This window comes from Stenella coeruleoalba, assembly GCF_951394435.1.
Source record: "Stenella coeruleoalba genome assembly, chromosome: 3".
Lineage (NCBI taxonomy): Eukaryota > Metazoa > Chordata > Mammalia > Artiodactyla > Delphinidae > Stenella > Stenella coeruleoalba.
This window is the reverse complement of record NC_137148.1, coordinates 147,122,133-147,365,925: the sequence shown is the minus strand read 5'-3', so window position 1 is coordinate 147,365,925 and position 243,793 is coordinate 147,122,133. Positions and strand designations below refer to the sequence as shown.

The window sequence follows — 243,793 nt, the reverse complement described above, 5'->3', positions numbered from 1 at the left end:
AGTGGCCCCCAACGAACCACGACTCTGTATTCACAACCTTGTGTAGTCCCTTCCCACACTGACTCTGGGCTTTGCCATGTGGCTTGTTTTAGCCAATGGGACATTAGCAAGTTGCGTGCAACCAAAGGCTTGATAAGCCTTTGTTCACTGGGGCTTGTCCTCTTGGAAGCTAGTCACCATGCAGAAGCCTGAATGGTAAGAAACGAGGTAAAGAGAGAGGCCCTCGAGGATAACCCGTTTTGATGAGCTCCCAGCTGATCGTAATCCCATAAGTAACTTCAGCTTATACTATGTGGGCCCAGCTGAGTCCAGTTAACCCACACAATTGTAAAGAATAATAAAGCACTGGTATTTTAAGCTACTAAGCCTTGGAGGTGGTTTATTATGATGCAATAGGTAACTGAAACAGAGGTCATTTATTTCAGCCCCTTTATTTTACTAATGAATGTCTCAAGGCCCAGACAAGCAAAAGGATATGGTGAAATTCAGACAGCAAATTAGTGGCAATAACTTTCCAGTTCTGTGCTCTTTCTTCCCATTGCTTTTCTTTCGATTCCTCTGGTGGAAAGCATCAGATAAGGACTATAAAACTTAAAACTCTACGTACACGGAACTTACACTGTGTCCTGCATGCATACAAATTACTGTAATAACTTGGTCCTTGGAAATGGAAAGATTTCTAGGTCTTGTCCCTTCACTCTACAGGTGCAGAGAATGCAAAACACTTGAGAAAGAAAAGCAGACATTCGGAAGCTGGCGTGATACAATCAGACAGGCAGTAATGTTACTAGATGATAGCCTGGCCCTCTTAGCTAGGCCTCGTGTTCCCCTGTTGAACATAAATTTCACGGAACATAAACGTTAGATGAAGCCATTCTGTGACCATGATAGATCAATATAAAAGCAAGACCGCTCCTTAATTACATTTGAACACAGATAAAACATGACATTGTCCAAACCATAAAAAAGGACCAAACATCCCCCATCCTGGCTAATGACGGACTCCTGCTTCTCTACCAATTAGACCTTCAGCCTCAGTCTAGCATTCCTTCCTTCTAGGTAAGATTTATCGAGATACCCAATCATAGAATCACCCCCACTTCCTGACAGCATCTTATCCAGAGTAAAGCCTCGCTTCCAAATGACCTGACAACTCCTACTGAGATGCCCCACAGTTCTTCGTGGTGTGTGATCTCCCTTCCTGCAACCAGTCAGAAACCCAACTTGTTCAACTATCCGCCCGCCCCCTGGTCGTCTTTGCTTAGAGGGTACTGACAGACCTGACAAAGTTCACATAGCGCTGGAGGCAGAATTCACCAGAAGGAGTCTCCAGATCTCCAGCTGTGTTCCTTCTTAGCACCTATCACTCTTGTTGTTAATGCCTGTCTTCCCCCCCCCACCCCCCACTAGAATTAAGCTCCATAAGGAGAGAGCCCTTGTCTGTAAGGCTCAGAGCTGATTCCCAGTGCCTAGACTGGTACCCGGCAGAGGCTGGAAGTTTAAAAAACATTTTCTGAACAAATGAATAAGAAGGGCTCAATATACACAGGCTCCCTTTCACCTCTCAGCTCCTCCCAGTACCTGGTGCATACAGACCATAAACCTCCTCTTCCCCAACTAAATTTCCAAACCCCTCCCTCCCGGGACGCCCATACTCTCAGAGCTTTGCCCGAACTTCTCTCTTTCGCTGGCCCCCTCCCACACCTGAGCCCCAAAACCATCCCCTCCAAAAGTATCTAGAACCCACCTGTCGCCAACACCTCACTCTACCACAGACGACAGCGCACCAGCCGCTCCGCTACCTAGGCGTCCTGTGCCCTGCAGACACCGACCGCGCATGTGCGGAAATCAGTCGCGCACGCAGGATATCTGTCAAGCGAAGAGTTGCCTCCGAGTTTCCGTCCGGGTCTGGGTAGCCTTGGGCTGCCAGGAAGTCAGGAGAAACTAGCCGGAAAGAGAACCCGAGCGCAGGGCTTTCTGGGACATGTAGTCGTATCGCTCCCGAGGCCCCACCTTGAGGCACCCCTTAATTCTTTAGGTCTGCACGTCTCGCATTCACAGTCCAGTGCTACTTTCGGCTCAGAATTCAGCTTCGAGCTGTCAGGAGAGATTGGCCTGGTGTCGGCTTCTCGTTCCCACAACGCTCTACAGGGCCTGCGGCGCCTGCTGGGAGCTGTAGTCCTAGCTCTGCGTACTGCGTTCGCCGAGGGGGAGGGCGGAGCTGCCGGCGGCCCGGGCGGGCTGGCAGCTAGAGTGGGTGCGATAGCCGCCTCCGCCTCTGCCGCCTCCGCCGTCGCCTCCTCCGCCCGGGCTGTTCGCTGCTGCGCGGGGAGAGCGAGGCGGGGCCGCCGGGGCCGCCATGGAGCCCGACTCGGTGATTGAGGACAAGACCATCGAGCTCATGGTGAGTGCGGGCCGTTGGACCGTCCGTTCTTCCGTCCGTCCGGCTCCGGGCGGGCCTGCCCACCTCCCGCGCGAGGTCGGCCCTGACCCTTCTTCGCTGCCTCGGCCGGGACCTGGGCCCCCCCGCCTTCCCTGGCCTCCGGCCCGGCGCGGTTCCTCCGGATCCCTCGAGATTTCAGGCCGGACCTGGCCCGGCCCCCTCCTTGCCCCTCGTTTTTCCTCCCTCCCCCCCGTTTTTCCTCCCTCCCTTCCTCCTGTCTCTTGGCCCATGTCTCGAACGACCCTCGCTCGCTTATGCTGTGGCCTTAGCTCGCACTAGCTCTAGCATCTTATTCCCCCTTTAGAAGGGATTTTTTTCTTTCTTTCTTTTTTTCTCTGTTTCTCCGGTCCAGGCCTGCATCGCTCTTGCAAGCCCCACTCAGGCCGAGTGAGATGCTGATGGGAGAGGGTACCGAGAAGATCGGTTAGGGTCTCGGCCTCCGCGTCCTAGAAGGGGTCTCAGCACCCTGTCTTCAACCTAGGGCTATGAGGATGCCGGCACAGGCCCTACAGGGGTGGAGGTGGAGAGCTCTCGGATTTGAAGAAGTGGCCGATAAGGGGCCTCTTTCCCGGCCCCCTGTGGTGTCCGGCTTCTCGGACAAAGGGTTTCTTACTCGGCCGAGAGGGATGTTTGCATAGCAAGGCCCCAGGTACTCTGGATTCCATCTCCCAGGAAAGAGAAACTGTAACTTCACGTTTTCCAAAGCTGCTTTGGGAAATTGGGGAGGAGGGGGGAGGGGTTGTCCTCGTCACTGCCGCCAGTTCTTTCTTCTAGAAAAAGGGGGAGGGGGGGTGTCCTAGGGCCCTGGGGCGGCGATCACTCTTCTGTTAGAAACCTTTGGTAGCTAGGCCAAACTTCCTGGCCCCGCGAACACCCCAGCCCCCTTCCGCCTTAGGACTTTGAGTCAGAACGGGTTTTTAGAAACAGGACCACGAGAGAGTGGCTAGTAGAAATGAAGAATTTCCTACTTGGTGGATGATTTGGTGGAAGAAGTAAAATATGGCAATTTGAGCGTTAGGGAAATCAAACTGGGCTCCGGAGGGTTGGGAGGGGGAAGTCTTTGCCTCAGCAAACGGACATGCTCAGGTTTTCCTCCTGTGGAAACCTTGACAGTTTCTTTGTACCTCTCCTAACACAGTAACAACTTTTACCCCAGGGTTGAGAGGAAAGGTGAAAGACTCTACTTAACACAGCAAAATGTTTTCCTAGCCAGATTTTCTCCAGTGTGAAAATGTTTATTGAGTCAGTGATTCCACTGGGTAGGGTCGGTGACATCAGAGCCACTTCCCCCATTTAATGCTATAAATAATAAATGGTGACACTGAAAGTCTGTTGGATAGCTGCATGGTTTCTGTGGATGATGGTATCTGGGGAGTTGAGATGCATGTTTTAAAAATGGAAGTACAGTAGCATAAATACAGAGGCAGCTTAATATTTGCTGTCCTTTGCATAATTCACTAGACTTCTCCAGCAGTCTTGAAAACTAGAGGGAAAAAAAGCTCTGGTAGTTTCTGATGTGTGTGTGTGTGTGTGGGTATGTGCACGTATGGCTGCTTTCTAAGGGATACTGATACTTATGAGTTTTTGATGTTCATTTATTAAGTAATTTTTCCTTTCAGTACAATTTATCAAACTTTTGAGGTCAAGCCTTTGATATTCTTCAAATTTTGTATGGGGTTATTTTGGTAAAATATCTTAATTGGAGTTACATAGTACATATTCTTATGTGTGTATAATACATGTACTTACAACAGGAGGAGTACTGCATAGCAAAAAATTGTAACTTGGTACCTCTTTGAAATTGGCTGTTCAGTGCTCCTTCCATTTCCATTCATTTAAAAAATAACTAGGGACTTCCCTGGTGGTCCAGTGGTTACAACTCAGTGCTTTCACTGCCGAGGGCCCTGGTTTGATCCCTGGTCAGGGAACTAAGATCCCACAAACTGCACCGTGTGGCCTAAATAAATAAATAGTATTTGTTTGCAAAAGAATTAGAGTAAGTACAGTGTAATCCATTTAATGTCTTTGAATGGATGTAGAAAAAAATTTCTGGCCTAAATATACTAGCATCCAGTGCTCATAAGTTTTGATTTTACATGATTGTACTTGTCTATGACCTGAAAAGATATTTCAGCCTTTTCAAGGACGTTATAAACTGGGATTCTTAGAAAATTTAACAAAGTAGTTCTCTAGATCAATTTTACAATGGCTTTTTTTTTTTTTACAATGGCTTTTTTTTTTTTTTACAATGGCTTTTTATAAACGGATTTTTATATTCCCTCAAAGGGCTATCAGTTAAGCAGTTAAGACTCTTAGGCAACTCTTTTCCTAAACATATATGTATTTATTTTAGTGTAGTTGATAGCACAGGTACTTAACAACTGATTTACTAAATCCAGGATCAGATGTAGGAATGATAATGCCTTGAAATCTAATTGCATGTGGCTTTCTGTATTCACTGCATTTTAATTAGAGTTTCCAGAACTAGGTTAAAAACATTTACATTTCAAAATAACATGATGAAAGGAGGGGGAGGGGTTAAACTGATGGTATTTTGAAAGCCTAAAGCATGAAATATTTTTAGAATTTTATGAGTCAGCTTCAGTACTCAAATATTTGTGATTGTGCTGCCTGTACCAGTTCGGTACTTAATGGTTAACAGGATAACTTTCATTTGATATTCCAGAGCTTGCTGTTTCAAAGAAAGGAAACAGTTCTTGGGTTTCACCAATTTCTTAATCTTCATTCCTCTACTTTCTTTGATTTTGATTCTTTCTTTTTTTCTTGCAGTTTTTTAGTTTACTAGGAAGTAAAACTGGTGATAGCAGAATAATTAAATTTTCAAAATATAACCCCCATTGTGACTCCTACCCCTGCCTGTGGCCAGGTCCACAAAAAGTGCTTCTGCAGCTGACCTACCTCGTAGGATTCAGTCTTTAATATAGACTATAAACTCTTCATCGAGCCAACTGAATTTACGATTGCTGATAGTGAATAATTTAACCACCAAATGACTTTGGCGGCTTGATGTGGGCCCAGTACTGTACCTAGTTTGTGGGACTGTTTTTCAAACTTCTGACTTTGGTAAAATTAGCTTTATTATTAATAAGGTAGAAAAGTAGTAATCCATTTGGAAATACACAAAAGTTCACCAAACTTTGTCTAGTGTGGTGGACTTCACCGGAAAGAATGAAACCTGTGCATTGTGTGTCACATGATATTTAACACTTGAGTTAGAAGTAGTATGAGTTTTATGTTCAGGCACTTATTACTAGAAAGCACTCACATAGCTGCTAATTGGAAAAAGATGGTTAGTCTTTCCTATTAGAAGATAGCAGAAGTTAATGTTAAAAGTTTGGGAAAGATAATCCTGCTTCCTCTGTGGGTGTGAGCGTACCCCTTCCCCCCTTTACACAAGTAATGGGTAGTTTTATACTCTGTTGTTAGCCTCTGAATGGTTCCCTTCTTTGCTAAGTGACCTTAAGTGAGTCATTCCCCTCTGTGTTATCTCTAAATGGCTATATTACTTGTCGAATGTAGTGATATAGGTAAAATATGTTGGATCTTATTAAGAAGCTGTAATATCAAATCTATTTTTAGAGCTATTGAAGTACAGACAGGCCACAAGTCCAAGGAGATGAAAGAAACTAAGTGACGTTATTGGAAATATTTATCTTTTTATCTTTTTGTGTCCCCCCACCCCGCCTTGTCATTGGCTTTCTAAGTGGAATAAGTGGGATTGTTTAGTGACTCCTTTAAGAAATTGGGTCTTACTTTGTCACCGTCACTTACCCTCATCTGCCACTAGCCATGTGTTGATTTACCAAATGCAGGTAAAGTAGACAGAAGTTTAAGTAGGGTCCAAATGAAACAAATCACATGCATATGCATAGACCTCACTGACCTGCCTCAAGAGGCTGTGGCTCAAATATTATCAATTTTTACTCCTGATTTTGGAGTAGGTTAGATGTCCTTTCAGATTTGACAAGGATAAACATGATCCTGCTCACAAGTCTTGCCACTCTTTGGCCCCTGACTGCTGTCCCCTGAAAACTGCGAGTTCTGTATAGCACAGAAGAATCGCTAACCCATTACATAGCTTTACAGGACAGCACATGTATTTCTCTGAGTAGTACTGTTTGGTTCTATGAATTCTAGAAACAAACTTTTCTGTGCTGTGAGGTACCTGGGATCTTGGCTTCCATCTGGTGATATTTACAGTTTAAGGGAAAGAAAGCATTTCAAGTCCTAGTAATTCAAATTCCAGCCTCTCTTCAGCTTTTTCTTCTCACATTCCTCACTTATTCTATATTCCAGCCAAAGCGTGGGGATCTGTGGTTCTTCAGATTCTGCTCACTGTTTCCTTTGTCAGCACTGATACGAACTGACCTAAACCCATGTATTTAAGGCTACTGATGTTTATGGGAAGGACCTAATAGTTGGTGCTCTGGCCAAGTTGCTTTAGGTCAGATCTCAACAATCCTCTCTTCCACCTATGCTGATGAAGTACTATCCCCTCAGAACACAGCTTAGATGCCTTCTCTTTTTGATGTCAGTTTATATTATGGTGGCAGATACCATTTTGGTTTTTTATCTATAGCACTGCCTATATGATAATCGTCGTTCAATGAATGAGTTCTGACACTTTATCTTGTGGCAGTGAACATCTTCTGGGTTTGTATTATAGTTTCCTGTTTGTGTCCCCTATTAAATGATAAACTCCTCACAGTGCCTCTTGTAGTAGGTGTTCAGTAAATGTTGAGTTGAACTTTCCTGTTGATTGCGTGTATTATTGCTGTCTGCCTGTATCTTAGCCATCTTCTTTTCTGGAAATTCTCACCTATATCACTAGTTCTTATGATAATTTGTTCCTAACTCTTATGGGACTTATCAGACCTTCCTGTGTATCATAAAAGTTTGATCATGTCTAAGCTTCTCTTCCAGAGGCTGTATCTGATTGTCCTTTGAATCCTTCACTACACTTCACACTTGGGTGTGCAGTAGGTATTGATTTAAATTAACGTTAGTTTTTTTTCCATGCTGTGAAAACTTTTTAAGATTTCCTTTTGGTGCTTCCCTGGTGGCGCAGTGGTTGAGAGTCCGCCTGCCGATGCAGGGGACACGGGTTCGTGCCCCGGTCCGGGAGGATCCCACATGCCGCAGAGCGGCTGGGACCGTGAGCCGTGGCCGCTGAGCGTGCGCGTCCAGAGCCTGTGCTCTGCGACGGGAGAGGCCGCAACAGTGAGAGGCCCGCGTACCGCAAAAAAAAAAAAAAAAAAAAAAAAAGATTTCCTTTTGATAATCTTAAGACAAAGGTGGAGATAGATAGACGAGAAAGACTGCTAAGGGGAAAAGTAAGGTGGGATGTGGTACACAGACATTCATAGACATTTTAACCATTATTTACAGACTTTTATACACATACAGATTGATTTATATACATCCTAGAGAGTGGTTGATAGAAGGACTGAGGAAACCAAACTCCTTTTATATCTGTTGACGTGAACTTGCCAAACAGTCGATAAGTTCTAAGGATGCTGTGACCTTAGAGAAGCGTGATTTAGCATAAAGGGCATGGACTCTAGAGTGAAACACCTGAGTTTGTATCTTAGCTGTCACTTGCTGGCTGTGTGACCTTAAGAACGTTAACGTTTAAACTCTGGTATGATTTCATTATATATAAAAATAAGAAAATGTAGGTATTGCTGCTGGGAGGATTATGAGAGATGCCTGTGAAAGGACCTTGCAAAGACTTGTCTCTCAGCAACTACCTGCCAAGCTAACTCTACCCACAAGTACAGGGACCATATTTTGTAAAGCACAATCAAGACAGATGATGTGAGGAAGGTTTTAAATTTTCCCCCCTGATTTGTGTGTGTATTTAATTGTGAAGCTTTACAGAGGCCTAAAATTCAGTTGCTTTTAGCCATACATTTAACGAGGCATCTTTGGAGGAGATGATGAAATCATACAGAATAAGTACTGTCTTGGAAATCTGGGAAGTACTGTTACAATTACTAAGAACTACCAATTAGCCATAATTAGACTTGTACTCTACCTGTGGAGAGAACCCACTTAACCCTGTTTTAGGTATCCTGGTAGAAAGAGACTGGTAATTGTTCATATTAACATTGAGCTTTGTGATTTATGTTTGATCAATTTAGTTTCGACAAGGAAATTAGGATTTTCAAATTCTTATTCTTGTTTTAGCAAAGCTGGTGATTTTGACCTTTAACAGAATAAGTGGTGACTATCCTACAAGATTTCCTCCTGAGTTGTATTGTTGTTCATTGAATTAGTTGAGAAAAGGGGAAAAACCTGTTGGTCAAGAAAGTGCTTGTTACCCTCAGTTCAGTTTCTGCTGATCGCAATTGCCTCACAGGAAGCTTGTCTTTGTAGGCAAATGAGAGACCAGCCAGGAAGACCTGACAGTCCAGTAGGGTATCTCTAACCTGGATCTTATTATTGTTTTAACAAAATTCAAAGATTGCAGAGTTCAGTGATGTCAGCAGGAAACATTTTTTAGGAAATTCCCTCTCAGGGTTAGTCAACAATGAAGACCTTCACAGAATGGAAAGCAGTGAAGTAGAAACAGTGAGACATTAACATGTAAATTGAAAAAGATGACTGAGTAGAGAGATGGGCAAATACCTAAGTACAATGAATATAGGAAACCATTCTCTAATAGCAAACCTCTGATCCACAGAAGAAAAAGAAAAATGAGAGCTCTGCTGTTAAGAAAAAGGAACCTGAGTATTTTTTTTTTTTTGAGAGTTAAATTCAGATCACTTAACCAGTTTTGGGAACTAATAATAAAATATGTTTTGGTTCTGTGAAGTGATTGCTTAGGAGACTCAGAGAGAAAGGGGCAGGGGACAGGAAGAAGTCAGTCCTTACATTCCTGGTCTGGCATCTATTAATCTTTGTTTCTCTAGCATAAGGCCTGCCACCAATTAGGCATTCAGTAAATGTTTATTTGAAGGGAAGGGGGGAAAATTAACTCACTAATACAAGAAAAAGCCCTGACAACGCAAGAGGTTCAGGAGTGAGTCCGTTAGTCAAATTGTTGTGGCTGTGTTTTGCTATAATTGTTCGGCATTTTGGTTATAGCAGTGAGTTATACTTTGAAAAGCAGAGTATATTGCTCTAGCAGTTAACTACTAGCCCACTAGCAGCTTTTGTCAAAATTGGGTTTTTAGTTTATTCTTAGGCTCTAGAGTAATGAGAAGAGCTTGAGCAATTATTCTTTGCTTGTGATTTTACTCAAATAATGCCTTTAAGTTGAGGGTATTAAGATATTTCCACCCGTTTGTTATGAAGAGGTTAATCTTAGACTTGTACTTCAGTCAGTCACCTCAGTTGCTTTGCCTGTAACATGAAAAATCAGAACATCTTTAGTCTTTGCCTGTGGACTATTTATTGATCTTGGAATTTAAAAATTCCTTGGTTTCAACTGGGTTTGGGATTCTTTGTCACAGACACATCTTTGCTGCTAAACACAAAGTCTGCTTGGGCAACGTTATAATGTGTTTTGTTATAAAATTAATATTGTGGGCCTTAGAATTGCATGGCTTTTTGTTACTGAAATGCTTTTAAGTGGCTACATCAGGGGAGTCAGCCCTTTCAGGATGGCTCAACAAGTTCAGTTGTATTTTAGTTCAGCTAGGCTGAAATACTTAACTCTTCTGTATTTTTGTGGTTCTCCCTTCTGACGTCAGTTAGCTTAAAGCTTGGTTTCTTCTGCCCCAGGAATCATGGTCTTTCTGATCCATGGACTGTGGACTTGGGAGGCCACAGTATTCTGTGAAAAGGGCATGGGCTCTACCACCTAGTAGATGTGGGACTGTGGGCAAGTTATTTCTTCTCATATTTTTTGAGAATTAAATATGAGTAATGAATGTGAAAGGCCTGGCCCATTAGTAACCCTTCAATAAAGGTAGGTATTATAATTACTGCCGGAACATTTTGGCAGTAGTGTGACAGTTGAGGAAGAAGCAAATTTATGTGCAAGCAGCTTCACAGTCTTTGGATTTTTAAGTTTTTATCTATGTCATCCTGTTGAATGTCTTTTTCTCTCTCCCTCGTAGTTTGTTTAGAGTTTACAGTCTAATGGAAGAGTTGGTATGGTAATAAAAGAATGTTGATATAATGTGGAGTGGGCTTATGTATTTAAAGGTGTTATCTAGTAAATTGTTTACTAGTGTTCTTTATTATTTTCCCTAATTTACCCAGTGACTGGCCATTGTGGGGGATTGGCCTTTATTGAGTCAGAAGTTTACTCTTGAAGTTATGTCACATGTCTTAAAATGTCCTGTATTTCAGCTGAGGGTGGAAGATTTGAGAGATGTGAGGATTTGATTTCTTATATGTGGCAAACCAAAAGATTTCTTGTTAGGTGCTTAAATACATATTTTGATTGGGAGACATTTGAGCCCTCCTATATTAACTTTGGCTGACAAAGTTTCTGTAGTAGTAGAGGAGCTGTCTTAGAAAATGGATAAAATTCATTGCAGCTGAATGATCTGGGACAATTTATGTGCATAATAGAAGAAATTTTTATCATGCATTTGGAAATTGCATGATATTTATCATGAACAAATAATAGTATTAGGGATGTTTCCTTCTTTGTTATGTAGAATTTCTTATCCTTCTCTCAACACAGAGATGAGCAGTGCTACTACAGACCTTTTATACCAAATAGCTGACTCAAGGGTTGTAACTCTTTCTGTGCTTCAGATCCACCACTCCATTGACCCTTCCATTTCTTGGTGGCTGTCCTTTGCCGCTGGTGCCATGGTGGGTGTATGGATTGCTTTCTGTCTTTCAACAGTTACCGAAGTGCATGTTTGGGATTTTGTTGAAGAAAGCTGGATACAGTAAGCGGAAAGAATCTTGGAAGCTGCTTGACTGCTGTCTTTTCTCAGACTAGTCTGAAAGGGAATACCCCCATTCATTCTGGATTGGTGGATCTGAAGTACAAAATATTGTCCAGGTAAGCAATTACCCTGTATTGTTTTGTTATGTAGAACTCAGCTCACTGAGAGAAACTTAAAATTTCTTTACTTTTTTCCATTATAATAGAGAAAGAAGAAATGTTAGACATTTATTCATAGTGTTCATGTTTGGGTGTGGTTTAGTGAAGGTATTTGCTAGCAAAAACTTTGTTTCAGTGTAAGAAATGCAGTTATTTTTATTAAATAGGCCCAAAAGTTTTGTAGTCATAGCCTAACAGGGAATACAGTACAGTAAACAAGGGACATTTGTTTGAGGAATAGGTTATAAACTATGGAAAGCAAATGACAATTTTGTGGCATTATCTCATGATTTATAGTTATTACCTGGTCAGAATAATTTTTGTATTTACCATGTAAAGTAGTGGTCTTTTATTCTTAGGACTCCTGGAGGGTCTTCTCAGGACGATTTACTTACTGTAGCTGCTGTTTACTGGGCATCTACTAAGTGCCAGGCACTATTGTAAGCTCTTTACATATATTTCTTACTTAGTTGGCACCTGCTTTACGTGTATATTACAGATTGTAAAATGAAGCTCGTGAGCATTAAGTACAATTTGCCCAGGGTCATACAGCTAGTACATGGCAAGGCCAAGCTTAAGCTTGAGCCTGTGTGTCTCCAGAGCTCTGGCTCTTTCCATCTGACTACATTTGCTGAAGTTTGTACTTCAACTTCAGGATTTTCATATTGTCTATATACTGTTAGAGTAAGATGCGGTTTTCTACAGTGGGTTTTCACTTGGAGAACACATGATGGATCGTTGTTTAGCATGGTATCTTAATTGTATCTGGTGCTCTCCCTTCTTAATGAAAAGATTAGAAGATCTTTAGTCAGTCACCAAGTGAACCTAAAGGTAACTTAGGAAGTATAAGAGAGGCTATACATTTGCATGTCAAAATGTGTTTTATATAGGGAAGTATCATTTGGTCTAGTGAACTCAAACCTGTATCTTCTCAGTTCCTCCTTACTTTTTATTGGTTATTTAAATAGCTCAGTAGCTTATTATGTAGACTTCTTTTTTTTTTTAACAGTGACATTCTTAGCATGTTTTTTTTTTAATATTTATTTATTTATTTATTTGGCTGCGCCGGGTCTTAGTTGCGGCACGTGTGATCTTCATTGCAGTATGCAGGCTCTTTAGTTGCGGCATGTGGGCTCTTCTAGTTGCGGCATGTGGGCTCTTCTAGTTGCAGCATGTGGGATCTAGTTCCCTGACCAGGGATGGAACTTGGGCCCCCTGCTTGGGAGCATGGAGTCTTAACCACTGGACCACCAGGGAAGTCCCTATGTAGACTTCTTTTGATCTCTGGTTTATCAGCCTTACAAGTAAGACATTGTCAGGCAACCCATGACTTTTTCTGGTATTTAATCACTCCAGATTACCCATTTCCTTTACCCTTAAAAAAAAAAAAAAACCTTTTTATCATAGGCTGACACTCTGGCTTTGTGATCCATGTTTTACTTTTTATATTTGTTAGTATTTCTTCTAGTTGAGCATTTTTCACGCTTGTCACGTGAAGAGCTCTCAGGGTGGTGGTAGTAGGAAAAGTAGTAGTAGTTTACACTTAATGGGCAGTTACTCTGTATTGAGCACAATTCTGAACACTCTACATGTATAAACTCATTTTCATAGTGACCCAATGATGTAGGTACCCTTATTTCCACTTTAGTTATGAGGAAACTGAAGGATAGAGTAGTTAAGGAACATGTTCAAGGTCACACATCTAGTAAGAGACAAAGATGAGACATGAATCTAGGCAGTTTCGTTTCAGAGAATGTGCTTCTAATGTCTGTGCCTCAAGTTTAAAATACCATCCAGTGATAAAAAGAGGGGCAGAAATCCTGAAAACTAAAACTGTATTCTGATTTCAAAAAATCATTGCAAAGGGAAAGGAAACAATGGTTGCTGAGTATCTATTTCGTACCTTCTGTAGAGAATAGTCTAGATCTCAGATTCTGTGTTAGCCATCCAAGACTATCTCAGCCTGTTTCCCGAGAGGACTCACAGTAGGGTTAGTTTAAGGTTGTCTTCCAGAACAGTGCCGTCCAGTTAGAACTTTCTGGATAATGGAAATGTTCATTATCTGTGCTGTTCAATATGGTAGCCACTAGCCACTTGTGGCTATTTTGAAATGTGGCTCTGTTAACTGAAGAACTGAATTTTAAATTTTAATTAATAGCCACAAATACAGTTATAGAATTTACCTTCATCCTAGGTCTGGTCTTGGATTTAACACCCTTAGAAATCTGATCTTGTCAGCATGCTGAAAGCCAGCACCTTATCCCACGGTTAGACTTAAATTCATTAACCAGCTGTGCAAGACTGATGTGTAAAGCCAGAATTCCAGTTTATTAATTTATAATGATATGTGCTTGTTGGCATGATTAATATAAACTTTTCTGATAGGTAGACTTCCTTACTAGATCCTACTTAACATGCCAGTTTAAGTTTTTCAAATGAGAAGAGATATTTAGAGGGAACTGAAGACTCAAGCCAAATGACCGAAATATTCTTGTCCAGTGGGTAGACTTTACCTACCAGGTCAGATCATAGTCACCTGGTTTCGTTAGCATGGACTTGACCAGGGAAGTGACATTTGCTGGCCTGGGACTGAGACAACCTCATTCAGCTTTTACTTTAGGGATGGATGGTTTTTCTGTCTTCCTTCAGCTTCTCTGCTTGTTTTTACTTCCCCAATCCTTTTCTGATTACGGCATTCATTTTAAGCATGTTAATATTTACATTCAGCTTGAACGCACTCTTGTTTTTTAGGTCTGGGAAACTCCTTGTTTTCCTTAAGGCACCTTTATCACTGTTAGGATCCATTTTGTGTTCATTTTTGACTCTCTTTAAGAAGGCAGTTGAATTTTCCTTGCTTCCCTAAGGCCTCTTTCTACTGAAACACACTTAATAGCTTATTTAATTTGGTCATATAGTGTGGGGTAGAATAGGAATATACTCATAAAAAATATGCCTGGTAGTACATTCTCTTTGCATTATGTCATGTTATTAAATGAGCTTGTGTTTAGCTTACTATATCATTACTTTGGGACTTGTTCTTGATCCTTCTGTTCTTAAAATAGAAAGAGTGATGTAACCAAATTTGCATTTTAGGAAGTTAACTTTTCAGGTGTCTGTAAGATGGATTGAAGAGACTCAAGGCAGGGAGACCAGTTCGCTCAAGTGTGCAATGATGAAGGCAAACCAAAGCATTGACAGTGGGCATGGTGGAGATGGGGTGGGCTTAAAAGAGATGTAGGTGGCAGGACCTACCAAACTTGGGGATTGGTTATAGGAGAAAGAGATGGATGGAATATAGTATAATTTTAGATTTTTGCCTTGGGCGCCAGAATGGTTGTTTGTGCTCTCTTCCAAGATAGGGAATACTAGAAGAACAGACTGGGGGGAGTGGAGGGAGGAGAAAGAATGAGTTCGGTTTGTAGTGAATTTGAGTAGCCTATGGGTGAATCCTCTAAAAGGAGAAGTATCTAGTAGGAATACTGATCTGGCGCTCACCAGAGAGAGCAGGGATAGAAAGATTTGGGAGTTTTTATTTAGCTTCAGTGATAGCTAACTTTACTTATTGGAGTTAGAAGATAACTCGGAGTAAAGATTGAAGAATCTATATATCTGTATGGAAATGCTAATATAAAGGAATGGGCTACAGCTCAGATTATGAGATCATATGTGATGTCTCTCAAGAGGTGTTACTCCTCTGTCCTTCTCACATTGATCTGGGGATTGTTACAGCCTGTTCCCAATCAGCAAATTAGTCCATTATATTTGGATTGTGATATTTTTTTCCACTGTAGGGGTTTGTTTAATTAATAGAGGTACTGTTTTTGAAATGTATTTTAGAAAGCACCATGTTGTCACTACACATCTTTCATACATTTATCAAATTCATTTCTTTACATCTGGTGACAAAAGCAAGGGAAAACTAACCTAAACAGTGAACATTCTGGACCAAACGTGAAATGGGGAATGGAAATTTGCTCTTCTCTCAGCCTATCTCAATTCCTGAATGCTTCTCATCTAGCTGTGATGAGTGTGATTATGGTATTTTAAAGAAACATTTTTAACATCACAACATGAGGCTGAAGTACAAGCCAGCTGTTTAATCTACTAGTCAGTTGAAGAAACAGCAAACTGTTCAAGTGCTGGTATGAAAATTAGCTGTGTAGGAATTATTGAGATGGTGTGTTGGTCCAGTGTGGCATATATTTAAGAGATTTTTAAGGCAGATTTTTACTATATGCTGTTTTCACCTTGTGTACTGACTGCAGACCCTTATTCCCAGGTGTGCTACATAACTCCACTGTAATTAGGTTTTAGTAATGAAAGCATGGAGATGTGAAGACTTCATTACAGCTGAAGTCAATCAATACTTAACAAAAAACTTTTTTGAATACATTATATATGTCTATGGTACAAAATTCATAAGGTGCAAAAAGGAGTACACAGTAAGGAAAAAAAAGTCTCACTTCTCTTTAGCTCCAGCTACTCAACCACATTCTTGTGTAGCTTTCATATATGTGTGTGTGTGCTATACACATTATTCTGCACCTTGATTTTTTTTATGTAAAATATGACATGGTCATCTTTCATATCAGTTTCCAAAGAACTCTCATGTTTTTTGAAGAGATAATTTAAAAGATGCACGCTGATTTATTATATGTGCCATAATTTGTGAAACCAGTCTGGGCTGTTACAGATAGAGGCTATTTCCAGTCTTTTGCTGTTATACATAATGCTGTAAAAAATAACTTGACGTGTATGTCATTTCACATGTGGAGGAGTATATCTTCAGGACAGATTCCTGGGAGTGTCACTGGATAGGTGCTTTAAAAAATCTGATAGACATTGCCACGTTGTCCTCCAGTCACATGGCAACAATTTACACTCTCGCAGGCTTTGCTTGAGAGTACTCTTATTTCCTGACACTCTCAAGGTTTTACATTGGTTTTAAGCTGGTTGCATTTAAAGTTGTTCTCTCTTTTCCCCCATAACTTTTTATTATGAAGAATTTCATATATATAAAAGTTGGCGGAAAAAGCAGTACAACAAACACCTGTATACTCTCCCCACCTAGACTCAACAGTTAACATTTTGCTGTATTTGGATCATTTGTCTGCTCCCCTCCTTGGTCGTCCCTTCGTCCGTTCCCTCCCTTCTTCCTCTGTCCCTCTCCTCCCCTTTCTGTCCTTCTCTCCCCAAATAAGTACCCTTTTTTGTTGTTAAACAATTTGAAAGTAAGTTGCAAACATGATACCCCATCCTCTAAACATTTCAGCATGTATCTCTTAAAATAGTCTCTCTCTAAAAGCAAGCGTGCATACACACACACACCATGTATATAGTATACATCTCCATATATAACCAAATATTAAATATAGTCATATGTATTTTATACATATATAAAGCCACAATACTATTTTTATATCTAAGAAAATGAAAGTAATTCCATAATATAATAACAAATATTCAGTTCAATATTTTAAAAAACACCCCCTCTTTAAAAAAAAAAACCAAGTTCCAAATAAAACACACCTTTTGTATTTGGTTGTAGATGTCTTTTAAATTTCTTTTTGTTTTAACTGTCCCTCTGCCCTTTTCCCTCTCCTGGAATTGACTTTTTTTTTTTTAAGGGTCCAGCTCAGTTAGTTGTCCTGTAGCGTGTGCAGCATTCTTCACTTGTCTGAATATTTCTTCATGGTGTTACTTAACTCGTTTCTCTAGCTCCTATACTTGCTGTAAACTGGAAGTTATGTGAGAGGCTTGATTGCAGCCCATTTAATAAGAGTGACAAGAATGCTTCATCATAAGTGAAGTGTACTTTGCATTGAGTCATGTCGGGAGGCACTTAATGATAGGTTATCCCATTATGAGCTATGCTAATTTTGATCCCTTGACTAAGGTGGCAGCAGCCAGATCTCTCCATTAAGGTACAGTTTTATCCCCTATTATTACAAAGGACTATGGGATAATATTTTGGCACCTTGTAAATATCCTGTTCCATTACAGCCTTTCACCCAGTGGTTTTAGCATCCTGAGCCTGAAATCAGTTATTACAATGTAAGTTACAGAATTGTGGTTCTGTCGTTTCGTCTATATTTGTTAGCTAGCATTCACAGAGGCCATCTCATTTCTCCTCCTTCCTTTTGTGTGTCACCGTACTCTCATGGATTTTATTTATTCACTGTGTTAACAATTACAATCTTTATTGATGTTCAGATTTGGCTAATGAGAGCCCCTTCAAGATAGCTCCTGCTTCCTTTTTAACATGAGCCCATCAGTTTTGGTGTGTTTCTTGGTTTTCTACTTTTCCCTGCATATCAGGAATCAACCATTTCTCCAAGAAGCTCTGGTTCCTTTTAGTGGGGAATGGTGTTTAGAAACAAAATCAATACTGGTGGGTTGTTGTTGCTTCTAGACCTTTTCAGTGGACAGACCTAAGACGTATATTTAAAATGAACCATGTGTTCATGTTAGTTCTGATTCAAACTTAATATTACAGGGATATTTTTCTGAACCTTGTTAGCCTTTTGATTTTCAAAATCTAAGGGATCATACTGTGTAATGGCCGTCTATTTGAGGTACTAATTGTTATGCAAATAGGCAGATAAATAGCTTTATTCATTTATTATTGAGCATGTAATCGAACAGGTACTGTTTGGTAATGTGGGGAATACAGAACAGAATCAGATGTGTACCTTGCTTCCAGAATCTTACAGTCTTTTACGTAAAAAAGTATAGTTTAATGTGAGAACTGCTATGGATCATGAGAGGTGGACATACGTTGTGTGGGAGCTAGAAAAGAAAGGAAATCTCATAAAGGAAATTTTTAAAAAGTTACCCTTTGGGGCTTGAGCAAAAATTAGACATGGATGTGGATGTGTTGGGGCAGAGGAGGAATATCATGGCAAAGGTAACCAAATGAACAGTAGCTGGGAGGCAGTGGTGTGTATTGTCTGTTGGGAGTAAGTAGTTCTGTGGATTGTTGGAGTGTAGTTTGTGTGAAGGGATTGAGGTAGATAAATTTGTAAAGAGATTATAACCAAATCTTGGGTCATCCTTTAGGTTATAAGTTACAGACAAGTAGCCTGTAGATAGAGATCCACAGATGTATTTTATTTGATCTGCATAGATTTTTAAAAATTAGACATTTCATATCAAAACACTCTGGTTTTGCCTGAAAACTGGAGCTGAGTAGTGGCTGCCTTTTTGAGTCAAGTCTTGTACTTTCCTGGTCACCATAGCTCCTGTAAGGCCTTCTTTACTTTTGAGCTTGTCATCCCTGCAGGAGAGGAAGGGTGAGGGTAGTGGGTGTGGTTTGAGATGAGAGGTGACCTGAAAGTTTGAGCAAAATCTGTGCTTTAGAAAGATCACTCTGGCAGTCAGTTTGGAGGATGCAGTGGAGCAGGGAGACCAATTAATAGACTGTTGTAATGTTCCAGGGAAGAAATCACAAGATAGTAACAGATGGTGTGGAAGAGGAGGAGATGAGACATTTTAAATGTAGAATGGGTAGATTGTATTGATAGATATGAGTATGTATGTGCATGTATTGAAGAGAATGTAAATCAGACTCTCTTAAAACATGAAGTCCTGTCTCTAAAAAGCTTTGCATTCATAAATCAGTTATGAATTAACTGATTGTGAATGAATTAATTATAGTTTCTGGAACTTAACCACATATTTTTTAATCTGTTGGTTAATTTTGGAAGACAGCAGTAATAGTTTCATGCGTTGCCACTGTGTTTAGTTTTGCAATATGCAAATAACGTGCTTCAACAAAGTCTAACTCTGACATGGCTTTATTTCTGAAAGTTGTTTATAAAGTGAATATTTATATTATGATTTTAAAAGCCACTTTCCTTATAATTGTGGAGCTAAACTTTCAAGCAAAAATATTAGCAATGCTAGTACTTATTTTCAGAATGTTGGCTGCTTGTATTTAATTTTCCCCACAATCTCTGCAAGAACTTAATCAAAAGGATAGTGAATCAACAAGGGACTGACTGTACTGTAGACTTGAAATTACACCTTTATTAAAACCATATATACTGGTAATAATAATAATAAGTATTTTGGACATCTTCCCTGTCTGGTTAGGGCATGACTTTATCCAGTCCCATTTCCAGTGCCATTACTCCAGATATTTAGTAGCACCACCAGCTCAGATAATCTGAGGGAGGTGGACATGAAGAACATGTAACTGAGTAGACTGGGAATGAGAGTGACTCACACTGACAGAGGCCACACCTGGATACTGTGTAAAAAGCATCCAGCTTCAAGGGATGAACAAAGATAGATTAAAGGGCATTTGCATATATATATATTTTTTGCTTTTAACTTACATACAGTATAGAACACAAATATTAAGTGTACAGCTTAATGATTTTTTTTACATGTGTGTATACTACACTGTGTAACTACTACCCAAATCAAGATAGAAAACATGCTAGAGCCACTTGAGGGCTCTTTTGTCTGTGCCTCACCCAGTCAATAGACCCTCCCAAAGGTCTATTCTGGCCTCTTTTATTATAGGTTAGTTATGGCTGTTTTTTGGTTTTATATAAATGGAGTTATATAGCATATATATGTACTCTTGTGTTCCCCCTCCCCCATTACTGTATCCGTGAAATTCATCCATTTTGTTGTGTATTTTTCCCTCCGTGCATTATTCCATTGTATATATAGTCCATGATTCATTTATTTTACTGTTGATAAATTAGTTGGTTTGTTTCCAATTTTTGGCTGTTATTGTGAATAACACTTCTAAGGTGGACATAAACACTTGGTTCTCTCAGTTATAAAAACCCCAGAGTGGAATTACTGGGTCAGAGGATAGACATATGTTTAGTTTCAGTAGATTCTGCTCAACTGTTTTCCAAGCACTTATGACAATTTAGACACCTACCTATAATGTGGAGAGTTCCAGTTATCTCTTGGCTTTGCCAATCCTTTTCATTTTAGCCATTCTGATGAGTGTGTACTGGTATCTATTTTGTAGTTTTGGGGTTTTTTTGTTTAATCAGCTTATTGATGTATAGTTTACATGCAATAAAATGTACTCATTTCAAGTATACTGTTTGAGTTTTGAAAACTATATATACTCATGTAACCACTACCACAATCAAGATATAGAACATTTCTACCAAAAAAAACCTTCCCTCATTACCCTTTGGAGTCCCCTCAACAGCATCCTCGGCCTCAGATAACTTGCTTTCTATTACTGTAGATCAGTTGTGCGTGTTCTAGAATTTCATACAGATGGGATGGGTACAGCATGCGTATACTGCACGTACTCTTAGTCTGTTTGGCTTATCTTGCCTAACGTGTTTTTGAGATTCATTCTTGTATCAGTTGTTTGTGCCTTTTCATTGCTTAGCAGTGTTACATTATACAAGTATACACAGTTTTGCTTATCCATTCGCCAGCTGATGAATATCTGGGTTGTTTCCAGTGTTTGGCTATTACGAATAAAGCTTGCGTGAACATTTATGTTCAAGTTTTAGTTTGGACATTTCTTTTCTCTTGTGTATACCTAGGAGTGGAATTGCTGGGGTAGAGTGTAGATGTATGTTTAGTTTTTCAAGAAACTGCCAGATCTTTTCACAAAGAGGCTGTACATTCTTAGAGTTCCTCTGACCGTGTATGAGAATTCCAGTTGCTCTACATCCTCATCAGCACTTGACATTGTCATTCAGTTTTAGCCATTCTAATAGTTGTGAAATAGTATCTCATTGTGGTTTTATTTTACATTTCCCTAACGACTAATGATGTTGAGCATTTTTTTCTTGTGCCCATTGACCATTTAGCTATCTTGTTTAGAGAAATGCTTATTCAAATCTTTTGACCCTTTAAAAAAATTGAGTTGTCTTTTTACTTACTGATTTGTGGGAATTCTTCATTATAGTCTGGAAACGAGTTCTTTGTCAGACATACATATTGCAGACACCTCCTGTTCTGTGGCTTGCATTTCCAATGTCTTAATATTGTCTTTTGATGGGCAGAAGGTCTTCATACTAATGAAGTCTAATTAATCAATTTTTTCTTACATAGTTACTAGTTTTTGTGTCCTGTTTATGAAATTTTTGCCTACTCTAAGGTCTTAAAGATACTCTGTGCCTTCTTCTAGAAGCGGTATGTTTTTACCATCTCAAAATAATTGTTTTTTATGGTTGAGATAGGGATCAAGATTCATTTTTACTTCCCATGGTTACCCAATTAGCCCAGTACTGTTATTTACACATACGTTAAAAAACTGTTGAAAAAATGTTGAGTAAGAAACTTATATTTTCTTTTTACAGAAGTAATTTATATTTATTATAGGAAAATTGCAAATAAAAATTATGTAAAATAAGAAACAAAAAGAATAAAAAGTTCCACTGATAACTGCTGTTAATATTTGGTATACTTCTCTGCCTTCATATACATATTTTTTTCTTTCATATATGTTTCATATTTGTTTTTCACACATAAAATTATTTTTCAAACTGCCTTTAAAACTCAGCAATATTTGTGACATCTTTCTGAACCATCATACATTTCTTTATAACATTTTGAAGGGGTGCCAAATATGCATGAATATGCAAATGGTAAATAGTTAAACCACTCCTTTATTAGACATTTAAGTTATTTCTAATTTATAGCAACTTAAAGGTGGTGCTCTTTCTTGAAGTTTAATCTTTGAACAAATCTGTGAGTATTACCTTGGGGTAAGTTCTAAGAGGTGGAATTGTTGAGTCAAAGAGTGTACACAAAAAATGTGCATGTGTATTTTATATAGCCAAAGGTTTTACCCACTTTCTGTTATTTATATGAACATGACATATCAAACTGACCATAGTCTATGAAAGTGCTCTTTTCTCCATGTTTATGCCATTTTAAGGTATTAATAATTTTTTAAAATCCCAATTTGGTTAAAGAATTTAAAATTTTATTTTTTTAAATTACTAGTGATATTGGACATATATGTCTTAGGTTTGTGGCTATTTATGTTTCTTTCGTGAAGAAAGGGAAATATGTAGATTAGCTGTCTTCTCTGCTGATTCTAGATCCAGGTACATTTGGGGAGTAGCAGAAGGAAGTCACCTGGGTGAGGAACTTCTGAGTTTGTTGTGGCTGGGGCAGTGCTGCCCTTTTGTGATTGAAATGACCATTTTTGTTTGAAGCCAGCTGCAGGAGTATCTGCTTTATTCAGCAGACTGTCTGCGGCAAGCTTAAGCCAGGTCACTGCTCTGGCTTGCCCCCCTGGCTGCTGGTGCTCTTTATGAAGCACGTTAGGATCCGTCTCGACTGGCCTCACTGACAGCTTCAGGGACACTCCCTCCTACTAGCCTTTGCTGCTTTGACCTAGGAAGTGAGGTTCTGCTGGGAATTCTTCTACTTTTCAGGTAGACTTTTCTTTGTTTATGTGCAGTGAACCCCTGTTTCCAGTCCAGTTTTTTCTCTATTATATTTAATAGAAATTCCTTATATTTGTGGAGAGCACCCTAGCCAGGTTTCCAGTGCCATTGTCTTTTACTTTGATATTCCTTTGATGATTTCAGTTGCACAGTCAGAAACCGCAGCCTTGGCACCTCTGTCTTCCTCCTGAGTCTTGTCTGTTTTTGCTCTTTTTCACCTCAGCTTTCGATACTTCAGTCACAGTGATTTTCCCCCACCCCTTCCTCCAGTGCACCAGATTCTGTCTTGACCTAACAAGCATTAACATCTATTATCTGTTATCAGGGAGGCTTCACCCTTAACTCCTTTCTTGCCCATTTAACCTCTGCTTGTCCTTTAGAGCTGAGTTCAAGCATCAATTCCTCAGGGATTGTGTCTGGGCCCCCATGTACCCCCCTACAGGTTAGATTCCCTTTGTCATATTATTACAGCATTCAGTTCTTTTTCTTCACAGCTGTTAACATAATTGTAATTGATAAACGTATTGCGTAATCCCCCACTAGAGTCAGCTTCTTTATTAAGAAGGTAACCTCCATGGGGACAAGGATCACGTCTGTCATGTCCTATTCAGTTCATAGCATATTCCCAGCATCTAGCACAGTGCATGCCATACAATTGCCCAGTTGATTGAATGAAGGAATAAATTTAGGAGGGCAAATAAGAATTAACCATCTTGTATCAGAAGTTTATATGTACTTTTAAAATGAATACATTCACTCCATTGCTTGGTGTTTTCTGTTTCACTATCATCTCTTAGTTTTAAATGACTTGGTCATGAAAATTAAGCTGTTGGCATCAGTAACTCCTTTCAGAAGATCAAAACGCATCCCTTCTCTCCCTCTCTGCCTCTAAACCAGACATTGACTTCTGATCTGTCCAGATAGTAATACTACAGCTGTCATTTTGAAGGATTTGTCAGCTGCTGTAAACTGCTAACCTTTCGTTTCCTCCCCCCTCCCTTTTTTTTTCGTGTGTGTGTGTGTGTGTGTGTGTGTGTGTGTGTGTGTGTGTGTGTGTGAGTGTGTGAGATTAATAGGATCACTATTACTGGGAGTTGCTTCCTTAGGTCAAGTAAATTTAGTAAATGCTGCACGTAATCTCCTCCTCTTAGAAATTCACTTGGTAATTGTCATTTTAATAATATGTTTCCCAGTATTTCCCAAACTTTCTGACCCCAGAATTCCTCTCCTCCTTTATTTTGGTTCAAAACTGATACAACCCAAGGCTCTTTACTATTTTTGTGTATTTCACCCCAACTTCTTTTATTCACCAAGGGTTCTCTTATCACCCTGCCAAAGTAAGGAGGGAGGGAACTAACACTCGTTAAATGCCAGATTTACATCTACGATTCCTTTTAATCTTCACCGTAACCTTGAAAGATAGGCTTATTTTCCACATTTTAGCATGTGAGGAAATGGAGACTGGAGAAGAGAATTATTTTTTTGCTCAAGGTCACATAGTGATTCTTTCCCTCTCTTTCTTTCTCTTGTCCTCCCTCCCTCCCTCCCTCCTTTCCTTCCTCCCTTCCTTCCTTTTTCTCTCTACAAAACCTTGTGCTCTTTCCCATCCCTGCCTGGGGTAAGAAAAGAAAAACTCTTCTGATTATTTTAGATTCCGCACCTCTAGGTATCACCTTAGTTTGAGGAGTGTTAGGTGGCAGCTTGGGACTCTTAAAAGTGCCAGAGACTCTGGAGCAGCAGAGTTTCCAGGTTGTAGGTGGGCAGCAGCAGATTGTCAGTATTTGGGGAGATTGAGAAGAACAGGGGAAACCTTGCCTACCCCTGCCCAAATTGCCTCTGTAAGCCCTCATGCTTCCTTTGCTCCCTCATTCTGTGCTTAACTCATTCTCCCCAGTTCCAGTCTTTTCTCCTTTGTTGGAGTTCTGTTGATAGATTGGCTTTTTATCAATAGTGCAGTAGTTAATATTTATTGAGTGCCTGCTTTGGATGTAGCAGGTGCTGTACTCCTTGAAACAGCTGGCTTGCTTAAGGTCACATAGTGTGAATCTAGAATCTTAACCTACCTCTGCCTAAGTGTTTTTTTTTAGTCTTAACAAATTTTTTCCTAAGGGAAATCTACCCTAAGCAATGAAAATCTGTGAAATCATGGGTTTGATGTGCTCGCTGTATATTTTTTATAATGTATTTAAATTAAATGTATAGCTATTAAACATTAAAAACACCCTTACTGGGCTTCCCTGGTGGCGCAGTGGTTGAGAGTCCGCCTGCCGATGTAGGGGACACGGGTTCGTGCCCTGGTCCGGGAGGATCCCACATGCCGCGGAGCGGCTGGGTCCGTGAGCCATGGCCGCTGAGTCAGCGCGTCTGGAGCCTGTGTCCTGCAACGGGAGAGGCCACGACAGTGAGAGGCCCGCGTATCGCAAAAACAAACAAACAAACAAACAAAAAAAACACCCTTACGTGTCACCAGAAATCACCTTGAATACTAAACCTTGGGAAACATTGCTGTAGTCTACCCTTTTAACTTTATTCATTCATCCATCCATGAATAGTTCAGTATGTATCTGTAAAAGATGTGCACTTAAAAAACTGATAAACACACACACATATAGAGCACATAGTTCCATTATTATACCTAAAAAATTAACAATAATTCCTTCATATCAAATAGTGTTTATATTTGCTTAATTGTCTCACAAATAATTTTTAAATTAATCGCCCTTACTTTTTAGAACAGTTTTAGATTTGCAAAACAATTGAGCAGGTAGTACAGAATTGTCATATACACCCTCTTCCCCTGCATAGTGTTCTCCATTATTAACATCTTACATAAGCGTGGTCATGGGCTGCTATTGACGCATTATTATTAACTATAGTCCATAGTGTATTCAGCTGTCTTTAGTTTTTACCTCATGTCTTTATTCTGCTCCAGGATTTCATCCAGGATCCCACCTTACATTCAGTTGCCATGTGTTCTTAGGCTCCTCTTGGCTGTGTCATTTTCTCAGACTTTGTTTTTGATGACCTTGACAGTTTTTCGGAGCACTGGTCAGGTATATTGTATTGCCCTCTGTTGGAATTTGTCTTTTCTCATAAAGTCTCTTAGTAGTTGGTTTTTCCAATTCAGGAGACAGAGTTGGTTCACACATTGCATATAGTTAATAGTCTCTCAAATCTCTTTTAATCTATAAAAATTGCCTCTCCCATCTTTTTTTCTTGCTGTGTATTTATGGAAGAAACTGGATTGGTCATTTGTTCTGTGTAACTTCCCCAAATTTGGATTTTGCTAATTATGTTCATATTAGGTCTACATATTCTGATCTCATTTGTATTTCTTATAAATTGGTAATCACATCCAGAGGTTTGTTAGATTTAAGTTTAGTTTGTTTCTCTATCAATTAACAAAATAAAACAAAAATCAAAACTCATGCTATGTCCACTGTGCTATGGTGCTTTCTTACTTTTGTGATATTCTCTCTCCTTTCCAAGTAAGTGATTCTTGAAGAAATACAGAACTTCTTTGCATTTGCATTTTTCTGAGTTAAAAACTGCATAATTTATTGACAGCTGATAGAGAAGCAGTAACCTGGCTGCAGGAATATCCACATGTTGTTGTCAATTTTGCCAAGGACAGTGATGACACATTTTATGGTATTGACGATCAGTATTAGAGTTTTATTCCTATAGTTTTTAAAATTTTCAACTTTTTTCTTTTTCTCAGTTCAGAAATGTAATGACTTTTGCTATTGTTGGTATATACTTAAACCTTACTTTATTTCAAAAAAAAAAAAAAGAATTTGAGTGATTACAATGACCCATACAGTGTAGGAAGATAAAAACAAAATAAGTGGATAAGTGAAGATGAAAGGAAAAAATAAATGTAGTAAAATAAGGTAAAGGAAGAGTTAAAGTTACACAAAAATGCATAGAATAAGGTTAGTTGTTACAGGAGGGGCACAGGTTAGGCGCTGCTTGTAATAGTAATATTCTGTGTCTAGCAGTTTGCAGGACTTTTGTAATCTTAGATGATAAATATATTCCTTGCTCTAAGGTTATTTATTTATTTGGTGTGCTTGTACTTGGTACTACCAACCTCATTGCTTATTTGGAATTAAATGCCTGTAAAGCAGTGGGTCAGCTTTCTCAGTATTGGGTATCAGAGCTCCTTGGAAAATCAGGACTCGTTTTTTCTGTTGTACTTTCTTTCTGCATTCTTCTTAGTGTTTAGTTTACCCTGTTACATATTTTTTTCTTTGTCTAGTATCTGTGTTATAGCAGGAATGGGATATTCTTCGAACATTTAGTTTTGAATACTTTTAGTAGAATAAAATGACTTCCTAGGAAAATAAAAATAAATTTAAGAATGTTTCATCTGCAGAATATTCTTTGTCTTTAAGACCATGGCCATGTCAAATACGTTTTTGGCTTTTGCCTGTTTTATTTGAACTAAATATTTAAGGTTTGTTATGATTTTTTTCCAGTATAAGGTAGCAGAAAACCCAACTCAAAACTGGTTTAAGCTGAAACAGGGAATTTATAATTTGAAAAATCCAGAGGTAGATGTGGATTCAGCTTTATTCCTCAGAGTGAATGTAGTACCTCCTAGAACCAGCTGTCCCTTGTGGTAGCATGAGGGCAGTTCCAGCTTTCATCCTCTTATGTTCACGCTCAGTGGGGAAAGAGATTTCTTGTGGCTCCTGTAGAAATCCTGGATTCAACTTGGAGTATGTGCTTATTCCCGAGTATGTGCTTATTCACCTAATCACACTGTGATTAGATGATGTAGTCAAAAAACAAGCGTCCACCATCAGCCCTTTAAAATTACAACATTACATTCTTCTCTAGCCTCTGAATCAAATTATTGCTTTGCATGTAACCTTCTGGACTTTACATGTTAATTATTTGATAAATTAGCAAATATTTATTGAATTCCTACTCTGTACAAGCGCTGTGAGGACCTGAAAGCATTACATTGTAAATTGGTAAATTGTCTTATTAATTGCTTGTATTACTTTATTTTTTATAAATTATTTTGGAAATACAACACTTAGTTTATTTGGAAATAAAGTACAAATTTTATAGGAAAGTTTAGTACTTTGTGTTTTCCTGTGGTTTATAGACCAATTTTTGGTTTTTGAATTTGATTATTTTCAAAGTAAAAGTAAAAATCACCCTTTCAACCTTTTTTTGCTCACATCCCAATCTTGGTAGCTGTTTTTTTGTTTTGGGGGGTTGTTGTGGTTTTTTTTGCGGTACACGGGCCTCTCACTGTTGTGGCCTCTCCCGTTGCGGAGCGCAGGCTCAGCGGCCATAGCTCACAGGCCCAGCCGCTCCGCGGCATGTGGGATCTTCCCAGACCGGGGCACGAACACGTGTCCCCTGCATCGGCAGGCGGACTCTCAACCACTGCGCCACCAGGGAAGCCCCTTGGTAGCTGTTTTTATTGTTTCTCTTTAGACTTTTAATTCGTCGATTAAAAGAAATGTGGATCATGGAATATTTTTTTTTCGTCTTAAATGCAGCAAAAAAATGCCCGCATGAGATTTGTCTTCTGATCCTCCTCTCAATTCTCTATTTTCTCAGAGTTAATAAAAAATTTATTATGATGGTGACATCTCTGTTCCGTGCTTTGTAGAACATCTTGACTGACCACTTATAGCTGTCATACATAAAGTTATTAAAACAATGGAGCTTAATAGTGTTTTTGACAAAGAAGTCCAGTATCTCTTAAATTGATATTGGGCCTTTACATCTTGACTTCATTACTTCCTTTGTGTGAGAACTTCCAGAGTGTTGTAGTCTACCTGTGTTCATATGTACTCCTGCACAAAGGTCTGTAACGTATAGGTTGACCTTATCGTAGCATGTGTCTCGCAGCAATTATCTGCTGTTGAGACTAGGTGCTTTCAAGGGGGTACATACCAAAAGCACCTCGTGAGATATTTAGAAGACCTGGGCTATAAAAACATTTTAAGAAGATGGACAAAATGCTCTCTATAAGGTCCCTTTCAGCTCCAGAATTTAATGAAATCTCTGGCTTCAAGAGGTAAGAACTCCCCGTACCCAATTGCCTGCAGGAAACAGTGTGAAGGGAATCAAAGACAACCTTGCTGTGCAGCAAGCAGCAGGAATCCTTACTAAGGCAGTCCTAGCCCCTGGCTGAAAGACAGATTCGTTTGTTCTTAGAGCCCAGTGGATTGTGAGGCACAAAACTTCATTCTTATTTGAAACCAAGGTCTGCTTAGGATATGAGAACAATGGGGATTATATGAGAAAGTAGAGCAAATGCAAAGTTTACTATACATTTAATTAAGGGTTGATAAATCCCTGTATATCTATTAGCTTGGACCACTCACTTTCATGCTATTCCTAGCTTAAAGAAGCAAACTTTTGATTACGATCTTTTTCTAGATCCATCGCTGTGTGTGTGTGTGTGTGTGTGTGTGTGTGTGTGTGTGTATAAAATTTTAAACATTGAGACTCTACTAACTTGGAATATGTGTTTCTTTGGAATGGGAGCTGGTTAGGTCTCTGAAAATAAATGGATATTCGAGAAATGAGCAGTGTTTAGAAATATTAGAGGGCTTGTTTAAATGGTGCAAGGTTTGATTTCAAAAGATTTCTTAGCAGGACCAACTTTCGTTCGATAGGTACAGTGAGACAGGAAGTATGTTAGATAGTGGAAGCTTTGAAAGTCTTTGGAAGTGATTTTTAAAATACCATTAGTTAGTGGAGGTTGAGTTTTAATACTCTTGAAAGCAGTGAAACTGCATTTCTTTGAAGTATTTTATACTTCAGGAATTTAGCCATTTATCTCCCTTTAGTGAACTGGGAAATAATATAGCTTTATTTCCAGAAATAATTTTGATACCAGAATATTTGGTTTTCAGAATTCTTGTGTTGTCTGTTGAAGCATTTAGTATACTGGCATGTTCAGTAAACTTTTTGAATGAATAATCAGTTTAAATGAAAGAGTTAAAGTAGGATTATGATGTGGTCTGACTATAATTGTCAGACCTATTGAGAGTAGATGCAGTAACATTCCTTAAGGCATCTTTCTGAAAGTGATGTTTCTTCCTAGAAAAAATGAGAGTGTTCATTATATTAGGGGAAAAAAAGTTTCCTCTTTCTTTGTGTTCTAATTTTTTTTTTTTTGGCTATGCTGAGCGGCTTGCGAGGTCTTAGTTCCCTGGCCAGGGATCGAACCTGTGCCCCCTGCAGTGGAAGCATGGAGTCCTAACCACAAGACTGCCAGGAAATAAACTCTAATGTTCTTTTTAAAACATGATAAACTTTGCACTCTCTTACATGAAAGTAGGGTAAGAATTTTGGTTCAGTACTGATATGATAGGGCAGTCAGATCTTGTTGTGTAGGCACTTCCAGAAATTCTCTGATTAAAGCTTTTTGGCTTGTGAGAGTTGGTAGAAGGATGAGGAAGGGGTGCCGCCAGCACCTGTGTCTGGAATGGTAAAGAAGGGGAGGTTGGACTGACTCAGGGTGGGGCTGGTGCCCAGGTATAGATAATGAGAGCAGATGTCTCTTGGTGCTCAGATGATGCCTACAAAACAAGGTGAGTTTTTAGTTCTTGCACCCTGGAATTCTTTTCAGGTGTCATGCAGTGTAGAGTATGGATTGTCAGATGTTTAGAAGTGGTAGCCTCCTAAGACAACACGGTTGTTGAGTTTTCTGTGGCTGGGTATTCTCAGCTATTAGGGTAATGTCTTTGTCACCTCAGAGTGCAGCCAAACTCTGGTAGTTAGCCTAACCCCACCTGCTCTCCACATTCATTGGAGCATGGGCCTGAACCAAGGGAAAAGTTGCTAGGACCAGAACCCCAAGTAATAGTGTGGAAATGCCACTTTGTTTTGAGGTGGCCTGGAGGAGAAAGGGGTGAGAAACTTGAATACTATATTGCCAGTTTTATATTGGCTGCATCTGAAAAACTATGGTAGACAAAAAGAGTAAAAAATCACCTGTATTTAATTCTGTATCCTATATGTGCTTTTTTTTTTTTTTTTTTTTTTGCGGTACGCGGGCCTCTCACTGTTGTGGCCTCTCCCGTTGCGGAGCATAGGCTCTGGACGCGCAGGCTCAGCAGCCATGGCTCACGGGCCCAGCCGCTCTGCGGCATGTGGGATCTTCCCGGACCGGGGCACAAACCCGTGTCCCCTGCATCGGCAGGCGGACTCTCAACCACTGCACCACCAGGGAAGCCCCTATGTGTGTTTTATTAAATAAAATGAGATCATAATATAATGTAAGTCCTGATTTTGTAGGCTTTATTCACTTAAGTTTTCTTGAACTTATTTCATTGTATTGTAACTTCCTTTTCTTATGTAACTTACTTCTAGGTCAGTAAATATACTCTTATAAAAATGATTTTTATTTGGTGGAAACATAATATTCTATCTTCTGGATGATCTGTAATTTATTTAACCAGTCTATTGTTGGGCATTTTTTCCTTTGCTGTTATGACAGTCATGTGATGAACATCTTCTTAGCTATATTTTTGGACATATCTTTATTTTTTCCTGTATTATAATTCCCTACATATGAAATTGCTGAATCAATGATGTGCATTTTTTTCAAGTCTTGAGTATGTATTGATAAGTTGCACACGAGAGGTTGTACCAGTTACGCTCCCATCAGCAGTATAGATGAGTGACAAGCAGATAAAATTTGAAAGTAAATCAGAGGAAAATTGCTGCTTTAGGGAGTTTAATGTCTAACAAAGGAAGTGACAGGGAGTATAATTCAGGGAAGAAAGTAGGGATTTTGGAGTCAGAGTTGCAAGTCTGCTACTTTTGACCTCTGGCAAGTGGTTTGATGTCTCTGATCCTTAGTTTCTTCCTCTTTAAAACTAAGATACCTGTCTGTCCAGAGGTGGTGTGACAGTTAATGAGATCACGATAGCTGTACAGTGTCTAGCACATAGTAGGCACTCTGAAAACACAAATTTGCATCTCCTTCCCAAATTATCCTTTTTTGTAAATTTCATTTACATTTTTTATTGAAAATGATATTAAATTTATAGTTTATTGGTCTCCCCTAGTCCTGAAAAATGTTCCTAATTGGAACAGAGATGCTAACTGCCTAAAGGCTCAGATGTACTTAATTTAACTGTTGTTTACTTCTCTGCTGTCTCAGGATTTGTGGATCTTGGATAAACCCCATTGGGATTGGGTTCAAACTGATCTGACCTGGAGCTTGCTAGGGGAATCTGTTCCTTATTGGCAGCTGAACCTCAGACAGGTCCTGGTACAACTGAGGACCCATGTGGCTATGCCGGAAATAGATTATTGTGTTACATCCTGTTCTCTGTCATGCTGCTTCGAATAGAGATTCTGCTTCCCCCTTCATACATCTAATCCTTCCTCTCTCCAGCTTCTGTTAGAGTGCTGAAAAAACATAGTGACAGTTTGGAGTGGTAGTTGTGAAGTGGACAAGGATGATTTTTTTTTCATTTGAAATTACTCAGGAATAAGCTGTTACCGTTTTGATGCTCACTGCTGTTTCTGAAGGTCACTAGGTAAAATATTTTTCTAGCACTCAGCATTTTAACTCATTTTAAACCACAGGTATTTGAGATAGACTCAATTAATTCTTGGGAAAAGAATTTGTTTTTATTTAAATTGTCAGTTACTATTTGTAACTTATAACAACTTATATAACTAGTTATATAATTAAACAAAAATAAAGCATCACTTAAAATTATACAATGTAGTATTAAAATATTATTATAAGTACTAGATGTTCATTGGAGAAAAATTAGAAAATATGGATGAATAGAAATTATAAAAGAAAAATTACCCTTCGTCCCTCTACCAAAGAAAACTGTGAAGATCCATTTTAGTTTTGGGTTCTGGTATCTTCTTTTAGATAATCATATAAGATGAGATATTTGGACATTGAAAGTTTTGGGGGTTTTGTTTTGGTTTTAGTAGTAGGATTTAAGGAAAGTTTGGGCTCTGGCTTTGAATCCTGATTCCACTACAATTTGGTTGGGTTTGCATCTCTAAAACTTGTCAGAAAGTAAATTTCAATTTTCCTCATTCTTATCCTGTTTTCTTTTCTCATTCCACTGCCTCCTTCTCCCCATGCCCTTTTCTTCCTTTAACATATATCCCAGCCTGAAAATACCCTGTGGTGCCTTATCTATAAATACGTAGTTCTACAGTACAGTTGCTAAGAATTAAAGCATTCACGTTCTTGGTTACATGTCACATGGTTACTGTCAAATTCTGTTATAATAAAATACCATTATAAGGAAATGTAAACCTTTCACACATTGAGGCATGGACCAGTGTTCGGTTCTTTAAAACACTTTGGAACATAGCTTTAAACTATGAATTAACAAAAGTTAATCAGGTTGTAGAATTCATAATGCTACAACCTGATTATTATGGTTCTTAGTTTTAAAAACAATACAGTTATTTGGTGAGAGTTTGCTATTTCTTGTAGGCTGCCATCAAACATTATAAGAGCTGAAACCTACATTGTGACTCTTAGAAGACACTTTTTTTTTTTTTTTTTGGCGGTACGCGGCCTCTGACTGCTGTGGCCTCTCCCGTTGGGGAGCACAGGCTCTGGACGCGCAGGCTCAGCGGCCATTTCTCACGGGCCCAGCCGCTCCGCGGCACGTGGGATCCTCCCAGACCGGGGCATGAACCCGTGTCCCCTGCATCAGCAGGCGGACTCTCAATCACTGTGCCACCAGGGAAGCCCCAGAAAGACACTTTTAAAAGCTTTGTGGCTCTGTTTTCATTACAACTACTGCAGCTTCTTGAAAAGCAACAGTCTGAGAATTCAGACACAGTAGGATAGTTCCTAATTTGGATTAACTTTAATTCTTGCTTTATTTGCTTTGAGATGAGGACAGCCTCCAGCAGAAACTGAATGGATACTCTATAGCTGTCACATCTAGGTTTAGAGGGCTGGAGTTTCATACTCTCCTTGAGCCCACCTACTGTATCATTCTTCAGAACCAAGTCCCCACTCCTGGATAGAGATTCCCAGTGGAGAGCGTGTTATCGCCAAGTGATTACTATGAAATAGATCTTTTCTCTCATTCCTTCTGTATTTGGTAGCTCCCATTTCATTATCATGGCACTCTTTGTATTATGGTGGGAGTTTTATTGGAAAAAAATTGACTTTAGACATGTACTTCCAAAGGTAAGTGTTGGCCCTTGTTTCTACTCTTTGTAGCCCAGCTGAAAGAAATTTGCATTAGTTGTAAAATAAAAATGAGGGGCTGTCTTTAGTCTCTCTAATAGACTTATCTTTCTAACTTCTCTTTAACATGCTTCACTCCAGCTGCCAAAGGTCATTCCTCTGCTTAAAAGTTTAATAGTTGTCTCATCATTGTCTCTAGCAATGGTTTGAATGTTAAAGTTTTTGATGTCTCATTTGAAGGAATTAAACCATCCTAAACACTCTTATTTCACAATATTTATAAAAACATATACAGTTTTTGTATACTGTTTATTACTTCCTTTCTTTATCATTGGGTTACTATTGAGCCAACTTCTTTTTTCTCTATTCTTGCATGTGGCAAATGTTCCCCACATGTTCTAGAGAACAGCATCTTTTTTCTTTGATGCTTGCTTGAATCGGCTTGGCTTTGGCTTGATATTATGCTTTATCTCCTACTTCTCTTAGTCTAAGAACCTCGCCCCCACCCTTGCCAGTGTGTTGCATGACCTGCTTCTGTTCCTCTGACACATATTGTTGAAGCAGTAGGTATACTGAGTTGCAGGGAAAAACAAAATCTCATACACGTTGATAAAATATTGGACCACACACCTGGGAAGGATTGGCTGTTAACTGGTGAGCTATAGCACGCAGCCGAAGAGCTGTTTTCCTACAGGATGAAGTCTCAAGTTCGATAGAATGGTATAAGGGAGTCCTCTGTGATTTGGCCCCTCTCTATCAGGCTTTCCTCATCTCACACTTAGATACTTTAGTCATGCTAAATTAATTGCAGATACTTGAATAGGACTGCCATTTCTTAGCTATTTGGCTTTGCTTAATGCTGTTTATTCTGCCGGAAATGTGTCTCTCTCTCTTTTTCCCTTGGCTGCCTCCTACTCATCCTTTATGGCTTAGTTTAGGCATTTTCCTCCTTTGGGTGTGTTAAGAGACTCTGTGTGTGTGTGTGTGTGTGTGTGTGTGTGTGTGTGTGTGTGTGTGTATTTACATGGCACATTCTCAAAATTCCCTCCTGTAAGCTGCTGGAGGAAAGAGAGAATGTCTCCATTGCGTTTCTGTCTGCAGATATAAGGTCAGGTAAGTTTTTTGTTGAATGGAATAGTATTTAAGCCCCTCAACTTGGTTATCTCAATCGTGATGATAGAAGAAGCTGGTAATGGTTCTGTGGAAAGAAACAAATTAGGATTTATAGGGCATTATTTCTAAATCAGAGTGACATTAGAGAGACGATTAACATAAAATACCTCTTTGAGTAGCTTTTAAAAGAATTGCCTCTTTGAGAAGGAATCAGGGCAAGATATTCAAAACAATTCCATCTAGACACAGACCAAAGTTAGCTTTTGTGAGTTATTCTTAAAGCTAGCCAATCAGAGGCAAGGTGCCTGCAGCCACTTTTCCCTTTTGATTTGTGGTTCCTATGGCAATAGGAAGAGAGCCTAGGACATTTCCCTCCTACCTCTTTTAATAACTTTTTGCTTTTGAAAAATGCCAAAAGCTATTATTCTTTTTGTCTTATAGTGTTTCTCAGCATGGTGGCCCTGATTTTCGTTTTTGATTATACAGTGGGTATGACAAAATTAATAAACACTATCAGTTTCCTTGATTAATGTTATTTTCTTTGGCTATAGAACATACAAATATAATCAGTCTAATTGGGTATTTGCTGTTAATGTTAGAATCCCCTGTGAATCATTTCCTGTTCTCTGTGAACAACCCTAAATTAGAATATTGGTCATTACAAGTAGCTAAATGTGAAATTAAAACAAACATTTCTTAGGGGTTTTCTACCCCTGAAAGGCCTCTCTTAAGCATCTCCATTGTGATCCCTCTGGGTTTCTCTTGAGCTCCAGGCTGAAGTCTCAAGAGGAAAGAGGCTTAGTTTGTATTGTTGTTAGCTTAATACGTAGGTCAATAAGTGTTTGTTAAAATTGGTAAATACCCACGGTATCAGGGTAAGTTCTTCAGACATATTTTAACAATGAGATAGTGTTTCAGAAGTTTAAAGATAGACCACTGTTAGCTTTAAAAAAAGAAAAAATAAAAAGATAATAGTCTGCACTGTGATTATAGCTTATATGAAGAAATCTTTACATTATTCAGTTAAAGAGTGATGGATAATAGTTGTTCCACAATAGTCAACATGGATTTTCAACCAGGTCCCTAAGTTTAAAATTAGCAGCGTTAAGAATCAATTACTGCTTGTGGTCAGAGCTGTATTTTAATGCTCTTAGGTTGATAAATATGGAACTTTTATGTTTAGCCGTTATTTTCAAATTAGATCAATGTCCTCTTGGACCATTAGACCTAAGAGGAGCCTTATTTAGATGAGCAGGTGTAGACTTTATTTAAAGATGGATGTATTTCCTAGAGTGGCATTTTCTTTTGAGTAAAGACTATTTTTCAGCACTGTGGTTGGTTGTTTAGCTTCAGGGTAATTGAGTGTGAAAGTAGGGCAGTTCTAATACTTGTTATGAACACTGGCATCACTCTCTTTACCCCAAAGTATCTTCCATGGACGTTATAAAGATAAGTTTGGAAACTGGACCCTCAAAGGGTCCTTTAAAAGTCTTTTTCTGGATATACACGTTCAATATCAAGTTTTAAAAAATACTTGTAATAAACGTTTAATATTTTGAAATTAAGTTCTCAGAAGTTTTTCTTTATGTTGTTTTCCATATTCTTGTAAGTATTAATTCGATCATTAGATGATTAGGAAACCTTGGGAAGATCATTACTTTTCTTCTTTGGGCTTTAGTTTCTTCACTTCTGAAATCAGGGGTGGAAGTTTGAACTAATTGGTCTTCCAGTTTCCACAGTCTATGATTCTTTGATTTATTGAATGTGGAAATTGGTCCTTTTTTTAAGTTCTGGATCTCAAGTTACTAGCAGAATCTAATCAGGGTACAGTACGTTATGCCTTCATGGTTTTTACCCTTTGAGGCAAATACATGTTAAACCTTGCAGAGGGAATCTGTTTTTAGTGAATAAATGAAAATTGATTTGCAGATGAGCTTTGGCACTAATTTGGTATTAGTTGCTGAGTACAAGTATAATCCTTAAACTCTATTCTCAGATCTGAGTGATTCTGTGATTTGGATAACTACAAAGATTCCAAAAAAGAAACCTAACTTGAGCTATGAGGATGTTGGAAGTTTATTTAAATTAAATAATGTGTGTAATCTGTGTATACATACGTAATGTGTTTGGGCCTTTTCTCTGCCCTAAACATTTTGCTAGGTATCTCTGGATAGAGAGAGTTTGTTGTAGTAAAAAGAAAACATGTTTGCTTAGAGTCAGACAGGATTAACTTGTAGTCCTAATTCTGCCATCAATTAGCCCTTTTTTTCTTGTACCTTGGACAAGTTGCTGTTTCAACAAATCAAGCTCTCCTTTCCTGATCTTTGGTTTCCTCATCTGTACAATGGAATAATACTTGTCTTACAAGGTTTTTTGTGAGGGTTTACTATGTCAGTTGTCTAGCATATAACAAGAGCTTGATAAATGGCAGCTATTTTCATTATATTATACGAACATTTATTCAGCATCTTTTATGGCACTCTATGAAAGTGTTGGAGTGGCAAAATATGTGTGACTGGAGTATCAGTGATATACTTTACTGTATTGGCTATGGGAAGCTTTGAAATGAAAGCACACTATTGGAAATGTGTGGCATGTTATCGTTACTGAAAACCTCCTCTGTTTTTTTATTCCATTTGAGTCCTCTGGTTTGGCCTCTCACTGTTGTGGCCTCTCCCGTTGCGGAGCACAGGCTCTGGACGCGCAGGCTCAGCGGCCATGGCTCACGGGCCCAGCCGCTCTGCGGCATGTGGGATCTTCCCGGACCGGGGCACGAACCCGTGTCCCCTGCATCGGCAGGCGGACTCTCAACCACTGCGCCACCAGGGAAGCCCTGGTTTTGTGTTCTTTAAATACCTTTTCTAAATAATCTCAATACTCTAGTTACATTATAGGTGAGATATAACTAGAAAGTACAGATGCTGGATAGGAAGGAATCGGGTCTGATTTCAAGCATAGTGGACTTTGTTTATATTATAGCTGGGGTAACCATAGAATTTATCTACCAAACCAGAACACTTTGAGAGTGAAAGTTATGCTGGGACAAGTGTAAACCTGGACTGTCCCAGGAAAGTGAGTATATTTAACCATCCTAATTATAGCTAGAATAAACAAGTTTATGAGGTTGGGCCTGAGGCTTCTGCAGTATTTTGGTTGAACCCAAACACCCACCTTCAGGTTTGTTTTTTGTGTTTGTTTTTTTTTTTTGGCATGATTATTGATTTTGCCAGAGTAAATTAATTGACCTTAGGTCTGAAAAAGTACTTGTTGAATACCATAAATAATCTAATGGTTTAAAAAATACTAGCCATAATGCATATGTTTATATTTTACTTTTTTTCTTAATTCCCTTAAAACCAGCAAGCTCTTGAAAGAGGAATGGGAATGGGTAAATGAAAGAAGCTTTTAATTCTTACTTGTGTCAAATGAACTTTGTAAGCAAAGTCCAAAATGAAAATCATGATTATTCTAAAGTTTTTTCCTTTGGGAAGGCAGAGATATGGATGACACTCAAAATCAGATGCGTTTTTATCAGCTCTTTTATTTCCTGTATCTATCAATCAGTCTGTCACTTATCTTTCTTGTTCTTTTTGCCTTATGTCTCTAGGTCTCCTGTAATTTTATTTAGGGATGTGCAAAACTGTACCCAGATGATAAAATTTCAGGTGATCAATGATAATAGAGGCATCATAGTCTTGTGGAATGAATGTGGGTTTTAATAGCAGCCATCAAGGTTTGAAATTCTGACTCTCCCCTCCTTTGCTGTTTGTCCTTGTGCAAATGACTTACCTCTGAGCCTCAGTTTCCTGACGCTGTGGTGTGGGAATTAGAGAACACATTTAAAGTGCCTGGCACATGGTAGGTGATGTAATGATAGCAATTATAATTACATGACATAGACCAAAAACCACTACTTTTATGAAGCTAGAGTGTCGATCTCACCATAATCTTGTTTTGCACTCAAACTTTACAGTTCCCTTTAGTGGTTTTCATTTAAACATTCTTTCTCTCCCTCTTGATTCTGTTCACTGTATCCTGAGGAGTTAGTGGTTGGCAGCAGAAACCTCCTTTCCGTAGGACAGAAAGTGGGCCCTCTCCCAAGGTTTCAGTAAGTTTTGTTGGACTACCACCCCTGACCTCCAAGCTGCCAAGGGTGCACCCCCCGCCCAACTAACATTCAAGTTGCCTGTGTGAAGGAGTGATTTGTTGCGGCCTCTAACTGCTTCTTCTTCTCTTCCTTCCTTTTTGTCATCCTGCAGTGTTCTGTGCCAAGGTCTTTGTGGCTAGGCTGCGCCAACCTGGTAGAGAGCATGTGCGCACTGAGTTGCCTGCAGAGCATGCCCAGTGTCAGATGTCTCCAGGTGCCTCTCTTCTTTCTTGTTGTAAATGTGTTTTTTACGTATACCATGAACATTTGTTGAAACTTGCAGTAGTGTGTTTAATCCAATGTTAAGTCTGCTAAATGTTCTGTGTAACCCTCTGCTTTCCTCCAGCCTGGGTGCCCCACATGGAGGAGTTCATGCCAGGAGGGGCCCTTCTGAGCAAATGGGTCTTTGGATGGGCCCTGTTGTGCTCCTCTTTTTCTGCTCCTGCTTTTTATCCCCCCAACCCCCACCTTGAAGCTGTGATTCTCATGTTTAATAGCTGTGCATGTACCCAAACAACCTTGACATTTTCCATTTGGCTACTTTCAACAGTTCTTTGTTGAGTTGGGAGGATTTCATAATTCAAGTGGTGATTTTTCTATTTTGAAACTCATCTTTTTGGCTTGCTTTCTCTCCCTCCTTCCATAAAGGAGTGGAGAAAGAATCACTAATGGTACAAAGCCTCAAATTGAAGCTTATAAAGATCACAGCTTTATGCTGGCAATAACTATCAGTTTGGGCCACCTCCCACACCTGTCCTTAGGGTCCACCCAGTTTTCCAGGCCGAGGCTGGCAGAGAATTCCACAGATAAAAGTAAAACTCTTTTGGGGTGTGGGAGGGGTTGCTCCAGAAAAAAGCTATTAGCAGGAGTGCAGCTGGACTGACCTCACTTGTTGGGATGGATTGTAAGAGAGCCAAGGCAGAAAACATTGTGACTTTATTGGGGAAGCTCTGTTTAGAGAAAGCATGAATTTAATTTAGTATGGTTTCAGTAGCAGTATTCAGTTTTCATCACTGTATATTCCAGACAGTTTGATATATCTTTAAAAAGCAATATTGAATTCCTGGCATCCTGTTGAGACTGCTCTGTTTTAGGAAAACACTGTAGAATCAGGAAATGAATTAGAGGGATATTATTGATGGTGTGGGTGAGTTTACTGTTCTCAAGGTTATCTTTCTATTCATGTTTACAGTCTTTAAGTGGAGCTGGGGGGGCCAGGAAGGAGAAGAGTTTCCTTCATATTGGGATCATGCTTTTTATTTACTTATGAGCAAACATTCTGAGCAGCATTGGTGTGGTTATTGATTCAGATTGCTTTCTTTAGAAAACTGTGCTGGAACCTCACTAACACAGTTAACTAGAGAGTGAATTTAATGTAAGATCCAGCTGTCTTAGGGTCAGTATAAAAACTTAGGTTACAACTCTTAGGGTCCAGGGATTGGGTGTTTCAGCGATGCTGCAGGGTAATGTATGTTTATCCTTGGAAAAGCGGCTTCCCTGCATGTGATGTATCTTTAACAAAAATGTTCTTGCAATAGCAGACATTATTGCATGTGTTCTCCTTGGTGCTAAATAATGGATATTTGCATTATAGTAATAGTGTACATCTTTGTCTCTATTTCTCTGAAGATGCTTACTTGAATGTTACAGTTTGCTTTTTAGTGGACTGATCCAGTTTTTTTTCCCAGAAATTTAAGCAGGCGAAGAATTGTAGTTGTTAATGAGGTCTGGACGAGCAGATTATTTTTATTGCATTCAGTTAAAAGCAATTGACTGATGGAAGGCATTATTCAATATATTTTAGTAACAGTATTGTGAATTCTCTGGAGGTGGGGTGAGTGGGAGGAAATATGGGTTCCTACCTTGTTGAAAATGGAAACCCAAACGTGTTAAAAATTCTTCTTTGACTCATCTCTCCAAGTGAAAATCATTTAAGAGAAAAAATGTAAACTTTGCCTTGATTGGACCTTGAAATAAGGTGAAATATTGAATGATATTCACTGAAATGTGAATGGAACAGATATTGTCTTCAGAGGTGTATTTGGGAGTTTCACATACTTAGGTTTTCATTTTCTTTAGTTTATGATAGAGTATGCAGCACAGTAAAGTGAAATATGTGCTCAGCTGATTGGGATTAGCAAATCATTGCTCTATTTTGTTCCATTTGTGAATGGAAAGTAAACATATGTATATGAACCCAGAAGACTTCCTTTCTCTCTACCCCTTGGTTTTACATATTATTTTAACACTAGTGTTCCTCCTCCCTACCTCCAGTATCCAAACAGGTGCTAAAACTTAGTGATTAAAATTTAATTTGGGTATGGGCTTTTTCAAAGAATGCCTGTTGTTTATATGCTACATCTTAGGTTTATCACAAAGATGACTTTTGCTTCACATTGCATGCCTCTCAGCAAGCCCATGTTAAGAAGAGAAGGAACAGGCTACCCAAAGAGCCTGGTTGACTTTGCTGGGGCTCTGGAGTTGCATGAAAGGGCCTCCTTTAAAATTGCCACATTGGACCCATGAACAGTTGCATCTTTAGCCAGTTAGCCTATCTATTGATATATGGCTGAATTAGTGTACCTTCTGAAAAGCAGGAGTAAAGATAGTACTGTAGTTCCCTTTAGGCATAGTTTCTGCCACCTGTGAGAGGGGAAAAGGAATAGTAAAGACTTAAAAAATAAAAATCACTCATTCACCTCAATAAAACTGTTAAAAAAAATCACCACCAATTGTACTTGGGGCTTCACATATATTAGCTTTGTGACAACCCTATGAGATAGGTATTATTATTCCCATTTTTTCAGATGTAGAAACTGGGTCTCAGAGGTGATATGTGTGATTGGACCCAAGTTAATCTTTACATATCTGTGAAGTGGTGGAGCTAGCATTTAAACCCAAAATTTGCATGATTCCAAAATTGGTTTTCTTTCCTCTACACTGGAATGCTACTATTTCTAGAGTTTTCCATTTTAGTTTTGTTTGTGAAAACTTTACTGTTGCGATATCCAGTGTGTGGCTTGTTTAGTCATTATCTGAAAATAAAAAAAGAAAACCTGCCAAGTATCTATAGCGGGGGAAATTGCATTCCCTTTGCCAAGCTGAGCCCTCCTGAATCCTAAAGCTAGCGAGTTTCTTGGTGACTTTTCTGAAAATTCGAGTCCATGAATATTTACTGAACGATTGGTATGTGCCAGGGCCTGTACTGGTGCTGGGTATATAAAAAGATGAGCAATACAGACTTGTTCCCTGCTCTCAAGGAACCCATTGTAGTAAGCAGACCTGTGAACAAAAATCTATAGACTGAACCACAAATGAAGTCCCTGTATGTGTGTGTGTGTGAGATGAAATTCTGAAGTTAGCCAAATACACACACACACACACACACACACACACACACACACACACACACATACATGTAAATATACACACACGTACATACATACATACTTTTAAAAAATGTGAAACACTTTGGGTTTCCCTGGTGGCGCAGTGGTTAAGAATCCGCCTACCAATGCAGGGGACATGGGTTTAAGCCCTAGTCCGGGAAGATCCCACAAGCCACGAAGCAACTAAGCCCATGCACCACAACTACTGAGCCTACACTCTGGAGCTCGTGAGCCACAACTGCCGAAGCCTGCGCACCTAGAGCCCCTGCTCCGCAACAAGAGAAGCCACCGCAATGAAGAGTAGCCCCCGCTTGCCACAACTAGAGAAAACCTGTGTACAGCAATGAAGACCCAATGCAGCCAAAAAAAAAAAAAAAAAGTGAAACACTTTGAACTAGGACTAACGCTCAACATTTTTTAGAACAGTTGAACTAGAATATCTTGTTGTCTCTGAACTAAGCTGAACTGAATCAATATTTTAGTTGGTTCAGATAACCAGATTCAACCAGTTGATTATTACATCATAAAATCAAGAGTTCAGACCGTGTATATATGTATCGTTTATATGATAATATAATTATCATATAGGTATCATATATATATATATGACTGTATATGTATTTATTTATATATATGTATCATTAATTTTCCACCTTCTTTTTTTTTTTTTTTTTTTTTTTTGTGGTACGCGGGCCTCTCACTGTTGTGACCTCTCCCGTTGCGGAGCACAGGCTCCGGACGCGCAGGCTCAGCGGCCATGGCTCACGGGCCCAGCTGCTCCGTGGCATGTGGGATCTTCCCAGACCGGGGCACGAACCCGTGTCCCCTGCATCAGCAGGCGGACTCTCAACCACTGTGCCACCCGGGAAGCCCTTCCACCTTCTTTTTAAGTGTTGGGTCCTAGGTACTAGGTTATCTCATTTAATCCTTTATGGAGAAGTTATCTATCTTGCCTTTTTTGTATATGAAGTTATAGAATTGAATTGACTTGCCTAAGGTTACACATTTATTTAAGTGGCAGAACTAGGTTATGAACCTAGGTCTGGATAACTGCAAAGCCAGTGTTCTGGTCACCATGCTGTAGTGACCTTAACCTGGCAACTGCCATTTTTGGGTAGAAACAATTATCCTTTATTTATTTAATTACTTTTAAAATACATTTTATCTATCTATCTATCTATCTATCTATCTGTGGCTGCGTTGGGTCTTCGTTGCTGTGTGCGGGCTTTCTCTAGTTGGGACGAGCGGGAGCTACTCTTCACTGCGGTGCGTGGGCTTCTCATTGCGGTGGCTTCTCTTGTTGTGGAGCATGGGCCCTAGAGTACGTGGGCTTCAGTAGTTGTGGCACGCAGGTTCAGTAGTTGTGGCTTGCAGGGTCTAGAGCACAGAACCAGTAGTTGTGGTGCACGAGCTTAGTTGCTCTGCGGCATGTGGGATCTTCCTGGACCAGGGCTCGAAGCCGTGTCCCCTGCATTGGCAGGCGGATTCTTAACCCCTGCGCCACCAGAGAAGTTCCTCCTCTTTATTTTTAACATTAAAAAGTTGAAAGCTAATGCACCTGGAATGTAGAGGTTCCATGTAATGATCTGACAAGTTTTCTTGGGAATGACATTTGCAAGCTCTCAGTTGGGGAGAGTGTTAGTGATAAGCTTTTTTAAAGAGTTGGACTGATTGCTTGAAATGACAGCAGGGGTCATGTGAATCAAGTTTTAGTGCCTCTCACCTAGCTCCATTGTGGATAGTGCTGGGCAGTTATTAATAGAACTTCTTGACATCTGCCTTTCTCGTTTCTTTTCTTTTCAGTATATATAGTGAGCCACACTGGTTTGAGAACATTACAGTTGGAACTTAACAGCTACCAACGTAAGAGAATATTTTTTAGAGAAGGGAGATAGCTTGGTAGAAAGAATCCTTATTCTGGAGCAGACAAACATCAATTCTAGTCTTCTGCCTGATGCTTAATAGCTTTGTGACGCTAGGCAAGTTACTTAATTTTCCAGACCCACGGTTTCCTCATCCTTTACATGGAGATAGTTATATCTGTCTGAGGTAGAGGGGAGATAACAGCTACACCTTACCAATTGCTTGCTGTTGAGGAATGAAAATCCATTTCTTTCATTGCTTGCACCTGGTTCCCTATTCAAGAAGAGGGAACTCCAGTCTTAGAGTCCAGGGCAAGATAAGAATAAGATGAAAGACTGGGCATATGATATGATATGGCCCCTGCTGTCAGGTGTTCGTGTTTGTTCAGGGCTGTCTCCTAAGGTCACACATGGCTGTTCCAACTCAATGTCTCTGTCTTTTTTTTTAATGAGCGTTGGGGATTTATTATTTCTTGTTCATTATTCTGTTGCACTCTAGGGCCAATAATGTGAAGTCGTGGAGTAACCTTTCAGTGGTAGAGTGTAGTATTTTATGAACATTAAAAAACACATTTTTTTCCCTGTATAAGAAAATTTACAAATATAGTTTCTTAAGGAAAAAAAAAATCCATTGGTAACCTCACCACCCAGAGAGAACATTTGTTGCTGTTTTAAGGTCTGTCTTCCTCCTTCCTGTTGGGCAGGGAGGAATTCATCAAATTGTGCAGGTTCTCTTTGTTATTGTGGTGATGAAAATGATTATAAAAATAGTGTTTTAATGTCCCATGGAACCCCAGAGTGTGACTTTGGAGTCACTAGAAGGATAATGCCTCTCTCACTTACTCACCTGGAATAGCTCTGGATTTATCTGTATTATATAGCAAAGCTTTTAGTAAGATTTTATGTGAAAAATTCTATGGAAATTTCTAAACACACAAAAGAGTAAAGCGATCCATTCAACTCAGCCTTGAATAGTTTTCAAAATTATGCTATTCTTAGTCCAACTTTCTCTTTCTTGAACTTTGTTTTTTTCTGGGGCATTTTAAAACAAATCTAAGATAGCTTTTAAAAAAAAAGAGTTTGACAAATCACTGTTTTATGTCAGCGAAAAAAAATATATAAAAAAGTTTCAAAGAATAAAAAAATAGTACAACTGGTACCAAAGGTTATAAAAGACATGTAAAGTTTCCTTTGAACCCAGTTCTCACTTCCCAAAGTATCACTTCTGAGTTTCCCATTATCGTTTAGACAGAAACTTAAAAAAATAGAAATAGAACCATATTATACATATTATTTTTCAATTAATAACTTTTTCAGTTAGTAAGATACATCGCCCATCTTTCCATATCAGCATATAAAATCATATAAACCCTATTCTTTTTTGTGGATGCAATAATATTTCATCATATTGGCTTTATCATTTAAAAAAATATATATATCCCGTTCCCTATTAATGGAACTTTAGGCTTCAGGTTTTTTTTTCTGTTATGGCACTTTGCTAATTTCAGTGAACATATACCTTTAGGCTTGCATGATTATGTCTGTAGAATAAACTCCTAGAAGTACAGTTGCTTGGTCAAGGAGTATCAGTGTTTTATTATTAAATTGTCTGTATACAGAAAAGTAATAATCTCTCCTTTCCATCGCCCCCGCAACAAATGTGAACAGTTAATGTTGTCTACCATTGCATGTTTTGGTTTTTTGTTCATAGGATGATATGTAACCCAACAATTACAGGGATTTTCCCTCTTTACTTACAGTCATATTGCAGACATGTCCCCAGGTTTTGTAAAATCTAACTCTTTCACCAGTGGAAATTTCACCAACTTTTATCATCCATAGATTTGGGGGCAGTGAGGGCGAGGAATACATTTTTTTTTCTTCTTTGAATTATAATATATGTGTAGAAAGTACAGAAATCTTAACTATATAGCTCAGTGATTTGTCACAAAATGGGCAGTGATTTATTTTGATAGGTGAGGCTAAATCGTTTTCATGGAGGGTGGACCAGTTTATAATCTAGTTTATTTCTGTAAGCTCTGGATATCATTTAAAAATGTTTAAGGTTTACTTTAAAAATATTATTAAAAACAACCTATACTTGTTCCAATTTAAACTAATAATAAAAAGTGACAAATAGTAACATGATGAATTAAGACTTTCTACCATCATTTAAAAATCACTGCATAATATTCCATTTAATATATATATTACTGATTTTAAGAAACTCTCCCTTCCTTGTCAAGACTGCTTCCAATTTTTGAGACATCCATGTTGAGTAGAACATCATTGTAGCTAAGTGTTTGTATACTTCTGTGATTATTTCTTTAGGTGAACGAATGTGCACATTAAAACACTTTAGGTTGCTAAATTGTACTTTTGACAGGCTGGCTCAGATTATACTCCTAAAAGCAGCGGATGAGAGATTCCCTTTTTATATGCCTTAGCTGGCATTGGATAATTTAATTTTGTGTTTTTTTGCCATTCTGATAAATGAAAATGTTAAAATACATATTTATTTATTGGCCATTTCTACTTCTTGTTTTATGAGTTACCTCTTCATACCTTTTCTCCATTTTTCTAAAATGACTTTTTTAAAAAAAATCTTAGTTGTAGGAATTCTTTATATATTAAATCCAGTAACTCTGTCATTTATTGCAAGTGTTTTCCCTAGTTTGACATTTGCCTTTCAGTTTTGTTTATAATGCTTTGTGCTTTGAAGAAGATTTTGAAAGAAATTTTTACTTTTTATATAATCATACTTATTCTTTTTTCTTTTTTAATGTATTTTTTATTGAAGTACAGTTGATTTATAATTTGTTAATTTCTGCTGTACAGCAGAGTGACTCAGTTATACACATTTATACCTTCTTTTTTATATTCTTTTACATTATGGTTTATCCCAAGATATTGAACATAGTTCCCTGTGCTATACTGTAGGACCTTGTTGTTTATCCATTCTGTATGTAATAGTTTGTATCTACCAATCCCAAACTCTCAGTCCATCCCTCCCCCAACCCCCTCCCCCTTGGTAACCACAAGTCTGTTCTCTATGTCTATGAGTCTGTTACTGTTTCATAGATAGATTCATTTGTGCCATATTTTAGATTCCACATGTAAGTGATATCATATGGTATTTGTCTTTCTCTTTCTGACTTACTTCACTTAGTATGATCATCTCTATGTCCATCCATGTTGCTGCTAATGGCATTATTTTGTTCTTCTTTATGGCTGAGTAGTATTCCATTGTATATATTACCATATCTTCTTTATCCATTCATCTGTCGATGGACATTTAGGTTGTTTCCATGTCTTGGCTATTGTGAATAGTGCTGCTATGAACATAGGGACGCATGTATCTGTTTGAATTATAGTTTTGTCCAGGTATATGCCCAGGAGTGGGATTGCTGGATCATATGGTAACTCTATTTTTAGTTTTCTGAGGGACCTCCCATGCTGTTTTCCATAGTGACTGCACCAACTTACATTCCCACCAGCAGTGTAGGAGGATTCCCTTTTCTCCACACCCGCTCCAGCATTTGTTATCTGTAGATTTTTAATGTGGCCATTCTGACTGATGTGAGGTGGTACCTCATTGTAGTTTTGATTTGCATTTCTCTAATAATTAGCATTGTTGAGCATCTTTTCATGTGCCTGTTGGCCATCTGTAGTCATTCTTTTCCTTTACCATTCTTCTAGTGGTTTATGGCTTTATGTTTTATATTTAAATCTTTCTGTTTCTCTGTAATTTATTTTGGTATATGCTGTGAATCAGGGATCCACATTCTTTCTAAATGGCCACACTGTTTTCTGCATACTATTTACTGATCTAGCTTTTCCCCCATTGGTTTGAGATCATATGCTCATGTTCCATTTCCTTGTATCTGATGATGCCCACTCACAGAAATCTCTTTCAAGCTTTTGTTCTTCTTTACTTCTCTAGTATCATCATCAGTTATTAACCTCTTTAGGCTTGTCATGGTCCACGGTGTATCATGCTGTCTTTCATACACATAATGCTGGTTTCAGAGTGTCCTGTTAATGATGATAAGCTTTGAAAGTTCAAAAGTTCAAAGTGCCAAACAGAAAGATTCATTTTAGCATTTTTCTAAAGAAGTGATGTTTCCTGTTTCTACTGTGAATTGAAATTCTTGGGTTTTTTTTTTTTTTTTTTTTTTTTAGTGATTTCCATGTCATTTTCTGAATATAGGGTGACTTGGTGATCTCAGAATTTGAAGCAACAAGTAAATTCATATTTTGGAGAAAGTTTTAATGATAACACAGTGACTGGCATATAGTACTAGCCCTCAAGAAATAGCACTTTATTAATTTCATTGATCATATACATATTTTTAGGCACTCAAGAAATCACATATATTTTCCGTGGAAGAGAGCCTCTGCTATGGGAAAATGAAAACTATGCCTCGTTTTACTAACACTTTTAATTTATGGTTTTCAAAACAGTGTGCGTGATGGATAAGGCAGTATGCGTGTTGAGTAAGGTTTAACAGTATACGTAATTTGAGGATAGGGAGGTGGGTAAATGGGATTCAGACCACATTAAAAAATGCCTTTTTACTTTTTCAACAAAAATGACACAATATACCTCATACTACAGACTTTTATTGCTTGTAAGAATTCTGGTTTTATGTATTTCTGTTGATTTATTTTTATTGCTCTGTTTATGAAAGTAACACTTTTTCCCTGCAAAAATTTTGGACAGTAGAGAAGTATAAAGAAGAAATTAATCATTCAGCCATAATCTCACTTCATTTTAGTGCCCATTCATTGTTTTTTCTTCTTGACATTTTTTTTATTTTTTATTTTTTTTTGCGGTACGCGGGCCTCGCACTGTTGTGGCCTCTCCCGTTGCAGAGCACAGACTCCGGACGCGCAGGCTCAGCGGCCATGGCTCACGGGCCCAGCCGCTCCGCGGCATGTGGGATCCTCCCAGACCGGGGCACGAACCCGTGTCCCCTGCATCGGCAGGCGGACTCTCAACCACTGCGCCACCAGGGAAGCCCGACATTTTAGTTTTATGTATGTGTGTATATGTGTATGTTTTGTTTAGTTTATAAATAGGCTTATACTCTATGTATACTGAATTATAACTCCATTTTTACCAATATGATTCACATTAGTAAACTTAGGTCTACATTTTTAATAAATAACTATGTAGAGTTTAATTGTCTGAATGTACAATAATTTAATCATTCTCCTACTGATGGACATTAAGGTTATTAAATTTTAGTCTATACTTATTTCTTAGGTTGTATTATTCATTGGAGAAATTCTGAGTCAAAGGATATGAACTTTCTTAAGGCTTTTAAACATTGACCAAGGGCTTTCCTGGTGGCGCAGTGGTTAAGAATCTGCCTGCCAATGCTGGGGACAAGGGTTTGAGCCCTGGCCCGGGAAGATCCCACATGCCACGGAGCAACTAAGCCCGTGTGCCACAACTACTGACCCTGTGCTCTAGAGCTTGCGTGTCATAACTACGGAGCCCGCGTGCCACAACTACTGAAGCCCGCGCGCCTAGAGCCCGCGCTCTGCAACAAGAGAAGTCACCGCAGCGAGAAGCCTGTGCTACGCAACGAAGAGTAGCCCCCTCGCCGCAACCAGAGAAAGCCCGTGCGCAGCAACAAAGACCCAATGCGGCCAAAAATAAAAATTAAAATAAATAATTAATTTAAAAAAAAAACAAAAAAATTGACCTATCCTCCACCAAAGAGGTTATTCTAATTTATATTATTCTTAGCATATGATAGTATACTATCTCAGTATATGATAGTACAAATAAATGCCCAGTGTAGAAAACTGGAAAACATAGGAAAGCCCAAAGAATACATTAAAAAAATCACACTTTGTTTATTCATTTGCTTATTCTTCAAGCAACACATATTTATGATGCTCCTACTGTGTACCAGGGATTATTGTAGGGGCTGGGAATACAAGAGTGCACAAAATAGACAAAAAGCCACTGTCTTAGAACCTAAATTTTAGTGGGAAAAGAAAGAAAATAAGTAAAACACATGGTATTTTAAGTAGTAAGAAGTGCTGTGGAGAAAGTGGGGGCGGGGAGTAGGGCACCCCAAGGGTTGGGGCTTTTATTCTGCATGAGATGGGAAGTCATTAGAGAATTTTGACGAAAGGTGTAATTTATCTGACTAATGTGTTAATAGGACCTATTAGTTAATAGAATGAAGAGAGGAAGCAGGGGGACCAACTCTAAGGTTGACCAGTGTATTAGGGTTCTCCAGAGAGACAGAACCAGTAGTAGATAGATAGATGGATAGATGGATAATTTAGAGAATTGGCTCACATGATTGTGGGGACTGGCAAATTTGAAATTTGTGTGAGCAGAAATGCAGGCAAGATTTATCTTTTACAGTCTTTACAGTCTTGAGGCAGCATCTTTGCTCTTAAGGCCTTTAACTTTCTACATGAGGCCTCACCTGCATTTTGGAGGGTAATCTGCTTTACTCAAAGTCTACTGATTATAAATGTTAATCACATCTACAAAATACCTTCACAGCAACATGTAGACTAAAGCTTGACCACACAACTGGCCAAGTTTGTTGTGGCCAAGCTGAAACATAAAATTAACTATTACAACTGTGACTGAAAAGAGGCCAATATTTGGAGTTAGGGATACAAATGGGAACAGAGGTAGTCCATGACCAAATGAAGAAAGAAAAGGTGAGTGTGACATTAGTAAAAATGATACCAGTCTTATCAAGCCAATATCATTTATATCACCAATATCTAATAACCTTTTAGTCAGAGGTGATTTGGACTTTGGAGTCCATGGTATGGGAAGATAAAAATATGTATCTACTTGCAATAATGAAATGCTTCAGTAATGATTCTTCGTAAAGAGTCATTCAGTACATAGTACTCATTTTGTGGAAGAACCGTAAGTGTGTAGGGAACTCACAGTTAGCACTTACGCTAGACACATTACTAAGCCCTTTCCCATATATTGTCTTTTTTAATCCTCTGAACAAATTTTACGAAATAGGTTTTGTTATGTCTGTTTTATACATGAGGAAACTGAGAAAGAAAGCTTGCGACTTGCCTAAGGGCGCACACCTACTAAGTGGCAAAGCCAGGATTTAAACCTAGTCTCTCTGGTTCCAATACACCTTATTGCCTCGTAAAGTAGAGACTATTTTCATAGAGAGGATTATCTGTATTTTAAGTTGTAAATAGGGTTTTCTAGGACAATTACGCAATAGGAATGCTATTTATGTTATTACACAAGTAGCGTACATGATCAAATATCTCTTCTGTAGAGGCCTTCTCTGGCCACCCAATCTAAAATAGCTTCCTGCTTTTCACTCTGTTCCTTTACCCTACTTTATTTTTTCTTCAGAACACTTTGCACTGCCTGAAATTACATTCCATGTTTGTTTTTTTTCCTCCTGTCTGTTGTCTTTTTCTCCCATCAGAATCCCAAGTTCCATGAGAAAAGGGTCGGTCATGTCTCACTGTTCACTGAATGACAAATTCACCTGTTTCTAAAATAGTTCCTGGACAGACAGAATAAACTGGAGTGTGAAGGAATGGCTGTCTCTAAGCTTTGTTGGGATTATACGGGGTAGTGGTATTTGCTGTCATAGCCAGAACTACTTTCGACGTAGTTCTCTGAGTTCTTTGAATCCAGGTATTCAAGTGCGTTGAAGGGAGTTCCTTGAGTAAAAATTGATTTTTCTTTGAAGGATAGCTTATTGTATTGTTGTTTTGCTTAAAAAATCTTTTCTGATTATAAAAGCAGTACATGCATATTGTAGAATGTTGGGATAAAAGTGGAAAGAAAAATGAGAAATAATTCTCAGTTTAGGGAAGCGCCATTCTTAGTATTTTGGCATATTGTCTTTGAGTTTTTAATCTTTGCATATGCTTTACATAGTTGAGAATTATATATATATATGATTCTATATATCTTTATATGCTTTACATGTTTGTACACTTATTCAGAATTATTGTGTTAATGTTTTCCTGTCATTAAAAATTTCTCATAATTTGAAATTACCATATTTCATGAACAGCCCATAATTTAACATTTTTTCTGGGTGCTTAAACTCTTCACTTTTAATTATTAAAAACGAATCTCCATCTTTTGGCATAATTCTTTGCTGTCATTTTCAATTACCTAGGATATATTCCTAGGAGATGTACTGTATATATCCTGTCAAATTGTTTTCCAGAGGGTTTGCATATCATTGTACCCTCACTGGGATTGAACATTATTATTCTAAAAAAATTTAACAAGGCTGATTTGTGTGATTCAGTAGAATACTCTAAATTCACAGCCTCTTCACAAATGGCAGCTCTCCTCTCTGCGCAATTTGAGTATATGTTGAGTCAGCTAAGGCATGGCCTACTAAAATAAGATCTAATAATACTGGATATGCGTGGCCAAGAATAAAGGACTTGAGAGACATTTTCCAACATGTGCCTTCTTATTGAATTGCCTGGGTGCTCTGACTAGAATTCAAAATTGAGATTATTCAGTTTAGATGAGGTTATTCAGAAAATACAGAAAGTATAGAATCACCCATAATACATTTTGTACATTTTTACTGACTGCCTGCTGTGTGCCATGCACTGTGCTATGATCCGGTAGTACAAAGAGCCAGCTGCCAATCTTTGTAGATAGATGGCATATGAAAACTGTTTACCCCAGTAAAGGAAGGTTCTTTCTACCCCATTCTCCCTTTAGAAAACCAGGAGTCGCTTACTGAAGTCCTTGTAAAAGCTCTTATATTATAGCATGCTTCCATCTTTTTAAATTCGGAGTAAAAGGCAAATGTTAAATCCTTCATCTGTAAGACAACAGGAAATGAAAAATTAAGGATTAGAGTAATGGTAACCAGAAGAAACCAACACCTAATTAATTTCAAAGTAAAAACTTTGCCAGAAGAAACATTGCCCAGAGGAATCTGGTAGAGTTCGCAGGAAAGAGAAGGATGGAAGAATCCCTAACTGTCAACTAGTAGTGAATGGCTTGGGGAAGACACTGAGCCTGTAGTGTCCTCAGTCAGTACTGGTTTGAGATGTTTACTAAAATCATCTGACAGTGGTGGTGAAAAAAGCACAAATCATTTCAGCACAATTTTTTCCTAGGGTTATGATCCCACAGTTTGAAGTGTTGGGTATTAGTTATTGCAAACCAGCCATTAGAAGATTTATTTTTATTGATTTTGAGCCAGTCCTGAGCTCAATTTTAAGTACAGTACTAAGAACTTTTTGTTTCTCAAACTATGTGAAAGTAAAGCTGGCTGAATGCTCCCTCATGTTCTAGTGTTTTAGTGTATATTTCTTACAAAGGAGGATGTTCTACATAATCATAATATGAGAATCAAATCAGTAAATTAACATTGGATACATTACTGCCATCCAGTCCTCAGTCTCTTGAGTTTCACCAAAGGTCCAATAATGTCCTTTGTAGCAAAGCTATCCAGTTCAGAATGATAAGACACCTTTAGTTGTCATACTTCTTTAGTTTCTTTCAATCTGGAACAGTTTCTCCGGCATTCCTGGACTTCTGTGACCTTGGCACTTTTTTTTTTTTTTTTTGCGGTACGCGGGCCTCTCACTGTTGTGGCCTCTCCCTTTGCGGATGCGCAGGCTCAGCGGCCATGGCTCACGGGCCCAGCCGCTCCGCGGCATGTGGGATCTTCCCGGACCGGGGCACAAACCCGTGTCCCCTGCATCGGCAGGCGGACTCTCAACCACTGCGCCACCAGGGAAGCCCAACCTTGGCACTTTTGAAGATTACAGATCAGTTATTTTGTAGTATGTCTGTCAGTGTAGGTTTGTCTGTTTCCTTATGATTAAATTTAGTTTATACATCTTTGAAAGGAATATCACAGAAGTGACGCTGTGTTCTTTATCTTTGCATCTTATTATGTAGTACATGATTTTGATTTCTCTTGTTACTAATGGTGGTCATCTTGATTATTTGAGGAAGGTGGTATCTAGGAGCTTTCTTCACTATAAAGTTACCCTTTTTCTCTCTGTAATTAAGTATTTTGTGGAGAGGTACTTTGAAACTGTATAAATGTCCTCTTTTCATTAGAATTTCAATTTATTCACTTATAGACTTGTGGTTTCTTATTTTTTTCAGTGGGTTATAATCTGTTATTATGATTATATATTTTGATGGTCAGATTGTTCAAAGCTTGGCCATTGCATGCCGTTTCAAGCTGGGTCCTGTATCCTTTTGATCTGTCCTCATAATTCTTTAAGCACTTCTTGCTTTCTGGGGCAAAAAAAAAATTTCCAGGCTCATCTTGTATTTGCCCATAGTCAGCCCTGGAATTAGTCAATTCTGTAAGGAGCCTTGGTTTCTTTTTGTGAAGAATGGTATTTAGATCTGGTTGCTAAGTGTGCTTAGTGCTATTGGGATGTCACTGCTTCTATAGGCTCTCTCAGCCAACAGTGTTAGGTAATATATGTATAATTTTGTCTCTGTGGAAAAAACTCCCTCCTTTTCTATGTATTAAAAAACCGCGGGGGCTTCCCTGGTGGTGCAGTGGTTGAGAATCTGCCTGCTAATGCAGGGGACACGGGTTCGAGCCCTGGTCTGGGAGGATCCCACATGCCGCGGAGCAAGTAGGCCCGTGAGCCACAACTACTGAGCCTGCGCGTCTGGAGCCTGTGCTACTCAACAAGAGAGGCCGCGATAGTGAGAGGCCCCCGCACCGTGATGAAGAGTGGCCCCCGCTTGCCACAGCTGGAGATAGCCCTCGCACAGAAATGAAAACCCATCACAGCAAAAATAAATTAATTAATAAACTCCTACCCCCAACATCTAAAAAAAAAAAAAAAAACCGCGGGCTTTCCTGGTGGCGCAGTGGTTGAGAGTTCGCCTGCCAATGCAGGGGACACGGGTTCGTGCCGTGCTCCGGGAAGATCCCACATGCCGCGGAGCGGCTGGGCCCGTGAGCCATGGCCACTGAGCCTGCGCGTCAGGAGCCTGTGCTCCGCAACGGGAGAGGCCCCAACAGTAAGAGGCCCGCGTACCGCAAAAAAACACCAAAAAACCGCGAGTTCACAGTGATAGTTCTAGTCCAGTCTCACAGATTTCATTCTAGTTTTCTAAGGTAGCCCTTTTCATATTTGTAACTCCCTTCTCTAACAGTGAGAAACAATGACTCCTGTTTTCCACAGTATATTTATTCACTTGCTCAGTTCTAGAATGCATATTCAATAGTTTTAGAATTGCTTACCTATATCACTGAAAAATAAATTTACTAACCATACTGAATATTTCTTTACAATTAACTTTTGTTTTTGGCTATATATTCTAACTGCTGAGTTCCAGAGTCACTTGGATTAATTTTTTCCTCACCATTAAGTATGATTATGTTATTCAATTGAAATGTATGTAGGTTCGTTTGTTTCTGTTGATATTCCATCTCCCTCTCCCAGTCGTTGTTGATTTTATTTTTTTGAGTATATAAAGCATGTATTGCGGTTCTAAGAGTAAAAACAATACAGAAAGGTCATCCTTTCTGTCCTGTTCCCATTCATCTGTTCTTTCCATCCTGTTTCCATTGGGTAACCAATTTTTTTAGTTTCTGGTTTATCCTTCCTGGGTTTCTTTATGCACTAAGGAACAGGTACACACATGTATATTTTCTTATTTCTGTTTACTTCTTATACAAAGGGTAGTATATAGGTAGATACTGTTTTGCCCTTTGCTTTTTTCACCTGAAAATGTACCCTGAAAAATTACTCTGTATTAGCCCATAGAGGCCTTTCTTATTCTTGCATAAGGCTGCATACTGTGTGTTGATACACCATAGTATATTCGGCTTAGAATCTTAAGTATGAGCATGCAGGTTGTTTTGTTTTTGTTTTTTTTTAAATTACAAACAGGACTCCAGTGCATATGTTTACCTTGTGCATATGTGTTTTCATAGTATTTAATTATAGTGTATCTTCAGGGAAGGTTCCTAGAAATTTATTATTGGATCAAGGGATGAATTGGGAAATTGGGATTGACATATATACACTAATATATATATAAAAGATAACTAATAAGAACCTGCTGTATAAAAAAAATAAATAAAATAAAATTCAAAAAACCCCCCCAAAAAAAACCAAAAACGAAGAAATAAAAAAAAAAAAAGGTTGATACAGGATCAAAGGTAATGCCCGATCAAAACGTCAAGCTACTTATGTAGTTTTGTTAGATATTGCCAAATTCTCCTCCAGAAGGGTTGTACACATTTGCCTTCCCACCAGAAGTATATGGGAGTGCCTGTTTCCTTACTCATTTACTGACAGAATGTCTCGTCATACTTGTGAATATTTGCCAGTGTTAGGTGAGAAATGTATAGCTTTAATTTGCCTCTCTTTAATTATGAGTAAGTCTAAACATCTTTTCTTATTTAAGGGTTGTTTTTATATCTTTTAAAAAGTCTGTCCATGTCCTTTCCTCATTTTCCTATTGGGATTTTGGTAATTTTTATCCCCCTCAATTTAAAAGAAAAATTTAGGTATATAAGTCCTTTTACCTGTGACATACGTTTTAAATATTTTTTCCAGTGTTCTAATTTTATCTTTTTCCAAATGGCTGACCAGTTGTCCCAGCACTTATTAAAAAGTTCTGCAGTTTAGCAAATGCAAACTAATATAGAATGCATAAACAACAAGGTCCTACTGTATAGCACAGGGAACTATATTCAATATCCTATGATTAAACCATAATGGGAAAGAATATAAAAAAGAATGTATTACATATGTATAACTGAATCACTTTGCTGTACAGCAGAAACCAACACAACATTGAAGTTCCCTAGTGATTTGAGAAGCCACTTTTATCACGTACTAAATTTCCATATGTACCTGGGTCTATTTCTGAACATTCTATTCCATTAGGCCAGGATGTGGCAAACTATGGCCCTCTGGCCAAACCCAGCCCTATTTTTGTAAGTAACGTTATATTGGATCACAGCCCCACTCGTTTATTTACTTATCGTCTATGGCTGCATTTGTGCTACAACAGAAGAGTCAAGTAGTTGTGACAGAAACTGTGAGGCTTGCAAAGCTTGAAATATTCACCTCTCATCCTTTACAGAAGCTTGCTGACCCCTACGTCAGAGTAATTATCTATGCGTATGCCATAAAAGAACCTTGTTTTTAACTAGAGAGACTTAGAGTATGTTTAAATGTCTGGTGGGGCTAATCGCACCTTGTAGCTCTTCTTTTTGCATGTTGTTTTCTGAGTATTCTTGTAAGTTTTTCCACATGAATTTGAGTACCAACTTGTCTGGTTCCACAAGAAGCTTTTTATGTGATACTGGGGTGGTTTGTTTTTTGTTTTTTGTTTTTTGTTTTTTTTTTTTTGGTGGTACGTGGGCCTCTCACTGCTGTGGCCTCTCCCGTTGCGGAGCACAGGCTCCGGACGCGCAGGCTCAGCGGCCACGGCTCACGGACCCAGCCGCTCCGCGGCATGTGGGATCTTCCCGGACCGGGGCACGAACCCACATCCCCTGCATCGGCAGGCGGACTCTCAACCACTGCGCCACCAGGGAAGCCCTATACTGGGGTGTTTTAAAATTATAAATTAGGCTGAACTGTTATCTTTATAATGTTGAGTTGTCTTATCCAAGAACTAATTTTGAAGAAGAGAATAGAGAAACTTATCAAAGAACCAAGCCACAAAAATGCATCAGACCAACATGGTTTCACAGGGGAATTCTGCCAAATCTTCAAAGCATGTGTAGGCCAGAAGCTTCATAAATTGCTTCATAGCATTGATTTTGGAAAAAAAACAGTTCTTCTGGGGGGAGTTATTTCTAGTTTTATATCTATATAAAGATATCAGAGGCTATTATTTTATATATTTTTATTATTATTTTATATATTTTATATCTATATAAAGATATCAGAGGCTATTATTATCTGATTTTTTTTCTATTGTAGAACTTATTTCTTTGTGATCAAATATATGATGAGTCTTCATAAATTTTTCATGTGTGCCTGAAAAACAGATTAGTCTCTATTTACAGGGTGTAAAGTTTGATGTCTTTAATATTTGCTGTACCTTCTTGATTATGTTTATTCTTCTGAACTTTATATTTTGGTCCTCTTGATCTGCTTTGTATTGGGAGTAGTGTGTGTTAGTGTATTTTTAATCCATGTCTCTTTGCATATCTTTTAGTTTCTTTTCATGATGTGTTGTTTTCTTTGCTCTTTTATTTTTGAAATTTTTGTTTAAACTTAGAAAGGTGTATATTTTTGTTCTATTGATTACCCTTTACTTACAACTTTTAAAATGCTTGTAATTCTTGGGATTTTATTTAATATTTTATTAACAAGTTTATCCTTTTAATGAAATTCTTTAACTGCCACCTGTTCACTATACAACAGTCAGGACTTGTTCTTTCCTCTTCTGGTCCCTTCTCCTTTTAAGCTGCATTATTTCTACTTTTCAGAATGTATCATATATTCTTCAACCCTCATCATCTTCATCTTTGTTTTATTCTTATATCCATACTGTAATTATTTTATTTTATATATTTTTTTTACTGTAATTATTTTAAAATGTTTACCATTAATCTTTTTGCTAAAGTGTTCTGAGTCATCTCTTGGTTGCTCAAGGATACAGAATTCCCTGACCTGTTACCTGTTTGAAACTATTTTCCTATTGTCTTTGGTTAGAAAATCTTTACCGTACACTTCCTTTTCTACCGTTTTTGGAAAATGCTGTCCCACTGATACGTTGCTTGGTACATTGTTTTTAAGATATTTGATGCCAGTCTAATTCATACTCTTTCTCTTGTAAGTTTTCTTTTAATTTAAAAAAAATTTTGGACTGGAGACTGAGAAATCTTTTCTTTATCTTAAAGTCTAATAATTTTACTAGGGTATCTCTAGGAGTTCAGTGCTGTGGGCCAATTTTCCCTAGTATCTGAAGACCCTGTTAACATGCAGTTCAGATTTCCTTTTATTTCTGGAAAGTTTTCTTGAATTATAGTGTTACTGAACCAAACTTGGGTCCACCCACCTGCACGCAGTAAAGCCAGTCTGTTGACACCAGGTTATGGTGAAAGAAAGTGCAGCGTTTATTGCAGGGCACGAAGCAAGGAGTCCAGGACAGCTAGTACTCAAAACACCTGAACTCCCCAGTGGGTTTCAGGAAAACCCTTTTAAAGGCAAGATGAGGGAGAGGAGTCCCCGGGTATGTGGTCAGCTCATGCATAGTTCTTTGGTTGATGGTGAGGTAACAGGGCCGTGTCACAGGGGTGAACATTATCAGTTCTTAGCCTCTAGTAGGCCTGTGGAGGCTGTGTGCTCATGGTCAGCAACTAGTTAACGCTTTGCATTTGGTGGGCATTTTAACATCTGTAAGACAGCTCGGGAAATGATACTAGCTAGTATCTAGGTACTTCAGACAGAGGCTAAAGCAGAGGATATTGGGGAGGGGTCTGTCCCTGAAAGCCTTCCTCTTTTTCTTCGATTTCAGCTACTTCTCTGTCCTGTTTTGTTTCTTTCTTTATCTCACTTTCATTCTCTTAGATTATTTTCCTGCTTTTCTTTAATGCCTATTATTACATTTTTCATTTGAGCTTATCATTTTGGGGGCATTGTAATTTACTTTCATTTCTATTATAATCTTGTTTTTATTTCTTTACTGAGTTAAATCTTGTTTCATTTCTTTCTGCTTTTGGTATGTTTTCCTTCTTGAGTTTTGACATTCTGATTCAAGGCATTTAAAAAATAACATCATATATTTGTTTCAGCATATTGAGTTCAGTTTGGAGTACTCTTTTCAGGCACATTCCATAAGCGCAATATGCCATAATGCACTAAGGCATACGTAGTATATAATAAGTTTACTTTTCTTATGTATAACTAGAATGATAGTATCTATGTACTATCCCTAGGAAAATCAAGTGAACAATTACCAAAATCACTCTCAGTAGGGCTTAATTATCTTGTAGAACCTCAGTTAGGAGAGACTGATTTGAGGTTTTCATTTTCTTCTGCCCCTCCCTGTCCTTTCTTCTTTTATTTGTGGGGATTTCATTAGCTGAATTTTTGTGTGTGTGTAGATGAAGATTTGCTTATGTCACTTCATATTGGGGGGCAGGACTGGCAGTTTGAGGTTAATTTTATGAGTCCTAGTTTAAGAACATCTTCTGTCAGTGTAACAAAACATAGTTTCTTTCTTTGTTTTTTTTTTTTTGGCTGCGCCACACAGCATGTGGGATCTTATTTCCCAGACCAGGGATCGAACCCGTGTCCCCTTCAATGGAAGCACGGAGTCTTAACGACTGGACTGCCAGGGAAATCCCCAAAACATAGTTTCTTTACTGGGTGTCTTGTTTTGGGGTGGGGAGCAGGAGATCGAGGAGGAAGGGCTTTGTTTGCATCCTTTGAATGTTTCAAAAAATTCTTTAATCTTGCAGGATCTTAAAATATCTCCCCTGCCATTTCTTCTTCCCTTAATTGTATGGTTTCCAAAAGACAACTGGCTTTTCCTTTCCTTTTTTTTTTTTCTAAAATTAATAAACTTAATTTTTTAGAGCAGTTTTATCCTGGAACTGAGTGGAAAATATAGACGGTTCCCAGTTCCCATCTCTCTGTCTTTTTTTTTTCCTTTAGAATTATTTTATGAAATCGTAAAGGTACAACAGCTTCTTAACTCTACACACGGACTTAAATTTTTTTTAAAGGATAAATGTTATGTCTTATTACACCATGATCCTGGCTAGTAGCTTTTCAAAACGTTGAGAAAAATCTTAAAAAAGGTTTCACATGTTACCTGAAACTTACAAATTTAACGTTATCAAAGAAGGAATGCTTCTATACTCTTAAAAAGACCACTAGAAAGAAACAACAATTAAAAAGCTAAGAAACTGTCTCAAAGGTGTTTTTTTTTTTTTTTACAATCCTTCCTGTACAGTGAGGTAATGTTATTAAATAATCCAATCCATTCACAAAATGGTTCTCTGCATCTGCTCTGGTGTCTTCTGCCATATCACTGCGTATTTATGCATGGCTGAGAAAAGAGTTTCCTTAACATTGTTAGTTCGGTAACCTGAATCTGTTCTGCTACCTCTGGGCTCTCATCCTCTCCTATTTATACAGTGAAGCCCATGGTAAATAGGAAGAAGCTCAATATTGGCTTCTCCCTCCATAACCCCCACTTCCTCCACCATATGGTCCCCCATGTTCCTGCTACCACCAAAGTCTCAACTCTTCATAGTTAGAAGGTTGCTGGTTATAATTTCCACTTCCATAATTTCCTCCTCCATAGTTGTCATAACCACCTCCGTAGCCCCCACCCTGGTTGCCATATCCAGGTCCTCCACCACCATATCCTCCTCTTTCTCCTCCATAACCAGGGCTACCTTCAAAATTCCCACCTCCGGGCCCTCCTCCATACCCATTATAGCCATCCCCAAATCCACAACTACTTCCATATCCATCAGATCCTCCTCTGAAGTTACTTCCTGGTCCTGGTCCAAAATTTCTGCCACCATCACCACGAGAATCTCCAGAACCAAAGTGGCCTCCTCTTCCACTTCTAGAACTTTGGACTTCTTGCATTTCTTGTCTAGACAAAGAAAGCCTTTCTTACTTCTGCATTATGACCATTGATAGTATGGTATTTCTGCGACACAGTCTTATCCACAGGATCACAGTCATCAAAAGTAACAAACCCAAAGCCTCTTTTTTTTCCAGACTGCCTATCCGTAATTATCTCAATGGTCTCAATTTTTCCATATTCCTCAAAGTAATCTCTAAGATGATGTTCCTCAGTATCTTCTTTAATTCCATCTACAGATAGCTTCTTCACAGTGACATGAGCCCCTGGCTTTCCAGAGTCCTCTCTTGCAACAGCACGTTTTGGCTCAACTACTGTCCCGTCAATTGAATGAGGTCTTGCAGCCATGGCGGCATCAACCTCAGCCATGGATGAAAAAGTTACAAAACCAAATCCTCTTGATCTTTTGCTTGCAGGATCCCTCATTACCACACAGTCTGTAAGTTTTCCCCATTGCTCGTAGTAGTTCCTCATACTTTCTTCTGTAGTTTCAAAGCTCAAGCCACAATAAAGAGTTTACGGAATTGTTCCTTTTCTCTCTCCATCGCGGACTCAGTTGCTTCAGCGCGATTGGCCGCAGCCGAGCGAGATGAGAGAGATCTCCGCGGACGAACACGAACCGGACGCATTCTGGCGCTCTAGTGAGAACTGCCGCAGCTCGGGAAACAGCATCGCTAAGAGCACCTCCACTCGCGACGCGGTGCTGCTGCCACTGCCGCTTGAGCCACTGCCGCCACTTTTCTAGAACCTTCCCCCGACTAACGCATCTTCCCTACCTCAGGCTGTTGCGTACCCATATATCTCTTGTCCTTACACAGGCGCAACCTCCCCCACTATTGACATCCTGCACCCGAGTGGTATATTTGTTACAATCCATGGACCTACATCATCATCGGTTTTGACACATGTATAACAACATGAATCTACCATTATAGTGTCATACAGAATAGTTGCACTGCCCTAAAAATCCTCTGTGCCCTGCCTATTCTTCCCTCTCTCCTCCTAACCCCTGGCAACCACTATTATTTTTACTGTCTCCATAGTTTTACCTTTTCCAGAATGTCGTATAACGGGAATCGTATAGTATGTAGCCATTTCACATTGGCTTTTTTCACTTAGTAATACTTATCTGAGTTTCCTTCATGTCTTTTTATGGCTTGAAAGCTCCTTTCTGTTTAGTGCCAAATAATATTTTATTGTCTGGCTATATCACAGTTTATCCATTCACCTACGGAAGGACATCCTGGTTGCTTCCAAATTTTGGCTATTATCAATAAAGCCACTGTAAACATCACTGAGCAGGTTTTTGTGTGGACATAAATTTTCAATTTATTTGGGTAAATACCGAAAAGCGTGATTGCTGGATTGGATAAGAGTATGTTTAGTTTTGTAAGAAACTTCTGAATTTCCAAAGTAGCTGTACCATTTTGCATTCCCATAAGTAGTGAATGAGAATTCCTGTTGCTCCATATCCTCACCAGCATTTGGTGTTGTCCATGTTTTGTATTTTGGCCATTCTGATAGGTGTGTAGTGGTATCTATTGTTTTAATTTGATATATGATGACATATGAAGTGAACATCTTTTCATATGCTTACTGCCATTTGTATATATTCTTTGGTGAGGTGTCCGTTCATGTCTTGCCCATTTAAAAATTTGCGTTGTTCATCTTATTATTAAGTTTTAAGGGTTTTTTTTTGTATTATTTTGGCTAACATCCTTTATCAGATTTGTCTTTTGAAAATATTTTCTTCAGATCTGTGGCTTCTCTCTCTCTCTCTTTTTTTTTTAAATTCTCTTTTGATATTGTCTTTCACAGAGCAGAAGTTTTTAATTTTAATGAAGTCCAGCTTGTCAATTATTTCTTTCATGGGCTGTGCCTTTGGTGTTGTATCTAAAAAGTCATCGCTATACCCAAGGTCACCTAGATTTTCTCCTATGTTATTCCAGTACCGTTTGTTGAAAAGATTATCTTTGCTCCATTATATCACCTTTGCTTCTCTGTCAAAGATCAGCTGATTATATGGGTCTGTTTCTGGACTCTCCTGTTTTCTTGATCTGTTTGTCTGTTCTTTCAGCAATACCACACACTATCTTGATTAGTGTTACTTTATAGTAATTCCTGAAGTTAGGAAGTGTCAGTTCTTTGACTTTCTTCTGTTCCTTCAACATTGTGTTCTCTATTCTAGATCTTTTACCTCTTCATGTAAACTTGAGAATTAGCTTGTTTGAGAGTCATAAAATAACTTGCTGGAATTTTGATTGGGATTGCATTGAATATTTAGATCAAGGTGGGAAGAACTGACATCTTGACAATAATGAGTCTTACCATCTATGAACTTGGAATATCTCCTTTATTTCGTTCTTTAATATCTTTCGTCAGAGTTTTATAGTTTTCCTCGTATAGATCTTATGCATATTTTGTTAACTTTATACCTAAATACTTCATTTTGATGGGGTCCTAATGTAAATGGTAATGTATTCTTAATTTTAAATTCCACTTGTTCATTGCTGGTATATATGAAATGTGATTGACTTTATATTAACCTTGCATTCTGCAACCTTGCTACAATTGATTACTAGTTCCAGGAGTTTGGGGGTCATTTTTGTTGTTGTTTTTTCTACATAGATGATGATGGCATCTGTGAACAAAGATAGTTTTCTTCCTTCCCGATATGTATTCTTTTTATTTCCTTGTTGTGTCATATTGCATTAGCTAGGACTCCCACTACAATGTTGAAAAACAGTGATGAGAGGGGACATCCTTGCATTGTTCCTTAGCATGAAAACTTCAAGTTTTTTACCATTAGGTATGATGTCAGCTATGGGTTTTTTGTAGATGTTCTTTATCAAGTTGAAGTGCTCCCTCTGTTTGCCTTTCCTTTTACACTTTTTTTCCTTAAAGAGTGGTGCCTGGAAGACTATTTCTTTGCATCTCGAATCCTCTTTTGAGTCCCAAATTTGTAATCAACTCTGACCTATCAAAACTCTTTCTCAGTATTTTCACACTTAATGGGATTTTATGTCAGTCTTCAGTCTGCTGCTTGTTTCCCTCTTTTTTTTCTTTTGCACAGTTATCCTGGACTACTCTTGCTCTTCATGAAGGCTTATGGTAGGAACATATGGGCATCCTAGGATCTAAGTATTTCTTTTTCTGCTTATTTTCTATTCCTTCTGCTTATGCTGAGGGCTTGAGTTTTGTGTAGCTTCGTTCGTTCTTTTTATTTTTTTTATCCTGTGACTTTGCCAACATTGCATATTCTACTTGTTTTGTTTTGTACACTCTTCAGATTTTCTGTCTAGGTACTCATGCCATCTGGATGCTTTCTGATATTTATGCTTTTTATTTCTTTTCTTGACTTTTTGCACTGGCTATAACTAGTGAAATTTGTATTGAATAGAAGTGTGACAATGGATATTCTGCTTTTGTTTTGAGTACAGTGGAAAGTGTTTCATTTTTGACCATTAAGTATGATATTAGCTATAGGTTTTAAAAGTATATGTCCTTTATCACATTGAGGAAGTTACGTGAGAGTTTTTAATCATGAGTGCGTTTTGAATTTTGTTATATGCCCTAAATGCATCTATTGAAATCATCATATAACTTTTCTTATTCTCTTAATATGGTGTATCACACTGATTTTTTTGAATGTTCAGCTAATCTTTAATTCTGGGAAAGCCCCAGCTGATCATGAGGTATTATCATTTTTATATAATTTTATATTTGATCTGTTAATATTCGGTTGAGGGTATTTTAATCTTTTTACCTGAAGGTAATTGGTCAATACTTCCTTTTTTGATAATGTCTTTTCTCAGGTTTTAGCATTATGATTAGCCTAATAAAATGAATTAACCTCTCTATATCTAAAAAGAGTTTGGGAAAGATTACTGTTATTTCTTCCTTAAATGTTTGATAGTATTTATCAGTAAAGACATTTAGGGCTTGAGTTTGCTTTGTGGGAAAGTTTTTGTTTTTGTGTAGCAATTAATTTTTTTTAAAAACTAACTTTTTTCATGTGTAGTTTATATATAATAAAATTCACCAATTTTAAGTTTCCAGTTCAGATGAATGTAGTATAATATCTACAACAATCATGTACTGGTCTTTTTTTTTCTTTTTCTTGTGATATTGATAGGTTTTTTTTCGAATTTTATTTATTTTCTTATACAGGTTCTTATTAGCCATCCATTTTATACACATCAGTGTATACATGTCAATCCCAATCTCCCAATTCATCATACCCCAACCGCCCCCCACCGCTTTACCCCCCTTGGTGCCCATACGTTTGTTCTCTACATCTGTGTCTCAATTTCTGCTGCAAAACGGTTCATCTGTACCATTTTTCTAGATTCCACATATATACGTTAATATATGATATTTGTTTTTCTCTTTCTGACTTACTTCACTCTGTATGACAGTCTCTAGATCCATCCACCTCTTACAAATGACCCCATTTTGTTCCTTTTTATGACTAAGTAATATTCCATTGTATATATGTACCACACCTTCTTTATCCATTCGTCTGTCGATGGGCATTTAGGTTGCTTCCATGATGTGGCTATTGTAAATAGTGCTGCAGTGAACATTGGGGTGCATGTGTCTTTTTGAATTATGGTTTTCCCTGGGTATATGCCCAGTAGTGTGATTGCTGAGTCATATGGTAATTCTGTGTTTAGTTTTTTGTTGTTGTTGCGGTATGCAGGCCTCTCACGGTTGTGGCGTCTCCCTTTGCGGAGCACAGGCTCCGGACGCGCAAGCTCAGCGGCCATGGCTCATGGGCCTAGCCGCTCCGCGGCATGTGGGATCTTCCCAGACCAGGGCACGAACCCGTGTCCCCTGCATCGGCAGTCGAACTCTCAACCACTGCGCTACCAGGGAAGCCCTATGTTTAGTTTTTTTAAGGAACCTCCATACTGTTCTCCATAGCGGCTGTATCAACTTACATTCCCACCAACAATGCAAGAGGGTTCCCTTTTCTCCACACCCTCTCCAGCATTTGTTGTTTGTAGATTTTCTGATGATGCCCATTCTAACTAGTGTAACGTGATACCTCATTGTAGTTTTGATTTGCATTTCTCTAATAATTAGTGGTGTTGAGCAGCTTTTCATGTGCTTCTTGGCCATCTGTATGTCTTCTTTGGAGAGATGTCTATTTAAGTCTTCTGCCCATTTTTGGATTGGGTTGTTTGTTTTTTTAATATTGAGCTGCATGAGCTGTTTATATATTTTGGAGATTAATCCTTTGTCCATTGATTCATTTGCAAATATTTTTTCCCATTCTGAGGATTGTCTTTTTGTCTTGTTTATGGTTTCCTTAGCTGTGCAAAAACTTTGAAATTTCATTAGGTCCCATTTGTTTATTTTTGTTTTTATTTCCATTACTCTAGGAAGTGGACCAAAAAAGATCTGGCTGTGATTTAGGTCAAAGAGTGTTCTTCCTGTGTTTTCCTCTAAGAGTTTTATAGTATCTTGTCTTACATTTAGGTCTCTAATCCATTTTGAGTATATTTTTGTGTATGGTGTTAGGGAGTGTTCTAATTCCATTCTTTAACATGTAGCTGTCCAGTTTTCCCAGCACCACTTATTGAAGAGACTGTCTTTTCTCCATTGTATATCCTTGCCTCCTTTGTCATAGATTAGTTGACCATAGGTGCGTGGGTTTATCTCTGGGCTTTCTATCCTGTTCCATTGATCTATATTTCTGTTTTTGTGACAGTACCATATTGTCTTGATTACTGTAGCTTCGTAGTATAGTCTGAAGTCAGGGAGTCTGATTCCTCCAGCTCGGTTTTTTTCCCTCAAGACCACTTTGGCTATTTGGGGTCTTTTGTATCTCCATACAAATTTTAAGATTTTTTGTTCTACTTCTGTAAAAAAATGCCATTGGTAATTTGATAGGGATTGCATTGAATCTGTAGATTGCTTTGGGTAGTACAGTCATTTTCACAATATTGATTCTTCCAATCCAAGAACTTGGTATATCTCTCCATCTGTTTATATCATCTTTAATTTCTTTCATCAGTGTCTTATAGTTTTCTGCATACAGGTCTTTTGTTTCCCTAGGTAGGTTTATTCCTAGGTATTTTATTCTTTTTGTTGCAGTGGTAAATGGGAGTGTTTCCTTAATTTCTCCTACAGATTTTTCATCATTAGTGTATAGGAATGCAAGAGACTTCTGTGCATTAATTTTGTATCCTGCAACTTTGCCAGATTCATTGATGAGCTCTAGTAGTTTTCTGGTGGCAGCTTCAGGATTCTCTGTGTATAGTATCATGTCATCCACAAACAGTGACAGTTTTACTTCTTCTTTTACAATTTGTAGTCCTTTTATTTCTTTTTCTTCTCTGATTGCCATGGCTAGGACTTCCAAAACTATGTTGAATCATTGTGGCAAGAGTGGACATCCTTGTCTTGTTCCTGATCTTAGAGGAAATGCTTTCAGTTTTTCACCATTGAGAATGATGTTTGCTGTGGGTTTGTTGTATATGGCCTTTATTATGTTGAGGTAGGTTCCCTCTATGCCCACTTTCTGGAGAGTTTTTATCATAAATGGGTGTTGACTTTTGTCAAAAGCTTTTTCTCCATCTATTGAGATGATCATATGGTTTTTCTTCTTCAATTTGTTAATATAGTGTATCACATTGATTGATTTCTGTATATTGATTGATTTATTGATTGATATATTGATTGATTTCTGTATATTGCGTCCCTGGGATAAATCTCACTTGATCATGTTGTATGATCCCTTTAATGTGTTGTTGGATTCTGCTTGCTAGTATTTTGTTGAGGATTTTTGCATCAATATTCATCAGTGGTATTGGTCTGTATATTAATTTTTTTGTAGTATCTTTGTCTGGTGTTGCTAGCAGGGTGATGGTGGCCTCATAGAATGAGTTTGGGAGTGTTCCTTCCTCTGCATTTTTTGGGAAGAGTTTGAGAAGGATGGGTGTTAGCTCTTCTCTAAATGTTTGATAGAATTCACCTGGGAAGCCATCTGGTCCTGGGCTTTTGTTTGTTGGAAGATTTTTAATCACAGTTTCAATTTCATTACTTATGATTGGTCTGTTCATATTTTCTATTTCTTCCTGGTTCAGTCTTGGCAGGTTGTGCATTTCTAAGAATTTGTCCATTTCTTCCAGGTTGTCTGTTTTATTGGCATAGAGTTGCTTGTAGTAGTCTCTTAGGATGCTTTGTATTTCTGCAGTGTCTGTTGTAACTTCTCCTTTTTCATTTCTAATTTTATTGATTTGAGTCCTCTCTCTCTTTTTCTTGATGAGTCTGGCTAATGGTTTATCAATTTTGTTTATCTTCTCAAAGAACCAGCTTTTAGTTTTATTGATCTTTGCCATTATTTTCTTTGTTTCTATTTCATTTATTTCTGCTCTGCTCTTTATGATTTCTGCTAACTTTGGGTTTTGTTTGTTCTTCCTTCTCTAGTTCCTTTAGGTGTAAGGTTAGATTGTTTATTTGAGATTTTTCTTGTTTCTTGGGGTAGGCTTGTATAGCTATAAACTTACGTCTTAGAACTGCTTTTGCCGCATCCCATAGCTTTTGGATCATTGTGTTTTCATTGTCATTTGTCTCTAGGTATTTTTTGATTTCTTCTTTGGTATCTTCAGTGATCTCTTGGTTATTTAATCACGTATTGTTTAGCCTCCGTGTGTTTCTGTTTTTTACGTTTTTTTCCCTGTGATTCATTTCTTTTTTTTTTTTTTTTTGGAAGATGTTGGGGGTAGGAGTTTATTAATTAATTTATTTTTTGCTGTGTTGCATCTTCACTTCTGTGCAAGGGCTTTCTCTAGTTGTGGCAAGCAGGGGCCACTCTTCATCGCGGTGCGTGGGCCTCTCACTGTGGCAGCCTCTCTTGTTGCAGAGCACAGGCTCCAGACGTGCAGGCTCAGTAATTGTGGCTCATGGGCCCAGTTGCTCCGCGCCATGTGGGATCCTCCCAGACCAGGACTCGAACCCGTGTCCCCTGCATTAGCAGGCAGATTCTCAACGACACTGCGCCACCAGGGAAGCCCCCCTGTAATTCATTTCTAATTTCATAGCGTTATGGTCAGAAAAGATGTTTGATATGATTTCAGTTTTCTTAAATTTACTGAGGCTTGATTTGTGACCCAAGATGTGATCTATCCTGGAGAATGTTCTGTGCGCACTGGAGAAGAAAGTGTAATCTGTTGTTTTTGGATGGAATGTCCTATAAATATCAATTAAATCTATCTGGTCTATTGTGTCATTTAAAGCTTGTGTTTCCTTATTTATTTTCATTTTGGATGATCTGTCCATTGGTGTAAGTGAGGTGTTAAAATCCCCCACTATTATTGTGTTACTGTCGATTTCCTCCTTGATAGCTGTTAGCAGTTGCCTTATGTATTGAGGTGCTCCTATGTTGGGTGCATATATATTTATAATTGTTATATCTTCTTGGATTGATCCCTTGATCATTATGTAGTCTCCTTCTTTATCTCTTGTAACATTCTTCATTTTAAAGTCTATTTTATCTGATATGAGTATTGCTCCTCCAGCTCTTTTTTTGATTTCCATTTGCATGGAATATCTTTTTCCATCCCCTCACTTTCAGTCTGTATGTGTCCCTAGGTCTGAAGTGGGTCTCTTGTAGACAGCATATATATGGGTCTTGTTTTTGTATTCATTCAGCAAGCCCGTGTCTTTTGGTCGAAGCATTTAATCCATTCACTTTTAAGGTAATTATCGATATGTATGTTCCTATGACCATTTTCTTAAATTGTTTTGGATTTGTTTTTGTAGGTCCTTTTCTTCTCTTGTGTTTACCACTTAGAGAAGTTCCTTTAGCATTTGTTGTAGAGCTGGTTGGGTGGTGCAGAATTCTCTCAGCTTTTGCTTGTCTGTAAAGCTTTTGATTTCTCCATCGAATCTGAATGAGACCCTTGCCAGGTAGAGTAATCTTGGTTGTAGGTTCTTCCCTTTCATCACTTTAAATATATCATGCCACTCCCTTCTGACTTGTAGAGTTTCTGCTGAGAAATAAGCTGTTAACCTTATGGGAGTTCCCTTGTACGTTTTTTGTCGTTTACCCCTTGCTGCTTTCAATAATTTTTCTTTGTCTTTAATTTTTGCCAGTTTGATTACTGTGTGTCTCAGCGTGTTTCTCCTTGGGTTTATTCTGTATGGGACTCTGCACTTCCTGGACTTGGGTGGCTATTTCCTTTCCCATATTAGGGAAGTTTTCAACTATAATCTCTTCAAATGTTTTCTCAGGTCCTTTCTCTCTCTCTTCTCCTTCTGGGACCCCTATAATGCAAATGTTGTTGAGTTTAATGTTGTCCCAGAGGTCTCTTAGGCTGTCTTCATTTCTTTTCATTCTTTTTTCTTTATTCTGTTCTGCAGCAGTGAATTCCACCATTCTGTCTTCCAGATCACTTATCCGTTCTTCTGCCTCAGTTATTCTGCTATTGATTCCTTCTAGTGTGTTTCTCATTTCAGTTATTGTATTATTCATCTTTGTTTGTGTGTTCTTTAATTCTTCTAGATCTTTGTTAAACATTTCTTGCATCTTCTTGATCTTTGCCTCCATTCTTTTTCCGAGGTCCTGGATCATCTTCACTATCATTATTCTGAATTCTTTTTCTGGAAGGTTGCCTATCTCCACTTCATTTAGTTCTTCTAGGGTTTTATCTTGTTCCTTCATCTGGTACATATCCCTCTGCCTTTTCATCTGGTCTGTCTTTTTGTGAATGTGGTTTTTGCTCCACAGGCTGGAAGATTGTAGTTCTTCTTGCTTCTGCTGTCTGCCCTCTGGTGGATGAGGCTATCTAAGAGGCTTGTGCAAGTTTCCTGATGGAAGGGACTGGTCATTGGTAGATGTTTGTTATCAAGGTAATCTGACCTCAAAATACAGTTGGGGGGCTTCCCTGGTGGTGCAGTGGTTGAGAGTTCGCCTGCCGATGCAGGGGTCACGGGTTCGTGCCCCGGTCCGGGAAGATTCCACATGCCGCGGAGCAGGTAGGCCCGTGAGCCATGGCCGCTGAGCCTGCACGTCCGGAACCTGTGCTCTGCAACGGGAGAGGCCACAACTGTGAGAGGCCCGCATACCGCAAAAAACAAACAAAATATATATATAGTTGGGGATGTTCCCTTTTCATCTGCTTTTTGGAAGAGTTTATATAGAATTGATACTATTTCTTCCTTAAATACTAAGTAAAATTCACGACTGAAACCAGTTTCTTTGATAGCTATAGGGCTATTGAAGTTTTCCATTTCTTCTTGTGTGAGTATTTGTGTATCTTATAAGGACTTTGTCCCTTTCATCTGAGTTGTGGAATATATTAGTACATATTTGTAATATTCCCTTGTTTTCCTTTAATGTTTATAGGATCTGTATTCATGTTCCCACTTTTATTTTTGAGATTGGAAATGATTCTTTTTTGGGGGGGGGGGGTTGCGGTACACGGGCCTCTCACTGTTGGGGCCTCTCCCGTTGCGGAGCACAGGCTCTGGACGCGCAGGCTCAGCGGCCATGGCTCACAGGCCCAGCCGCTCCGCGGCATGTGGGATCTTCCCGGACCGGGGCACGAACCCGTGTCCCCAACCCGTGTCCCCTGCATCGGCAGGCAGACTCTCAACCACTGCGCCACCAGGGAAGCCCGGAAATGATTCTTATACAATTTTCTCCTTATCAGTCTAGCTAGAAGTTTGTCAATTTTGTTGATTGTTTCAAAGACATGACTTTTGGTTTCACTGATTTTTTTCCTTATTGTTTTTCTATTTTCTAGTGTACAAATTTTGGATCTCATCTTTATTATTTCCTTCCAGCTGCTTATTTTGGGTTTAATTCACTAATTTTCTATTTTTTTTATGGTGGAAGCTTAGATTATTGCTTTGAAGACCATTTTTTTCTTTTCTAATACATGCATTTAATGCTGTCAGTCTCTCTAAGCACCACTTTAGTTATATCCCACAATGTTTAATATGTTGAGTTTCCGTTTTCATTTAGTTCACAGTATTTTCTAATTTTCCTTGTGATTTCTTTTTTGACCCATGTGTTGTTTAGTAATGCATTGTTTAATTTCCAAACATTTAGGGATTTTCTATTAGATTAATTTTGGATTAATTCTTTGTCATCTCAGTACATATTTTGCATGATTTCAGTCCTTTTAAATTTATTGAAACCTGTTTTATGGCCTAGAATAGCATTTATCTTGTTGAACGTTTGGTCTGTACTTGGAAAGAATGTGTTCCCTTGTTGGGTAGAGTGCTGTATAAATGTCAGGTTAAGTTAGCTGATGGTGTTATTCACGTCCTCCATATCTTTACTCTTTTCTGTCTACTTGTATGCATAACTAAGAGAGGAGTGTTGAAGTGTCCAAATAAAAATTTGGATTTGTCTTTTTCTCCTTTGAGTATGTTATTGTTTTCTCCCCCACATGTATTTTAAAACTGTTAGCCAAGGGCATATACATTTAGGATCATTATATTGTTTTAATAAATTGATCCCTTTAACATTATGAAAATATGTCACTTCATCCCTGGTTACATTCCTTGTTCTAAAATCTATTTTGTCCAATAATAACATAGCCACTTTAGATGTCCTTTGATTAGTCAGTCATTGGATGTTATTTATCTTTTTCTGTCCTTTTAGGTTTAGCCAATGTTCCTTTGTGTTTAAAATGGGTTTCTTGTAGATAGCATATAGTTATCTCCAATTCCACAATCTCTGTCTTTTAATTGGGGTTTTTTTGACCACTTACATTTAACTAGCTATTAAGATGTTTGGTGTTAAATCTACCCCTGTTATTTGTTTTCTATTTGTCCCACCTGCTCTTTATTCCCTTTTTACACTTTTTTTCTGCCTTCTTTTGGATTTAGTTTTTGAGTGATTCCATTTTCATCTTTACCATTGGCTTATTAGTTAAACCTCTTTTGCTTAATTTTTTTTCTAATGGTTGTTGTATGGTTTACAATTCGTGCCTTTAACTTGTCACAGCCTGTCTTGAAATGATAAGATACTGCTTCACACATGTGGAAGAAAGAACTTACATCTATACATTCAATACTTCCCCTTCCTTCCTCCCCTCCTTGGTGCTATTGTTGTTTTACATTTTATTTCTACAAAGGCTATAAACTCCATGATATGTTGTTATTATTTTTGCTTTAACTACTGAGTCATATGTATGTGTGTAAATGCATAACTTCAGAAGCTGTTTATTTATTTATTTTTAGTGTTGTAGGTCAGTTATACTTAAAAACAAACAAACTTACAGAAAACATGATCAGATTTGTGGTTACCAGAGGCAGGGGTATGGAGAGGGAGAATGTGGTCAAAAGGTACAAACTGCCAGTTATAAGATAAATAAGTACTAGGAATGTAATTATAACATGATTAATATAATTAACACTGCTGTATGTTATATATGAAAGTTGTTAAAAGAGTAAATCCTAAGAGTTCTCGTCACAAGGAAAAAATATTTTTTCTTTTTCCTTTATTTTGTATGAGATGATGGATTTTCACTAAACTTATTGGGGTAATCATTTCATGATGTATATAAGTCAACTCATTATGCTGTACACTTAAACTTACCCATTGCTATATGTCAGTTATATCTCAGTAAAACTGAAAGAAAATATTGGTAAAGTCATTTTCAGTCAACAATTAAAAAGGTTTTTTAAAAATTGTGGTAAAATACACACAGTATACATTTTACCATTTTTAACTTTAAGTATATATAGTTCAGTAACGTTATACAATGTTATGCATTGCAACCAATCTTGAGAACTTTTTCCTATTCATTAAATAACCACTTCTCATTTCCCCTGGCAAAGCAGGAACAGCCATTCTACTTTCTGTTTCTATGACTGACTGCTCTAAATACTGCACATAAGTGGAATCGTACAGTATTTGTCTTTTTATAACTGACTTATTTCACTTAGCATAATGTCCTTAAGATTCATCCATGTTATAGCATGTATAAGAATTTCCTTTCTTCTTAAGGCTGAATAATATTCTATTGCATATTTATACCATATTTTGTTTAGCATTTCATTCTTCAATGGACATTTGGTTTGTTTCCACCTTTTGACTATTGTGAATAATGCTGCTATATGAATATAAGTGTATAAATATTTCTTTGAGACCCTTCTTTTAATTCTTTTGGATATAGACCCAGAAGTGGTCTTGCTGGATCATGTGGTAATTCTATTTTTAATTTTTTGAGGAACCACCATTCAGTTATCCATAGCAGCTATACCATTTTACATTCCTATCAGCAATGTACAAGGGTTCCAGTTTCTCCACATCCTTGTCAGCACTTGTTATTTTCTGATTTTTTGATAGTAGTCATTCTGATAGGTGTGAGGTGATATCTCATAGTGGTTTTGATTGGCATTTCCTTAATCAGTAGTGATGTTGAGTATCTTTTCATAAGCTTTTTGGCCATTAGTATATCTTCTTAGAGAAGTGTCTATTCAAGTCTTTTGCCCATTTTGAATCAGTTTGTTTGTTTGTTTTTGCTGTCTAGTTGTAGGAGTTCTTTATATATTCTGGATCTTAATCCCTTATCAGATATATGACTTGCAAATATTTTTTCCCATTTCGTAGGTTGCCTTTTCACTCTGTTGATTGTACTCTTTGATGCACAGCAGTTTTAAATTTTGATATAGTCTGACTTATGTATTTTTACGTTTGTTGCCTGTGCTTTTGGAGTCATGTGCAAGAAATCATTGCCAAATCCAATGTCATGAAGCCTTTCCTTTATCTTTTCTTCTAAGAGCTTTGTAGTTTTGGCTCTTACATTTGGATCTTTGACCCATTTTGAGTTAATTTTTATATATGTTACCAGGTAAGGGCCCAACTTTATTCTTTGGCATGTGTATATCAGCTTTTCCAATAGTGTTTGTTGAGAAGACTGTTCTTTCCCCATAGAATGATCTTGGTACCTTTGTCAAAGGTCATTTGACTGGGCTTCCTGGTGGCGCAATGGTTGAGAGTCCGCCTGCCGATGCGGGGGACACGGGTTCGTGCCCCAGTCCGGGAGGATCCCACATGCCGCAGAGCGGCTGGGCCCGTGAGCCATGACCACTGAGCCTGCGCATCCGGAGCCTGTGGTCCGCAACGGTAGAGGCCACCACAGTGAGAGGCCAGCGTACCGCAAAAAAAAAAAAAAAAAAAAAAAATCATTTGACCTTGTATGTGAGGATTTATTTCTGGGCTCTCTACTGTAATTGGTCTGTATGTCTGTCTTTATGCCAGTACCATTGCTGTTTCGAGTACTACAGCTTTGTAGTAAGTTTTGAAATCAGAAAGTGTGAGGCTGCCAATGTTGTTTTTCAAGATTACTTTGGCTATTTGGGGTCCCTTGAGATTCTGTATGAATTTTAGGATGGGCTTTCCTATATCTGCAAAACACTGTTGGAATTTTGATAGGGATTGCATTGAATCTGTAGATTGCTTTGGGTAGTATTGTCATCTTAACAATATTAAGTCTTGAAATTCATGGCTAAAAGATGCCTTTCCATTTATTTGTGGTTTGTTTAATATCATTCAGCAGCATTTTGAACTTCTTAGGTAGTCAATCAGATTTTAAAGAAATTAAAAAAGGAAAAAAATTATTTTATAAAAACTGTCATTTTTACCATTTTTCTCTTCATTTATCTCTGCATCCCTTCATTAGAATCAAGTTTTCTTCTGGTTTCATTTTTCTTCTGTCTGAAAATCTTTAACGTTTCTTGTGGTAGGTGAATGAACTAGGTGAATGCAGAGCCCCAGAAGCCATGTGATTGAAGTATATCACGAAGGGGGGAATGCTCAATCTTGTTGATAGGTACAGAAATATGAGCAATGAGAATTGACCATTAGATTTAATAACTTGTCATATGAAGTCTATTCTGATGAAAAGAAATGATTAAACAAAGGAAATTAAATTCTGTTCAGACATCCATTTATTAAATACACATTCTCATGGATTCAGCAATCCTAGGAATTTGATCGAAAGAGGCAATTACTCAAAGTAGGCATGAAGGTTAATTGCAGTGTTGCATGTGACAGTAAAAAGTTTAAATGTTCATTACTTAACCTGATTGAGTAAATAAATTATGTGATGATGTAAACTGTTGGCATTAAAAATGAAAATAAAGGTCTACAGTGACATGGAAAGATATCTATGACATATGTGAAAAGCAGTTCTACTGGAGAGCATGCTTCAGACAGTTTTCTTTTATATATCTATAGTTTTCAACCTGTGTTCCAAAGCAAATGGTTGTCTCCAGATGACAGCACTTTGGTTGAATTTTCATTTTTTAACTTAATTTGGATATTTTCTTTTGTGAAGTGCTCGTATAAGTGTTTCACCTTTTTTCAGGGAGGGTGTGTGTGTGTTTGCTTTCCTTATTGATTTGAAGTGAGGGTTGGTTTGTTTGTTTTTTAAAGTTCTGGATGTATAATCAATCTCTCACTTTGTGGGTTGCCTTTTTTCTTTTAAATTTAATTCCTTAAAAAAATTGAGATAAATTTTGCGTATCATAAAATTCATCCATTTCAAGTATGCAGTTCAGTGTTGTACCATCACCATAAATAAATTTTAGAACATTTTAATCTTTTCAGTCTCTTAATGGTGCTTTCAGTGAAGAGAAATTCCTCATTATAATCCAATTTATCAGATTTTTCTTTCTGGTTAGCAGTTGCTTTGTCCTGTTTAAGAAAGCTTTAGCTATTCCAAGGTCATGAAGATGTTCTGTGGTTTCTTCTAAAAGCTTACCTTTTACATTTAGATCTACAGTCTATCTAGAATAGACTTTTTTCCCCCTTGGTGAGAGAGTGGGGCTCAAAATATAAGGATGTCCGATTGATACGGTCTTTTATTGAAAAGAGCATTTTTTCTCCACTGCACCGAAGTGTTGCCTTAGTGTTCAGTCAAGTGAACTCACATGTGTGGATCTGAGTTTGGATGCTGTTCTGTTGATCAATTTGTCTACTTTTATTCCTATATTAACACTCTCTTTGTTACAATAGCTATATTTTAGATCTTGATATTTCGTAGTGTAAATTCTCTTACTTAGTTCTTCCAGATTGCCTTCACTCTGTATATTTCCATATGAATTTTAAAATCAGCTCATTTTGCTGGGGGCTGGGGTGGGGTGGGTGGGGTGGTGGTAAAGCCTGCTGGAGTTTTGATTGGTATCGTGTTAAATTCATCATCTCTTACTCTTTTAAGTTTTTGGTGGTTTTGGTTTTCTTTCCCCAGTTTTCATTAAATGATATAATCTCTAAAGTGTACTCAATAAGTGGTAGCTACTGTTATTATAAATATTCAGTATAATTCATTGCTTTACAATTTCTTGGGTAGATTTCTTGTTTGAAATCTTTGCTGAGTCTGTTAAGTTACCCTTGAACACAGTAATATGAGAAATGATTGTGATGTGGGATGGTATTTCTCTAGCTTTGCCTGACATCACTGATAGATGCTTTCATGTTTCTTTTAAAATGATTTATAGTAGAAGCAAAAGAGTAAAAATGTTTTTCTGGTGTATTATTCCCCCCCCCCCCCCGAGCAATGTTATGTTGTAGGTACTTTGCACATGTTATTTCTATTCCTGCAACATAGGCAATATTATCCCTGTCCTATAAAAGAGGAAACCGAATCTGAGAGAGAAGTCAAGTGACTTAACCGGAAGTCACAGTTTGTAATTGGCAGAGCCTGGGATTTGCACTGGGGACTCCTGGCTCTGAAGGCCTGCTCTTTACACTTCAGCAGACTGACGCCTTCCGCCATTCTTCACAACTCAGGATCTCTTGGCCATTCTTCTGTTACCACTTCTAAAGCACCTTCTTTTTCTGGCTTCCTTTAGTGCATATGAAACATTTTACAAGTTTTACTTTAAAGTTCTCTCCAAAGTGTTAAGCCCTAGGAAGCATTTAAGTGCATATGCTGCCACTCCTTGTCTGCTTTCTTAGGGAGACCCCAGCAGACTTGTTTCTGTGCTTCTTTTGGACCTTTTTAAACAGTCAAATAATTAATGAGATGTTCTTCTTTTACCTAGGTAAATGAATACTTTGGAGGTGATAAGGGTGACTGCCTTTCTGAAAATAGATTTTATTTCTTGCTACTTTCTGTGAGGACCAGAAATGGTGTTGCATGTTTTTCTTCCCCTACATTTTGAATCCTTGCTCATTGTAGACAGTTTGGAAAATATGGAAAAGGAGTAAGCAGAAACAAAATTACAGTTTTGGCCTTTACAGTTAACAGGAAGATTGTAATAACTATAGATAATATTATTAGTAGATATTTATTATACTTCTCTACTTAAGTAGTGTGTCAGGAATTATTCTAAATGCTAAGAATGCAGAATGTGGGCTTCCCTGGTGGCGCAGTAGTTGAGAATCTGCCTGCCAATGGAGGGGACACGGGTTCGAGCCCTGGTCTGGGAAGATCCCACATGCCGTGGAGCAGCTGGGCCCGTGAGCCACAACTACTGAGCCTGTGCGTCTGGAGCCTGTGCTCCGCAACAAGAGAGGCCGTGATAGTGAGAGGCCCGTGCACCGCGATGAAGAGTGGCCCCCACTTGCCACAACTAGAGAAAGCCCTCGCACAGAAACAAAGACCCAACACAGCCAAAATAAATAAATAAATAAAATTAAAAAGAATACAGAATGAATAAAACAGTCAAACACCTCTGTCCTGTGGAGGTTAAATTTGACTAAAGGAGCCCATATTAAGTGCCAGGATTATCTTTTTAAAATTTTCTGTCGGGGAGGCCCTGTTTTCATTTCAGTTTTATGGATCAGGAAACAGGCATAGAGAGGTCAGATGACATGCAGCAGCATCTGACTCTGCTGGAAGTTTCAGTGACTAGTTTCTCTTTCTTTAAACTAGAGCATATATATCTGGGGTCTTGATGTAGATCTTTTACTCCTTTAAGTTTCATTTTGAAAAAACCACTGTTCATTGTTATTAAAAAGAGATGTGTCTTCAAGGAAAATTTAGATAGGCTATATAAGGAAAAAGAATAAAAATTAGAGATAGTATTGTTAGCATTTTAACACACTTTTTCTAGTTGCTTTTCTAAATAAGTAGATTGATAGATAAATTTTTATTTGTAAAGATGGGGTCGTACAGACATATTTTGACTTGCTTTTTTTTCCATTTAATATAGTTTAGACCATTTTTCATGTCACTGTTCTTTTTAGATAGTATTTCACCAGTTTTAGACAGGTGACAGCAGCCTTCACAGCTTTTGATATATGCATAGCGTTTGTTCTTTTGTTCTACTTCACATATTTTTAAAATCCGCTTTCTTTGAAAAATCAGAAAAGGGAACTATGCGTCACTGCAACTTATGCATCACTGTAAGTTGCCATGAAATAATGGCAACTTACTGAGATAGGTTACTGTAAAAATAAATACCGTTAAAAACAAAACCTATAATGAAATTCTAGCCAGATACTGTTTGTTACAGTAAACTGAACAGGAGACCAGCTCTTTTTGTTAAGAACAGACAGTTGGAGGTATTAGAGAGATATGAAAATATAGTTTGATATAATTAGGAGAACTGAAAGAAAACTGAAAAGGTGGTAAGTTTTGCAGTATGGGATTCATTGTACTCTAATACCTTAACCAGGGGTTTTCAGTGTTTTTACAGTAAGAAATAAAATTTACATCTAGACCTTACATACATGAGTATATGTGTTTATGTGTGTGTAACATATGTGTGTGTATATATGTATTTATGTATGTAATGTATATGTATTATGCTTCAGTAGAAAAGTTTTTTAAAAGAACTTAAATTTTCTCCTGTTGTATCATATACTTAAATGATGTCCGAACCCTCTTGTTAGACATTTACATTGTTTTCTATTTTTCTGTGTTATAAATTGTTGTAGCTACAATTTTGTGTAGGTCTACAATTCCTTAGGATAAATTGCTGTAAGTTAAATTATATCCAGTGTTATGTAGTAATGTTGATAAATATTCTCTGAAAGGTAACAATTTATAATCCTACCAAAGAGCCCAGTTCCTATAAAGTATATAAAAATTAAAGTTACTAATTTGATAGGTGAAAAATTACATCTTTCTTTGTTATGTACATGTTCATTTTGACAGCCATTTAAATTTCTTGTTTTGCAATATTGGTAGTTACTCTGCTTATTTGCCTATTAAAGTATTAATTTTGGTTTCCTAAGTAATTTATAAGAGATCTTTATATGGTAAGTTATTTACCATATGTCAGAATATTTCCCCCAATGTATTTGTCTTTAAAATTTGATTATGAACATTCCTGAGCTAAAAAAATTTTTTAGGCAAATCTAAATTTTATTTCTGTTTGGTAGCTGCTTTTAGTCATTTTATGGTTTTAGAGTTTTTCACACTTGATTCTTTTTATCCATAGTATATATTGGTATGTGACATGAGGTAGCATTTAACTTTTATTTTTAATCCTCTTTCTTAAATGATCCCTTTCTCCCCTATTTGAAGTTCTAACTTCATCATACACAAATTGTAAGTGTAAATGAATCTGTTTCTCGACTTCCTGTTTTGTTTCATTGGTCTTGCTTTGTTAGTACCACACTAATTATTATAGCTTTTAAGAAAAATTTTAATATCTAATAACATAAGCATTCCCCTCTTTTAAAAAAATAATTGGTGGTGAGGAAAGGAAGAAAAACTCTCCTATATTTATTCTTCCAGATACCTTAGTATAATCTTGTCATGTAATGTTAATAGCAGCCAAATACTTGTTAAAAATTTGAGTGGAACTACAGGTTAGGTAAGTTGGAAGGAAACTTACTACATTGGAAATAGCATGTAGCAGTGATTTCAGTCAAACTCCCAATGGATTTAAAATTTTTTATTACTTTTTAGTTTTATTGTAGAAAGAAAACAGTTTGTTTCTACATTTTAGTGTTTGTGTGGAGGAGTAGAAGGTTTCTGATTAAGTTGTGCTTACTGGTGGCTGGAGTCGTTGTATTAAAAAGTCATGTATGTATAGATGTATTTATTCATGGCTTTCTTCCTTCTGAGTTGCAAGAGTGGTATGAGAGATAGGGGCTGCTTTTTTGGACAAGCTTGTCTCTTCTTTTTCCAAATGAATGCTTCTGGCTTTCCATTGATCTCATTTCCCAACAACGTGTTGGTAAGATTTAGGTTTAAGGGGGAAGAATTGTAGGCTAGATTAGGGGCCAAGCTGGCATTTACAATAACAACTCAAAGGTGTTTGGTTTGCCTGTGCCAGTCATTGTTCTGTGTATTTACCTTTGGAATTTATGCAAGTAATAATTGGCAAACTAAATCTAGACTTTTCTGCTTGGCCTACTCTCAAATGTATAATCTCTTCCTGCTTTCTAACTGTATTTGAGATTTCTTTTGTGGCCTAGGATTCTCTATCAGTTTTTTTTTGTTGTTGTTGTTTTTAACGTTCCGTGGAAAATCTTAAGTGTTGTTTGTTGGTTGGTCTGCTTGATCTGTCGAAGATGAAAAGGTGCTTAAAATTTTTTTTAAATATTTCTAACTTTTTTGTACTTTGTGGAATTTTATTCAGTATATAAAAGCACACATTATCCTCTTTATAGATTTTTGCTTTTTAGAGAGTTTTAAAGCTCTTAATGTTATTCAGTGGTTTGACTTGAATATTGCTCTCCTTGCAATAATGACTTTTGCTTTCCTTTTAATTTGAATTTTCCTGTTATGTTTTGCTTATTGCTTTTAGCCTTTCTATGTGTTTTTTGTTATGCTTATTACCCTTGTGGGCAGGGGAATGCCCGGATTCAATTTTGCTTTTTATTTAAAAAGTGCTGGTTACAGCCCATTAAATTGATTTCATAGGCTACAACCAGCAGTTGGAAAACACCTGAGCTGTATTTTTCTGTATAGAAAGTACATTGATTTCTGAGTAGAACAGACCTAGATCTGATCCAGTTACTTATTTCTCTGGTCCTCAATTTCTTCTGTAAAATTGGAATGTCTACTTACATATTTTTTCTGAAGATTAAAAGACAATGTGTGCCTACTGTATAGCACAGGGAACTCTATTCAATATCCTGTGATAAATCATAATGGAAAAGAATATGAAAGAGAATGCATATATATATAACTGAATCACTTTGCTGTACAGCAGAAATTAACACAACATTGTAAGTCAACTGTACTTCAATAAAATAAATTTTTTTAAATGTTAAGAAAAAGACAATATGTGAAACAAGCCTAGTACAGAGACTAAAGTTATCTAATAACATTTTGCACAATGTATCTGTTACCCTTAATTTCTTTTTTTTTTTTTTTTTCTTTTTGCGGTACGCGGGCCTCTCACTGTTGTGGCCTCTCCCGCATCCCCTGCATCGGCAGGCGGACTCTCAATCACTGCGCCACCAGGGAAGCCCTATCCTTAATTTCTTAAATCCAAACATTTAAAAACGCAAGAGAAAAGGGCAAAATGCCCGCATGTTTTCTAGATCCTTTGTAAGGTTTTTGTTTTTGTTTTTGCTTCCTCTCAGGAGTAAAGATGTTTTTGATATGAAAACCTTACATTGTATAAGCATTTCTCATCATGAAAGCCAAAATGCAGAATTTGTAGGATTTTTAAAGTAGGAAATTGATTCCTCTTACATAACTCTTCAAGTAGGGAATTTTCCAAGTGAAATATATTCTGTGTTAGTTGGTGGCACCTACTGGCAAAGATATATCACTGCTTAGAGCCTGCTGTGCTTTTATACAAACTAACCCCATATAACAGACTGGGAAAGATGATGGGAAATAGGAGAGGAATATATTGTGTTTACCAAAGTGGGCATTTCCTTGGCCCTCCCTGCCCACCGCCCCCCCGCAAAGTATTTGTCCAGTGAATTGGGAGGAGGAAGGAATCATGCCATGCTATTGCCCTAGTCCTGTGTTTGCCAGTATGTGCTGAGCTCTTATTAAGAGAATGTGAAAGGGGGGTGGCCATATCCAACAAACTTGGGAAAGCTAGGTTAAACTAACCTAGCCTGATTTTTAAATTATGAGATGTTACAGAGCCTTTAGTATCTTAGTGAAGTATATCATAACCTCTGGGAGTGGAGTTGGGGGAACACTCATGCAGTGCACCACATTTGTCAAACTCAGACCTCAGAACCCTTTTTTCTCTGAACATCTCTTGTGTTACCTGGAATACTCTTTGGAAATTATCCTCTGATCAGGGTAGCTTGAGAGCATCATTTTCCCTTCGGCATCTTCTCCTGAAGGCTTTATAAGAGAAGGAACAGGCATTAGATTCTCATGGTATTTGGTAGTTCTGAAATATCACATATTGGAATGGAGTCTGTCATGACGGTATCAGTGCAATTTCCTTAGGATGGTGGTACTACATGGACCACATCATTTTGCCATAGCAGTGATTTTAAAGCAGACACATACATAAAAATTACCTGGAGAACTTTAAATTAAAGCAAAGCAAAACACGTATACCTAGGCTCCATCCACCCTGGCCACCTATTTGGTCAGACATGCTTTGCTATTTTATTACATTTGGGACACCTTTGAGATCTAATGAAAGCTCTGGATCTTCTTTCTGGAGGACTGTATACACACGAACTTTTGTATATGACTTCATGATATTTATCACCCTCATTCACACCCCCAAGCCCATGGATCTCTAGTAAAGAACTCCTTATATCGAGTTTTCCTGGATAGGCATTGAATGGCAAGCAGGATTTACCCCAGAATTGAGATAACTATGTACTCTATGAATTACTTGACCATGGTACGGTCAGGCTATATTTGAAGAAATCACATACTGTCACAGGGGTTAAAGGAAAAGAAGCCTGAAGAGAAAGAAAGGCCAGGTCTGAGATGGTGGTGATTTTTAGTATATTTTCCTAAGGAAGCGAGTTTAGGAGCTCACACCCCTAGAGCAGTGGCTCTCAAGTGGAGGGGGCAGTTTTGTTGCCCCGAGCCCCCAATCCCCACCCCTGACATTTGGCAATCTGGAGACATTTTTGGTTATCACAGTTAGGGCAGGGGAGGGGGTTGCTACTGGCAACTAGCAGGGAAAAGCCAGGGATGCTGCCTGACATCCTACGTTGTACAGGACAGCCACGCTCCCCCCGCCCCCGCACCACGGAATTAATCTGGCCCCAAATGTCACTAGTACTAAGGTTGATCTGCCCTAGAGTCTAGCTGCTGCTTCCTAGACTGTATCTTCCATTGGTAGTAGGAAGGTCTGCGTTTTTTGTTTGTTTGCATGTGATGTAGGTGTAGGATGAAAGAGATGATGATGAGAAGGGTAGGAAGTGATTAAGCCAGGTTGGTATTTCAAAGAACTTTCCTTTCCCAGAAGTGTTGGAGACTTAAAAGAGGATCTCACCTCTCAGATTGGCTTACCTCATGGTTTCATCTGAGAGCTTGGATGTAGGAAACCACCTTCCTTTTCTCCTGGAAGGAAGACTCATTGTTTTTTCTTACCTCTCCCTTGAACTTGTGACCTTTTGTCTATTAAACCTTTAAGGAATAAAAGTCAAAATGATTATTTATTTATTTATTTTTGGCTGCGCTGGGTCTTCGTTGCTGTGTGCAGACTTTTCTCTAGTTGGGGCGAGCGGGGGCTACTCTTCATTGTGATGCATGGGCTTCTCATTGCAGTGGCTTCTTTTGTTGTGGAGCACGGTGCTCTAGGTGCACGGGCCTTAGTAGTTGTGGACTGTGGGCTTCAGTAGTTGTGGCTCACTGGCTCTAGAGCGCAGGCTCACTAGTTGTGGTGCACGGGCTTAGCTGTACCACGACATGTGGGATCTTCCCAGACCAGGGCTCAAACCCGTGTCCCCTGCATTGGCAGGTGGGTTCTCAAGCACTGCACCACCAGGGAAGCCCAGTCAAAGTGACTAAAAATAAAAACCTGTGGCTCTTAGAATTTTTGATGCTTGCCACCCATTCTTATCCCCACATAAGATAATGAGGAATAGGAGAGGTATATATTGTGTTTACCAAAAGTGGGCATTTCCTTTGTCTCTCAGCAGTATTCATGTAGTGAAGTGGGAGGAGGAAGGAATCGTGCCATGCTACTGCCCTAGTCCACTGTTTGCCAGTGTGCTGAGCTCTTATTGAGAGAGTGTAGAAGGGGGGTGGCCATACCCAACAAATTAGGGATAGCTGTTAAACTAATCTAACCTGATTTTTAAAATTATAAGATGTCAGAGCCTTTAGTATCTTTACGAAGTGCATTGTGGGGTGTGTTTGTGTAGGAAAGGAAGAAGGGCGGCGGGGGAGAGCACACACGTGAGCATGCAGCATTTGTCAAACTTAATTAGACCCCAGGACCCTTTTTCCTCTGAGCATCTCTTGTGTCACCTGGATTACTCTTTGGAAATGATCCTCTGATCAGTGTAGCTGGAGGGCAGCTTTTTCCCTTTGGCATCTTTTCCTGAAGGCCTTATAAGAGAAATTGAAAAAAAAAATGTATTCCAGCCCCCACAGGGCTCTATTAAATACAGTTTTACTAAATTGTATGTCTTTATCCACTTTCATCAAGCCTTAAGAGAATAGTTGCTATTTTTATCAGAGGGGTTGTTTTCTTTTCAGCTATGTAAATAAACACCATTTCTCTGTTTTGGAATGAAAGGAAGAATTAAATTTTCTTACTGGAAAGACGGTTGTTTCTTGTGTAGTCCGCAGGAACTTCTGACGTTTTTATGTTTCCTGCCTGAGTGAGGAAAGTATTGAGGTAGGTTACGTCAGAATAGCTCTGGTGGATTCAGACTCCTGTGTTTTAAAACTTTGGAGTTCAAACCCCTTTGCACATATACCTCCTTCACACATTTCCTGGGCTGCCTGGAGACGAGGGAGCGGGAACTTACTTCCCATCTCTCTTCCATTTGGCACGCTCACCTCCATGTTCCCAGCCATTCTTTCTTCTTGCCACTCTCTCAGAACCCAGGACATTGTGATATTGCAAGGATGCCTTTGTAACTACCAGTCAGATCCAGGTGATATACTGAGTCACTGTTCCCACTTTGTTCATTCCCCTAAGGAAACCTGTCAGCTTTATTAATCCCTAAGTCCTTCAAGATAGCAGTAAAAGGAAAATTTGAGGGAGGAGTACTACTTGTGTTTCCCTATTCTTCATCCCCCCTTTCCCATTCAGGATCATTTATTGCCGCCACCACTTTAGACCTGCTTTGGACACTTGGACACACTTCCTTCCTCTCTGGCTCATGGTTGACTTTAACATATGGAGCCCTGCCCTCCTGCCCCCCTTCCCCATCGCAGACCTCGGTGTTATGCGGCTTATAAGGTTTTATCAAGGAAGCCAGTGGGTTTTCCCTATTAGGCAACCATCTGGAGCCTTTCTGTCAAAGTCTGAAGTTAGAAAAGCATGAGAATAGATAACACCTGGGGGAAAGTAGTATCTTCAAAGCAGGGCATAAACAGAGTTTATGAATACCCACTATACACCAAGCACTGTGCTGGTAGTCTCAATCCCCACAACTTTGTGTGGTTTGTATTTGTCCATGGGTAGAACAACTTGCTCAGGATCTCTCTGTCTCTCTCTCCCTCTCCCTCTCTCTCCCTCTCCCTCTCTCTCTGTCTCCCTCTCTCTCTCTCTCTCACGCGCGCGTGCACACACACACACACACACACACACACAGAGTGACTGACCAAATCTGGATTCCAACTTCTCGCTTTGGTTTCAAAGCCTTTGGCTTTTCTACTACATCATTCTACATCTCTCTTTTTTTTAAATTTTATTTTATTCATTTATTTAATTTTTGGCTGCCTTGGGTCTTTGCTGCTGTACGCGGGTTTTTTCTCTAGTTGCTGAGAGCAGGGGCTACTCTTTGTTGCGGTGTGCAGGCTTCTCATTGCGGTGGCTTCTCTAGTTATGGAGCACAGGCTCTAGGTGCGTGGGCTTCAGTAGTTGTGGCTCGCAGGCTCTAGAGCACAGGCTAAGTAGTTGCGGCGCACGGGCTTAGTTGCTCCGCGGCATGTGGACCTTCCTGGACCAGGGCTCGAACCCGTGTCCCCTGCATTGGCAGGCAGATTCTTAACCACTGTGCCACTAGGGAAGCCCTCATTCTACATCTCTTATCAGAGCCTGCTGTGAGACCTGCAGAGCACTAGTGTCCAGTGGTGATTCTTCTGCCACCACCTACGTTGGGTATTTTCAAATGGAGTGTTTGGAAATACTGTATGTGCCCAAACATTTTACAACTTGACGAACATAAAGGAAAAACAGGGAAAATTTGAGAGGTAGGCTTATTCCCTATAGGCAGTAAACAAGCTCTTGTAAACACTGATAAATAGATCTATAGGATCTTTTCGACTAATACTACAGGACAAATGTTATAGTTTAAATTTTGTACCCCAATCTTGGAATTTTAGGCTTGGGAAGGAATCTTAGAGAGACTGCTATCCATAAATGAGTTGTTATTCCTTTCAGAACACAACTCTCCCACTTCCCCTTCTCATTAAGTTTCCATTTAGCTATTAGGTAGGAGCTTCAAAAGGGAAAATCCAATCATGTATAATCTCCAGTTAATGGGCATCTATTGAGCGACTAGGTCACCAGAAAGAATACACAGTGCCTCTTTGTGCAGTAAACACAAAAATCAAAAGCTAATGCATTCCCAAGGCAAGCCAGATTGTTGCTGGCTAACAGCATCCTCCTCTTAAGGGAAAAGGTTGGGGCACCCACCATGCTTGCTAGGGGAGATTGCAAAGCCATTCCAGAAAAACAAGGCCATCAAGGGAGGAAAGAGAAAGGCAGGGGGGCTTCCAGGGCTTTGTCACTTCTAATTGCTGATGGCTGGGGTGGGCTACTGAGTAGCAGACATTCTAGTAAATGTTTTGTGTAATCATCAGGAACTTAGTGGGTCTCTGGGCCTTCTTTCTTCAGGTTAAAAGAATAACGGGGATGATTGAGGTAGAGCTTCAGCCCCACTCCCATAATTTAGCCTGTTTTCTAAGTACACCCAACCTTCATAAAGACTTTATGCTTACTTTTGTCCAACCACTAACTAATGATTGATCAAAGATGAAAACACCCCTGTTGACCCAAAATGGCATGTGTTAGCCACAAGCCAAACAGCTCTTGGGTTGGTGTTGGTACACTCCAGTTTGGGTTTTCAAAACTATATTTTGGTGTAGTTATTTAGAATTTGCAAAACTCGGCATAATTCAAATAACCTGTTTTTCCCCCCTTAGAACACTTCAGTTATGGAGGATCAAAATGAAGATGAGTCCCCAAAGAAAAATACTCTTTGGCAGGTAGGAATGACGGCGCACAGATAAGATAGCAATTGACTTACTGTAGATAAGATGCTCCCTCAGCTCCTGTCCTCAGTGAAACTAAGAGCCAAGTACTTTTGTTTTCTTTTGTGCAATTCTGCTAGTTTCAGGATCCACCCTGGGACTTCCCTGGCGGTCCAGTGGTTAAGACTTCACCTTCCAATGCAGGGGGTGGGGGTTCGATGCCTGGTTGGGGAACTAAGAGCCCACATGCCTCAGGGCCAAAAAACCAAGACATAAAACAGAAGCAATATTGTAACTAATTCAATGAAGACTTTTAAAATGGTCCACATAAGAAAAAAAAAAAAAAGAATTCACCCTAATTTATCTTCTGTTCCTTAGGGAAGTGTCATTATGAATAGTAAAGAATTTAGGAATTCTCACCAAGATTCTGAAGTTGGCTGCAGCCCAAAATATTCCGTCTCTGGGGCCACTGTCTAAGCCAAAGATGGACAGTGGTGGTGTCCTTTGTCACCAGAATGGCACCATGCCGCATACCAGTGTATGCACCGACCTTTTCTCCCAACCGTCACCCTTCTCCCCCATTTCCTATTTGTTTGCCTTTTCCTTTTAAATTCAGTTTCCTTCTCTCCTACCTCTATTTTAGTTTTCCAGTTTTCCTTCCAATCCCCCAGTTTTTTTGTAAGGCGCGGGATGGAGAGCATATAAAGTTTCATGATTTCGTGTTTTCATCGACCATTATGGTACACATAATTTTTCCCTTCATGAAGATACAAATAAAGGCAAAACAAATCTAAATCTGAAGAGAATAATGATAAAAAAAAGTTCTCTGGGTTCACTTGTTTTGAATCAAAGGAGTTAGCAAGAATAAAGTGTCCCCAACAAATTTATGATGAAAAGAAACAAAGCAGTGCAATTCCAGGAAGATCTTTCTAGGCCAAGCGGGTGGTTAGAAATAGAAATGGAAAATGTGCTGTAGAATTGGGCACATACTGTTATTTTAGGGGGAACTGTGTGCAGACTGACTGCTGTTCCCTCCACGTCTGGTATTTTGCAACAGGATTCTCTTTAATTTACTATTGCTTTTCAATTCACAGTGGTTCTTAACACTTTAGCTTTCACTTTTTTGTTTTTTTTTTCATCTGCCTTTCAGTCAACTAGTTAATGGTATACCGATGCTCTAAGGGGGCTAGATGGTTAGGAAAGGAACCCTTCTGTAAATGAAATAATAACCCTTTTGCTTATCAAGTGAGATAATGGGTGTGAAAGTATTTTATAAACAATAAAGCAGTACACAAATGCAAGTTGTTACCATAATTATATTTAACCTGTTATGAAAGCAATTATTTTGGCAAGTATTATGAAAAAAATATAGAAAGAAAAGGGGAAGGAAAAATATGTAGCTTTCTCTCTCAAGATTAGGCACTTTTAACATTTTCATTTATATTCTTTACTTTTTCTTGGCGTGTTTCCCTTCACACAAATTATTGTGATCATATGCTATATAAAATTCTTTTGTCCCTAATACTGTTTCATAAACATGTTCTCTTGTTATTAAAATCTTACTTTATAAACCTAATTCTAATGGCTGCATCGTAGTACTTTGTGTAGATGTATTATATAATTCACTTTAACCAGTTGCCTGTAACTGGGTAGTTTTTTCTGAATTTTATTATAACATTATGGTGAACATCCTTATGCTTAGAAGTAGCAAAGGTGCTCCTTATGCTAGCTGATATTCACCACAGCAAAGAATGTTTACTTCGTCTGACTGTTCTTAATGCTGATGTTTTGGTTCTGTTTGATATGAATGTTTTACTACAAGCAACATCAAAAATCTCTGTTCAATGCTGCCCCCTGGTGGTGCCCGGTGTCAATGAGCTCTCCCTCACCCAAATTATAAGGGAAAAAACGTTCTCAGACAAGGAAGTGGTAAGATAAGTGAGGTGGGAGATTAATGCCTTCCAGGTTTATACCTCTAAATGTCGATATAAGAACTCACTTCAGATATGAAGGATTTTTAAGATTTTACCAAGGAAGGCCAAAGACTCCTTTGGATATTTACAAAGGACGTCTTCTTTCTGGGATGGGTTCAGTTCACTTTAAGTTAGGGGATATACTGATAAAAAAAGCTCTTCATTCTTCCCATGTAAGACTTCTGAAATAAGCTCCTAATGGAATTAATGAATGTTTGTGATGCAACTCTTCAGTTTTCAAAATTCTCTTATATGTTATTCTTTCTAGTGTTACACATGAAGGGGCATTCAGAATAGTGATGGACAGATGACTTGGCAAATGTTTGACGAAAGTATTGAGGTTCTTTTGTTTGTAAACAGGGAAATTACTGAGCCTCATAATATCAGTAGCAGTTGTGGTTCAGTCTAGGGATTTAGATTTTTTTGGATATTGTTGTCCAGATGCAGTGCATGTAGTTTCAGTGTTTTTGTTTGTTTGTTTTGTTTTTTTGGCTGTGTTGGGTCTTCGTTGCTGTGCGCGGGCTTTCTCTAGTTGTGGTCAGCGGGGGCTACTCTTTGTTGCGGTGTGCAGGCTTCTCATTGCGGTGGCTTCTCCTGTTGCGGAGCACAGGCTCTAGGCGTGTGAGCTCAGTAGTTGTGGCGCACGGGCTTAGTTGCTCCGCGGCATGTGAGATCTTCCCGGACCAGGGCTCGAACCCGTGTCCCCTGCATTGGCAGGCGGATTCTCCACCACTGTGCCACCAGGGAAGCCCTAGTTTCAGTTTTTAAAAAGTATACTGATTTTATGTAAGGACCATGTAGATTTGATGAGAGATGCAACTATTTAGTATAGGAGTCTGTGGGATATCCGTAAACCAACTAAATAAGATGAGGAACTTTTCAGGTATATGTGGTTTACCTTGGGTCACTTTCTGAGTAGGTGATTGAAAGAGACAGTGAAAGTCTGTAAACTATTTTGTCAGCAGTTAGCAGCCCTGGAAATAATACGGAGGAGATTGAAACTGTTAGGTAAAATGAAGCTTTTTAGATTGAATTGCTCTCTGATTTCTCCGTTACATAGACGAGTAGTTTTCAGAGTGAGGTCCCTGAAGTGCAGTCTCTAGACCAGCAGCATCAGCATCACTTGGGGACTTGTTGGAAGTGCTCAGGCTCTACTCCAGACCTGTAGGATCAGAACCTCCGCGGTGGGCCCAGCAGTCTGTGTGTTAACAAGCTCTTTTGTTATTCTGATGCATGCACAAGTGTGAGAACTATTTGCATAGATGAATATAGCTTTACCTTCCAACTTTGAGGAAGGAAAACAAACCATCAATAATCAATCAGTTGCCACTTTGCCAAGTTGAACAGTTTTTCTAAGATGGTCTTCTCCAACCTTAGTTAGTTAACTGATAACAGCACGATTTTGGAATAAGCATTGGAGAATGATGATTTAAGACACCATTTAGCTTTAGATAGAACTCTAACTTTATCATTACTTTAGTGACTAATTCGAGTACATGGGCCCTGAATGCTTTTTTAATTATTTCCTGAATTAATTAATAAAGGAATGAGTTTGGCTTTAGGGTAAAACTGGCATTTTAAGAATAAATACACAGGGCAAAAAAATGTTTCTGATGATATGCTCTTAAGATTTATTTTCCTTGTCAAACTAATTACTTTTTTGTTTTTCTAAAATAGATAAGTAATGGAACATCATCAGTGATCGTCTCCAGAAAGAGGCCATCAGAAGGAAACTATCAAAAAGAAAAAGACTTGTGTATTAAATATTTTGACCAGTGGTCTGAATCAGATCAAGTGGAATTTGTGGAACACCTTATTTCACGAATGTGTCATTACCAGCATGGACATATTAACTCTTACCTGAAGCCCATGTTGCAGCGGGACTTTATTACCGCTTTACCAGGTAACCATGCTTGTCTTTTAAAAAGCTGAGAAGTGGAAGAATGCCCAGCCCAAGAGCCTAGACGGAGCCGAGTAGGTGTTTGTGAAATGAATGAATGAGTACAGCGTGAGACAGCATTTCTTTGGGACACATACTGTACTTTAATATGTGGTACTTGAAGAGCAGTTATAATTTAGCATCTATCTAGGAACTGTAGGCAGTTTCTGTGATTACTAGTGTTGATCATTGGTCAATACTGTTGCTACATTAGTGAATTAATGCTGTACTTTTTATTTTGATGTGGTGTCTATAGAATCTGCATTTTGCCTTTATAAGTATTTTTTTTTAATATGGGACAATTTTTCCTACAGTGTTTGGGAAGTGTCCCCAAATTTAAGATGTTCATTTGTATCTGAAGTGACACTTAGGGAATGGCAGAAAAGTATTGGGGAAATTGATAGCATGTCTTACTACATTTCTTAAAACTTATTTCTGCATCCTCTCCCTCACTATCCTACCCCTGCATGAGTGTGTTCTTCTCTCCCTTTTCTCTTTCTCTGTCTCTCCCTCCTCACCCCCTAGTTAAGTTTACTTTGGTTTAAAAGAAAAAAAAGACTACTTTTACAACAGTTTTAGGTTCACAGCAAAATTGGGCAGAAAGTACAGATTCCATATCCTCCCCGCCACCCGCAACAGCTCCCAGCACAGCCTCCCTGCTATCAACATCCTACACTACAGTGGTACATTTGTTACAATACATGAACCTACACTGACACATCACTATCACTCAAAGTACATACTTCAAGGTTCACTCTTGGTGTTGTACATTCTGTGGCTTTTGACAAATGTATAGTGACATGTATCTACCATTATAGTGTCACACAGAACAGTTTCACTGCTCTAAAAACCCGCTGTGCTCTGCCTGTTCATCCCCCTTTGATTTTTTTTTTAAATTTATTTATTTATTTATTTTTGGCTGCGTTGGGTCTTTGTTGCTGCGCGTGGGCTGTCTCTAGTTGCGGTGAGCGGGAGCTACTCTTCATTGCGGTGCACGGGCTTCTCATTGCGGTGGCTTCTCTTGTTGCGAAGCACAGGCTCTAGGTGCGTGGGCTTCAGTAGTTGTGACACATGAGCTCAGCAGTTGTGGTTCGCGGGCTCTAGAGCGCAGGCTCAGTAATTATGGCACACGGGCTTAGTTTCTCCATGGCATGTGGGATCTTCCCAGACCAGGGATTGAACCTGTGTACCCTGCATTGGCAGGCGGATTCTTAACCACTGCGCCACCAGGGAAGTCCCCCTCTTTGATTTTTGGTCACTCGTTAATTCTTTTCTCTCTGTGTTCTTTTTTAAATTTTTTATTTTAAGTTTGTCTAGGTAAGATAGAGAGATTTCACTCTTGAAGCGAATGTGAGACTGTTGGCCAGAACATTCTCCTCTAACGTGGTCAGGGTAACCTGGAGGTTACAGCTGCTGTGCCAGGGTATGCCTTAGAAATAGCCAGGGATAAACCAGTAGCATTGCCACCAGCCCTACCCTTTTTTCAGAGCTTCTGGATGGCTCCTCAAAGAGCAGCTTCTCTCTTAGCCTGTCTGTGATTTACAGTGCATCACAACTCCATAGTCTTAAGTATTTCCACAGTAGACAGGACCTGGGTTCATGCCTCAGGCCTGAAACCTAGGGCTGCAAAGTGACATGCCAGCCTCTGATTCCTAATCCCTCTTCTAGAACTTATAAGTTTACTTTCTACAAAGGGAGTGTTTTAGGGATATTTGAGAGTTAGCTTAGAAAATTTTGCCCCTACTGTTCTTTTTATGCTGAAATGTAGCATTATTTTCCTCATTTCTTGAATTAGTATTTCTAGAAAAGCAAAACATGAACCCTCTTTTTCTAGAATCATAGTATTTAATTGCTGAAGGGGATCTTAGCCGTCAGCTAGTGCTGTTCCTCATTGGGTAGATTATGAAGCCAGGGATCAGAGAATTGGGTGAAATGCCTAAGATCATACATCTTGGTTATTGTGATTTTGCAGGTGATGGTGGGGGTTGGTGCAAAAGCTAGTACAAAAGCTGAAATCACTTCCAGTTAAGATTACTCTGGACAGTGCCTTAAACTGGCCTCAAGTGTACATGGTTTACACCCCAATTCAGTAACATTTACTTTTAATTATAAGAGAGAGAGTGGGAGAGAAGAGCTATGCTTCTAATTGCATGAGAGAGAGAATTGTAGGTGAATTTGAGTAAGATGAGTGCACATGTGCTGCAGCTCCTCTGTATGTGCAGCCCAGAACTCAGAACCCCCCTCATCCAAGACTTTCTACTGACTCATGCTACATTTCACACCAAGAAGAGACAGGGTAGTTTTTAAAGTTGACAGTTATACTTGTTCCTCTTAAGTGCTTTTAAATAAATGAAGCTATGCTCCCATTTTTTGAGGCAAATCCATTCTGTTTGCTTTCTGTTGTTTTGGTTTATTTTTATTTTTTCCCTATAATTTGCCTCTCAAACATTTTAGAGCACCAGGGAATTCAACTTGTATTTACAGAATATCCACGAGGTGGCACTGTTGTAGTTCTCTTGATTTGCAGAGTATAGTTCAGAGGCAGCCCCTTCTCTTGGGGAGTGTACAGAATTGGAGAAGAGACAGAACAGATGAACATGTGTTATGTATATAAATATGGTTAGTATAATTGCATACAATTCAGTTTTCATTACAGCGAATTTTAAGGCATTGTCCATATCTCTGTTAAAGTGGAATTTTGTGGTATCGAGTATTACATGAAATGAACGGACCATTGGCTGGGACATGGAAATATTTTTGTTAAAATGCTATTTGTTTTAACAGGATTTGATCTGAACATATATACATATGTCAGTATATATCATACATATGAATCTAATAGCTGGGGACAAGCTGGCCAAGTTGATTGTGTTAGTTAGTGTCTAGTAGACTTGGATTAAATCTGGCATTAGTTCCTTAGCACAGATCTTGCCTTAAGAGCATTAGGGGAGAAACAGGTCCATGTGTTTGTTCATACTTAGATTTAATAATGTGTGGAACAACTTACTAATCATTATCCTGGTTTGGTGTTTAACTTTTACTGTAGATGATCCTTAGTTTGAATTTTTACTTTGTTGAAATTGACAGTCTACTTAAGACTTCTTTTGATTGTGAAAACCATTAATTCTATAAAAATGGTCTGTAGTTTTGACTTTTTAATGCTTACTGTGAATATCGTACCTGTCAGTATAGGGAAAATGGAAAATGTTTGTGGTCTCTGGCTCCTTTTGGTTCAGTGGAAAAAGTGATAATTATGATATGCTTTTCTAAAAATCATGGTAAATGTTTAGTCTGCAATGTCAATTTCTGCAGGCTAAGTTTGTGGTTTGTAAGAACTGTTGTTAAAGGGAAAATTTATACCATTTGAAGTAGAGACAGATTGTACTTCAAGAAGGACGATAAGCATTGGTGATCTGTTTGGTGAGGTGTCTAAGCAATTAAGAATTTTAAAAACACTTACCTTCCTGGCCATGGTTTATTCTTTTGTCTCATCCTCAAGTAAGGATGATAAACCATTATGGACTGTGAATGTGACAGAGATTAGATCAGAGGTCTTGGGAGATGTGGAAGAACCAGAGTGTAGGCTTTAGGCTGGATGCAGGACCAGAGATCCAGCATGACAGAGTGGAAAGATGATGGGTGTTGGATTTGAGAGCCCCTCCATTTGAATCCCAGCCCCTGCCCCTAATGGTTACGTGAGCTCACTTTTTGGATCCTCAGTTTCCTTATCTGTGTGGGAATGATAATAATACTTTATAGGATATTGTGAAGATTAAAGACATTGTATATAATATGCCTAGCATCTGGTGGGTATTCTGAGGATGTCAGTTAAAAAAAAAAAAAAAAGTCCAGAGAGGCAGGAAGCACCTGCAGTACGATTTATTGCCAGGAAGTTTTAATTATTCACCCACTGATTTCCGAATTGATTCATCCTGACATCATTTAGGTAGGTGTGTGTGCCACTTTGTTGGCATAACAAAATGTTGGACTTTGTGACCTGAGCATTTGTGTCTGAATCCTTAGGTCAGTATATTCCAAGTTAAAGGCATCCACTGACAGACTTTTGCTCTCAGGAAAGAAAGTTTCTAACTTCAGATTTTACAACTAGATCTGTGACTAGGGAGGGGGAAGGGACAGCAGGGGTGGGTGGGGAAGGAAATTTCTTTGCAGCTGCTCTTTGAAATGTGTTTCTAAAATAATAAAAGTTTCTGTAATTGTATGATCTAAGCAGCTGTCTTAAAACTGGCTATAGTCAAGGGCATTGAACTGACATTACACATTTGAGTTTCATTTTGGTACAATGTTATTTACATATTGAGCTTTGAAAATTCTGCCTTTTAATTGTTTTAATTTATTATTGAAAAATTTCCAGACCTTCATCTGGTGCCTATAATTAGCAACAGCAGCACTTCTTCAGCACTATGTGTGCAGTATTCTGGACTCATTTTCTGAGGCCATAATGTGTCCTCTTATTGCCTTGGGAAGGGGGGGTGGCAGGAGATGGGGGCGTCTCAGCACCATAGAGTAAATGAGAGCCAGACATTGATACTTAAGAAAATGCTTAGCTTTAACACCTCAGAGCACTTTCTAGCTCAGGCAAATGGACCACCTTATTCAGTAACCTCTTTGTTCTGAACAGTCTTGAAACCAGAAAGTTACAAGGTCTACATGGCTCCTGGGGCTAGTTACTCCAAGGTGCCCAAAATAGAGGTTGTGTGATTCCTATTCTTCTTTAAATATTTAAGGGGTATGAGACTTACTCCAAGCTATTAGTGAGGAATTAGCGATTTGCTAGGGGAGGTGTGTCATATTTTCTCTGCAGAAAGTAACAAGGAAGGGGAATACTGCTTAGCTTCCTTGACCAGTGATATCAGGTAAAGCGATTTCTGGAAGAGGGAAGAAGAGAGACTGACATTTATCGAGTACCTGCTCTGTATCTGGCTCCTGAATAACCTCCTCTTATGAACCTTTCCAACAAGGTTAAGAAGTTCCTTCTCTATAAAATGAGGCTATTTATAGCCTATCTCAGAGGGTTTTATCATGCAGATTATACGAGATGATCCTTCTTCGGCATTTAATATCATTCCTATTTTATGGCAGACTGAGATCCAAAAAGGAAAACTGATTTGCTTCAACCCAGATTATATGGCTCTATAGCCAGTGCATTTTCCGAGAAACTAAAACATGCTGCCCCCTAGAAGGATGAAGTGAATTTAACGTATTACCAAAAGGAAATAAATCAAATCTCATAGATTTCAATGAGATGTTGCTGAATTGGACCAGTGGCATTTGAAAGAGTAGGAAGTATGTGTCTAATAATGAGCTTCTTTCTGCAGAATCTCATTGATAGCCCAGTGGTGTGAGATATTGAGGTGGCAGGAAATCAATGAGGACTAAAAGGGATATTATTGCTATGAAGCAGTAGTTCCCAGCATGTCAGAATTATCTGGTAGTAATTCTTAAGAATGTAGATTTCTGGGCCCCACCATCTAGAGGTTCTGATTCAGTGGATCAGGAGAATATTTAGGAAGCTGTTTCTGCTGCTGTTGCTTCTCAGATTAGTAACCCTAAGTGATATAACCACACAGGCTTCTGAGAACCAGCGCATAGACTACCCAGCCAGGTGGAGGGTTTGGATGCAGCTTTCCCAGTTCATATATAGACCATGGGGATGTGGCAGCCATTGAGGCCTGAAAAGACAGCTATATAATGTGTTCTTGTCTGTTCATTTCCTCTCTCAGCAGAGGATTTGAGAGGGGAGTTGGTTAGGGGTGTGTTTGTAACCAATTAGGAGGATTTGGTTAGTGATTAGAATTAACATAAACCTTGGAAAGTGACTGTGTTCTCATATTAAGTGTAGAAACTAGAAGATAGTCAGATAAAGTACCCCAGAATTAGAAGAATTCAGAGAAGAGCTAAGTTTATTAGGCCATGGCCAGAGACTGTAAAAGAAAATATGATTAAAGACGGTAGAGAGATTCTGAAATTTAAAGTTCTGATTAATAATTTGCTAATCCTGTCAGTGGATAGGCACAAGTAGAATCCCATGTGATTTTCCATGAATTTCCCTGATTTTAAATACACTTGGACAGAAGATGGAAGAAAGGGGCATGGAGATACACAAAAAGGTAGCCTGAACCTTTGAGAATGGTATCAAGAAGGCCAAGCCCCAAATATTGTGAAATTGTCCAAAATGGTTAAGGAATTTGGGAGAGTTAAAAACAAATAAAATAATCAACTGTTTGGAGCAAGAACACGAAGAATGAAGGGACAGTGTACTTGGAATAGATGGTGTAGTGGTAATAGAAAGAAACAGCATATTTTCACTCCTCATTTAACTTATCCTTTTTTCTTTCCCCACTAAGAAGAATGGTTTTAAAACCAGAAAGGACAGAAAAATTGTAGTCCAAGAAAGATATGAAGCTGTCTTTAACACAGCTCCTATAACAAGTAGACCTAAAAATGTTGTGTGCCGGGATAGTGACAGAACCTAAGTCTGTGACTTTCAGAATTGTGGAACATTGAGAAGTAATTGGAAACCAGTAGGTAGAGCTACTGGGTACAGTTGTGCACATATAGCTTGTACAGTTGTGAACATACAGCTTGTACAACTGTGTTTGGTAGTCCTGCATGATAGAACCCAGAGATGATTGATGAGCAGATTTCCTGGTCTTAAGAACGGGAGAACTGGAGAAGGTGTATATAAGAGCTATTGGCTATTGAATTTGATGTTCCATTCTAGCCTAATTCTCAAATGGATTATCAAAAGTTAATTAGCTGTTGAAAAGACTGTGTAGGGTTGTGTAATCCTAGAAAGGTATAGTATACAGAATGTTAAAAGCTATTATCTCTGAGAGGTGGGGTTTAGGGATTTAAAGGTATTTGCTTATATGCATTTTATAGTTTTTCTATAATGAACGTGGGTTATATATGTTTAAAAGTGACACAAAGCAGGTAGTGCCAACTTGTAAACAGAAAATTGCAATACCAACTTTATGTAGTAAGCACCAGCAAGGGAACGTGGAGAGTAACCGTACCAAAGTCACTTGATTTCCTTTCTGGATAAAGTTATGAGACTAGCAAGTCGGAAACATGATATAAATAAAGATGGCAGTGTCTTCATGGGGCCGAGTTTCTCCAAATATCCTTGAGGACTGAATAGAGAGATATGGGCTGGATAATAGTAGTATAAAATCCAGATGATTTAGAACTGGTGGCTCAGTGTTGGTACCTTGTGAGTATTTAATGAATGGGTGTATGATAGCTTGAAGGGAAATATAGAATCACGGGTGCTGTCCTTGGTTCTGACCCATTTAACATGTTTGCCAGCAACTTGGGGTAAAGAGTTACTGCATTTGCCCACCATGAAGATCTGGTGTGGAATATCCACTTTTCTGTGTGACAGAATCAGAATTGTAGAGACTGACATGGAAGGGTCAGATAAAGATTTGAAGGTGAATTATAGAGAGGATAACTGTAGACTTCCGTGTGAGCTGCCCTCCCCTTCTAAACTACCCATACAAATACAGAAATTAAGGGGAATTGTTTTAATAGATGTTTTGGGGAGAAGGGCCTAAGATTTTAATTCAACTTACTACCATCTTAGGAGTCTACTGTGATATGACTGTTAGATGAAGGCAGTATAATCTTTGATGGCCTTAACTCTTAATATAATAACGTGCAAGAAAAGATAGTGGTCCAGTGTAGTTAGTCTTCATTATCAGATCATAACTTGGGTATTAGACCTACTATAGAGTAGAACTAGTATATGAAGGGCCTGTAAACCATAATCAACAGTGTAAATAGTCATTCTTAGAGTTGGAAAAAACCTTAGTTTGTAAAGCATTTTTTATGCAGCATCTCATTGTGATATTTTCAAAATAAGGCAGAGATTATTATCCCTGTTTTATACAGATGAGGAAATTGAGGTTCTGAAAGTTTAACGATTTACCTATACCCTGCCAAGTTAGTATGACTATACTCCTTCTATTTATCTTGAAAAAGAGAACAAGTATTAACCCCAAATGGTACTTTGTTGTCTTTAAAATCTTCCTGTAGAACTTTTTTGATTCATACAAGTAGTGTGAGAAAGGACAGTTGTTACTGGCCATTACCATGTTATTTGGTAAAAAACCCAGGGGCAGGGATGTTTCAGTATCGTTTAAGTATTTGTTTCATGTCATAGAAGTTCTAGGTGGGGAACCCAGACTTGAAATTGGAATTTTCCGACTGTGTGTTTAGTTTTCCCACCCCAACACAGAGGAGGCCTGGGGATGAGCTTTATTTCTTGTAGCTGCAGAGGACATGCCCAAAACCACAGGATGGGAGTGTACAGGTGGCAACAGCAGTGACCATAGTGATCTTCTTACCTTCGTGAATGTCAGGCGAAGGCTGAATCTTGGTTGTCTTGGAGAGGATACTTGCATTGTGTAGGATAAACGACTTAAGGTTCTAGAATTTTTAGGCATGTGGTTCATGGTTTTGAGGATTTTACCTCCATAAGGAGATGGAGAAATGATTGACAAAAATACATCTTAGTGCACCTGACTTAACTCTTGGATTGTCGTTTAACTTTCCATAAACTTTTCAGATAAGTCAGTGTTTCTCACCTTTTTGTCTCCTTAGCCCCAAGGGATTCACATAGGTCATGTATCAATAGGATGATTTGTTACGAGAAATCAGAGGGGAAAGAATGCAGACTTTGGAGCAAGAGATCAGAGTCCAGTCTTGGCTTCACTACCCTATAATTGTAAAACCTTGAATCCTTTTACCTCTTTCTGCCTCATCTGTAAAATTTGGGGTGTCGTTACCCCATAGAGTTATGTAAAAGAAATCATTTATTATAATGTCTGACAAGTACAGAACTGTCCAGGGTTGGCTTTTACAGACAGGAACTGGTGCCATCAATTGTTTTATCTTAAAAAATCAGAACCAAGAACAAGTGTCTATGTCTATGTACTCATGCACTTGTATATCTGAAGAACTTTTGATATTACTCAGGTATGTTTCCTGGTTCAGGATTTCTTTATTCCTCTTATCTTTAAGGAAATGGTAACTGGTACGTTTCCATCTCCCTTCCTATTCCTTCATTGCCTTTTCTATTTTGTAGAGCAAGGTTTAGATCACATAGCAGAAAACATTCTTTCCTACCTGGATGCCAGGTCTCTGTGTGCAGCAGAGCTGGTATGTAAGGAATGGCAGCGAGTCATCTCCGAAGGAATGCTTTGGAAGAAGTTGATTGAACGAATGGTGCGCACTGACCCTCTATGGAAGGGACTTTCAGAAAGAAGAGGGTGGTAAGTATTTAGGTTGGTTGTTCCCTTGAAAAAAGTTTATTTGACCTAGGGTCAGTTTGATTACTAAAAAATGCAATTATACTTGCCAAATGTGTTGGCCTATTTTAAACAAGTGGGAAAAGATGAGTAGTCAAGAGTTGGGGGGGGAGATGTACAGTTTGAGCAACTTGGCTTTTCAAGGCTATGTGTTTATGCTTTTCCTTTCACATTTTCCTTAGGTGATGACACCATTACCAAAAGATAGATAAGAAAAAGGAAAATATGAGAAAGGCAAATAATGCCGTTTTGCTATTAGATATTGATCCTGGTTGAAGATGGAAGGTACAGCAGGCAGGATTTTTCAGAGACAACCTGTTGTCTGAAATACAGCTTTATAGCTCTGTACATGTCAGTACCCTGACAGCACAGAGAAAGAGAGTGCCACAGCTAGGACAGATAGGTGGCTGTGTGAGTGATGGTTAGGGCTGTGCTCTCTTTATGGGAAAAAGTTTGTTCATGTACTCAGTTAGCTTTTTCACAAAGCTACATTAACACTTTTTATCGAACTGTAGAATGAAAGGCTAGATTATTGTGTTGGGTATTCAGAAAATAAAAGGTTAGGACCATGCTAAAGAACTGTAAGCTGAAGTAAAGTTGTGCCTAACATGTACATTTAATTGTCAGAAATCCTGCTTTGGAACTGTTAAAGCTCAATGCAAGTCAAAAGACTTGAAAGATACATCTTTGTAAGCACCATGTTTAAATAAAATTCACCCTTTTATGTGCAAAAATGTAACATCTGCTTGTGTTTTTTTGCCAGGGATCAGTACCTGTTTAAAAACAGACCAACAGATGGCCCTCCCAATTCATTTTATAGGTCATTATACCCAAAGATTATCCAGGATATAGAGGTAATTTTATGATTTATCTGTTTTATGGGCTGTTTGTGTCTTGTTCTCAACTTTTTTGTTGTCTTAGTGTTCTTAGTTGTCTAGTTCTAAAATCATAGAACTGTTTTTTTTTTAAGTTGAAGTCTTAGAGCATATATGTCACAATGTGTAATCTGCAGCTGTCCTTCAGAGTAGATAGTGCCTTTTTGTAAAAACTAATCTAACTTTTCTAAAACATGAAATGCTTCTGCAAGACTACCAGTTAATTAAAACCTTAATCCAAAATTAACCTTTTGTTTTAATTTGATGAAATTTCCGAAATCCAAGGCCCAATTTTTCAGGTAAGCATGGTTTTACATTTTTTGAGCCATCTCTAGAGAACTAGAGAAGGCACAGTCTCAGTTTCCTCTGTAAATTTCCCATACTTTTTCATTAAAAGGACTCAAATATGATTCTAAGCAATAGTTAAGTGGCTTTTATAGAGCAAATTATGCTCGTGGACCATTTTGGAGTTGAGTGTAACTTCCCCAGACCAGTAAAACTCTGTGAACTTGATGAGAAACATTGGAGATGTTTGATATTGTTCATGTGTTCTAATTAGTTCAGTTTTATTATTTAGCCCTTTTCCTTGAACCAAGAAAGACATGCACAGGCATTTCTGATTAACTCTTTCACATGTGTTCTTGGCAGGTCTTGGTTACTTCACTGATTTCCTCCTTGGCAAAAAAGTTCAGCCTTTGCTAGGCAATGCTGTATCACCCATAAAGTTATACTCAGTTTCCCAAACATGAAGTAATCCTCACCCCCAGGTGATAGACATAAAAGTTATTGTGCCAAAATTCATTAATGGAGAAACATGTGCTTTTCTTGGAGTCCCCTCCCCGCTGCCTTCTTTTTAAGGCAGATGTGAACTAATGGAATCGCTTTGTTAACAGTAAATCTGAATATGACTGGAATATCATTATTTCAAATGCAAGCCATTGTCTTGAATATTCTGTTCCCTAAAATGAGCTATAAGTAACCTTTTAGGGTAGGTTAAATGATTTAAAACTTCTGCCATACAAATCCTAAAGTTTAGGAATTAATTGATCCCTTGGCAGTTCAAAACTTAGAATAAATTGCTCCTACAGTTTTAGTAGCTGAAACATAGTGTTAACTTGAACCTTAGGTTGGTGTATGTGTGTTTCAGGTTAGAGGGATTGTCTTTTACCCCATGTAGTTTTACTAAGACACTGCTTATGCACAGATCTTAGAAACTATATTACTTGTTACTTTTTTCCTCCCAACTATTCTTTATAAAGTATCTCCACATTTCCTTGAATAATTTCAGCAAGTCCTTTATTATAAGAAGGATGATGTCTGAGGTCAATCATTAATAAATAGGAACTCTGGAAGAACTTTGATCAGGTTGAAGATTTGGTGACATATATTATTTAATTCCCATTAGTAGTGTTATAATCGACAGTATGAACTCGGTTTTCTGTGGCATGACAGTATGTGACACCACCTAACATAACCATTTACTCAGGCTGAAATAATATTTTAAAGTTAGAAGGAGGCAGATGTGAGGGAAAATAGAGCTATGGAGGAAAACCCTTTTTGACACAAAACCTCTATATCATGGTGGTCTACCCAGTGGTTCTTAAAGTGTGGTTTAGGAAAACCCACTGGTTGGCCACAAGAGTCTCCTCCAGATTTTTGTGGGCTAGATCTCTTAGTTTAAGGGATGATGTTTTATACTTTGGTACTTTCACTCATAGTAATAATAATAAAAATAATGTACCACGTATAGAGTGTTTACTTGTCCTAGATACTTTCAGCATTTTATAATGCATTTTCTCATTTAACACTCTGGACAATACTTGAAAGTTAGGCCCTGTCCATATTTAAAATTGAGGAACCTGAGGCTCACGCAGGTTAAATAGCTTGCCGGTGATCATACAACCAGTCAGTAGTTGAGTCTGTGATCATCCTTACATTCTTCTGCACTTAATGCAACTTTTTGTGTGCTATAGATCAATGGTACTTCATCAAAATAGAGTTCGTTACCTCTGTTTTGTGAGTGTGTTTTATTCTGTCCTGGGTAGACACACAAAGCAGAGAGTTGTGTCAGTGATTCGTGGGTCAAACAAATGAGAGACTCACAGGCTTGGCTGTTACCCATGTGCCTGGTACAAAACCCTCACAAGCAGACTATAATAATTACAAGTACCCTCTTTTGAGCCCTCGCAGTATACTCATGAACCATGTCGTGTGACTTACATAGATTATTAATTGCATTTAATTCTTACAGCAAGCTACCTGTCATCCTCATCTGTAAGGAGGGGAAACTGAGACTAAGGGAAATTTTAGAACTTCCTACATAGTTAAGTAGAAGACAAGGGATTTTAACTGAGGTCTGGCCAGCTCTAGGCTTAGTGTTGTTGTTTGTCATTTTCGAAGTAGAAAATTCCAGAAGAGAAGGAGAAAGAGGTATGTTGTTAAATGCCTACAGACTTTTCAAGGTGATCTTCTCATCTTTGTCCAATTGCTTGCAAACTCTTAGTTGAAAAAAGCATATGAGTTAAGATAAGATTAGTTGGCCTTGTTTTAGTCCAGTTATGGCAAAGTTAGTGCTTTAGAGGGTTTTAAGCCTATTGCCAAAAGATAAATGACACCCTGAACATCAAGTGGATGTTTTTGTCCCCCTCCCTGGTTGCCCATACACAGCCTTGGAGTCTCTTGTGTTTTTTTCTCATATGCTTTGCAGGGTTGCCAGTTCACAGCACCTTTTGCTTTCTATCCTTCTTGCTCTACCCTGACAGCTCCAGTTCATGTGCTGGCTCCTGTCATCTATCCATTCCCATATTTGGCTCTGACAAGCAGATGACCTTGCCCTTCCACATTGACCCAACAGAAATTGGCTAATTTTTAAGAAGTAGGGAACCTGGCTTAGTATGGCCAACCCCTATTATTCAGGAAATGAGAATGTGAGGAATGAAGTCTGAAGAGAATAAGAATTCTTAGTTCTCTGCAAAGGTTCATCTCTCATGGGTGCTCTTGCCATACACACACGCATACACACACAGGGGGAGAGAGAAGAGGGGGTAGGGTGGGAGGGAGAGAGTTTAGAGTGCCTCTGAATTGAGAAGGAATTCCTGGAAAACCTGAGGCACAGTCCTAAAAGAAGCAGCCATATTTCCTTTGCTATCTAGAGTCTTAATTGTTATTATCATCCTCATCCTCATTATTATTAATGATGAGACTACTGTTAGGTACTTTGCCACAGTAATTTAATTTAGTCCTCAAATTGTCAAAACTGAGACTCTTAGTCCAAAGTCCATGCTCTTTTCGCCCTACCATGCCGTCAGATGTCCCTCAACAGAGAGGTGGGAGTTGTTATAATAGACTCAAGCAGTCAGAGTTCTGATGTCCTGAACTTGGATTTTTCTCTTTTGCCATCTCAGATTAGTGGCAAACTCTTTCATATAATATGCCTTTTTCCTTTTTTTATGCACTGGATTAAAGCCTTTGAAGCACTCTCCTTGGAACAGACCACTAGTAAAACGATGGTGTGTTGTATCGCACCTTATAATAAACCACATTTTATTCAGGGAAAGTGGGGAGCTTTTTTGTGGTTTGCAAACTTGATATTAACATTGTCCTAACCAGAAAATGCTGAAATTTGCCCACCCACCCAGTTGTGTTTAGGCTTCTAAAAATAATGTTATTCCTTCATACTCAGACATCTGTTTTCACTCTATTGCCAATTTAAATGCTGCTGTATACTCTGTGTATCATGGCTACTTTCCCAGTATTTTGAAAATTTGCACAGGGTAAGGGGATTTTACAAGTTCTCAAAAACATGAAATATTCCTCTACAGTAGCCACACCACATGATGTCTAAGTGAAATGGCAGGTATCTGCATCATTAAAGAGGTGCACCTGTGTATGCCCTGTATTCCTACTGCTGAAGTTAAGATGATTGTTGAATTGCATTTGCAGGCTGAGCCCCTTCCTGGGAATGGTTGGGGAGGGCTCAGGGCTATCAGCATTGAAGATCAGCCTAGACTGAGACAACAGTTCCCGGCAATTTGGTGAGATTTTTTTTGGTCACAGCCTACTCCTTTTGGTCAGTGTTCTCCACAAATGAGAAAGAGCGTCACTGCTACCGTTTGTAGGCACTGTGATAAGCACTGTATGTACGTAATCTCATTTGATCCTTCCAACAGATTTGAGAACGTATATATTATCTTTTACAGAGGAGGAGACTGCAATTCAAACAGTCCAAGTCATTTGCTAAAGCTGCTAATTGACCTAGGTATTTTCTACTACAATGGGCTGCCTTCCATTTTTAAAGGTCTAGTTTTTCTGAAAAAGTCCTGGCTTATATAAGCCAGTTGAGGTCGTCAAATATGGTGGTAGGTAGTATTTTGGGCAGGCACAGTCAGCAGGAAGTGTTGCTTTCTTTTGTGGGTGGCCTTGAGAATTGAGAAGAGTAAAGTCTTAGGAATTACACCGGGTTGGTGTGTAACAAAGTAGTCAGCTCCCTGGTCTCATTTAGTGTCCCTTTCCTGGCATTTTGAAACAAACTGTACTTGTTTTGGGATTCAGGAACCTAATAATTTTTAAAACAGCCCTAGATGGGAACTTCCTAAAATGACCCATGAAAAATGATTTGGTAAGCCTTCTTCTTTTAAAATTCAGAAATGTATTTTAGAAAATAGGCTCGTTCTAAGTGTTGAGAAGCTAAGCCATTTCCTAACTTCTACTTGACTTAGAATGAAAGCCTGTTATCTAGCAGAGCTTTTGAGAGGTCCTGGCCTCTGGCTCTTGTTTGAGGGTTGGAGATAGAGGGTATGGCTTGGCCTTTTATGTTGGGTAGTGTTCTCTGTCCAGACGTCTTAGGGGATGGGTGTATCACAGGCTGATCGTGTTGCCTTACCCAGTTTCTCTCTGCTGTGTCCTCAGGGCTTTAGGTACAGTAATAGATTATAGCCAAGTCTCTTGGTTCTCAAAAACATTTTAGAGTAGTGGGAGAGCATGTAGGAAATTCTTTTTGGTATGGGGATTCCCATACGAAAGTTAAAAAAAGTTTTTTCAAGCTCCCATGTGATAATAAATAAATGTGCTTTTTCTATTCATTGAAATATTATACAGAGTAGCAAAGCTGCTTACTGATTCAATAATATTTTAAAGCAATTGTGTATGTTTTAAAACTAAGAACGACGATACGAATTTTGAAAATAACACCATATATATTGATAAGACAGGTTATGTATTCGTCTTTGTAATACTTTGGGTTTATGTGGAGTCACATTTAGCAGCAACCATCTGGGCCCCCAGGGTGTAGCCTGAACGTTGGTGACCATTGCCAGGAGTCACTGGCCATGAATAAGACTTGTTACCAGTAGGTCTGCCTCCTAAGTCAGCATTTTCCTGGTATGCTTAGCATGCTGACGTGGCTCAGTCACTCTAAAAATACATTATTTCTCTAAATGATTCCAAGCATTGAGTTCAATTTAAGAAATTCTTTATATTCTGAATCCCTTTTTAAAAAGTTGCTCACAGACATATCTGTTGTCTACCTTGGTAGCGGTAGCCACAGTGGGGTAAATTTTTGTTTTTGTTTTGTTGTTTGGTTTTTTGTTTTTGAAATGTGGTTTTATGTCTGACATTTTACAAACTCAGTAGAGATGACGATGCTGGCTAAGAAGCTCTGATTTGGTAGCAGATGGACAGATGAGCTGTTTCTCGCTCATGGCACCTCCATGGTACCTCTTTGCATCCCCTGGATGTTGGAAATATGTGATCCTGGCCTCTCTCAAGGCTATGTATGGGAACTCTTTGAGGGCAGGGCTTATATTTCCAGGCTCCTGTGCTAAGTACTGAGGCCACAAATGAGGAAACAGTTTCCTGTTTAAGTATACATGTATCAGTGTCTCCAATCCTCCATTTCTTTTTCTGTAAAATGAGGACAATAATTTTGGCTTCAGAATTGTGATGATTAAATTAACTGTAAACTATATAAAACACATAGCATAGTGTTATGGAAGCGTGGTACCTGGCATAACATTCGTAAATTTTAACATTTCAGAGCATACAGAAGCATGTTGCCTTCAAAATAAGAGGAAACATGGTTTGTTAGATGTCAGCAGAACCAGTAATTAAGTGCTTATTGTGAATAAAGATGAGATTTAGCTCCTTTCTTCACTAAAGCAACTAATTAAACTTTTAGCTACTCAGATAATTAGCTACTCAGACATGTCTTTTGAACTAGATCCTGAACTCTCAGGTATAGCCAATTGTAGTCCCTATTGTCCCCTAAATTCAAGGATCAGGAATTTATACTTTGGTTATTCTTAGTGTATCTTTTGATCCTGAAAATCCTTGACATCCATTACCAAAGGTTAGGTCTTCTAGTGCTCTGGGCGTGACCCACTTCCTCTTTAAACTTTGCCCACTGGTCTCAGGCTGTCGCGCTGTTTAAGATCCCTTTAGTCCTGCAGCGCTTACAGTTTTTAATCACTCATTTGGCACTGATATTTTATCTGGAGTTGTTACTGATCTTTTTATGTGTTCACTGCCGCAATAGCTAGGGCTATACTTTCTTTGTAGACACTGCATATTTTAGTAGAAAAAGCATGGGCCAGAGTCAGGAAGAACTGGGTGTGATTTCCAAATCATCCAGTTACTAGTTTTGTGGCCTCAGGCAAGTTAAACTCTTGTTTCCTTGTTTGTAAAAGGAAAGTAACTGAGGACTTCCTTCCAAGGTTAATGTGTGGATCATTTAACCAAATAAACATATGATTAGAGTATATCCAATTCCAGTTACTGTGTGCCTGTGTATTGCAGTTGCATCCTTTGAAAGCATTATGCTTCCTGTCAGTCTTTTCATCCCCATGCCTGGCACAGTCAGTACCTGGAATATACTAACATCTCAGTAAGTGTTGTACAAATGATGAAAGAATGAGAATCCAGGGCCGAAATGTGCCATTCTTATTCCAAAGGGGCTTCAGTCTGGTAGAAGATTAAAAATGGATAATAAAATTCTTGCTATAGTAGTTGGCATGTAGTAGTTGTCAATATCGTTTCTCAATGATCAGGACAATCAGTGCTGTGGATGGATACACAGATTGTTAGTATATGCTTAATGTTAGTGGTGGTCTTCTGCCAGATATTTTAACTGGCATTAGAGAGTGACCCAATGAGTTACTATTTATTTGTATGTTTTGGGTGCAAATGGCATTCTTTAAACGTATTGAATTCTGTCTAGGCCATTTTTTTCAAACCCAACCCAAACTCATTGGAAATCCTGTGACAGTTGCCAGATGGGCAGGGAACATTTGAGGAAAAATATTGTTGGGCTAATGTCTTACTTGGAAAAGAGTGTGATTCCTATCCACAGACAGTTATGCAAACCAAGATGGAGTATCAGTGGTATGCTGTTTCTGGAACCCCAAAGTCTGAACCCTAATAGAATAGTTGATTCACAAAAACTCATCTGTTGCCTCCTTTTTCCCTTAGACTATAGAATCTAACTGGCGGTGTGGACGACACAACTTGCAGAGGATTCAGTGCCGCTCTGAAAATAGTAAAGGTGTCTACTGTTTACAGTATGATGATGAAAAAATTATCAGTGGCCTTCGAGATAATTCTATTAAGGTGAATGACTGCATTTTGTATGTATTATTTTTAGAATTGTGGTTACATGTTAGACATTAGAGGTAACAATCTCTCCATTTCCTCCTGATTGGTTTTTATCTGTTCCACTCAATCTTGGCAGCTGTCTGCGTGGTTCTAAAGAACTAGAGCCAGAGCGTTTCCCTCTACTAACACTGGACCCTTGGATTTTCTTGCTTCTTACCCTTCTCTAAGCACATTCACTTTCTGTATTCCGTATTTAGGTGCAAGTAGAAAATATCTCAGTATCCACAGGGCTCTTGATTTCTTGGCTAGCTGGTAAAAGTGTTGCTGACTTGCATATAAATGAAAATCATTACCTTTTATGGTTTCTGTGAAAGGCTCAATTGATAACACAAAAGAATGATAGAGCAATTTATATTGTTTTTATTTACTTTTCAATAGTAGATAAACGGGATCATTTCTCTGTGTTTAATGCTTAATGGCTCTAATAGATTTTGTTTCACATTGTTTGTAGCTTATTTTCTCATATTTAAGAAAACGTTGTGGGATAATTTTACTTTTAGTTATAATTTACATGCACTCTTTTTGATGTAAAGTTCCGTGAGTTTTGACAAGCACAAAGAATTGTGCAACCACAACAATTATTATCAAGATCCAGAATAGTTCCATCATCCACCAGATTCCTTTGTCCTGCTGCTTTGCGTTTACCCATTTTTCCCCGGGGTCCTGACAACCACTGATGTTTTTTTCTGTCCCTATAATTTTGCCTTTTCAAGAATGTCCTGTAAATGGACTCACACAGTATGTAGCCTTTTGAGTCTGACTTTTTATGCTTAGCATTGTGCATTAGAGATTCTTCTACATTGTTGCACATAACAATAGTTAGTTCCTTTTTATTGGTGAGTAACATTCTGCTTTATGGTTACACCACAGTGTGTTTATCCATTTACCTACTGAAGGACATTTGTGTTTACAGTTTTTCACAATTATGAATAAAGACACTGTAAACATATGCATGCACGTTTTTGCGAGAACGTAAGTTTTCAGTTCACTTGGATAAAAACCTAGGAGTGGGATTGCTAACTGATATGGTAAGTGTACGTTTTACCTGTGAAGAAACGGCCAAGCTGTATTTTCAAGTGGCTATGCCATTTTACATTCCCATCAGCGATGTATGAGAATTCCTTTTGTTCTGCATCCTGGTCAGCCCTTGGTAGTCTCAGGGTTTTGTTTTGTTTTGTTTTGTTTGGATATTAGCCATTTGACTAGGTATGTAGACATAACTCATTTTGGTGTAAAGTTACATTTCTCCAGTGATCAGTGATAATGAGCATCTTTTCACATGCTTATTTGCCATCTGTATATTCATTGGTGAAGTTTCTATTCAGATCTTTTGTACAATTTTAAAATGGGTTCTCTGTTTTCGTATTATTGGGTTTTGAGAGCTCTTTATATATTATGGATACAGGTCCTTTTTTAGATATGTTTTGCAGATATTTCTTCCATTCTGTGACTTGTCTTTTCACTTTCTCAATGATATCTTAAGTAGAGCAGAAGATTTTAATTTGTCTAGTCTAGTTTGCCAGTGTTTTCTTTTTTTTTTTTTTTTTTTTTTTTTTTGCGATAAGTGGGCCTTTCACTGTTCTGGCCTCTCCTGTTGCGGAGCACAGGCTCTGGACGCGCAGGCTCAATGGTGGCTCATGAGCCTAGCCGCTCCGCGGCATGTGGGACCTTCCTGGACTGGGGCACGAACCCGTGTCCCCTGCATCAGCAGGCGGACTCTCAACCACTGCGCCACCAGAGAAGTCCGCCAGTGTTTTCTTTTATGCCTCATACTTTTGATGTCATATCTAAGAGTTCTTTTTGAATCTGTAAATTTGTGTCTTTCACCAAATTTCAGAAGTTTGGGCCGTTATTTATTCAATTTTGTTTCTGCACCAATTTCTTTCTCCTCTCCTTCTGAGACTCTAATTACACAAGTATTAGATCTTTTGATATTGTCTTACTTTTTCCCAATCTTTTTTCCCTCTCTTTTCTGGGTAATCTCTCTTAGCCTGTCTTCAAATTGACTGAATTTTTCATCTGTATTCTGCTATTTTCCCCCATTGAGTGAATTTTACGATTTCAGATATTATATTTTATAGTTTCTGTTTCTCTACTGAGAACTTCTCTCTTTTCATTCATATCAAATGTGTTTATCTTTACTTCATGGAGTATAGTTACAACAACTGCTTTGAAGTCTTTGACCGTGACAACATTTGGGTAATCTCTAGCTTGTCGTGTGTTGATTGTCTGTTCCCCTGAGAATTGGTCACTTTTCTTGGCTTTTGAATGTCAAGTAATTTTGGATTGTATCTTGTACATTATGGATGTTGTATTGTAAAGTCTATGGATCCTGTTATAATCCTCTGGAGAATATGTGTGAGTGAGTATTTTTTTAAGCAGGTGGTCAGCCTAGTTAGGGGGGTTGGTTCTAATCTCTTTTCTGCTTTTTGCCATGCTACTTTGGGTCTGTCTTGGGCTTGCACTACTCAGAGTTTAGTCTGAGACTTCAGTGGTAGTTTAAATATCAGGGCGCTTTTTCCGGCCTTTGATGTGTTGGCTTAGTCTGTCCTGTGCATGCACTGCTTAAGGGCAAGCCCAAGTCATGTGTTGTGTGGGTTCTCATATACAATTAGGGAAGCCTTTTTCTTTTTTCCAGCTCTTTCCTGTTTTGGATTTCCCTAAGTCTCTACAGCCCACAAGGATCCTTTCTTCATTTTCCTTTGGCCAGAAAAATGGGGTTTCTCTTAGAATTTTAGTTACCTGTTCCACTGCTCTGCAGTACATCTCCATGACTGGGCTTGTCCTTTGGATCAAAGCCGTTTGAGAAAAGAGAAAAAGAAAATAGGGTCTTTCGCACATTCTTTGGTCCCCAAGGATTCCTTTTTTAGCCTTTCTGTCCAGAAAGACTGGTTTCTCAGATTGTAGCTGCCTGTGCTGCTGTTTCACTGTGCAGTTCCTTGATCTGGACCTGCCTTTGGGTCAAGACCACAAAAGAAGGAAATGAGAAAACAGAAAGAATGGTAAACTCACCCCATGTGGATCCTGTCTCCAAACTCTTACCCCTTGCTACAATGTATTCAATACAATACTTGCTTTCTCTTGGCTGCCCTTCCCCTCACAGTTTTCAGAGCCCTCAGCTAGTTGTTTTTGTATTTTGTCTAGAGTTTTTAGTTACAGTCAACTGGGAAGATAGGTTGTAGTGGGCTTTCTCCCCTTGGCCTTGTTTTCTATATTCTTTTACTTTGGGTGAGTTAAAAGGTATTTTTGCTTGTGTGTTTTTTGTTTTATAAAATAGTGGAATTTCAATAATTCCAATAACTGGGGCAAAAAATCACTGAATTATAGAATATAAAGAAACTGTTTTGTTGGTTTCCTATATGTATTATAGTGTTTCCCAAAAGGTATTCTGTGGATGTGAATCCAAAGGATATTGCTTTGAAGAGTAATTCCCTTCAAAGAAATTTAGAAAACACTGCATGCTGTATCCCTTTCTTAGAAACGTACAGGTTACAGTAGCATATAAAGGCTCTGAGAAGACATACAGTAGAGGCACCCGGAGTTTTCCAACTTAGAAAACATACTTGACCACAGAACTCTATTTTTATGTAATACTTATTGATAGTCCTCACCTGTGGCCACAAATATGCTCTTGAAAGTGTTGTTATTTAATTTTGGCAGTTCTCCTTTAAGGAGTAGGTAAGAATGGTTTATAATGACCTTGTCAAAGCATGGGCTGGCCGTGGGCTTGCATTTCACTTACGCTGGATGTTTCCAAAGAATTCTCTTAATAGAGGCATACCCATGCCTAAATTAGGCCTACACTTGATTTATAAGACACGGAACAATGGAGCAAAAATACGCTTTAGAGAGCTCATCTAGACCAATGGTTGGAAACCTTCTGTACTTCATTCTGCTTCAGTCCTTGATCAGCTCACACTTTCAAAATAGCTGTGGTTCTACTAGGTCAGAAATTAGAAGCAAGCCTTACTATTATAGAAAGACACTTAACTGTCTGTAGTGCTTGTAATATCTTGGCCATTTGTGGTAAACTTTAGGGACACTGCAAATTATGATAGTACTTTTACAAGGGAAGAAATAGTTCCGTAGACTCTATTTTTAACAAAACAGTCTTTGAAAAAAATCACGTTCCATCCCCCCATTATTTTGGGACATTATTGAAAACTTGGAAAACACTGGAAAGATCAAAAGAGAGGAGAAAAATGGCATTCAGAGTACAAAGTCAACTATCAACACTTTACTTCCTTTTAATCTTTTTTTTTAAATATACATAATGTTTATGTCACTATAGAGATGACTTTTATTCTGATTTTTTTAAAAAAAGTAACTATAATAAAGCAGTGTGTTTTCTCATTAAAAACTCTTCATAATTTACTTTGAAGTTATTCTGAGATGCTGAACATTTTTCATTTTTAAACTTTCATAAACAAATGTAATGGGTTAAGGGGTATGCATTTTTAAAAGCTCTTAATAGATACTGTCACGTTGTTTTCCAGAGGGTGAGCCAACTCTTTTCACAGAGTTTATTTAAAAATTCTCTTTATAAAGCTGTTAAGTATAATGGGCACAGTAGTTATGGGGACAAAGTAAACAAAGTAGTATACCTATTCTGGAAGTTATTCAGTATTGCCTCTTCTTCCCCTCTTGTCATTTACCACCTGTTTGATGTTTACTGCTCTTATTTACTGTAACACAGCTTTGTTTTGTTTTATGATTCAGAAAATAAGGTATGATAAAAACATTGATCAGAATGTGATATACTAAATTACTGTTTGTGTTTGTCTCAATAGATCTGGGATAAAACCAGCTTGGAATGTTTGAAAGTGTTAACGGGACACACTGGCTCTGTCCTTTGTCTCCAGTATGATGAACGTGTCATTGTGACTGGCTCTTCTGACTCTACAGTGAGGTGAGTGATTGGATTTCACTGGCCTGAACTTCTGTACCTTCCACAAGGAGACAGATTCACCTCTTCTTCTGCAATGAAGTACACACATGCTCTGTATATGTTTTTGTATGCTATATTTCAGAACCATTTGTGGTGTAGGTACATTTGAACAAAGTAGGCAGGAAAGCTAACTTTTGTTAAGTAGGTCCTATTCCCATTACCATACATTCTAGAGATGGCAACATGCCTTCCTGTAAAAGCACAGTACCTGACAGTGTCAGGGTAGCTTTCTCCTGGGAGACCACGCTCTAGAGGAGAGAGGAAGGAAGCAGGTGTTCTAGGAGTGTGGTGGACAGTAAACTACAAGTACCAGAAGAATCAGAAGCAGAGATTTGCAGCACTTTTTGAGGGACACAAATAATGTGCCCGATATTTTGTATAATGTTATTCTATTGAATTCTCACATCAACCTTTCTAAAGTAAGTAGTATCTTCTTTTTTATAGATGTAGTATTGGGAAATGGAGGCCAGAGAGGCGAATAATTTACTCAGTCACATAGTTAGTTAATTTCGAGCCTTGAATTTATAGCACTCAAGACTATCTTGATATTATGTAGCTTTTCCAGTGATGGAGACAGTAGTTTTCAGATGCCACCCCAGGGGCAGAGTGATGAAGATGGAAGTGGCAGTGTTCTACAGTAGAAGGGAAGCAGTGACTGCTGGTTGGGAGTTGAGAGTAGAAAGGAAACATTATTGGGATCTACTCCTAAACCACTGGGACAAGGATGTTTTTCCATACCAGATGGCTTTGGATTTTGCTGTAGTGATGCGTTCACCAGAGCCTAGAGGTAAGACAGTAAAGCTTCAGCTGGACTGCTGGTAGCCTGAGGAAGGCATGTCATGGGGAGGAAAGGAAATGCCTCTTCTAGAGTGAGTCAGAGATTTGAAGAGGATTGCTTTACAGGCACACCTAAGAGATTGAAATAGTCACCAGCATGCCTAGTATCCTTTCCCTGACTCAGTGCTTCCAGGCTGCTGCTTCCACGATAGGTCATGTCTCGGCCTTAGAAGCCTGAGACTCTCTTCGTCTGCTCTGCACGAACTTGTCCCCTTAGGAGATTGGGGTTACAGAAAAGCTATGATGTGAAAGGGCTGCCCCTAAGAAGCCTGTATCTCAAGGGTGAAGCAATTGGAGACATGTGCTTTGTCCATAAAGCGGTTGGGTAGATAGATGGGTGTGGTGATTGATGAGACCCACAGCCTCCAGTTTGCAGTGGATAAATAATAGACTCAAAAGCTTGTCAGAGGTCAAAAACAACCTTAAGCTTGGAACCCAGCCACCAAGCCATCTTCTTTCTGTCATCTCAAACTCACTGCAAAGCCCACTTCCTTGCATCATTTTTTGCCATCAGCACAAGGCTGCAAACACCATCCCTGAATACCTGGGCAGGAGTCAGAATTGGCCTTCTTTTTTTTTTTTTTTTTTTTTTTTTTGCGGTACGCGGGCCTCTCACTGTCGTGGTCTCTCCCGTTGCGGAGCACAGGCTCCGGACGCGCAGGCTCAGCGGCCATGGCTCACGGGTCCAGCCACTCCGTGGCATGTGGGATCTTCCCGGACCGGGGCACGAACCCGTGTCCCCTGCATTGGCAGGCGAACTCTCAACCACTGCGCCACCAGGGAAGCCCTGGCCTTCTTTTTTGAAACCATCTTACCATTTCTTCACAAATAGAGAAATTGCTTCTGGGGGCTCCTTTTAAGCATGGTGTCAGGTCCCAGTCACCAGATACACGTGAAGTCCACTCCTCCCCAGCCTACTACTAAAAATGGGCCCAGAGCACAGACACAGGAATCTTTTCCTGGTTGTCTCGATAATTAAGCATTGTGCTTTTCTGTTCCCTAGAGTCTGGGATGTGAACACGGGTGAAGTTCTGAACACGTTGATCCACCACAACGAGGCTGTACTGCACTTACGCTTCAGCAATGGACTGATGGTGACCTGTTCCAAGGACCGCTCCATCGCAGTGTGGGACATGGCTTCTGCCACTGATATCACTTTACGCCGTGTCCTGGTTGGCCACCGTGCTGCTGTCAATGTAGTAGACTTTGACGATAAGTACATAGTGTCTGCCTCTGGGGACAGGACCATCAAAGTAAGTGTGTCTGCAGTCATAACTCTGCTTGTTGCCATCCCTTTTAGAACACAGAGAAAGCAGAGGTGGCTTATACCAACCTCGCATCTGGCAAGATCTTTATTCTCCTCTACTTGTGCTTATGAGACCTCAAGGCATGCTCATTCTTTATGCTTCTCAAGCTGTAGGCAAGGTCGTAGAAAAGGGTCATGGGGTCCGGACCGAGAGCAGTCCTCTATTTCATGAAAGGACATTGTTGATAACCTTTTAAAAGGGAAGAGAACTAACCTATGGGACATGTACCATGTGCCAGAAGCTTCCCATTACTGCCTCATTCCACCCTCCCAGCACTCTGCTGAGCCACATTTTACAGATGTGGCACAGAGGACTGTGCTGGAGGCCACATTAGCTAGTTAGTGGCAGAGTTCAGCTTTGATTTATTCACCTAATCTTGAGAGCCTGCCATGCCATAGACCCTGGGCTGGATGCTAGAGATATGATGAGGAACAGGACATGTCCCTGCCTCCAAGGAGCTCAACGTGTGGTGTGAGGCAGACGTGTGACAAGCACTTGTAGTCTAGGGTGATCCATCGGGTATGGTAAATGCAGTGCTGGTTCCAATGTACATGTTAACTTATTAAAATTTTAGCTTTCCTTATATTTTTATAACAGCCTTATTGAGATATAATTCACATACCATAAGATTCATCATTTGAAAGCATACCATTCAGTGGTTTCGTATATTCACAGTGTTGTATGGTCATCACTAGTTTCAGAACATCTTTATCACCCTCTGAAAAAACCTCATACCCATTAGCAGTCAACCCCTGTTCTCTACCCCCAGTCCCTGGCAATCAGTAATCTTTCTATGGATTTGCCTATTTGAGACTTTTCAGATAAATGTTATCATCTACATGTGGCCTTTTGTGTCTGGCTTCTTTCACTTAGTGCAGTGTTTTCAAGGGTCATCCATGTACTTTGCAGCATGAATCAGACTTCATTCCTTCTGATGACTAGAAAAATTCTGTGTGTGGATGCACCACATTTTGTTTATCTGTTCATCAGTTCACGGACATTTTGATTGTTTGCACATTCTATCTGTTATATATAATGCTGCCATAAATATTTGTGTACAGATGTTTGCGTGTACATACACTTTTAATTCTCTTGGGATGGTAACTCTGTGTTGAACATCTTCAGGAACTGCCAAACTGTTTTCCAAAATGGCTTCACCATTTAACAGTCTCACCAGCAGTGTATGGGCTCAGAAACCTTCCTTTTATGACCCGTACTGGCCAGCATGCTAGTATCTAGCCCCACAGATCACAGACTAGATGGCATCAGACTTTTAGATTGGATAGAGTCTGGAAGCTGAAAAACTAGGATTTTTGGCACCTCACCAGTCAGTCACACCAATTTGTACGAGACCAGTGCCTGGAAGTCAAGAGGGTTTGGGCCTTTGTACAAAACAGATGTTGGGGCTTCCCTGGTGGCGCAGTGGTTGAGGGTCCGCCTGCCGATTCAGGGGACACAGGTTCGTGCCCCGGTCCAGGAGGATCCTGCATGCCGTAAAGCGGCTGGGCCCATGGGCCGTGGCCGCTGGGCCTGCGCGTCCGGAACCTGTGCTCTGCAGCGGGAGGGGCCACAACAGTGGGAGGCCCGCGTACCGCAAAAAAAAAAAAAAACAGATGTTGCATAATATCAGCCCAGGTATTTCTCCATATCCTTGCCAGCCCTTGTTAGTGTGTGTGTGTGTGTGTGTGTGTGTGTTTATTATAGCCATCCTGGTAGGTATTTAGTGGTGTCTCTGCAGTTTTTCTTTCGATTTCCCTAATGACCAGTGATGTTGAGCATCATGTGCTTATTGGCCATTTTTATAACTTCTTTGAAGAGACATCTACTTAAATCTTTTGCTCTTTTCAAACCTTAGATTGTCTCTTCATTATTTAGTTGCAAAAGTTCTTTACATGTTCTGGTTACAAGTCCCTTATCAGATAAATGATTTGCAAATATTTTCTTCCTGTGGGTTGTCTTTTCACTTTCTTGATGGTGTCCTTTGAAACACAAATAGTTTTAACTTTGTTGAAGTCAAGTTCATCAATTTTTTTTGTTACTTGTGCTTTTATTATCATATCTAAGAAACAGTTGCCTAATACAAGGTCACAAAGATTTACTCTTATGTTTTCTTCTGAGAGTTTCAGCTGCTACATTTAGATCATTGATCCATGTTGAATTAAATATTTGTATACAGTGTGACACAGGGATCCAATTTCATCCTTTTGCCTCTGGATATCTGGTTGTCCCATTCAACTACAAATGCAGCTAATAAAATAATTCAGGGAACATTGGTTACTTTGTGTCTCCTTATTTGGCTGGTATTAAGTGTGTCTATGGACATCTAAGTCTTGCAGACAGCTTCACAAAAGAGGGGTTATTTATTCCACATACATAATATTAGGAGTGATGTGTCAAAACAAATGGAGCTATTCGAGAAACTATGCTGGAAAAGAAGAGGATGCAAAAGGTGAAGCCCTTTCACGTCAGTTACATTGGGTTTGACGTGTCACCCGGCCTAAAAACATAAGATCTGGCCCAGACCCTTCTCTCTAGGCAAATGAATGTCTGAACCATCCAGGAGATGTTCTCTTTGTGAAGATCTCAAGGTTTGGAGACTTCACAAATTCCCTCTGTATTTCATTGAAGTTTTATCACTCAGCAGCTAAGGAAATGTTATGCTATCCAATCTGTTCCCCAACCTTCCCAGCGTATTTCATAATCAAGTATTGTGGTCATTCTTAGAAGTTCTGATTTTTTTTTTTTAAAGGTACATTGTGCAAGGGCTTTTCTGCATTTATTCTTAAATGTATTGCTAATTTGTTGTACAGGTCTGGAGCACGAGCACCTGTGAATTTGTTCGTACTCTGAATGGGCACAAGCGAGGCATTGCCTGTCTCCAGTACAGGGATCGGCTGGTTGTTAGTGGATCATCGGATAATACCATAAGGTGGGTAGAAGTTGGTGTGGTGACAGAGTGGGCTCATTTTTGCCATAGTGTTGACTTATCTCCAGTCCTGATGCTCAAAAGACTCAGTTTTGGGGGCTGCTTCAGATAAGAAAACTTTAGGTAACTTTTATTTATCTCTCTGGTTCTGCATACTAAAGTGGGTAAATTGTGTATGCCCTGGGTATTCTTCCAAGATTCCCCCAGTGCACAAGGTTTTATAACCTCAACTCCACCCAAGATCACTTAATACCGTAGTGCCTCAGAACAGAGGATGCTCCAGCCTGATGCTCTCCTTTCCCTTACCAGTGAGCTCCTGCCTCTCTCCCTAACAGAGGGCAGTGTACTTTATTTCTCTCTCCCAACACTGTCATCAATTCCTGTTTGGGCATTTATCTTATCTCCCTTTTTTCTTCCCAACACTCATTGTCCTTGCTTTCTAATAAATATGAATGTCTTTAAACACTTTTTATCTTATTAAGAACTTCCCTTAAATATCTATTTAATTACCCCAAGTCATTTTTCCAACTGTCCCAACATATTCTAGTAGCTTTTTTATAATCAAATTGCCTGTTTGGGCAAAATAAGGATTGGGTTCAAGATTATTTTTTTAGAAAAAGAAAGAAAGAAAGCAAACACAATGTAGCTTTATCTGCCAAAAGTTTTCTTTATCATTTTAAGTTTTAAGGTATCATAAAAGTCAGTTGAGAACTTGAATCTTGGTTCTGTTGCATTCTTTATGCTTGGTATTACTTAATATTTCAGCAATAAACAATTCTTAACTTCCTCATTGGAACCTCCGAGCTTCTACAAAATAATAATGTGTACTGCTGAATAGTTTATGGAAGAGAACCACTTTGGAGTTATAGTGGCAGTGTTCTCTTCACAGTAGATTAGAGAAGCCATCATCACTGACACTGATGAGAACATTTGCTGAGGATAGAATATTCATTGGATTTATGATAGGTACTAGTGGGGAGGCTAAGAAAATGTCTTTATAGAATTAATTTGCTAACTTTGTTTTGTACATGTTAGTTTGCTGTGGTTTCTTTTTGCAAATAATGTAGTTAAATCAGTGATAATTTTTTAAAAATCTCTTTCCAGAATTGTTACATAAATCATATACAGAGAAAAAGGCTGGATGGTAGTCACTGGGTTTATATTTCTAAGACACTGCATATGCCTAATGAGAGGCTCCCACTCTGACCTTGTAATACTGTATCTAGGAAGGGGAATCCCTAAGCCTCATCAGGAGAGGGAGACCATTGTGCTGGTCCACCAGTTCTAACCTTGGTGGTGGAAGCCTAACCCCCTGGGCTGTATTTATTATCTTCCCCACACCGACATCCTTTTTCTTCTTTACGGCCTGCAATCCCTGTTTCCCCCCCAGAATTCTTCCTAGACCATTTGGCTACTTGGTTTCATCAACTCAGACATCAAGAGCATGCCTACAAACTAAATGTAATTGAAATTTCTTTGTTGGTATTATTTAAATAATAACAACATGCATGTGATTTTTAAAAGTTTCAAACTATGTAAAAGGAAATAAAATGAAAAGTAAGCCTTTCTCCCAAGTTAGTTCTTAAAAAACACATGAATGGTACAAAGGTACACACATATCTTCACATGTGTATAATATGAACTGGGAGTGAGATAGAAAAAAAGATTCCCAGGGTAGAGAAGATCACGTATGGATAGTTTGAATCATGCGTAGGAAGTTGATTCACAGAAATCTGTTTTTCATTCAAGACTGTGGGATATTGAATGTGGCGCCTGTTTAAGAGTCCTAGAGGGACATGAAGAATTGGTCCGATGCATCCGGTTTGATAACAAGAGGATTGTCAGTGGGGCCTATGATGGGTACGTGTTTCAAATTTTCAAATGCGTGGCCATAACTATATGAAGAGGAAAAATAAGTACTGCATATTAAGCAGCTGTGTATGTGCTAGGTCCCATGCTAGGTATTTCTTATGTAATGGTGGATGGCAGGATCAAGTGGGGACACTGAGACCCAGAAGGATGAATTAATAAGCTTATGCTTTTAACCATTATTGTAAACTCAGGGAGTAGCTAGTTCCTTGTCCCAGTACTAAATTAATCCAGGCTTTTTTTTTTTTCTTTTTGGTGAGTTCAATGATAAATTTCTTTTCCCCTTTTGGTGAATTGAACACATCCTCTTTAAAAAGCCTCATGACTTTTAAAATGAGCAAATGGCAACCGTAAACCTTTCAAGATGACCTTATATATACTTCACAGGCGGGTTAGTTGGTCTGTTCATACTCCTATTATTAACTTTCAGCATTTGCTTAGTTTGGAGAAAGGTATCCTTGGAATTTCACAGAGAGCCCTAGCTTCTGTCAGCAGCACCTACTCAGCCCTAGAGAGCTTCCTGATTAATGAATTTGGTGACATAGATTATCAAGTCAGGAATTGAATTTAGATAATGTGAAGTTGTTTTCTTGTCTCCCTTCAAACAATATTTCTTCACAATTTCAGCAATTCTGAGAATGTGTAGGTCCTTATTTTTTCCAAATCAAGTGTAATTGGTTTAAATACCTTGTCAAAACATCAGCAGGTTCCCCATTAGCTTTTAAAATAGGCAGTTCGAACGCACTCCTTTCTATCGAGGAAATGCTTGACAATATATAAAATGTTGACTTTTCCACTAATTGTGATTTCATTTTCCTTTCTAGGAAAATCAAAGTTTGGGACTTGCAGGCTGCTCTCGACCCCCGAGCCCCAGCAAGCACGTTGTGTCTGCGCACGTTGGTGGTATGTGATCTGTTGAAAGGGAAGTGCTTCCCTGTGCTGGCGGTTGGCCACCTGCAGATAGACCTCCCTGAGCCTATCACTGGAAAGCTTCTGTACCTCACAGCATGCCTTCTGAGAAATGCGCTGTTCTGTTAATTTTGTTTATTAGTCAAAATCGGAGAATATTTGACATTCATATTTCTGTGAGCTCTTTTATAAAGAGTATTAACACAACTTAAAATATGAAAGCAGGCTTCCTCATTTGTAGGTGGACTGGTTTCCTCCTAGAACATAAAGTATTTCCTGTCTGCAAGTTTGGGAGATTTCCTAATATGGGTGTCTGTGGTTGTGTTGTGTTTTATAACTCAGCACATTTTTGTACTATTATGGTGGACTTTCCCCTCAATCTGTATTCTACGGATTATTGCTTGGCATATAGGAATACTTTATTTTTATATATTAATCTTGTTTTACCAACTTTGCCAAGCTCATTATTTCTAGCAGTCTGTTTACTTTTGTATTTTTGAGGAGACAGTTGTTTGAAAATATTGATAGAGTTTTCTTATTTTCAGTAGTTTTACCTTCTATTTTTTCTCTCCTTTCATTGACTAGAAGAACATGCAGAACTTGAGTCAGGGCCATTCTTGTTTTCTTCTTGATTTTAATAGGAAGACTTCTGGTATTTCACCATTAATTTTGATGTTAGCTGTGGTTTGAGATAGATATGCTTGGTGGTGTTAAAAACACTATTCTTCTGGTCCTAGTTTTTACAGTGTATCAAGAATGGGTATTAAATATTGTTGCTTACCTTCTTAAGACCCTTTGTAAGATGATCACATAGTTTTTCTTCTTTGACATATTAATGGGCCAGGATCTAGGACACAAAGTTAAATTAAAGAAAAAGCCTAGAAGGGAAGGCAGAATCTGTATTCCTAGGGAGAAGGACAAAGCTCAATAAAGTTATGTAGGAAGCCTGGATAAGGAGCTGTATTTTCAGCCTGTGCCAACTCCCTGGTAGTGAGATAGGAGGGATTGTAAAGATTTCGTTTTATTCATAAAGCTGTTACGTTTCACAGGAACATTCTGGACGTGTGTTTCGGCTACAGTTTGATGAATTTCAGATCATCAGCAGCTCCCATGATGACACAATTTTGATTTGGGATTTCTTAAATGTGCCTCCCAGTGCCCAGAATGAGACCCGTTCTCCCTCCAGAACATACACTTACATCTCCAGATAACAGTCTGCACTTTACCTGTTTCAGGTGAGTACTTGCCCCACTTTTAATTTTGCTGATTGAATTCACCTTCCCTTTGGGGAAATTTTATGGTTTGGGTTCCTTTCTCAGTAATAGGAACATTAGATGCATCAACTTTGCAGAGTTCTAGCATAAGGCTAGATCTTTATGGTCACATCAAAATAAGATCTAAATCGAAATCCTGCTTATTGTGGGTTTTCATATTGGTAGACACCACGGTTCTTGTTTTTTAAAACTTTTCCCAGGTCATACCAATTTAGTACCAGTAAAGTCCTCCAAATTGTTTTGCGGTGCAAGGATCTCCTTTTTCTCTTTCTTTCCTGTCTTTCAGTTCTATCTTTTATTTTTTTAAAAATCACCATCAGGCAAACACTTAAAACTACCTCCCCTCCCCACCCCCCCATTACAATCCACCCACCACCACCATTCCCTAGGGTAGGAATCAAAGAAGGGTGTTTGTTGAGAGAGCCCCTAAAACTCGTTCTTCATCCATTAGACACAACAGGTACCCTGGAAGCCAAGTCCTTTGCTCCGGTAACAGGAAGACTTAGGGCCATAATAACATTGACGATGGCATGTTTTGATTACTAAGGGTGTCCAGGTAGAGGATGAGAAGCCTTACTTGGCAGTGTCCTTGGGACTGATGACCATGTTCATCTGGAGCAGTATTCCCAACTCTTGAGAATTTTGCGAGGGGGCCTGTGAATTCTGTGCACATTAAACTTTGTAGATTGAATAAATAATGTTTGTGCATATTTGTACTGTCATGTATATATGTATGTAAAGACTGTGTTAATAAAATTCATATTTATGTAAAAACATTACTTAATGCTTAGTAGCTTTTTGTCATTGTATATTTTCCTGTTCATTGAATATTAAAAATGTAAAGAAAGTCCGTGTGCAGAATCGTGAAATTTTGGGGGTGAAAAGATAGGGAATCACTGCTTTCTAGATCACTAAGTTGACATCTTTTCAGATACTCCTTATTTCTGCTCCAGGAAGTTTATCTTATTCAGGGTCGGCAGGCTACAGCTGGAGGCCAAATTTGACCCACTGCCTTATTTTTTTTTATCCTTACCATAGCAATCTAAGAATAGTTTTTTACACTTTTAAATACTCTGAAACAATTAAAAGAAGAATATTATTTTAGAACATGTGAAAATTATATAAAATTCAAATTCCAGTGCCCATAAGTAGTTTTTCTGGAGCACAGCCACAGCTCATCTGTTTATGTATTGTCTGTGGCTGGTTTCGTGCTTCAGTGGCAGAGCTGAGTAGTTGCAAAAGAGACTGTGTGGCCTAAAATACATACAATCTGGCCCATTAAGAAGAAGCATGCGGACCTCTGGTCTTGCCCCTGTTCCATCTATTAGCGATAAACCAAGGATCTGCATCAGGAATGGCAAATGCATTGTTTCTTCATGCCAACTCAGTTTGATCCGTAGTGACTGGCTGGTGTACTGCCTTTGGAAGGATGATGGGACCCCACATGGACCCAGAAGGCCTAAGTGCCTCAATGGCTTGGCTGTGCCTCCCTGGCTATAGGATCTGAGCCACAGTAGTGACCTGTAAGCCACATACATAGTTGCCGTTCCTGGTCTCAGCTGTGTTCATACTGGCTCTTGTGACAGTGGCCATCTCCCTTGCTGCTTTCTCTCTGGATAGATTCTTCACAAGTCAGTTGAGAAATTCACATGGCAGAATTTTTACGTTTATGGAATTATAGGAAATTACAGAGGAAGAAGGCAAGGATCTCTTTTTGGGGGGTGGGGTGGCGCTGCATTTGATCTTCGTTGCGGTGCGTGGGCTTCTCATTGCGGTGGCTTCTCTTGTTGCGGAGCACAGGCTCTAGGCGCGTGGGCTTCAGTAGTTGTGGCTTATGGGCTCTAGAGCGCAGGCTCAGCAGTTGTGGCGCACGGGCTTAGTTGCTCCGCAGCCTGTGGGATCCTCCCGCACCAGGGCTCAAACCCACGTCCCCTGCATTGGCAGGTGGATTCGTAACCACCGCGCCACCAGGGAAGCCCGGCAAGGATTTTTTGAGTGATTGCTCTTCCCCGCCTCAACCTCCCTTCGCCCCAAACTAAAGAAATACATAAGGAAGGAGGAAGGGACCCAAATGAAAACTGATTTCCTCCTTCCTGTTCTCTTCTTCTCCCTCTTCAGCCCACCCTTCATCCTGTTACCAACTATGGTCATCTTAGCCCTGCCTCTCCTCTTCACTAGCTTCCTTTTGTTTTCAGGAGCAAGGCTTAGCTAAGATTAGCTAACAGAAATTTCAATATCTAGCTCTTACCTTCTGTCCTCTCTACCCTCCCCCACCCCAGCCTTGCATTCTTGCCTCCCAAAAATCCAGGGCTCCAACCAGACTGAATTCTGTTTAATTTCCCTAATTACACTTCAGTAGTACAGACCTCTGCCACCTCCCTCCCCTTGCTTGTGTTGTTAGGGTTTTGTGGATACCACCACACCCCCACTCCTTTCCTTCATCTGACTTAATTTATTATTTGGTATTGAAATAATTTGCATGCCTGTCTCTCTTACCAGGCGTGGAGCTCCTTTTATTTTGGAGCCCCAGTATCTAATAGAGCACACAGTGTATTATGAGTGCTTGTTGACATTTGTTGGTCAAGTGACACCCGGGGCCAACATGACATCTCTGTGCTCTTTCTCCTGGGCCAACAAGAATTTGCCCATAAATAAATATGTGCGAAACTGCAGTGTATTCATACACCTTCCACAAACATAAAGATAATAGCTCAGTAAGAAATTAGACTAAGTTGTCTAAAGTGGCATAGTCAAGTACTAAATATATTCCTTACATATAGACAGGTACCTAGATGTACACATCTCCCTCTGCCCCGCCCCCTTCACCTTCGCTAAGCCCCATTGCTGTTTTGAATCAATTTTATTGAGGTATGATTTTTGTAAAACAGATTGTACCCACTTAAATTATACTGTTTTGTGACACGTTTTTACGAATATATACACCCCTGCAATTTCCTCCACACTCCAGGTAAGAATATTTTTATCACCCCCCAGAAGTTCCCTTGTGTCCTCTTTGTAGTCAGAGCCTGATCCCTTCACAGCCTTAGCAAACACTGACCTGCTTCCTTTCACCAGATTAGTTTACATTTTCTACAGCTGCACTGTCCACTTTGTGATGTTTTTTTTTTAATTTATTTATTTAATTAATTTATTTTTGGCTGTGTTGGGTCTTCGTTGCTGTGCGTGAGCTTTCTCTAGTTGCAGTGAGCCAGGGTTGCTCTTCACTGCGGTGCACGGGCTTCTCACTGTGGTGGCTTCTCTTGTTGCGGAGAACAGGCTCTAGGCACACGGACTTCAGTAGTTGTAGCACATGGGCTTAGTTGCTCTGCGGCATGTGGGATCTTCCCGGACCAGGGATCAAACCCGTGTCCCCTGCATTGCCAGGTATATTCTTAACCACTGCGCCACCAGGGAAGTCCCTGCACTGTCCACTTTGATAGTCACGAGCCGTATGTGGCTATTAAGCTCATGAAATGTGTCCGGTTTGGTTTAGGAACTGAAGTTTTAATTATATTTGAATTGAATTGAATTGGATTGGATTTTTAATTGTATTTAATTGTACTTCATTTAAACTTAAATTTAAATAGCTACATGTAGCGGGCTTCCCTGGTGGTGCAGTGGTTGGGAGTCCGCCTGCCAGAGCAGGGGACGCGGTTTTGAGCCCTGGTCCGGGAAGATCCCACATGCCACGGAGCAGCTGGGCCTGTGCGCCACGGCTGCTGGGCTTGCGCTCTGGAGCCCGCGAGCTGCGGCTGCTGGGCCTGCGTACCACAACTACTGAACCCTGTGCACCTGGAGCCTGTGCTCCGCAGAGGGAGAGGCCACCGTAGTGAGGGGCCCCCGCTCACTGCAGCTGGAGGGAGCCCGCGTGCAGCAATGGAGACCCAACGCAGCCAAAAATTTTTTAAAATAAAATATAAAATAATAAATAACTACGTGTAGCTAGTGACTACCGTGTTTGGACCAGCATCGTTGTAAGAGTTTTATATGCTTAGGTTTTACATTTAGGTCTTTGATCCATTTAGAATTAATTTTGTGAATGGTGTTTTTTATACAGCCTTCTAGTTGTTCCAGCTCTTTTGGGTTAAAAGACTGTCCTCTTCCCATCGAATTGTTATAGCACTCTGTCAGAAACTCAATTGACCACTTGTTTGTTATACTTTTTCTGGCCTCTATTCTGTTCTGTGATCTATGGCTATCCTTTTGCCAATACCATGCTGTGTAATAAGTCAGTTTAAAAAAAATTGTTTTGACTCTTCTAGGTCCTCTTGGTTTTCATACTCATTTTTGAATGAAATCATCAAATTCTATGAAGATTATGGGATTATGATCAGGACTGCATTGACTCTAAAGGTCACCTTGGGGAGAATTTCCATCTTTAACAAATGCTGAGTCTTCTAATCCATAAACCCAGTATATCTCTTTACTATTCAGGTCTTCTTCAGTTTCTCTTCAGCAGTGTTTTGCAGTTTTTAGTGTAGAAGTCTTGCACACCTTTTGTTAAGTTTATTCTGTTCTTAATTTTTTATTTTCTGAGCTATACATTCTCTCTGCATTGCTTTGACTGTATCCCAATGCTTCTGCTTTTATTTTCCCACATAGATAAATAGATAAAATAGAACACAGACAACTACAATTGTGGCTGAGCTTCTGGAATGGATAGGGTCAGGGGAGTAGGTATATCATACAACAACTTAAGTATACCTCTTTTGTAGTTTGGATATGTGTTTGTGTCTTTCCACTGTTAAAGAAGCACATGATAAAATCTAAGACATCTGTAGTATGTTTTCTCCCCCTCTGGCGAATTTGATAGATGAATTATAGAACATAGTAAACTTTCACAAATTGGACAACTTTTATATACTACTTTAAAATGCCGTGAAATTAGATTCCTTTGATTGAGAGATGAAATGATCACCAATGCCGTTTCTCTCATTGGCTGTGGTGGAAAGGAAACTGTAGTGTTACTTCTTCCAGGCCCTCCTCTCGCCCCCTTTTTGGGAAACTAAGAACAACTGCCTTGTTATGATCCACAATTATAAATCAGTGGAAAAATCTTATCTGCTTTTTAAGCAGCACAGGCAATGAAACCTCAAATGTGTTTGTCTCTTCAAAGTGAATTACTTTTGACAACCTTGGCAGTCAACTTTATAGATTTTATTGCTCTTTTCCAAATTCTTTTCATTTATTGTAACATGAAAAAAATTATTACCATGTGATGCTGTAAAATTTATGCATAATAAGAAACACTACCCTAATGATGATTTAACCTTGCAGTAAAATATTTACCCCTAAAATATAAGGTAGGAGTATTTCTATGTCGAGAAATTTAGCAATAGATTTTTTTGCTGAGTCATTTTTTTAAAAAAAATTACTAACTCCCAAGAGCTATGTATACAGTAGCTCTCTTTTTTATTATGAGACAATATTAGGAAATTAGTAAAAAGTAGATAACTCCTCTTCTTGGTTCACCATTATTAACTCCTTTGTATGTAGCCTTTCAGGCTTTTAAAAATTATGTTTGATAACTGTGCTTTTTTTTTCTTTATTGTGAAATTGTTGCCTGTCAGTAATGTCACTATTTGTCTAAATTACTGTTCCTAATGGCAAAATCATGTTTGATTGTTTGGATACGCACCTGTTATATATTTATATCCCCCCCCCAGCTTTTAATTATTATAGAACACATTGCCATGATTCTTTCAGCTTAATCTTTGCCCAACCTTTTATTACCTTTGGATAGAATTCTAGAAATGTCTGCAGTGTCTAGGTTGAAAGCTATGATGTTTAAAGAGGTTTGATACTTAAGAGTTGTGTTACCCTCCAGAAGAGTTACATCAGTTGACATTCCCACCAGCAGCGTTTGAGAGTGCTGACTTCTTATCTCTGGGTGTTAATATTTTTAAAATAATTCAAATACTCTTACATATCCTTCATGGGAAAACAGTGGCAGATGAAATTGTGAATCTGTCTTGCGTTCGTTTGGAAGCTTACTAGGATTCTTGTGAAATTAGGATTTTGTGGAAATTAACCTTTTAGGAAAATTGCCTTTAAAAAAATATATACAAGGTTTAAAAGCAAAACAAAACCAAACAACTACCCCCACCCCCACCCCCTTTCTTTTTCTCTCTCTCTTTTTGGCCATAGAATTTTAGACCTAAAGGTGACTTAGATCTTCCAGGCCAATGGTTTAGTGCAGTGTTTGGAAAGGGTTGTAACTTATTAGGGGTTGTGAAATCATTTTAATGGATTTTGACTTTGGGTAAAATTCAGGACATAAAATGTCAGCCTGCATTGTCCATAGTAACGATTAGTGTTGGAATGTTAGAATGTTCTGCGTAGGGGTATGTGTGTGTATTTACATACACGGATGAATGTAGAGATTGTGATTAAAATGTGTTCCTGACTCAAGGTCATGGTCAAAAAAATACAGAACATTCAGTTGTCTTCCCCTCTACATTGTGTTGTCCTTTTATAAATGATTTATTTCAAAAAGAAGTAATTTCTGACTGTTGGCATTCTGTTTAGAAGGAGTACTCTGTTTACTAGCTTTTACATATTTTTGTTTCACAGTGATAGATGAAGACTGGGTCGGTCATGAGAGAGGTCCTGGTGGCCTCTGGATGGCGTAAATTTAAGATTATGCTAAATATAAAATCTAACATTAAGCATATTTTGTTACATGCATAACTTTTAGCAGCATGAAAGATGATAGGTTATAGGATCAGTCATCTATTAGAATCCCCTCTCTGTCACTTAACGGCTAATGCTTGCTTTTTTTTTTTTTTCTGGAAGCATAGTTGATTTACAATGTTGTGTTAATTTCTGCTGTACAGCAAACTGACTCAGTAATACACACATAAATACATTCTTTTTTATACTCTTTTCCATTATGGTTTATCCCAGGATATAATGGCTAATGCTTTAAACCAAATAATGTTTCTGAGCCTCAGTTCTCTTATTTGTAAAGTAGGTATAATAGTTTCTACCTTATAAAGTTCTTGAGAGGTTTAAATAAACCTGATACCTGGTATGTAGTATACGCAAAACAACTTGCAACTTCTATTTTGATGCTGATTATTTAAAAATCAGTGTTATGTGTGCGCAAGTACATACATGTCTGTGTGGATGTGGATGGGCTGTGGTGTATATCTCCATGTCTAACCAGAATATCCATCCGTACTCCCTTTGTTTTTGTTTTTGTTTTTTCAGGGTTTCCTAGTCTTGAACTACTGGCTACATGGCTACCAAATGCCTAAGGGAGTTCTTCACAGCTGAGTTATGAAGCTGGAATTGGTTCTAGACGCTGGGTAGATGCAAAGCAGCCTAACTCTTCAAGTACCGACATTTCTCACCTCCGATTCCGGCCTCTACTTTGAGAAGGATACCTTAGCTTCACCGACTTTCAGTAGTACAGAAGCCCATTTCCTCCCCCCATCAGTGAAAAGAAATCTATCGCTTCAAATGTAAATTGTTCATATAAAAGGAACGTACAGTCTGTTTTACAGAAGTAAATCGACCGTCAAGAGAAGACTTGGCCTCTAATTTATATTGCTTTGCACTTTGGTCTGATACTAAGAAACAGCATTCTTCGGTGAAATTTTGGGTGCCAAACACCTACCCAGAATGTCCAGGGCTTTCCTTTTCAGAAGTTAGCGTTCTCCTTTTGACCGTCCAAGTCATTATGAATTGTGACTTGTATTAGGAACATGTTGGACAATGGAAACATTTCTCTGGGTTGTTTTAGTAATATTTTTTGGATTATACTTCCTTTCTGTACCAATTTCTTTTAATTTAAAGAACTGTAAGCCAGGTTATATTATCTCCCAACAGGTAATATAGCTCTTTTCTTTTATTAACTGTTCTCTGTACCCGCAACCATCTCCTGATATTTGGTAGAGTAACACCTTTACATGTGTGCTTGCCTCCTAATTTAAAATACTGTATCCGCATGTAGATATAATGTACATAACAGTTTAACCTCAAGGTTGCTCGAGTCAGGGCCCCCGTGCCTGAGACACTAATGCAGAGTGTGTTCGCCCTTAGCCGTGGGCTGGACTCAAGAACCCGCTACCAGGGTTGATGTGGATTACCTAGAACCCTTCCTGCAGTATTCATACGGTGTTCTTATTTTGTCATTGTCATTGTCATTGTGTGTGTGGTGTGTGTGTGTGTTTTAATGGGAATCTTGTTTTAAGATGTAATTTCTAAAGTTTAACACAAAATGTTTTATTTGTTGTGCAGTATATACAGTAGAGAGGTACCTTAAATACTTTTGTTGTTCTTTTCCTCATCAGTACTCCTTAAGTACCCGTGGTCACTTCCCATAGCATTCATTTGACTCCACCGTCACAGGTCACACTCTGTGTGTTAGTAACCCTGGGAAGGGAAGAGCGAGAAGGCCCCCGCTGACTGGCTCTCCCGGCTCTGGCATTCGTGCGTCCTGCCCTTGTCAGGTGGTAGCAGGGCCCACTTGTGTGTTGGAGCCCGGGACCCGCGTCAGGCTGGTTCAAGGGCCCATCTTGAGGGGAAGGGTCCTCCCAGGTGGTGTGAAGCCTCAGGCTCATGGTCCCATCCCTGTCATCTCTGGTGTCGCCTGCTGCCGTGGCCCCGGCAAGCTCTCCTGGCTCCCGCGCGCTCCGCAGCCCGAATGTGTGAATGGCACCATCATGCTGACGTGCGTGGAAAGGACTTTGGCATCTGGTTGGCACTCCTTTTCCCTTGTTCAATATTAGGTTTTGATTTGCCCCTTGCCATTGTTTCCAAAGATCAAGGAATGTTGCTAACGTTTTAAAGGACCAATGAGAACTTCCTGTAACTAAACCTCTTCCCGTGGAAGCACACTCTCCCACTGAGGGGAAGGTGCCTGGGCTCTGTTTTGTCCTTTACATTGAGAATGGTGTGGGAATCAATGTGTGTGTCTGTGGTTGTTTGTTGGGTTGGTTTGCTTTTTTGTTTTCCTTTGTCCTTTTTAAAAAATACATCCTTCCCTCCTACATGTTAGTAAATTAATTTCTGGTTTTGAAAAGTTGAGTCTCAAAGTGTTAAAAAAAAGAAATCTCCGTTCAGCGGGTGGATGTTGTAACCCTGACAGCGGTTGTGAAAGTGACTTAACTTTGACCACTCTTACCTTACAGCTTTAATATCAGATTGGTTAGGAGAGCCCAGGGGGCAGGGCAGGGAGGGGCAGGGGAGGAGGCAATTCTTCTGAACGAATGGACTTTCTGTGGTTGTCTCTGCATGTTTAATATAGAAATTCTGGTTCCTTGGGAGATCATGGCCTTTGAATATGCACACAACCTTTGAATTGTGCCTACTAAATTATAGCAGGGGACTTTGGCACCCGAGGAATTCTGACTTTCTGGGATTATAGTAGTAATTCCCAGCTGTACTCTGGACTTTATTTTGCTAACCATAATTGAGAAACTGTAAATTACTGCTATATTAATGTTTTAAAGCACTGGGATAGTCTGATTCTAACTTGTAATTAATTATGTTTGCCAATAACTGTTTGAAATAAATTTGTGTCTGAACAGCTATTGAAACTGTTAAATTGTACAGATATTATTCACGACAGCTTTGTACTGTGGAATGTGCTTAATAAAAAACAAAAAGTTTGACCTTTGTCCAATAAATTGCTAAGTAATGTCAATAAATCAAGTATGAGTATTATGCAGTACACCTGATCTGGCTTCATGCAATTGTTACTTCAGCTACTAATTCAAAGCCAATACTCTTAATAAAGTGTTGCAATACTCTGATGTTCTGTTAAGAAATTTTTCAAAAAAAACTGTTAACGTGCTGTCAGTATATCAGTGACATACAATTAAAGTTTGTAGATTGAAAAAATCATCTGCTCTGTACGGTGAGGTTGAAGACAAAGTACTTTTTTTGGTGTGGGAGAACTGGTATGAGATAATGCCAGTCCATGCCCTGGGGCTGGTTCAGAACTCCTCCCCAGCAAATCTGCTTTCCACAAGTGCTTAATTGCCTTGCAAGTTACTATGAAAATGGTCCCTTAAACGTGCCAGATGGCTCTGGGTGGGAGTAGATCCTCTGATTCTCGAAGGGGGGGGGGGGCAGTGTGAGAAGTGCAGCTGCAGCCCTCTCCCCCTTACACATCGGACATGAAATTGTTGTCTTTCCTTTTGGCAGATTGACACATCACTGGTTGAGGACCAGAGCAGAAGGAAATACAGTATCTGCAGGATTCTGCTCAGGAGGCCTGCACAGTAGCAGAGTTTTCCTGATAACTAGATTCCGCCAGCCCTTAGCCGAATTGGTAATGTAGACTTTTGAGATGAAATTAGAGTAATTCTATACAGTTTTGCCCCCACTCATTTTTCTTGTAAAAAAAATGTTTTAGAAATAGCTAGTATGCATACGGTTAAGAAAACCAATTTACAAGCCATAAAAGATAGTGTACAAAGTGGTTCTCCCTTTCACTCTTGACCCTCCGTCCTCCAATCCTTGTTAACCAGTTTTTTGCATATCCTCTGACAGATAATGGTCTGTGTACAGAAGGGTGTGTGTATGTACGTGTCTATGCGTATATGCCTACCTACCTGTCTACATACAAACATACAATACTGTCCCCATGCCCTGTAACATTAATGGTAGCGTGCTGTACTGCACCTTTTCATCTAGTCTTCTTGAGATTATATCCTATGTCAGTACATGTAATTCTTGCTGGTGGCTGCCTAGTATTTGGTTATAAGGGTATTCCATAAGTTATTTAGTTCCTTGAGCACCAGGTTGAAGTGGTTTCTTGTCTTTTCCTATAATGACTCTCCATTTTCACAGGTCTTTCTATCCCTGCCTGTGCTAAACAGAATAAACTGTTCTTGGTGATTTGGGCTAATCGTTATGAAGAGCAGATGTTGAACCCAGACTGTGCTGCAGGGTGGAAAAGCCTCAGGTGTCGGCCTGGATCGTCACACCTCCAGTCGTCTCCTGCCCTCACATATAGGTGTTCAGTCCATAACTTCAGTCAATACAAAGCAGTCAGTACTAGTTTCTCTTTTCCTTGGTAGGTGAGGTGTTACTGCAAGAAATTCACAGCTACGAATGCACAGAGATTCTCAGATTTTGGTAGAACTCCTTGGATATACAATCAGACTAAGTGGTGCTTTGCAACCTCAGCCTGTTTGGTTTCTAGTTAATAAGGAGAAGGGGGGCCTCCCTGGTGGCGCAGTGGATGAGAGTCCACCTGCCGATGCAGGGGACACGGGTTCGTGCCCCGGTCCGGGAGGATCCCACATGCTGTGGAGCGGCTGGGCCCGTGAGCCATGGCCGCTGAGCCTGCGCGTCCGGAGCCTGTGCTCCTCAACGGGAGAGGCCACAACAGTGAGAGGCCCGTGTACCACACAAAAAAATAATAAGGAGAAGGGAAATTAGGGAGACTGGCTGATCATCCTGTTACTAATTAGCTGTGTGGCAATCCCCCCTTTTGGATCTCAGCTTTCCCATGTATAAGAGAAGGTTTCAAAAAAAAAGAGTAGGTTTCACTAGTCCAAGTCCTGGAGGGTGCCTGCCCTAGCTCTGGATGGTCTGTTGCTGGAATGCAGACCCAGTGATGCCAGGTGTAAATTTTCAAGAAAAGCTGAAAATCCAGTTTATGAAGAGACCCAATTTATCAAAGTTGAGAACTGATTTTTTTTTTTTTAAGTCAATTGCTAGAGTATCAGCTTGCTGTCTCTGAACCGTCTTAAGCTTTTCTAGCAGTGACCTGTTGAAGCATTGCATCCAAGATTGGCAACTGAATTCTTGAAGAATGAAAGGGATTCCAGAGAAAAGGGACAAATTAAGTGATGAGCTTTGTGGCAAAGTGACCAGCACACAGTAGTCAATACATGTTGGTTAATAAAAAATGACCCAAAAAGGGAGGTGTTTGAAAAGACAAGGAGAGGAGGAGGAAGGAATCAAGAGCTGACAGCCACTGTCTTCAGTCACATTTAACATTGAAGGTAGCGTGCTTGTACATGCTACACGTTGCATGCACTTCCAGCTGGGGAAGACTCTGGGAGCTCCAAGACCTCCAAACTTCTGCTTGTCTGCTGCACAGGGCTGGGTCTAACACCTCATAGACACTCAATCAGCATCTGCAGGATAACTGAGAACAGGGCCATATTCAGGTGTTTACCTGCCCAAATGCACTGAAATCCTCATTCAAGTGTTGTAAAATTTTTATTGGTTGTATGAAGCCATGTGGAAGAATTGTAGTGCAGATCAGCAGTAACTATTTCCTCTGTGCACGCAGGGTAACCTGGAAAGCATACTCCTGTAAATGGATTTGTATTGTCCCATTGCTTTCAACTTTGTGACCACCTACTCATCCTGTGTCCAAGAATCACTTAATTGTATTTCTCAGAGTAGACAGGTTATTGTTGGGTTGGTCTGGGAAAACAGGGAAGTGACCACGCCAAAGACTTTAAATCTGTGGCGGGGCATGCCTTAGGAACAGCAGCTCAAAGCCGATGTTCTGGGAAGGTATCATGACTGCAACTTAAGCTCCCTCCACCCTTCACCACCATTTTTGGATCCAAGGAACCATTCTGTGCTCATGGGCTGTGTTTGTTCTCCCAAATATCCTGCAGCTCTGGGGATTGGGAAGAAATGCTCTTAGAACACCACAGCCTTTGGATCTTGATGAAGACTATCCGTGGGGGTCACTGGTCTACTGGATGGCAGAGGAAAGAGCATGAACTTTGGGGCCCACAGACCTAGGTCGGTATTGGAGCTCTGCCAGCTAACTGACAGCAGGCCCTCTGGGCAAGGGCATTCCCTGCCTTGAACCTGAGCTGCTTCATCTGGGAAGTGGAGACAGTATTTTAAAATCACTGTAAGGACTAGATGACCTAAAGTGCCTAGCACAGTGCCTGGTACATAATAGGTGTTTGGTGCCAGCTCTTTTTGGTAGCTTCAACTGTGGCATTTAAACAGATGGTACAGAATTCCCAGAGCAGAGAAAAGTATAAGGGTTAGAGTTTGGGAGGGTGTGAGATGAGACAAATTTAAACGTGCGCAGGCAGACTGAAGCCTACCTGGGCCTCTTGAAGGGGAAAAATGAGGAAGCATGCTGACAGTCCCCCGTGAGGACTGGTCCCAGTCAGGACTTGAGTTTGTAACCAGTAGTCTGGGCTATTCAGTGGGTGGAACAGGGGGAGATGGACCAGGTGAATCATGTTTACACCAAGTTATTTTTGTTAATTTTTTTTTTTTAATTAAGTATAACTCCGCTTTAGGGCTTCCCTGGTGGCGCAGTGGTTGAGAGTCCGCCTGCCGATGCAGGGGACACGGGTTCGTGCCCCGGTCCGGGAGGATCCCACATGCCGCGGAGCGGCTGGGCCCGTGAGCCATGGCCGCTGAGCCTGCACGTCCGGAGCCTGTGCTCCGCAACGGGAGAGGCCACAACAGTGAGAGGCCCACGTACTGCAAAAAAAAAAAAAAATAACTCCGCTTTAAAAGCAGTCAGCCTATATATCCTATCTGCAGGGGATGTTTCTGGAAAACGAATGAGACCTCAACATGCCAGTATCCTCAGCTCGTTGTGGCGTCTCCAAGTGGACAGGAGACAATATCAGGTCCTCAGTGTCCATTTAGGTGGCAGGGCTGGGGGTGGTGAGCGAGGCAGGGGAGAGACTGATTAACACCACTGCAACGACAGCAAGAATAGAAATAACCACCATTAGTGCGTGCCAGGCCTGCTGGGAAGGGCTTTACTCTTATCCTCACAATAACCCTGTGTGGTTATATTATTAACATTAAAGAAACCGAGGCTCAGGTGTGTCTCCCTAGCGAGCCCTGAGCTTGATTCCAGTCTGTCTTGACTGCCACGGCTGAGCTCTCACCACGCTGCCTAGCCTCTCCCTCTCAGTGGGCACCATGATGCCAGCAGTCTCCCCACGGAGCCAGGCCTCACGCTGTGCAGTCCCCCTGCATTAACAGACCCTCTGCACATCTCTTTTCCCTCCCACTCGTACCTGTGCAGCTGTTCTTCAGTCGTAACAAATGTGCGTGGTGTGCCTTCAGCGAGGCACGGTGGGTGGGGGAGTGCTTGGAGCTGGACGGGATGAGTGCCAGGGGCCCAGCCGAGTAGGGGGCTGTATACTGGGGGCAGTAGGCAGCCATGGCGGGGTTTGAAACTGGTAGCGTCCAGTTAGAAGGCTAGTGTTGAGATTCAGGAGAGAAAGGTTGAGGTCTGGAATAGGGCAGAACACTGAGGGCGGTTTTGAGGGGTATTGAGACAGAAAGTACGGACCTTGGTTGGGGGGGGTGGGCGCTGACAGTGGCACCCCTGTTCCCTCTGTGTGCCACTAAGTGCCACTCTAATGGAAAGGAGACATGGTCCCTGCGCTCAGGAAACTTACATTCCCCCAAGAAGAAATTGACAACACACTGTGAAAGCTAAGGTGCCCATATACGCATGAGTTCACAAGATAAATTCAGACCCTGATAAGTGCTCTGAAGAGATCACACAGGGCAGTGGAGGGCAGTGGCCTGGGAGACATTTGAGCCACGACCTCAACGATAAGCAGGAGCCCACCATGCAATATTCCAGGCTAGTGGGGGCAGAGATGCAAAGGCCTTGAGGTGGGAAACCCCTGCATGCCCTGCACCAAACTAGCCGGCGGGGCGCTTGGTCCCCCAGATAAGGGAAGGAGCAGTCGGGCTGAGGGGGTGGAAGGGCGTTTGGACTTGGACATTGCAGGTGCCTGGGAGATATTCAAGTGGTGCAGACTCGGGCTGTGGAGAAGAAAGAGGCCTGCCACGGAGTCCGGAAGCACATGGCAGTTAGGAGAGGGCACAGGAGGACAAGCCAGCGACCACGGCGGAGAAGAAGCCACCGGAAAGGTAGGGGCGTGATAACCAGCAGGCTTGGCAGGACCCAGAGGACGTGCCCAGAGCTTGGAAAACCTTCTTCTCCAAACACTGCGTCTGTCCGAGCTGCCCAGGCCTCCCAAGGAACAATGCCTGTCCAGTAATCACGCCATGGGACACCTAATCCTGTTTCCTGCTCCGTCCAAGACAGCGCCGCGCTCTCCCGACGGCAAGGGCTTGGGCGGCCAGAGCCAGCGGGCGCCGGGGCCTCCCGCTCCGGCCCGGCCTCTCGGGGCCTTGGGAGTGTTCCCTGTGGCCCATCTGCCCAAACAGACGGGGGGCCAGGTCTGCGCCTCAGGAATGAGGAGATAAAAGGGACCATCGGGGCTTTTTCCACCAAAGGCGAAAACATTTTATAGAACGGGCTGCGAGTTTTTGTTTCAGGAAATTTCATCATGTCTCCAAGAAGGGGAGGGGAGAAAAAGAGAGGGAGAGGGAGAGAGAGGGAGGGAGAGAGAGAAGTTAATTGGCCTCAGATTTTCTCACTCCCTTTTCATGTTGGTAACACGAGGCAGCCCAGGTCAGCCTCAGGTCAGCGACGTTTGGGCTCTTTAGTGCCCCTCTGTGAATACCTCATTTCTGTAATAGTTTTTCCTTTAAAAACAGCTCTGCCTTCTTTGGCAGATGGTGACATTCCATTAGCATATGGAATATTTTTCAAAACACATCCGAAAGCGTGTCTCTTACGGAGGAGACTGGGCAAAAGCAAACGAATGTTTGAAAAGTATGTTGGGAGCAGCTCAACATTGAACAGAAGGCTCGCACTCCACCCGCCCCGCACCCTACACCTCCCCACCGTGACTCCTGGATTGTTACTGTAACCAAAAAGGGGAGGGGGTTTTCCTCCAAAGCTTAGCCTGTTGGCTTTACTATGGCCATCACAGTACACAGAGGGTAGCTAGAGAGAGCCTGAACCCAGAGGATAAAGAGCACATTCTTGGCCTGGAATGGACACTGGCGAGCCTTTGTAGATGTGGCATTAGGGGTCGTGAAGGATGCTTCTTGTTCACTGAGCACCTACTGTGTGCCACATGCTGTGTGTGACATACATTATTGTCTTTCCTGCTGAATTTCAGCTACCACACAGTGGGCAGGGAGAGCTCTTGAACATGTAAGTCAGATCATGTCCCTGCCCTGTCCAGGACTCTCCAATGGCTGTCCACTGTGCTTAGTTCAGGTTCAAACTCCTTGTTATGGTCAGCAGTGATCAAGTCCCTGCCGGCCTCTCCAACATCAGCTTCCCTCTGTCACTCCCACTGGAACTACGTGGCTTTCTTTCCAGTCTTGATTTCTGCCCCAGGACCTTTGCACATGCTGTTCACTCTGCCTAGCAGGCATTTCTCCAGCTTCTTCATATGGCCGTTTGCTCGCCAGTCAGGTCTCAGCTCAAATACCCTCTTCTCTGAGAAGCCTCCTCTGACCAGGTCGTCTAAACTATCCCGTGTCACTCTCTATCACATCCTGTATTCTATTTACTGTACAGTACTTACCATTTTATTACTTTATTTGTTCACTCGTATTTATTCAAGACTTATTTTTTGAAGGCCTACCACGTGCTAGGTACTGAGCTAGGCAGTGACAAAACAAATCTCCCCGTCCCCTGGAGCCTACAGGATGAGATGGGAAGGCAGATGATGAACAAACTGTGTATTTCCTGACTTCCCTGACCAGAAACGTAACCTTTCTGAGGCCCGCCCAGAACCTGGTTTGTCTTCTTCAGAGGCCATTTTGGAGTGTGGTCATCAGAGAACTCAGGGACTCATAGTTCAATGAAGGACCGAACCCTCTTTTATAAACCACGGCATTCAGGCACAGAACAGGATGTGGCTTTCAAGATCACTCTGCTAATAAAACAGCAGATCAAGGATGTGACTCCAGTTCTGTCTGATCCTGAACTGGCTCTCCACAAGGCCTGCCCAGCCCAAGGCCTCTTGCCAGGTGCCTTGCCCACTGCTTCCTTCTTCCAGCCCACATCTAGGTCCTCCACCCTTCGCACATCCAAGCCCACCTATCCAAGACAGTTTCCTCAGCATCCTGCTCTCTGTGGGGCTACTTGCTCTCTGTTCCGCTGTGGGCCATGTCCTTCAGCTCTCTGAGCCCCCGTTTCCTTGTCCAAATGAGAATTTGAGCCACAGTACATCTGCTAAAGCTCTAGAGAGTCTATTGCCCTGCCTTCTGATCAAGCAACGTGTACATTGTGTTCCAGAACAGGTTACGAAGAAGTTTTGATTTCTGCATCCCCAGCTGAATAGTAATGTCAAGGTCCAACATGGTTTCAGTGCTATTATTCTCAGACTATTATTTCTACTCTGCTCACTCTATTGATCCAAGGATGGAAGCCCAATTCAAACTGGTTTCCTCACAGAAGGGCATTTACTGGCTCATATACACATAAGCCCAGGGATGGGGTAGCTTCAGGCATGGCCTCAAACGATGTCACCTCCTCTTGGGACTCTCCCTACCTGCCCAGCTCTTCTCTCTCATGGTCTCATTGGAAGACAGGCTCTCTCCTCACAAGGTGGCCAGGTGGCTCCAAGCAACCCCAGGAGCACATCCTAGCCTCTTAGTATCTCTGGTGGAGCAAAATCCCTCTTCCTGGCGGGCCCAGAGAGTCCTTGCATTCATCTCCTTGGCTCAGATTCGGTCCTGTGCCCACCCCGAAACCCCTCACGGTGGTCAGAGAAATGAGATGCTCTGATCGGCCAGGACTGGATCACGTAGCCACCCTGGAGAGAGGCGTTGGGGTCCACCCCACACAAACCACATGGACTGAGATGGGAAGGGAGGCAGATGCCCAAAGGAAGATCAGGGTGCTAAGGTCCAAAAAGAAAGGGGAACAGAGGCCGGGCAGAGAAAATCCAGTGTCCACTGCTCCTGCCGCCTGGCCTGATTTTTTGCCATGGGAAATGACTAATTTTGCACACTCTTCGGGGCTCAGCTCAGATGTAACCTCCTTCCTGATCCACCGAGTGGGGAGCTAAATCCTCCATGCCTGGACTGCTCTCCGGCCTTGTCACTATCTCCTGGGCGTTGTAGCTATTAATGTGCACGTTTGAGGACTGGGGGGTAGAGAGGGTAAAAGAGTCCACCTTGGAGTTAGAGGGTTTGGGTTCAGATCTCCTGTCTGCTCTTTATTGGTCGGATGTTCGAGGACCAGATACTTCTTTCTAAGCCCTCCTCCTTCTCGGGCATGCTCTGAGCATTCAGTGAGATGAACCAGCCCAGTCTGGGTTCAGAGGGCTTTCGATTCCCTTCACAGCAGAATCCATCCTTGGTCATCGCTATGATCCCAGCCCTGATTGCAGGTACTGATAAATGTGCGTTGAATGAACAAACCTGTGGATTCCAGAACTGTCAGGGTACAATAGGGTCTCCCCTTTTGCAGCCCTTGGATTCCAAAGTGAGCACTTCACGTGAAAAACCATAGAGTCAGAGACTCTTAAAAACCCTTAAAATGTGAATTCAGTGCAGGACACAGTGTGTGTGCTCTACGACCCAGTGCAGTAACTCTGACATCCGTTTAGAGTCTGAGAACAACCAAGCTGGTCAAAGGAGGCAAGAGAAAAGTCTAAATGCAGATACTCCATCATTCAAATGATTCTGCTCTCAAAATAACTTGCGGGAGGTGAGAGGGTAAAAGGCAAAGAGAAAATAGTAAATTCTGAATTTAAACCGCCTGCGAGGTTCACTCCATTCTGGCTTAATATGCAGCCACATCCCATAACTTTAATACGTGTCGAGAGACTTGTTTGTTACGGAGAGAACAAATGGGGTCACACGTGTGAGGGCACTGAGGACAATGTGGAGCACGAAGTGTGGGTTCAGTGAGTGTGATGGGATTGAACCAAGTCTTGCTCGGTGGTCTGACATACACGCGACCCCCTGGGTTGGTGCGGTGGAGGTCCGGCCGGCTGCCTGTATCTCCCGCTGGGTCTCACACTCCTGCCCCAAGACATTTGGTCACTGACGCTTAGGTCCTAAAGCCTGGGATGAAATTCAAGTGGTTTGTGATATAGTTCTGCTGCCACTGCTTCCTCCAGAATGCTGTTGCTGGGAGCAGAATTCAGGCAAGTGAAGTCGACCCCAGCCCCTTTTCCCTGCATCTTGGTTGGCATTACTTCATTTTCAAGACAAGTATGTGAATTTGACCATCTCCTTCCCCTGCAAAAAGCCACCCAAGCTTCAAATCAAGAGCACTGTGGCGTTGTTATTCTAGGCGCGAGGTTTTGTATTGTGTTTTTGCAGTGCCTTCCGTGTGATTTCTGGGACAGCCATGGCAAGCCCCTGGGTGTGACATTAGCTGTAATATGTCATGACTGCAGAATCTGTGAAGTCTCAATGGTCCTAGACTCCAAAGGTACCTTTGGGAGGCGAAGGGGCTTCCTGCTGAGGGCTGGTCCCAGCCAGCATTTGGACTGACTGTCACTATCAAGGTCCCAGTTCTCCTAACTGCAGGCTCTAAAAACGGCGCCTTTCTTTGGGTGACGTCAGCCTGAGGCTGACACTGGCTCCTCGGAGAACAGCAGACTCCTGGGCTCCCTGTGCTGCCCCACTGATTAGGAGCCAGGACTCTGGGTCAACAGCCTGGAGCCTGGCTCCTGGCTCTGCGTGTGAGTCTCTGAGGTCAGGATTTGGGGCAGGCTCTTTGCTCTCTGATCCCTTCAGAGCAGGAGCTCACGCATCTTCATTCCATCGCTGCAGTGTCAGCTTGTTACTTGTGCCTCTTTTTCTTCTGCCACCAACTTGCTGACTCACTCCATATTTTTCCTATTTAAATCTTAGAAGCACAGAACCCATCAACTCAATTACTTGAAATTACTGGGCAGGGTTTTTTGTTCTGGCCTCCTCATAGGTCACCAACCAGCCAATGGATGGGCTGCCCTTGAGTCAGGTGCCCATCTTTTGTCCAATCCGTGGCCGCCCCTTGATCAAGCACAGCCTAAAGTTATTTCCCTCTACAGCGGCCTTGGGTGGGGTGGTCTCCTTTAGGAAGGCACTTGGCTGTGCCTGACGCCACCATTCACGGGTCAGGGCACTGTTCCTCCGACCCCCTGTGCCTGCCCAGCTCCTTGTTAAACTTGGAGAGGTCAATGTAACTGATATGTAGGAATTGCATGCTCCTGAAATTACTTGAAGATTTTAAGATTCAAGGGGTCAATCCCTCCATTCTCCCTCACATGAGAAGGCTCCCCAGGAAGGCTGGCATCTACAGAACAGCATCATCTCTTCCATGACAGTTTCTCCAAATCCTACCCATCACTGCAGTATCTAGTGGAGTCTGACTTTTCTCTCAATCCCACTGTCTAGCCCAGCACCTGACAGTCGTTCAGCCCTCAAGAGCCTCTTTTGGAGTAGCCATAAAAAGGTAGGGATGCTCAAATGAAACTAGGATGAGCCATGCTGAGAAGTTTAAGGCACAGTTCTCTGGCCAAAGGAACTTGGTCTGTTTCCACCGTTACTTGGTTTCCCCAGATCTGCTTTTATATCTCATTAATATTTCATTTTCTCTGTAGTTCCCTTGAAATGTTTCCCAGTGGGTGTCCTGTGGGGCAATAGTCCTATGAAATATTAAATAAGTATTATAAGTGAAAAAGGATTCTGTGATCATGGGAATTTGGGAAATACCAAGTTCAAGAAAGTTAAACAGGTTTTTTAAACTGTAGGACTTACCAGAGCCTTCTGCCCACAAGGTAATGGAGGCTTTCACGTTTCCCACACTTATTTGATTTTGATATATATATATATATATATATATATATATATATATATATATATATATTTTAATCCTATGATTATCTCACAGGACTAGTGTTGGAGCAGCAACACACTGAGAAATGTTCCTCTGGATAGAAAGGGAATGCTATCTTTCCTCTTTATTGGATATGTGGGATTTATATAATTTGCTGATTGGTTTGATCATTACTGCCGGATGTGGGAAGCCATGCAGGTGTCACTGGATGAGACTGTCTTCAGAGAGGTTGCCTGCTCATCCTGTTGGTCCAGTAGTTATGAGGTGTGGTTGTTATGGTAATGGGAGGGGATGATGCATAACCTGTGTGTAAACTCTGGGCAGCTTCTTTGAATTGGGTTTGAGTCAATTGGGTTTGAGTCCAAGAGGACATCACGAAGTAATAAAGTTCCCTAAGAGCCTGGTTTTTGTCTTCAAGTATGTTGTACTTTAAGACCCCCGGGAAGCTCTGGGTGTAGAGGAGAGCTGGTGGGAGTAAAATGCTGGATGATGCATTGCTTCTTCTGGATTTCTCAACCTCAGCACTGTTGACGTTTGGAGGGGATCATACTTGGTTGGGGGAGGGGCTATCTCGTGCATTGTAGGACGTTTGGCAGCATCCCTGGCCTCTACCCCCTAGATGCCAGCAGCACTTCCTCCCCTTTGCCCCACCGTGACAACCAGAAATCTCTCCAGACATGCCTAAGGTCCTCTGGGGGGCAAAACCGTCCCGGTTGAGAACAATTACTTTAAGGAAAGCCTGACCAAAGGCTTTCAGAGTATACTACCATCCTCTCAGAAGAAGGAATATAGTGCTGTCACACTCAGAGCATGATCTGAGAGCGTATAAGAACTGCCAACTGATTAAACTCCCTTTTGGGCATTTTTCTTAACTCATCTTTAAGGCTCATGTATCTGTTGAGGTTCTTGGCTGCAAGTTACAGAAGGCCCCATTCAAAATGTTCTAAGAGCAAAAAAGGGAAATTATTTTTGGCTCCTGTAATGGAATAGCCCAGCATAGTGTGAGCCTCAGGCACAGCTGGATCCAGGTGCTTAAGCAATGTTATCAAGGATCAAGAATTCTTCCAGCTCTTTGCTCTGATTTCCTCGATTTTGGCTCCATTCTTAGTTAGGCTCTTCCCATGTGGTGGTGAGACGGCTGCCAGCAGCTCCGGCCTACTCCTCACTACAACAGATCTGGTGGTAAAGGGAGAGCTTCTCTGCTCTCATAGTTTGAATGAAAGCCTGGATCTCATTCCCATTGGCCCAGGAGACTATGCTACTCTCATTAGCTACGCCTGATTCACACCCCTGTCCCTCGAGCCAGGGGTGGAGCCAACACCAATTGAACTATTCAGTTGGGAATGGGGAGGGGATGGTTCCCCATAGGAAAACTAAGACAGTTACCTGAAAAGAGGTCAATGGTTGCTGGTCAGGCAAGCACCTCAACTGCCCCATTAATAATACAAACTGTAACCACAATAACCAATAATGGCAGCCCCCATTTGTGGTACATGAGCTCTGCACCAGACGCTACACTGAATTATTCCTAATCCCCAGCGGTATCCTGAGAGGCTGGTATTATCATCCCATTTTACAGATGGGTAAGTGGAGTCTCAGCGGGAGAAGAAATGACACAGCCAAAATCACACAGCTGGGCAGTGACCGAGCCACAGACCTGGGGCACAACTTTGCCCCCTGCAGGGCACCCTCCCTAACCACCTTTTGCTCTACAACAATCCAGAAGTTTCACAAGAGCCTCTTTGATGATGTTCTGGAAGGAGGTAGAGGAATAGTGGAGGGCCACCACCTTTCAGGTCACTGCCCAACCTGGTCAAAATTCTCTTGTCGATTTGAGGCCAGTTTGTGACAATAATCTCTTAAGGGCCATTCCTGACGCATCAAGACAGGAAATTGTTGATTGGCCTTTTCAGACTTGGCCCTGTTTCGCCTGCTTGATCTGTTTTCTCGGCCTCCTTCTCGGCCCATTCCTGCTGCTCTATCTTTATCCTTCTGGGTGCGTTATTAATAATAGCTAAAATTTCTAGAGGGCTTACCATGTGCTGGGCATTGTGCCAAGGAATTTCCATGACATAATTTCATATAATTTTCTCAAATATCATATTAGTAGATGCTACTATTATACCCATTTTACAGATGAGTTAACTGAGACTTGGAAAGGCTAGATGGCTTGCCCAAGGTCACCCCAAAGCAGATGGGAGAACTGGGGTTTGAACCCAGACGGATTCCATTGCATTTACCATGACACAAAACTTCAGAAATTGCAAACCCTTGGCCTGTGAGTCAAATTTGGCTTCCTGATATATTTTGTTTGGCCCACATAGTACTTAGAGGAAAAAAACACTTGAATTAGTTGCCAATGTTTTAAAATTGAGAACCTGCACATTAAAAAACAAAATTCATTCTTTCCTACTTCTCTTGCAAAAAATCAGAAGATTGGCAATCCCGGGCCTGTATTCCTGCCTGATAGAGATTGGCTGGGGCTGACAGCTCAGTCCCAGCTGTCCCCAGCACCACAGTCCGCGTCGCTCCCAATTGCCTTCCTGAGACTGAGGCTGAGCATCAGCTGTCATGCCTCATCCTGTGTGTCTGTTGTTTTCTTTATGCTCTTCGTGCTTTACCTGCACGGCCTTGGAGGGCATTTGAGCTCGCAGCCCCGGCTCCCCATCAAGGTGCCCATCCCAGCTTCTGACCACAGTGGTTTTTGGGGGGGCTGGTAGTCCTTCTCCACGAATTTAGTGGTAAGCTCTCTCGCTGGTGAAGGTCTGACTTAGGCACTAGAAGAGTTGGAAAGAGCCCCACTTTTCCTTTCCTCCTGTGCCTCAATCATTGCCCCCCATCTTTGTTTTATTGACCCTCTGGGGCCGTTTCTTGGCAATGCTTGCCTTGGGTCCATGCCTGTTTTTTCTCCGCTCCCTTCAGAGCCCCCAACCGTTTTCTTCCTAATCCTTCTCTGGAGAACCATCGCTTGGATTATCATGAAACCTGAGAGCACAAGCATGAGGCGCAACTCTTTACAACCAATAGACCATTTCGTTTCAGCCCAGTTCTATTTGCTTAAACTCTTTGCTGGCAGGACCCTGGCTCAGGGGCAGAGTTCCATGGCGTTCTCAGGCAGATGTGCTGGCTTGTTGCAGGGGCCACACTAAGAGCCAGGACAGGAGAGCTGGTGGCCGGAATCCAGGCTGGGTGGGTAGAGAGTACCTCACAGGTATGCTCAGGGAGCAGAGGGTTGTGGGACGAAAACCACAGCTCACGGTACTTTTGTACCTGGGACTTACAGGCCCCAATTCATGCGTGAGAACACTGAGGCTCAGAGAGGTAGAGGCACTTATCCAATGTCACAGAGCTAGTTAAGAAGGAAAGAGAAAAGAGATATTTTATACTGCAGCATTAGGGTATGCCAAATTTCAGGCAGGTAGGTGATGATGAGAGCAACTGACAGGCACAGTGGAGGCCTGAAAGATCTTCTGGAGTGCAGGTGCCGTACCTGTCCAGGTGTTACCTGGCTTCTGTTACAGCATGCCCGCCTCCCCAGGAATCACAGAAGGGTTAAGCGTGAGGACGTCGGCATCTGCATAGACTGAGTCCTACCACTGACTGGCTGAGTGACCTTAGGTGACTCATGTAACCTCCTCGAGCCTCAGTTTCCTCATCTGCAAAATGGGAGGAAGGGGAAGAGCAGTTCATAGGAATTTTGTGAGGAATAAATGAGACAATGCAGTCAAGTATTACATACTTTACTTCCATTACAGAGCACGGGATGTAATACTTGCTGAATAAACGTTAACTTTTTCTGTTTCATCATGAAGCCTCAGCACGAGGCCTTGCACACAGCGGGGCCTCAGTGAATCCCATCCAGAGTCCTTGGGAGGCAGTGGCCAGAGGCCAGGTTCAGTCTCTGGCCCTTCAGTTTTCTACCTGTGCCATTCAGGGAACCTCACACACCCTCTCAGGGCTCCAGCATCCTCCTTGTTTATAAAGTGGGCGGGGAGGGGGCATGATACTTCCCTTGCAGGTTTGTTGCGGGTTTAGAGAGTGCGATTACAAGTGCTGAGAATTTGTCTCCTGCCCAGGCTGGGCTAACGTGTGAGGGGTTACAATCACAGACACATTCCCAGGAGATCCAGATGAATGGGACGAGTGCCCCAGCACATGTAGACCTGTGACACAGATGGGGCTCTCCACAAGCAGGAACTCATTTCACGGAGAGGTAAAGGAACAGAGAGGCAGGCAACCTCTCCTGAGAGCCTCCTATTTCCACATGCTTTGCCTTAGTCAATAGTATTCCTGTCTCAGTCACAGACTCGCATGCAAAAATGCAACTTTGTTTCTAGAACACAGGCTGACAACTCTGGTTTCTGAGCTCCCCTGTGTGCCTCGCAGCCCTTCACTAGTCATTTCCCGCCTTGCCTCACTCCAGTTCAGGGACTCCAGCCCTGTTGATTGGGTTTCCAGTTCAGTCCCGTTCAGATGTGATTGTCCCCGCCTTCCCAGCTTCCTCTTTCCCTCTCGATGGGATGGTGGCCTGGAGTCTGTCTCTCCCCTGCCTCCCATCCACTTCTCTCCAGCCTGGCTCCCTTGGCCTGGGTGACTGTTCTACCAAACCATGGCCTAGGCCTCTGGAGCCCCGTGGGATCTCAGCCATACCCCCTGGACATGCCTAGAGGGCTGCTGGAGCCTGCTCAGGAAATATGGGGACTTGAAGCTCTCCTCTGTGCCCCCAGGTGGGGACCTGTCCGCCTTCCCATATTCCAGGAATGCTGTTGCCTGTGCACCCACAATAAGATCCCATACTGGCAACAACCTTTGCGTTTGGAAACAACCATGAACCTGTTTTGCAGAACTAAGTGCTCAAGGAGATGGTTACTTGCTTCGGGTCATTCAGTCGGGAATTCGGCATTTGAACCCAGGGCTGTCTGATTCCAAAGCTTGCCCTGCTAGTTTGTAGTACAGCCTTGAACTTATTGTTAACGAGAAACCGGAGTTCTGATAGTAGGAGAACGCTGTTTGCTTAATACTTTACAATAAGGGCTCTCGGAGTCCCTCCTTTTTCATGGAGGAGACAGAGGTCCAGAGAGGGGAAGTGACTTACCCAAGGTCACACAGCTTAAGAGGTAGAATCAAGATTCCAGCTCAGCTTTGCAGTGCTCAATTCACTGCTCCCCGTTGTCCCAGCCCCGGAAGGCCTCCTGGCCAGGGAAGCCATGGCCCGAGTCTGAGGATGACGTGGATGTCCACTGGATGTCATTATTTCTCTACCAAAAGTGAGCTAGGCCTTCTCCTTGGCAGGAAGATAGGATTTTCCCCCTTCCTTGGGCAAGAAACTTGCACGTGGGATGCTCAGGTGTGGACTCTCTCCTTTTGGCCCAAAGATAGGACATAGGACTTCCCTGGTGCTGCAGTGGTTAAGAATCCACCTGCCGATGCAGGGGACATGGGTTCAAGCCCTGGTCCGGGAAGATCCCACATGCCGCGGAGCAACTAAGCCCGTGCGCCACAACTCCTGAGCCCACGTGCCACAACTACTGAAGCCCACGTACCTAGAGCCCGTGCTGCGCAACAAGAGAAGCCACCGCAATGGGAAGCCCGCGCACCACAATGAAGAGTAGCCCCCGCTCACCACAACTAGAGAAAGCCCGTGCACAGCAACGAAGACCCAACGCAGCCAAAAAAAAAAAACAAAAGAAAAGGACAGGAGGGGAAGCCGGCTTCTTGTTTTTCTAGGATGGGGAAGGTCTGTGCACAAGCTGAATCCCCCTCCCTCCTGGACACCTGTGACCACTGAGGCCCATCTTCATCCCCTGCAGCCCCTCCCCACGGCCTTGGCCCTCAGTTAACTCTCCCTTCCCCTGATCTCTAAAATAACTAAAACATTCGCTCCGCAGGGGAACAGGCTGCCATGTCTGTCCACGGGCTTCACCTCAGTGCAGAGCCATATTCACTGGGCAGGGACACTCTGCCCAGTCCTGTGCTGCCCAGTGCTGAGGGCACAGAAGCAACAGGAAATCCTCCTGGCCCAAGACGGAGGCCATCACCAGCAGGACTATTTTAACTCCTTGAGGTCAGGGCTATGCATTGAGATTATAGGGAGAGGGGGCGTAGGCCTTTCTGGGGGGATCATGAAGGCAGGGAGGATGTAGGGAAGGGTGGTCTCAGCGGAGGCACAGCCTGTCCAGGCGAGAGGGTGTGTGTGTGTGGGGAAGCGTTGTGTGATTGGGCCATGAAGTGAAAGACAGGCAGGGGTGGGAGATGGCAGGGGCTGTCACAGAGCAGAGCTTCCTCGAAGAAGAGGCCTGGGGTCCCTGCCATCACCCACACCACCTTAAGATACCCACCCCCAACACACACACCAGGCTGTGCGGAGAAGCCAGCGCTCAGCGTCAGACACACCTGGCCCCTTGTCCTTTGATCCAACTATTAGCAAATAACCTTGGGAAAGTCAATTGACCTCTCTAGGCTTTTGTGTTCTCCCGTGCAAAACGAGAACCACCCACGAGACAGTGGGACCATAGATACGGAAAGTGCTTTGGAAAAAAAGTCCAGTGTTTGTCAAATGAATGTTATGATAACAGTTATCAAAATGATCTTCATTAACCATTCCATGATTGAAGCCCAAATGACCAGAGGACATGCAGGGAATGAGGGGAAGACCCAAATTAAGCAATGAGGGATAAATCTGGCAATAACCAGCTGTGTCTCCCTCAAACTCATACGTGGAAGCCCTAACCCCCAGTACCTCAAAATTGGACTGCATTTGGAGATAGGGCCTTTAAAGAGGCAATTAAGTTAGAATGGGGTCATTAGGGCAGGACCTAATCCAATAGGACTGATGTCCTTATAAGAAAAGGAAATTTGGACACACAGAAAGACACCAGGGAAGTGAGGACACAGAGGGTAGACCATGTGAAGACAGAGGAAGAAGGTGGCCATCTGCAAGCCAAGAAGAGAGGCCTCAGAAGAAAGCGAACTTGCAGCACCTTGATCTTGGCCTTCCAGCCTCCAGAACTGCAAGAAAATACATTTCTGTTGTTTAAGTCGCCTAGTCTGTGCTATTTTGTTTTGGCAGCCCTAGCAAACCAATATACCACTGAAACCTCATTTTATAAGAGGGAAGGAAAGGAATTTATTCCTTTGTTCAACAAAACTTTATCGGATGCCTCCCACATGTTAGGCCTGCCTCTAGAAGCCTGGGGAAGTGTAGTGAACAAGATAGGCAGGCAGCAGCCAGGCGACCAAGCAGAGAGTGGGTCCAGTGCTTTCTCATCTATTCTCCCCCATCATCTTTACATCAATCCAGCAAGGAAACAGGGGCTTAGAGAGGTAAAAATGATTCTCCAAGAATGCATAGCAAATAAATGCTAGAGCCCAAGATGAAAGCCAAAAATCATTTTATTCCAAAGCAAGCTTTCTTTTCATGACTGCCTGTGGTCTCCCCAGGACTGAATTTTCCTATGTTGTGTATATACCTGTTGTATTAATTAGGATGTATTTGGCTGCAAGTGAGAGGATAATGAGCTAACAGTAGTATAAGCAATAAAGACATTTTCTACTAGATGTCTTCAGGGAGACAGTTGGTCCCGGGTGGGTTCAATGATTCCAAGTTAACATCCAGGACTCTCTCTCTTTATGTTGCCATCTTCCATGTATTTCCTTTAAGAGTCCAGCCTTATTACCTCATAGTCCTAAGATGGCTGCCACAGCTCAAAGCATCATGTCTTCACACATGGTGCTCAAGGCTGAAAATAGGGGCTTTCCATTTATTAAGGAGGAAAGAACTTTCCCAGAGGCCTTAGCAGACATCTCTTTGACCAGCACTGGGTCACAGGCTCAGACTTAGCTACAAGGGATGGGAAAATAAGTCTCTAATATACGGGAATGGAGGCGTCCTAGCTTTCTTAGATCAATCATGTATCCCCTAGGGCCTGGCACACCCTACCAAGACAGGGGTTCTGTTAGCAAAGACGAAGTGGGAGGCTGGCTACTGGGACACAGGGTGCCCCTGGGTGTGGGGGCTACCCCTGGTCCCATCTTTTCTCCAAATGATTATGTTCTGGAGGTGAGGGAGGAAGTCCCATGCAGCCGTTAGAGTAACACTGCTGTCATGCTGTTACTGATGGGTGGATGGAGGTGATAACCCAAGGAGCAGGCATCCTCAATGCTGAAGGAGGGAGTGATCCGGAAGCCTTGGGCAGCAAGGAGTGTGCCATGCCCCCTCTGCGGCCTGGGCCCAGCCAAGGGCAGGCACAGCATGCCAGCTCAGCAGGTGTTTGTTCTGAGAGTGAAAGAACCAACGTGGGGACAATGAAACTGCAGTTACAGGGATCACCCAGCCTGTCACCCAGGGTCCTTTAAACCTGCAGCGCCCCAAGACATTCCTTCTGCAGCCTGGTTCCAGTAAAAATGTTGTCTCTGCCAAGGTTTGAACATGCTTTCTGTTGTTGGAAAATGAAAACTATGCAACCCGATGTGTTTCTCTTTCTGCCTGAGCTGCCAGAAGCTGGAGCCAAATGTGTCGCCCAAGTGCTGGGGGCCTTGCTCCCTGGTTTCTCGAGCACTGCTTTGGCTTCCTCCAGGGGGCGCTGTTCAAGTTCGCCTGCCTGGGTGAGAACCTTTGGGCACCTCCAGGCAGCCCCACGCATAGGGGGCAAATCGGGAAGAAACTCAAGGGCTGGGTTAACTCGCCGGCGGGGTCACAAAGACATCCAACCTGCTCAGGTGTCTTCTGAGGCTCTGCCCCCTCTCATCTTAGAAGAGACCAGTAGGGGAGAGGAATAGGTTCCATGTGAGCTGAAACCAAACATTCTGGCTATCTTAACGACCACTGAATCACCAAATCCACCGTATTTTTCCACTTTCAAGTTGTTTCTGGGCTGCTGTGGAGACACGCCCTTCCTGGGTTTAATGGCTTTGCTGTCAGGCGGTGGGGAGGAGGCGGTGTTTACTTTTCGCAGGGAAAATAGTCGTTAGCCGTGGGGTGGGTGGACCTGATTAGTAATCGGGTGACTTATCCGATGAACGTTCTTTGGGTTTTCCTGGTGGTTTGCCCTTGAACTTGGGCTGAATGAAGTAGGAGGAGGGGGTGGGAGGAAAGTGGCTTGGAGGAGAGGGGTAGGGTTGCCTCAGAGGTGAGAGCCATTGCAGGCCAGGTGGGGTTTGCACAGATTGCAGACCGAAGGAGGATGCTGTTCCACTCGCTGTTGGAGACTCTTTCTCTGTGTGCAGGAACTTGCTTTGCTTACTCACTCATACCTGCATTCAGGGTTTCGAAGTTCCAAGCACCTTTTCTGTGCTGGGGAAACAGCACACCTACAGAACCCCAGGGGTCCAATGTGATAAACAGGCATTCCCTCCTTCAGAGCGGAACCCAGACTCCGTAGGGGAAATGGACAGGTCATTCCCAATAGGGATGTGTTCAACCAACAGGAGGTAAAAAGAGAGAAAGCTTCTTAGGCATTCTCCATGTACCAGACACTGTTCCAAGTGCTTTCATGTCTTAACCCATTCATTTCTGTCGGCAATCCTAGGAGCTAGGTCCTGGGAAAATGGAGGCACAGAAATGTAAGTAACTTACCCCAAGGTCACACAGCAAACAGATTTGCACCTAAGTGGTCTGTCCAGCCTTTTACCGTCATGCTATCCAGCTGTGCTTTGGAAATGAGATGGGTCTGTTCAAAAGGGAAGGATTCCCAGAGAGAGTGATTTTTTTTTTTTAAGATTTTCAAATTTATTTCAGTACAATTAAAAAAATTTTTCTGTCTTTTGTGCGCTCTCATTACAGATGTTTCCCCACTTTTCCCTTGATTAAACCAGCTAGTTTGCTTTTAAAAAAAAAATCTTTATTGGAGTATAATTGCTTTATGTTGTTGTGTTAGTTGCTGCTATACAACAAAGTGCATCAGGTATATGTATACATATATCCCCATATCCCCTCCCTATTGCGTCCCCCTCCCACCCTCCCTATCCCACCCCTCTAGGTGGTCACTGATCTCCCTGTGCTATGCAGCTGCTTCCCAGTAGCTATCTGTTTTACATTTGGTAGTGTATGTATGTCAATGCCATTCTCTCACTTCGTCTCAGCTTACCCTTCCCCCTCCCCGTGTCCTCAAGTCCATTCTCTACATCTGCGTCTTTATTCCTGTCCTGCCCCTAGGTTCTTCAAAAACATTTTTTTATTTTAGATTCCATATATATGTGTTAGCACACGGTATTTGTTTTTCTCTTTCTGACTTCACTCTGTATGACAGACTCTAGGTCCATCCACCTCACTACAGATAACTCAATTTCATTTCTTTTTATGGCTGAGTAATATTCCATTGTATATCTGTGCCACATCTTCTTTATCCATTCATCTGTTGATGGACACTTAGGTTGCTTCCATGTCCTGGCTATTGTAAATAGTGCTGCAATGAACATTGCGTTGCATGTGTCTTTTTGAGTTATGGTTTTCTCAGGGTATATGCCCAGGAGTGGGATTGCTGTGTCATATGGTAGTTCTATTTTTATTTTTAAGGAACCTCCATACTGTTCTCCATAGTGGCTGTATCAATTTACATTCCCACCAACAGTGCAAGAGGGTTCCCTTTCCTCCACACACTCTCCAGCATTTATTGTTTGTAGATTTTTTGATCATGGCCATCCTGACCGGTGTGAGATGATATCTCATTGTAGTTTTGACTTGCATTTCTCTAATGATCAGTGACATTGAGCGTTCTTTCAGGTGTTTGTTGGCAATCTGTATATCTTCTTTGGAGAAATGTCTATTTAGGTCTTCTGCTCATTTTTGGATTGGGTTGTTTGTTTTCTTGATATTGAGCTGCATGTATATTTTGGAGATTAATCCTTTTACAGTTGCTTCGTTTGCAAATATGTAAGGGAGTAATTTTTTTTTTTTTTTTGCGGTACGCGGGCCTCTCACCGCTGTGGCCTCTCCCGCTGCGGAGCACAGGCTCCGGACGCGCAGGCTCAGCGGCCATGGCCCACGGGCCCAGCTGCTCCGCGGCACGCGGGATCCTCCCGGACCGGGGCACGAACCCGCGTCCCCTGCATCGGCAGGCGGACTCTCAACCACTGCGCCACCAGGGAAGCCCAGAGAGTGATTTTTTAATCTGTATCTTGAGGATGGAGTGAGAACGTTTCTGAGGTAGAGGAAGCGGTGACCCAAGGCCTCCAAAGTTGAGGGTGCGTGCTAAGCGCTGTGGTGCATCCTGAGAGGTGCATTCAAAGGCGGGAAATGGAAAAGGCAGGCAGGGACAGATAATGACGCTTTATTGAAGGAGGGGGGTGAGACCGTCTGATCTGAAATGAAGAAAGCTCTCGGGCAGCTCAGTGGAGGGTGAATTGTGGCTGGGGGTAGATTAGAGCCAGGGAGAGCAGGCACCTGCTGTTTCAGCCTCCTGCCATTGCACTCTTCTCCCCTTTGCCCTGATCTTCCCCAGGGGAGTAGTCCCCCTGACCCCCTTGCTCCCAGGCCACATGGTTTGGCTGACTCTACGTAACTTGAGGGGTGGGCACAAGATTCAGGTCTGGCCAATCAGCCTCTTCCATCTTCCTGGCCGCAGGGATTGGCTCAGGAGTGTACATGTGATGTGACCCAAGTCAGGCCAATGAGATTCAACTGTGGTTTTGTTTGTTTGTTTGCGGTACGAGGGCCTCTCACTGTCGTGGCCTCTCCCGTTGCGGAGCACAGGCTCTGGACGCGCAGGCTCAGCGGCCACGGCTCACGGGCCCAGCCGCTCTGCGGCATGTGGGATCCTCCCGGACCGGGTCATGAACCTGTGTCCCCTGCATCGGCAGGCGGACTCTCAACCACTGCGCCACCAGGGACGCTCCTGTTTTGTTTTTTTAGATCTGCTAGGGAAAAGAGACTCTTTCAGGTTGCGGAGCCGGGCAGGTAAACCCGGAACTGCAGAGGCCTTACTGTCACTATGTGAGAAGATTCTGACTGAGAATGAAGCTGTATTAGTTTGCTAGCGCTGCCGTCACGAAGTACCACAGACTGGGTGGCTTACATAACAGAAATGTATTTCCTCACAGTTCTGGAAGCTGGAAGTCCAAGATCAAGGTATCATCAGGGTTGGCTTTTTCTGAGGCTTCTCTCCTCGGCTTGCAGATGGGCATTTTCTTTCAGTGTCTTCACATAGTCTTTTCTTCGTGCATATCTGTATTCTAATCTCTTCTTATAAGGACACCAGTTGTATTGAGTTAGGGCCCACCATGTGATCTCATTTTACCTTAATTATCTCTTTAAAGACCCTCTCACAAAATACAGTCACATTCTGAGGTACTGGGGAGTTGGGACTTCAACAAATGAATTTGGTGGTGGGCGGGGGCACAATTTAGCCCATAACAGAAGCCAATACAAAAAAAAAGAAAAACATAGAGAGAGACTGAGTCCTACTTTGTTTGAGCTCCTGGATCCAGCTGTGCCTGAAGCTGCACTGATACTATCCTGGACTCTTGAGTTTCATGAACCAATAAATACCTAACCCCTATTCCCCTCCTTTTTTCCCCTTAAACTTGAGTTGGTTTTCTGTTACTTAACAGCTAAAATTCCTGAACAATACATAGGGGGATCAGTTAGTAACGAATAAGATTAATTAAATTACAAATTGCAAGGAGAGTGCTTATATTTGCGCCCAGGTCTGTGCTATTCCAATAGCTAGAGGTAGCAAATGCAGAAGTAAAATGAGGTGAGTGGGCACCAGTCTCTTCTTACTTAGGCAGGAATTCCCACCTTGCCTCAGAAGCCATGCAGGACAGAGGTGGACAGAGCTCCTTTACCACCAATGTTCCTAGTTTTTAGAGTAGGCTGGGGTGCTGGCAGTTAAAAACAAAAGTGTAGTTTGGGTTTAAAAAGGCTTTCAAAAAGGGGAAAGATCATTTTGAAAATCCTTGGATGGGGCTGTGAAGAATGAGCTCGGCTGTCACTTAGTAGGATGCTCAGACAGGAACTCGAACGAGCAGCCGTTTACAGATGGGAGTCGCCGAACACACGTGGCACTGGGTTTGGTTTCCTGAGCCCTCGTGGGGGGCTGAGCAAGGAGGGGCCATGGCTAAGGCAGTCCCCATCAGCCATCCACAAATGAGCAGAAAGGAGTAGAAATGAGGTGAGGACCAGTTCAGCATCTAGTTCCTTTTGACCTTGAAGTGGATGCCCTGACTTCTCCATGGTCTCTATCTCTGCCATTCTCATTACAGCTGAGTCGAGCATGGGGTCTCTTTCAATGAAAGAGGGTTTTTGAGGTGCCCGCCATGTCCCAGTCCTTGGCCTCCTCCAGGGATGCTCAGAGGTGACCTTTCTGGCAGCAAGATGAAGGCACCATGGCCTTGTGGATTCATAAACACCAGCATTTACTTGGAACTCTGGGCCTGACCAATGTGGTGGCTTGTGGTGAGTGACTTATCCTGACTCAGCCTCTTTTATCCTCATCATTGGTAAAATGGTGCCAGGTAATCTCTACTGCACAGCCTTCTCATGAAGCTTGAGTAAACCAAGTAGTAATAAAGGGAGGGGCTCTGGAGTCTGGGTTTGACTCTTAGTTTGATTACTTACTAAGCTGAGTGATCTTGGGCAAGTCACTTACCCTCTCTGAGCCTCAATTTCCTAATCTGTAAAATGGGCATAACAGTAGTACTTACCTCATGGGGTGAATGTGAACATTGACTGAGATAAAGCATGGGAACTTCATGAGGGCAGGTTTTTTTGTCATTTTATTTTATTTTGATCCCCACTGCAGTTCCTGGGATATAAGGTCACTAAATAAATGAGAGCGATGATTATCGTTATCATGATTCATGGTTGTCCAGCATTGGTTGAGACTTTTCTGTGTGGCATCCTACAGGGACTGTCTGTGGGCTTGTGGTCCAGGTGGGAAAGACAAGTCCATCACAGCTGGCACGCTTAACTGACTCTGCCTCCTGGGATGGGTTAAGGTTCTGATTCTGTAAGAGTGGGCCTGAGCAGAGACTAGGGGATGTCTGGCACTGTTTAAGCACCTCACTTGCATCATTTCACTGCATCCTTACTGCAGCCCATAAGCTAGATTCATTTATTACCCCCATTTTACAGATGAGAAAGCTGAGGCTCAGAAAGGAACAATGATAGATCATATTCAGAGAGTGGTACAGCCAGGGCTCAAACGAGAATTTGTACCGCTCCAAACCCTTTGTTTTTAAACAGGGGCATGCAGGGAAGAAAAGGCTGAAGGAGAAGTGGAGGGACAGAGTCAGTGGGTGGAGGGCAGGTCCCAGGCGGCTGTGGTGGGGCAGCCAGGAATAAGCCCAGCAGTGAGCCGTAAGGGCAGGGTCCCCTCCCTCTTTGTGGGTACTGTGCCCTGCCGAATTCTTTAGCAAGTGGCTTGATGGACCAGCTCTCGGCTGAAGGAGGACCTGAGGGGCTCTTTACTGGCGGAGGATGGAGTGCAGAAACAGTCCTACCCCTGCCAGCACCGGCCTTCAGAGGCGAAGAAGATGCAGCCGGCATTGGGATGGCAGCACCCCATTGCACTAAAATCCACTCCATAAATGGCCCCTTTCCTTGTGAACCCACAAACAGCAAAGAAGAAGGTGGGCGGGGCCAGCCAGAAGCCTTTCTGCATCCTGGCCTGGTTCTCCAAGTCAAGGGCAGCGGAGTGGCCTCCCGGGCATCCGCCCACCTGAGGGAGAAGGCGAGCCCTTTCTGAGGGGCTGGGATCAGATAGGGTGGGGTCCTGGCCCCCGTCCCTAGGGTGGGACTTCCCAGAGACAGACTGAGAGATGAGCCTTTTTTCTTTTTCAACTCAGGAGATACATTTAGGAAAACTACAGTTAAAAACGCATTATCAGAAAAGAATTTCTTGGACGATTATCAGACAGCTCTGAGAATCAGGAGGAAGGTGGAAGGATGAGGAGACTGAGGCAGGGACAAGACCTTGCCCAGTGGTGGTTCCTTTCACCTAACGCTGCTGGCACCATTGCAATGGCACATTTGCCGTCACCAATGACACTGCCAGCTCTGGGTCTTCCTATTCCCTCCTGGACTCTTAACCCCACTGGAGCCATGGTGAGCCATCTCTTACTCTGCCTTTGGGTCATTCCTTCCAGGCATTGTTGGGGAAAAATCACGGGATGCCCAGTTACGTATGAATTTTAGATAATAAAATTTTTTTAGCAGACCTTTATCTGAGGTTCAAATGTAACTGGGCATCCTGTATTTTTACTTGCTAACTCTGGTCAACCCACCCAGAGGTGGGGAGCTCTGCTTTAGGTTGGTGGGAGGGGACATCTGCCCCTTCCACTTCTGTGGTGACAATGACAATCTTGGGGCATTGGACTGATCACATTATTGAATGTAGAATAGCCAAAAAAGCAAATATCAACTGCAGCTTCTCAAAACCTCTCTTTTTTAAAAAGTCACCTGCCTGAATGTTTTTCAAAGCTGCCTTCACCCAGAGAAGACCTGGGTGGTAGGAATGACGCCCATGGTCATTCCTTTTCTGTGCCCACTTTTCAAAACACAGAAGATGCCTCCTCTCCATCCTCCACCCGCTAGGTCATCCTGGAAGCAGAGAACGCAAGGATCTTTCTGGAAGGGCCCCAGAGTCCTTACCAATGAGTCCCCATGGCTCCAGAGCAGGTGAAGGAAGGAACTGAGCTGAAATGGAAATAATCTATGGGGTTGACTGTCTAGACAGGGCTCTGGCTGGGGAGGAAACAGGCAGAAGCAGGCCTTGGCCAAAGCTGAAACTCAAGCCATCACCACCGGTCCTTCTCAAGCCATCCTCAGACTGGGCTGTCTGGGCCATCCCCAGAATTGGCCTGGGGCTGTTGCTCGCTCTAGTTTCAAAGGATTCGTGCTTCCACTGAGGGAAAAGCTTGAAGTATCACAGTGAGAAAGTTAATGAAAGGTAAGGAACACTGGATGTTTGCTTCTTCTTCTTATCTGTTTGTTTGGGGGAGGGCTGTGAGAGAAAATGAATAACTATAAAGCTTTGGCCTGAGATCAAGTTTAGAAAGAAAGGCATCTACTAATTGAAAACATCATTTTGGGGGCCTTTAAATCAGGGGAAACAGGTGCAGGTTTGTGGTTTTAGAGAGAGTATTTCTTTTGGAAAAAAGAAGGAAAAGTGCCCCAGATAGGGTCCATCCAAGGCCAGCAGACCTTTACTTTTCAGCCCCTAATTACTTAGAAGGTGAATAAAAAGATTAACTGAAAAGTTAAAAGAAAAATCAACTCTCAGCCTTCTAGGTAACACTCCAAATCCTTCTCTCTCTCTTTCTTCCTTTCCAAGGCTGAACAGAGGGCAGCCATTTCGATAACATTCTCTTACAGTACTGTCCATTCCTGAATAGGTTCTCACACCTCATCCACTTTTAATCCTGTGAAGAAAAGCCTGGACCTCCCTTCTCTTTTCATACAAGCTCAACAGAGCTGGAATTTCTCCTTGACCATTTCAGTGGCATATTTTCCAGTGTTTTCTCTGGTTGTGAAGGGGCAAATATTTCAAGGTCAAAAAGTCTTGGAAGAAGAGAGTAATATTTCCGTGTCACTGTGTGTTGGCTTCTTGGGTATGTCGTGTATCTTTGCATCTGCACAATTAAAAGAGGTGGGGGGGTTGCTTTCTTTTTTAAACCTCTTTTGATGGTTGAGGAAATGGAGGCTCAGAGAGGAGAATTGACATGCCTGAGGTGGCCCAGCAAGGAAGCAGCAGAGTTGAACTTGAAAGCCAGGTCCATCTGACTGTCAAACCCTTGCTCCTTCTGTCACAGTGCATCGCCTCCCACCTTCATAAGCACAGGGTGGCAAATCAAGCTAACAGCTATGAAAATACCCGGAAGCTTTTGCCTTTGAAATAACTCACAACATCTTCCTGTCTTAGAGAACTATTCAACAGGTTTATTTGCAGTCAAATGGGCATTTTTGCCATGTTTTTAGGAGAGATTCTGGGTTTCATGCTACTGACCAAGAAAGGCAGTCCTCGAGAAACTAATATCGTGTATCAGTTATCTGCTGCTACGTAACAAATGACCCCCAAACTCAATGTCTTGAAATCACAGCATTTACTACCACCCCACAGTTTCTGCAGGTCAGGAGTCTGGGTGTGGCTTAGCTGGGTGCTCTGGCTCAGGGTCCCTCACAGGCTGCAGTCAAGGTGTCACCCAGGGCTGTAGTCATCAGAAGGGATGACTAGGGAAGGGTTGGCCTCCAAGCTCACTGACATTGTTCCTGGCAGCTTTCAGTTCCCCATGGGATGTTGGCCTCAGTTTCTCACTGTCTGAGAGCTGAAGGGTGCCCTCAGTCCTTGCTATGTGGGCCCCTCCAGCACGGCTGCTTCCTTCATCAAGATGTACAAACCAAGAAGGCAATAGGAGTATGTCAGCAAGATGGAAGCCACAGTCTTTCACAGCCTAATCATGGAAGTGATATCCCATCACTTCTGCTGTAATCTTTGCATTAAGTGGGTCACTAGGTTCAACACACACTCAAGAGGAGGAGATTGCACCAGGGGGTGAATACCAGGAGGTGGGGTCTACTGGGAGCTGCCGTGTCAGCAGCTTCCTATCACATTTCAGGAAAGTAGAGATGGTGGTCATAATAATAATAATAATGATAGCTGCTATTTACTGGATGCTTTTGCTGTGCCAAGCACTGGGCTGAATCCCTTCTGTGCATTGTCTCATTTAATAGCCATGCTGCTCTGTGAGCCAGGAAGGTTCAGTAACTTCCCTGAGTTCCTGTAGCAAAGACATGAGAACCTGATTCTGGTGGTTCCCACTCCAGAGACCCTTCCTTTACATAATGTAGATGCTTGACCTGAACCCACTGAGCTGCTGGGGCCAAAACAAGCCCCTGCTGAGATAAGAATTGGGAAAATGAAGCTGAACTCACTACTCTTTAGAAAATTGCAAGGGGACACATCAGAAGCCATTTCTTACCCATCAGATTAGAAAAAAAAAAAAAATCAAGTTGTTGAGAGTGTGGGGAATTCTCATGCACTGCTGAGAGACTATAAATTTGTACTGCCACTTTGGAGGGAAATTTGGCAGGATCTATTAAAATTTTAAAAGGACATAAAAATAAAAAATGTGCATAGCCTATGACCCAGCGATTACACTTCTGAGTATCTACCCTAGAGAAATACTTGCACATGTGTACGAAGAGCCTTGGACAAGAATTCTCATTCCAGTGTTATTTCTGAGAATAAGAAATAAATAGTGAAATTGGAAACGGTCTCAATGTCCATCAATAAAAAGAAATGGCTAAATAAATTGCGGACCATCCGTAGAAAATCATGAAGCAGGTAAAGAGAATGAGGTAGATCCTATAAGTATGGCATGGAAATACCTCTAAGATACATTGTTGAATGAGAAAGTCATGTTGCACAGTGATACCCTCAATATGATACCATATATGTAACCCCAACAATATTATATATCACATACACACTGTTTTATGCACACACACACACACACACATACATATATTGGATGTATACAAATACAAACATATTCAAATGCGTGGGATTGGTCTGGCAGGGGACATACCAACCTGATAACAGGAGAGGAGGGGAGGGTAAGAGGAAAAAATTGAGGGGTGGTCAAAGGACACTTCAACTTTGTATGTAATATTTTTGATTTTTTTTTAAAGAAAAAGTTTAATTGCCTTACTTATGTCAGTTGAGCCTATCTCTTTTAAAAAAACATTCCTGGAAGCCTCCCTAATGATTTCCCTTACATTGTACTGTTCATTGTGTTGGGTCACGTGACCACCCTTAGCTGCAAAGGAGTCTGGAAAGGTGAATAGTTTTCAGCTGTGCTGGTAGAGGGACGTGAGGAAGAAGAGAATTGTCAGTGGCTGTTGGGAACCAATTAAAAATGTCTGCTGTAGTTCATCCTTTTATTTACCCAACCTCCACACACGCCTTTCTTTCTGGATATATACTCAATGTATTACCCAAAGTCAGTTACTGCATCCATCTCCAAGCCCAGGAATCTGGGTGATGATGTGCAGCCCACTCATCTGGTCCAGATGTGAGAGGATGATACCTATCTGGTATCTCAGTTACATCTGAGACAGTTATTGGGATGGGTGTCTCTTCTGGGGGCTGCACAGCTTTAGTGGCTTATTTCTTCTTGGTGAGAGTTTGACCCCCAGGGATTATTTTCAGGGTTTAACAGTCACAGGCTATCATAGGCCAGGCTCAGATTGTTTTGAAAATAATACATCCCTCAAAAATGTAATAGAGATTCAGTCTTTGATTTCGGGGACTTCCATGTGTAAGTAACCACAACAAAGATTTCATCTAGAGGTAGCATGGAAGCCTAAATAGTCCCATCTCTTACCTACTCTTTCTCTGTGCTCTGCCCAACCCTCTCGTCCTTGTTTATTGGGTGTTTCTTTGGAGCAGTTAAAAATAGTAACCTTGGGTGGAGAAACACCTCCTTTCGTTGGATCTTTGCATGTTGACTGATGCTCCTCCTTTATTTGACAATTTATTTATTTATTTTTGGCTGCAGTGGTCTTCGTTGCTGTGCGTGGGCTTTCTCTAGTTGCGGCGAGCAGGGGCTACTCATCCTTGTGGTGTGCAGGCTTCTCATTGCGGTGGCTTCTCTCGTTGCGGAGCACGGGCTGTAGCATGAGCTTCAGTAGTTGTGGCACGTGGGCTCAGTAGTTGTGGTGCACAGGCTTAGCTGCTCCACGGCATGTGGGATCTTCCCGGACCAGGGCTCGAACCCGTGTCCCCTGCATTGGCAGGTGGATTCTTAACCACTGCGCCACCAGGGAAGTCCCTTGACAGAGAACTCTTAAGGGGAGGTTCTAAACCATAAACTGAGGCACTGATCTAATTTCCTGCTAATGCTTTAGCTTCATTGCTGTTACTTGGGCTTTTTCCATTTATGTAGCTTCAAATTATGGGATTCTCAGTCAATTGAGAAAGTGGGCTGCAGTCAGATACAGTAGTGCCTCTCTCAGGAAAGCTGTATCCCTTTCACCTGCTTGCAGGCTGGCTAGCTCTTGTCTGAGATCATCTCTCTCTTTTAGAATTTTATTAAAAATGGCAAGAAGTAACCAGCATGGACTAATATTCTGGAATTTTCCTATCATTTCTTCTGACTCTATAACCTCAATTGGCATGAAGTCTTATGGTAGAGCAGACAATTTGACCAAACATTTGCCACTGCATAAAAAGTCATCTGCTTCAGCCATTAATGATCAGGTCCTTCTTCTCCTAAGTTTTAAGTTCTGTTACTGTCGTTACCCGACTCATGGTACCAATATTTTTTTAAAAAACAGGGAGGAATTTCAGATGTGTGTAACAGAAATCAAATCCAGCTTATTAAGCAGAAAAGGAGATTAATGAAAGGGTATTGGGTAATTTAGAATTGTCGCAAGGGCTGAAGAATCAGGGTCAAGGCTAAGTTTCCAGAAATAATGTCCCCCAAAATGTTGGGGAATCAATATGATGAGAAAACCGTTGCCACTGTGATGACCAAGCAGTGAACGCTATAGCTTGCATCGCTGTCAGGAAATCAACTTCAGTGCAACTAATACTTTTGCCAACACTGATGCTCGTCCAGTGCCAGTAATGTGACTTTTCAACCACCCTTGCATCCAGAGGCCTCTGCTGCTACTTTCACCAGAAACGTGTGTTTTGAGCAATGACTCCTTGCCCACCTTGGCTACTTTATATTCAAAATCTGCATAAATACATTTTACAGGTGACACCCAGAATACAGGCCTGTGGCTAGGTGCGAAGAGGCTAGAGAAGCAAAATTTCTGAATTCTCCTGTAGGAAGAATTCATAAGGATGAAGAGTCTATAAACATATTGTGATCTATAATAAGAAATTTGTTTTTGGTCTTCCTCCCCATTTCTGGCACAGAGCTCCTAAAACCCTTGGAATTTCCTAAGTGATAAACAAGAAAGGTGCCTTCTGTTATGTTAATGAGTGACTTTTGGAAAGGCCCTAGGTCAACTAAGCATGGGGACCGCTTGCCCAGGGGAACTTACCATGAGATTAAATGGTTGGAACTTTCCTACCCTCCGACCTCCAAGGAATGGAGAGGGGCTGAAGATTTAGTTCAATCACCAATAGCCAACAAGTCAATCAAACCTGCGTAATTTATTCGAATGCCTATATAATGAAGCCTCCATAAAACCCCGAAAGGATGGGTTCGGAGAGCTTCTGGGTCGGTGAACTTGTGGAGATGCTGAGAGAGTGGTGCACTCCGAGAGGGCATGGAAGGACAGTGCCCTTCCCACATACAAACCTTGTTCTATGCGTCTCTTCCATCTGACTGTTCCCGAGTTATATCCTTGTATAATAAACTGGTAGATGCAAGTAAATATTTCTCTGAGTTCTGTGAACCACTCTAGACAATCAGTGGAACTTGAGGAGGGGGTCATGGAAACCCCTGATCTATAGCCAGTTAATTAGAAGCACAGGTGACAACCTGGACTTGAGAATGCCATCTGAAGTGGCGCAGTTTTGTAGGACTGAGCCCTTCACCTGTGGGATCTAATGCTCTCACCGGGTAGATAGTGTCAGGATTGAATTGAGTTAATTGCTTGGTGGTGTGGAAAAAACACACATGCATATCAAGGATGCTCACAAGTCACTGGGCCTCCAGACAACATGACACCATTCATTCACAGGTTCAGCACGGTGTCCCCAAGAGTTCCGGGATCTTCCTTTATGGTGACAAGATGGCCAAGCAGCTCTAAAGTCACACCCTTTCAAATTCAAGCCCAATGGGAAAGAGTAAAGGTTTTTTTTTTTTCTCACAAAACTTTTGAGGTTCACTTTGGTTGGAAAGGCTAGGTCAAGTGCCCATCTCCGAACTAGTTTCAATGGCCAAAAGCATGGCCTGCTTTGATGGACCAGGAATGCTTCGTGTGTTGTTCCACATCTGAAGCAGAGATTCTCATCCAGACCTCACGGCCTGAGGAAGGAGGCGGGAACCACAAATAAATATTGGGAAATGGGGAATAGTTTCTTAAAAACAAACAAACCAAAAAGAGGTCCTATCTTCCATCCTCTATGTAGAGCAGAGCATACATCTTTTGCCTGTTTGTGTACTTAAATCAGTATGAAGTCGTGGGTTCCTGTCTTGTTCAATAGGTTATAATCTGTTACTATCATTATTTTGATGTTCAGATTGTCCCAGATTTGGCCAATGAGAGCTCCTTCAGGCTGCATTTTATATCCTTTGGATGTGTTGCCATCTTTCTCAGCAATTTCTCATTTTCTCTGGTAAAGGATATTCCAGGCATGTCTCCTACTTTTCCTGGCCCAGACTTGGAATCAGTAATCATTGGTTCTGGGATTTGATTTTACCTTACTTTCAAGCTAATAAGAGCCTTTTATTCTTTCACGGATGCTGGCAGAATCCATGAGACTCCTGAGTCAGAGACAAAGGACTTTATTACTTATGACACAGGAAGAAACATGAGCATCAGCGTACTTAAATCAGTTTTCCTGCCCCCACGTCCGGTTGAAGCAACGTGAAATGGCCCAGATGGATGCGTGGCAGTGCATTTGCATTACAGCTGAAGAACACTGAGCTTGGGAAATCCACTGCTTTTATAGCAGGTACTAAGCAAGCCTTCTCTTCATCCTGGAGGGAGACACTATTCATTCTGAAAATTGCTCACTGCAAACACAGCTCTGAGACAGGCCCAGAAAGGAGTGGTCAGATCCTTCCATTCTTAGCACAGCAAGTAAGAATATCCAGGCATGCTTAGGTCTATAGCAAATTACCTCTTCTAACAGCCATTTCTCAACAGACCCCTGGTTCCGTTTAATGGAAAGTGGTGTTTAGAAACCAAGATCTCCTTGCTAGGTGTGCTCATGGCCTTGAGCTATTTTTGCTCATAGATGCGCTCAGAAGACAGTTGGGAATTCACACACACACACAGACACACACAGACACACACAGACACACAGACACAATCTTACGTTTAATTATCTATCTATCCTGCCTCTCTATCTATCTGTCTCTCTATCTACCGTTCTTTCTCCATAAATTCACACTGATATCTCCAATCCAATACGACAGATCGATTCTAGTTCTCTGCCTTTCCATACTTCTAACACTCTTCTCTGGTAATGAGAAACCTAAAATACATTTACTTATTTGCTTAATGCTCTCGCAATCTCATCACTGCCACTGCTACCCACCCTCAATCATGTGTGTGACCTCCTGATCACTTGGGCTCTAACCTGATGTGCTGGGGGGTATCTCCCTCCCCCTGCAACTCTGGTCATGCTCCAACACTCCGTACTGGCCCACTGCACCTGCCACTGCTCATGAAGACTCTCTCCTCCACTCACCCGGGCTCTGAACCCCACGCCAGGCTGCCACCACTCCTCACCTGCCTGGTGAGACACCTGTGCCAGGCCACCCTCCTACATGGACACTCAGGCTTCAACATGCTGGGCCGGGCCACCCCTGCCACTGCCACCACTCTGTGTAGACACACCCCTTACCTCGCTCAGGCTCTGGAACTCCCCACTCTCACCTTCTGAAGATGCCTACCTTGTTCAGCTGCACCTAATGGCTTCTAGACAAAGTTTATCAGGGAGGGAATAAAAGGGGAGAGGACCAAATGACCATTTGTAATGGCTGCAAAACACTACAGTATCTAGTTGGCTTAACCACCTCCCCATAGTATTAAGTAGAGGCCATTTGTATTTTTTTCTAGATACCATCCCAGGAATCGAACTATGAACATAAATCTTTGTGCGTCTCTCTCTGCACCTCCCTGATGATTTTATTAGGACAGATTCCTAGAAGGGGAATGATTCCTGGGTCAGAGGGGAGGACCATTTCTGCAGCTCCTGGTCTTTATAGCACAGCTTCAGTGTTCATCTTACAATCCATACGGCCTTGAATCAATAAACAAGCATAACTCTTTCCCAGAGACTGCCTAATATTTTCTACAGATGATAGTTATTTCACTGCTTGATGACATCATCTTTTTTTACACCAAGATTGATGTGGGAAATTCTGTATAAATACCCTACATCAACAAGGCATTGTGTCACCAGGCCTCTTAAAGATGGGCAGCTCACTGCAGCGCGGCTGGCTTAGCCTGTGCGGGACAGGCGCCCGTGATTTATAAGGTCCCAACATGAAGTCTTCAGGAAAGTTGGTGAAGCACTTTATAGGTCACCTGTATTTTTCCTACCATAGATGTTTTGACTCACCGGTTTCCTTTATGTCACTCTGTCCATAGTCTAGGTATTATTAAAATGGAATAAAGAGGTGATTGTAGCAGAAGCTGAGTAGCACACAGGACGCAGTTTGTGATTCTAAATGAGAGAAGAAAGAAATAACAGGCAAGGGAATTAATGAAGATAAACATTGGCAGCCAGGAAACCAGTTATTTGTTGCATGAGGACCACTGGCCTAGCTTTGTGCTGGGAGCTGTTGGGAAGTTCATTTGTTCATTCATTCAATAAACATTGACCAGTCCCTGACTCCATCCAGGCCCTGTCCTAGGTGCTGGGGACCTAAGAGAAAAGAGACTTTGTCCCTGCTCTTAAGTGACTCGCAGTCTAGAAAAGGAGAAGCCAAATCGATAGTCTAATATCTGCTGGAGCTGCTTCTTTTCTTGTGTCTTTTTCTGTGGTTGATTTCTAGTTTCACGCCATTGTGGTCAGAAAAGATGCTTGAAATAAGTTTTATACTCTTAAATTTGTTGAGGCTTGTTTTGTGCCCTAGTATGTGGTCAATCCTAGAGCATGTTCCACGTGCACTTGTCTGCTGGAGCTTCTAATCCAGCTTGGGGAAGGTTCTGTGAAGGTTCTGAGCAGGGTTCTTGGGGTAGGAAAAAACGTATCTGTTAGGTGGCTGAGATGGGCAAAGTTTTCCCAGGCAGAGGAACCTGCATAAACCAAAGCTCATGGTCCTGTCAGCTATCAGCAAGGATTTAGTGTGTATGTTCTACAGGTCCAGCACTGCTCCAGAGACCGAGTAGGGAGTGAATTTCATACTCCAGATTTTCGCTGGGAAGGTTGTGAGAGGACCATCAGCATAAGATTATTAAATGACCTGTGCATCTAAGGTAGATTCCAAATGTCCTCCCTAAGCACACAAGGCTGAATCAGTTAGCAATTGCTGTGTAACAAATAACCACAAACACTCAGTGGCATACCACGGTAAGCGTTTATTGGTCTTGCTCATGCATCTGTGGGTGGGCTGGGATGTGGCTGATGTTGGCTGGGCCCAACTGGGCTTGACTCCAGGCTGTGTGTTGAGTCCCGGGTCTGCCCCATATGTCTCAGCCTCCTTGGATCAGTGATTGTTTAGAGCATGTTCTTGTCATGGCGACAGGCCAGAGTACAAGGGGACAGTCCTAATCTTGGAAGCACATGCCTCACCTTGGCTCTCTTCATGTCTGCTGGCATCACAGGTCAAAGCAAGTCACCTGGTTAAACCCAAAGTGAAGGGATGGGAATGCACGTTCTGAGGGCTATGGCAAATGTGGGGTTTAAAGTAGATCGTCTGTAATCTGGCCCCTGCAGACCTCCCGTGTCTCATCTCTTTCTTCCTCTCTCTGGCACCTCTGCTGCAGCCACCCAAGACCCCTTGAGTCTCCTGCACCTGCCTTGATTTTTCACCCTCTGTATCTGTACACATGCTGTTCTGTGAGCCTAGAATGCTCTCCACTGCCTCATCCACCTGGTCAACCCCATCACATCATTTCTGAATAAGCAAGCCTTGGCTCGCAGAGTCGGGGATGTTCTTATTTGTCTTTCTTTTCCTCTCCATCCTTGTGGGTGGTAAGGGGACTTCGGGGTCCCTCTTGGTGCCTGGTTGTCTCTCATGGTAGCTGCCTTTCTCTCCCTCCCCCCATCTTCCCCTCTCTTTCTTGTGCTTATTCTCAGCATGCGTTGGTATGACGATTTTAAGATTAAGGTTTGGAGTAGAGATCGGTGGCCTTACTTTGACCTTGAACTTTGTCTAGGGTGCTCTGCCTTTTATAAGGGTCACCTGAGGTGCTGTTTCTGAAATTCTTCCTTGGTTTCTCTTCTGTTCTTGCTCCTTGGATTCCCTCAGGGGGAGGGTGGTGATGGCGGTGGTAAAAGGCAGGATCCAAGCATTCCTGGGTCCCCCACGGTGATACCGTCAAATAGTTCCCAGTTCACCACTCCCTCAACCTCAGGCCTGGGGCAGGCTGCCCAGAGTGGCTGTCAGCAGTTTTGGGTGAATGAATGAGTGAGTCAGTGAATGGCTGGATGCATTTCCTTGAGACAGCTTTGTGCTCATTGTCAGGGCCTTGGTTGAGCCTAGCAGCCGGGCTTCCAAAGGCAGGAGTTTGGAGCAGCAAAGAGAAGACCCAGGCCTGCACATCTTAGTCAGCTTTTAGAGTTGCTTTCAGCAGCGGCCGCAGAAGGCAGTTCCGAGGGGCAGGTGTGTTTGTAAGTGGACCCAGCTTTGGAGTACGGTCTTAGCTTTAAGCATCGTGTTTGGAGAGGCTCTAGAAAGTTATGGAGCTCTGGGGAACCAGCCTGGGGCCACTCATGGTCCACTTAGTGCAAGTGTTGTCTTCAGGGGCCTCGAATTCCCTTTATAAAGAGCTTTGAAAAAAAATGGATACAGCCTGGATACAGTTAACATGAATGTTGAGCAGGTCAAGCATTTCCAGCCACTATGGATAATAAGAAGAGAGAGTTTGCAAATGTAACAGTCAACCCAGTGACCCAACAGGCAGCATTTTTGTTGGTCCAGATTGTGGCTTGTTCTTGCAATTTAATAGAGAAGAAAACTGAGGCTGGGAGAGGTAAAGTGATCTCCCCAAGGTGACACAGCTGGGATGTGGCAGAGGCAGGCTAGTTCTGGTTAGTCAAGTGACAGTGCTGACTGTGTGTAGGCGGTGCCAATGTGACATAGAAGGTTCTAGGGGTTGGCTCAGAGCCACGGGGGAAGTAAATCTCAGGGACATGGTCTGACGACTGAGGTCACACACAATCAGGAAACTGAGCTCTTGAAGGCAGAGGCTGGAAGGCTTTGGTATTTACATTAGGATGTGGGACAGGGTCAAAGGCCAAGGTCAAGGCTGCAATGATATTGGGTATCAGAGACCCATTTTAAGGTAGTGCCAGGGTTATATGTGTGAGCTTAAAATAGAAGAGGGGGACCCAGAGCCTGGCCTGTTCAGCATTCTCCATCCACAGTCACCCCCTTTCTGTTGCAATTACAATGCCCCCTGAGACAGCTCCATGGACAAAAGTGCTCCTTGGTAAAAACTTGGAAACCAGTGATTTCAGGGAGTTGGGCAACCATGGGCTTTTTCCACCAAGACATTAGTCAGTGAAGGAGCCACGTCTATACTGGAGAGAGACGATCTGGTCAGATTTGCTCATCATCTTCAGGAGGATGGAGACCGGGGACGCAGTGGAAGAATCAGAGCTGATGCCTGTCTGGGGTAGGCAAAGCTTTTGATGGTGTCCTGCACATTTGCTGCCATTGGCTTCCCAGCGTCCACTCCCCCTTTATCTTGTTTTCACCAATTTTCAGTTGGGTGCTGTTCCCACGTAGCTCTTGTACCTCAAGGGAAAGCAGGCCCAAGTCCTAGCTCCCGGAAGTGGACCCTAGCTGTCCTCGGCAAGTGCTCACAGCTCAATACCCTGGCCTTCGTGATTGGCAAGTGTCCCAGGGAAGCATTTGCTGGGGACTTCTGAGAAGGAAGCCTTTCCCCACCTTTCTTTGTTCTTTCACTGAAGCCCTTTTGAAGGAGCTCTCTTTTCTCACTGGACTAGGATGTCCTTGCCGCTGCTGGCAGCCGTCTTGTGGCCAAGAGGGGAGGCAGCCTTGGGCAGAAGGCAGAGGGAAGAGATGGAAAGAAACAAACTTCTTGGATTCCCCACTGAGCTGCTAACTAAGCTTTGCTGAAACCTATCCTGCCTCTGGACTTCTCAGTTGCAGGGGTCAATATAGTCTCTTAATTCATTAGTCTTGTATTACTTGAGAATGAGCTGTTCCTAATAGAGAGCTACCGCCTCCGCCGCATTCTTCTCCTTGGAAGCATTTCCAGGCCATCTTGCAGATGCAGCCGTTGAGTTATACCCCTTCACCAGGCTCAGGGGACAACACGTTGGGGAGGTCATGGATCCCTGCTTGGCTGCCCAGGACAAGCGTCTCCCTCCCTCCTTTGTCACGCTCTCCTGCCATGGTCCATATATCAGACACACAGCAAGCACGGATGATGGCAAGATCTCAGAAACTGGGGTGGGAGAAGACACCTTTTAATATTTTTCTTTCTAATAAAATGTTGTATTGGTTTCTTTTCTTGAGACCTCTCTACCTCTCTGTTTTGGGTGAGGTCAACCATAAGACAGAAGCCCCAGGGGCTGTAAGAATTGAATATTCAACTGAAGCTTGGACACGACGCTCTCTCCGGTCCTTTCCAACTCTGACAAGCTCTGATTCTGTGAAAGCTGATCCAATTATGGTAAAGCGACTCCAAGACCATCCACTGCATGCCAGGCACCTCACAGCTGCACTCTCCTCTGATCCGTGTGAGGAGTCAGTTAATATTCCCACTTTACAGATGCGGAAACCAAGGCTCCAAGAGGCTGTAGCTCGAGACCACACAGAGGCAGAGCTAGGGTTTGAATTTGGCTCCTTCTGACACCAAAGCCTCTGTACTTTCCATGATACCACAAGGGGTGCCCTTGCTTTGGGGCATTTTACTCTGTAAAGATGGTTACCCTACTTTGGAAAAGGTCAGATGGAGTGACACACTGCGACCCAATGGGAATTTTTCTTGGAGCAGTTGTTCCGTGTTTTTTTTTTTTTTTTCTTTTCATGAACTCACTCAGTTCAGCCAAGGGTGCTTCAAGAGACCAATTTTCAGCCTCTGTCCCCACTAAAACCTGGAAGAACGTGGACCGACGCCAGTAAGCTTGCTGGATAATTTTGGAAGCAGCAGAGCTCCGTCGGAGTTGGCCTGTCTCTAGCTCACTGTGTACAAGCTGAGGGATGTTTGTTGTTTCAGTGGCCACCGAGCAGAACGCAGGGAGTGGGTGCGGAGCGCTCGGGGGCCAGACATTCTGAGAGGATAGGGCGTGTGCACACCACAAGCCAGCTTCAAAAACCCCAACCTGACTTCATAAGCTCTTGTGATTAATATACAAATCCCCCTGAGGAAACCCTCTGTCCTTCAAGACAGTCTGGATTTCTATTGAGCTTTCACTGTGTTTCCAGGAGGGAGTTTGGAAGAGAGTAGGTAACTAAAAGAATTTGGAGAAGGATAGGTGGCCTTACTTTGACCTTGAACTTTGTTTCTCAAATGGTTTCTCTGTTCTCCTCTACCCTTGCTCCTTGGGTTCCTTCTGGGGGATGGTCGTGGCAGTCATAAAAGACAGGATCCAGGCATCCCTGGTTCCCTTGTGGTGACACCATCCAACAGTTCCCAATCCACTCCATCTCAACCTCAGGCATAGGGCAGGCTGCCCAGAGTAGCTGTCAACAAATTTTTGGTGGACGAATGAATAAATAAGTGAATGAGTGAATGTCTGGACGCATTTCCTTGCAGCTTTCTGCTCACTGCCGGGGGCTCAGGTGAGCTTAGCTGCCATCTTTCGTTTTGGATGGGACATCCCCTTATATAGTGTATCTACTTTTGCATGCTTCAAGCCACAGCACGTAACAATTGCAACGATGTAGAACATCGCTCGATTTTTGCAAGGTTACTTTCCCAGCCTCTGGAGCTCTTTTCCTATCAAGGCCTCCAGCATACTTGCCACTTCTTACTCATCCAATTTGATTAACATGATGTCATTGATGTAGTGATATCTGCCATGTCTGTCATTGATAAATGGGATACTCTGCAGAATGTCCAGATGGCCCAGATCCCTTTGGACTGTATTATGAAAAAGGATGAGAGAGTTAATATAGCCCTAGAGTGAGCCTGTAAATTTATACTGTGGACTGTCCCATGGCAATGCAGACTGCTTTTGGTACTCTTTCTTGACAGGGAGAGAAAAGAATACATTTACCAGAGCCAGGTCGCATACCATGTATCAGAGCTGTGTCAGTCTTCTCTAGCAAAGATACCACATCTGGACCAGTGCCTGTGACAGCTACTACTTGATTGAGTTTGTGGTGGTCCACTGTCATCCTCCAGAGTCTATCTGGTTTCTCTAGGGGTCAGATGGGTGGATTAAATGGGGCTATTTAATGACCTGCCCTTTTAGGTCATTAAGAGTATCTCCTTAAAGATTCTGCTTGAGATGTGATAGTGTTTGTGATTTAATATCTTGGCTGAGGTATGGGGGCATTTTTAGAGGCTTTCTCCACTAGGATGGCGCCACATGTCAAGGACTGTGGCTCCACCCAATGTGGGTGTTCTCCCAACTGCAGTGAGTATCCATTCCACTTGACATTTGAGGACCAGGGGAACGACCACTAGGTGGGTTCACTGTGAACCCAACCTGGGCCAGGCCTCCACTGATGACCTGGCTCCCTTCTGCTTCTACTCTTGCAGGAGACTATGATGCTGCTGCAACTCAGATCTAGTGTCTCACAGTCTTTGAAATGTCTGGATACTTTACCAAGTAAATGGCTACAGTTCCCTTTGGGGAATGGTGGGGCAATTCATTACTGTCTATACTCATTGCGGTGTCCCGGGGTCCTTCCTCATGAGGACCTGGACTCTCCTTTAGTTGACAGGTTTCAGGTCTGAAGACTGGGCATGATCATGGCTTCTTACTGATGCAGCTTCTCAGTTTCCTGATCAATCATCCTTACTTTCTTTTAATTATATAGTTCGAGAAATATCCTTTGGGGGATCTATCTCTTTTGCCCCCGGGGCACTGTATTCTCTTCTCCCTTTCTATAGATCTTTGTGGGCCAGTCCCCTTGGCTGCCCCCTGCATCCTGCCACTCATTATTATGTTGCTCTGACCTGGCTTTTGTTGGTTCAGCACCATAACCTGGCCTCGATTATTTTGTGACCCACTTGCTCTCACGGAGCCCTGTGACACCATCTCCTACCATCAGCCTTGGCCCTGGGGAGAACAGCCACCCTGAAGTTCAGCGATACCACTGTCCCTGTCACCAGCACATTACTTATTGCATCGGTAGATGCAGCATCCTCTAGGCCCACCGGCAGAAGACAGTTGGAGAATATATCCAGCGCATGTTTCCAAGTCCTTTGATCCCTTTTTCCATCATCTGTGATGACAGCTCTGACATTTCTACTTTACTAAGTGTCAGCCGTTCTAAAGCCATCAAGCAACATGTTTAGTGCATTCTCCTGGGGTCCTTGCCAGGTGTTAAATCCTGTATCCTAAGGACATGTGCCCATATTTATAAACTCTCCCTTTTCCAATTATATCCTGTCCCCTTTATCCAGCATCTGATCCCTTCTGGTCCGTGTTGGCTCCTTCAGGGTATTGTTCCTTTCTACCCTTAGCGGGCACCTGTATAGAGAGGGAAGCAGGACCACACAGATGGACAGCTGAACTGTGATGCATGTGCAACAGAGGGTTCAGCTGATCCCTCTGGGAACTCTGAAGCTGAGATGACCCTTCGGAGATACCCTGAATTGAGGCAAGGAGGTTGGGCCTTTGTAGCCCTGCACCAACCAACCATTTGATGTGGGCTTCTGTGCAGAGGGGGTATAACTGTGGATGAGACAGTTTCCTTTAGCTGAAGGTGGTAAAGGAAAACCTTATCCTGACACTTTTTAAAAAGGCAAGGAAGGCTTTATTCAAGACTAATTGCAGTAGGAGAGAGATCAGGCTTAACTCTGAATATAAGGACAAATGAGGGTTTATAGCCAAGGAGAAGGTGGGGGATTAGTGGATGAAATGTTACCAGAAGGAGACATCAAGGGTAAGGAGATTCTTGCTAAACTGGCCTAAAAGGATTCTTGCTAAAGGCAGGCCAAGGACTTATATACATCAAAAGGTGAAGGGTGAGGAACTTGATCAGATATCAAGGGTGACTGGATATTGAGTGTGTGTGGGAGGGGATTCTCACTAACTAAATTAGCAGGATTCTTGCTAAGACTAGACTTAGCGAGGATGGACATGGATGCCCAAAGCTTAGGTCTAGTCTAGAAGGGGGCTCAGGGGAGCTGACTAAAGTTTGGTCAGGGAGAGAGTCTTTGTCAAGGGCAACTCCCAGGGTGGATCTCAGCTGTGAGCCATCAACAAGTGTGGAAGTGAGCTCCTTGGTCTTGCAGATGGCAACAGATCTACCAATGTCTGATGTTAAGGTTCTCCTTACCTGTTGACTGGTTGTCTGTCGAGAGACATGCAGGGAGACGGACATGTTTTGAGGACGAGTGTCATTTTCTGGGCTTCACTTTTCCCTAATAAATGCTCCCTGGGTAGATCCAAGCAGAGGACTATGAGGCTGAAGGTAGAAGAACAGGGTTATTGGGATGATTGGAGCCAGACTGGAAACTTGTTGACTTAAGCCAACTTCCTTTTACACTGCTTGGGCTGTTCAAGTTAATGAATAAATCGAGTTGGTTGGTGTCTGAGCCTCTCCTCTGAGTGGGCAGCCAAGATAATTGGCCATCTGGAACACGTCATGCCAGCTGAGGGTATCTCTTACCCCCTGCTCTGATGCAAAGAGCCAGAGGGGACAAATATGTCTGGGAGAGGGCTGAGGGTCAGGTAGGGGTACAAGTGGCTCCAAAAGGGTCATTCAAGCAAATGGAACCTAATTTTTCCCCAGGGCTTTCCAGTTTCATGGTGCAAATGCATTCAACTTTCACAGACTTTTATTGCCATTCACACAGTGTAGGACATTGGGCTCCCCTATGTCTCCCTGATTATTTCTGGGAATCCCTGGGGGTGTCTTCTGTGAACCCACAAATGGTCCTTTTAGATGATTCTTTTGTCCCCTTATAATGTTTGCTGCCCAAAACCCTACTCGAGGGCAGTGCATTACCAATGTCAGCACGCCCATCACCTGTGAACTCTGTGAGATCAAGATGTTTGGATGATGACGTAGCATCTTGAGAGCTCCCGTAGCTGCAACCCTTCAAGGGGCCAATCCAGGCAGCGTTCCTCGGGGGCTCCTGTGTTGGGGTCAGGATGAGTTCCAGGCGGAGTGGGGAGAGTGTGTTCTGGGAAAAGGTTTCTCACTGTTTTGAGGGGGCCACAGGGAGCCAGGCTCTCTTCCTCTCCTAGCAAACCTAGTGAGGGCACAACAGCCACGGCTGCTGCTGACACCCGTCTCACAGACACAAGGGGAACCAGCCTGGGGATGAAGTTGACACCGCGGATGGAGAGTCAGAAAGACCCCAAGCCCTTGACGATACGTTGAGTCACTGGATCAATTGAACTTGAAGTCTCCCCCATCCTCCACCCCCGCCGCAACACTTGCTCTTATACGAACAGATAAAATGACTATCTCAAGCCACTTTGAATGGGGTTTTCTTTTATTCTGCTCTGGACTCCATAAAACTCAGTGATGGTGGTGGGGTAGCACAGGAGGAGGGTAAGTTGTTGATTGGCATTTCTAAGAATACGCCCCTTCCTTCTCCTGTGTGAGGAATTATTCTGCATTTGAGTGTTCTGAAGCCCTCAGAAGGTGGCTCACCACAGCTTGAAACTTTATCTTTTCATCTTTGTTGGCCCCTGTTGCAACTTTATTGGGTTTATAAATTCTTTTTTCCCCTTTCTTTTAAAAATCACTGTGTATTTGTAGAGCCACTAGTTTTAAAACTTGTGAAATATCTTAAATGTCATTTTTGCCCTGGTCTGCTCATAACGCATGAGCTGGTGCCTCTTCCATAATGAACTTTGAAAATAAAGATCATCTAGTCTTTTACAGTTGAGGAGGTGTGGGCCACGTATAGACCTTGCCAACAGAACTGATGAATTCAAATGGGTCAGCCTGAGTCTTCCAAGGGCCTTAAGGTGACCTGATACAACCAAATTTGCTGGTCAGTGTGGTGAATTAACCAGCCAGATTCAGTCCTCAACTGGGTCATCTCTCTCAGATGACTGGCTTTGTTTATTTTCTCTTTCCACTGTATTGGCCAATGGAATTGGATTAATTGGCCTGTCGCCTTGGCATCAGGTACAGACACAGTTACAGTCAAATCATGGGCCAATTCAGTGGGGAAAACATCTGTCAAGCTTGTTGTTCCTCTCGCTGATCTGGAAGCCTGATGGAGACACAACAGCAGTGAAGATCAGATGAGAAATATAAGCACAAGGAATGGTGGTTAGATGCACTTTTTCCCTTTTCACATGCTGTGTCATGTTTGTGGCCTGACACCCACTCTTCCTGCATGACGCCTCAATTTTGCTAATCCATTCCGGATGACTGACTGCTTGGTTACATGGTCGATTGCAGAGGCCTTGCTGAGGGGTGGGAGTGCTCTAGAATCAGAGGGGATGTTGGTTTGTATCTTGGCTCCTCTGCTAATTACTTGTGTGACCTTTGTCAGTCAATTTCCCTTTCTGAGCCTCAGTTGCCTCATCTGTAAAATGGGAGCAATACCCGCCTCATGTCATTGTCACGAGGTGTGGGGACCCACCAACTCTCCTGGTTTGTCCAGGACTGAGGGAGTTCCTGAGATGCAGGACTTTTAGTTCGAAACCTGGGACATCCCTGGCAAAACCAGGATGAGCTGGTCACCTAGGTTGTGAGGACTAAGTGAGACAGGGCCTGCAGAGTATTTAAGGCATGTGGAAAATATTTCATAAAGGTTGAATATATTATTTACTGTCTAGTTTTTGACCAAGTACCTGTTGACTGGGGCTGTTAAAAAAGAGGTGCTCCTTCCTCCAAGACAGCGCGAGTTTCCCTGGCACAGGACAGGCCCCTCTCCTCTCCCACATATGGCACATTCTCCCTCAATTCTCCATCCATGTGAGATGAAGTTGACAGGCGTACTGAGTTTCAGGGACAGTCAACCTAAGAAGGGTCCAGCTTTTTATCATGGTCCAGAACCCACTGGTTTTAAAGCCCGGAAGCCTGCATTCTATGTCTTGCTCTATCACTTGCTAGTTATGTGTATTGGAGAGTAACACTTTACTTCTGTGAGTCTCTGCTTCTTCAAAGGAAGAGAACAATACAGCTGTCTCCTGGGGCTCTTGTGAGGCTCGTATGAAATCATGCATGTAGCAGGGCTTTCTGAACTGCAAGTTGTCGTCCGGATATGAAGGGTTTTTTGAAGGGCCTAACTCAGTAGCACTCGCTTAGCCTCAGGAAAGAGATGGCAACAGAGACTTGGACTTGGCACTTTAGGCCCCAAATTCAAGTTTGCCACCCTCCCACTGGGCGTCCCTAGAGCACCAGGCCCCAGCTACGTGAGGTATGAACTAGTTCTGCCCTCAAGGCGCTGGAGTTCTATAAATAGGTAAGTTCAAGGTCATGTGTTGAGATAAGAGAGGAGCTGGGTCTGGGCTTTGGGGGAAACCCAAGGAGATGGAACTCTGGTCTGGGTGCAACAAGACAGAGGCAGACAGCTTGGCCTGAGAGGTCGTAGAAAGACTAGATGATGGAGATGAGGAGTTAAGGAAGTGGGTTCCAGGCAGAGGGAACAGCCTGAGCACATGTGGAGGTGGGGAGCTACAGAGTACATACAGGAAAGTCTGAGTGTTTCTGTGTTGTGGGATGTAACTTCTGAAATAGGAACATGCTGGTAAGTAAGGGAGATGGGGACCAGCCCAGGTAGAGCCTCCTGTGCCATGTTAGTCTGGACTCTTCATTGTAAGAGGCAAGAAAGAGTGTTTTTTGAAGGATTCTGTAGACTTGAGGGCAGAGGTGAAGAAAAACCAGACTTAACAGTTCCTGGTCTGTCTTCCTCTCGCACTCTCCCATCCTCAGTTAGATCCTCTCCTACCACAGGTGGCCAACATAGCAAGGAACATGGTCCTTGGCAGCCCAGAGTCACATCCTTCCAAGTCCTTCCCCCAAATTCAAGACTCTTCCCTCTTAGAAGAAAACTAGTAGAAAAAAATCCCGGGAAAGGGCTCTGATTGGCTGTGCTTGGGTCATGTGCCAATCTATGGACCAATCACTACAGCCAAGAGCATAGGCCATTGGGATCGGCTCTGTGTGGTCATGTGCCCACCCTTAGTGGTCACTCTGCTCCCAGATGGAAGCAGGACAAAGAGGTGCTGGGCAGGCAATGGTAATAAATACGGTTCATCTCCGTTATTTGCAGATTTCGTATTTGCAAATTCACTTACTCAATAAAATTTATTTGCAACTTCAAAATCAATACTCACAGTGCTTTTGTGGTCATTCGTGGACATGTGGAGAGCAATGAAAAATGTGAGTCATCCAATGGCCATGTTCCCAGCTGAGAACTAATAAGGTGGCACTCTGCCTTCCTCTTTCAGCTCTCATACTATTATAAACAAGTGCTCTTTCCTCAGTCTATTTAATGCTATGTTTGTCCCATTTTTGTGATTTTATTTATTTATTTAGGCTGTGTTGGGTCTTCGTTGCTGCTCGCAGGCTTTTCTCTAGTTGCAGTGAGCAGGGGCTACTCTTCGTTGAGGTGCACGGGCTTCTCATTGTGGTGGCTTCTCTTGTTGCAGAGCACGGGCTCTAGGCACGCAGGCTTCAGTAGTTGTGGCTCGCGGGCTCAGTAGTTGTGGCTCGCAGGCTCTAGAGCACAGGCTCAGCAGTTGTGGCACACGGGCTTAGTTGCTCCGCAGCATGTGAGATCTTCCCAGACCAGGGCTCGAAGCTGTGTCCCCTGCATCGGCAGGCGAATTCTTAACCACTGCACCACCAGGGAAGTCCCATTTTTGTGCGTTTTGATGGTGATTTCGCTGTTTCAAATGGCCCCCAAGCATAGTGCTGTAGTGCTGTCTACTTTTCCTAACCTCAAGAAGGATGATCACATCCTGTGCCTTACGCAGAAAATACTTGCTTTGGAAAAGCTTCGTTGAGGCATGAGTCCTGTTGGCCATGAGTTCAATGTTAATGAATCAGCAATATATGTTAAATATATATTAAAATTAAACAGAAAGACACGTACAACAAGGTTATTTATTGATTGGTTAACAACAACAAAAGACTCACAGGACCCTAACTCTGTATTTCCCCTAAGAGCAATGGTTCCATGTTTGCGAATCCACTGTTGGTGGTGAGTATAGAATAGGACTTCTGTGAATGACAAGAATGGACTGCACCAGCAAAGTAGTTTAGGCTTTATTCTGGAAACAATAGGGAGCCATTGAAGGTTTTAAACAGGAGAGAGACTGATATGATTTGTGTTTGAGAAAGTCCCTCTGGCTACTGCGTGGAGACTGGATTGGAGGAACCAAGACTGAAGGCAGGAAGAATAGTTAGAAGGTGGTTATAGACTCCGAGGGAGAGACGATGAGGCCCAACCCAGGAAATGGTACTGAGGATGCCGAGAAAGCAATGAATTTGAGACTGGTATTTAATGGGTCAAGTTAGCGAGAATGAGAACTCACTGATGATGGGGGCAGGGAAGGAGAACCCCAGACATCGCAGTGCTTTTAAAATGCCTACATCTGATTTTTTTTTAAAATGAAAGCAATGTCTCATTGGTCTGAGCCATGTGTTTCCTTCCATGAGAGGTGGTGGAGACCCTCAGCCTTGTGGGGGGGCCTGAGCAGCTGTAAGGCTGGCGTCTGGGGACAGGCACACTTTCTCCCCGCGCCCTCTTTGTAAACTGCACGCCAGACCAGCTGTGTTTTCTCTGACTCCTTACATCATCACCAGTCATAAAAACCCTACCAGGGGGAATTGTGCTGACAATCTGGGCTGGGATGTGGGAGACAAAGGAGTCCAGGGGGCTGATTTCAGTTTGCACAGTTCAGATTCCTGCTGGTTGGGAGAGGAGGCAGGTTGGAGCCGACACGCATTGCGTCTGATGACCGTCTACGGTTGCTCTCCAGGTCAGTAATTTCCTGGCTTTAAGTTTAAACTCTGGCTGTTTAGTTCCACCCTGGTCTTTTCACACAGCTGGTGTGCCCTGGCAAGGTGCTGCGGCTGGGGTGGAGCCCCCCCCCCGCCCCCCCCCCCCGCCCCTCCCTATGCTCCTCCGCAAACCTCGAGGTCCCGGCGCCCAGATGACAGATGATTTGCTCTCCCGGCCTTTGGAGTTCTGCTCGGTGCCTTCCTCTGGCTCTGCTGTCTGCTCTTGGCCCTCTGGGTGACCTGTTGGAATACCTCACCTGTGGCACGCTGGAGTTCTGTGTCTACATATCTTGGGTCTCTCCCGACAGAGTAAAGACCTCTCTGATGGGTGTGAAAGGACCCAGTCCTACGCCCTTCACACACGGGGTGCTTGAGTGGTCCTACTCTGCCAGTGGCAATACCCGTATCCTTATCTTAAGGGGAAATGTTTATCCGTTGAATTGGACCCCATCAGGTACTCATTTAGAACATATAAATGTAAGAAGAAACTTTATGATGTGTCCAATCTCGATAAGAACTCCCATTTTAGAGTGTTCACTGTGCTCCAGGCCCTGTGCTAAGTACTGTCACTTGATTTACCTATTCTAATCCCCACGACCACTTTATCAGATACCTTCTATTCTCCTCCCCATTTTATGGCTAAGAAAATGAGGCACAGAGAGGGGTTAAGGAAGGTGTCCTAAGTCCTATTGCTTGTAAGTGGCTGAGTCAGGGTGTCAATCCAGGATGGTGGATCTTAGCACTTCTATCCTCACTGTGCTGTTAGATACACTCTCACTGCTGATGAACACTTTCCACGACCTGTGTGCTTCCCAAGTGCATCGCTGGCCAGTGTTTGACCCAGCCAGGGTGTAAGAAAATCCACCAATGCCCCGGGCCCATCACACACTTGGAGATGTGAATTCTTCAGCTTTCGGGATTTAGGAACTCAACGGGAATGCTGAGGCACTGCCCCCCGACACACACTTTTTGTATTTTTTTTTATTGAAGCAGAGTTGATTTACAATGTCGTGTTAGTTGCAGGTGTACAGCAAAGTGATTCAGTTATACATACATATACGTCTACTTTTTTCCAGATTCTCTTCCCTTATTGGTTATTACAAAATATTGAGTATAGTTCCCTGTGCTATACAGTAGGTCCTTGTTGGTTATCTATTTTATATATAGTAGTGTGTATATGTACTTTTTGTATTATTTATTAGGACATTCTCTTTATACAAGTAATACATGACTCCGTTCTCATCGTAACCATTTCAAGCATATTCTGAATGAAAGCCCCCTCATCTCTCCCTCCCCCATCCCCATTCCCTCCCCAGTGGTGGTCACTGTTAATAGTTTACTGTCTCTTCTCCTGGTCCACTTTCTATGCATTTTCTGGCGTGTGTGTATTTCATGTGTATGCCTTTGCCCCCACCCCCCAAGTCCCCTTTTAAATAAATGGGATCATCTTATCTCTGTTGTTTTACAACTTGATTTTTTTCACTTAGTACACCTTGGAGGTCTTTCCACAAGAATCCCCGTCATTCACCCTGACTCACTGGAATGGTTATGTAATATTCCACATTGTGGATTTACCATAATTTTATTCAACTCACTTGACCGGGCACTTTCTAAGCAACGCAGATCATTTGAAAAAGTAAATTATTCATATTAGTTACTGAAATAATAAAGTCTACAGCGGGAGAGGGTTGTCAAGGGCAGAATGTCAATTAGGGTTTTGGGGAAAGATAAGAGGGCTGGGGTGACCTAGAGCATCACCTGCCTTCGTCTGTCTGCTCCATTCAACTCCCCGCCTGGCTGTGGGCTCTGCTCTCTTCTCTAATTTTAGCATTTCCCAGAGAGTGAGGACACGCTCCTACTCCAACTGGGCCCTTCAAGCCTCCCTGACCACGTAACCCCCATGCGTCTTCCCCTGCACCCAACGGAGGTTCGGACGCAAGTTGCCTATGTGCCAGGACCCTCTTGACACTGCCGAGTGCTGCAGGGACAGAGCTGGTTAAAACCTGTCTCTTCAGAGGTGCCAGAAAGTCAGTCTGTAGCAACTCAAATTCCACACAGGCATCTCACCCAGTTTTACTTAGTGAAACCCAAACACCCTTTTTTGTTGAGACTCTGACGAGCCCTGGAAACCGCCGAGGGCCCGGCCCGCCTCGGCACACGTCTGAAATATGTCAGGCAGGTGTTTCCAAAGAACTTATACTACAGGAAAATATATCCTGATGTAATCTGACTAATTTGGCTTTTGCCTTACTTTCAAGAGAACCGGCTATTTGTAATGGAAACAGTTCTCGGGCCACTTCAGACAGGGCTTTGTAATGTGAGCTGGTAAACCCTGCAGGTGCTACGGGGGCCCCTGTTTTCATTTTACATCTCAAGTTTGTTTACTTTAATGTGTTTCTCTGGGAGGAGAGAAAAAAAGGGGACCCGAGAGGGGTTTAACAAGTCATTTTTCATTTCAAAAAAAGGAATGGTTTTGTACTAAGAAAATTAGCGTCTAGCGGGTCTTGGGAGCCCTGCGGGCGACAGGAAGCACACATGGCCTCGGAGGATGTTTCCTGAGAGTAATTCCCCAAAGGCACGTGCTCAGGAGCCGACATACCTGGGGCCCTTGGCAGACGCATCAATTAGAAAGTGGGAAGCAGTATTTTCCTTGCTAATTCTTGGCTACCGGCTAGGGGTTACTGAAAACTCCCTTTTCCCCCTCGGAGCTAGGCAGTTTTGAAAAATTGTAAAATTATGAATTCAACCTTGTTTTCAATCAAGGGAGGGGGGGAAATGGTTTCCAGCGTGCAAAGCCTGTGCGACGGGTAGCGAGGACCGTGTTTGCAGAGCACCCACTGCCAACCGTGGGTACTCGCCCAACCCAGGTGAGGGTGCCCTGGAACAAGAGGGCGCTAGGGGTGAGGGTATCAGTGAGGCGGCTGCTGCGAGACAGTCCCAGCCCCAGAAGAGGGACTCCAGGTAGAAAGGAGGGAAGAGCCCTGTCTGTCCCCCAAGGTTATTTCATGCAGGTTGAGGGCAGTGGATAACAGCCTTCCACATAGAAGATGTGAGGTATTTGTCAACTAAGGCTCTCCTGCACCCTGGAGGCTGGGTTCAACGAAACTGAAACCCCCGTTGCCTGCCCTGGGTGTGTAAGCTGAGTGCATGCTCCCTGATATGCCAGTCCCTGTGCAGAATGTTTCCACGCTTCCCTCTCCCTCCTGGCCCCTGCATTTGCGTGTGCTGCCTTGGGACTGGCCCATGTGGATCTGCGCAGGGAGCTCAAGCCTTTCACCAGTTTTCACAAGAAAATCTGCCTCCAAGCGTGTCATGCATTTAGCGATGTTACTGACGATTGGCGAGGCTATGGGAAACGGTTGCTTTATAGACACACAGAGCCTTCCAGCATCTTGTGGGTCTATCAGGGCTTCTCTTTCCTCTTCCCTCTGGAGATATAAGCAAAGTTATCCCCTTTCCTCCTACAGGAGAACCCCTTCCTTGCACACTTGGGTGCCCATGGAGGCGCACCTCCTCACATCCCCTAACAAATACATTTCTCTTCCTTATGAGAATTCTGGTGAATACAATGTTCAGCTCATACATAAATGTACACGTGGGTGCCTCACAGAGCACTTAAAACAGTGTTATGTAGACTCACAGAATCATATGTGATCATAGCCAATTCTAACTGGAAAAGTGCTCAGAGACCCGCGAATCTGTTTATTTACAATTGAGGAAACAGATACCCAGAGGGGGGAAAGGACTGCCCAAGGTCACCATGAACTAGTGGGAGAGCTGGGATAAGAACCAAGACCCCCTGACTCCTGTCCCAGACTCTTTCCTCCAGGCCACCTGTCTTTAGGAGCCCCCATCACCAATTTCTCTAAAGGCTGCTTTTGGGAAGGGATTTGAGCACCACGCAGGCACACTCCATGGTAAGTCCTGTTGATACAGTCAGCCCTGCCATATCCACACGTTCTGCATCCACGGATATGGTGGGCCAACTATACTAGGTCATTTTATATTGTAAGGGACTTGAGCATCCTTGGATTTTAGTATCTGCAGGGGTGTCCTGGAACCAATCCCCCGCAGACACGGAGGCATGATTTACTCCCTATCCTATCTTGCTCAAGTTCATCCCTTCCCATCCTTTCCTACCGCGTTGGTGGGGGTGAGGAGGGAGTAGAGAGATAGAAAGTGAAACAGTTTGATCCGGATTCATTGTAGCTTGAGCTGTTGTAACTATTTGCTGACTTGTTGGATAAAGTCAAATTAAAATGAAGCTAAAGAATGTTCTTTGAAGATTATAATGCTCAGTATTTGGGAGGCTTTGGTTGGGACACAACAAGGCTGGTGGGAATTGGTACAAAGTTACTCAAAAGTAATTTGGCAATAGGTATTGTAAACTTTAGTACTCTTCATATACTATGTTTTGCTAAACTTAAACCGAAGGATAATGTGATAGAGCTTCATGCATGAACCTTAAGTGAAGAGCCGGATGGATTTTTACAAAGTGAATATATGTAGGTACCTGCCGTCCAGATCAAGATATAGAATTTTACCAACATCCCAAGAGTCTCTTTTGTGCTGTCTCATGATCATTAGCCTCTAAAAGATACCTATATTCTGACTTGTATCACTATAGATTAGTTTTGCCTGATTCTGAAGTTCATGTGAATGGGTCACAGAGAACCGTATCTGACTTTCAGTCACATTATATCTGTGAGACTTATTCGTGGTCTTGCGTGTATTGATTTGTTCGTTTTCACTGCTGGATAGTATTGCATTGTATGAATGGAAAACTATTTATCCATTCTACCAGTGATGAACCCTTGAATGGTTTCTAGTTTCTAAGTATTAAAAATAATGTTGCTATGTTATTTTGGGACGTGACTTTCGATACACACATACCTGCACACACACATACACACCCATACTTCTGAGAGTCTACGTTTGGAGTAGAATTTTGGGTTCATAAAACATGTGTATGTTCAGCTTCACTAGGTCCTGCTAACAGTTTTCCAAAACAGTTGTACGAATTTACACTCCTGCAGAAGTATGTGAGAGCGCCAGGAGCTCTTGGCAACACTTGGTATCAGTTCAAAAAAATATAAACATTCTGATTTTAGGTGATGGTATCTCATTGTGGTTTTAATTAGGTTTTCATGAATAACTAATTGGCCCCTTGGGTATGCCCTTTTGTGAAGTGCCTGTTCAACGTTTTTCCCATGGGGAGGGGGGTGGTGTCTGTCTTTTTCTTATTGATTTGTAGAAGTTCTTTATATATTCAGTATACAGGTTCTTTGTAGGAGACATGCATTGCAAATATCTTCTCCCCTTCTGTTTGTTCATTTAATCTTCTAATGATGTCTTTTGATGAACAGTATTTCTTAATTTTAAAATAGTCTAATTTACTAATCTTTTCCTTTATGTTTAGTGTTTATGTTTTGTTGAATAAACCTTTGTCTATCCATAGCCATAAATATATACCCATGTTTTATTCTAGAAGCCTTATTGTTTTACTTTTCATATGTAGGTCCATGATTCACCTGAAATAGAATCTTGGGTGTGGTGTGAGATCAGAGTCAACGTCCATATTTTCCATAAGTTTGTGCAGTTTATCTAGCACCATTTATTAGCAAGAGCGTTTGCCCCTGCTACACTGTAGTGGTATGTTTGCCATAAACTAGGTGACTGAATAGGTTTGGGTCTGATCAAATTTGTTATTCATGTCACTAAATCTTAATATATCTATATTAATTTTATATCTGTATTATCAGTTACTGAGAGGCATGTTTCTAAACACTGTGCTATGATTATGGATGTGGTTTTTTCTCCTTTTAATTCTTACTGTGTTTGAGGCTCCGTTACTAAACTCATTTGAATTTAGGATTGTTACATGTTCCTGTTGAATTGACCCCTCTATGATTATGAATTGTTATTCTTTATGTCTAATAATACTTCTGGTCTTAATGTCTATTTGATCTGATATTAGTAGACCTATACCTGCTTTTTAACATACCTATTTATTTTTTTAGTATTTTTATAGATACGTTTTCTCATCCTTTTATTTTCCACCTTTCTGGGTCCTTATATTTGTGTCTCTTGTAAGCAACATGCATTTAAAAAAATTGAGATTAATCATCTTTCTGTTTCAATTGGAATATTTAATCCATTTACAGTTTTTGGCTCTTATGGATAAAGTTGCAATGAATATTTTTATACAAGACTTTTTGTGAGTACATGCTCTTTTCTTGGGTAAACATCTAGGAATGAAACTGTTGAGTCATAGAGTTGGCATATAATTTTATTATTTTTAATGATATTGAGGCATAAGTTATATACAATAAAATAGATTTGAAGTATACAGTTCGATGAATTGCAACAGATGCAAACACCCATGTAACCACCACCTCATATTAAGATATAGATTATTCCCAACACTCCAGCAGGTTTCCTTGTACACCTTGCCTGAGATACCGACCTGATCTCTATCACCATAGTCTAGTTATTCATGGAATCCGACAATATGTAGTCTTATATCTTGTTTATCTCAAGCAAGGTAATGCTTCTGAGACTCACCCATGCTGTTCTATGTATCAGTAGTTCATTCTTTTATTTATGAATAGTATTCTGCTGTATGAATAGAATCACAATTTATTTATGGGCATTTGAGTTATTTCCAGTTGCTATCTTTTATGAATAAAGCTGCTACGCACATTTTTGTGCAAGGTTTTGTTTTTGTTTTTGTGTTTGAGTTTGTGGTTTTGTGTGTGTTTGGCCTCATTCGTTTCATTCTCTTGGGTAAATACTTAGAATGGAATCATTAGGGCACCGTGAATTATATGTGTATTTATAATAAACTGCCAAACTGATTTCCAAAGTGGTTTGCATAATATTATATCAGCAGTGTATGAGATTTGCAGCTCCCTCCCCTCCTCTCCAACGTGGGATATCCCCCTGGTGTCTCACTCTGATTTTAATACACATGTCTCTGATGAGCAGTGATGTTGAGCACCTTCCTCATGCTTATTGTCCGTTCATAAATCTTCTTTTTGAAGCGTCTTTTCAAACCTATGGCACATTAAAAAAAACTGGGTGGTTTATATTTTTCGTATTGATTTGTAGTTCTTTATGTATTCTGGATATAGTCTTTTGTCAGGTATAGTATTGTGAATAATTTCTCCCCATCTATGGCTTTCCTTTCATTTTCTGAGTGCATTTGTTAATAATAGTGAATAGTTCTTTGAAGAAAAGAACTCCCTAAATGCCCAACAGTGTTATGCACGACATGGGAATAACGCTGATGACATATGGCTGGATTGAAAAAGGAGGATACAGAATTATACTTGCAGTATGACTTTAACTATTTAAAAATATGCATTGAAAAAAAGGTGGAGGGAAACCCACAAAACATTGCTTTGGCTGACTCTGGGTAGCGAGGTTATGCTCTCCAGCATTTTTTTTTTTTTTATTGTGGCAAATACACGGAACATAAAATTTACCATTTTCACCATTTTAAAGTGTACAATACAGTGACATTAAGTACACTTACGATGTTGTGCAACCATCACCACTGTCTAATTCCATAACTTTTTCATCACCCCAAGTGGAAACCCTGTGCCTATTAAGCATTCCCTCCCAATTCCCTCCTCCCACCGGCCCCTGGAAACCACCAATCTGCTTTCTGTCTCTATACGCCTGTTATTTTTAAAAAATGTACATTTGTTTTACTTTTTCTGAATTTCTGCTAATGAGTGTGTGTTTTGATATGAGAAATAAAGCAGAAACCAAGAATAACAAAGGATGTCTAGAGAGGGGAACAAGTAAGTTGTACTGAGTGAGTCCTAAGCTCTGTGTCAGAGGGAGCGAGGCAGTAGAATTCATTTTGTGACAATAGCTAAGTGTGTTCGGCTCTGACGGTGCTGGGTACCCTTCTTGCCTGATTCCTCTCACGTATATCTTGCCACCACCCTGACAGCCAGGTTCTAATGTTATGTCCCATTTATCCGTGAAGCTGCATCTCCTCCCCCGGCCCCATTTTCTGTGACTGCTCCACCATACTGGGAGCTCCGTGTGGACAGAGACCATATTGGTTCTCGTTCTGTCCAGTATGGCCGCAGCTCATCGTTGTGGTCATTAAGAGTTGTGGAGGAAATGCATGCCTGTGTGCAAAAAGTGTCTTTGCTGAGACTGGAGAATGAAACGAATCAGATGGCTCTCGAGGGGTAGCCTCAGAGTCAAAGGCAGGCTGGGAGGAAGTGCAGCTCAGGGACCAAGTCTAGCACTGTGAGAAAATATCTGAACGGTAGATTCATGAGGTCCCTCGTGGCCTTAATGACCAGGGCGGGAGGAAAGAAGTAATAGCAAGTGACATTTATACAACGTGTTACAGTTTACATAGCTCTTGCATGCGTATTACCTCATCTAATCCGGAAGGAGCCTAGGGTGGGGTTTCAGCACGTGGCCCCGGAATTTGCTCGTCTGAGTTTGCGTCCTGGCTCTACCACTTACTGTGTGACCCCGGAAGAGTTATGTACCCCGTGTTCCAGTTACCTTACGTGTGCAGCGAAGACACTGATAGTACCTGATGCATAGATTTGTTGTGATGATTAAATAAGGTAGGTGCTGCCCATAAGGCATCTAGAATTGTGCCTGGAGCCTAGTAAACACTAATTAAAAGTTGGCTGTTATGACTTAATCCTCTAAGTAGGCCCTGGAGATATGTAGACAAACCCCACTTTATGGGCAGCTCAGAAGGATGGAGTGACCTGTCTGAGGGCACAGTGCCGAGGTGGGAGTGGAGAGGCAGGGTTTGGACCACATCTGTTTTACCCCAAAGCCCTGACCTTTCAGCTTCTTCATTTCGCCTCCGTTGATGTGCACTTTGCCTGGGCTCACAGGCAAGAGAAGTAAATTCTGCTGTAGCTGGCCATGCGCCAGGGTGTTAAAAAAGATCCCTTGTCTTGTCTAGAGCTCAGATCCACGTGAGGTAGGATAGCTGAGAAAGCACTTTACACCCTGCTGGAGTGTGATGAAAATGAATTGCTGTTATCGGTACTTTAACAAAGTATTTAAAAAATTTTTCCTAGCACTGGTTTCCCCCATTCTGCTAACAGTACCCCGATTTCCCTTGGGGAACCACGGCTCCCCGCCCCTCAGTCTGTGCTTATCCCTTATTATCCCTGGCTAGAGAGATGGGTGTATGAGCAGGTCTGGCCAATGTGAGCATTGCATCACTTCAGCCACGAGGAGTAGCTCAGGAATGGTATGTGATCCAAACCGAGGGCCACCAGGTTCAGATGCAGGACTTCGAGCACAGCTCTCAGGGAAGAGGCATTTCTTTTCCTCCGGGGAGAAGGAGAGGATGTGATCTAGCCTGGAACTTCAGAAGCCATGCTGCCTCCACTGTGGGGACAGCATGCCTGAGAATGGGGCCAGCCCAGAGGCAAACGGGGGCGAGGGGGGGGGAGAGGGGGGGAAGAGGGAGGGGGGAGGGGAAGGGGGAGGGGGAGGGGAGGGGGAAGGGGGAGGGGGAGGGGAGGGGGAGGGAGAGAGAGCCCAATGTCCCTGGATTTACCTGAGCCTGTGTTTGGATCTACCTGGACTTTTCTGTTATGCTTCCTTTTCTAAGCACCTACTAGCTTTCCTAGCACTGTGCTTTACTGTCATCATGTCCTCTTAGTGTCTCAACAGCTGCTCAGAAAAGGGTAGTAGCACTGTATGACAGGGAGGGAAACTGAGGCTCTGAGTGAGGAAGTGATTTGGCCAAAGCACTCAGGTAACTTGGGGCCTTCTGCTGAAGGCTCAGCCACTGGACTAAGAAGGCCAGCAGCACCGTTGGACTAAAGCTCTGGCCCTGCCCTAAGGCAAGGATGCTCCTCCTCCTGGAAGTGTCAGGATTTGGATGCCCCAAAAGGCGTCTTCTTTGGTTTCATCCCTCAATTATCCTTCTGACAGCCAGATTTGAACCAAATTGGATTTAGTGCTTTTCACAATTTTGTTGAACAAATCTGTGGATTAAGGGAACAGATTAACTCCACTTTTTTATTTGACATCATCAAAAGTATGACATGAAGACTGGAAATGAACCTTCCTGGTCTTGGAATAATTTCAATGGAGCCTGAGTCCCTCCTTCTTAAGGGTTTTTTTTTTTAAACCTTATTCTCACAAAGACCTTTGGGAAGCTGGTTCCAAATCTTACCTGAGACCTCAGATCTGACCCTTGGGTTTAGTTTGGGCTATAGTACCCATACCTGAGCTGTGATTCTAGCAGGAAGGGCCCCTCTCTGCCCCTGCCCATCGTTCATCTTTTCTTCCATTTCTCCCACGATTTCCTCTCGGCCATAGCCTAATTCAAATTTCAGCATTTTTCTATAACTGGACTAACAGATTTTCACATTAGTGCCAACTCAAGCGCCCTATCCCTTCTCTGAACTCTTAGTCAAGTCAATAAATATTTTACTCATTTGTCAATTAGTTAGGTGCCTTTGGTACTTCACCCAATGGCTTTTAAAACAAGCTAGAGATTTCTTTTTTTCCATCTTTGTTTCTTGGCTTCATGGTAGACAGACCAGCTCTATGTGGGCAGGAAATATGACTTCTACTTCTCTATATATGTACCTGACATGTAGTATTGACTGCCTTCTAAATTTAATTGGCATATGATTCCTTAACAATAAAAGGATAACATTTTAAAGAGAGAAAGAGATTATCCTGGCTGGACTTAACGGAGGGGAGGCTGTAAAGCACATTGGGTTAGTGTGAGGGCTTTGATGCCAGACGGTGTGGGTTTGCCTCCTGGCTCCCCATTTACTATGATATGATTTTCACAATGATAGACTCGCTCCCTGCCTCAGTTTCCCCTCCCAAAAACTGGAAATAACAATAGCACTTGACCGAGCCCCTAAAACAGAAATGCAGGAAGCATTTTCTAAATGTCAGCTATCACAGTTTTCTTATTTCTTCCCGATAATCATGAACTACTTAACGGCTAACATACAAGTGGACTTTACCTTACCTAGGTTTTGTCTAGATTATCAGATTCTTATCTTTAAAACATGAATTATCTGAATGATTGTGGGTTTTTCCCCCATTATATAATATATATAAGGCGAAAGAACAGAAAAGCAGCTGACCGAATGCAATAAGACGAGCAAATTAAAAAGTAGAATGAATCAGTGTTAGCCAAAGAGGGAGCATGAGGAAGGCTGCCAAATCTATTAAGTAAAAGAGAGAGAAGGGAGAGAACCATCAATTACAATTAATTAAAAGTTTTTAACTGTTGTAATGCTGACCTCATGCTCCAGGTGCCTGAGACAAAGGAAAGGAATGTGAATACTTGAGTGGTCATGACATTTTTCCAACTGGCCACTTTCCCTTTAACCAGACCAAACCTGTCTCTTCCATCTTGCCCCCTTGGGCTACCTGGGTCAAAACCCGACTCATGGCTCAGGTTCCTCCTTGCTGAAAAGAGAGGAAGTCCTGAGGCCTGGCCAACAGCTTTCTAGACTCTTCTCCCACATTCTCATCCATCAGCAGGTCCCACTGAATACATTTTCAGAATGTCTCCTGATTCTGGGCACTTTTCCCCCACGCCAAGCCACCATTTCTACCTGGAACTACAGTGATTTACTGAGTGGTCTCGTTTCCACTCTTTTATTTATTATTCTCTGAAATTGCCTTGTCCTGACTTTTCTACTTGTTTCTTTCATTTGTTTTCACCATTAGCCTATAAACGTCTCATTCATCGGTGGCTGGCACATGCGTGGTCCAATCGATACTTCTTTCTTTTTTAAAAAATTTTTATTGGAGTAGGGTTGATTTACAATGTTGTGTTAGTTTCAGGTGCACAGCAAAGTGAATCAGTTATACATGTACATATATCCATTCTTTTTTAGATTCTTTTCCCATATAGGTTATTACAAAATATTGAGTAGAGTTCCTTGTGCTATACAGTAGGTCCTTGCTGGTTATCTATTATATATATAGTATTGTGTATATGGGTTTGTTTTTGGCCGTGCCATGCAGCGTGCAGGATCTTAGTTCCCTGACCAGGGGTCGAACCCGTGCCCCCTGCATTGGACCACCAGGGAAGTCCCTCATAGTGTGTATATCTTATTCACAATCTTGATTGAATGGAAGAAGCTGGGAAGAGTTTCCTTCTTTCTTTCTTTTTTTAATTGGCGTATAGTTGATTTACAGTGTTGTGTTAGTTTCAGGTGTACAGTGCAGTGATTCAGATATATATTCTTTTTCATATTCTTTTCCCTTGTAGGTTATTACAAAATATTGAGTATTGTTCCCTGTGCTATACAGTAGGTCCTTGTTGGTTATCTATTTTATATATAGTAGTGTGTATATGTTAATCCCAAACTCCTAATTTACCCCTCCTCCCTTTGGTAACCATAAGTTTGTAACCAAACTTTCACCTTTGGTAACCATAAGTTTGTTTTCTATGTCTGTGGGTATATTTCTGTTTTGTGAATAAGTTTGTATCATTTTTTTAAGATTCTGCATATAAGTGATATCATATGATATTTGTCTTTGTTTAACTTACTTCAGTTAGTATGGTAATCTCTAGGTCCATCCATGTTGCTGCAAATGGCATTATTTCATTCTTTTTTATGGCTGAGTATTATTCCATTTTCTCTCTCTCTCTCTCTCTCTCTCTCTCTCTCTCTCTCTACACACACACACACACACACACACACACACACACACACACACACTACATTTTCTTTATCCATTCATCTGTTGAAGGACATTTAGGTTGCTTCCATATCTTGGCTATTGTAAATAGTGTTGCTATGAGCATTGGGGTATATGTATCTTTTCGAATTATGGTTTTCTCTGGATATGTGCCTAGGGGTGGGATTATTGGATCATATGCTAACTCTATTTTTAGTTTTTTAAGGAATCTCCATACTGTTCTCCATAGTGGCTGCACCAATTTATATTCCCACTAACAGTGCAAGAGGGTTCCCTTTTCTCCACACCCTCTCCAGCCTTTATTATTTGTAGACTTTTTGACGATGGCCATTCTGACCAGTGTGAGGTGGTACCTCACTGTAGTTTTGATTTGCATTTCCCTAATAATTAGTGATGCTGAGCATTTTCTCATGTGACTGTTGGCCATCTGTGTGTCTTCTTCGGAGAAATGTAGAGTTGCCTTCTTAAGCAAAAGCCTTTTTCTCTTCTCAAGGGAAATCCACTCTGTAGATATGAAATTGGGCCCCTTAATAGGTTTACTGGGCAACATTTTGCTAAAATCATTCAAATTATAAGACTTCAAAGTTATAGAAGGTAGTCCTACTCTTATATTGAAGTGTGTCATTTGTATTTTTCACACCCAGGAAGTGAAGGCAGAGAGTTAAATCTTCTCTGTTTGGGCTGCCCCATGCATCTATGTGGTTCCGGTGGTCAAGCCCCTCCCACCTCATTCTCAGCAATTGTGTTCAGCCTTTGAATGTTTGTCTCACATAATTCTGCTTTGCTGATATAGACTCTTGGGGCTCCAGGTACGAGGGTTGCCGTCACTCTCTCTGCCACGTTTTGACCCCATTGGGAAATGTAAATCAGGTCATCACATGTGGTCCAAAGCCTCTTGTCAGGAAGGGGCCCAGGCTGTTTCTTGTATGAGCAGCTCTGTCCTGGAGCACCTGATCCTCCCCAAGCTCACTCAATCCAAAGGCTGCCTGGCACAGAGCCTGGCTCAGCACCAGAAACTCCAGTGAATGAGATGGGCCAATTTTATCCCATCCACTCCCCCTAGAGTTTGACCTGGGAACTACGGGAAGAATCACATCGTCAATAGAAGTTAGAAGGTCGTGAGGAAGAGAGAGGCCTGTGAGACTAGGACTGGATCAGAGTTACGAGGATTCAGAAGCAGAAGCGTGGAGCTCAAGAAGGGATACACAGAGTGGAGGGCAAGGAAGCCACTGGAAGCAGACGAGATGGAGCCGTCACACAAAGGGAAGCAGAGACCCGGAGAAAGGCAAGGTAAAGGTGGAACACTGGAGAGAACCCAAATTCTTGCAGCGAGGGCTCCTGGAGTGCCTTGGTGGATACCTTCGGTTCATAAAGACCTTCCTGTTCCAGTCTCCGCCATCCCATGTCGTGATATGCTCTCAGTTCCTGTGAGATCCCGGTTCCCTTGTTGGGCCTCATGGCCTGAGCCACCCTGAAGGGCTCGCTGTTCTTTATGGGCTCACAAGGCAGGAAACCAACAGAAACCACCGTCAGTGGGTCCCTATTAGGCACTTTTTGTGGGGGGGGGGAGGGGAAGATGAGTGGCATCCAAGAGCTTTCAGGGGACTAACTCCTCAAAGGCTCTGGTAATGTCCACGGGGGTGGTCCTAGTCCTCAAGGATCTAGGCTCTGCTTTCTTTTTTTTCATGTATCCCCCAAATTACATATATAAACATCTAAACTGTCTTTTACATATAACAAAATATATAAGTACATATAATATATAAGTCTCATATAAGCACATACATATATATTACAGATACAGGAGAATTACAACTTGGTTTAAAGTCTAAAGTGTGTCTTAGGCTTAATTGTGTATTGTATATTGTCATATTTATGCCTGAGAACCCTTTAAAGTACCCATAGAACATACATGATGTACACGATTTTGGATTTATAACTACAACTTGTATGGTAATAGTAAACATGAACACCAGGAAATATCAATCAACCTCTTCCTGTAGAACTCTTGCTGAAATAACTGCAAACGAGAAAAAACAGATTCTGGTTCCCACCCCCAGGCAAACTGTGACCATAACTTGCAAAGAGTTTTTCCAACCCAAATGACAATTGATTCATTCCTTCTGGCAAATGGATTGCTGTGACGTTCCCTGTAAGTCAGATATCCTCTGAGATTATTTTAACTGGAACCCTCATGACTTTTCAAAGATTGGAGGTGGTCCTAATAATTGGCAGATATAGAATAATTCCATTAAAATAAAAAACAAAAAAGTCATAAGAAGGGGAAATAAATAACCTAAAGAAGTGAGGCCAATATAATTCCTGTAATGGACAGCTGAACTCTGAGTTTCCTGGAAGTCAAGGGAAAAAGGGAAAATCCTAGACAAGCATTCTCATTGCTTAATAAAAATAATCAAAAGAGAGAGGTTTTCTCTTGGCACTATTTTTAAAAAATTAGGGAATTCCCTGGTGGTTCAGTGGTTAGGACTCTGTGCTTCCACTGCAGGGGGTACAGCTTTGACCCCTGGTTAGGGAACTAAGATCCCACAAGCTGTGCCGTGCAGCATGGCCAAAAAAAAAAAAACAATTAAAAGTCACTCATAATTTCATCATAGTGATATTGTTATTTTTGCTTGTATACACTATTCCAGTCCTTGTCTGCAAGCAAAATAATAGGTAATTTTATTTTAAAAAGTATTTGAATAGGCAAAACATTCACATAGTTTGAAAATAGGAAAGTGTGAAAAGTAAACAATGGAAAGTTTCCCTCCCGTCCTTGTCATAAATTTGCCCCAGTTCAGCTCCCTTCAAGCTCCCCCTGTTTTGTATCCATCTAGAGTTTTTATGCGTATTCAATCACAACTTCATCATCAACAGTAAAATATGGACTCATTTCTTTCATTTAACAACATATCTTTCAGGCTTTTCCAGATCAGTAGGGAAGCCTCCTCTTCTTTCTCTTTCACAGCTACAGGGTATCTCATTGTTTGGATGTACTTACCAGTGCCCTACTGATGTCATTTTCATTTGGATTGTTCCTTTTTTTTTTTTTTTTTTTTGCTATTAGAAGCAAAGTGTGTAACTTCACAATGTGCATATATTGATACATATGATAAATCGCTGAAGTTGATGGCTGGGTCAAGGGATAAATGCATTTGTGAATTTGATAGCTCTCACCAAATTGCCCTCCAGAAGGGTTCTGGAAACTTACGCTTCTACCAGCAGTGTCAGAAGGTTGAGTTGCCACATACTATCTGTACACTCTAGACCCAGCATCCTCCTGCTGACTTCCAAGGAGGAAGGAAAAAGGAATGTGAAAAAGGAAGAACTGTCTATCAGGGACCTACTATATGCCAGACAGACACGATACATACACGTTTGATCCTCAGTGTAACCCTGTGAGGCAAAGTCTGTTTCCCTGATTCTTATTAATGAGATATTTTGTTGCAGAGAGGTTGAGGAGTTTTGCATGGTGACTCAAGTAAAGTGGAAGAGAAGGGTCCTGACCCTGTGGCTGGCTCTGAGGCTGGTGTTGGTTCCTGTGCACCAGAGTCCTGCTACAAGTGATGGTATCGCAGCAGAGCCTGGTGTCTTCCTGACCTGGGTTCAGCTTTCATGGACCAGCAGTGGTGACAACTAGATTTCTCAGTGTCTCAACTACTTTATTTTCTTGGCTGCCTTAAACTTCAAGTGTCACAGCTCAGCCCTACTTAGAGGAACCCCTGGGAATCTTTGCCCCCTTCCACTTGGCCTCCTGCCCAGGTCCCAGCCCTGGCCCCTCACAAGTGATTTTTGAGGGTGGCGCTGGGCTCCTCTGGGTACCCGTCTCCCAGGAGGGCATCGAGCCACTCCTCCAGGTCTTGCACCAGCTGTTCCAGGTCTCGCACCCCTTTCTCTAGCTTCTCCACGAAAACATGCAAGTTCTCCTTCCACCAGGTCCTGATGACCTTGATTGGCTCTTCTGAGGGGTCATTGGTCTGGTATTCAAACACCTGAAAGGCAGACACTCACATTGCATCTTGAGCCTTTTCATGTAGACCCTCCCTTGCCACTGGTTTCTAAAAGTTCCCCGAGCCTTTGCAATGCTTTCCTTCTGCCCAAAGTACCCATCCCCACCTTCTCCACCCGGCCGAGACCCATCAATGACACCTCCGGGAAGCCTTCTCAGATTTCCTCAGCCAAACTTGACGTCCCTCAGTACCTTCTTGAATATGTTACCTGGGAAGTCATAGGATTCTGGACGTAGTTACATTCTCTGATTCTTTCTGACACCTCCCAACTTCTTCCTGAAACAGGCACAAACACCACCTCTTAATAAGGGAAGGGAGAGTGAGTTGGAATAAACTCGGTTGATCATCCCAATGGGATGAAGAGGGTGGGAGAAGGCAAGCTGTGGAGGCCCCCTTGGCATGCGGCCATCTCCAGAATATGCTCCTGACTCTGTGTGGACATGGCTCCTTCCTCCTCAGATTCCAGAATGCTCACCTGATATTCCTGTGCCCACATATAGCACCAAGATCAGCAACGCCAACAGTGTCTGGGGGCAAGAAGAGGAGGAGGGAGGAGGTGAATTTCTGGAGGGCATACCTGCATCCCTGCTTCCCTAGGGCTAGGCGTGGGGCTGCTATAAGGTCATGGTTAGAGCTTAACTTTTTTCTAATTATCTAAGTCACGTGTACTTACTACAAAACCCGCAAATATTGCAGAATTAGGTAACATGGCAACTTACTGACATTTCATTGGTGTTTTCCCTTTCTCCCTGCTGAGAAGGAAGGCCCACTTCTGTTCTCATTCCTTGCCTCGCTTTTGCATGTTTTCTTTGAAATGATCTTTAAAAGGAGTTGACTTTATTGAGGTATAATTCACATACAGTAAAATGCACATTTTACATGGACAGTTTGATGAGTTTTGACAAATGTCTGTGCCTGTGGACTACCACTCCAATCTAGATGTAGACCATTTCCATCATCCTAGAAAGTTCCTGTATGTGCTTTTGCGGCCAACCCCCTCTTTCCCCCCCGCCCCTGCCATAGGGAACCGCTCATCTGCTCTCTGTCACTGTGGAGCCGTTTTGCCTGTTCTGTAACTTCACATCAATGAAACCATATATTATATACTCTTTTGTTGAGCTATTTTTACTCCACATAATGCTTCTGAGATGTCTCCATGTTTTCATGTTTGAGGTTATTGATGAGTAATATTATATTGTATGAATATAGAATATATGTGTGTGTGTGCGTGTGTGTCTGTACATATATGTGTGCTCTCAGATGGACGCCTGGGATCTTAAGGGGTTTCATGGTTCTAGCTGGATCAGAATTCCATCCACCTCCAGCACTGCTGGACTTCCAGTATCTCTGCTCTAAACCCCATAGCAGCTGCTGTCTGGTAAGCCGTGGGTAATCTAATCCTTTGCACGCAGCCCACAGCCAAGAAGTCACGGAGATCCCCGCCTGGGCTTCCGGGGTCCTCTCGACACACAGCTCTTCTTCCTCTCCAATGCCTTGTCCTACGGAGTCCAGCTGCTTCAGCTGCGCAGACTCTCTGCAGCTCAGCAGGACTGCTGGGCTCTGTTCGCCCTCTAACTCTTGGTGCAGCCGTCGTTGGGAAAGAGTTGAGGCAATCACCAGTTTTCTTTTCTCAGGGATTGCACTTTTGTGCTGTCTGCTGCCCTCACTGGAAAATAGTTGCTTCATTTATTTTGTCAGTTTCATGGCTGCTTACAATGAATGGGAGGGCTAGTTTAGCCCCAGTTACTGTGTCAAGGCTGCAGTTGGAAGTCTACCTCTTGGGGTTTGGGTGCAGGACTGAAACGGCTGCCTGAAGACAACATTGCTCCCTGGAACTTGGGTCAGTCCAAGACCATTTAGGAGATTCTGATGGGTGTGCCAGGATCAGAAGGGGAGAAAACTGAGAGCCTTTTGGAGAGGTGGGAGAAGATAGAGAGGGAATCTGAGTCTGGGAGGGGCCCAGTTCCCTCTCCTGGGTGGCCCTTGTGGTGTGGCTGGGAGGTCTTAGCACAGGGAATTCAGAGACAACTGCTTTCAACAGACAGTGTGAGTTGGGACAGTGATGGTGTCAGGGGCAAACAAAAGTGGAGAGAGGATTAAGGTGGACACAGTAGTGACCGACATTGACTTTCCCCCCAGCTCACTGGATGTGGGCTGAGCCAGATTTAATCTGACTTGAAATAATACATTTCTTATGTACCTGTCTTTGTGAAACAAGATTTAGACTGGCTACCACAAACAAAGAAGATAAGAGATTTGCATAATTTGTCTCTTCCCTGGATAGCTTTTCAAAAATATATACTAGCAACTATATTATTATTAACTGTAAAAAAAAGTAAAAATTAATTACGTAGCAGCAACGTGACTGAGTCTGTCACACACACTAGGAGTGAAAAAAGCCAGTCATGAAGGGGCACACTGTTTGATTCCATTCCCATGAAATTCAGGGACGTACAAAGCTCGTCTGTGATGATAGAACTCAGAATCGTGGTTATGGAGTGTGAGCTGGGAGGGGCCTTGGAGGAAACTTGGACATGCTCTATAGCTTGATCTGGGTAGCAACTGCCTGGGTGTGGACACCCAAGGTGAAATCATTGTACACTTCAGATTAAGGCACTTTTTAAATTCCTTAACAATATTCCCTGAGACTCTCTTTATCTAAGACACATAGAACTGACTCATTCTTTATAACGGCTGATGAACATTCTGTGGTCTGAAAGCTCTACTGTTTCTTTAACCACTCCTCTGTCAATGTGCTTTACAGGATGGTGTCTTCACCAGCATACTTGCTGCTATATTTTTTGTGTGTGTGTGCAGGGTGGAGACAAAGGCAGGGAACAGGGACTAAAATTGAGTTTTAGTCCTTCTCTTGTGCTATTGTGGGGCCTGAGCCAGATCATTTCTTCTCTCTGAGCCTCAGTTTCTTCACCTGTAAAGTGGATTTTGATATATGCTGAAAGGTTTTTCAAAAAGGCAAGGTGGGGACTCTGTCATCAAATTGATTTGGGAAATGCTGTGGTAAACAAAGTTATGTGGATTTCCTTGCTGCAGGACTTGTCAGAGCCTTCATTATGTGAATGAGCTGTGTAAATCTCCAAGAAGGGAACGAGGGTATCAGCATTCCCCAAACCACAGAAGCTTTTAAATGACTTTTCTAAAAGGAGCGTTCCTGGGGTTTGAGATTCGTGGGACACTTTTTTAGCAAAAGCTGCAGCATAATGGGAGCCCCGCAAAGTCCAGCATAAAGGAAGCGTTGGAATGTGTGTTAAATGTATGAGTGAACAAATCTTTTGAAAACACATATAGGTCAGTCATGTATCGCTCTGCTTAAAACCCTTCAATGGCTTCTTACTAATCTCAGAATAAAATCCCACCCCTTTCCACAGTGTGCAAGGCCCAGATGACCTTCCCAGCCTCCTTTTACATCCTTCCCTCAGTTCTCCACCTGGGAGGCGGTGGAGTGCAGGGTCACCTTGCTAAGGGTTCTGGAATCAGATGGCCCTGGTTTCAAATCCCAGTATATCCCTGCTGTCTGGCCTTTTGCCTTTCCGACCTCAGCTTACCCATTTGCTAATAATTGCTTCTCGGGAATGTCATGAAAGAGAGAGGGGTAGAAGCACCAGGCTGTGCACATAAGTGCTAACATTTTCCATGTTGACAAAATCCTATGTGAGGTTTGAATTTCAGCCCTAAGAACAAAAGCTCCACGACCTCTCCAATGCAGGTGTATTATCCTGTTTATTTCGGTTCATTCATTCATTCATTCATTCAGCACCTGTTATGTACCAACCACTATTCTAGGCACTAGGAATACAGCAGGAAGCTAAATAAAAATCCCAGCCCTCCTGGAGCATAGCTTCTGCTGGCAGTGTGGAGAATTAAATAAGAGTGTCAGTAATGACTTCTAGAAGAAGCTCCTGAGCCCTGCTGTGTTCCACCAGGTTGGGCTCTAGGGAGAGTCGGGCTGAAAGCCCGTTCCTGACTTTGAGGGCCTTACAGTCTTCCTGGAGTGTCAAATGGAGTCCAGATGGGAGGAAAGCCATGTACACCTGGTCTGGCCTCACCTGTTTCTTGTCCTCAGAGTGACCTCCCCTTCTCTCAGCTGCCACTCGCCCCCTGCTGTGCACCTGTTGGATCACCATGATCTCAGGTCAGGCTGCCTGGGTGGAACAGGGTACCCTCACCTCCCCGGCCTCTGGTCACCAAGCATCTCTCAAGCCATGAATTCTGATGTCACAGAAGGTGGGGACAGTCAGGCCCCCACTCTGCACCACCCTGGTGTTTAGCCCCAACTTGTTTTTCATATACATGTAAAAAACAAAGACCAGAAAGAAATACACCGAAAGATTTTATTTCAGGATGGTGATTTTTCTGATCCTTTTTCTTTTCTTTTCAAATTTTTTTATAAGATGCATGTCTTTAAATAAAAAAACAATAAAATATTTTTAACTGAATTTATTGAGATAATTTTAGATTCACATGCAATTGTAAGAAATGGTATAGGAGATCCTGGGTACCCTTTACTCAGTTTCCACTGATGGTAACATAGGCTCTTGCCATGGATACAATCTATCAATCTTATTAAAATCTCCCCAGTTCCACTTGTATTCATTTGTGCGTGTATTTAATTCTAAATAATTCTGTCACATGGCTAGATTTGGGTATCCACCACTACAGTCATGATACAGAAGAATTCCCAAACCACAGGGTTCTGTGTTGCCGTTTGATCCGTGCCCCCTCCCTTCCGCGCCCCCCTTGCCACTGTCTCTAATTCCTAGCAACCACTGATCTGTTGTCTATTTCTAAAATTTTATCTTTTCAAAAATGTCGTATCAATGGAATCAAATAGTCTGTGACCTTTGGAGACTGGCTTTTTGGTACTTAGCATAATCCCCTGGAAATTCACCCCGATTATCTTGCATCGGTAGTTTGTCCCTCTCTTTTTGTGTGTAGTATTTCATGGCAGGGATGTGCCACAGTTAACCCCCTGAAAGACATCTGGGCTGTTCCCAGGTTTTGGCTTTTATGAGTAAAGCTAATATGGGCTTTCTTGTATAGGCATACCTTGTTTTATTGCACTTCGTAGAGACTGCATTTTTTACAAATTGAAGTTTTGTGGTAACCCTGCATAGAGCAACAACATTTGCTCATTTCATGTCTTTGTGTCACATTTTGGTAATTCTTGCCATATTTCAAATTTTTTCACTATTATTATGTTTGTTATGGTGATCTGTGATCAGTGATCTTTGATATTACTACCACAACTCCCTGAAGGCTCAGATGATGGTTAGCATTTTTAGCAATAAAGTATTTTGAATTAGAGTCTGCACATCATTTTAGACATAATGCTGTTGCACATTTAATAGACTACAGTATAGTGTAAACATAACTTTTATGTGGGCTGAGAAAGCAAAAAAATTGTGTGACTCGCTTTATTATGATAGTCACTTTATTGTGGTGGTCTGGAACCAATATCTCCGAGGTATGCCAATACAGGTTTTTGTGTGAACCTAAGTTTTTATTTCTCTGGGATGTGTAAGAGGACAATTGCTGGATTATGTGGTAATTGCATGATAATTTTATAAGACACTGTCAAACTATTTCCTAGAGTGGCTGTACCATTTTACATTCTCATCAGCAATATAGGAACAATACCGTCTCTCCTCATACGCCCTAGCATTGGTGTTTTCATTATTTATTTTAGACATTTTAGTAGGTATATAGTGATATCTCATTGTGGTTTGGATTTGCATATTTTTTTAAGGTTTCCCTGTTTTTTTTTAGATGTTGAGGGTAGGAGTTTATTAATTAATTTATTTGTTTTTGCTGTGTTGGGTCTTGGTTTCTGTGCGAGGGCTTTCTCTAGTTGTGGCAAGCAGGGCCACTCTTCATCGCGGTGCGCGGGCCTCTCACTATCGCGGCCTCTGGCTGCGGAGCATAGGCTCCGGACGCACAGGCTCAGTAGTTGTGGCTCACCGGCCTAGTTGCTCCGCAGCATGTGGGATCCTCCCAGACCAGGGCTTGAACCCGTGTCCCCTGAATTAGCAGGCAGATTCTCAACCACTGCGCCACCAGGGAAGCTCGGATTTGCATTTTTTTGATATCTAATTATGTTGAACATCTTCTCATGTGCTTTTTTGCCATCTGTATCTCCTCCTCAGTGAAACGTCTGTTCACATCTTCTGCTCATTTTCTAATTGGAATGGTTTTTTTACAGTTAAGTGTTGAGAGTTCTTTGTATATTTCAGATACTAGATGGATGTATGGTTTGTAAATATTTTCTCCCAGTCTGTAGCTTATCTCTTCATCTGCTTCACATGAACTTTTGCAGAGAAAAAGGTTTTAATTTTGCTGATGTTCAACTTATCAATTTTTTTCTTTTGTGAGTCATGGGTTTTGGCGTCAAATCTAAGAACTCTTCACTAGCCCTAGAAGCAGGAGATTTTCTCCTATTTTTAAAAAGTTTTATAGTTTTATGCTTCACCTTCCAGTCCATGATATGTTTAGAGTTAATTTTTGTATAAGGTGTCAAGTTCGGATCAAGGTTCATTTTTTTGCCTGTGGATGTCCATTTGCTCCAGCACCATTTGTAGAAAATGGTTTCATTTCTCCTTTGCATTTCTTTTGCATCTTTGTCAAAAATAAGCTGAACATATTTGAGTGGGGCTATTTCTGGTTCTCTACTCTGTTTCATTGATCTATGTATTGATCCCCACACCAACACCAACTGTCCTGATTATAACTATACAGTAAGCCTTAATATTGAGTAGAGTGATTTCTCCCACTTTGTTCTTTGTCAAGATTATTTTCAGCACTTCTAGGGCCTAAGCCTTTCCATATAAACTTTAGAATAAGATGTCTGTGTCTACAAAAACAAAACAAAACAAAACCTTGCTAGCTGGAATTTTGACAGGAATTGCATTAAACCTACAGATCTCTTGGGGGAGAACTGTCATCTTTATTATGTTGTGTCTTCCAATCCATGAATGTGGTATGCCTTACCATTGATTTAGTTTTTCTCTGATCAGCATTTTGTAGTTTTCAGCATACAGATCCTATACATGTTTTAAGTGTATATTTAAATATTTCATTTACTTTGCACTCCCCTCATATTTTAAAAGCCTCCATCTACCAAAGAAATTTCATGTGTTAAGAAATCATTAATTTTCAACGTTTTGGTGATCTAAGTTTCCCGAAGTGACACATACAAAGTTCCTGATTAGCACCCAGATAACTTTTATTAATTGAGCACCTACTGTATGCTAGGCATTTCACTACTTTATTTATTACATCTTCTCCAGGCTATAATTCTGTAGATAGTTGGGGATTAAGTCTGTTTTACTAGCCATTGTATCTCTAAATCCCATTTTGCAGCCTGTTACATACTAAATGTTCAGTAAAAATATTTGTTGAATGGGTGAATAATGAGCAACTTCAAAATGTGGGTTCTGAGAGGCCCTGAACTATGTCTGGTGAATACATTTTTATATATATAGTACTTGGATCAGAAAATATTTGTTGAATGAGGAAAGCAGGTGGTATGATTTTAATTTTACCAATGAAGAAGCTGACGCCCAGGGTCGCCGAGGAAGGATATTCACCACAGTAGTTATCAACTCTGTTCCAGACCCCTGTTAAGTGCGTTCCATACATTATCTCATCTAATCCTCATAACTGCCCTGCAAGATTGGGGCTGTCTGTCTGTCTGGACGTTACTCTCCTTATTCAAGATCATACACTCTGCTAGGGGTCTGAGTGCAGGTCTATTTAACTCCAAAGCCTTTTAGTTTACCCCAAGGGGTTAATGTAATTTCAGCCAAAAGCCAAGAAAATTGCCATTCTCATTATCCTTTGTGGCTTTATTGTGGGTGAGTAGATGTGTCCTCATTAAGCTTTTTGAAATATCAAAAGTAGCTATATTCCCTCTTTCCTCTTCAACTTCATGACGACCCCAGTTTGGCACCCAGGAATGTCAAACCATCTCCGTCCCTTCTTCTTCCCATTTCTCCTGCATCTCCTTATTATTATTATCATCCACAGCTCAGATACATCAAGAAATTACTGAGCACAGGGCTCTATGCAAAGTGCTTTATATGTATTGACTCACTGTATTATGATTTCAACTCTGGATGGCAAATTATATTATTCTCTCCATTTTACAGATGAGGAGACTGAGGCTCACAATGGTTAAGTCACTTTCCTAAAGTTACAGAGAAGCAGGGCCGAGATCTGAACTCCGTGGGTCTGATTCCAGCACCCAGGGTCTTGACTGCCATGAGATACTGCCCCTTCCATGGGAAAACTCAAGACCGGAAAAAGAAAGGGATCTCCCCAAGCCATTCGGAAAAAAGAGACCAGATCTCAAGTCTCTTGCTCCCACCCGGGGACTCTTCACAAGGCCATCTGCGTCATCTCCATGGTCTTGCACGTGGGCAGCTACTGGCTTCTTGGGTTTTACCTCCAGGAAACGTTTCAAATGTGAAATGCAGTTACTCCAGGACTGCCCATTAAACTAATTGTGGCATATCGAAAGTAATGAATTACAGCCATGGAAAGAGAAGACAACCGGAAACATTTTCCTAGAAACCCAATGAATTCTTCCAGGAAACTGCTCTGAAGAGCATTGATGAGTTGGGGAGCTTCTGTGATTAGTTCTGAGGGCCAGTTCCTGGGGCAGGAAACTGAGGGAAGCCAAGCATCCCTGCCCGGCCCTCAGAGCGCCTGCCCAGAAGCCGGTGTGGGCTGCGGGCTGGGGCCGGGTAGGTGCTAGGAGCTGGGGCTCTGGGCGGGGTGCCTCCCAACCTCCCCTGCCAGCCAGCACTCCACTACCCAGTACAGGAAGAGGGAGGGGATGAGAAAGGAGGGAGGGACCGCGGACTAGGGAATTAGGCTTCCTGAGTGAACGTGGGAGTGAATGGGGGAGTGGGGGGATGAATGGAAAATGTGTGAGTGAAAAAAGAGTTCCAGGCAAATCACTAATGGAAAAATTATACCGTTTGCAGGGAGCAGTCTGCCCATACCTACCAGGCGGAGACCAAGCAGTGCTCTGTGCTTGAGTTCTGTCTCCCAAACACATGTGGGTTCGAATCCTTGTGTCATGGTGTTTCTGAGTCTCAGTTATCTGAGAAATGAGACCAGTAATAACGTATGCCTTGTGGGGATACTGGGAGGGCCAACTGGGATAATCTAACTGGATAGGGTCTGGTTCAAAGTAGGAACCCAGTTAGCCCCCCTCCCTCTCCCCTTCCCTCTCTCCCTCCCTCTCTCTCTCCTTTCCCCCCTCCTTTTTCTTCCTTGCTTCTCCAGTCTATAGACTGGCTGCTCCAGTGCCAACTCAATGCAAAAGTCTCGCCCAGTAAATTTAAGAAGGCAAAAACTTTCTATGAAAAATCTATCCAGAAAACTGATACACGTGGTCTAATAGGCAAGCCTGGATAAGAATGGGTGGGGCCTAATGGGGTATGGAGAAGGGAGACTGGGATGGCTCCATAAAGGAGGCCGTTTTGGCTAGCTGGAGGGGAGAAGAAAGGGAATCTGGGGAGACTGAGCCTCCTGGGCAAAGACCTCCCAACCTGGGTCTTACACTGGAACCCAGTCCTAACCTGGGTCTGACTTGCATGTGTAACAAGGATTACAAACTCAAATGCATAGAGGTACTGAACAATTAATAAAATGAGAGGAGTGGGCTGGGTGTACAACAAAAAGGCCTGGTGGGGACTGCGGCAAATTATAACATGCATGTCTGGAAAGGCCAGCCAATTGTTGCTGTGAGAATGTAAGATCCGGTGTCATAAGGTCTTCTGACTTTTTTCAAGAGAAGCTAGAAATTCAGTCTTTTATGTGAAATCTCCTGACTCGTAAATGTTGGTAACAAATTCAACTTTAGGAAAAAAACAAAAAACGCACTGTATGGGTGAAATGCAGGCCACTGGTTTATGAACTCTGATTTATTGTGTGTCTGCTGTGGGATGGGCGCTGTGCTGGGCTCCAACATGGCTTGTCCCTAATTTTCATAACAGCCTGGCCGTGTGGGGCTTCTTACCAACGATGGCAGGCAACAGAAGTCCTTATCATTCGCTAAATTTAGAAAAAGTAAGTTTTGGAGGGAGGTCCAAAGGGAACTCCTGGAAAAATAGATGGAGAGGCTGGAGATCCAGAGAGAGGAACCACAGGCCAGGGCGTGTCACAGGAACATTCTGAACCCAGAATTGTATGAGGGCAAATGTTGGATCCCAAAGACATGAAAGAATTCCAAATTCTCTTGGTGTCTGCATTAGCTACCTATGTCTTCTATAACAAATTGCTACAAACTAAGTGACTTAAAACAACAGAAGTTAACTTTCACACAGTTCTGGAGACCAGAAGTCCAAAGTCAGTATCTCTGGGCTGAAACCAAGGCATCAGGCTGACTGCATGCCCCCTGGAGGCTCTAGAGGAGAATCCCTTCCTTGTCTCTTCCAACTTCTGGTGGCCGCCAGCATTCCTTGGCTTGTGGCCCCATCACTGCAGTCTCTGCCTCCATGGTCACATTGCTTCCTCTTCTGTGTGTGTGAAATCTTCCTCTCATAAGGATACATGGATTGCATTGGGGCCCACCCAGATAACTGAGGTTCAAAATCCTGAATTTAATGACACCTGTAAAGTCCTCTTCTGCAATATAAAGTAACAGTCACAGATTCCAGGAATTAGGACATAGATATCTTTGGGGGACTTGTTCCAGCCCACCACAGTGTCTGGGACATTCCCGGAAGATTCAAAGCTCTGGACTGGGGCAATGGCTAGACTGAGCCTTGTCACAGGCCTGGCCCCTGGCCACCCCTGAGGTAGGGAGGAGAATCTGGGCTTCTGTTGCTTCTGCAGAGTGGGAGACAGGGCTGTGTCTGGCCCCCACTCCTCCCAAGCCTCACATCTGGGGGATTCCTTCAAGGAAAAGAGGGATTTGGGATGCAGAGCAAACCATTGCTTGCTGTCCCCATCTCCCATCTGCTCCAAGATGGAGACCCAGCTCAGATCGACTGGGACGTGTCTGAGTTACCAGCGCCCTGAGGACATGGACCGTCTCCCTGTCATCCTCTGTGGCATCCCCAGAACTTAGCACAATGCCTGGCACTTAGTAGGAGCTCAGTATTTGTTAACAGCTTGCTACCTCCAAAGTCTGTGTCTCTCCCTGCCCCTGTTACTGCAGCAAGTGGTACCTGGGATGCCAGACGAATGAGGGGACAAATGTATACATTTGCACACAGCTTTGGCATATTCTTGCCTGCTGGGGACGCGGGCCACACCAAAAATACCCTTCTGCATACCCCATTAACCAGAGGGCTAGAAGAACTGTGAATAGTGGACCAAAAATGAAAAAAAAAAGCGGGATTAATTTATGAGGCGTTCTGCTGCCTGGATGGCTCATTGCATACCCGTTTTGGCAACATAGCCCTGTAATGTGCTTCTAGACTTACTGTACTTTGACATCCAGGGGTTCTTTTGTAATATGCCAAATATTCCGCTGTTATTGTTCTAGGCACCTCCTGTTGGTCATTGGGCTAATTTATTTCAGTCGGAATTTTAGGACCAGACACAACTCTTATTACTCACTGCTTCGAAGAGGGAATAAAAGAGCAATTGATATTTGGAAAAATGAAAAATATGTCCAGAAGACTTTGGGCGCTGAGGCCAAGAAGTAAAAAAAGGGGGAAAGCTGGAGGGAAAACTAAGGCGGGCTCACCTCGTAATGCGCTCTGTCGTGGCCTGTCTCGGAGACGTGCAGTCTAGATAATGTCTGCAGACAAATGGATCGAGGACAAGGCTCTGAGAATTCCTCAGACACCTGGGTCCTTATGCACATGACTTCAGCTGCCACCCGCAGGAGCAGGGCTGGGGAAGATCGTAGTGTGGAGGACACACCTCAGTTAGTTGTGTGTTAAATCGGGACTTGGGTGGAAGGGTGAGGGAGAAATCCCAGGGTGGTTGTGGAATTCCCAAGGTCACGGGCTCCCGAGTCCATGCAAAGTTGACCTAGGAATAGAATTCTGAGATGTGATAGCCCAGCCACTCACCTGATGCTGGATGTGAGAAGGGCCCTGCTGACGGGTGTAGAGATGATCAAGAGGCATCCCCCCGAACTCCCATAAGTGGTCTTGCTGGGGCTGGAAGGGTGACTATCTCCTTTGCCATGGGAGACGCCAGTGTGTGTCAGTGTAAAATCTGTGACTTTGCTCTTTCTGGAAGTCCTCCCAGTGGAACCTGGGTTTTCGGCAGACAGAGGGGCTTCTGCAGATGCAGGAAAGAGGGGGATGGGTTTGGCTCTGCTCCGGCCAAAAAAAGTTGCATAGAATGATGACGTATGTGAACATGAAGGGGTGTCCATGCTCAGCTTTGGATTCCCTTAAAGAAGCTGTGATGGAATAGTGGTTAGGGTCCCGGGCTATAGAGCCAAGGGGGTCCTGGGAACAGATGTCACCCTTGTCATTCATTCACTGGGAGACCTTGGGCTGCACACTCTACCTTGTAGGCTTCAGTGTCCTCTTGATCCGTGGTGATAATAACTGCTCCCTTTTGTGGCACATCTACTGTCAGCTGTTGAATTAAGTGCTTTGCATCTGTTCTCATGGATCCTCGCAGCAGCTCTGTAGAAACATACTATCTCTGTTTTACAGATTGGTAAACTGAGGTTGAGGGAGATCAAGGGCCTCACCCAAGATCATACAAATAGGATATGAATTAAGGCCTATTCACCTCCAGAGCCCGAGTTCTTAACATCTACTGTCTTACAGGAAGATTTGGGTCTTAAAGAGAAGCACTTATAGCAAAAAGCATACGTTGTCCAGTAAGAAAAATCACAGGATCTTGAAAAGTCCAGTGCAGTCTCCTTTCCTTGCGGCAATGGGAAAGACCACTGTGTCTTCATCTGAGCATAAGTTGAAATTGTTACAGGAACATATGGGACTAAAAGATCCTTTTCAACAGCAGAGTTACCCTCAGAGGGGCAGTCCCTGGTGCTGAGTTGGGAGGGCAGCACTGATTGGATACGTTCCGGAGGTTTCTTCCCTTCTCTGACTGTTCATATTTGAATTTGAGTAAGGTCAATGGCCAGGGGCCCATGGATGCGAAGACCCCGTACAGATGCTGCAAATACATGGCACTCCTGGCATGCAGTGTCTGTCAAACGAACGTGGCCGAGGGTGAGTGTCTGGGGTTGGCAACCGGCCCCCTGAACCCCGCCTTGGCTGGAAATGGCTTCAAGATGAGACCAAAACATCCGTGTCTGGGACATTTGTGGGCTGACAGTGCTGCCCCAGTACGGACTGCCCTCGCTCCCTGACCCCACTGCCCCGGCATCCCCTCCCCAGTGGGGTCCTGAGGAGAGCTGTGCCTGCTCTTGGGAGACCCGCCCGAGACCTGCGGGTTGGGAGACACAAGCCAAGTTAATAAAAACAGAGTGAGCGTGTAGACACGGACCTGCAGACCGGGAGCCAGTTTCTTTTTGTTTTAAGCTGTTTGGGGTTTTTGGCAATTGGGAATAGAGGGATCGTTGACACAACAGCTGCATGTCAGGTTGTGCTTTTATAAGGAACACCGTGAAACTCTTTTCTGCGTCCAAGATGCTTCCTGGGCTTTGTGTACGAGCCTTACAACCCAATTCAAAGGAGCCTATGATGGGGTTGGGTGGTGGGGCCGGGCAAGGTGAGGACGGTTTGTCATGGGCCTCCTTGAGATGAACCCACAAGAAGCTTAATGGGCGTGGGGCTCGTGGAATCCAGGACACACTCCGTGGAGCAGATGGAAGGTGAGCTGTGGAGCCAAGGAGACCTGGGTTCCCATCTTTCCTCCAGAAGCTTACTTTCTGTGTAACCCTCGTGGGTTCTTCACTTTTCTGTGCTGCCTCAGTTTCCTCATCTGTAAAATGGGGGTATCGTCTCTTTCACTGGACCATTGTGTCAAAGTAGTGGAAGCGTGGGCTCTCCAAATGGGGTGAGCTAGGGTGAAGAGTGGCAGAGCTGTATATGCCATCTGTCTCTGCTCTCGATAACAATAGCAATGACCACAGCCAAGATAATTGGAATAACAATGGCTAATACAACCAAGCTCTTGATTGTGCAGAACCTAACGTGCTTGATCTCACTTGATCCTCACTATCGCTCTCCGAACAGACTTCATTTTTCTTATTTTGCAGATGAGGAATCAGACACCCAGTCCATAACCATCTAGCCATACCACCTCCCAAGAGGTGTCCACATGGTACACGCAAATAAGCAAATCTAAATTCCACTCCTCATTCAAGACCTGGCATGAGCCCCACCTTCTTGGTGAAGCCCTCAAACCACAGCCATCTCTCCCTACCCGTCTGGCCTGCAGACAGATGTTTACATTTAAAAAAAACTGTCAATATTAAAAAGTTAGAAGCTTGTACATCCAGATTTCTGTCTTTTCTTGAAGGCCACACTGACTCACGTTCCTGAATGGTGACACTTCCCTGGTACTGGCAGCTGCCTTCAGTTGGGGCCTGGGTTCTCCTGCTGTTACCAGACGTGGTTATGCTACCTGTCTGGCCCCGAAGCATGTGGCTTGGTGATTCTTACTCTCTATTTAGTTGTCTAGTTGAGTTACTAGCAAATACTTCCCATGCATTTTTTTGGTCCACCTCTTCTTGGCACCAGCTCCAAGGGGAAATATCTTCCTCTCCATCTTTAGAATCCCTCCTGTCTGGGGCCTTATACCAGCCCCAGGGTTTATGAGCCTGTTAACTGCATTCATGAAAGCAGGTAAAAAACTCTGTTTTCTTTGAAGACCCCACATGGAGGTCTTGGAAGGGATTCAGTGATCTCAGAGAGGTTTCGCGTCTCCATCACTCTACTGGAATGGTGGGGAGGTGGATTTCAAACCAATGCTTAGTAAGGCCCTGCTGCATGGTGGAAGGAGTCACACAAATGTCATCTCCCTGAGCCTCCACCTTTCCCGAGACTGAGGGTAATGCCCCCATTTTACACAGGAGGAAAGTCAGACTCAGGAGAAGTGAAGAGGCCCACCTAAGGTCAGACTGGCTTGCTGGTGGAAGAGTCCGGATTCGAACCTGTTGACTCCCACGTCTGACTCTTTCCACACACACCCTGGGCCAACTCTTCATGCCAGGCCCTTCTCTGCCAAAGAGAAGACCTTTGTGATGTTTTATGTCCTTGAAGGCAGACCAGAAGAATTCCCTACAACTCATTGCTGGCATTTCAAGTATTGGTTTATGGGTTTTTTGGTGAGAATACATCCAGGGGCCTATCACCCTTAGTGAAATAGATACTTTTCCAATCAAAGAGTCAAACCAGAACTTGGCTTCTTAGAAAACCACTTGTCTGGAATGCTTGCCAGAGACCAGATGGTCCCACAGTTCAGATTTTAAAAACCGTCTCAAATGTATGGAGAGACCTTTAGGGTGGAGGGTGGGAAAGCACATACCTTGCTACGGAAATATATAGACCTTCAAGTCCTCAGGGCTCCTCAGCTGGCCAGAGTCAAGTCAGCCTCTTTTGTGGCATTTTCAGGAGTCTCGCTGCTTCGCTGAACCAGAAACGAGCTTTTATTTTATGGGACTTTTCTTTCATGAAACAGAAACAGCAATTAAAGAGAAAAACCTTCTATAAACAAGTGTCTATAGTTCTCGTTTGCTTAACTTTTTCCAACCTTATGAAAAATTGGAACTGAAATCGCCTTCTGAAAGAAGCTTCGGGAAGTATTTTCTTTCAGGTTCATTCAAAATAGTCACACCCCCTTCTCCACCCCTTCCCGAATTCTGATGTTTCCAATGGTCTCCACCATATCCTGGAGACTAATCGTGTGGTGTGTTTTCATTATCTCTTGCCACAATTATAGGGACATGCAAATGACTTTGAGTAGACCCTCATCCCCAATCTGGATGGAATCTGAGACCCCAGACGATCTGAGCATTTGGACTGAAAGGCTGCTTAATTCCATCCAAACACCAGTTGTGTGCTGGTTAGGGACTGGTTAATTCATTCCAAACGGTCAACCGAGGGTGGTAAGCAGACATAACCTGTGGTTCAGAAAGGTTTCCCTTAACCCTTCCTGAGTTTTGATCTGAGGTTTATACAAACAGAAATTATGTGTGGGGTGGAGTGCAGCCAGGAAGTCTCTGAGAAAACTCCATCTTACACATTTTCTTTGAGACGGCCAGACATAAATCTTTGAGGATATCCGTCTTCCTAACAGAGTGGCTGCATTTTATGGTTACTACACCCTGGTTAGATTTTAATGGATAAAATACTTTTTTGAGTCCAAGGAAAGGGCTAGTATTCCCTGGATAGCTAATACAGCCTTTCAAGCAGAAAGGAACAACCATTTTTAAAAAGTCAGAGACTACACTACCAAAGGGAGAAGGGATTTGTGTGTGTGTGTATGTTTGGATGAATAAAAGAATAATACTTTTTCAGATAAATTTCCCCTTCTTTTCGGGATAAGCAAGTTATTTTTTCTGTCTCTGAAATAATAGATCAAGCTGGGAGAGGTTGGCTGTCTCCAAGGTAAAGTAAGGTAAATACATATTTGTCAACCCAAACTACCCTTCTCTGTGCCTTTTTGAAAAATCATGGATAATAACAAAATGACAAAATTTTAATCCATCATTCATGTCTGATCCACAATACTCAGTCTGCTTTTATAATCCCTCCATTGCCTACAGACATCTTCCCAAGTATCCACTAGTGCCAGACGCTGCCCTCGGTTCTGTTGAAGTCCATTCAAGAACCAGCGGGGAAACTGAGTTTATTAAACTAGCCAAGCAAGGGAGAGCACGGCTCTGACAGTGAATCATAGTGTCTCAGACAGGGGACATTGGAAAAGTATACTTATGGGGGCTCGGAGGATGGGGATTTGAGGTGCTCTGTTGGGCCCTGGGGACACAGGGACAAATGATCCAATTGGACTTCAAGGAACTCCAAGTCTGCTGAGGAAGGCAGCCTGTAGGCAGACCATCACACTATAGTATAAGGAATATGGAAGAGCACCTCAGCCTGAGATCTATGGAGAGAGACTCTAACAAAGGCTTCCAGAGGAGTTAAATCTTAAAGGAACCCACTAGCAGAGAAAGGAGCAGGGAGAGTGGTACTGGTAGGGGGACCACGTGTGCAACATCAGGCAGGCCTAACGGGAAGAGCATGGTGCATCTGAGTAACTGGCTACAGGAGGGCAGTGGTGGAAACTAGCAGAGATCAGCTCATGATGGATCCTGGATGTCGGGTTAGGCAGCTCAAGTTGTATGCAAGAAGGCTATGAGGATGGCTTTTGTACCATATGAGAGAGAAGCAGTAAATATAGCTGGAATTCAAGGTTCAGAGGGGAGAGAGCTCCAGGTGCACTGTGCTAATCAGGGAGAGCCTCTAGAGAAATTGAGGTGGGGAATGTTGTGAGAATAAATGAGATGCTCACCTGTGCTGGTGAAACACACTGAAGACATAGCTGTCCATCCCTTCAGCTTATATTAATTGAGCACCTACTATTTCCCAGGCACTGTGCTGGTGCTGGGGATGCAGCAGTGCTGAAAGACAGATGAGGTCTCCACTCTCGAGAAATTCACTTATTCATCTAGTCTTTGATCAATCTGTCATCCATTCAACCAACAGGAGTAAACATTCATTGAGTGCCTACTCTACGCCAGATATTAATACTTTCTTTTTTAATCTATAGGTTCCCCCGTACTCTTTTTTCCCCCCTGTAATGTACATGTTCAGATCAGCTGACCTGAGTACTCCCCAACACGAGGGATTTTGCTGTCTGCGTTCTCTCGGTGCAGTTTAACACATTCCTTTGTTCCCTATATTTCCTGCAAATTGGCAGCTGGTGGAGGCTTGATCAGACTCAGGTTTAATCCCTTTGGCAGGACTGCAGGTGGTGGTGTATACTTTTCATCAGGGACTATATGTCTGGTTTTGCTTTTTTGTGATTTTGGCAGTCATTGTTGCTCAGTGCTACATCCATTAATTCACCGGGGGTTGCAAAAATAGTGATAACCTAGTACTATCATTTTGTTTTTACATATTTCCTGCAACAATTTTTAAGGAGATGCCTTCCCCAATCTACTGTTGGGTTACTGATTGGTACGTGTATATAGGAAAGACAGGTTAACACTTGATTGTTTCCCTTATTTATCTAGTTTTCAAGACAATAAATTGGATCCCTATCATCCACCAAAAGCAACCAATTCGTTTTTTGGGTTTTGGCTTTGTTTTGTTTTGTCAGTTTCTGGTGTACAGCAAAGTGATTCAGTTTTATATATATATAGTTCACATTCTTTTCCATCATGTTTGATTACAGGACACTGAATACAGTTCCCTGTGCTATACGGTAGAACCTTGTTGTTTATCTTTTTTATATATAGTAGTTTGTATCTGCTAATCCCAGACTTCTAATTTATCCCTCCCCCACCCCCTTTCCCCTTTGGTAACCATAGTTTGTTTTCGATATTTGTGAGTCTATTTCTGTTTTGTAAATTAGTTCATTTGTGTCATATTTTAGATTCCACATATAAGTGATATCATATGGTATTTGTCTTTCTCTTTCTGACTTACTTCACTTAGTATTATAATCTCTAAACCAATTAGTTTTTTAAACATATAATGACAAACTCATGGATTTAACATATTTGATGGATTTCAGTACATTGCCACTCTTAGCCTTGCTGGAGCTCAAATTGTCCTGTCTTTGGCAAGTGGGAGTCTCTGCACATTGGCTTCTGGTTCCTTTTGATACAACTTTGGCAGCCTTTGATAGCTTGAAGCTATCTGGCCTGTCAAGATGTTCCAGGCTTGTTGTGTATGTCCAGTTCCAGATATGAAATCAGCCATTTCTCCAAGGAGCCCTAGTTTCTACTAATAGGACGTAGTACTTAAAGATCACAATCTGAGTGCTAAGGTTGTTATTGCCACTGGACTGGTCACTGTTCCTGGGTCTCTTTCAGTAGAATGCACGTGCATGCACACACACGCACGAATATCTTGTGAGTTTATACTGATGTTTCTAATTCAAATTTAGGACTTCAGAGATTTTAGTTAATCTCTTCTATGTTATAGTTGTATCTGCTTTCTTCCACATTGAGAATCTTTGTTCTTAAGGACACAGGAGATGGTCAAATTAGAATAGACCATGATTACTCATTGCTTGGTACCACTTTATACATATAGCAACCTCAAAATAACAATATCAGTGCTACCACCACTGATTAAAATTACTGGAAACAGTTGTTCTTATATATTAGCTCCATTTTTCCTCATTTAAAACAATGGCTGCACTATATCCACAATGTTAGAACAAAGAACCATTTTTGTGCTGTAATCTCTCCCTTTTAACTCTCATTTTGTCTTAGTTCGACACATAATTTATCCCACTAGGTGTTTTTATTGTCTGAAGCTTGTTCTCTTGTAGGGTCTACAATAGGCTTATGGAAATAATATTCCTGGAGTTGATAACACTTTGTACCCTTTATATTCAACAATTAGTTTTGCTGGATATAAAATCCTTGGCTCACTTTTTCTTTCCTGTGTCTTCTGGCATAAAGCACTGGTGTCAAAAAGTCTGATGAAAATCACATTTTCTTTCCATTATGAGTCACAATCTTTTTTTTTTCTCTAGATGCCCAAAGGATTTTTTTTTCTTTTTCTTTAAATTTCAATAATTTCACTAAAATATGACTTGGTATTGGTCAAGTTAGGTCACTAAATTCTCAGGTGCATGGTGTCCTAATTCAATAGGCAGTTTCAAATCTTTTTAGTTTAGGAAATTTTCTCAAATCATAGATTTTAGTATCAGTTTTGTTGTCTTGCTTTGGTTTTCTTTTGGGAATTCTTTTATCCGTATATTGGATCTTCTTTGCCTATGTTCAGTATTTGTAACTTTCTCTCAAATTATTATTATTTTTTCTAAATCTTTTTTTTTAATTCTCTTTTTCATGTTGTATTTCTCTTAAGGCATTATTTGTTGTATTGTCTGCACTTGTGTTTCCTCCAGTTTAGTCTTCATTTATAAAATTATTTTTTTCTTTTATTTCTAACTCTGTGTTGAATTCTATTATCTGATTTCTGAGGTTTTAAAATTTTGATGTACGTTATTCTTAATATCTTTTATTTATTTTGAAATATGTTAGAATTTTAATCTCTTTTTAAAAGGATTTTTCTGGTGTTCTCTTATTATTTGTTGGAATATTTTTCTATTCTTTAATCTTTTTTCTTACAGTGACTTTGTAAGGAATTTGTTTTTGATACTTTTTCTGTTAATCTAATATTCCTGAACTTCTAGAATGAAAGTTGATTTAGGAAGCTTTTATAACTTCACAGTTCCCTCTTCTGTTATTTTCATGTTAAGTTAAAAAATACAGCAGCTTGTTTTTTTGAGCTTTCCTGGCTCTGTTCCCCTCCCCCACTTTATCTGTACTTTTTCATTCCTTTCTCTATGTTTTCCTTGCTCTGTTTAATTTTGATTCCATACCCAACAGTTTCTCCTTGTTGTAGGATCCTGTCTTGGAAAGGAGCCCTGTGGGTCCATTTTGAGACTTTGTAGGGACTGAACTACCCCAGTCCTCAGCCCTTAATGATAGCACTCATCCCCTATTAGATTTGGCAAAATCTCTACTAGTTTCAGCTGCTGTTTTCAAATTGGCCTGTTGCACTTTCTCATGAACGCCTCTGTGCTATTGCGGGGGTTCTTCTGTACTCAGGGCCATCAGATACCTTGTTACTTCCTCCTACTTTCTCCCTCACAGATGTCAATGACATGCCGGTCTTATGGCTGTTGGTGCTTCAGGATTTGTGGGCATTCGCTTTTACTTAGTTTGGGTGTAAATGCTGTACATGGGTTTTGGATTTTGCTATCTAGTTGCTCTGACTGTTTTTATATGGAGTTTCAAGAAACCCCAAACTGTGCTTCAATCACCACTGCACACCCCTACCCCCATCCTGCCCACCAGAAGCCACATCTACCTCACATGTTAAATGCATTAGCTCACAACAGTCCCACGGGATAGATACCACGTTCCCTCTTTTGCAGAGGAGGTGAGTCTTCAAAGAGGTGGGTGACTTATTCCTAAGTGGCAGAGTTGGGATCCGAATCCATGGAACACTATAATCTTCTATCATGAGAGAATTTCTTTGACTGTTGTTCGTATTCTAAACCATCCAGTAAATATGTAAACGCCTGTTTTGTTTTGGGCCCTGTAGAGTAAGCTATGGACACAGAACAGGAATAATAATTATCGTGAATATACACGTGGAGTAGATCTATTTCAGGCTTTGTACTGCGCCCTTCACACACGTGATCTCATTAAATCCTCATTACCACCAGTGTTATGGATAAGTACAGAGGAACAAACTGAGATTGGAAGAGGTTAATTAATGTAAATCAGATCATGTCACACTAGCTTGCTTAAAATACCCTCCGATGGTCCCTAACGTACTAGGAATAAGATTTAAACTCTTTATCCTGACTTATACAAAACTTACTTGATCTGGCTCTGTTTCCCTCTCTGAGCCTGTCTTGGACCATTCTCTTCTCCATCCACATGCTTCAACCACCCTGACCTTCTTCAGGTGTTTAGACTGTGTCAACAGCATGCTCTTCTCCCTGGACATCACAAGGGTGACTCTTTCTTGTGGCTTGAGAGAGACCTTTCCTGACCACCCAGCATAAAGTTAGACCCTTCATCATTCTCTGTTGCACCAGCCTATTTTAATTTTCTTCACAGCACTATCTGATTTCTTTGATTTTTTTATTTATTTTCTTTTATTTTTTGGCCGTGCCGTGCGGCGTGGGGGATCTTAGTTCCCCAGCCTGGGATCGAACCCAGGCCCCTTTCATTGGAAGCGTGGAGTCTTAGCCACTGGGCGGCCAGGGAAGTCCCACTATCGGATTTCTTTGTTACTTATTGTCTCTCTACACTCATTGAATTATAAACATTATAAGAGCAGAAATTATCTTAGCTTTAGTTCTCCTGAAAGCAGAGCCTAACTCAAGGATTCAGGTGCAGGTGGTTGATTTGGGAGGAAGCAGGAAGGAGGGAGAAGGGAGAGTGGGAGAGAGCAGAAGGAAAAGTCAGTAGGAGGGGGCGCTACCAAGGTCATCGCTGTAGACAGTAGGGGCTCAGTTCCCCTAGGACCTGTGACAAGTGTACAGAAATCTCCCAGAATTGTCTACGTGAAGGACAGGAGGCTGCAGGATGTCTCCACTGGCTTTGTTTCCCATTGGTTGAGGGTAGCTCCCAGGAGTGTTAACCCCACACTCCTGGGCTGCATTTGCATAAGATCCAAATAGGCCCTTCAGATGTCAGAAAATTTCTTGGGACAGGAAGCAGAACGTGATGCAGTGTACCTGTTAGGTGGATGCTGCCAGCACGAGGCCCCTTTGAGCTTGAAATGTCTGCCGCAGCCGGGGCTGAAATAAGAAGGGGAGGACCAGGGGTTCCTGCTGTGGGAACCAGGTTTATACTGCTCTCTGCAGAATCCTCAACACTTAAAAGAACTCAGTCATCTGTGCTGAACGGATGAATGAGCTCACTCATGAGCAGTGAAGATAGACTACTGGTGTCTAAAGTCTGTGTTTCTAACTGCCAGGCCACACAGTGTATGGTCCTTATCCTTCATAAACTCTCTGATTTGGGCAGAGGGAGGAGAGACCCATAAGACACATAAGAAATAAATAGAAGGGAGACTGACCAGTTCTCAGCTGGAAGATGGGGGGAAAGGAGATGAATTCAGACTGAATGGGGAGATAGGGACAAATCTGTGAATCATAGGACCAGCTACCACTTTACCGAGCACCTGCCATTTCTTTGACAAACCATTGCTTTAATTTTTACAACCCTAGAAGAAAAGCATTTCATTCAGATTCTAACTGAGGCACAGATCGTTAAAAGAGGTTCACCCCTGGCCACAACGCTAGCAGGGATCTCAGGCCAGGTCTCTCTGGCTTTGGTGCTCATGTGGTTTCCTTGAGACGTGGAGGAGCTTCAAAGAGGGTTGAGTAGGACCCGGACCCATCATCCCATCCTGCTCTGAAATCCGGCTCCCATAGACCAGTCCCCAAGGTGAGCATGCTAGGTTAGGTCAGCCTGGTTTTCTTCCTTCCCGTGTTGGGGATTCCATGATCCTTACTGGATTGCCCATGTTTCCCTGTGGAAGGGGAGGCAAACTGGGACGAGGACACCCTTCGTTACAAGTTCAAGCAGAAGGGGCAGGAGCCCACACAGTTGAGCCCCAGGTTGGTTAGTGAGGCAGGAAGAGAGGAGGTTGTTTCTCCTGCTTGCTCTGCTCCCCTAGCCCACAGCAGCTGGTGTGGATTCAGATAAGCATCTGCACTTTGGGAAGTCAATTCCTACTGGAACCAGCCCCTGCACCGTCTGAGGTCCACCCATCACTAATTTTCATATGAGTTACATTAAAGGGTCTGATGGGAAAGTATGTCTTGGTTTAAAAATAGAATAATACAACAATAAATCAAGGAGCGAAAGCAAACTGAAAAAAATGCAGAAAACAGATGAAAAGAAAAGGGAAAAAGTGAACAGTATGAAAATACCCTCCATGCCAGGCCCTTCAAATGTGATTTCCTGTGGCCTGCACTTGAAAAAGCATGCTGTTCTGCCATGTGCTACGTCTGAAGGCCAACAGGGCAGACACAAAGGGTGTTGAGGCTTGGAGGCAAGGACGACATCTGACCTGCTGGAGCTCCAGACGCGTACACCGAGGACACGTCAGAGGATTTTCCGTTTGGTGGAACCGAGCCCTGTGGGCCTGCTCCACCCACCCTGTGCCCACCCGGCTCTGACACACTTCCTGTTATGGGCGGTGGGGCACACAGTGGGGCCGCTGGTAGAGGCCAGGGCTCTGGCTTCCCTGTGGGCTGGGGCAGACGACTTCAAAAGCTGCGTCTGGCGTGTAGAGACATGATTTAAAAGTGAGCTTGGGTGGCTCCCAACACGACCTACTCCAAGTAAGTAGAAAGAAAACATACATTATCTCAGGTTAAAGAGCAGGCTTCTTTTAAGGCCCTGCCAACTATTTATGAAATCCTAACTTATTGCTGAGAAAAGCGCCCCGCCCCTCCCGACAATATTAGCAACCACTGGCAGGGCCGAAAGGACATAAACATGATGGCAGGGTGCCAGTTCCAACCTGGCCAGGATTGCATGACACATTTGTAATTCTAATCAACCAGAATCTCCAACGTATGCCCCAGGAATATACTGTCTGCATCAGAGATGCACTTGTCTGATATTAAATTATGCCAAGGGAAAAGCAAAATAAACATCTTTTCCAACAGACTGATTGGGGAGGGGTGAGAGGTGGTGGTATAGGAGTGGAAAAAATAACATTTCAGTAACATGAGAGAAAAAAAGAACACATCAAGACATGACTGATGCAGCCTGTGAAACTGTCCAGTTTAGGTGTTTCTTCAGTGCTGAGGAGTTCGCTGTGCATCCTGGGATGTGGGAGGCTTGCTGGGGTGGAGTGTGGGTGTGGATGGAAAGGAACTCAGAGCCCTGTGAGCACCTGACCCAGATGGGCTTGAACCTGAGAAGTGTCCCAAGATGGATGGGGATCATATTTATAAACCACTGAAATATTTCTGGTTTGCCAGGCAAGAAATTGGCCGCAGGCATCCTCTAAACGTGTGTGTGTGTGTGTGTGTGTGTGTGTGTGTGTGTGTGTGTGTGTGCGCGCGCGCATGCGCTCACACACGTGTGTCCTGGCTGTCAGCGTGAGGCCAGCTGCACTTGGTTAGTAATCTCCAGCATGCCCACAAACACACATGTGACTAAGGGGATAGTATGCTATTAAGAAAATGTGATTTGTTAACGCTGTGCTGTGGATCCTGGCGACTTCTGCCGTCTCTCTGTGCCTTGGGAATGGCGTCCTGGGAGGGGAGCTGTGTGGGCTGCCTATTGAGTCTGGGCTTTAGAAGACAGGAACGGGGTGTGGGGAAGAAATGTGCTTAGGACTCTGCCCCCTTCTCACTGAACTGATTCCACCCCAGGGAGGAATAAAGAACCCACATGGCCAGCAGTCGCAATTTCAGGAACTCCCAATTCCAAGTCCCGGTTATGCCTCTGAAGAGAGAAAAAGAAGGGACCAGGCACTGACTGTTGAACCTGAACAATTCTTTTAACCTCTTAGAACCATACAGTGGGGTATCATTCTTTCCGTTCCTTTCTTAAAGACAGAATTCTTAATGAAGCTCAAAACCAAAAGGGAGGTATCAGTTGTAAGTGCTACAAGCACTATCATGATGAGTGTTATTTTTATTGAAGGAAACAAAAATTTCACACCCTAAACTGTCCTTTGAATTGGCCTTGCCTTGGTGTCTGTAATTCTGACATTTATCGTTGCCTTGGGTTAGGCATTGAAAGTTCATGTTCAGTCGCAAATCCAACCGGAGAAGAGGAAAGCTGTTAAGGCATGTCATGTGCAGCTGCTCACCCAGCATGGCTCGAAGGCAGGATTCTTAAATTTTTGGAGTCACAGAACTCTGATATGCCCTCACGAAATGCACATTCACACAATCACACAAACTTTATTTATAATTCCGTGGTGTGAATGGATCCACCTAAATGGGAATCCAGGGACCTCATAGTAAGATCTTTTCGTTCTAAAAGTTGGGAGTATAGACTAGATACATTTTGAAGACTGTCAGGGAAGGTCGAGGGCAATACAGACAGCGTTGGAGGGCAGTTGAATATGCTGAGGCACAGAGAGGTGAAGTGACTGTCTCGAGGTTGCAGAGCCAATGAACACTAGAACTAGGACTAGAATGCAGGGCTACTGGACCCATTGTCTGTGGAGTCAGAATGCCTGGGTCCAATACACTACTCTGCCGTGTACTTCTGTGTGACCTTGGGAAAGTCATTTAACCTCCCTAATATTTAGCTTCTTCATCCACACCCAAGGTATAGCCACATACTCAGGATTACTCATCTATCAATGGAGAAACTAACATTTACCTTAAATACTCCATGTGACTTTGACTATTGGTAATGTATGTGAACCGTTTGATAAACTAGAAAGTTCCACACAAGTGGATAGCCACGATTGCTATTGCTGCTGAAAGACAGGGAATGTAAATATATGACAACTTTTGTTATGGAAACCCAATAATGTCTTAGTGAAAAATCAGGACCTTTGGGTCTGAAGTGTTCTCTCTAGTTCAAACCTGGATAAAGCAGGAGAGAAAACTGTGGTATAAGTTCTGCCATGGGTGCTGTGATGTTAATGGGCTGGAGTGGGCAGTGAAGGCCTCTGAGTGTATTAGTTAAGAATCTTTCTATAGTGCATGGTAGAAACCCACCTCAAAATGGTTTAAACAAAAAAGGAAATTTATTGGCTCCTACAATAGTTTCTATCTTTTTTAAACTTTTTTCTAGTCATGTGATCTTGTCTGTTGACATACCTAGTAATTTTTGATTAAATAGCAGACATTGTGCTTAAAAAAGTTGTAAGTCTCCAGATGATGTTTTCTTTCTTCAGAGAAGGTTCATTCCCCTTTTCCTCAGTTAGGCAGATAGTGTGGGACTAATCACCTTAACCTAATCAAACTGAGCTGAATTGAGGCTAGGTTGCAGTTTAGGGAAGCCTCCATATAACTCTGGTTTCCTCCTGCTCACAGGGCACAGTCCTCCAGGATTTCCCGTTGAGAGACTGGTGTGCTCACTGGGACCCCTCCCTCTGGCTAGGCCTGAATTCCAGCCCTTGGCTCCCCAGCGTCATAAGATTGCTGAAAACACCACTCTGGTTTCTAAAGTCTTTCTGTTTAGCTTGAGAGTTTCACAGGTATCTTGAGGGGAAAACTAGTGCCAGGCTCAGATCTCTGTCCCCTCCTTCTCATAGTAATCCTGGCCTCTTTAGTCTCCAGGTTTGTCTCTCTAGACCTGTGAGACTTACAAAAGCTCTGTCAGTTTCTCCGTCCCCTAGTAGGGAGCTCTGCTCAGGAAAAGCCTGCCTTCCCGTCTCCTTTCCCTGCACCCTGAATCAAAAAGTGCCCCTAAGGAAAATGTGTCTCCAGAATCCAGCTCACCCTTCACAATTCTCCCTCTTTGAATCTTGTTCCCTCTAGTTCTGCTTGTTTCAGTGGATTTCCAGTGTCTTTAAGTAGTCTTTAAAAATAGATATTTCCCCCCAACTTTTCCAGTTCTCAGAGGGAGCGTAGATCTGCTGGGGTCTACTTCATCATGCCTGGAAGAGGAAGTCTCTGGTTTAACTGAAAAGTCTAAGGATAGATCTGGAACTCCAGAAATGGCTGAGTCCAGATGACCAAAGATATGATCTGGCATTTCTTTTTTTCTTTCTTTCAGCTCATTTCACTCTTTTTTTTTTTGCGGTACGCGGGCCTCTTACTGTTGTGGCCTCCCCCGTTGCAGAGCACAGGCTCCGGACGCGCAGGCTCAGCGGCCATGGCTCACGGGCCCAGCCGCTCTGTGGCATGTGGGATCTTCCCGGACCAGGGCACGAACCTGCATCCCCTGAATCGGCAGGAAGACTCTCAACCACTGCGCCACCAGGGAAGCCCTCATTTCACTCTTTACAGACTTTGTTCTCAAAGAGGTTTGCCCCTGATGTTGCAGAGTAGACCTCTAGCAACTACAGACTTATGGCTGATTAACTATCCTGGCAGAAAGGGAAAGCTTATTTCTTAACAGACTAATAGCAAAATTCCTAGGGATGGCTCTTATTGGCCTAGTTTGGGTCATGTGTTCACCCTGATCCAATCACTGTGGTTGGAGAATAAAATACAATGATCTTCAGGCCTTGTCATGTGCCCAACATGGAGTCTGGCTGTGATACACAACTCATTATGCACATGGCTAAACATGGGGGCAGGGGTGGGCAGGAGGTTCTCCAGAAAAAAGTGGAGGTGGTCCTTCACACTTCATGCCTGCTCTGTGCCCCACTGAGCCTCTCAGGTGTCTTCATGCTCTCTTCATCTGTTACTCCTCTCCTGTCACTGCTCTGTCCGATCTCATGACTGGTTATTTGATTTGTTCCCCCTCCAGAATCTTCAATCCTTTGTACCTCTGCCCCTCCATGCAACCCACCAGGCAAACCCCCAGCTCTGGGACAGTACTACTCTCAGCTTTCTCCACTCTAATCCCCAGGTGACTTGAAAATAGAACTGTACAACCGTGAGGACGGATACCATCATTGCCATGCCCACTGTAGCTTGTAAATCTTTGTCTTGTTTTTGTTCAGCTCAATCTCCCACACCCTTCACAGATTCATCCATACATTTACCATCTCCTTCGCAGTGGCCCACTGAGGCTGTTAGGGGAGATGTTTCACAGCTTTCCATTTTTTATCCATATGTTTGTTACATCTGCCCTAGAGAGGGCCTTTATAGGTTTTGCCTGCACAGCATACATGCCCCTTTCTTCTGGTGACAGCATCTCAGATTTCCTTTGGGAGAACGCTTGCCATGCTCAGTGTGTCTAGTTTGGATGGGAATGACCCTACCCTTTGAATTTAGGCATCCAATAAGTAGCATCTATCTGCCAGGCCCTGGTAATTGGGTTTTGAATAGACATAGATAGGACCAAAGAATGTCCAATGAGAAATCACTTCAGAGTTTTGTTGGAATGATTCAGACTGAGAAGTTTACATTCTGCTGGGATGACTAAGCTAGGAGGATAAAGGTTGGGAGATACTCATGAGTATCTTTTCACCATGAGGAGAAGTCCTACATGAGATTGAAGTCAAAATGGCTCTAAGAGATGGAGAAAGGAAGAGAGATGAAACAAACGTCATCATTGAGCCCCTAGATCCAGCTACTCCTGAAGGTAACACTACAACTGATCTTTTTAGTTAAGGGAACCAGAAGCTTCCTTTTCTGCTTAAATCAGTTTAAGCTGGGTTTCTTTTACTACTAACCAAAAATGTCCTGATCAAAATGCTCCCACATCTTCATCTTCCTTATTCCAGTATCAGGGGACAATACATCCGGTTCTTTTTAAGATTAACCCCTTCATCAGTGCTTTAAATTCACTCAACAAATACTTATTGAAAGCCCATCTTGAGTCAGACAGTGTTTTATGCACTGGGGGATGCCACAGTAAACAAGTAGATGAGGTCTTTCTCTCATGAGCTTACTGTCTAGGTGGGGAGAAGGGAAAAAAATGAAACATATTTTTAAAATCATGCTGTAATAAATGTTATGACTGGAGCTAGATGGAGAATGACTAGGTGGTGGAGGAGGGAGAGTGGGAATACTTTAGTTATCTTTCCGTTTTGATTGCTGGTTTAATTCCACTGTTGTCAGAGGACATATTCTGTATAATTTTACTCCTCTGATATTAGTTGAGACTTCTTTTTAGTGCTTATTTTGTATTCCATGTGCACTTATATGTATTCTGCAGTCATTGAGTATAGTGTTCAGTGTAGGTCAAGTTGGTTAATACTGTTATTTAAATCCCTTGTATCCTAATTGACTTTGTCTACTTCTTATACCAGTTATTCAGAGAAATGTGTCAAAATCGCCAGCTATACTTGTAGATTTGTCTATTTTTTCTACTTTTTTTCCCCTTTTTACTTTTTTCAGTCTATTTTTCTACATATATTCTGAAGCTATATTATTAAGTGCACACAAATTTAGGATTGCTTCGTCTTTCTGTTTAACTGACCTTTTTATTGTCATGAAATGTTCCTCTGTATCTTTAAGTTTTACTTTCTAGTTACAGTTACTTTGGCTATACATTTACATATTTGTATAGTTACACAACATTTTTTGTTAGTGTTTTCATGATGTATCTTTTCCCATCCATTTACTTTCAATCTATTTTTATTATTTAAAGTGTGTCTTGGGACTTCCCTGGTGGCACAGTGGTTAAGAATCTGCCTGCCCATGTCCTCAAGTCCATTCTCTACATTTACGACTTTATTCCTGTCCTGCCCCTAGGTTCATCAGAACCATTTGTTTCTCTTTTTTTTAGATTCCATATATATGCGTTAGCATACGGTATTTTTCTCTTTTGGACTTGAGGACGTGGGGAGCGGGAAGGGTAAGCTGGGACGAACTGAGAGAGTAGCATTGACATATATACACTACCAAATGTAAAATAGACAGCTAGTGGGAATAAGCTGCATAGCACAGGGAGATCAGCTCGGTGCTTTGTGACCACCTAGAGGGGTGGGTTAGGGAGGGTGGGAGGGAGATGCAAGAGGGAGGGGGTATAGGGATATATGTATACACATAGCCGATTCACTTTGTTATACAGCAGAAACTAATACAACATTGCAAAGCAATTATGCTCCAATAAAGATGTTAAAAAAAAAAAAAAAGAATCTGCCTGCCAGTGCAGGGGACATGGGTTCAATCCCTGGTGTGGGAAGATCCCACATGCTGCGGAGCAACTAAGCCCGTGCACCACAACTACGGAGCCTGCACTCTGGAGCCCGCGAGCCACAACTACTGAGCCCGTGTGCCACAACTACTGAAACCCATGTGCCTAGAGCCCACGCGCCACTACTACTGAGCCCACGTGCTGCAACTACTGAAGCCCACGTGCCTAGAGCTTGTGCTCCACAGTAAGAGAAGCCACCTCAGTGAGAGGCCTGCACACCACAACGAAGAGTAGCCCCTGCTTCCCACAACTAGAGAGAAAGCCCGTGTACAGCAACGAATACCCAACACAGCCAAAACAAAGAAACAAACAAACAAAAAATAAAGTGTATCTTGAAAACAGCACATAGTTGGTTCTTTTAGAAAGTCCAGTCTTAACAATCTTTGTTTATTAATTGGAGTATTTTGTCCATTTACTTTTGTTTTTGAAATATTTTTACTGTGGTAAAAATATATCACATAAAAGTGCCATTTTAGCCATTTTTAAGTGTATGGTTCAGTGGCTTTGATTACATTACCAATGTTGTGCAAAAATCACTCATACTGGGCTTCCCTGGTGGCGCAGTGGTTGAGAGTCCGCCTGCCGATGCAGGGGGCACGGATTCGTGCCCCGGTCCGGGAAGATCCCACATGCCGCGGAGCGGCTGGGCCCGTGAGCCATGGCCACTGAGCCTGCGCGTCCGGAGCCTGTTCTCCGCAACGGGAGAGGCCACAACAGTGAGAGGCCCGCGTACCGCAAAAAAAAAAAAAAAAAAAAAAATCACTCATACTTATTACCAAAACCTTTCCATCACCCCAAACAGAAACTTTGTAATCATTATGCCATAGCTCCCTATATTCCCCTCTCTTCCTCCCTGGTAAACTCTATTCTGCATTCTGTCTCTATGAATTTGCTTATTCTAGATACCTCACGTAAATGGAATCATATGATATTTGTCCTTTTGTGTCTGGCTTACTTAACTTAGCATAATGTTTGCAAGGTTCATCCATGTTGTAGCATGGATCAGAATTTCATTCTTTTTTATAGCTGAATACTACTTCATTGTATATTTGTACCACATTTTGTTTATCCTTTCATCTGTGGATAGATACTTGGGTTGTTTCCAACTTTTGGCTATGGTGAATAATGCTGCTGTGAACATTGACATAGAAGTTTGAGTCCCTGTTTTTAATTTTTTTACGTATACACCTAGGTGTGGAATTAACAAGTCATATAGTAATTCTATGTTTAGCTTTTTGAAGAACCATCAAACTGTTTTCCATAGTGGCTACACCATTTTACATTCCCATCAAAAATGTATGCAGATTCGAATTTCTCCACATCCTTGCCAACACTTAAAAAAAAATGCTTATAGCCATCCTAACAGGTGTGAAGTGGTATCTCATTGTGATTTTGGTTTGCATTACTCTAATGAATAACAGCATTGAGTGTCTTGTTATGTGCTTATTGGCCGTTTGTATATCTTCTTTGGAGAAATGTCTATTCAAGTCCTTTGCTCATTTTTAATTGGGTTGTTTGTCTTTTTTCTGTTGAGTTGTAGGAGTTCATTATATGTTCTGAATATTAAACCCTTATCAGATATATGATTTGCAAATATTTTCTCCTATTCTGTAGGTTGTCTTTTCATTTTCTTATAATAATGTCTTTGGGGCACAAATATTTTTAATTTTGATGAAGTCTAATTTATCTAGTTTTTCTTTTGTTTCTCATGCTTTTGGTATCATATCAAAGTCCATTGCCAGATCCAAAGTCATGAAGATTTATTTCTATACTTTCTTTTAAGAGTTTTGTGGTTTTAGATCTTACATTTAGGTCTCTGATCTATTCTGAGTTAATTTTTGTATGGTGTGAGGTAGGGGTCCAGCTTTATTTTTTTGCATGTGAAAATTCAGTTGGCACAGTACCACTTGTTGAAGAGACAGTTCTTTCCCTTTGGATGGACTTGGTACCCTTGTCAAAAAATCAATTGACCACAGATGTCTGGGTTTATTTCTGGGATATTTATTCTAGTACTTTGGTCTATAACTCTATCTTTATACCAATACTGCGTTGTTTTGATTACTGTAGCTTTGTAATAAGGTTTGAAATCAGAACTGACTTCGTTCTTTTTAAAAATGATTTTGGCTATTCAGGGTTCTTGCAACTTCATATGAATTTGAAGATTGGCTTTTCCATTCCTGAAAAAAAAAGGGCATCAGAATTTTGTTAGGGATTGTGTTCACTCTGTAGATCACTTTGGGTAGTATTGTCATCATAACAATACTCTGTCTTCCCACCTATGAACGTGGGTTGTTTTTCTACTTATTAGGTCTTCTTTAATTTCTTTCAACAATATTTTGTGTTTTCAGTGTACAACACTTTCACCCCTTAGATTAGATTTATTCTTAGATATTTTATTATTTTAGATGCTGTTTTAAATGGAATTGTTTTCTTACTTCCCTTTCCACATTGTATACTGAAAGTGTATAGAAATGTGACTGATTTTTGCATGTTGATCTCGTACCCTGCAACTTTGCTGAATTCCTTTATTATCTCTAGTAGCATTCTCCACTATTCCCACACTTTATGTTGTTGTCATAAATTACATCTTTATACATTGTATTTCCAGTAACATAGATTTATAATTTTTTTATTCCTTTATTTTTTAAATCCTGTAGGAAATAAATAGTGGAATTACAAATAAAAAATATAATAATACTGACTTTTATATTTGTTACTGTAGATCTTTTTTTATGGCTTAGAGTTACTGTCTAGTGCCCTTTCGTTTCAACCTGAAGGACTCACTTTGAAATTTCTTGTAGGGAAGCCCTGGTAGTAACAAACTCCTTCCACTTTTGTTTATATGGGAATGCCTAAATTTGTCCCTCATTTTTAAAGGACAGTTGTGCTGGATATAGAATTCTTGGTTTGTCAGTCAGTTTTTTTCCCTTTAAGCACTTTACATATATTATCCCATATCCCATATCTTTTGGTTCCATGGATTCTGATAACTCAGCTGTTAACCTCATTGAGGGTTCCTTGTACAGGATGTGTCATTTCTCTCTTTCTGCTTTAAAGATCATCTCCTTGGACGGTTGCAAGCCTTTGGTTAATTTCCAGAGTTCTGAAACTGTTCGTTTTGACAATATTTGCAAGCGTTCTTATTGCTTTCACGGTGTAGCAGATTTTTGGAGGCCCTTACTCCACCATTCCAGAAGTGCTTCTTCTAGTCTATTTACTTTTAGTGTAATGATTGTTTTAGTAGGATTCAAGTCTACCATTTCACTGTTTTTTTTCCTTTCTCTTTGCCTATGGAAAACCTGATCCGTAACCAGTGCCCATGTCTGTAAATATCCCCAGGTAAGAAAATGGCTGGCCACCTCAATCACTAGAAAGGGCTCTTCCTGATTGAGAACTTAGCTCATCTAGTCCTCTTTGCTTCCACAGTTCTACAATGTCCTTAAGATATGATTTTTATAAGTTATCCATTTGTTGGTTGTTGTCACCGTAGACCATGTATCCTGCCTCTACTTACTATGTCCTACCAAGAAGAGCTTAAGAAGCTTACCTTACAATGGATAGTTATGGAAGTCATTGTGGAGAAGATAACATTTTAGTGGAGGCCTGTGGTATTGTGATTTACAATAAGAAATATGTATTTGGCATTCGACCACATGCTTGGCACAGAACTCCTAAAACTCTTAGAATTTCCTAAGTCAAAAGTACAATAAAGGTATCTTTTGTTATGTTAATGAGGTGGCTTTTGGAATGCCCCTAGGTCACCTAAGAATGGGCACTGACCACGAGAGGAACCAACCATGGGGTTGGAACGTTGAGTTGCAACCCTTCACCCCACCTCCCGGAAAGGGGAGACAGGATGGAGATCGAGTTCAGTTACCAAGGGCAAGTGATTTAATCAATCGTGCCTGCATAATGAAGCCTCCATAAAAACCCAGAAGGACAGGGTTTGGAGATCTCCCAGGCTGGTGAACATGTGGAGATGTGGGGCGAGTTGTGGGCATAGGAGAAGGCATAGAATCTCCAGGCTTCTTCCCCACACCTTGCCCTGCGCATCTCTTCCATCCGGCTGTTCCTGAGTTTTATCCATTTATGATAAGCCAGTAATCCAGTAAGTAAGCAATATACTTCTCAGTGAGCTGTTCTAGCAGATTAATCAAACTCCAGTTTGTATAAAATCCAAACTCCAGGTCATGGGAACCTCCAATCTTTAGCTAGTGAGTCAGAAGCACAGGTAACAACCTGGACTTGCAACTGACATCTGAAGTGTGTGTGGGGGGTGGGGGGAGAGGGGCAGTTTTGTAGGACTGAGCCCTTAACCTGTGGGATCTGATGCTATCTCCAGGTTGATACTGTCAGAATCAAGTTGAATTGTACCACATCTAGCTGGTGTCTGAGAATCGTTTAATGGTGTGGGAAACCGTCCCACACATCAGAATTGGTGACCAGAATCCTAAGGCCCAAAAGATAAGAATGAGGTAGCCATATGATGAGTGGGGCAGGGGAGCTTTTAAGAATGAGTGACTGGGGCTTCCCTGGTGGCGCAGTGGTTGAGAGTCCGCCTGCCGATGCTGGGGAGGCGGGTTCGTGCCCCGGTCCGGGAAGATCCCACATGCCGCGGAGCGGCTGGGCCCGTGAGCCATGGCCGCTGAGCCTGCACGTCTGGAGCCTGTGCTCCGCAACAGGAGAGGCCACAGCAGTGAGAGGCCCGCGTACCGCAAAAAAAAGAATGAGTGACTGGCATGTGCCGAGGTCTTGAGGCAGAAAGGCGACGGGCCCATGTCAGGAGCTGAGGGTAGGTCAGTGTGGTGGCTCACAGCGAGGGAAGAAGGAAATGGAGAGAAGAGCTGAGACAAGGAGGCTGGGGCCATCCAACACAGGGCTCATGGCAAGGAGTTTGGATTTTATACAACATGGAGTAAGAAGGTTTTGGACATTTTAAACAGGAGTGTTGCATGCTTGGATTTATATTTCAGGAAGATTGCCACAGCTTCTTCGGAAGCAGGGACAGGAGGAGTGAGGGTAGGAACAGGGAGACCAATGAAGAGTCTGTTGCAATCGCTGAGAGGTGACGGAAGCCTTGCCAAAAGGCTCTTCCCTCCTTTCTTCTCCCATTTTATCCAACACTTTAATTCAGCAGCCATCGCTTCACTTCTCCTCAATATCTTCAACCCCTTTCTTTTCTTTTCTCTTTCTCCCTAGTCTACATACATAATCAAGCCTGCTATATCATAAAACAATCTTTGTTTCATTGTCCCTTTCCAGGTACTGTCTAATCTCCTTCTGCTTCTCATACAAAATTTTCAAAAGAGGAATCTACACCTGTGGTCTGGCCCTTTTCGCTTCCCGCTTAGCCCTCCAAGTTCTTGTTTCTGCTCTCTCACCCTTCCACGGTGAAGTATCCAATAACTTCCTCATGCCCTACAGGATCCACCTCAGATTCCTCTCTCTTCACCTCCTGCAGGGAACAGCTTGCTTACTGCTGTCCCCATCGTCAGGCTTGATGTGTGGAACATAGCAGGTGCCAACTTAATCTTTTCCACAGAAATGACTGTGATATTCCAGAAATAAGACCAGCTATTTACATGCGGATTTACCATCTCCTGGGACCGGAGGATAGCCAGTATACTCATACACTTTTTATCTTCCTTCTTCCAGCATCAGGGAACGGTACATCTCTGTTCCTATTTAAATTAACTCCTCTGTCTGTGCTAGCTATGAATTAATTAACTCAGTGATTTATTCCACAAGTGTTTTTTGAGGACCCATCTTGTGTCAAAGACCATTTATAATTAGTACCATCACTGTAATCTGTCTTATTCAGGGTCTAGCCCTGTGCCATGTACATGGTAAGCACTTAGTAATTGTTTATAGACTTGAACTGGTTTGCTCTAGAATGTGCTAATTCCATTCCCCACGTTCTAGCCCTTTATAAAATTAAAGCCAGGCATATTTAAAAAAAACTTTTTATTTAGGTATATCTTATATACAGTAAAGTACACAGGTCTTAAAGGACTTAATGGCCTTTTCATGTGTACACTGGGAAACCACTACCCAGATCAAGGTGTAGAACTTGCCCCGCACCCTAGAATGTTTCCTCGTGCCCACCCCTTCCCACATTTTTTGAGCATACACACACAGGTAAGAAGACTTTATATTTATATTATATGTTTTCTTTTATAAGCTACCATGCGTGTCCTAGAATAAAAAAAAAGAAGTAGATGCTCAAGGAAGTTGAAGGACGAAGCTGAACCCAAGACATAACAACTTTTAATACCAACTGGTTGGCTATTCAGGATCAGGAATCTTTTACTTGACTGAATAGATGTGACCCAACAAAGTCAGCTGTAAAGTGAATTTCTGTCAAAAAGAATCTTTTCCCGTCAACTGCTATTATAAAATTGGAAACACTCCCTTTGGGGGAAACAAATGTTGGCCTCTGGCTGTAGGCTCCCACTTAAAAAAACAATTCCCTAATAAAACCTCACCAATAACCCTCCAAATGTTAACGGGACTCACAAAACAGAAGAATTCTCTTCAGCATTCTGAATAAATCACAGAATCAAAGAACTGGAAGTGGAATATAAGGAAGGCTCTTTGGTAATGCGATGACCTCACAATGTAACCCTCTTGCAGCTGAGTAACCCCATGAGCTAGGAATCCTGGGGGCTTGTCTTGGCTGTCTCTCGGTACCAGTGGTGTGACTTTTGCGAACATCAATGAATTCATCACCAATGTTAGGATAAAAATATATAAGCCCTCTCTATCCCACAAAGCTTTTATTTTCTGCTGCACTGCTCGGCTTGTGGGATCTTAGTTCCCTGACCAGAGATTGAACCCGTGCCCCCTGCAGTGGAAGCACAGAGACCTAACCACTGGACCACCAGGGAATTCCTCACAAGGCTTCTGTGGGGATCAAAGGAGCTAACAAGACAAAGCAATGAGTTTGTTTGTTCATTTGTTTAGTTATTTATCCATTGAAACAATATCTATTAAGAATTTCCTGTGTACTGGGTACTGTGCTGGGGCATGTACCAAAAAAAAGTTGATTACCATAAGAAATTATAAAAATGATATCTATATCATTTTGTTTTAACCAATCAATATTTTGTTTTAACCAAAAATATATACATATATGCTCATTTGCCAATAGTTTGATGTAGGAAAGTGTCTTTTCTTGGGGGTTTGAGTTTGCAGGGTGGGGTTCTATATTTTTCTTCATAAACCACTTTCTTTAATGAGAAGCAAGGTATTATGAATTAATACAGGTATATAATCCTTCTAGAACTTTATGGTTATTGTCTCCAATTGTTTGGAGTTTTCTTCTCACCTCCATCCAGTTCAACAGACAACTCAAGTTATGAGCCAAAGTCGACAGGCACGCTAAAGAGGGGCTGAACAACATAAGATGCATTTGGCTGCAAGTAACAGAGTCTCTCACTAAAACTAGCTTTTAAGTTTTTCTTTCAATAATCCTTCAGTACATAGTAAAAAACACATTTTGCATTGTGACTCAGTGTACCCACACATACACATGCAAAAAGTATGAACAGAAGCACATTTTCATAAACGCTACTTACCTTGATTTTGTGGGATGCTCTCTAATGTCTTCTAGTCTATTCTTTTCTATCCCATTAAAAGAAAACCCCACTAAAATACTCTCATGCCTTATTAAGGGATACAACCCACAGTGTGAAAACCACTGGCTTAAACAGTAAAAACATTTATTATCTCATACAGGAAGGGGTCCAGAGTCAGGGGAGTCCCTGAGCTGCCCAGTGGCCCAGCAGTGTCCTCAGGTCACAGGTATTTTCCAGAGATTTCTTTCTGCCGTCACAGGTATTTTCCAAAGATTTCTTTCTGCCATCCTCAGAGGATTAGTAACATCTGCCCTCATGGTGCAGAATGGCTCCCACATCCAACAGTAGTTTCATGCAGACACAACTGCAACCAGCAAAGAAGAGGGAGAGGAAACTTCTCCCAGAAGCCCCAGCAGACTTCTGCTCTGCTCCCATTGGCCAGGATTGGTCACTTGCCTATGTCCCAGCTGCAAAGGAGGCTAGGAAAGCAGGTGACTGGCATCTTTAACCTCTATAAAGGCACATGGGCTCTGCCAGAAAGGATGAAGGGAAAGGGAGTGAGTGTTAGCCCAAAATGAAGGGCACTGTGGCCTGGCAGCCTGCTCTGCACATCAGCTGTGTATCTTACAGAGAGAAGGGGTGGAGAGCATCTCTTATTCCAGGGAGTTGGTTAAGTAGAGGCTGGTTAGGAGAGCATCTACAAAAACATGGCAAAGGCTATGAAAAAAGATGACAGCTGTTATTGGTTCATATGGTAGGGCACATACCTGGGCCAGGGGATTGGAGGGGTCTCCTGGAGGAGGTGACTCTGTGAAGCCAGATTGGAGTGATGGCCTCGTGTGTGGACATGGCTATGGGGTGGGTGGTGGGAAGGGTGTTCCAGGCTGAGGGAAGAGCTTCTGAGAAGGCAAAGAGGAAGGAGAGCTCATGGCTGAGGTGGCTTCTTTATTGCACTAGCTGTCCATCTCCTGGGGCTCAGCCCTGTGCCAGGCACTGAGGGTTTTGAGAGGAATGGTGATCTCCTGCCCTTGGGAAAGTCACTGTCCATTAGGAAGGATGAAGTATGAGGACGTCAGGACTAGAAACCAACAGCAAATTTGCTTTCAAGACACTATGATCGTTCCAACCACGGGATAAAGGAAGCTTCTTGGGCAGCTGCTAATAGGCAGGGCCTGAGTGTGTAGGGTGAGCGGGGGAAACGCCTTCCAGGGGGAGGGCCCAGTGCGAACAAAGGCATGGAGGCAGGAAAGCAGGGCCAGCCTTTGGCCACTTGGCTGGGGTGCTCGGCCTGAAGGGAAGCCACGGCTGGGAGGGTGTTGAAGCCTGGCGGTGGTCATCTTTGTCCCAGCTCCCTCCACTGATCCCCAGGCATCTGGGGCCCCTACCTTGGCTAACCTTCCTGGCAGCAAGTGTGACGCGGGGCCTCGGGGGACAGAAGGAGTGATTGGGGCCTTGTTGCTGTTTGGCATAGCTTTTCCTCCAAAGCAGAATGACCCCTGCCCATCTCTCCCTCTTGGCACCGGTGAAGGCGCCTCTCCAGTCTCTTTGGAGAGAAACCAGTCTCTGAATAGTCAGAGGGTCACTGTGTCTTGTGTCTCCCTGGTTCTGCTGGGGGGCTGCCAAGGCACTCTAAGGCCTGCCAGGGAGCCCTCTAGAGCTGAGGCAGTGGCGCTGGGGGCTGGGGCATCTGTGGTCCTGCCCAGGCCTGAAAGTCATGGCAAAGGGCACAGGCAGGACACTCGGGGCCAGAGGTCGAAGATGAATGAAGCTATGGTGGGGCAAGCCTTTGTGGTGGTCCCTGGGAGGCCTAGAAGGGGCCCCCGGAACCTGCATGGGGCAGCTTCACCTTAATGCAAAGCTTCTCATCCTGGGCCCCGCTGGCGTTTGGGGTGGGATAATTCTCCACTGCGGGGGCTGTTCTGTGCATTGCAGGACGCTTAGCAGCATCTCTGGTCTCTACCTGCTAGATGCCATTATCATCTCCCTACCCCCCGTTGTGACAACCAAAAAAGTCTTCAGACATTGCCAAATGTCACCTGGGGGTTACAACTGACTTAGACGGAGAACCACAGCCTTAAGGTGAACAAAGGAGCATCTTTCTTGTGCAAGAGTGTTTTACTGGGACCATAGAAACATTGCCCATCTCTCTGGGGCAATAATTTAGAGAGGGTAAGACTAGAGACCAGGGTCCCATTAAGGGAGCCTTTGGGTTTGTTCTGGAGAGACGTGTTGGATCTGGGAGGTGTCCTGGAGCTGCTGTTTGGATTTGGGGCCCAGGGGAGAGGGAGGGGCAGAGAATGACTGCAGGTGTCTGCCTTGGGCTGCTGTGCAGACTTCCATTCCAGGAGTGAAGAAAGGACACCTGGACGAGGGCTCACTTTGGGTGAGTGGGAGTAGGGGAGAAGGTCAAGATCCTCCTGTCACTTCCGCCTTCCCCGGCCCTGTCTGGAATATGTCTCCTCAATATCTCTGAGGACAGGTCCCCATAGCTGCTGCTCTCCCAGGCAGGAGAGTGAGCGCAGACAGGATGGGTCACTGCTCTGGCCAGAGAAGGCTCACACCTTTCCAACAGAGAACTTGGGCTCTGGCTACGTTCTTGCTACTGTCTGACATTAGTTTATTGTGGCTTTCTTGGGACCAGAGCCTGGAGCAGGATTTCTAGCCCATATTTGGAGGGTGAAGGCCATCCCACTGGCTGGGAGAGAGAGAAGGAGCTAGAGAAGATGTTACCCTCACCCCTCTGAGCTCTGTGCAGGTGGAGAAAGCTTTGGGGTGAAAGGACTTGGCAGGCAGCAGCTGGGCCTTTAAGAATTGCGGGGCTCCACTGCCTTCTGAAAGGGCAGTTGTTGTTTTTTTAGTTTGTTTGTTTTTGTTTGTTTTTTTGCGGTACGTGGGCCTTTCACTGCTGTGGCCTCTCCCGTTGCGGAGCACAGGCTCCGGACGCGCAGGCTCAGCGGCCATGGCTCACGGGTCCAGCCACTCCGTGGCATGTGGGATCTTCCCGGACCGGGGCACGAACCCGTGTCCTCTGCATCGGCAAGCTGACTCTCAACCTCTGCGCCACGAGGGAAGCCCTGAAAGGGCAGTTTTTATGCACCAGGATTCTTTGTGAACTTGCTTCTCTGGGGAGCTGGACCTTGGACAAAAGGGTCCTACACTGTGGCTCTGTCCTTCTACCACTGTTACCTCCTCCTTCTTCTCATAGCAGTGGAACCTTTCTGGAACACTTGGCACCCCTCTAGGCCTTCTGAGATCTGTCAAGAACAGAGTCTGCCCTTGCAGACGGAAGGCATTGAAATGCAAATGCAAGCTGTCCAAACAGCAACTCAGGAGGCATAATTCAGTACTAAATATATACCCTAAGGAGCGCAGTGACCATCTCATTGCTCTGAGCCAAGATAAGCACATGCTTTCCGTGCCTTTGCAAGATTTGTTCCCTTTGCCTTAGATGCCCCCTGCTGTGGACACCTGACAACTTGACATTATCTTGGGCCATCCAGCTTCTGAATACCCTTCCTATGAGTCTTGGTGGGTACAGAGCCCATTTTCCAGAGTAGGAGTTGAGAATGCCAGCACCTCCTTTCCCAGTGTCCATTGCAGCTAGGTCTTGGCACGTGACCCAGGCTCTGCCAGTCAGATGCACTTGGCCTGGCCTTGAGATCAGGAATTATTCCCCAGAGTAGAAGGAACCTGCAGAGCCCCCTCTGGGCTGGTGGTGGAGCTGTGGTGCTGGCGGGGCGTTGTGGTTCTGAGGTCTTCATTAGACTAGTACTGTGACATGATTTAGGGCAATTCTCTTGGCTGTGTTGCTTAGAGTGTCGTTCTCCATTCAGTCCAGTAGTTCTGTGAGCTCCCAGCATCCTTTTTTATGAATTCTTTTCCTATTTAATAGAGTCAAAGTCAGCGTCTGTACTTGTAACTAAGAACTCCGACTAGTACACCCTCCCTCTCCATTCCATTTTTTTTGGCAAATTCAACTTATCTTTATAAACACGCTACTCAAAAAACCTCTTCCAGGAAGACTTCTTGGATTTCTCAGGCAGTTAGTAGCTCAAGCATCTGGGCTTCCAAGTGTATATAAGGCATTATGGGGGACATAGCAAGACAGAAGACAGTTTAGATACACCCACTGAAAACATTTGAATGATATGTCAGTCTACTAGGGGTTAGGGTAGGGAGAAGGAATAGGAGGGTGAGATAGTAAAGCAAAGTGGTTACAGGCTTGAGCTCTGGAGTTCAAGTCCTGGCTCTGTCACATGCTGGCTATGTGGTTTGAGGAAAGATACTTAAAAGCTCTGAGCCTCAGTTTCCTTTTCTGGAGAATGGGGTTCATGATAGGACCTATCTTATAGGATTGTTGTGAGGTTTAAATGTAACACATGTGAAGTGATTTAAAAGAGGGCCTGGTACTTAGTAAATGCTCAATAAATATTAGTTCTGGTTTTTGAAGTCAGCAGGGTACAGCAACAAGTCTGGAGATGGGAGGTCTACTCCAGCTTGGGCAAAAATATCCTGGGATCATGGTTCACAGTTTAACCTTGTCATCAAGAAGCCAGCATCTTTCTGTCCTTTAGCTCTGCCATCCTTAACCTTTTGCTTCTGTCTTTAGGTTTGTTACTTCATGGTTACAAAATGGCTGTGGCAGCTCCAGGCATCACAGCTTCATGGGGTAACATCCAAAGCAGGAAGCACAAGCCCTCTCCTCCTGCATCCATTTCTTTTTATCAAGGTGTTCCTTGGAGATTTCTTCTTACATTTCATTGGTTAGTACTATATATGTGAGGGAATCTAAGAAAATATCTGCCATTTCCAACTTCTATTATTAGAGAGACTTCACTAGGAAGGAAGAAAGTGGCAGGGAATGGCTGCTACATAGGCAACCAACAGTGTCTGCCATAGCGGGATGTCAAGTTTGGTCATCTCTGGACAACGCCATTAACTGTCTGGTTAAAATAAGGCAATGCTCAGTGTTATTGCTGCTGACAGAAATTCAGAAGGTGTCCATGTACAAGCACGTGTCCAAAAGGTGGTGTTTAGGTCCATTTCTTTCTCAGCCCAAAGAGACATTATATATAAGCCTCTGCAGTGTCCGTGTCTGTGTAAAATTGAGTTTTAAGAAAGAGCCAGTGATGTGCTGGCATTGATTGTAGCTCTACTTGGTTCTTTTCAGCTCTTCAGAAATGTATCCAAAGATGTTTTGACTTTGACTTTCTTCTTTTCATGGTAAGAAGACACTTCTTTAAACAGCTCATGGGCCAACACTAATGAAGAGCGCGATGGCCAAGACTATAATGGATGTGCATGACTGCTTCACACCATCTGTGGGGAGCAGCAGAGTTGGCCCACTTTTTCTTTAGTGCATGGCTTTGTTCTTATCTGCGAATATTTGTAAGTTGAGGAATTTCAGTGCAGATGTGAAATTGCTTTTGAAATAGGGGTGGCTTTTATAATTTGTGTGCGTGTGTTTTCTTTTTAAATAGAATCTTTTCTTTTGTCTGGTG

General features: G+C 41.9%; 2 protein-coding genes and 1 pseudogene across 9 annotated transcripts; 1 reads left to right on the top strand and 2 right to left on the bottom strand.

Moving 5' to 3' along the window:
* Positions 1–1,962: 1,962 nt before the first annotated feature.
* Positions 1,963–135,195, top strand: FBXW11 (F-box and WD repeat domain containing 11). 7 transcript variants are annotated; one of them, XM_079917012.1, is made up of 15 exons: positions 1,963–2,404; positions 11,274–11,435; positions 39,416–39,517; positions 89,270–89,332; positions 92,968–93,193; positions 102,339–102,525; positions 103,325–103,415; positions 110,901–111,038; positions 115,874–115,992; positions 117,872–118,121; positions 120,986–121,104; positions 122,851–122,961; positions 123,795–123,873; positions 124,929–125,114; positions 132,366–135,195. In XM_079917012.1, exons 3-14 carry the CDS (start codon positions 39,467–39,469, stop codon positions 125,088–125,090), a joined length of 1,596 nt encoding a protein of 531 aa, XP_079773138.1. In that variant the 5' UTR covers positions 1,963–2,404; positions 11,274–11,435; positions 39,416–39,466; the 3' UTR covers positions 125,091–125,114; positions 132,366–135,195. The 7 variants fall into 7 exon arrangements, with proteins under 7 accessions (XP_079773138.1, XP_079773136.1, XP_079773140.1 ...); XM_079917010.1 differs by lacking the exon at positions 11,274–11,435; XM_079917014.1 differs by lacking the exon at positions 39,416–39,517.
* On the bottom strand, positions 58,611–63,011 carry LOC307184159 (heterogeneous nuclear ribonucleoproteins A2/B1-like; annotated as a pseudogene). Its single transcript has one exon. The product of its transcript is annotated as a heterogeneous nuclear ribonucleoproteins A2/B1-like (transcript).
* A 64,767-nt stretch (positions 135,196–199,962) lies between the features above and the next one.
* On the bottom strand, positions 199,963–204,496 carry SMIM23 (small integral membrane protein 23; the record flags this gene model as incomplete). Its single annotated transcript, XM_079917459.1, has 4 exons — positions 199,963–200,336; positions 200,563–200,630; positions 200,830–200,881; positions 204,419–204,496. The coding sequence occupies 4 exons, from the start codon at positions 204,494–204,496 to the stop codon at positions 200,124–200,126; spliced, it is 411 nt and encodes a 136-aa protein (XP_079773585.1). The 3' UTR covers positions 199,963–200,123.
* Positions 204,497–243,793: the final 39,297 nt, after the last annotated feature.

What these genes read in the sequence shown, in the direction of transcription:
- FBXW11 (XM_079917010.1), top strand. Translation starts at nt 2,360, where the DNA reads ATGGAGCCCGACTCGGTGATTGAGGACAAGACCATCGAGCTCATG. An exon ending in AGAAAAATACTCTTTGGCAG is followed by an intron (nt 89,333 to 92,967) that starts GTAGGAATGACG and finishes TTTCTAAAATAG; the next exon opens with ATAAGTAATGGAACATCATC. An exon ending in CTGGGGACAGGACCATCAAA is followed by an intron (nt 118,122 to 120,985) that starts GTAAGTGTGTCT and finishes TTTGTTGTACAG; the next exon opens with GTCTGGAGCACGAGCACCTG.